The sequence below is a fragment of the Martes martes genome, assembly GCF_963455335.1.
Source record: "Martes martes genome assembly, chromosome: 3".
NCBI classification, from domain to species: domain Eukaryota; kingdom Metazoa; phylum Chordata; class Mammalia; order Carnivora; family Mustelidae; genus Martes; species Martes martes.
In genome coordinates this window covers 134,431,098-134,719,455 of record NC_137890.1, presented here as the reverse complement: position 1 = coordinate 134,719,455, position 288,358 = coordinate 134,431,098, and the positions used below count along the sequence as shown (strand labels likewise).

The 288,358-nt window shown below is 37.7% G+C and overlaps 2 protein-coding genes across 13 annotated transcripts in view; both read left to right on the top strand.

The window, feature by feature from the left end:
- The window catches only part of LOC308339894 (sodium channel protein type 2 subunit alpha), a gene marked incomplete at both ends in the record, with an annotated part of 81,061 nt that extends 72,764 nt beyond the window's left edge, over positions 1-8,297 (top strand). For all 11 annotated transcript variants that reach the window (XM_080798949.1, XM_080798954.1, XM_080798951.1 and 8 more), the window contains 4 exons: positions 781-922; positions 1,291-1,388; positions 5,241-5,511; positions 7,102-8,297. In XM_080798949.1, the coding sequence (XP_080655075.1) occupies positions 781-922; positions 1,291-1,388; positions 5,241-5,511; positions 7,102-8,297 (1,707 nt within the window). The remainder of the gene's footprint in view (positions 1-780; positions 923-1,290; positions 1,389-5,240; positions 5,512-7,101) is intronic.
- Positions 8,298-96,032: 87,735 nt separating this feature from the next.
- On the top strand, positions 96,033-270,020 carry CSRNP3 (cysteine and serine rich nuclear protein 3; the record flags this gene model as incomplete). Of its 2 annotated transcripts, none has more annotated exons than XM_080798426.1 (5): positions 96,033-96,180; positions 197,629-197,799; positions 251,160-251,419; positions 266,571-266,867; positions 268,944-270,020. In XM_080798426.1, 5 exons carry the CDS (start codon positions 96,033-96,035, stop codon positions 270,018-270,020), a joined length of 1,953 nt encoding a protein of 650 aa, XP_080654552.1. The 2 variants fall into 2 exon arrangements, with proteins under 2 accessions (XP_080654552.1, XP_080654553.1); XM_080798427.1 differs by lacking the exon at positions 96,033-96,180 and adding an exon at positions 121,914-121,980.
- Between the last annotated feature and the right edge of the window lie 18,338 nt (positions 270,021-288,358).

The following is a 288,358-nucleotide window of genomic DNA, read 5'->3' as shown; positions in this document are numbered from 1 at the left end:
AATTGGTTAGAACAATATTCTGTGAGACCTGAGATATAGATCACAACCAAAGCTCACACCAGTTGTCACTCTTTTTTTGACCAAAAGTGTGCTGGATAAGACAAAGCATCATTGTTACAGAGACTATACCTAAAGCCTACTAAATAGGATGAATCTTAGACTCATTTGCAGAAGGGAATGATCCTACAGATGTACCCAGATCCACTCATACAGTAATAATTCTAGCCTATGAAAAGAAATGTGTAATAGAAAGCAAACCTTTACACTTACTACAGGCCAGGCACTGTTTCTTTAAGCCCTTTTTATATATTAATATACTTAATCTTCCCAACTACCCGCTGAGGTTAAGGTTAAATTTATTTCCATTTTATAAATGAAAAACCCAAATCAGAGAGAATAAATTTTAAAGGTTTTAACATAATATAGTGTGACTCAAACATCTCTTCTGCAGGAAGGGGAAATCCTGACTTTGCATACCCTGTTGGAAGTCTTTGCCTATAAGAGAAAGTGCAGTCATAATCTAGAAATTTATTGGGTGAAATTAATTTTAATTATCTAGACTTTTCTGTGAGTTGTTTCACTTTGTCAAGTCAGTGAATGGTCTTGCAGGTGCTTCAATAAGCACAATAGTATTGATGTTTCATAAAATCTGTTTAATGTTTGATCTTTTTTTTCCATTTCCAACAATTGAGACATGCTTTGAGAATTGAAAATTAGCTGATGTCTTTTTTATAAAACAAGTAGTAGTCCTAATAGTTATCATTCCTTAATATTTTGTAGGTAGAATTACAACCCAAATATGAAGACAATCTGTATATGTACCTTTATTTTGTCATCTTTATTATTTTTGGTTCATTCTTTACCCTGAATCTTTTCATTGGTGTCATCATAGATAACTTCAACCAACAGAAAAAGAAGATAAGTATACTAAAGCTTTATCTTTATTCTAAAATGTTAAACATCTCATACTAGTTCTTTTTGGCTCTAAAATGCAGTCAGCTAAAAGAAGGAATATAAAATTCTGAAATTATTTTGAACTATTTAATCAATTGCAGTATTTAAGTAATTGCTAATTCAGATAGCATGTATTGATATTTTTAGTATAGAAATATGACTGATTAATATAGAATAATTTATAGATGTAATACATGCATCTGTCTGTAAATACAAAGATTGGCAACACTAGAATAGCATGTGGAAGCCAATTTTCACACAACGACTGAAGTGGATTTTCTAGCTAGCAAAGAACATGATTTTAACAAGTTTTGTTTTTATTTCTTTACTTTGGAGGTCAAGACATTTTTATGACAGAAGAACAGAAGAAATACTACAATGCAATGAAAAAACTGGGTTCAAAGAAACCACAAAAACCCATACCTCGACCGGCTGTAAGAATAACATGCTTTCTGAAATAAGTCAATCAGAGAAAGACAATTATCAAATGATCTCTCTGATAGAAGGAATTTGAGAGGCAGGGTGGGGGGTCGTGGGGACTAGGGAGGGGAAAAAAAATGAAACAAGATGGGACCCGGGAGGGAGACAAACCGTAAGAGACTCTTAATTTCATGAAACAAACTGAGGGTTGCAGCGGGGTAGGGTCGGGAAAGGGATAGGGTGGTTGGGTGATGGACCTTGGGAGAAAGGTATGTGCTATGGTGAGCTGTGAACTGTTTAAGACTGATGAATCACAGACCTCTACCCCTGAAACAAACATTATATGTTAATAAAATAATATGTTTTAATTCCCAGAAAGATCTGCTATTTATCACTTACACAGTCCAAATTGCCAGATACTAGTATTTTTATGAATTTGTGAAACAAAATTTTTATCTTAGCCTAAGTATATGCGATATATATGTCATATGCACAAAATACATAATATAGGTATAATATATATGCATATAAAATATATGTAAATTTAAAAATTCACACTTATATGCCAATAGCATTACCTAGGATTGCTGTCAATGAGGAGCTTCTAGTAATGTAGAGAAGAAAACATATGCATACATACATTGTGTGGAAATAGTGAATGTTCACAGAGTGCAGTGGGGACCAATTGAAATAATCAGTACATCTCAGATATGCCCCATTTTCTTTCCCACTCTGGTGATTACATGGAATCATTAATGAAACAAGTCACAGGTTTAGTTTTTTTCTGGTTTTAAAAATATCTCATATTTTCCCCTAGCATCTTGCTTCTAAATCTGGTAACATCATTCTCTTCATGAATTTTCATGGCTTTTCCAATTGTATATTTGCCAATGGTTGCTTGGTTGCTACAGGAAATTGTTGTCAGGAGAAGAGCCCTTTAGGAGAAGGGCAGTGCTTGTGTGAAAGCCCTGAGGTAGGAAGGCTGGTGAGGCTGGAGTACAGAGTGAGGGCTCACTGGGATGTGCTGAGAATTAAAAGGTTAGGATGGGCCAGATTTTTGTGAACTTCGTAAGCCATGTTAAAAAATTGTCTCTCTCCTTAGAGCATTGGGGAACTATTGAAAGGGACCTGTTCATTCTCTGTTTTGTAAAGATCGCTCAACCAGTATTGATAGGACAATGTGTATGCTTTGTAGCCTTATTTGGAGCTGTTTCAGAGGTAGCTGTTTGAGAGGTAGCCTGAACCAGAGTGGTGTGGAGATGAATTAGAGTGGGTGGATTTGTGAGCTGTCACTGGAGTGAAATTAAAAGGTTTTCTATTAATTGAATATGGGAGAAAAAGAAGGACCCAGCAAAGAGAACTTAAAAGTTTCTGCCATACACGCTAGATGACCAGTGTCATGCGGGATATGAAGAAGGGACAGCATGGAGAAAAAAATTAGAGATGCTAGCTTGCAGAATCTGGCAATCGAAAGGAGATAGGGGAAGAACGAATATCCAGAAGTAGTAAAATAAAGTGTCTTTTTTTTTTTAAAGGTTTTTTATTTATTTGGCAGAGATCACAAGTAGGCAGAGAAGCAGGCAGAGAGAGAGGGGGAAGCAGGCTCTCTGCAGAGCAGAGGGCCTGATGCGGGGCTCCATCCCAGGACCCCAGGAACATGACCTGAGCCGAAAGCAGAGGCTTTAACCCACTGAGCCACCCAGGCGCCCCTAAAATAAAGTTTCTTAAGATTTGTTTGGAGAGAGGTTTAGGTTTGAAGCAAAGCAAGAGTTCTGGAGAAGAAAGTGAAGAGAGGGAATATAGAATAAAATCACACATAATATGTGGGTCAAGAATAGAATGGTCTAGGTTAGATTTAAAGGTGAGAGGGACTGAGTCCTCTAATGAATATGGAGTAATATATGAAAGATATGTGTGAAAAGTCAAGATAATATGAATGCAAAAAGAAGTAGAAGATTTCTTTACAATGATTTTGATGCTCTCAAAAAAGAAAAGAAGGTGAAAGAATAGAGTATTTTTTAGGAATTTGGAACTATCCTGGAACAAGTGAGGGATAAAGGATTCCTCATCATCGTCAAGGGCCAAGACGAAGTGAGAGAACATAAATCTTTGGTGAACAAGGCTGCCAGGGTTATGTAGCTTCCTTCAGCATATACTACACCTTGGGGTTTAAATTGGAGATAGTGATTAGTGACTGGGGATTAGAGTTATACATCAAAGTGACCCACTGGAAAATTACATGAGCAGAAAATCTAAGGAGCTTTTCATTGATAAAAAAAAAAAAAACCAACTTCTGATTTTAAGGAGTTTTGAACACACTACGCTCTAGGTGCTGTATCTATGAGAAAAATGACATTGCTCTGTCTTTGCAATGCCTTCAAACAACTAGAAAAAAACCTAAAATCAAATAAATAAGAGCAAACCATTTGCAATACAGTCGCATCAATTTTATGACAAATGTAAACATAAAGTCTTCTGAGGACACAGAGTGCTTAAAACTTCAAATTGAATTTACAGTCACCAGAGAAGGAGTGAGGGAAGTCTGTTTCAGTACAAGGAGACAAGACAAAATGACACAGTATAATCTGCAAACTTTATTAAGAGGGATAGGAAATATCAGAAGGGTAGAAATAAAAGAAACATAGGAGACTTGGAAAGGTAAGCTACAGTAAATAAGAACTAAGAAGGAAGGATTTGGAACTGAAATTAGATACATTTATCAAGTTGAAGAAGGCTCTTGAAGGACAGGCTCAGCTGAAGCAATAGAAGTCCAGTCCAGCAAACCCCATATCTACTAAGAAAAAAAGAGAAAAATACAACAAACAGGTGATGTTTGATGTCCAAGAATTTCCATAGAGAGTAACAGATGCCTCTCAACAGGGAGAGGTCAGAACACTAGTACAAGGAATCCAGATGGATAAACATGTCAAGATCTGGGAAAGCAGCCTATGAAGTGTATAGGTAACAGATCATCAGTGTTTCTAGTTAAGAAAGTAGAGGACAGCCTAGTGCAAGTTAAGTCAGGGCTGAAATACCAAGCAGGTATAGGCAAAATGGTACAAAACAGGGTCCAAATGAGCAGAACTGGTAAGGTGAGGACTTAATTTCATAAACAAGAGAAAAGGCCAATTAGTCCTTGGAAATAAGGTCCAAACTGCGTAAGGAAAAACTTGAACATCTGATTGTGGACTATAACTTTTTAAAAGATTATTATATATTCTTACAGAAGAGTTATCCCCATATAATTTCACCAAGCTTTTCGTTATTGTAAAGTCTGACATAGCCATAGATCAGTAATCAAAGCTAAGAAATCAACCGTGGTGCAATACCATTTAAATAGGATACATAATTTAATTGGATTTCACCAGGTGTTCCACATATGTCCTTTTTCTCGAGCTACAATTTTTTATAACATCTTCACAGGTGAAATTTAAGGTGCTCTGGCTTTGGGGAAAGACGATAAAAACAGAAACTAGAAAAAAATAAACATGAGGGAAAAAGCTGGAAAAGTATTTATTAGTTCATTGAATTTTGCTTTGATACCCACCTCCAATACATGGGATAACAAAGATTTGTTAATAGTGGCAAATATTGGCTGACTGTCTACCATACCCCTGATGATGTTATGGGCACTGAGAACATGATAAATGGTTCTTAAGGTCAGTTTATAAAATCTGATATGAACAGTATAAATAAAATACATTTGAAAAAAGTTGCATATGCCCATATACAAACTATTATTCCAAGTATAAAACATGGTGTGTTCTTATAAAAGCTACATTTTCATATTGCTATAGTAAAAGCAGATAAGTCAAATTTGATTTTCTTTATGTTTCTAACTGAATTTTGCATATTCTTTGTTCCAGAACAAATTCCAAGGAATGGTCTTTGATTTTGTAACCAAACAAGTCTTTGATATCAGCATCATGATCCTCATCTGCCTCAACATGGTCACCATGATGGTGGAAACTGATGACCAAAGTCAGGAGATGACAAACATTCTGTACTGGATTAATCTGGTGTTTATTGTTCTGTTCACTGGAGAGTGTGTGCTGAAACTAATCTCTCTTCGTTATTACTATTTCACCATCGGATGGAATATTTTTGATTTTGTGGTGGTCATTCTCTCTATTGTAGGTAAGATGAGATGATTTTACTCAGGACGTTAGTAATGAAAATTCGTTTAAAACTTTGAAAGTGTTTCTTACTAATCTTTCTCATTCATCCCAAAATTTCAGATGAAAGTCTAATAGTCCTTTCTTCAGTTTGTCATTTCTCTTGTTGCATGCTGTGCATGAAATGATGTGTAAAAAAAAATTATATTTTTCAGCTTTCATTTATCATCTTGCCTCATTTCAGAAGACAATAACTGCAATTTGTCATAACACTGCTATAGTCACTCACACTCCTGTGGTATAGACAAGTACTGCTTTGAATAAATAATTCACACACACATGCACCCAAAAATGAATAGAAGGAATCAAATAGTCCACAAATAAGCTATGGATAGTTTGAAGAGTTTGCATGTGTGCTCACATATATTCACACACATGAGCTTCATCTCATCTTTGGATTCAGATAGTTTCTATGGCTTGTAATACTCTTTCTCCAGAAGTAGACATTTTGTTCAAAAAACTAAAACAGATTCATTATCATTAATATATATTAGATGATGAGGTATAGAGCATTAAATGAGGTGCTGGCAGTAAATATAAGAGATTTAAGACAAGGTTCTGCCTATTTGAGAAAAGAAAACATACACAGAGGGGAAAAAACAGTATTCCACTATTTAAATTGCTTTCTCTGGTGGACTAAAACACTTTAAACAATATGCCATTCTGTTTGATCTCCACAAGAGTGCTATGAGGTGGTCATATTAGTGATTAAGAGATGAGACTCGGGAATCATACAGATCTGGTCTAGAGCTTTCCTATTTCCACTACTTAGCAGCTCTGTAACCTATGGCAAGTTACCTCCATACCCTGGCTTTCCAGGGAATATTTCTGTAAAGTGTTATTGTGAGAATTAAATGAGATTATGTAAGTAGATGCACTTAGAAGCATGCCTAGAACAGAGAAAAGGCTTAGTAAGTGCTAAGTTTGACAAAAACAACAAAAGTAGATACTATCACCATTTAGTGATGCCAAAAAAAGGGATAGAATTCAGTCACAAGTATGTCTGTCTCCAAAGCCTGGATTCTCTCCTATCCATCATTCTTGCCACCTTCCCAATAAAATGGATCACAAGGGTGTCAGGGTAAGAACTCCCGTATTCCGATCGAAAAATCACAAGCCTTGTCCATTAGTTCTTATGCCAATTCTAGAACCGGTATTTTAGAACTGCAAGTCCACTCCTTTGCTTGGCTTCCCCATACTTTGTGATGTCTTTAGGCCTTCAGTGGTTGAATCGTTCAATAGATGCTTTTCTTGAACTAGGAAAAATGACCATTGAAACCTCAGTTAGCATAAAGGGGTTAATGTTTTAACACTAAACACACCAGTTTCCTTTTGCTAAACAAATACCACAGATTGTGTGTGTACGTGTGTGTGTTTACCTAATCCTTATGTCCACATTTTGTAAAATTAATGATTATCTGATCCATGTAAATTTTCATTCACTGCTAAATATTAATATATTAACTTAATATATTAAATACTAATTTAATATAACAGTAAATCTTATATTAAATATAACACTGGTTTGTTTGTATTTCTTGATTTTCCACAGGCATGTTTCTGGCTGAGCTGATAGAAAAATACTTTGTGTCCCCTACCCTGTTCCGAGTGATCCGGCTCGCCAGGATTGGTCGAATCTTGCGTCTGATCAAAGGGGCCAAGGGGATCCGCACGCTGCTCTTCGCTCTGATGATGTCCCTTCCTGCCTTGTTTAACATCGGCCTCCTGCTCTTCCTGGTCATGTTCATCTACGCCATCTTTGGAATGTCCAACTTTGCCTATGTTAAGAGGGAAGTTGGAATTGATGACATGTTCAACTTTGAGACCTTTGGCAACAGCATGATCTGCCTGTTCCAAATTACCACCTCTGCTGGCTGGGACGGACTGCTGGCACCTATTCTTAATAGCGGACCTCCAGACTGTGACCCTGAAAAAGATCACCCTGGAAGCTCAGTTAAGGGAGACTGTGGAAACCCCTCAGTGGGGATTTTCTTTTTTGTGAGTTACATCATCATATCATTTCTGGTTGTGGTGAACATGTACATCGCTGTCATCCTGGAGAACTTCAGTGTTGCTACGGAAGAAAGTGCAGAGCCCCTGAGTGAGGATGACTTCGAGATGTTCTATGAGGTCTGGGAGAAGTTTGATCCTGATGCCACCCAGTTTATAGAGTTCGCCAAGCTCTCTGATTTTGCAGCTGCCCTGGATCCCCCTCTTCTCATAGCCAAACCAAACAAAGTCCAGCTCATCGCCATGGACCTGCCCATGGTCAGTGGGGACCGGATCCATTGCCTCGACATTTTATTTGCCTTTACAAAGCGTGTTTTGGGTGAAAGTGGAGAGATGGATGCCCTTCGAATACAGATGGAGGAGCGATTCATGGCATCGAACCCCTCCAAAGTCTCCTACGAGCCCATCACAACCACTCTGAAACGCAAACAAGAGGAGGTGTCCGCTATCGTTATCCAGAGGGCTTATAGACGCTACCTCTTGAAGCAAAAAGTTAAAAAGGTTTCGTGTATCTACAAGAAAGACAAAGGCAAAGAAGGTGAGGGAACACCTATCAAAGAAGATATCCTTATTGACAAACTAAATGAGAATTCAACTCCAGAGAAAACCGATGTGACCCCTTCTACCACTTCTCCACCTTCCTATGATAGTGTGACCAAGCCGGAAAAAGAAAAATTTGAAAAAGACAAATCAGAAAAAGAAGACAAAGGGAAAGATATCAGGGAAAGTAAAAAGTAAAAAGGAACAAAGAATAATTCCATTTTGTGATCAATTGTTTACAGCCTGTGATGGTGATGTATTGGTGTCAACAAGACTCCCACAGGAAGTCTATGCCAAACTGACTGTTTTTACAAATGTATACTTAAGGTCAGTGCCTATAACAAGACAGAGACCTCTGGTCAGCAAACTGGGACTCAATAAACCAGAAAAACAGCATTGACGGGAGGTTTCTGTTTTCACAACCAGCTGACACTGCTGAAGAGCAGAGATGTAATGGCTACTCAGACTATAGGAACCACTTTAAAGGGGGGAGGGAAGTTAAATTTTTATGTAAATTCAACACGTGACACTTGATGATAGTAATCGTCACCACTGTTTATGATTTAACTGCCACACCTGCCATATTTTTACAAGATGTATGCTGTGAATTTATCACCTTTTTTCTTTTAATTCCCAGGTTGTTTACTATTATATGTGACTATTTTTGTAAATGGGTTTATGTTTGGGGAGAGGGATTAAAGGTAGGGAATTCTGCATTTCTCTGTTGTATAACTGGATATATTTTAAATGAAGGCATGCTGCACTTCTCATTCACACATGAAAAAAAAAACCCACATCACAAAAGGAAAGAGTTTACTTCTTGTTTCAGGATGTTTTTAGATTTTTGAGGTGCTTAAATAGCTATTCATGTTTTTAAGGTTTCTCATCCAGAAAAATTTTAATGTGCCTGTAAATGTTCCATAGAATTCATGAGCGTTGAAGAATTGTTTTATTTTTACATGATCCATTATATGTACATGTATATATGTATATATGTATATGTGCGTGTATATACATATATATGTATACACACAGAGAAACACACACACCATTACGTAGTCATTCCGAGTCCTGGCAGCATGACTATACCATTTTTGATAAGTGTCCTTTGGCATAAACTAAAAATATCCTCTTGATCCTTTTAAGAACCTGAATTGACCAAAAAGCAGCCCCCACCACTTTATAAAGTTGACTCTGCTTTTTTCCTGCAGTATTGTTTAGCCATCTTCTGCTCTTGGTGAGGTTGACAGAGTATATGTCAATTTAAACAAGAAAAGTCCGCTTTGTAAATAGTCATTTTACCCAGTGGTGCATGTTTGAGCAAACAAAAATGACGACTTAAGCACAGTATTTATTGCATCAAATATGTACCACAGTAAGTATAGTTTGCAAGCTTTCAACAGGTAATATGATGTAATTGGTTCCATTATAGTTTGAAGCTGTCACTGCTGCATGTTTATCTTGCCTATGCTGCTGTATCTTACTCCTTCCACTGTCCCGAAGTCTAATATGGGAAGCCATATGTCAGTGGTAAAGTGAAGCAAATTGTTCGACCAAGACCTCATTCTTCATGTCATTAAGCAATAGGTTGCAGCAAACAATGAAGAGCTTCTTGCTTTTTATTCTTCCGATCTTAATTGAACACTCTATGGTAAAAAGCCCGACTGTACGAACATGTTGCAAGCTGCTTAAATCTGTTGAAACTATATGGTTAGAGTTTTCTAAGAAAATATAAATACTGTACAAAGTTCATTTTATTTTATTTTTCAGCCTTTTGTACATAAAATGAGAAATTAAAAGTATCTTCAGGTTGATGTCACAGTCACTATTGTTAGTTTCTGTTCCTAGCACTTTTAAATTGCAGCACTTCACAAAATAAGAAACAAAGACTAAGACGCAGTGTAAGTTTCCGCTTTTTTATTAGTACTGTAAACTTTGCACACATTTCAATGTGAAACAAATCTCAGACTGAGTCCAGCGTTTATTTGCTTTCAAATAGTAACGCCTTATCATCGAAAGAGGCTTAAGGAAAGATCAATTGATATTCTTGGCATTGCTTGGATCAGATGTTTCCATCTAGTCTTTTTATTCAGTAAATCGTTGGTCTTTTCCAGTGTTTGTTTACCCAGATAGATCTTACTCTTATTGACCCGTATGGCACTAGAACTGTATCAGTTATGATAATGGGACCCAACTTTTGGTTATTTTTTTTCCCTCACAAAGCCAGGTAGTGAAATCATATTACCAGTTACAGCAAAACATTTTGTTTTTCTTTCACAAGCAACATTAAATGTAGATTCTTTATACTAAAGCTATTGACTTGTAGTGTGTTGGTGAAATGCATGCAGGAAAATGCTATTACCATACAGAACGGTAAGCCACATTACAATCAAGCCAAAAGAATAAAGGTTTTGCTTTTGTTTTGTATTTAATTGTTCTGTCTTTGTTTCTATCTTTGAAATGCCATTTAAAGGTAAATTTCTATCATGTAAAAATGATCTATCAGAAAAAATATAAATGTAAAGAATACACATTAAATATAATAATTCATCTTTAAATTTTTTCATGGAATGGAAATCAATTAAGAGTGTATTGGATATCTAGTTTTAATATTGGCCAAAAATCTAGATATGGTATTGGGTAGAGTACTGGAAAGTTACAAAACTTAATAAAAAATTGACTAATATTTTAAGCTGTGTGTCCTTTCTCCTTCCCGTCTACCTACTGTTTTGTTTTGTTCTCTTTTTCACTTCAGTTTCTTCCCTGTGTATTCCTTTTTTTTTTTTTTTAAGATTTTATTTATTTATTTGCCAGAAAGAGAGCAGGAGAGTGGCAGGGAGAGGAGAAGCAGTATTCCTACTGAGCAGGGAGCTCAATGCGGGGCTTGATCCCAGGACTCCAAGATCACCACCTGAGCCAAAGACAGACCCTTAACCGACTGAGCCACCCAGGAGCCCTTCCCTATGTATTCTTGATCTACTTTCTCCTGTATTTTACATTCCTTCCTTTGGCTCTTGTTTTCATTCAGGATACTTTTCTTGTTTCTTTTTGTTCACTCAATTTCTTATTAATTACATTCTGTAGACAATTTAAACCCCTGGTAATTTGTTGTCACTATAAAAAAAATCCATAGTGTATCATTATATTCATTTCTATAATTTCCTTGGCAAAAATTCTAGGTGAGCTTAGATCTCAAGTCTTCATACATGATAATTAAAACCACAGATTCGATTTTTCTACTTAATTATGAGCAGTTCGGGTAACGTTTCTCAATTTTGATTGCATATTAGAAATACTTGAGAAGCTTTTTAAAAAATACCAGTGTATGGACCAAGACCAGACGAACAGAACTCATATTTCTGGGGTTGAGACTTAAACATCTAAATTTTTTTTTAAGGATTGCCATTGATGCTGGTTCCTACTAAGGGCTGAAAGCCAGTGAATGAGGGCCTCTATGCCCAACAGGAAAAAAATATTCTACAGAAAATGCCCCTTTCCCATTTCAGAGTTTCATTATATAATTCATTGCATATAAAGTGAGGCCTCCAATATAGTGACTTTTGAGGTGTTTATCTTATAGTGCAAGGAACTGACATTGACCTATTTATATATCAGGGATTCTATTCTAACACTGTAGTTGGTGAAAGGGAATTTTATCAGTATTGTTTTTGAGAGCTTTTTCAAGTTATATACCCCACAACCTGCTCCCCAATGATTCCTAGTGCGTATTGGGTGAGATGAATACAGGGGTGGTTTAGGAAACTATGGATTCATAAAATACTCTTTCAGGTGAATCCTACATGCCCTGTCGGGTAAAAACCATTAATCTGGACCAAGGGGAGATAGTCCACATAAAACATACATTCAATTTGCCATTATCAAGCCACAAATCTAAACAGGAAAGACTTCCAGTCTCTACTTCTCTATTCTGGGGCATCTCTCACAAGCACATGTTCTCCAGAGTTCTGTGTAATACAGATCGGTTTACAATGAGAAGAGGGGAGAAGAGGAGGGATGGAAAGGCGGAGGAGAAGGAAAGAGGGAAGAACAACCGGGGGAAGTAGAGGGAGGGAGGAGAGTACAAAAGTGGGAAGGGATGCTTTATAAATTATCCTCTGGGAAAGGGTCTTGCTGTTAACATCTACAACAATAGTGAAGGAAGAAGGAAGGAAAAGGCATAGGAAAAGAAATTTTGCTTAGTTGTCAATATGTTAGATGCGCAGTGCAAACATGTTTCACCTCTCTTCTTTTTTTAAAGAAAAAATACTTAAGAAAAAGTTGAAGAGGACATTACGCAAGTAAATGTTAGAATGATTGCATTGGTAATTTTTTTTCCTGTCATCTGAACTAAATAAATATTTGAGTGTCTGCTACATATTAACTTTGTGATAGGGGCTGTGAGATCAAAGATGAAATTAACTGTCCAAAAGAAAGGTATAGCCAGAGGTGAAGAACCTTGAATGTCAAGCTAAAGAATCTGAGATTTACTCTGTTGGCAATGAGGAACGACTGATTACTCCTGAGCAGTACATAGGCAGTGGAATTAGATGTATCTGTCCCTATTTAATTTGATAGTAAGAGGACTACACTGACCATTCTTTTTGCTAATATTTCACAGAGATCTCATTTTCCCATCTCTTTATTTTTAAAGATCTCTGTGTTCTTATCTTTTGGTGTATATTTTTAAAAGAATATACGTAGATTTAAAGAAACCTAACATTTTCTGTTAATAGCCTATCTTAATCTACTTGTATTTATTTTATACACAGGTATATTTGGTTTTATTTTTTATTACCTTATTCTGTGCTTTTTATTTGTCAAGTGTTTTTTGTCTTCCTTCCCTTTTTGTCCTCTTTTAGATTAATTTTGTTATGTTTATTCTCTCTCCCACATCCGTACTGGCCCGGAAGCTACACATCTCCCTCTCTCTCTCCCTTCTTCCCTTCCTCCCTTTTCTCTTTTTTTTTTTTTTAAATAAGTGATTGCTCTTAAAATTTTTTTTCAAGATTTTATTTATTTATTTGACAGAGAATACAAGCAGGGGGAGTGGGAGAGAGAGAAGCAGGCTTCCCGCTGAGCAGGGAGCCTGATATGGGGCTTGAGCCCAGGACCTGGTACCATGACCTGAGCCAAAGGCAGATGCTTAACAGCCACCAGGCACCCCTGCCCTTAAATTTTAACATGCATACCTAACTAGTGAAATAAAACCAGCATTTGTACCCTTATCTGGAACAAGGAAGTTCCCTAGACTCAGTGCATATTATTGCCCACTTTTGATGTGACTTTTGTCTACTATTTTAATTCTACTTGTTCTGACACCCAACAAATTGAACAGTATTATGGTGAATTTCTGTAGTCAGTGCTCAGTTAGACTTACTTGTTAATTAGTCTTTCCTAAGATATGTTTCTTCGGTCTACTACATTTTGTGTTCTATTTCCTTCTTCTTTTTTTTTTTTTTCATTTTTAAGATTTATTTGTTTAAGGGGTGTGGCACAGGGAGAGGGAAAGTCCAAAAGACTCCACAACCTGAGCACCTGAGCTTGGAGCCCGATGTGGGACTTAATCTCATAACCCTGAGATCATGACCCGACCTGAAATTAAGAGTTGGTAGCTTGACTGACTGTGCCACCCAGGTGCCCCCCCCATTTCCTTCTTGAAATACATAAGGAATTCTTTTAGTAATATCTGTGGGTAGTAAAATGACTCTTTTTTTCTTTTTTTCTGAAAATGGCTTTATTTCAGCCTTTTTTTAAAAGAAAAGTTTATTATTATAGAGAAAGAGAGATAGAGCATGAGTTGGGGGAGGGGATGGGGGGGCTCACAAACAGACTCCCCACTGAGTGCAGAGCCCGATGTGGGGCTCAAACTCACAACCCATGAGATCATGACCTGAGCCAAAATCGTGAGTCAGACCCCTAACCATCTCAGCCACCAAGGAGCCCAGTCATATTTTTAATGGAATAGTTTAGATTATAATTATTCTGGTGTTTTTAAAAATTTTTAGTCTAATTATGAAATTGTTTTTATTACTCTGCTACAGAATTTATGCTAATGTAATTTGAGGATTGACACATTATTCATATCTATAATTCAGAAAATTCCACAAAAATTCTTAGCTTTCAGGAAACAAGTATTTCCTCACCCTATATTCTTCTATTTTCTCCAACTGGAACTCCTGAGGGTTATATATTGAAATTTCTAAATCTTTCTCCCATGTTTTTTACTGTCCCTTTTTTAATTTTAGTGTTTTTTTCTGGGTAATTTGTCAGCTTTTGGTATCAGGGTAATGCTGGATTCATAAAACAAGTTAGAAATTGTCCATTCCTGAAAGAATTTCTGTAAGAGTGGAATTATTTCTCCTTTATATATTGATAGAATTCATTAGTAAAGCCACATGGGACTTGAGTCTTCCTTGTGGGGAACTTTTTAATTAAAGATATTTTTTCCTTTAATAGATATAGGGCTTTTATGATTTTTCCCTTTTTTTTGTTGTTTTGGTAAATTGCATTTTTCTAAAGAATTTGTTCATCCAATTTACTGCATAAATGGTTCATGTCATTCCATTATTATGCTTTCAATATCTGTGGCATCACTAGTTACGTCCCTTTTTTCCTTCCTGGTACTGAAAATTTGTAATTTATCTTTTTCTTGATTAGCTTATCTAAGGGTACTTCAATTTTATTAATGCATTCAAAATACCAACTTTTGGTTTATTGATTTTCTCTACATTTTTTCAGTTTTCTATTCATTGATTTCTGCTCTTTTCAATCCTATTAAGATTAAGTATGTTGTTTGGTATAAGTTTTTAAAATAGATAAACATTATCAACTTAAAGAGAATCACTGTGATACCTAATCTAAGAGTTTTCAAAATCATTAGTACACACTGAAGTTTATTAAATTTTTATTGTACCTTATTTAGATAATCATATTACTGTTATTATTCTTTACTTTGGTGTTATGGTAAATGGTATTGATTGCTTTTAGAATGTTAATCCTAATTATTCTCATGGAATTGATTCCAATTTTGTCATTTACATTATCAATTTCATATATTGCAATATTTAGTTCTTTAATATTTTGTTTCAGATTCTCGCATCTACATCTGTGAAACAGCTTGGCTCCCAATATTTCCTTCTTGTAATATGCCTGTTAAATTTAGGTCATAAGGTTATGGTATGCTCTTAAAACAAGCTGGGAAAGGCTTTCTCCTTTTTTGTCCTCTGCTACAGATTAAATAAGATAGGTGTTAATTGGGGCACCTGGGTGGCTCAGTGGGTTAAGGCTCTGCCTTCGTCTCAGGTCATGGTCTCAGGGTCCTGGGATCGAGCTCTGCATGGGTCTCTCTGCTCAGCAGGGAGCCTGCTTCCCCCTCCCTCTGCCGGCCTCTCTGCCTACTTGTGATCTCTCTCTCTGTCAACTAAATAAATAAAAAATCTTAAATAGGTGTTAATTTGTCTTAATATTTGGATGACTAATGAAGTCTTTCAAGCCTGATTTGCTTTTTTTTTTTAAGATTTTATTTATTTATTTGACAGAGAGAGATCACAAGTAGAGAGGCAGGCAGAGAGAGAGGGGGGGAAGCAGGCTCCCCGCTGAGCAGAGAGCCTGATGTGGGGCTCGATTCCAGGACCCTGGGATCAGGACCTGAGCCAAAGGCAGAGGCTTAACCCACTGAGCCACCCAGGGGCCCCCCTGATTTGCTTTTTGCTTTCAATTTTTTAATCATGTATTTATTTTCTTTAATAGGTAGAGGACCATTTAACTTTCCTGCTTCTTCTGGTTTCAGTTGCCACAAAACTATTTTTTTCTAATGATTTAACTTTTCAAGTAAGATTTCAATTTTATTCACTTTATAAAGTTACTTATAACTTAATATTGTCTTTTAAAACTCTGTAGGATCTGTAGTAAAAACCCTTTCCCCAATATAGATTATATTACTTATATTACATTGTATTATATTAATTATTATATATTAAGAAACAACTTTTGGCTTTTTTAATCTTCTCTACAGTATGTCCTTTTCTATTTCATTATTAATTTTGGTTGCTTTTATATTTATCTTTTCCTACTTCTATTTCATTGCTTCTAATTTGCTATTATTTTGTAAATTATTAACAAAAAATTTCAGCCTTTATTCCTTTCTTAGTAAATGCCTTAGGCTAGGCTCTAAATTTCTCTATAAGCATGACATTAGTAACATTCCACAAATTCTGTTACATTTTATTTTGTTACCATTCAGTTAAATGTTTTCGAATTTCTATTGTGATTTCTTCTTATTTTATAAGAAATTCAGAAGAGTACTGCTTAATTTCCAAATATTCGAGGAATTTTCTAGATAGGTTTGTTTTGACTTCTAATTTATTTTCCCTTTGTTCGGATAATATTCTCTGCATAATTTTAATAATTTAACTTTGGGAGGGGGCTACTTTGTAGTTCTGCCGCTAGCAAATGTAAGTTTCACATGTAGTTGAAAATAAAGTGTATTATTCAGTTATTGCAATGTTTTATATATGTTTAATAGATCAAGTTTATTGATTATGTCATTCAAAATTCATCTTATTGATTTTTTTGTCTGTTTTCTCTACATAAATACATCACATATTTTTTTAAATATTTTATTTATTTGTCAGAGAGAGAGAGAGGGAGAGAGAGCGAGCGAGCACAGGCAGACAGAGTGGCAGGCAGAGGCAGAGGGAGAAGCAGGCTCCCCGCCGAGCAAGGAGCCCGATGTGGGACTCAATCCCAGGACGCTGGGATCATGACCTGAGCCGAAGGCAGCCGCTTAACCAACTGAGCCACCCAGGCGTCCCAACATCACATATTTTTAATGGACAAATCTTATTGTATGTTATTGAAGCCAATCTTTAGGGGGTAAAAGGAATTATCAACCCATACTCAATTCTAGAAAGGCTTCCTATAAAAGATTGCATTATTAAAAGGAACTATGAGTGGGCTTATAACTATTGCCATTATTTTCCAAAACTAAAAAGCATTCTCTTGTAATACCAACGAATATTTTAGGAAACCATATTCTTATGTGTCTTGGATGGCCTTTTTTGATGGTTCCTCAAAAAGCTAAAGACAGAATTACCATACAACCCAGCAAGTCCACTCATAGGTACACACCCAAGAGAAATGACAAAACATACACACACAGAAATTCGTACACAAATGTTTATAACATTACTCAGCAAAAAGGTTGAGACACCCCAAATGCCCATCATTGGATGAAGAGATAAACTGTAGAGTATACATACAATGAAATATTATTCAACAATAAAAAGGAATGAGGTACTGATACATACTACAACTTGAATTGACCTCAATAACATCATGCTAAATGAAAGAGTCCAGAATAAAAGGTACTGCATGATTTCTTTTGTGTGACATATTCAGAATAAGCAAATCCATACAGACAGAAAGCAGGTTAGAACTTACTAGAGGATGCTGAGGGCAGAATAGGGAGTGATTGCTTACTAGTCATAGGATGTTTTCTGAGGCGATTTAAAAGTTTTGAAACTAAAGATAGATTATGGTTGCACAACACATTGGGTACACTAAGTGCCACTGCATTGTACATTTTAATATAATTACGTGAATTTCATTTCAATAAAAATGTATATGAAAAAAATTAGTTAATATTATTGCAACGCTACCCCACTAGGGGGCGCTACTTCCTTTACGAAACATGACAAGCACTTTTTTTTTTTTGGTGGTGTAGGAGAGTTACCTTTGCAAATACATTTTGTGCTTATTTTGCATCTATTTTAGATGTGAAAAAATAGAAGCAACTGTACCATTTGGAAACATTGGAAAACAATGTTTTACATTTGAATGTATCTCTTTTGGAAAAAACAGTTTGTGAAGCATCTTTATTAAGAAAAGATTTCTGGGCGCCTGGGTGGCTCAGTGGGTTAAGGCCGCTGCCTTCGGCTCAGGTCATGATTCCAGGGTCCTGGAATCGAGCCCCGCATCGAGCTCTCTGCTCAGCAGGGAGCCTGCTTCCTCCCTTCTCTCTCTGTCTGCCTCTCTGCCTACTTGTGATCTGTCTGTCAAATAAATAAATAAAATATTAAAAAAAAAAAAAGAAAAAGAAAAGATTTCTTTCTTTGAACGCTGAAGACCTCATAGCTGAAAATCCAAACCAACACAAATAAATTATGAAGCCAAAGAAATGGTGAATGGAAAACATTTCAGAAAGTCACATAAAACTGGATGAACAAAATGTCCAAGTACATAGTTTCAAATAACTTTTCATTATTACTGTAAGTACTTGAGATGTTCTTGAAGTGTTTATCCATATTTTCATGAGCACAATAAAACCTGGCTGCCCAACTCAGCTCATGCATTAAATTCCTTCCCTAATTCATAAGACAACTCATCATTTATTCATTAATAAAGCTATATTTGTTGAAGTAGTATTAGGAATAAAATAATTAGACTATAATCTCCCTGAGCTACTGTGGCCAGGAGTTCTTACAAAGTCACACAGGAAGGGTCATGCTTTCACATGTGTGGAATATTTATTTTTAGCTTCAACCCACACAATAAGTTACTCTTCCTACAAAAAGAATGTCCTCCTGCTATTGTAAACAACAGATCCCAATTGCAGCAGAGAAAAATTAGCCCAAGAAAACAGTCTCCAAAGCAAATCTGATTCAAAGCATTCTAATTAGTACCATATAATTATAGCATTGTACCACCATTCTTGCGTTAATTTATAAAGTCAGCAGTCAGCATTTTCCAAGGCATACTAACAGGAAGCAAAGCCTTCCTCAGAATCACCTGATTAAAAAATATAAAGACCACACTCTGAGCAAAATCAGAATGGTCTTTCTACTAAGTCCTCTGTGAAACGAGAAACAGGCATTCCAGGACAGACAGTTTGGGGAAAAACTCAGCGTGGGGCTTGGCAAGAGAATCTAAAAATTCAGAAACATGAGTTTAATTACAGACATTTACTTAGAAAGAAATGGAAATATGTCAGAACCTACTCTATAGTCGACATATAAGGCATACATAGATTTTCCTAAGGTGCTTCAATTCAGTCATTCTAAAGGCCAACAAATGAAATATCTTTTAGTCCTTTCCATGAAATAACTTTTAGTTATTGTTATAGTGCACTGGTTTTCAGTTGCCGAGTAACAAATAACCTCAAATGTGGTAACTCAAACAATGTATGTTTGTTATCCCACAGTTTCCGTGGGTAAGGAATCTGGGCACAGTTTACCTGGGTTCCTCTGCTCAGGGTCTCACGAGACTGTAGTCAAGCTATTGGCCAGTCCTGGGGTCTCATCTGATGCTTGGGGACCCCTTCAACACTCAACGTGGTTGTTTGTAGATTTCAGTTCCTTACAACTACAGAACCCATGGTTGCTTGCTTCTTCAAGGCCAGCAGGAGTCTTTGTTGCTTCGAGTCTCCAGATTCACTGTAATGGCAGATACACATCATTATATATTGGTCCAAACCCATAGAATGCCAAACAGCAAAAGTGAACTGTAATGTGATTATGATGTGTCAGTATAGGTTCATTAGTTGTAGCAAATGTACCATATACTACTCTGGTAGGGGATGTTGATGATGGGAGAGGTGATGCATGTGTAGGGGAAAGGGGCATATGGAAAAATCCCTGTACCTTTCTCTCAATTTTACTGTGAACTTAGAACTGCTCTAAAAACAAACGAACAAAGTTTTTAAATACAATTAAATCAGTTAGGTATCTTTATTACATACGCAAAATTCCTTCACCTTTGCCATGTGTCAATGGTTAAAAACAAGTGACAGGTTCTGCTGGAATTCAGGTAATTACATCAGGTGGCATAGCTGAGGGGAAGGGGGTCACCCTAGGTGTGTCTGCCACACATAAAGATAGCTGAACTAAATAAAACCTGACTATCCTATTATATTATATTATATTATATTATATTATATTATATATAAAATTATATTGCTCAGAGAAGACAAGCCAGTAAGAAAGCACCCTCTTCTGCAAGCCTCTTATCACTGGAGAATAACGAGGCTGATTTCTCTCTGGGTAGCTACATATATCACACAAGCAACAGTTACAACCAGACATCACTCTTCATCCTTCACACAAGTATATTCATTTATTTGCACTCCAAAAATAAACTATCTTTCTCTACCAGACAGTGATTTAAGCATTGACAATTGTTTTCCCTTGTCCGGAGGAAATTTCCTTTAGAAGCATGAGGCCTGAATTTTTTAAAATTGTGATTAAATCTCTACCAATACCTCCGAAGGAAAATCGAGTAGACTTTATCTGCTAGAATTTACCCAGTCATAATTTTTAACTTCGTACGTAAAGAATCCCTGGGGCATTTAGTGACTTTTGTCCTATTTTTTTTAAAAGCACAATGATTTATTCTCACATCACCTAACTTTACTTAACTATTTACTTAACTATTTCCAGATGGTACTGAAATGATCTGGCATCCAGATACTGCTTACTGCACTCATCAAAAGAAGTGATTAGTCTACCCAACTTCTTGCCTGAAAAACCAGAATCTCAGGGAGAAAAAACAAAAGAGGTCCTTAAATCACAGCTACCAAGAAACAGGGAAAAGCAGCAAGTAAAAGAACACTAAGTAAAAAACGCTTGCGCTTGAAGAGTCTTCTGTGAAGGCAGTAAAGACCTTGGAGGAATAGACATCGGAGAAAGTTTGTAGCGGTAACAGTCCTCGCAGTCCTGTCTGCATGACCATGAATAATTTGTTAGTGCTGGGAGTGAGATCTATAACATTTGGAATAATTATCTGAAACTGAAAATCTAATTCTGACTCGAGGACCATTTGCAAGTCCTGATTAATCACTAGAAATATTAAGACAATCAAGTCAATCAATAAGTAAGTGTGTGCTTAAGGCCTGTCACATGCCCAGTGCAGGACTAGGCTTTGTGCCAGACTTGAGTTTGATATGAATCAGGATATTGAGGAAGTCTTGTCACCAAACAAAGCCGGCTATCATTTAGGTATCCCCATGACATAATGACTTGTCACAGAATGGCCTGTTGCAGATGAATACTTGTGTTTTTGTCTTTCTACAAGTGAGCAAATGTCTAAGAATCCAGGTGGCTACTTTCAGGATGGTTACCAGCCATAAAGACATCAACGCATCTGGGTGCCTTTGAAACGCTTTGATGTCAGTTGCTCAAGATTAATCAGTCATTTGTGTCAAAATTGGGGAAAGTGCCAGGGTGCTACCACCCCCATGTAGACAGGAAAATAGCGGGTGTTGATTAAATATTGCTGTGCAATTGAATGGATGACAATCTATTCTATAGCCTTTCTAAAGGGTTCGGGACAACTTGGATCTTGCAGCAGTCTTTCCCATGAGAACTGTCCCCAAATCATACCCCGTGTCCCCACACACCAGGCATTTGTCAAGCATTTTTTCAGCTCTGCTGCCTTACCTTTCTGGTCACAGGGGATGAAAGACGGAGATCCAGTTGGATCAATCAGATTCTCTTTTATAAATCTGAACTGAAGACATAGAGATTGGTATTTGAAAGTTGAACTATTTAATGGTGCAGCTAGGAAGATTCTGTCTTTCTAAGGATTTTTTTTTTTAATCATTTCTTTGGATGCTGTGAAATGTCTTTTCAATAAATCCCCTTTTTATTCATTTATTTTTGTTTATTTTAAAGATTATATTACTTTCAACCTAAGATGTTTTAAGTAAGATTATCTATGGGTTTTGAAATGTGCCGGAGGCCAAAGAAAGAACACAAGGCATCTGTGGGTGAATTACTTTATTTCCTCATTTTTTTCTCTCTTCAAGCATGAAACTTATTAAACTTAAAACTCTTGGGAGTATGTAAAAAAAAAAACCTCTTGGGAGTATGTAATAGCTTTTCTCTCCATTCTCACATTACAAACTCTTAGGGATGTAGCAGCTTTAAACTCCGTTAAATTTCTTTTCTGAAAAATGTTTTTGTATCAACAACAACAGCTCCCCAACTTAACAGGGAGGAGGGAGAGAGAGAGGAATATAAATTTATAATTCTCAGTAGAAATAGTTTAACATACAGAAAGTGACAGATGCATTGTAAAGAAAATGAAGAGATTCAGTAGCATTGAACACGTTTGTTGAGCATTTGGTAGAGGTTTCCTATTTATAAGCCGGAGTTTATAAATTGCCTGACTCTAGTTTGTTTCAAAATACATATAGTATTACATGAATATATACATAGATTTAATAATATATAAGTTCATGGTTTTTTTTAATTTTATTTATTTATTTGACAGACAGAAATCACAAGTAGGCAGAGAGGCAGGCAGAGAGAGAGGGGGGAGGCAGGCTCCCTGCTGAGCAGAGAGCCGGATGCGGGGCTTGATCCCAGGACCCTGAGATCATGACCCGAGCTGAAGGCAGAGGCTTAACCCACTGAGCCAACCAGGCGCCCCGTAAGTTCATGTTTTATGTGGATTTTCCTGAGAACCATGAAGACCAAATAACAAAATATTACGTATAAAACTTCTTAATGAATAGGATTTTTTAAAATAAATTGTTAAACTTTTTTAAAAATCTGAGGCTGCTTTACTTCTTTTCTCTTGGTTATTTTTATTACACTTTTCAATATGCTTAAGATATTTTATAAGATTCATATATTTAAAATACACCCTCTGATGAAACTCATCTGCTTTAGAGGGTATACAACTTGATTAATAATATACTGCTGGTTCTTACTCTTCCTTGCTAAGAAATGTAAGTTCAAATAGGTTACAGAGAATGATTAAAAACTAAAAATTATACACACACACATATATATATATATATATATATATATATTCATGTATTTTGAAGTTATTACTGTAGTTGGTAGTCCCTGGAATAACAGTTGCTAACATCACAGAAGTGCATGGCTCCCCAGCCTGCCACATTGCCCTGGGCTACATGGATCTGTCCCCCTCGGCTCCTGTTCCACTCTCACTGGTACCAGCACTCCCTGTGATTCTTGCCCAGTCTCACTCTAACAACTCTTTCTCTGACCACATTTTAGCTCACCATGGAGGATTGATTCAAACCTCCTGTGGTCATCGTCTCTCAGACCACACTCAGTAGTGAAAGGGTGGCAGGATGTACATTTACACATATCAGTGAACAAGAGCCCAAACTTCAGAGTCAGATCTTATCACCACTGGGTAACCATCAGGATATACCAGCCATGCTCACTGGGCAGCTGAAGGCTGAATAGGCAGAGTTCCATGGGGAAGCTTGACTTCCTGCTGGGAATAGGTGAGGGCAGCTCTTCCGATTAGGTAATGCAAAGCATGATGGGAAATAAACTGCTCCCCAAACGCTCCAGGTCTTATGTCATGTCCTCTGGAGTTCTTCCTGGTGTCTGATTTCCTAAAACACCAATCAGGCATCCACTTCTTGACCATCTAGTATTATGCTTCTCCATGAGTCAGTCCTCCTGATATCCAGGATTTTGAGCCCACGTGATCTCCCTACGTGTATGCCTTCCACTGAGAGGAGCAGGGGAGATTCCATAGACCCCACATGTCTGTAGCTTAAAAACAAGTAAAAGAGAAAGAGACTGAGGCTTGTGATGGGCAGTGGCTCCAAGCTGGTGAGAGAGAAAATATTAGAAGAAAGAGAGAAATATAAAGTGACTTTATCATCAAAGGGGAAGAAGCTTGAATATTGGTTTATCATCTTTTATCTTCCTTAGGATAATTTTGAGTCACTACAGTTAACTCCCCCAGAAAATTTTCCCATGAGTCATCTCTACCATATTCCTTGAGATTTTTCTTTCATAATCATATTTGCTCCTTACCTACCAAGAATTATAATGATAATAATATAATTATTATCTACAATAATAATTGTAATACTTGTGTTCTATTTACTATGATTATTCATCTTTTTTTTTAAGATTTTATTTATTTATTTGACAGACAGAGATCACAAGTAGGCAGAGAGGCAGGCAGAGAGAGAGGGGGAAAGCAGGCTCCCCGATGAGCAGAGAGCTCGATGTGGGGCTTGATCCCAGGACCCTGGGATCATGACCCAAGCCGAAGGCAGAGGCTTTAACCCACTGAGCCACCCAGGCACCCCCCTTGAGATTTTTCTTTCATAATCATATTTGCTCCTTACCTACCAAGAATTATAGTGATAATAATATAATTATTATCTACAATAATAATTGTAATACTTTTGTTATATTTACTATGATTATTCATCTTAATTGAGGCTCACTATGTAGAATTCTTCCAAGTAATTTATATGAATTTTCTCATCGACTTCTCCCATCAAGTGTGTGTGTGTATAATGTTCTCCCCATTACCAATGGAGAACCTGAGACCCAGTGAGATTGGGTAACTTGTCTAATATCACAGAGCTGAGTCATAAAGCCAGCATTTGAACCTATGCAGTGTGACCTAAGCTCTTACTCACTGAGATATGCTGCATATATGAGCTTGACTCAACCCTCCTCTATATCCAAACAGCTTAAATCACTCAGTGTCTCCATTCAACCAGACATGTCAAAGTACTTGTAAAGCTCTCCCATGTCCAGCAATATTAATAACCAACATCCTTCTTCAGGATGAATTATCCCGGGGCGGCGGTGGGGGGGGGGGATTGTTGTATCAAGTGTCTTTCTAACTGTTTGAACTTTTGAGTAGTTGGGAATAAGGTTTGAAATAATGAAACAACAGAGGTTTGCTTTTGAATTCATTGATTCATTTAACAAATGTCTGAATGAGCACTTTGTCTTGTACCCTAGGAACTGAGGATCACCAGTGAACCAGCTGCCCCTTTATTTGGGCCTGTCTGCCCTAAATCCAGCATGCTTCCTGAACACTGTTTCTTAAAAATGATTTTTGTGTTAAGTCCAAGACATACAAGCCACATAAAAACCTAAAGACAAGAAATGCTTTACAAGCTATGGGATTGAGAATATTTAAGTAGTGCATAACACCAAGAGGAAAAGAATATCTGATGCGTATAGGCAGCCAGTGAAAAGGGTACAAAACGGCATCAACATGTCATGATGCCAGCCACCCAAGAGAAGTCTATTTGTGTAAGTGATGGAATTGAAGCCATTTCTCTGCAGGAGGCTGGGTGTTCCTGACCGTGACTGCACATGAACGGATCTAGTCCCATGCAAGGAGTATAAGACGGCTCCTTAAAGGCAGCAATGGAATAAGCGGGCTGGTAGGATTAACTGGACCCAGAAATAAAGCCTCAGACCCAACAACAAAGCCTCAAAGGAGGTAGCGATTTTGTCTGCATCATAGTGGCTCTCCTCAAGTGTACGCTGGGTGGAAGCCCCTGAATCCATTTGTGTTCTAGGGAAGTGCAAATTGTGAATTAAAAGGGAAATTCTCTAACTTCTGTGAAATACCGGTACAAGAAATCGCGCTTTAGGACTCCTCTAATACACCACGTCTGCACTGTACAGATGCCTTCCCAGACATTCCGTCGCTTCACTCTCACCTGACTTTGGTTCGAGGAGGACATCTCTGGTGCCACGTTGTGGAGCATACCCAGGGGAGCAGTGACAGAGACGATGGGTCCTGCAAGGGTAATACGGAGGAGACACACTGCCTGTAGGAGTAGCGATGGTGGTGTCTGTTGGTCAGGAACCGAAACTCACTTAGACTACCTCACATTGCAGGGGCTTAGTAGAAGGATGCTTGTGGCAATAAGGGAAGCAAGAACCCCCCAGGAACTCAGGAACAGCTGAACGGTTGAGGCTTCGTGAAATGGAACACAGGTAGCATTAGCTACGCTGTATCAGGGTTCATTTACTGAGAACAGTTTTTGAGAGCAGTACAGATGCTTATCTCTGCTCCTGCCAGCTGCCAACCAGCTTCTTTATCTCATTTGTAGCTTCCCTTAGCCTCACTCATGGCTCTCATGGCCTTTGCCACAATATGGCATCCTGGCTAGATTCTCAGCTTCTGTTTCCACATATGCGGCTCCTGCAGATTCTCTGTGTTGCCCACCTTCAATTCCAGAGAGGGAATCTGGATGGTCTGGCTACATACCTGTGCTTGGAAGGGATCATGCCAGCCCACTTCAGTTGGTTGTCTGGAGAATAGGTACCCACCTGTGTACATAAAGAAATGAGGAATATAGGACTTACTAACCATAGGTTGGGGCCTTAAGTTTAAATATCTTAAAGACATTTTAAGTTAAAATGAGAGAAATATTCTGGATTCTATGCCTAAGTAGCTTAAAAAGATCCCAGTCAGGAACTGTGAAATGGACATAACAACTAGAAAATGGCATTTCCACTATTAGTAGTTAGACCTCTCCTTCAGCCATGTAATCAGGCAAAAGCAATGAAAAATGTAGCTGATAAGAAAATTATATCTAATAAGAAGCTGGCCAAAGACACTAAACATTATCAAAAGTCTGCAAAAATATTAGGTAATATATCCTTCCGATTTTCTGGTTTATCTATATTTTATAACATGCACCATATACTATTACATTAACAAATTTATAATTATTAAGGGTATATACAAATACATTTACTTATTTATTATATTTATTATATTAAGGATAGATATATTTGTATAAATATATATGTATATATAATTAAGGACATGTTTAAAAATTAACTAATAGTGTTTATATTCCAAAAAGTTAAAACCTACCCACTTGACTGTTAGCTTTATGAGATTAGAGGTCCTTTCATTTGTTCACACCTCTCGCTTAGCACCGAACATTTAATCATGTTGAGAATTTTTTGTAAGTCAGACCAGATACAATTTTTTTTTATTGTGTGCCACCATCTCAAAGATCCACGGTTTTTGGAAGGGGATAAATCGTTTATAATAGTCAATTATTTCAGCAGAAGTAGTAGAGATACTGTGGAGAATCAGGTGCCCATGTTGTACAGTGCTCTGTGCCATGGCAGAGGAGTGTGCAAGGACAGAAATCCCACCGTGGGACTGAGAGCCGAGAGCTGGAATGGAATGGAAAGGGCACTCATACAAGAAGAGTGCAAGCAGCACAGGAAAGACACAAGCTAAAGAGCTGGCAGTCTTTGGCCAGGGCATGGTCACATGGATAACAGCGATGCAGAATCGGGTGTCTGGCTATGATGGCATTGCGGGAGGTAACATGTAGGCAAGCTAAGGGTTAACACGGACATTGGTAAGTTAGGACACAAAAAAATATTTTAGGGAGGAGCCAGACATCTGGAATCCTAGAGGAAAAATATACTGAATCAGGAAACAAAATGGGAACTAGCGGAGACCAAATGCAGATCTAGTATCAAGGGAGGAAGCTAAATAAGCAATCGGACCTGGGAAGGCAAACAGTCACTTGTAGGAAAGCATCAGAACAGCTCTTATTTTTGCTAAACTGCCGGTGTCTCAGTACATTTTTCTTGGCCTCGCTGGAAACAATTTGTAAGTATGAAGTAGATTTTTTAGAAACATGATCGAGGCTCATTCTCTCTCTCTCTCTCTTTCTCTCTCTCTCTTTTTTTAAGATGTATTTATTTATTTGACATTTATTTATGTGACAGAGAGAGCGAGAGAGGGAACCCAAGCAGGGGGAGTGTGAGATGGAGAAGCAGGCTCCCACTGACCAGGGAGCCCTACTCAGGGCTTGATCCCAGGATCCTGGAGTCATGACCTAAGCAGAAGGCACATGTTTAATGACTGAGCTACCCAGGTGCCCGAGGCCAATTCTCTTTGTCAAAATCTTTTGAAATTCCATCATCTCACCAAACAGAAGTCATTCAGGTCAGGATCATAGATGGAAACAAACACATACAGAAATAGGAAGAGATTTTCTATTATTCAACAGGTAAGATCCTTGGGCTACTGTCAAAGATTTCCCATAAAATGTCCCTAAACTGCTTTTCTCTGGTTTGTCATTCATTTTCTATTTCAAAATATCTTAAAGCGAAACCAATCTAGTGTTTAGTCTTTAGTCATGAAAGACATGTGTATTCAGGTCTCCATATTTCAGTGCCTATGGTCTCTGTCGTAAACTAAAAAATTTAGCTGGGCTTTGTGCTGGGTCTCTGGGAACTAGCCTCTAAATCCTTGGAATGTCCCAAGTGATAGCAGTGTTTTTGTCATTCACAGTGGTCTGTGACGGATGTTTATACTAAGGAGGCGACTCATGGGGGGCTCTAGATCTTTCTGCTGGGATGACTCAGGACCAACCATATGATTAGAGGGTTGGGGTTTAAGCCATGTGATAGCAGCCCAGTATCCAGGGAGAAGGGAACTGGAGGCTTAGTTCAACCGTGTGACCAGCGATTTACTCAATCATGCTTATGTAATGAAACCCCAATGAAAGTTCCAGGCACTGAAGCTTAAGAAAGTTGCCTGGTTAGTCACAGTCTGCGTACTGTCACACATCAATATGCTGAGAAAGTGACAGCCTGATTCCCAGGGGTGTGAAGGGGGTGGAAACTTTGAATTTGGGACCCTCCCAGACCTTACTTATGTGTCTCTTTGGCTAGTTCTATCTGCATCCTTTTGCTATGAGAAAACTATAAGCATAAATATAGCACTTTCCTGGGTTCTAAGTTGTTCTAATGAATAGTTAACCTTGAAAAGGTAGTGAGAACTTCCCAGAATTGTAGCCAGCTGGTCCGAAATGCAGATGGCCTGGAGACCTTCTACTTTACAGCTGGGATCTGAAGTGAGGGCAGCCAGGTGGACAACTGTGCCCTCGACTGTGCCTGCCTACTACAGGTAGCCCTCCTTAATGTCCCTCACCCAGTTACCCCATTCCCCCACCCCTCTCCCCTCCAGCAACCCTCAAAATAAACCAAGACCAAGTTAGAGAGGGAGACAAATCATAAGAGACTCTTAATCATAGGAAACATACTTCTTCCTTTCTGATTCGGATGCCTTTTAATTCTTTTTCTTACCTGATTCTCTGGCTGGGACTTCCAGCACTATGCTGAATAAGAGTGGTGGGAGTGGACATACTTGGTTTGTTCCTGATCTTAAAGGAAAAGCTTTCAGTTTTTCATTATTGAGTATGATCTTAGCTGGGGAATTGTCAATATGGCCTTTATTATGTTGAGGTTCATTTCTTCATTTGTTGAGAGTTTCTACCACGAATGTTGAAATTGAGTCAAATGTTTTTTCTGCATCTATTGAGATGATCGTATGATACTTACCATTTGCTTATTAATGTGGTTTATCATCTTTATTGCTTTGCGCATGTTGAGACATTCTTGAATCCCAGGGCTGGCCCCCGCTTGATACTGGTATGTAATCCTCTTTTTTTTTTTTTTTAAGATTTTATTTATTTCTTTGACAGAGATCACAAGTAGGCAGAGAGGCAGGCGGTGGGGGGTGGGGTGCGGGGAGCAGGGTCCCTGATGAGCAGAGAGCCCAATGCTGGGCTCGATCCAAGGACCCTGAGATCATGACCTGAGCTGAAGACAGAGGCTTATCCCACTGAGCCACCCAGGCACCCCTGGTATGTAATCGTCTTAATAAGCTGTTGAATTCTGCTTGCTCACATTTTGTGGAGGATTTTTGCATCTTTGTTCATCAAGGATATTGATCTGTAGTTTTGTCTTCTTGTAGTGTCCATATCAGGTGTCAGCATAACCCTGGCCTCCTAAAATGGGTTGGGGAGTATTTCCTCTCTTCAATTTTTTGGAAGAGTTTGAGAAGGATTGCTACTGAGTCTTTATTTAGTAGAATTCATCAGTGAAGTCTCCTGGTCCTGGGCTTTTCTTTGTTGAAAGATTTTTGATTACTGATACAATGGCTAAGAATTCTACTCGTTATTGGTTTGTTTCTTGTTGTATTTCTTATAAATTCCCACTAATAATCTGCACATTTCATGTAGCACTCACCTGTTCCAGACTTTACGGGCTCGTTTTGTGTGGGAAAGAGACTGGCCCTCGCGTGAGTAGAGAGTCCCAGCTGTAGGGAGTCTGGTAGTTGCCCACTACCGGAAAGGCTCAGCCATGCGGTTTCCCTGTGGCTCCCCCAGCCAGTGTTGGGGAAGATTTCAGCGGTTCTCAAAGGCCCAGGGTGTCTGTGTCTGCAGTAGTGGTGAAAGCTCTCAGATTCTCTAGTGGCAAAGGCTGCTGGAGACCTCCCCAGTCCTTTCTCCCACGGAGGGTATTGTGGCTAACAAGATCCCTCCTTAGCCCCAGGTGTGGTTTGCAGGTCCCCTGCAGTCACCTTAGCGCTGGTGTCTGATGTGCTGGAAACCAAGTAGCGGCCAGAGAGCCCGCGTGGAGCGCTGGTGCACAGGAAAGCGCAGCTCTGGCGGTCAGGGGCTGGCTAGGCCTCCCTGGCGGTGGCTGGGCTACTCGGGACACTTGCGTGTGCATGCGGAGCAGCTGAGGGGTTAGGATCTGGTCGGAGGGTGCGTGTGGAACGTCCTAAGAGCCATGGTCTGGAGGGCAGGTACGTGCTCCGTGGCTGGAGGTCTGGGGTCCGAGGCCTCCGTGGGATTGGGGTAGAGGACGTGTTCGCCCAGATTCCAGGGCTAACACACAACAGTAGCTCCTTCCCTGGGAGGTGCACAGCAGCGTCTCCCTCCCCCGGGGTCCTCAGCAATGATGATGCCCTGGGGACCTGGACAAAACCAGCCACGGGGCTGATTGGGATACTGACACCGGTACTGATAGCCTTCTCTCTAGCCTTCTCAGATGTCTTGGCTCTGCCATCATCATCCAGCAATCTTTTCAGCGTGGTTACTCTCCTTTTTTTTTTTTTTCTTTTTCTTTCTTTCTTTCTTTCTTTCTTTCTTTCTTTCTTTCTTTCTTTTTTTTTTCCCTCTGTGTTTCTGTAAGGTGAATTTAAATCTTGAATCCTGCTAGGGCTATTTTCATTCATGGATAGCTAACTGTATTTTTTCTTTTCTTTTCTTTTTTTAATGGGAAGGTAAAAGAAAGCTTTGCCATCTTGCTGAAATTGTACAATCCAATAGTTGGAAGACGTTTACTCGAGGGTCAAGATTCAATAAAATTAATTTTTACTATTTCATTAAGCATATTCTTAAATGCAACTGGCTTTTTCCCGTTTTTCTCCTGCATATGTGTGGCCCTAAGAATACAATGACTAGAAATGCAGTCTGGTACCACTGTGATATTTGTGCCAAGGCGCCCACAGTCTCACCCTTGGTTGCTTCTGTACCATCTATGCAAATGTCAACAAAGGGGGGGAGAAGGGGAAACGAATGGTTTAGTGTTACTATGAAAAGTTTTTTGACTCCATAAGCCTGCTGCAAGGGTCTTGGGGAACCCCAAATTTCCATGGACCGCACTTTGAGAACCGCTTATTAAATAGAGTTCCCCATTGCTTGGTGGTGTTTCCAGTAGAATGTAGTCTTCTTGGGATTAGAAATAACCCCTGCCTGCTTTGTCATTTTACTTTCAAAGCCTAGAGAAGTGCTCAGCATAAAATACTGCAAAATAAATATGGGCATAAAAAAACAAATGAATTTAATGTTAGCTATAATTGAACCTTGCACAACACTGTTTTGCTTACAGTGTTCCCCTTATAAATGTCTATCAGCTACTTTGGCTGATAGGAAAAAAACAAAGGAAAAAGAAGGACTAGCTAGTCCTTCTAAAGCTAGTTTCTTAAAAGGCTTACCCTGCATGTGGAGATATCCTAAAATCCTAGTCAAAATGATTGTCTTTAATTCCATAGGGAAACTAGTCTTGTGCCTGAAAGCAATAGAAGCTGTTTCTGACCCATGGTCTAGTAGCTTCCTCATCAGTGAGCTGTACACAGATGCAAAACACAATCTTTTCTTTTACAAAGCTTCATTTAAAAGGCAGTGCAGAGAGTAATTACAGAAAATCCAATATCCACTTCTTATGCAAGTACTTTTTTAAAAACAAATACCTGCTTCTCATTTCAATTATTTGTCACTGTAACTAACATAATACTATTTCTCACTGCAATGTTAATTTTATTTGTTGGGTAATGAACTTGTCAGATAAAGAGCTTAACACCCACCCTCATAAGTCTCCTGGGAGGACAAGTGCCTCTACACCTTTAAGCCTGCCATTTTCTCCACAGAGAACGTTCTCTCCCCCTTTCCTGACAGGTAAGCCTTACCTATCATTCAGTCCTTAACTCAAGTCTTACCTCCTTTCAATGGCCTTTCACTCTTCCCCATATGCAGGTTATTTTCCCATCGGTTTCCCTGTCATTAATGTAAACCCAACTATAGCACTTAGCACGATGAATTTTAGATCTTTACCAGTAGGGATGATGTAATTTTCAACTTTGAATCCCCAGGACCTGATAGAATGCCTGGAACAGAGTAGATATTTAACAAATAGTCTTTGGGATTGTTGTTGTTGTTTTTAAAAATGCAATGTTGTTATACTGTTTCAAGAATCAGGCAAAGCTGTTTTATCTTCTGATTATCATCTAGATACAACATGACACATGCCCTAGTACAACATTGTCACCTAAGAGACATGGTAGATTTCACAAATGCTGTGTAAATCCTGGCAATCTTGGGGTACCTGGGTGGCTCAGTCAGTTAAGCATATGACTCTTGATCTTGGCTCAGGTCTTGATCTCAGGGTCATGAGTTCAAGCCCCATGCTAGGCTCCACACTCGGCAAGAAGCCTACTTAAAAATCAATCAGTCAATTAATGGCGACTTTGAGTAAATGCAAAGAATAATAAAGTAGCAACAACAACAAAATAACGAAAAGCAGTTTAATTCTAGAGTGTTTTTCAGAACATTTGAGGAAGGAGTGCTTTCATAGAGAACAGTCTGACTCCTTGTCACCAAGCAGAGTGGCCCATGGGCCAGCAACATTAGCATCACTGAGAGCTTGTCAGAAATTCAAGTCTCAGGTCTCATCCCCAAAATAGACATTTTTACAAAGTCTCCAGGAGGTTTGTAAACCCATTCATTAAGATTGAGAAGCAGTGCTCTCACCTCTTAAAAATTACATCCATTCACTTCTCTCATTTTGGGACTCTTCGGAGCTGCTGCCCCTGTATCTCTGATCTGGGAGTGCTTTGTAACTCTGAGCTTCTGCCACTGGGTCACAGAGATATTCCTAAAAAGGAAAACAATCCCTGGGAGAGAAAACAAAGGAAGGGCAGTTAAGAGGATGGGGTCCTGGGAAGGATGTGGAAGAATGAAAGTCCCAGGGGGAAGATGCATCTAGAAGGTGTGAGGGGTTGCTCTAGAACTTCGGGAACTTTGTTGTATTGTCAGTGTGAAGTAGAACAAATTTCATTTTTTTAAGTGTATACTCTTAAAGAAAATTACCTAACTTATTAGGCATCCAGATTACTTTGCTCAGATTCAGCTTTTTAGTGGTAGTATTAATTAAAATGAAACTACTAAGTTGCTGGTGGTAAGAAAGTCATGTGAGTTCAGAAAACCATTTTAAAGTCTCTGATCTTGGGGTGCCTGGGTGGCTCAGTGGGTTAAAGCCACTGCCTTCGGCTCAGGTCATGATCCCAGGGTTCTGGGATCAAGCCCCGCATTGGGCTCTCTGCTCTGTGGGGAGTCTGCTTCCTACTCTCTCTCTGCCTGCCTCTCTTCCTACTTGTGATCTCTGTCTGCCAAATAAATAAATAAAATCTTTAATATAAATAAATAAATAAAATCTTTAATACAAATAAATAAATAAATAAAGTCTCTGATCTTTAAAGAGTAAAAGGATAAATCATTGATTTTACCAAAATTGTTTTGTTTCAGCTCACTTATTTGTGGTCTGTGACTTAGCAAGTCAGGCATGTTTTTTTTTTTTTAATGGTTTTTTTTTTTTTTTTAATTTCCCAAAGCTTCTTAGGCTGGAGATCTTGTGGATTTAACTCACTACACTTAGCAAAAATATGAACTTCGATGAGTCTAGTACAAATGATCTAAGATACCTCAGATGTTGACTTTTTACAATGGAAGCAGTCTTTTTTTTTCTTTTTTTTTTTTCATATACTCATAACATGTTGTTTCATATTGAAGGGATCCAGAATAAACCAGTGTGCATAAAAATTATTTTGAGCGAAAGACATTTGAATTCCTGAAATCCCTTATCTGCCTAAAAGCAAAGCCTCCCAAGAGAACCCAACTGTCCTAAGTCCTCTCCCCATCCCCATCCAGGGGTAACTCTAATCAACTCTTCTTGGAGACCAGAAATCTATCACCCAAGCAGACATTGCCACAAAACTATCATATTTTTCATCTATTTTCCTAAAGCCCCATTCCAAAAGTCATTTGTTGTTCCATAAGTGCCCCTTCATCCCCCTCTAACAAGTCATTTGCTCCACCAAAAATGTCATTCTGCCCTTCCCCATTCCCAATGAAGATGGGATATAAGCCCCAAATTCAACCACCTCCCTGACTCACCTTTCTTTGTGTACTCCCAAGTACATGTATAATTAAATCTGTATCTTTTCTTGCTAATCTGTCATTCGTCAGTGTAATAAGAAGCTTTCAACCACTAAACATAACAGGATAAAGTGTTTTGGCTTACTGACAATTGACTTCTATCAAATTTGAAGCAATCTAAGTTAGTTTAAAATGGAGGACACACCCAGACCAGAATTAGAATGATTTAACTATTGTATGCTTATTTACCCAATAAAAGTTTGACAAATATGAGATGAATTCACTCTGCCTACTCAGTAAAACCATGTGAAGCCGGTAGTGGTATCACGAGCACCCATGGTGCAATTCCATTTATCATCAGTAGTGATTCTTCAACTATACAGGGGTCACAACTGCTGTTTTCTTCAGCCCCATATTAAAAGAAATACACTGAATTTGAATACCTTTAGGAGAGCTTAATACTCTGGTTTTCCATCATTTCTACTACTCTGTAGTGTCCTACATGTTTATGTCATTGGACATATTTTTTACACCTTTCTGGCCTCCTAAGTCAGACCATTGGGCAAGTGTCTCCTGATTTTAATCAGATTGGTGAAGCTAACTGTGAGATACCTGCTAAATTCTGAATAATACTATCCTAAACAGAGACCTACATCTAAATCCAATTTGATTTCAGCAGACTTTTGTCATGTCAACATTATATAAAAACAGCAATAATTCCTGTTAACAATAAAATAATAATCCAATTGAACTTTTAGACTAATAGCTCTAAAACTTTTGGGGATTTTAGACTAGTGAAGAGTCTGAAGAAAGTCATATGCTTTCTCTCCAGCAAAATGTACACACTTCTCCCCTCCCCAAAAATATTTTGCAAGCAATCACAAGTTATTTTAGGTTTCCTAAAGCCCATTTTTGGATTTCTTTTTCCCAAGTACTTAATATGGTAAAAACTAAACAACTCACATTTAAAAACTGAGCTTTTGAATGAACTAGTACCTTAAGTCTGTGTTAGAGTGATGGTGTAATTATCTTGGATTCTCAGCACTTCTCTCACTTTTTTGTCTTCTCAAATCAAATGCTTTATGTTACAAATTCTTGGAGAAAGGATTGTATCTATTATAGTTCTCTCCCAGTGCAAAGCATAATTCTGTACCTGGTACTCTTACTACTCTTACTACTACTACTGTATTCTTAATCTTTAATATTTGACAAGTGCATCTGAAAGTTGCATCTATGTTGGAAAGTTGGTGTGATGGGACTTGGAATGCTTTAGTGTTTGCTGTTGGTGGTAGCACAATATGAAGGTTATTATTAAATATATTTTTTTATAAAAAATGGGACAGTTATATTAATGTATTATGACTATTTGAATACATAGTTATGCTATATTATGCTAAGTCTACAGATATTGTATTTTGTCTTATCATGTACATTTGTACATGACTGCAGAAGACCACCTCTCTAACCATTGTTGTGCAGGATACTGGGCTATTAATTTAGTATGTCTGAGAGCTGATTGACAAAAGTAAGCAAGTGGCTGCAATAGAAAGTTACATGCATATGACCTAACAGCCACAAAGTTGTCCTCACATACAAGATACTCCTACCTAAAGAGCTGTGTTGATATGAAATGATTTATACTAGATGTGTGTGATTTATTAAACATCCTTTAGGAAGAAGTTCTTTTTTTTTTTTAAGATTTTATTTATTTATTTGACAGACAGAGATCACAAGTAGGCAAGAGGCAGGCAGAGAGAGAGGAGGAAGCAGGCTCCCTGTTGAGCAGAGAGCCCGATGCGGGACTCGATCCCAGAACCCTGGGATCATGACCTGAGCCGAAAGCAGAGGCTTTAACCCACTGAGCCATCCAGGTTCCCTTAGGAAGAAGTTCTTACCATAAATCAAGACTTTGTTTCATTCCTTCTTACTGTAAACACTAGCACGAGACACCTTTGTTCTTAAAAAAAAAATAACAGATTTGGTACATACTAAAAAATCCTTGAATTCTTAGAAAAAATTAACATAAACATTATAAAATGCTAGATTATTCTTACTCATTGTTTGTCTCATTTAATAAGTACTATCAATTGAATCCTGACTTCGCAATGTCCCAACTGAAAATATTTGAAAAGTTGACCATCATAAAGAGTTTGGAAAATTAAACCTAATGATTTGGCTGGTATACAGTGTTTACTCAATATTGGTTCCATCCTTCTTCCCTTATCGATGTGATGGCATAAAGACTTCAGGCAAAATTTTCAGAGCATTAAAGTCAGACAGTATCTTAGAACAATAAGTTGTTTGTAAATATACAAAATAACATTGCTCTCTGTTAAGTTTTTCCTCCAAATATTTAAATAAATGTGATTGTTTCCTTTTGTTCACAAAGCATGACAAAGATTAGGTTTCATCTATGTTGGCTAATTTTGGTTCTTTTCTGTCTGAGGAACTAGGTAAGTTTTTCAAACTTTTTTTTTTTTTTTCAAGAAATGAAAGAAAATGAAAAAATGAAAAAATGAAAAAAAAAAAAAAGAAATGAAAGAAGGAACAATCTATTTAAGCAGCACCAAATCTTGGCTTGTCCTCACTTCTCTCCTTAGAAGAACAATTAAGGAAAGCTTTCAGAATAATTGCCCATTTAAATGACATAGACCCCAAGGAATAGGCAAAACATAGATAAAGAAAAGGTTAAGGAAAAGAACATTCCAGAGCCAAGGAACAGAATGGGCTAAAACACAGATGTGAGAAGACAAAAATTATGCACAGAAAATGTGAGTAGCTAGACTAATCCTGTAGGACAGTGGTTGTCAAACTGTGTTCCAGGAAGCCCTAGAGTTGTGTGGAATGAAGTAGGTGCCGTGGTAGATGCGAAGGGATGCAAGTACTTGGACCCCCACAGACCCCTTCAACACCTGCAGACCTGGAGCACTTCCATGTTTGTTTCTTTACATGTTGGGGTTCCATTGATATTCACTTTGAACAAAGTTTTCCACACAGAAACAAATGGGGGAAAATGTCTTAGAATTGATGTTGAAAACGAACTTTAGCTAGCTGAAAGAAAATAAAGATGATTATAAAGAAACTGGGCATTTCTCAGAAACCAAGAACAAAAATGTGGGCAAGAATTGCGCCTGTTACTCCAAAGACAAGAATTTGTAAAGCCTCAGACAGAACTGAATCCAGGATGTGGGAAAAAAGAAAAAAAGGAAAAAAAAAAACAAGAGTTCAGAGCACATTGCTTTCTCTGTCTCTCAATCCTATTTCTCTCTGTGGACAGATTTTATTATTATTTTTTCTGCAGAGAAGTTTTACCTGCTCCTCTGTCAACATGGTTGGGAGAAGCAGCCCAGTCGAAGCTACCATTGTTTACACGGTGCCAACAACTGGCTGACTGGAGCTCTGATCACAGGTAAAGAGAGTGTAGAGACTGGGGGAAGGGGGGCGGGGGGGGACAAACAGAGAATGAGTGACCTGTAGGACAACATCAACTGGCCACATTTATGTGTAATTGGTGTCCTGGAAGGAAGGTGGGAGGAACAGAGAAAGTAGTTGAGGAGATAATGGCTGAAAATTTCCAGGTTTAACAAAATTTATAAATTAATAGCTCAAAAAAGCTTAATAACCCCAAGCAGAGTTAAAGACATCTCTGTCAAGGCATATCACAATCAAATTGTTGAAAATCAAATCATAGAAAGACAACAATGAAAATAGCCAGAAAAAAAAAGGAAAGGAAAGAAAGAAAAAGAATGTCAGACTAGTCAGAAGCACAATAGAGCAGTATCTTTAAATACTTTTAAAAAAGGAAGAAAACCCTTTTGTTCTAGAATGTTTATCCAAAAAACTGTCTTTTCAAAAATAAAAGTGAAATAAAAACTTTCTTAGACCAAAAATGCTTAGAGAATTCATCCCCAGTCAACCTTCACTACAAGGAATGTTAAGGAAAAGTTCACTAAGCAGGAGGAAAATTACATCTGAGAGAAATATAAATTCTCACAAAAAAATGAGGAGCACCAGAAATGCTAAATACCTGGGGAAATATAAAAATGTACTTTCTCACTTTTAAGTTCTTTAAAAGATACTCAACTGTTTAATGCAAAACTGATAATACGCTGAAGTGTTTAAGCACAGGACCAATGAATCTGATGGGATATGACTCCAACCACTAGGGCCCTCATCGGCTGACACTGAGTTAATTAAAAATAAGGTGATCATGTCTGGATCTGATCTAAGCAAGGAGAGGCCTTTCAAACGGAATGAAGTCTGGGGTGCCTGGGTGGCACAGTCTGTTAAACACCAGACTCTTGGTCTCGCCTCAGGTCATGATCTCAGGATCCTGAGATCGAGCCCCGCATTGGGCTCTGCGCTCAGTGTGGAGTCTGCTTGACATTCTTTCTCTTCTTCTCCCTCTGCCCCTCCTGCTCGTGTTCTTTTTCTTTCTCTCCAATAAATAAATCTTTAAAAGAAAAAAGAAAAAGGAGGTAGGGTCTAAGGAAGCCGTTTTCCTGCTGGACATAAAGGATGAGCCACCCTGAGTTCTACAAGGGCAAGGAAATACATTCCACCAAAACCCACAGAAGCTTGGAAGAGGAGACTGGATTCATGAGGCTGAGATAAGACTCCAGCCCTGGCTGACACCTTGAGTGCAGCTTTGCAGGCCTCGAGCAGAGAGTACAGTCATGAGCTTGAGACCTACAAAAACTGAGATAATAAACAGTTATTGATTTAAGCTGCTAATCTGTGGTAATTTGTTACATAGCAATGAAAAACCAATAAGCCCATACAATGGAAGTGCTGAAGTTCCCTTCTGCTAATTAGGACATCAACTCTCAACAAAACCTTTCTTTACCACCAGTGCTGGCAGTATGTTTGTAGTGGTGAGAAATTCCCTCACTACACACAGTAAGCACCATCATCTGGCGGGGAAATGGTCAACAACTGAGTAACCAAGTGGTGTGGCATTCCTCCCCATCATGTAAAAAGATATATAGGTGTTACCTCTCCAACTAGATTGTTCATTCCATGCGAGGGGAGCATGTGTTTTATATTTTTTGTGACCATTTAAAAAGTACTGGGGCGCTGGGTGGCTCAGTGGGTTAAGCGTCTGCTTTCAGCTCAGGTCATGATTTCCGGGTCCTGGGATCAAGCCCCGCACCCCACATCAGCCTCCCTGCTCAGGAGGGATTCTGCTTCTACCTCTCCCTCTACTCCTCCCCCCAGCTCGTGCATGCTCGCTCTATCTCATACTCTCTCTCTCTCTCTCATGATCTCTCTCATGCTCTCTCTCAAATAAATAAATAAAATCTTTTTAAAAAAGTACTTACACTGTATGTTGCTCAAAGTCTATACAGGGTGTGATAGCAAAGCAAATTATATTTTTTAAATGGGGAAATCTTTCACTGATTTCCCAAAGATGGTTAATATAGTTAAGCTAAAATATTTATTTCGTGACTTTCAATTTCAAGATGCTGGTTAACATGCAGTCGACTATAATGCCATAACCTTTTCTGATGCTATTTACTCACAAAAGGAATGCTAAGTCTCAGTTACTTTTAGCTCAATAATTATTTAGTAATTACACAATTTTTAACATCTATAGCAGGTAGCATTAACACAATGCTTTTAATATAAACATAATTAATATCTACATCATTATCCTCAGTTGGTGCATATTTCTAATTCATAGATGAGAAAAGGATTTCTAACTTATTGACTAGGTCTCTAAGGAAAACTATTTTCTCTAATCAGTTTTTCAAAAGCTGGATCTCCGAACTTTTTAATTTGTATGCACAAATCAGTAAGATATTTTCAGTACATATCCCCAATACATGTATATTTATTTATTATTTGTTATAAAGAAATGCATTCTCATAGTCCTTACATTACAAAGAATACAGTAGAATTTTTTTAGGAGTTCCTGGGTGACTCAGTTGGTTAAGTGTCCAGCTCTTGATTTTGGCTCTGGTCGTGATCTCACAGTCCTGGCTTTGAGCCCTGCGTCTGGCTCCCCGCTCAGTGGGGAGTCTGCTTGTCTCTCTCCCTTTGTTACCCTCCCCCACTTACCCTCTCTCTTTTTCTTTCTCTCTTTCTCTCTCTCTAAATTAAATAAATAAATCTTTTGAAAAAGAATACAATAAAATTTTTTAAAAAACAAACTGAGGATAACAAGCATTTCAACTATTTTAATTTAAAAAGGAACAAAATATTTTTCCTGCCTCATAATTTACAAAACATCCTGGCCTCACACTTTATAATACAGAAATTTGTAGGTCTGGGTTTAACCTCAGTTTACTTGGATATTTGGGTTTAGAAGTCTGTCTTAGCTGACAAAAAAAAAAAAAAAAAAAAAAGAGAGAGATGCAGATCCAAATGGAAGAATCATGTCTATTTTTTTATTTTTGCTTACCAAATCATTCTATTCATTTCTCCATGTTGTCCACTAAAGATTTTTTATTGAAATTCAAGCAAATTTTAATCTTCCCCACATTCTATCAGTTTTTTAAACTAATTGAGTGTAAATCATATCTTAATTTTTTTTGTTTATTATATCTTTAAACAGTGGTTCAAATCCTACTGAAATCCTTTTGAAGATTTTTTTTTTAAGTAAGCTCTTTTTTTTTTTTTTAATATTTTTTAAGTAATCTCTACACCTTATGTGGGGCTTGAACTTATAACCCCAAGATCTAGAGTTGCATGTTCTACTAACTGAGCCAGCCAGTAGCTCTTCCTTTTTGAAGATTTTTAATCAAAGTAGAACATTTGAATTCCATGTTTCTTTTTTTTTTTTTTTAATTTATTTATTTGTTAGAGAGAGAGCGAGCAAGCACAGGCAGACAGAGTGGCAGGCAGAGGCAGAGGGAGAAGCAGGCTCCCCGCCGAGCAAGGAGCCCGATGTGGGACTCGATCCCAGGACGCTGGGATCATGACCTGAGCCGAAGGCAGCCGCTTTACCAACTGAGCCACCCAGGCGTCCCTGAATTCCATGTTTCTAAGCGTGCAAATTTTAACAACGAGTTTATGTAATAATGGAAACATTTATTTTAAATATGCTCTGTCCACAGCCTGCATTTCTTGCAGAAAAGAGTTACTTTCTTTTCATTGATCAACTTATTGGATCTTAGATTGTTCTTCTTAATTAGGTTGGGAAACAGCTTGCACTAAGAGCAGGAAATGGTGTGAGTTGTGCCATTTCAGGTGGCTTACTTGTGGTTGCATTAGTTGTAATGTCTCCAATCAATTGCAATTCTTTTTAAGCCACTAGCCCATTTTCTGAAGGCTTAGGTCAGTGAAAACTAGGGAAAATAAATCCATAAGTCTACCTAAATAAGTCCCAAGGAACTGCTCTCTGTTGTAATAATATAGGAACCAGAGTATTGCTATCAATGCCCTGTGCTCCCGCCTCCCCCAACTCCATGATAAAGGTCCATCTTGCCTCCTACAGTAGGTGACTCAGGACTGTCCAGGACTCACTGTGAGAGCCAGACTTCTGAGTAAAGCTTAACATATTTCTTAATTTTCAGATAAAAATCTTTTTTTTTAAAGATTTTATTTATATTTATTTATTTGAGAAAGAATGAGAGAGAAAGAAAGAGCAGGAATGGGGAGAGAGAAGCAGATTCCTAGCTGAGCAGTGAGGACGACGAGGGGCTACATTGCAGGACCCTGAGATCATGACCTGAGCCAAAGGCAGACACTTAACTTTCTGAGCCACCCAGGTGCCCCAGATAAAAATACCTTAAAAAAAAAAAAAAAAAGAGTTCTAGTATTTTCCCCCCAATCTTCAATAGATGTCTTGAATAAGCCATTTTGAAGAGTGACTTTTGTGGTCACTTCACCAAGTCCTAGTGGTGGTTAACATAATTTCAGTTCCTGAGTTGCCTCCAGAACTACTGAGCCTGAGGAGCTGGGGCAATGATTAAAGTTTCAAAACAAGCTTCCAGGTGACTGGGATGTACCACAAAGTGACAACTTGCCTCCAATTAGTAAACCAAGCAGAGTAGAGAATCAAGCTTACATCAGAATCAACTTGGGATGCTTATTAAATATATCTAGACACTGGCTTCTATCCAAGACAAACTAAAACCAAATCTCGAGGGGTAAGACCCCGAATTTTATATTTTTTAAATAATTTCTCATGCAGGGCCAGGTGTAGAAACTACTGCAGTTTATATTGTTGAAATTGCAGTTTATATTTGCAGTAAGAACTGACTTTTTCTTTTTCCTCTCAAAATTCTCTTACTAGCAAGCTTTTAGAGTTCTCTGAGGTTCTGTGGTTCTCAAAATGCAGATCCAGGGTCAGAAGTAACAGCGTCACCTGGGAACTTGAGAAATACAAATTCTCGGACTCTACCCCATCCTACTGAATCAGAAACTTAGGGCATGGGGGCTCAGCCATCCAACAAGCCATGTGTGCCATTCCAATACACATTTAAGTTCAAGATTGGTGGTTGAGGTCAAGTAATGAAAATTATTTGTCCTTATCTTTGTGTGTGTGTGTATGTCAGGGGGAGCTTTATAAGAAACAATTTGATAGTGAAGAAATAACTTAATTCCTTAGAAGTTGTATTACTGGCAACAAATGAAACATTGTGTTTTCTCTCTGTGTTTCTCTTTATGTTGTGCGCTGCGGATGCTGGCAAGAAAAGCACTATTTTATATATTTGCATTGGGCGAGGCTGAGATCAGGGTTGAGGAAATCTTTTAAGGTTAAATTCTCACAAATACTTCCTCCCGAAGACCTTGTGCCAGGCTGTGATTTCCCAGCAGATGTTTTCCATTATACATCTACTAGGTCATGACAGATCTGCCACGGTTTGCAGTTGCCATGACAACCACATTTTTTGGTCTGCAGAGAATAGTATACAGCTCAGAGGTGTACGTTTTCTCTTAGTAATGGAAATGTTGATCCATCGAAGAAATGGATTAGTTGACAACTGTACATTTGATAAATCAGCAGTAAATTTGAAGGATCACATTTATTGTACATGGCTTATCCAGTGGATAGTATGCTGTTTCCACTAAATTTCCTAGACTAATAAAGATCCTGTGGTAAGCATACCAGTTTCTGAGACTATGAAAAGCTAGGGGAAATGTTTTATTATTATTATAAACCATATTTTACATGTAGGAGGATATGATTGTATAATGAAATAGCCACAAATTTTAGTGATTCCTATTTTTGTTTTACATTCATTTTTGAGCCTGTTTTGCCCTTGGTCACTTACTATAAAAATGAAAGCAAGTATTAATTTGCAAAACAATGATAATTTAATAACATTGTAGACTTGAAAATGACATATGTAGCATCTAATTGTTTGTAATTTCATCTGGGAGCTTGTTATCTAGGGTATCATTAGGTTTTACATACACAAAAAGGCTATGGCAAAACATTTTCAGAATTAAGGCCCTTTGAAAAATGAACCAATTATCATTTTCAAATTAAATCAAGAGAAAGGTTTTTTTTTTTTCTTCTCTACCACTATATGTCTGGACATGGTAATTTCTCTCTCAAGTATTATTCATAACATACTGAAATCATGTTCTGCTTGGTTTATGACCTATAAGAGAATGAAAATCTTTCAAACAGAGGTATTTTAAGTTATGGTAATTACTTTCAGTGCTAGGTCCCATGAAGTCTGGGTCAAAGTGTAATGTTCATCCAGTAACTGTGAAATTGAACGCTATTTCTTATACTACCACAGTGATTGGGGATGGGCTTCATATTCTACTTTGATTTTTTTTTTTTGCAATAGTTTAATATTCTTTGTTTGGAATAATTTTGATTAAGTATAATCATGTATATGCATCACATTGATAAGCAAGTGTTTTGTTTTAGTCAATTCCTTATTTTTTGAATTGTGTTATTTGGTGTCAATCAAAATTTGAAGATGTATTCTTTGTTTTGGATGATATAAAATTCTTTATATTCTTTTACTGGCAAGTTTCTCTGAATTACAGACCTTGAAAGGATTGTATTTTTGGTCTTTTTTCCTTATATCAAGGATATGTTACTTTTATTATTTCCTCCTCATAGATTATATGCTTCCTGAAGTTCAATATTATTTCTTTGGTTTGTCTTTGTTTTTGCATCCCTTATAGTACCTAACATACATAGAGGTGCTCAGTAGCACCTTGTTACAATCAGTTGGTATAAAATATTTTATCTCTCTGTAAATCTGACTCCAGTGGATGTTAATCTGGAACTGCTTTATACATTTTTAATTTTCCAAATGTTCTGAGATGGATATAATTGATTTTATAATCTGAAAAAAAAACACGAAAAGTAATCTAACTTTCAGGGTACCTGGGTGGCTCAGTCGGTTGGGTATCTAGCTCTTGATTAGGCCAGGGTCATGATCTCAGGGTTGTAGGATCAAGCCCTGTGTTGGACTCTGTGCTGAGCATGAAGCCTGGTTGGGATTCTCTCTCCTCCTCTCCTACTGCCTCTGCTCCTCCCCACTCCCGCTCTAAACAAATAAACAAACAAACAAAAAACTAAACTATGTTTTGAAATAACAGAAAGGAAATTCAGTAGCTACTTTTCTATCTTGACGTTCTCTCAGTTCCATATCACGTGGTAAATATGAATGTGGTGTTTGTATGTATCTCTCACCCTTTACCCCCTCTGAAATTGTGAATTGAATTTTTGAAGGGAATAGTTCTGTCTATCTACGAGAAATTACACATCTACGCTCAAAGGAAGCTGAGAATTCCCCTCTCTCCCCATCCTGTTTTAACCCTTTCCATCCACCTCTCATCCTGTCCCACTCTATGTGTTTTGTGTTTAAGGAAAAGGAGGATCCTACGATTTCAGACCTGGAAGGGACCTAAGAGATTCTTAGGTCACAGATTGCAATCGCTAATGCTCCTGGAGCCAGACAGTACCCTGCTGTGTGGAATAGGTCTGCTTGGGACTGTGAGGTCTCAGAGAACAAGCCCCATTTAAAGAGGGGAGTGAAGACATAGATACAGCTAATTATTGCTAAGTGAGAATATAAGCCAACTCTACCAATTTAAAAAATAAATAAATAAATAATGGATTTGTATGTAAACATCCCAATTTTTAAATGTTGGCAGCTGATGCATGCAAAAAAAAAAAAAAAAGTTCTGTTTGTCAAATAAAACATATCTTCAGGCCAAAATGAGGCCGTGAGCTGCCAGTTTAAACGTGTTTCATAGATGAGGAAACTTAAGCTCAGACTGATGTAAAAAGTTGTCTAAGACCATCCTGGATCTTAGACAAAAAAACTCCAGGGCTCCTCAACTATACATGTTGGTGATTTGAATAGATATTTCCTTAAGTCAGGAAGGAAGTTTGTGAGCATATCCTCTGTGGGAATTGAGTGTCTGGAAACCATTTTATATCTTTGATCATGAAAACAAGAAGGCATTTGTCTTGTGGATCAGAAAGTAGAAACAAGGCTTTGTTTGAATAGGTGATGTGGTCCAACATCTGAGAGGAAGAAAGGGTAATATTGTTTACTTTATATTCATTGCATTTTTTTAGTAACTCCAAACTCTTTTTTGTTCAATAAAACCTAACAATCTCTGAATTTCAGTTAGAGGTTTGCTAATGGAAGGAACTTGGTGTATTCTATATTACTTCTACTAGATTATTATTTCTATTTAGGGATCACTTGTAATTTAGAAAAAGAGAAAATTATTTCCTAAACTTGCAAGAATGATCTCTTTCCCTGAATTTATATTATTACATTGCATTTTTTTTTTGCTTAAAGTGTTCTTTCCCTAAATACTCAAGAAACCTCCTATAGATCTTTGCTTGTATCAAACAGATCATTCTTAATAAGATTTCTATTTCCTTAGATGAAATTTTAGGTACTGATGAGATTTTATATTCAAATAGGGTCCAGTATGCATTGCTCTTTGTTCCACAAGCTATACAAGATCAACTAGACCAGAAATGGTTGAAATCTGAAGCTAAGAATATGACTGCAAAGATTAAGGACAGTTTAAATCACAAAACACATTATGAGGTACTCCTCAAATCTGTAATAAAGATGGCTTTCTACATCAGTGGTTATCAGACCAGATTCTTCAGATCACCCGGGAAACTTAAAAAATACCAGTGCCCAACCAGGGATTCTGACCTAATTGACCTGGAAACTGGGCACACATATCTATCCCAGTCCATCTCCATGTATTGGGACTAGCACATTGTAGAAACAGTAATGGGTCCAGGAGTCCAATAAACTCTCCTATAAATCCTTACATCAATCCCTGTCATATATCCCAGGAAATCCAGCATCAGTATCTAAAGAGGAGTGACAAATCTGTCTTGATCTCCTATTATATTTGAAATTCAAGGAGTTACAGAGTTATGAGAAGTTGGTGAAGGTTATGAGCTAAGCTACATACCCCAGCCGCCTAATTATAATGCTTGTGATGGTCTAAGAACTGGCTGTTTGTCAAAGCAATTCTTGAACCCAAAGGTTAGGTCAGAGACGGGAGGCCAAATTCTCTAGTATGGCCAGTGCCACATTCTTGAAGTGAAAATGCTTTTGGGAAAACATTAGTCCTCTGAACCACACCTTCATTCCTGACTAGCCTAGACCCCACAGGGTTACAGCTCCTAGTGTTCATTTATTTTAAGTTCACCAAGACAATCAATTGTCTCTCAGAGGGCTGGGGTCCGTGTCATTACCAGGATGTGTTCCTTCATGGACTCAGAGTCCTCATCTTCTACCTCCTCTTCAGTGGCACTCTGGTAGCTAAATTTTTGATCCAATAAAGTCAAAATTCTTATTATTCTTATCTATAGAATAACTAGGACAAATTGCCATATAATTGTTCCTCCAGGGGAGATAAATCTCAGGCATCCCATGGTGATTTTTTGTGCCAACATTTAAAGAGTTGCCACTTATTTTAAGGAAGAGAGAAAATATGGAAAAATATTTATTCATATTTCATATATGTATTTTATATACGTATATATTTTATATATATTTATTTTGGCCATACGTATACATTTACATTAAAGCTCTGAGCAATTCCCTAATTTACATTTAATTCTCTGAGTGCCTTCCGATAGAGGTTTATGCAGTAAAGATAACTTCTGTAAATTTCAACACTTTAAGCTCAATCCTTTTAGTTTTAATTTTAAAAACTTGAGGTTTTAATACTTAACCTCAGAAGAATATGCCTAGTGAGCACGAAAGTTTAAATTGGTATTTCCCAAACTATGGTCTGGAGATCTTGAGTTTTATGGCTTGTTAACAGTTGCCATATATACTTACATACAGTTGTAAACACACAACCCCCAACAGGATTTACTGGATTGGGAAGTGTTGGCTTAAACAAATGTAAATGGGCTTATTTATTTTAAGATTTCCAAAGTTTTTGCCAGTTAACATTAGAAAGATGTAGTTTAATACATTTTCAAAATCATTCAACCAATCAATCTGTTTTGGAGGCACACGTAATGAGACTAGTGGTTTTTAAAAAAGAACTTCAGAAAACATCCAATACGATGAATTAGAAAAAGTTAGGGACTTTGGAATTGCAGACAGGGTTCAAATTCTAGCTCTGTCCCTTGCCCAGTCATGTGACCATGGGCAAGTAGTGCTTTTCTTGACTAGAAATTGGATAAATAGTATCTGTCTCACAATACTGCTCTGAGCTTAAAAGAGTTAAGTTATGTAAAGATATCAGGACATAGAAGTCCTCAATATATCAATAACCTGAATTCACTCCCTTTCTTCATTTCCGTATTTCCTGATGGCCAGCTCATCCATCCATAGGCCTATAGATGACTAATCAGATTTCACACATGGATCTTATTTTTTTTACTTCATTCAGTTATTTACTATAAATACAGACCTGTATTAACTAGTCCACACAACTTAACAGGCCAGCTTGTATTTCAGGGTATTAAACACTAGTTTCCTTCGATAATCATTTATTGCTGGACATTTGGGTTATTTTTAAATTTCCCCTTTCCTAACAGCTTTGTATGAAAAGCTTGGAACAAATTACTTGTTTGCTTTTAGATTATTTTCTAGGAGTATATTCCCCAAAGTGAAATTACTAGGTCAAAGGAAAGAAACCATTATATAGTTTTTGTCACAAATAGCTCCGCAGAAAATTTGAACCAATTTACAATGTCACTTAAAATATATAAGCGTACCTTTTTACCTTAACCTGTCACCAATGGAATTTTAGTGTTTTTGCTAGTTTAATGGGTACATACTGGTAACTTAAATTTGCCTTAACCCAATTTTATTTAGTATCCATAATGCTGTGGATTTTTGAGTATGCCACTTTACTATCTTTATTTTTGTGTAAGTGTGCAAGCTGTTTATTCTACTCCTTTGACGTTTGTTGACTAAAATCTGATTTTCAGGATATAGGATCTCCAGTCAGCCTCATTATTTGGATAATATATAATAAGTACTTCCGTAGGATGACTAGCAAGCTTTGCCATGTGACTCCAATCCTTTCTTCTGCCACCACTCCCCTTCCCCCATCCTACCCTCTGAACTTGAACTTAATGGATCTCAAAATTTTTTTACTACAGGAATGATACTATAAAATATCTAGTGCTTGCTTGAATCTCTGCTTATGGTTGGCCAAAAGTGTTTGTAATGTCAAAATTCCTCTTAAAACTCAGAAGAGCCATGATCTCAAACTTATATCAATGATTTATACTCATATATCAATGATTTATACTCATGGGCAACCTTTAAATGGGATCTTGATCACTTTTAAAATAATATGGAGAGTGACTAAACTCTATTATATAAAATTATTACAGAGGATTGTCCACTTCATGTGTCAAACTCTGCCTACAGTATTTTTCCCTTTTGCCAAGGCCAGTTGGCTACTGTCAAGTCTATTTTCAGGACCAATCCTGACTTTAGAAAGTATTTTCCATCTCAGTAATATATAGTTTAGCATTAAGTTACAGGTCCTGCTAGTACAGCCTTGGTCATGAACTTCAGTACTGATAACAAACTTATCTGTCTTGAACCCAAGGATTACGCTTGCCTCTCTTGGCACCCTCTAGGGATAGGAGTCTGTTCCCCAAAATGCAAGCTTATTGGTGAAGGAAGAGTTGGTCTGTGACTTGTTGACTGACTATAGATACTTTCTGCTTGTCCTACACTTTAGCAAATACGGAGTCATCTTATTAACTATGAACAGATGAAAAGCTAGGTGAATCATAATCCAAGGCCTAAAATCCAAAGTCTTTGTTTTTCAGAGAAAAGAGCATGTGTTATTTACATGGCAAACTGAACAGCTCTCTCTTGCCAAGGTGCACAAAATGAGAAATCTCATTTATGCCTACACATGACTCAGATACTGCCTTCTCTATATTGGGGACATACACATGCTTTGGAAAAGGACAGATCTGAAGGACTATGTACTAAAGCAAAGAGGCAGGAGAGGGAGCCATAGAGGAGATAACCCAGCAATCATCTACAGAAACGGTTCACTAGATGTCACCCCACACTTGAGTCAGGATTAATGTTTTTCTAACAGAACTCACGAGCAGGAAAGGGGCCTTTTATTTCCTGGAAAAGAACTCTCTGTTTCTCCCTAACCTAATTTGGTGGAATATCTTTGTGTCGAAAATTATTTGAAGTCACAAAAGTGATTTTTGGCTTTAACCAAAGAGTTTTTGATGTCCATGAAATCTTGACATTTGAACAGGGATTTACTATGCTAACCTATTATGTAATTTTATATGGTGCATATTTATTACATAGTAATTTGAAAATGCAAATAAGCAAAAGAAAAAAGCCTACATGACATGACCTTATCTCCAGAAAAAAAATTGTAAACATTTTGATACATTCTTCTAGAATTCTTTCTATACACACACACACACACACACACACACACACTAAATAGTTGCTTCATAAAGTACACATTATGAATTTTTTTCCATGTCAATAAGTGCATTTTTTACTGTGAATATACAATATTACTTAAATGGCATAATAGCATTTTATTATTTATTGGTCAATTCTATATAATTAAATATTGATACTATATGCTTGACAACTTAATATGTTGAAAAAAAGATGTGAGCCTCAATGTAGTTTTCTAATATGTTTTATATTAATATTTATGACATCACCAAATCTTACTTAAACCATTTTAAGATCTGTCTCCAAAGAAATTGTTTAGACTTTAAAAAATCAGAGAGTAAGCCACCTTTATCCAAGTGCTCAATATAAAAATCTGTGTTACCACTGTGAAAAATAATAAAGGGAAACCTCACTAGAACAAAGTTAGGAGGTTCAGCAGGGAAAGTCTCAGGCCCTACAACTCCTCATGAATGGCAAATCTGACAGGAAGAGACGGACCTTACCTTGCGCTTGGATACTACTTTACTACCATCCCCCCACCCCCTTACCCCAGTCCCTTACCCCACCCCCACCCCTCCATCTCCAACCCCCCCACCCCTGCAACAGCCCAGCCAGTGAAAGACAGTCACAACTCAGCCAATGAAAAGCCACTATACTTTGAACTCCCAGTTTACTCCAATGGAGTTTTTGCTTATAACAATCCTCCCAACTTCCCCCTTCCCTCTGTAAAAGAGTACTCCTTTCCTTTGTTCAGCAGACTTCTCTATGGTTTTTATTGTACGTTGGTTGTCCAATATTGCAATTTTCAGCTATTCCCAAAGAAATCCATTTTCGCTGGTAAAATGACTGGGGTTTTTTTTGTTTTTGTTTTTGTTTTTTTAAGGTTAACCCCCCCCCAAATTTTCAATTCTGAGAAAGTAAATGATGGCTTGCTTGATGTGCCTATTCATTCTGAGGAAGCCTGCTATGGCCCGGTTTCTTGTCTGACAATGAGCAGGGCTGAGGAATTCAGTGGACAGGGTCTGTGTCCAAAATACCGTGTGGGTGTCCTTTACTGGCAAGACGCTATAAATTTCAAGGTTTTTGAAAGATGTCAGTGATATATTCTGGAGAGTCAGATGTTCCCATGTTCTAATTCCTTACTCATTTAATTCAGATAATTTGTTTAATTTCTCTGATCTCATTTTCCCACCTGTAAATCAGACGGCATGCTACCTACCATGAAGTGTCACTGGAATTAAATAAGATCTTGCTTTTCAAGTTCTTGGTTCATAAAAGCACCAGGAGTTTGTTCTTTTTATTTATTTAAATGTTTTTTTTCCATTTTTCAGAAATATAACCTATGTTTTCTCACATCAGTTGACTATATGAGTAACACATGTTTAACTCTGTACACTACTTCATATTTTACCGAACTGTGCAATTATGAGTAAACCATGTTTGCTGCTGTTACATACATGTGGCTTTTATGCTTTTGATCTGTCTCCTCTAAGCATCCTTACAGTTTGGGTCTTCCTCTGATGTTTGTTTCTTTTCCCCCCACTCTCTTTTGAATCCTTTCCTACCTGGCAAACAAATGAAGTCATTAAGACTATTATGAAATAAATCCTATTGGGTTATGAGTATATCATTTCAGTTTCTGTTGATATTTGCCACGTGCTTATGAAATACACTCAGTTTTGAGAGAAAATGATGAGGGGATATTCTTGACAGCCTACCCTCCACATCTTTTCCACAATAACTTGAATAACAATAGGAAAGAGGTTGCTTTTATTTGACAACAAAGCTTTTTATTGTCTAGCCTGCTCAAGCTTCATACCTTTGTTTGCACCTACCTAGAAACTGAAGAAATAAAGCAAGGAAGATTCTATCCTTTCTCCCTACTACCCATATTTTTTTAAAACAGTTTCCCCCACAAAGGATATTGTGTTCAAGGAATACTCTGTTGACCCTTTGTACTACCTTTATCAGAAATGGTTTCTTTCTCAGGCATATTCCTAAATGCCTTGGCTTGGCATAGAAACAAATGTGTGTGCCTGGTGTAGGTATGTCCATGTACATGATTTTACATACAGAAAATCGAGTTCTTTGTTCCTCAAAATTTTTCCACCCCATGAAAATAATGAGAAAAACCTCCAGCAAGGTGGGAATTTGTTAATCCCTATTTGTAAACCTAATACCATTTTCTCTTTTTTCCTTCCTTCCTTCCCTCCTTCCCAAGGTGGGCTTGTCCGAATGTTTCCAGAAGAGGTTGGTAGATGGCGACTTTTATCTATGCTTTCTGTGCTAAACATGTCTGCTGTGACCTTGGATCCTGTGCAGATTATGGGGCCCCAGCTGTTTTACTAGTTACGGTTGTCCTTGCTCCTGCTGTTTTACTGTTCACTACTGCTGGAACATTGAGACCTAAACATTTAAAAGAGAATCAAACACAGCCTGTTCCTTCATTTGGTGGGTATTCGTGGAGTGCTTAATATGCACCAGTTACTACCTGTGTTGTTAAGTGTTCAATTCTTTTATTAAATTCTTCCTATTGTGTTTATTGTCATTTCCAGAAAGAGAAAGTTTTCATTCAGACTACAGTATTATATTCAAAATATGCCTAAAATTCAATTTGAGGTGGATTGCATCTGATTTATGAGGTTTACTAGTTTCTACTTTTTTGAATTTTGACAGAAAAGAATGGAAGCATTTAGAATTCGTTCTGTCATTTCAAAGTTTAGGAAGGATTTATCCTAAGTTTATTGAAGTAGTCAACTGAATAAGTGGGTCACCTACCTACCCCCATTAAACAAATTTCCTGGCCTCTATAAATTCAGATCAACCACTAGGAATAGAACTAGGGGGCCACAGGCAGTTGAGCATCTGACTCGTGGTTTCAGCTCAGGTCGTGATCTCAGGGTCGTGAGATCATGCCCCATGTCAAGCTCTGTGGTCAGCATGGAGTCTGCTTAGAGATTCTCTCTCCCTCTGTCCCTCCCCCCCAAATAAATAAATATATCTTAAAACAAACAAACAAACAAACTAGGTATTTGGTCTTGAACCCACCTGTAAATTGATAAGGAGTAGTGTTATTTATTCAGTTATATTTTGTAACACCTTTTTACACATCTGGCAGAGTGCGAGACGGTGGAGATTCAATGATGAATAAAGCTGTGGCCCTTACAAAGGCTTCGAGGTAAGTGATGGGGTGAACTGTTTCACTCCATCTGATGGAGTGATAGAAACTTCCATGGGCTTTCCCTTTTATACACACCTGAGGGTTAAATTACAAACTCAACACTGAGTTACTAAAGGTTCCTAAAATTTAGTATTTATTAGTTACTAAAATCAGTACACTACTAATATGTACTGAAAAATCTATATTACTACTTTATTATTTATTCTTTCGCAAATATTTCTTCTTACATGCATTGTACTAAATATATATATGTTATAAATATAAATATTGTCTCCTTACACAGAAAAACAACCCTACAAAGAAGTTATTACTACTAATCAAATTACACAGAAGAAATCAAGCCTTAGAGAGATTTATATGCTAGAGCCTGGAGTGGAATGAAGGCTCTAGATCTGGGCCTATGCTTTCAGTTCCATCGTACTAGATGTTGGGGATTGAATGGTGAACAAATCAAACACCTCACCCCTTGTAGCTTACAGTCTAGTTAAGGAAACAGATACTAACTAAACCATCACCCAAATATATAAACACAAATAGTAACGCGTACTTGGAAATGCAAATACAGGATGTTAGAACAAAACCGTAACAGGGAACATGATAGAATCTGACAGGGCAAGAGAAAACATCCCCGAAAGAATTAGATTTGAGCTGCTTTCTAAAGTGTAAGCAAGCATTAAGCTGGTGAACATAACAGGAGAGAGGACGGAGGTGAGATAAAGCCTCCACAGACAGAGGGCAAGGCCATGAAGCAGAGGAGTATGGTAGAATTAAGGGAAATCCAAAGTGGCTGAGACAGCTCTCAAGGAGATAAGGAGATAGTGGCACGAACATGGTGAAGCCTTCAAGGCCAGACTGTGCTGGAATGATCCAGGCAATGTTAGGAATGCCTTTCCTAAGAGCTTTGCGAATCCATTCAGCGATTTTAAGCTTCTTGAAGTTCTAGCTACCTCAAAACCCTTGGGAATTTTGCAAACTTACTGCACAAACATAAACACAAGACCTATTTGAAATTTCTTCCATTTTTTTTTTTAATTTATTTGACACAGAGAGAGATCACAAGTGGGCAGAGAGGGGTGGGGAGGAAGCAGGCTCCCTGCTGAGCAGAGAGAGCCCGATGCGGGGCTTGATCCCAGTACCCTGAGATCATGACCCAAGCTGAAGGCAGAGGCTTAACCCACTGAGTCACCCAGGCGCCCCTGAAATTTCTTCAATTTTTGACAAGAACATTTTGTTGAAAGTATGTCTTGAGTTTTCTGAGGTCTTCATTTGAAGTTTTTTATAACTTTAAATTTTCTATTACTTTTAGGTTATCTTCTTTACCTACTTAGTTGGTTATAGAATTTTTGGCTAACCCCGTCTACCTTGAATGTGTTTGAATCAATAATATTTTTGGTTTATAATTTTTTAAAGATTTTACTTCTTTAATTGTGAGGGGGAGAGAGAGAGAGAGGGAGGGAGAGCCAGGGCACAAGCAGGGGGAGTAGCAGGCAGAGGGAGAAGGCTCCAAGCTGAGCAGGGAGCCTGATGCAGGACTCGATCCCAGGACCCTGGGATCATGATTTGATCTGAAGGCAGATGCTAAACTGACTGAGCCACCCAGGCATCCCTGGTTTATTTTGAAATATTACCTCAAGATTAATGTATGTTAGAATGTAAATACTGTCTTAGTCCATTTGGACAGCTTATAACAGAATACTATAGATTGGTTGGCTTATAAAAAAAAATTTTTTTTTAACAAAAGAAATTTCTGTCTCACAGGGGGCTGAGAAATCTTAGATAAAGGCACAAGGAGATTCAGAGTCTGGTGACAGCCTGCTTCCTGGTTCGTAGAAGGCCATCTTCTCACTGTGTCCTTACCTGATAGACAGCACAGGAGAGCTCCCTGGGGTCTCTATTATGAGGGAATTAATCCCATTCATGAGATCTCTACACTCATGCCCCAGTCACCTCCCAAAGGCCCCATTTCCTAGTACCACCACATTAGAAATCAGAAGTTCAACATACAGATTGGGGGGTGGGGCCCAAACTTGCAGTCCGTAACAAATATGATGATCCTTATCCATATTTCTATAGAAAATGTTTGTAAAATTTCAAATTTTGTAAACTTTCAAAATTTTCTTATAAGCAGGCACTTTATTGTTTTCATTTTCAGGTTTTGTTTTTTGTGTTTTGTTTTGTTTTGTTTTTTTTTCCTGCTTTGGGGCATAAGTAGAATGTGTTTTACCAAAAGTCTTTCTTTTCAGTGGGCCAAGTTCAAAACCTATTGGAGAGCCATATGTGCCCACATCGCACGAACCAGCCACGAAACAAACCGTTACCACACAATAACACCATTTCTGTAGTGGAGCGGGGCACGGAGGACAGCGGGGATAGAGGGCCAAGAAACACCACCACCATCACTACCACCCCTGCAAGACTTCCTGAAAGAAATAGGAAGGGCTTCGGGCCAGGCAGTGTCTGTTCTGAGGCTCTATGGCTAACTGGCATTTGCTGGGTTTTTTTGAGCAGAGGAGAGCAGAGGAAAGAAAATGTATGAATGTATGGAAATGAGAGAGTATTGCATATTTGCAAAATTATGATGAACTTAGAATTCCAGGAAGTGAACAAGGCTGTGGCAAGTGATAAGACAGGACAGGCATATAGTCTGTGAGACATCCAGGTGGAAGCGTTGAGTTTGTCGACTTTTGAAAACAAATCTACTTTTCACTGAGATAGATTTCATGACCCACAGCAACGGAAGACCAATGACCAACAGAGGAGCCAGGGTCTGCGTTAAACCATGAGACAGTCTCTTGAGAATGGTAAATTTTTTGACTTTCATGTGAGAAATTACATAAAAATATTGTGATAGATATTGTTCAAGGGGAATGCACATTGTTGAGACTCTTTAAACCTCCTATTTTTTATGGAAATCAGTAGTCAGGAAAAACACAAAAAGGAGATGATCAATATGTATGTACAGAGATTTGGCTCCTGATAAACACCCATATGATAACATCGGGTCTACTCAGCACATTAATGAAATTTGGCAAGATTTATGAATTGTCTTAGCAACCTCCCCAGGAAATGGAATTTGGCTGATGTAATGCCATCTTAAGAAAGGCCAGATCTGCATATCATTAACATTTGTGTTGGTGGGTTCCCAAAAATGGGTGTAGCCTGACCCAAAACGAATGTTATAATAAAAGCCCCCGCTTGCTACGGGTGTGTGGAACCATCTGAGGGAAGCAAAAAATTAGGTATTTCTTCAAGCACAAATGGCTGGTGTCAAAACTAGTTGCAACAGTGCTATGTTCAGCAGCTGCACCTGCATGGTAACTAGGGAGCTATCTGGCTATGAATGTTTGTTTCACACATCAGAATTGAAAGTACAGGATGGAGTACACTGGGCAACATCTCATGAAAATGGAATGGGGTTTTCTTCCTCCCTCCATAATCTGAGCCTCAAGCCTTAAAACAGGAGTAAACCATGACATAACGGTGTTTTCATCTGTGGAAAAGTACATATTTTTCTATGCTAGTAATGGCATTTAAAAGGGAAACATGCCTATTTGGTCACTGACCACTCCCACATCATAACTATCTTGAAATTTCCTTTTTAAGGAATCTTTCCTAGAGACCCAGTATTGGCCCAAGACCAATTTACTCTTTGCCAGAAAGTTAATTCTCAGGCCCAATTATCTAGAAAGCTCATGAAATGTGTGCCTTGGCAGGCTGAAGAAAAAGGATTTTGTAATCAGGTTTTCCAGAGGAACTCTCAGAATTTCCAGTCCAAGATCCTGTTTTGGTTGGAAGAGAATGCACGGATAGAAACATTAAGAAAGAGAAATGAGAACTGTTGTCTTTTATATAACTCTAGGCTGATTCGTTGTATCCAGTCCCTCCTAGTGGAAGTGAAGGAAATGATAAAAGGAAGAGATCTAGAACTAAGAATCTCCTAAAATGCCCGTGCTCAACATGACCATTTGGGTCACCTTCAAGGAATGCCTAAACGTTAGAAGCAGGATAAAGGTTTCTTTTGCTGAGATTTGAGTCAGGTGAGTATGTCAGAAGCAAAGAGGATTAAGAGGTTAGTCTGAGATCTATATCACAGAGAGGTCCAAGAGCTTGATACTGACCTGGAACTTGGTTTATTTATACCTAGGCACCAGTTGCAACAACAGTCATGTGGCTAACTCCAAACGAGAGCCACATACTTCAGTTTTTCTTCTGCTCCCTTATTTTTCTATAGCCTAGAAAAAATTCTCTTCCGCCCCCAAACCCAAGATCTACTCCCTTCTACTTCTTCTTTCTAAGGAGAATGATATCCTTTAAGGAAAAAAGAAAGAAAAAAAAATCAGTTTGCTTAAAAGGAAATGGATTTCGATCTCTAGAGTTTGCTAAGCCTATTTCTTGTCATTTCTTAAAATTAGCTTCTTCTAATTTTTGCCTTTGAACAAATCTCCCAAATTCTACTGCAGAAACAAAGGCATCCTCCACTCCGTTCTACTTAAAATCCAGTACACATCTCAGCTCTTTCAGGAAAATACCCAGGATATACTAGATCTAATCATGCATTGTAAATTCTGTATTCAAAAACCTGCATTTCATTTATTGCTAATCCGATTGACAGAAACTCAAAAGTGTCACAATGTGAGGTTGTGGCAAAACAAACACGAACACTTTGCATGACTCTGACGGTTCTACAGAATGGAAGAACCTCCTTTAAAAAAGGAACTTGTTAAATTCTAGCAAAATTACATACATATATATAACCTTTAACCTTTTATTTTGAATGATACTTTGTCCCGTGTATATGAACTCTTTTTTTTTTTAAGATTTTATTTATTTATTTGACAGAGATCACAAGTAGGCAGAGAGGCAGGCAGAGGGAGAGAGGAGGAAGTAGGCTCCCTGCTGAGCAGAGAGCCGGATGCGGGGCTCGATCCCAGGACCTGAGATCATGACCTGAGCCGAAGGCAGAGGCTTTAACCCACTGAGCCACCCAGGCGCCCCTGAACTCTTAAGACAGAATAAAAATTGAAGTTATTCAATGTACAAGGAATGGTAGCATTACCTTGTCACTAATTTTCAGCTTCCAATCAAACAATGGATCTAACTTACAATTATGAATACCTAATATCAAAAACAAACAAAACAAACCCAAGTCATACTTACACTGATAGAAGTACATATACAGCGTGAAGTGAAAGCCTGAAGGTGATCAAAACTCTAGATCCAAATACAAGAGGAATATAAATAACACTATCGGGATATAATCAACAAAACTGGAAACTAATTGAGTAGTCTCGTTTTCATGGCAATACAGTTGCATACAAAAGTTCAACAAGATTCTGTTTGCTTTGTAACAAGACACAACTGGAAAAGTTAGTTACGTTGCCTAGATTTTGACAAGAATCCCATTTGAGCGTGGTGTGCATAGAATCAGAAATGACCGGTTTTAAGAAACCAAGGTCAAGACAGTAAAGCCCCCTTCTAAAAAACCTGCTGGTCTCTTGCCATCAGGGTTTCTGGTACCTTTGACATGAGTGAGGAAGATCACTTCCTGGCAGGTTCAGGAACTTCAGGATGTTTGGGGACCTTGAGAAGAGAGGAATTCACCCAAATCTATAGATATTGCAGGTAAAGTCTTCATGGTAAGTCCTTGGTTTGGCTCCCTTGCTATGAGAGATTTTTAAAAGTCCAATCTGAGATTTATTTTGAAGAGTGGTAGCAAAGCAGACTTCAGAAGAGCATATTATGGTCATCACTATTCTTGCTGCACTTGTGTAAGCAAACAGGCCAAGTTTAATGAGACTGGATTTATTTTGCAAACAAATTAGTCTTACTGTGATTATCTTTGATAGAAGCAGGGGTGACTGTAGATAGAAAAATTATGTTTCAGTGGAAAACAATATCTGATATCTGAGGATATCAGATTCTAGTCCTGTACATTGTCTTTGAAAAGGTTTTGTTATCCCATCTCTAAGCTGGACTGGATTCTGAACTCTTTCACTTCCTCAAATATCTGGCTACCACTCTCCAAATTAACATTTCCAATTATCTCCCACTCTTCTGACCCAGAATAACTAAAAACAAAAACCATCATTTTCCCAAAGCCCTGCCAGTTGAAGTTGCATGACTGACTATAGACGTAAGGAAATCACCACAACAACTTATGTACGGACAAGCTTCCTGCTTGTTGCTGTGTGGGCCACTCAGAAAGTTCACCAGAATACCTGATGACGTCACCAGAGACATTCAAACTGCACGAGATGCTTCAGGCTTGACAGGCAGACATCTCAACAGGCTGTCCTCCAGACTCCGACTAGGTTTACAGTCAACTCCAATCTTTAACTTTTGTTTTTCTTTTGCTTCCATGTAAATGACTCCTATGAAATACCTGATTGCTCCCACCACATAAGCCCAACTTTGAGATTCCATCTGGTATCACCATTTCCTGATATGAGACACAATTGTTTAACTGAACTGATTTCTTCTCAGATCTAAGAGATTGGTTTAGCGAGACCTGTACTAACTCAGCTTCTAGACTGTGAAAGTTCTTGAGGAAGTTTCAAATGTAGACAATGAAGGGAAGCAGAAGACGCCACTCCAAAATATGATTCTTTGGCACAAGGATTATCTTGGGTTGGTTATTTTGAGAACAAGAAGACACAGAAAAACTCTGAAAACAGTAGAGGTTACTCTCTTTAAGGAAAGTTGAAAAGGAAATCTCCATGTGTCAGGGTCTCTCTCAGGAAGAGTGGATGACTAAACCACAAGAAACTCTCATCTTTGGAGAAGGCATCAGCTTCAATGTGTGTAAGAAACCGTACCCTTGTTTACTGTGATTTTCCTGGGGACCTCACTGTAACAGGCCTTCCCACATCTTTCTTTCATCTTTAGTTGAAGATGGTCTTTGGGCCACCTTGGGTGTTACTCATTTTTACCTGGGTATCTCCCATGTATATATGAGGTGTACAAGTTGATAAACTTCTGCTTACTTTTCTTTCATTAACCTGTATGTTGTTACAGGGTTCTCAGCCAAGAACGCAGAAGGTAGATGAAAAATTATTTTTCCTCCTCCAGTACACTACAGTACTGTGAAAGGATTGAAATCTAAAGTGGAACCAGGGGATGTGTAATGGAGAATCTCATGCACGTATCCTCAGAAGAAACAAATTTAAAAACAGAGAGCCTGATTTCCCACAAACACCTAATTCACGAGAGACCAAGACTTACCTTCTGTCCAATGAACATCCACCGAGAACTCCTCCCAAGCTTCAAGCCAATGAACTTCCTGCTTGGATTCTGGCTGGGCAATCCCCTCTTTGCACTCCTTGCCCGTAAATGCAGCCCAGCCAGGCCCTCAACAGCCCTGCCCCCTATAGCTTGCTACCATAGGTATTTTCTGCAGAAGTGGATAGGAACATGACGGACACTGTACCAGTCATGAGTTGATTATTGGTGAAGCTGGGTGATGGATACATTGGAGTTATTCACCTATTCTTTCTAATTTTGTATCTTTGTGAAATTTCCTTTAATAAGATGCTAAAGAACAATGTATATTACCTTGTGAAAATGTAGATTTCTTGGGCCAAGACTTACTTCATGATTTTGATTCTGCAAATCTGAGATGAGAAACAGATATGTTTTCTAGTTCAGGTTCCAAATGTTTATCATGGAGGTTATCAAAAATAGATACTTTTGTGTCTCTGCGGCCCTTGAATTATAAAACAGTATTTGGCATGTAGATCTGCCGGGATTTTAAGGTGTGTTTTTATCTTCACAACTAGACAACAGTTAATCTTTATTCCTGTTTTTCCTGCTATTTCTCTAGTACAGTTCCTTTATATAATAGACTTTCAAACATACTATCTTCTTACTCCTGTTGAAGAAAGTGTATATGCCTTAGTCCGGAAGAAATTCTCCTGAAACCCACAAAACAAAGGTAGGTTGCTGAGACATTTTATTGTGTATGCTTCTCATCAATCAACTACTATTCACTACAAACACTTAGGTGAGAAAAAGATCACAAAACATATCCTATTCATTTTTATCCTTCTGTAAACTTAAGAGTTTATTCTTAATCTCTTGCTTTAAAGACGTTCACAAACAATTAAATTTAAAAATACATAAATAAATTTTAAAAGTTCACAACTGCAAAGTGATATTTATCAATAATAATAACAATAATCACTTCACAGCATCTGCTTTGAGATCAGAACTTAAAGTATCGATGTCATTTTTGTTCTTGCAAATGGAGATAAGAAGAAAAACTGGGAGGATGAAAAGACTTCAGAATTTTGTGTGTGTGTGTGTGTGTGTGTGTGTGTGTGAGTGGCAAGGGAATGCAGTCATTTAGACTAGATTAGTTTAAACCAGATCAAAAAATTTAAACTGGTTGAGAAAATTGGCCCTGGCCAATTACCCTCTGTGGATTGCTTTAAGAAGTCAGTTTAGGGTCTTCTGCGTGTCAGAGTGGATCAGCTGCTGCTTTCTTTTACTTTGGGAGAGAGGAAAACCAAAAGCTATTCTTTGAAATTTGCAGAAACTGAGACCTACCTTTGAACTAATCAAGAACACTTTTAAAAATTGTATTAGGAGTCTCAGTTTTGAAGGACATTTTGAGAAAAAGAAAATTCACCTGAAAAATTTTTACTGCCCGTGTCTATCCGGATGCCTGCTGCCATTCCAAAATTTTGAATTCCACAGGAAACTTTGGCCAAACCTCACCTTATTGTATAGTCATGGCAAGACGGACCGTGTTCTTTTTGCTGTCTTGCAAATAAAGCTCTTCTGTTCGCAGTGTGGAGCTGAGGATACCATTTCTTTTCTTCCTGTATGAGCAGGACAAAACAAATGGACTTAAGTATTTCGTTTATCAAATGTTATTATGTTGCTCCTTGTTTTCTTTTACTTACTGAAAATTCATATTTAAATATTTTTTAGAAAATCCGGGAAGTGATGCGTCCACCCTCATTTTTATCTTTAACATAAACAGCCCTGAATTGCTACGATGTCTTGCTGTGATCATCCCAAATTTGTAATAAATATCTATTTAATGATAAGAAAAGAGTGCCTCTGCACAACACTAAGGGAGAAATGTCTCCCTGGGGGTTATGGCTGAGATCAACTTGGAGGTAATAAAATGACAAAGCATCTTTCATTTCTATCATGCTCCTCTGAGATGACTACAGAACAGGATGTATGGTCCTGAAGTACCCATCGTAAAGATTTACACAAATTGTTCCTTTCTTTCAGATTGCTGTTACTTTCCTCGGTGTTACATACTGTCATTAAATTCTCCACCCTCACTATTACAGCTTCTATTACCACCCACATGGCACTACGGCTCTATCCATGGGTGGCAGATGTTATCACCATATGTCATCCGATCAATTTTCCATTCAAGGGTAATGTAATGTTTGGGGGAAAGCCAACTCACACTTTAGTAAAGGCTTTCTCTGTAGTCTTCACCAGCCGTAAATGCAAGCTTCCTTTCAACTTCTTGGCTCTGATGCCTAACCAAAAATCAGCAGGCATCTTAGAGATGCTTTGCATGTTTCCGTGTTAGTTGGGCTCTCTCTCACTGTCACCTGCCAAATTGTTTCCTATTAAGGAGTTTGGCACTATTTTGCTTTCCTCTCCTTTTATTCATCGCAGAATATTCTGGACAGAGAATCATTAGCTAGATGAATACCCAAAGAGAGTAGCAGTTTCAGTCTGGTTCACAAGGCTGTTACTTCTTGTTTATTTCTAGGATCTATATCTCACCTCCTTGTTCCAGAAGTTGGCATTGCTCAGAGAGTTTGAAATTCTTTTTCTATATAATTCTAAAGGGTAGCCAAAGTTAAGACAAGATCAATTTATCCATTCGGTTCTGATTTGTGCTTGTACGTGCTCACTCGCTCGCTCTCTCTTTCAGTCCTTTTTGTTTCCTTTTTTTTTTCCTCTACATTTTCTCCAAACTCCACTCTCACACTTGCTGTGGATTTTTATCTTTCCACATTTATTGAACACTTAATATTTGCCACTCCCCGGGCTATGTGCTGCATATTTAAATATTTAATACAGTTTTCCATGCTTTAAAAATCTTAAAGATAACCCTTAAATTATTTTGAAAGCAGTCCAGTCTAAATCACTGCATTTCTCATCCATGTTGGGTAATTCAGATGTGGGGTACTTGGGGGGATGGGAGGTGGAAACAATGAGTTGTTTTTATTAATCATGAAACGATCTCCCTTCCAAGTTCTCACACTGCCTATAGTTTGGTAAAGAAATTTCTGTTTACGTTATACACACTCATCAGTAATTTGAAGACTTGGATTATGTCTTCTTTCTTTTTTGTACCAGTTTCAAGTTTCCCAAATCTCATGAGAAAACTCATTTGAAATTCCTTAATTCCAATGATCCTTTGATTTGCCTTTCTCCAGATATTTTCTAGTTATTCTGTGTCTTTCTTGAAATGTGATCTCTGGTAACTACTATGGTGTCTCAAATGTAGGTGGCAAGAAATAATGTCTTTAGGCACCAAAATGATAATCTTTTCCAGAGTTACAAATGATGTTCAAACATCATCACATTTTGAAGTTTAAATTACTTGTCCTTAAGTTATAACTTTATATCTATCCCTAATTAAAATCTCCTACTATTTTATTGTTCATTCATGCTGACCTGTAAAGTTCTCTATAGCTTATTCTCATGTATTTCTTATGGCACTCTCCAGGAAATATAAGTAGAATCAGAGCACTTGGCTATTTTGCTGTTCCTCAAGAACATTTTATTAATACTGCTTAATTGTTACAAGATTAACAACCCTATTTGCAGCTGTTTCTAGTATGAATCCCCGTGGAAACTGTGTTGTCAATTTTATTTTTATCCAGAGCATCTCATCACTAAGAGAATTCTTTACTTTTGATACAGTTTTCTACAATACTCATCTTTCTGAAGTGTCATATTTTATGATAGTATTGGAAGGAATTTTTAAAAATTACTCTTGCCCACATTAAAATTCATACTCTTAAACCTCTTTAACCAAGGGATCATAAGGCACACTTTTTGTTCTTACAAAAATACGTTGTCACCTCTACTCTTATAGTTATTCCAGTTATTGCTGTAGTCCAAAATCCTTTTTGTTATGCATTCTGCAGGGATGCCTCTCGAGGGTAGGAAGCCCATCTGCTGTTTACTTTGAATCTCTTTCCTTAATTCAGCACTCCACTTCCATAGTATAGATCATATATGTATAAGTAAGATATAATTTGCCTCCATGAGAATGGAAACTCCATAAAATCAGAGACTTGCTTTTGTTTACTGTAGTATTTTAATACCAAGAACAGTACCTTTTACATAAAATGCTTATACATGTTTGTGAATTTATACTTTTGGAAGCACATTGTTAATTTCCTCACCAGCCACTAATGAATAGATTCTTATTAAGTTGCATTGAACCCTAAGTGATTTTATTAAATATCATTGAGCATCTCTTACTGTCTGATGGTTATCATGGTCTTCTCACATGGGTAGAAGCCACACTAATTGTGTGGCACCCAGGCAACTTACAGCAACGTGCAAAATACTTTGGCCTGTTGCACCAAAATTTATCCTTGAATTCTTACAAACATTTGGGTAGTTGCCAACAAGTCACACTGCTCTGTTTACTGAAGTCTTAGTACTTTTTTTTTTTTTTTTTTGGAGTCCTAGTATTCTTTAACACCTTTTGATTTGATAGTTCTGAATCCCAATTTCTAACAGGCAATTTAAGAATCCTTTAATGACTTCCTCAGTAAAGTTGGAATAAAAAAATAATAATACTCTGTATTTTTTAACTCTCGACATGCTTATGAGACCAGAGACATGAAATAGTTCATTGATCCTTCAGCTTGAATTAATATGTTTGAAGGTCTTTTAACTTTGACAGTTTGGTTCCTTGCAAAGGTATTCTTGCTTCTGAACAGCATAATTTTGGATGCATCCGCACTACCGCTCCTCAAGATGGTCCCAATTCTATTCACTTGGCAAGTCCTTGACTTTCAAAAATATAGGTTTTATTAAGATAATCTCTTTAGCCAGTTAAGCATGAATAATTTTTGTTTAATCATTTGGAGGGCCAAGCCTCATCTGTTTCCTTAGTGGTCACTTGTATTATCTTGAAACCTTACCTCTACAGCTCAGCTGGAGGAAGCTTCACCCAGTTAATGCATAAAATATTGAAGTCCCTTCCTATGACAACCAGTTCTAATTCTGAGACTTCCTTAAGGACTGGCAATTCTTTTATTCTTTCCGGTTATCTTTATTTTCCAGGTTTTTAAGAATTCTTAAATTATGTAATAATGGTATTTAACTTATAGAGATTTTTCTTATATTGCCTTGTCATCAAGGATTTTTAAATCCTCAGACGACTCTCAGAAGGTCTGTTACCCTTGCTCTTGGCAATACATGCCTGAGCTCCTGTGATGATCAAGGGTCCAACTGTCGTTATTCCTTAGGAAAGTGTCTCCTCTCTCACTATCAACCTCTGTTAATTCTTTTTTTTTTTTTTTTTTTTTTAAAGGTTTTATTTATTTATTTGACAGAGAGAGAGCACAGTAGACAGAGAGGCAGGCAGAGAGAGAGAGGGAAGCAGGCTCCCTGCCGAGCAGAGAGCCCGATGCGGGACTCGATCCCAGGACCCCGAGATCATGACCTGAGCCGAAGGCAGTGGCTTAACCCACTGAGCCACCCAGGCGCCCCAACCTCTGTTAATTCTTATCACTTCTGTCAGAGCAGTGGACAAAGTAGAGACCGACATCCGCAAACTAGACCACTTTACGCCTCTGTTCATATTCAGCTCCTTTGAATTGAGACAACATGGTGATCAATGTGCTACAAGATCCTTGTTCTGGGTGTATATAAACACTGAACTCATAGTCTTCATTTCTTTATTTCCCATTTTCTCTTAAAACCGCTTTAATCGGGGCGCCTGGGTGGCTCAGTGGGTTGAGGCCTCTGCCATTGGCTCGGGTTGTGGTCTCGGGGTCCTGGGATGGAGCCCCACATCGGGCTCTCTGCTCAGCGGGGGGCCTGCTTCCCCCCCCCCCCCCCCGCCTACTTGTGATCTCTCTCTCTGTCAAATAAATAAAATAAAATCTTTAAAAACAACAACAACAACAACAAAATGCTTTAATCTGCCTTTTGCCCCAAATGCTCCACCAAAATTTACTTTCATTTCACCAAGAACCAAGTCAAATTCAACAGGTGGCAACAGTGTTTCTAAAACTCAAGACAGAGTAAGACAAATACTATATAGTATCACTTAGAGGTGGAAGTTTTTTAAAAAGTCAAACTTGTGAAAATAGAAAAAATGGTAGTTACCAGGGCATAAGGGTTGGGTGACAGGACAGATGTTGTTTAAGGGTACAAATTTACAACTACAAAATTTACAAGTAGTAAAGAAACCCCGGAGATATAATGTATAGTACAGTGAAGATAGATAATAATATGTATTATGATCATCACACTTGCTAAGAGACTAAAACTTAATTATTCCAAGTACTAAAAAGAAAGGATAATTACGTATCGTGATAGAGGCACAATTATCGCTACAGTGACAATCACATTACAGTATACAAATGCGTCAAAATAACATGTTGTACACTTTAAATTTACACCCTTATATGTCAAATATATTTCAATGAAAAAAATATATGAGTAAAGAATAAAACTAAGTTGTGCCTACAACTCATCTGAAGATCTTATTAAAATGCAGGTTGTGACTCAGTTTGCTGGGATGGGGCCTGTGATTCTGCATTTAAACAAACTCCAGGGGAGGCCTCAACTAACTTCAGTGAATTGCACTTTGTATACCAAGGCGCTAGACCCTGACGGAGTCTTTGATAGGGCATCTTTCCAAAATTCTCTACCCCTTTGGATTTTGCTAGACCACTCTCTTGGTTCTCCTCCTCCTGGCTAATTGTTCCTCCCATAATCTTTTCTTCCATCCCCTTCTTCTGTTTGTTCTGAAATGTAAATATACCCCAGAGTTTCATTCTCAGTCTACTTCTCTTTTGAGAGTGGTGGTTCTCAAATTTCATTGTACAAAGAGGGTTGGCTAGGATATTTAGTAGACATGGAGTGTCCTGAACTTCACTCCAGAGTTTCTGACTCAGGAGCTTTGGGGTGGAGTCCATTAGTCGGCATTTTTAATTCCATTAAAGGAGTTTCTTGGGCCACACTTTGGAGAAACACTGATGTAAGGGCACTCATCTACTCTCAGTGCTTTAACCATGCTCCAGATGATTTCCGAATCACACCTACACTCTGGACCTATCCATCAGATCAGCTGACTACTTAATATTTCAATCTGGATATTCGAAAAATTCAAACTAAGTTGAATCTGTTAATCTCCCTCCCTCACTCAACCTTTTTTTGTCTCTCTGAAATGATGATGAAATCTGGTTAGAGTTTGTGTCCAAGGAATACTTGTCCTCTGGGGATTGTTACCTACAGCATGTTGGCATAAAAATCACCTGGGGCAGTTTGCTAAAATTGCTGAGTTGCAAACTCCTCAAATGCTGATTCCTTACATCTGGAGCAAGGCCCACACTGACTTTTAAATAATCTGACTTTTAAATAACTTTTTTAAAGATTTTATTTATTTATTTGATAGATCACAAGTAGGCATAGAGGCAGGCAGAGAGAGAAGGGAGGAAGCAGGCTCCCTGCTGAGCAGAGAGCCCGATGCAGCTCGATCTCAGGACGCTGGGATCATGACCTGAGCCAAAGGCAGCGGCTTTAACCCACTGAGCCACCCAGGCACCCCTAAATAACTTTTTTAAAAATTTTATTTATTTGACAGACAGAGGTCACAAGTAGGCAGAGAGGCAGGCAGAGAGAGGAGGAAGCAGGCTCCCCGCTGAGCAGAGCCCGATGCGGGGCTCGATCCCAGGACTCTGGGATCATGACCTGAGCCGAAGGCAGAGGCTTAACCCACTGGGCAACCCAGGTGCCCCTACACATCTGACTTTTAAACAAGGTTTCCAGCAATGATTCTGATGCTGAAAGCCCCCAGCCCCCGCTTTAAAAAATGCTGTCCGAGGGATTCCTCCAGCAAGTGCTAGTAGTCAAGACCATAGAAGATTTGAAAGCATTTTCCATGGTAGAGGGGCTGAGCGGGAATAAAGGACAGTCTAATCTTCCCTTTATCTCTAGTAGAGTCTCCCAAAACTACTCCAAATAACTGCACACACTAAATGAAATCAGTGTACTTCTCTCTAAAATCAGTGTCACGTCAAGTTACTAGCCACACCCCGCTAACAAGATTGATACCCCTAAACCCTTTCCTTATAGTTGTTTCTGGACCATCAATGATTTGCTCCCATGTTACTCTTGGAGATAAAGAATACTTTCTTGCCATTTCTTTCTTTTCCCTGTGGTCTTATTTCCATGAGGATATATTACCGATTTAAGAAATTGAATACCAAAACCTATAATATCTCAGGTAGACAGTACATAGCACTAAGAGGGAGAAAGTATCTATTGTTTAATTTATAGCTCCCCAAGGAAATTTTTTCAGGCCACCTCCATTAGTGGAAGCTCAATTAATAACACTTTTTATCTTAAAGAGCCATGGTTTGTATTCTATTTTTTAAAATTAAGAATACAATCTGTGTATAGTTTAAATTCTTTGTTAGTCCCAACCTAACCTCCTTAAAGCTATGGATGAATTTGTTTTGTTGCCTTAAAGGCTTCTAACTGGATGCTTTCCTCAGTTGTCCTTTTATACATGTTACGCTCTTAGTTCAAAAGTGAAATGATTTTGCCCAAGGTTATTAGAATAAAATTGGAGTTCAATTAGTCACTTTGAGACACAGCAACTAAGTAGCTGATCCCTTTTTAATCTTTAACAAGCTCCATTATTCACAAAGGCAAATTGATGCCAGCTTTTAAGGAATCTGAAGTAACGCAAACCACATAGCTTTGAAATATTTAAATATTCTAATTCTCAGGAAGAAATATCCTTTTCATACTGATTAGACTCTGAAACTGGTTTTAAGTGGAAACAGTGCCAAACAGAGGTTCGAATGCAAATACATCACATTTACATCGACGGAAAGGGTCTTGATTCATTTTAATTTTATCTCTTTGCAAACGGCATATGCATAATGTTATCTTGATGTTCAGTCTCAACCTCCTCTATCTACATATCAAAACGTACCAGGGAGAGATCTTTCTCCACTCCCCCCCTCCCCCCCCCCCCCCCCGAGAAAAATCAGTGGGAGCTGAAAAGACAGGCAATTTACCTAGGTTTTAAAATGAGTGTTTGGCTTTAATTTCAGGTGATTGAGACACTGATTAACTCTATTTTCCTAAATCCGAAGAGAGGCATTTTACTTCAGCTGAGTTCACCTGCAGATATATATATTTTGTGGGTTTTGTTGTTGTTTGTGGGGCTTTTTTTTTTTTTGGTAGTTTGGAGCTATTCTTTGAAATATCTTTCATCTCTTTATTCCTTTCCTCTTCATATTCCTGTTCTCCACTCCCTTCCCCTCTCTCAGCTGCAAGGACTTGCCCTCTACGAGAGTGGGGGTGGGAGGAAACAAGGGATGGCAGCAGAGCAGGGAGCGTGAGCCGGAGAACGCCCGGATCTGGCTTTGTTATTGGTCGGCTGCTGCCTGATGGATGGACGAGGGAGGAGTGAACTCTTCAGTCTGTTCTGACGGAGCTGAAGTACAGAAACCATATTTACAGGTAAGAGCAAAAAAGAAAAAAAATCTTTTTCTTCAAAACAGAATGCTTCTCAATGCCTGTGGAGACAATCTTATGATACGAAAATTATTCTGAAGACATTTCCCGAAAGTGTGTCCCATTCGTGGCTGAAGGGAGCTTTGCAGTGAGCGGTTTTTTCCTCCCTGCCAAACCATTAGCTGATAAAAACACCAGAGGCATGTCTTGCCCTGTTTAACTTTCTAGGAAGTGTTCTTGAAGCAAAATTAATAGATACAATGAATCACCATGTGTCTTTTTTTTTTCCTTCCCAATTCAAGTTTGTGTGATTGGGAGTGAAGGGAAAGATGACGAAAGCCCGGTAAATTCCACAGGTTCGGAGAACATGGAGCTTTCTCTGAATATACGACATAAAATTTCATGTGGTGTCTTTTAATATGTACAATACAGTGAATGGTTTAGGAAAATAATTTTTGCAGGTCGGAGACTCTAAGTGCTGCATTAGAATGAATGATTTCGTGTGCGTTTAAGCTCTTTCATTTAACTTTCTGCTCTTGATAAATCTCATGCTATTGAGTAATTGTATCATTTTATTTCGTAAATCGTAAGCTTAGGTGATGATAAGACGACTCTATGTTTAGCAACATGCACAGGGCTGTTTTCATTTTAAAGCCTCAGAAACCTGTTTGTGAAGGATTAAACATTGCTGAAAAAAATAGCATCTTAATAGACAAATTTCATTGGCAGTTTCATTTATCAATCAAACATATCTAGATAAGGGTTCCTTCGCAGCATTTATATTGTTGGTAATATTCCTAGGGCAATAGTGGTTTTTTTTGTTTGTTTTTTGCTTTTGTTTTTGTTTTTATTTTTTTAAGAGCTCAGAAGTTAAGATTTTCTTCACCAGTTGCTTGTATCTCTTAATACTGTCTTTGACTTTCCCTTAGGGAAAATAGGCGAAAGTTCTAAAAATATACACTAAATGACACATTAACAGTAAAAAGAAGAAAAACAATTTTACTACAAGTCATTTACTTTTCTAGTTATTTTAATTCATAAACAGGGAGCAGTTAAGGGAGGAGGGAATCTAAAATCAAACTTTTAAGAAATATTTCTACTGACCTGGGCACATTGGCAATCAATTAAGACTTGTCGATTACAATAAAAGTATTTCTCTGATGTAAATGGTGTATTCAAGTATTTTAAAAATACTTCTTTTGAATAAATCACAAACTAACAGGAATGAATATGTATCATATCTATGAATTTTTTTGATCTTGTCTTTGCTTTTTGTTTTTGTTTGAGAAATGGGGTTTGGTTTTAAATGAGAGACAAAAGCAAAATAGTTCTTGAAAAAATTATGAAAAGAGAAGGGGAGAAAAACTACTGAATATTTGGAAAAGATCATCTAAATGAATGGAGAACTAGCTTAAATTTCCTAAACATACTAAATATAGCTAATAATATGTTTATATGCTTGTGTCTTATTGACCCAAGCAAATACACTTGCATGGTTTATTTTGAACTATTTCTGGATCACAAAAATCATTACACGATACTGCAATGTTGCTATATTTCTAATTATTGATGGAATCTTCTGATCTTGGTTTTTAAAACAAAATGATGATAGAGACTAATCTACCCCTAGATTGGAATTTAGGTAATATATAAGTCCAGAGAGTTCTCACCTCCTAAAATGTGTTAGAAAAAAATAAATCAAGGCAGTTATGTTTTTTGGAAATTATAAATTCTGAGTAAAGCTACCTCCAGGAATGAAGGGGAATTGATGAAAATTAGAGAGCAGAGTTCCACATGGTTTTAAATTATTCTGTTTCCTTGGAAACCAGCTGCTGCAGATGCATTTTGCTTTCTTTGGCTAAAAATATCATCGTTTTAATAATCGCTAAGGGAAAGGTTCTGAATAAAACCAGAGTATATTGTTGCTGCTTTTTATAATTTCCTTAATGGTTCACATATTTTGGATGAAAAGTAGATAAACCCTTTCTCAATCAGCGTTTCCTATCATCCACTGGCAGACGTCTGCATGAGACGTCTCCATGAGATAACTATGGTAGCTTTTACTGCAGAGACTATAGGAAAAAAAGAGTGTGTGTTGGTGGGTGGATGGGTGGGGGCAGGCGTGTGTGCTGGGGTGGAGGCAAGAGAGGGAAAAAAAAGCATGAAAGAAAACAGTTAAGAGCTTCCTGTCCAAGTGAAGGATGAAACAAGGCAAATGAAAACCATGTAAGGCTGTTCTGTGAGATGGCAAATGCAGTATCATTTGTTTTTTCCTTTAGAGCATTTTTAAGACTCAAATACAGGTTTTCACATGTTACGTGTTTATATGTTATATATGTTTCTTTTGCATAATACTTTCCTTTTACTTTCTGCTTGTGTGGTTAGTAGTATACTGAATGAAACAATAAAATTATGAAATAAATTTTAGTGCATCGGTCATCTCAATCATAGAAAGAAAAGCTTGAGATCTATGTTCAGGCTATGGAGAGCAAAGATCAAATTCACATTTTGACAGATGAAGACTTTTTTAAACTTAACGTCCATACTGTTTCTATACTGCAGTCCTTTGTAATCTAATATATAAAAAATTACACAACCTAAAAACTTTAAATATTAATAACATAATGTGATTGAATTTTAAAAAGAATTATTATAAATACAGTTTTTTTGGTTTTATTGGAAGGCTTTTGCTTTATTTGGAAATAAAATTTCACTCTATGTGGCTTTTCAAAATCAGAAGTAAAAAATCACAATTATCATCTTATTTCACCTGAGGCAATTTCCTAAATTAAAACATATTCATTATAAATATTTTTCTCTCAGCAAATTGTTGAGAGGGAAAATCATCATAAAGCTGTTATAGCTTTCCTATTTTATCATAATTCAAATAAGATTCCTAACTCTTTTACCTCACTTCAATGTTTTTGACATATTGTTTATTTTTGTAATAATAACTTTAGTCTATTAGATTTATTGTTAGTAATACTGCAAATAAAATACCACATGCTTAAACTATATTTTAGTGTATTTAATATCTAGCCAATACATTACTTAAATTAATATGGTACATCAGAACATTATTTTTCACAGAGGGTGATGGGAGGTGTTTAGTTTTCATCTATTAACATGAGCAAAGCCCTTCAGGGGCAACACGTTCAGTCTAAAGACAGATGACCTTAAAAAGCATACTGACAACAAAGCAGATGGATAAGGAGATGGGTTGTGCAAGCTTCCCATATAACCCTTATTGCAGGCACGATCAAAGTTTTCAAGCGCATTTCAAGTTCCTGAAAATAATGCATTGCCTAGGCTCATGCTCACCTGCAGATGATTTTAAAACACAGCTTGTTAGTAGTGGTTCTTGACTGCTCCGTGATTCTTTATTTGCTGCAAGTGGTTTGCCAGATTCATAGATAAGTTTACATGGGTCTCTTAAGTCTCACAAAACATATTCAGGAAAATGAAATATTAATAGCTGCTCCTATAATATAGATAGACAATTTTATACCTGTCATGGAAGTATGCTAGTTTGTCAAATAACATTGCATTGCCGGGAATGGAAGGGTGGGATTTAAAAGAAATGGAAGTTACACCCAGGTAAGAAAGCTTGGGTCTGGTTTCCCAATGTTCAAATTGTGCTAGGTATTCAGGTAATTCAAACAGATGAAGAATTGCTTTAGTGTTTGTACGATGGTAGGCCATAATTCAAAATATTATTGATCAAAAGTCAGTTTTACCTTAGTATATGTTTAATACTTGATAATATAAGATAGGGCTTATCTAGGTATAGAAGGGGGTTGGTCTAAAGCAGCATAATTAGTTTTAATTACCACTTTGTACATCAGAAAGCAAGAACTGGATTTGATTATCAAGCTAATGATCACATTTGGATGTTTTCACATATTCAGTCAATCAGTTGAGCAGATCATTTGATTTGTCAGTCAACTATTCAGATCTGAGTTGTTATAATAGACTAAATAGTTTGACCTGAAAATTGCTAAATGTGTATACTCTGAGAATACAGACTCAACATAACTTTTCAAGCATTTAATTCAAGATTATGATGACCTTGATAAATGTCAATAGTAATTCTAAGAATAACACTCTAGCAAAAAAACCACTTGAAAGGAGCTCAACTTTGCCATTCTTTTTAATCTTATGGCTAAGAGGTGAATAGAAACTATGTGATTTATTTCCAAAGACTTCCTCCTTTAGTGAGATCGAGAGCCTAACACAAGGGCTCTTCAGTGGTTCAGTCGGTTAAACGTCTGCCTTAGGTTCAGGTCATGATCCCAGATTCTGGGATTGAGCCCCACATGGGGCTCTCACCTCTGAGGGGAGCCTGATCTCTCCCTTTTCCCCTGAAGCCCCCCTTGCTTATGTGCATGCTCTCTCTCTCAAATAAATAAAATAAAATCTTTATAAAAACAGAACTTAACACACTAACTTCTAATTCAACAACAAGTGGTGGTATACACATCTTAATATTTCTCCTGACTCTCATTGCACATTTGTACAAAAACCAACCACCACACACAAGTAGTTCTTCTGTGAATTTTTGTATCTTTAAAGAATGTTGACTATAAAACCCTTTGGCAAATACTCATTTTATTTTCATGTATTCCCTTTGAATATTTTAGTCTTCTGTTACCATGTTTCTGTTACCCTAGAAACATGGGACTGGCCTATAGAGATGGTTTCTTCCTGGATCGCTTGTTTTACCTATGAAGAAAGAAGGCACAGAGAGGAATTCCCACAGTGATATTTTAGTAAGAAACTGAGCATTTGCTTTTGCAAAATAACAACAGCCAAACACTATGTGTTTGTATTAAATATTGGATATAATGCATTAAATACTGGTTGCAAGAAAAGCATTCAGTTTAGGAGGACTTTGGAAGAAGGCAAAAAAGCGTGGTGTGGCCAGATGGTCCACAAAGCATAACAGCACAGGAATTTTAGAGTTACATGGAACTGTCCACTTTAGACCTGCCCTGGTATCCTTTTACTGATCTCTTTGACTTACTATCACAGTCTCCTTGATTTTTTGTGAGCTTGCTGTCATGGTAAAAAATACATTTTTAGTTTTTTGTTCTCTAGTAAGGGTTGATACAGTTAGCTGCTGTCATATTGTGGATGTATCACAATATATTTAATAAATGAAACAAATAATTTCCCAAACAGGACTCCTGAATGCATTTACAAAGATTTCCTTTTCTCTCCCAGGTTGGGCTAGCCACAGAAAATCAATATCTGTCATCAGTCATTACCCAGGTTATACTGGTTGTGATGCTGTCAGCATATTAAGCCAGAAAGACTCTAGAAAAGGTTTTCGAACATTATTTTAAAAATTCTTTTTTTTTTTTTTTTTTTTTTTTGCTTTTTCTAAATTCCTTTCTGGTAGCTCATAAAACTCATCCTTAAAGTTTGAGATTCTTTGCCTACTGTTATACCTAAATCAGTAAGCGTTCCACATAGACTCTCCCATGCACACAATGAAGTCCTCTAGGGCTCAGTGTCAGATGGGAAACTGAGTCTGGGCACTCCCCTTTTCAGTTTCTATATTCAGAGATCTCCACACTACTTCTGGACAGAGCCAATGAAAACAACCTAGAACTGCCTTGGGCTTATCCCACACTTTCTACCATGGCTTCTTGATGTGGTTTGATAGCCACTTTTTTGACTTCTTCATAAATTTTTATTCAGCTATCTTAACTATAATTCTTGGTGGCAGGGGTGTCTTTTGTCTCTATCAACAACATCTAATATAATGCCTGATACATGTACTATGTGCCAAATTGTTTTGCTGACTAAGGGAATAATTGTGTCAGATAGTCCTCTTACCCTTGTCTTATACCCTCCCTTCCATTCTGAGATAGTACCCTCCTTCCATGGGCTTCTCTGTTAAGGCTTTTCAATCTAACAATGTCCATGTCATGTAAATGTTAAGCCATGCAAAATTATGTATTGCAGAAATTTTATTGTGCAAATTCCATTTGAGCTCACCTATCCTCACAAGGGATCTCCTCTGCATGTGTTCTGCATCTCATAACTCCCTGTTTTATGCTGCTTCATTATCTATTACTCTGTTTTTCACACACACACACACACACACACACACACAAACACACACCCCATCATCATATAGTAAGTGAATGGATTCATTGTAAATTAACATAATTATAATTTTTGCATTAACATGTAATAAATATTAAATCATATTTGCATAAGAAAATGTAGTAATATGTATTTTACCAATCTCTGACTGTTCTCTTACATATACTCTTATTCTCGTATTCTTCACTCTCTTGAATTAAGTTGTTCAGCAACAACTTGATTAAAATAAGAATTGTTCACCAGTATTTTTCTTCTGCTCTGGGCCCTCAACTCTGCCATCTATATTATGTTCTGGTGAACAAGTCTAAGCCATAATGTTTGGCAAGTGACAATGCTGAATCAACCTCAAAGAAATCAAAGTTGCATGCTGATAGTTTATATATCCATTTTGCTGGAGTTTAATATGTCTCAAGGTAAAGGTAGGCAGATAATATAATATCAGTGGAAGTCCCACAGTCTACCACAGCCAGGTAGAACTGACCAAAAGGAAAAAAAAAGAATGTTATGCCGTGATGTGATGTCTGGGAATTTCAAGAGAAAGATTGATTCCTAATATACCAATACTGTGCTCATTTATGTGGGAACTATACTGTGGTATACATATATACCCCTTAAATGAAAGATTTGGTCTGCCAGTCAGCATGCCTTCTTCTAGAAATGCATACATTGAGCTAACGGGTATTTTAACTTCGGCTGGCCCATTAGTTTTTTAGGTAGAATAGTGTAATAATTGATGGGATGCATATTGGACTCTGCCATCAGGCTGACTGTCATTCAGCTCTTAGACATGCCATCTTACTGCCTCTGTAAATATGGGAAAGTGACTTAAGTTATCTGAGCCTCTGCTGCCCTTTCTGTAAAATTCAGTTATCAACTTGGGTGATACTGTAAAGACTGATAGATATATGTTGAACATTTTTCACCACAGAATGTGGAACATAATATGGAATTGTGTGTAATTTTCATTGTTATTGTTAGTCATCCTTTTCTGTTTATAAGCTAAGAATTGGAAACTAGGAATGGAAGAATGGAGCCAAACAATACCCAGGACTTTTAATGACCTCCTAAGTATTATTCTTCATTAATGTATCAAAAACCCATAAAATTCTTTTTTTCCATTTTATTTCATATTATTTCTTTTCAGTGTTCCAAAATTCAGTGTTTATGCACCACACCCAGTGCTCCATGCAATACGTGCCCTCCATAAGACCCACCACCAGGCTCACCCAAACCTTCCTCCCCCTCCCCTCCAAAACCCCCGGTTAGTTTTTTTAGAGTCCACAGTCTCTCATGGTTTGTCTCCCCCTCCAATTTCCCCCATCTCACTTCTCTCCATCTCCCAGTGTCCTCCGTGTTATTCCTTATGCTCCACAAGTAAGTGAAGCCATATGATAATTGACTCTCTCTGCTTGACTTATTTCACTCAGCATAATCTCCTCCAGTCCCATCCATGTTGATACAAAAGTGCTATTCATCCTTTCTGATGGAGGCATAATACTCCATTATATATATGGACCATATCTTCTTTATCCATTCGTCCATTGAAGGGCATCTTGGTTCTTCCCACAGTTTGGGGACTGTGGCCATTGCTGCTATGAACATTGGGGTACAGATGGCCCATCTTTTCACTACATCTGTATCTTTGGGGTAAATACCTAGTAGTGCAATTGCAGGGTCATAGTGTAGCTCTGTTTTTAATTTTTTGAGGAATCTCCATACTGTTTTCCAAAGTGGTTGCACCAACTTGCATTCCCACCAACAGTGTAAGAGGGTTCCCCTTTCTCCATATCCTCTCCAACACATGTTGTTTACTGTCTTGTTAATTTTGGCCATTCTAACTGGTGTAAGGTGGTATCTCAATGTGGTTTTGATTTGAATCTCCCTGATTGCTAATGATTATGAACATTTTTTCATGTGTCTGTTAACCATTTGTATGTCTTCTTTGAAGAAGTGTCTGTTCATGTCTTCTCCCCATTTTTTGATGCGATTATCTGAAAAACCCATAAAATTCTTAATTTTGGGGTGCCTGGGTGGCTCAGTTAAGTGGCTGTCTTCAGCTCAGTTCGTAATCTCAGGGTCCTGGGATTGAGTCCCGTATCAGTCTCCCTTCTCAGCAGGGAGCCTGCTTCTCCCTCTCCCTCTACCTGCTGCTCTACCTACTTGTGCTCTCTATCTCTCTGTCAAATAAATAAATAAAATCTTTTAAAAAATTCTTCTTAATTTTTAAAAAAATTTTATTAACATATAAGGTATTATTTTCTTCAGGGGTATAGGTCTGTGAATCATCAGTCTTACACAATTCACACATTCACCATAGCACATACCCTCTCCAATGTCCATAACCTGGCCAGCCTATCCCTTCCCCCTCACCCCCCAGCAACCCTTAGTTTGTTTCCTGATATCAAGAGTCTCTTATGGTTTTTCTCCCTCCCCAGTCCCTTCTTGTTACATTTTTTCCCCTCCCTACCTCCTACAACCCCCACCCTGCCTCTCAAATCCCTATCAGAGAGATCATATGATAATCGTCTTTCTCTGATGGACTTATTTCCTTTAGCATAATACCCTCTAGTTCCATCCATGTTGTTGCAAGTGGCAAGATTTGGGGGATTTTTGATGGCTGCGTAGCATTGCATTGTTATATATATATATATATATATATATATATATATATATATATATATATATAAAACTTTTTCCCCCATATATACACACATCTTCTTTATCCATTGAACATCTAGGTTCTTTCTATAGTTTGGCTCTTGTGGACATTGCTGCTATAAACATTCGGGTGCATGTGCCCCTTCGGATTACTACATTTGTGTCTTTAGGGTAAATACCCAGTAGTGCGATTGCTGGGTTGTAGGGAAACTCTATTTTCAACTTTTTGAGGAACCTTCATACTGTTTTCCAGAGTGGAGGCACCAGCTTGTATTCCCACCAACAATGTAGGAGGGTTCCCCTTTTTCTGCATCCTCACCAACACCTGTTGTTTACTGATTGATTTATTTTAGCTATTCTGAATGGTGTGAGGTGATGTCTCACCGTGGTTTTGATTTGCATTTCCCTGATGCTGAGTGATGTTGAGCACTTTTTCATGTATCTGTTGGCAATTTGGACATTTTCTTTGCAAAAATGTCTGTTCATGTCTTTTGCCCATTTCTTGATTGGATTATTTGTTCTTTGGGTTTTGAGTTTGATAAGTTCTTCACAGATTTTGGATACTAGCCCTTTATCTGATATGCCATTTGCAAATATCTTCTCCCATTATGTCAGTTGTCTTTTGGTTTTGTTGATGGTTTCCTTTGCTGTGCAAAAGCTTGTGATCTTGATGAAATCCTGATAGTTCATTTTTGCCCTTGCTTCCCTTGTCTTTGGTGATGTTTCTAGGAAGAAGTTGCTGTGGCTGAGGTGGAAAAGGTTGCTGCCTGTGTTCTCCTCAAGGATTTTGATGGATTCCTGTCTCACATTGGGGTCTTTCATCCATTTTGAGTCTATTTTTGTGTGTGTGTAAGGAAGTGGTCAAGTTTCATTCTTCTACATGTGGCTATCCAATTTTCCCAACACCATTTGTTGAAGACACTGTCTTTGTTCTGTTGGACATTCTTTCCTGCGTTGTCAAAGATTAGTTGACCATAGAGTTGAGGGTCCATTTCTGGGCTCTCTGTTCTGTTCCATTGATCTGTGTGTCTATTTTTGGCCAGTACCATACTGTTCATGATTGCAGCTTTGTAATAGAGCCTAAGGTCTGGAATTGTGATGCTGCCAACTTTGGTTTTCTTTTTCAACATTCCTCTGGCTATTCAGGGTCTTTTCTGGTTCTATGTAAATTTTAGGATTTTTGTTCCATTTCTTTGAAAAACATTGATGATATTTTGATAGGGTTGCTTTAAATGTATAGATTGCTTTAGGTAGCATAGACATTTTCACAATATTTGTTCTTCCAATTCATGAGCATAGAACGTTTTTGCATTTCTTTGTGTCTTCCTCAATTTCTTTCATGAATACTTCTTTTGAGTACAGATTCTTTGCTTCCTCGGTTAGGTTTGTTCCTAGGTATCTTTTGGTTTTGGATGGAATTGTAAATGGGATCAACTCCTTAATTTCTCTTTCTTCTGTCTTGCTGTTGGTGTATAGAAAAGCAACTGATTTCTGTGCATTGATTTTATATCCTGATGCTTTATTGAATTCCTGTATGAGTTCTAGCAGTTTTGGAGTGGAGTCTTCTGGGTTTTCCACATACAGTATGTCATCTGCAAAGAGTGAGAGATTGACTACTTCTTTGCTGATTTGGATGACTTTTATTTCTTTTTGTTGTCTGATTGTTGAGGCTAGGACTTCTAGTACTATGTTGAATAGCAGTAGTGATGGTGGACAGCCCTACTGTGTTCCTGACTTTAGGGGAAAAGTTCTCAGTTTTTCCCCATTGAGAATGATATTCGCTGTGGGATTTTCATAGATGGCTTTAATGATATTGGGTATGTACCCTCTATCTCTACACTGTGAAGGGTTTTGATCAAGAAAGTGTGGTGTACTTTGTCAGATGCTTTTTCAGCATCTATTGAGTGTATCATATGGTTCTTGTTCTTTCTTTTATTAATGTATTTTATCACATTGATTGATTTGTGGATGTTGAACCAAACTTGCAGCCCAGAAATAAATCCCACTTGGTCGTGGTGAATTTTTTTAATGTACTGTTCGATCCTACTTGCTAGTGTTTTGGTGAGAATTTTTGCATCTGTGTTCATCAGGGATATTGGTCTATAATTCTCCTTTTTGGTGGGGTCTTTGTCTGGTTTTGGGATCAAGGTAATGCTGGCCTCATAAAATGAGTTTGGAAGTTTTCCTTCCATTTCTATTTTTTGGAACAGTTTTTGGAGACTAGGTATTAATTCTTCTTTAAATGTTTGGTAGAATTCTCTTGGGAAGCCGTCTGGCCCTGAGGTCTTGTTTGTTGGGAGATTTTTGATGACTGCTTTAATCTCCTTATTGGTTATGGGTCTGTTCAGGTTTTCTGTTTCTTCCTGGTTCAGTTTTGGTTGTTTATATGTCTCTAAGAATGCATCCATTTCTTCCAGATTGTCAAATTTGCTGCTGTATAGTTGCTCATAACATGTTCTTATAATTGTATTTCTTTGGCGTTGGTTTTCATTTCTCCTCTTTCATTCATGATTTTATTAATATTGGTCCTTTCTCTTTTCTTTTTGATAAGTCTGGCCAGGGGTTTATCAATCTTAATTCTTTCAAAGAACGACCTCCTAATTTCATTGATGTGTTCTACTGTTCTTTTGGTTTTTATTTCATTGATTTCTGCTCTGATCTTTATTATTTCTCCTCTCTTGCTGGGTTTAGGCTTTCTTTGCTGTTCTTGCTCCAGCTCTTTTAGGTTTAGGGTTAGGTTGTATACTTGAGACCTTTCTCATTTCTTTTTTTTCCCCCCCTAAGATTCATCCATTTATTTCAGAGAGAGGGAGAGGGGTAAGAGACCCTGAGAGAGGGAGAGAGACCTGATTTGTGATCCAGGATGTGATCTATTCTGGAGAATGTTCCATGTGCACTAGAGAAGAATGTGTCTTCTGTTGCTTTGCGATGGAATGTTCTGAATATATCTGTGATGTACATCTGGTCCAGTGTGTCGTTTACAGCCTTTATTTTCTTGTTGATCTTTTGCTTAGATAATCTGTCCATTTCAGTGAGGGGTGTGTTAAAGTTCCCTACTTTATTATTATATTATTGTTGATGTGTTTCTTTGATTTTGTTATTAATTGGTTTATATAATTGGCTGCTCCCATGTTAGGGGCATAGATATTTAAAATTGTTAGATCTTCTTGTTGGACAGACCCTTTAAGTTTGATATAGTTTCCTTCCTCATCTCTTATTATAGTCTTTGTCTTAAAATCTAATTTATCTGATATAAGGATTGCCACCCCAGCTTTCTTTTGATGTCTAGCATGCTAAATTGTTTTCCACCCCCTCACTTTAAATCTGGAGGTGTTTTGGGGTCTAAAATGAATTTCTTGCAAACAGCATATTGATGGGGTTTTTTGTTTTGTTTTGTTTTGTTTTGTTTTCCATTCCGATACCCTGTGTCTTTTGATTGGGGCTTTTAGCTCATTTACATTCAGGGTAACTATCGAAAGCTATGGATTTAGTGCCATTTTATTGCCTGTAAGATGACTGTTATTGTATATGTCTCTGTTCCTTTCTGGTCTGTTACTTTTAGGCTCTCTCTTTGCTTAGAGGACCCTTTTCAATATTTCCTGTAGGGCTGGTTTGGTGTTTGCAAATTATTTTAGTTCTTGTTTGTCCTGGAAGCTTTATATCTCCTCTTCTATTTTCAATAACAGCCTAGCTGGATATAATGTTCTTGGCTGCACATTTTTCTCATTTAGTACTCTGGAATATATCATGCCAGACCTCTGTGGATAGGTCTGCTGCCAAACTAATATTTCTACCATCGTATGTTACAGAGCTCTTGTCCTGAGCTGCTTTCAGGATTTTCTCTTTATCACTGAGACTTGTAAGTTTTACTATTAGATGACAGGGTGTTGACCTATTTTTGCTGATTTTGAGTGGGGTTCTTTGAGTCTCCTGGATTTTGATGCTTGTTCACTTCACCAAATTAGGGAAATTCTGTGCTATAATTTGCTCCAATATGCCTCTGCCTCTCTCTCTTTTTTCCTCCTCTGGGATCGAATTATTCTAATATTGTTTTGTCTTATGGTATCACTTAGCTTTTGAATTCTCCCCTCATGGTCCAGTAGTTGTTTATTTCATTTTCTAAGCTTCTTTATTCTCTCTCATTTGGTCTTCTATATTACTAATTCTCTCTTCTGCCTCATTTATCCAGGCAGTAAGAGCCTTCATTTTTTATTGTACTTCATTAATAGCTTTTTTAAAAAATTTCAACTTGGTTAGATTTTAATTCTTTTATTTCTCCAGAAAGGGATTTTATCTCTCCAGAAAGAGATTCTCTAGTATCCTCCATGCTTTTTTTGAGCCCAGGTAGCACCTTGATAATCATCATTCTGAACTCTGGATCAGACATCTTACTAATGTCCATATGATTAGGCTCCTAGCTGTCGGTAGTGCCTCTTGTTCTTTTTGTGTGTGTGTGTGGTGAGCTTTTCTGCCTTGTCATTTTTGTCCAGATAAGAATAGATGAATGAGAGAACAAAATACTAAAAGGGTAGCAACAACTCCAGAAAAAATATACACTAACCAAATTGGAAGAGACCCAAAATCAGGGTGGAGGGGTGCAGAAGAAAGAAAGGAGGGGGGAAAATTATATATATGTATTTGTCTGGTGAAAAGAACAGAGCCACACACTTGATTTTGGGTGTATTTTGGTCTGTTAGACAAAACTGCCTCCCAAAATTTTAAAGAAAGAAAAACATTTATATGTATATATATACATATGGGTGAACATGGCAAAAAGATGAAATAGGATTGTAAAATGACAGTTAAAAAAGATTCTAAATAGGGAATTGGTAAGATAAGAAGTTGGTTGAAAAAAGGAAAAAAAAAAAAAAGGAAAGAATGTGATTAGGCTGGAGAGTAGAACAAAGCCATGTGCCAGATTTAGGGTATATTTTGATCTGTTAGAAGAAACTGTTTCCCAAAGTTTTAAAGAAAGAAAAACCTATATGTATACAAAAAATAAGACTAAATACAATGAAGGGATAGAATAGGAGTATAACAATGAAAGTTAAAGATTTTTAAAAAGGTATTGATAAGCTAAAATAGTTAAAAACATTTAAATAGGAAAGAGAAAAATTAATAGAATAAGAAAAAAATAAAATTAAAAATTTTTAACTTTGAAAGACTAAAGAATCATGGGGAGAAAAGCCATGAATTCTATGTGCTGTATTCCTGTAGCTCTGAAGTTTTGTAATTTTCGTAGATCAGTGAACTTGGTCTTGGCTGGATAATCTTGCTGATCTTCTGCGGGAGGGGACTGTTGCAGTGATTCTCAAATGTCTTTGCCAGAGGCAGAATTGTACCATCCTTGCCAGGGGCCAGACTAAGTAATCTGCTCAGCTTCACTCTTGGGAGCTTTTGTTCCTGAATGCTTTTTGTATAGCTTTGGAGGACAGGAAAGAAAATGGTAGCCTCCCAATCTCTGGCCAGGAGGAGCCAAGAACTCGGGACCCTACTCCTCAGAGTGCTCTCAGAGAAAAGCAGTCAATCTCTCCTGTCTCCCTGGTCTCTGGCTGTGCTCTGAGCTCACCTGGCCTGTGACTGGGTGTTTCTGTCTCTGGCACATGGCCCCATTTGGAGTCTCTAAACCTAGCAGATTCCTGCAGCATGCTCCTGCACCACTCCTCCCAGAGAAGGAAGGAGGGGGTCTCCCAGTATCTACAGTTTGTGGGGTCTCCGCTCAAAGAGCTTTGGCCCAACTGTGCCTCAGATCACAGTTTAAGGTAATCCCGAGCTGAAAGCTCACTCCTTGGCTCCATCTCTGTAGCCAGCTTCTCTGCTCTGATACCTGGCAACTCTGCCACACTCAGGCACCCCCAGTCTTTCTGTGACCCTGTGGGACCTGAGACCACACTGTCCCCACAAGGGCTCCACCCTCCGCTTAACCTCTGGAGCGACGTCCCTCAGTGGAGCAGACTTCTAAAAGTTTGGAATTTGTGCTCTGCTGCTCTACCTCTTGCCAGGAGCCAACCCCTCCCCCTGTGGTCTGTCTTCCCATATATCACTTCAGATTTACTTCTCTGCATGTCTTACCTTCCAGAAATTGGTTCCTTTTCTGTTCCTAGAATTGCTGTTCTTCTCTTTGATCTCCTGTTGAGTTTGTAGGTGCTCAGAATGGTTTGATAAATAACTAGCTGAACTCCTGGGACCCAATGATATTTACGTCTCCTACTTCTCCACCATCTTGCTCCTCCTCCCATAAAATTCTTGATTGGCAAGTTTTTCTACTCTTCTACATTAACTGCAATTAGATCATTGGACATCAGCTAATTAAGTTAGTATTGTATGAGATAGTATTTTTCCATGTTTTCATAATGGTAAAAACAAATCCTAGAATCATGAATGGATAACAGTGGTAAGACTTTCAAAATATTAAACTGGTAAAACATTTTTCAATGAATATTGAAAATATTCCATGAAAAAAAAATATTCCATGAAAAAAAAATATTCTATGCTTATAGGGTGCCTGGGTGGCTCACTGGTTAAGCATCTGCCTTCGGCTCCGGTCATGATTCCAGTGTCCTGGAATCAAGCCCTGCACTAGGCTTCCTGCTCAGCATGAAGCTTCCTTCTCCCTCTCCCACTCCCCCTTCTTGTGTTCCCTCTCTCACTTTCTCTCTCTGTCAAATAAAGAAATAAAATCTTTAAAAAAAAATTTCTATGCTTAAATAAGTTTGCAAGAATCTTGACCAAATTTAAACAATACCAACTTCTGTATAGCCTTTAGTAGGTGAATGCACAGTGAGATTCTTCAAAAAGGGTATATAGTATTAAGAATTTTCAAGACTTATTTGATCATAGACTCCCTTTCTAACACAAAACTTCATCCATTAAAATTTTGTAGATCAAGTTTTGTATATGCTACATTAATCATTTTTAAGATAGATGTATACCTATAATCTCCCAAAGAATCTCTAACTCCAAGGTTGAAACATGTTTTAATATTTTTTCAATATGAAAATAGTTCCCATGTTTCCAAAATAAAAACATTTCCAAAATTACCCCATGAATTGCATATTCTTCATAAGAGTAATATATTCAAATTTAAATTCTCTTTTTTCCCCCCATGGTTTGTTTTTAAATTTCTACAAAGTGGCATGTGCACTTATGTTTCAAAATATTTGCTGTCACAAAGGAGCCTTATGTCCAAAATACATAAGTAACATATATTCTAAGCTTCATGTTGCCCAATGATAATAAGGCAACAATAGTACTCATTTCAGAGTCAATCATAAGTGCAAATGAGATAGCACATTCACAGAATTTAGTTTCTGGTACCAAGTAAGGACTCAGCCACATTAATATGATCTATTTATTTAGAAGAAAAGCAATTTATTAATTGAGAAAAAATAGAACATAATGGACAGTATGAAGGAATCCCAATGAATTCAATTTAAATTCTAAAGAGGCACTTGGATGTAAAAGTGTTTATGACCTATTTCTTCTATAAAGGTAATGTAAAAATATCAAAAATCCCAAGCCAGAATGTGCTCCTAATAGCTATAATAAAATGTCTCTAAACACAAACTTAATGTATCCTTTATTGAGAAAAAATGTTAAGTAACTTAGATAAATGCACACAATACAAACACAGAAACCCAATAAGGATGGAAAGAATGCACATGGGAAAAAATAGTTCTAACTCACAAATATGCAGAGAAAACCAATTTTGAGCAGTAAGATACCATCAATAGTCAAGAAAGAGTGGTGATTAAAAGTATGATTCCAAGTGCCAAAATGCTTGGATTCGAATGCCTCCTCTAAAGACTTAATTAACTCTATGACTTTTGCCTAGTCACCTTTCTCTATGCTTTGTTTTTTCTTTGGAAAATGTCATTAATAATGCCTACTTCATATATGCACAATGAAGATTAAATGAGATGATGATATACTAGTTTTTTATTACTATATAACAAAATTACCACAAATTTAGCAACTTAAAACAATGCCCATTTATTAGCATACATGTCAGAAGTCCTGCACTGTGTGGCTAAATTCCTTGGTCAGGATCTCACAAGGTGGAAACCAGGGTGTCCGTTTGGCTGAGTAATTCTGGTAATTCTGGGGAAGAAAAATCTACCTCCCAGCTCATCCTTTTTGCCAGAATTCAGCTCCTCGTGGTTGTAGACTGGGGCCCCTGTATCCTGCTTGCTGGGCTAGAGCTTCTCTCAGAGCTCCTAGAGGCTGCACACATGCTATGTCACAGCACCCCTTCCCTCTTCAAAGTCAGAATCTTACTTTAAATCCATAATCTCACCCTAAATTTCTTAGTATTCATTTGATTAGGTCAGGCCCACCTAGATGTCTCTTAACAGGTCTCTGATATAGGACTTTATATATGCAAAATCCCTTTGCCTTGTGATGTGAACATAATTACAGGACTGATATCTCACCATATTTGCAATCCTAGAGGTATACAAGGCATGCACACTAGGGGATAGGGATGCCATTTTAGAATCCAGTCTAATACATATGTGAGATGCTAGAACAGTGCTGGCATATAGTAAATACTATATGTGTATAGCCCTTGTTCTTATGGAGTATCTGAAATACTCACAGATATTTTCTTTTCTTTTCTTTTTTATTTTTTTAAACATTTATTTATTAGAGGGAGAGAGAGGGAGAGCATGAGCAGGGGAAGGGGCAGAGGGAGAGAATATCCAAGCAGACTTCCACTGAGTACGGAGCCTAACATGGAGCTGGAGCCTGACACAGTGCTTGTGTCCATGACCCATGATATCAGGACCCAAGCTGAAACCAAGAGTCAGATGCTTAACAAACTGAGCTCCTCAGGCACCCCAAAACTCACAGATGTTTTAAAAAATAGTATTGTCATAGTCATGGCAAGGGTATGGTAAAATGATATACCAATGCACCATAAAAGAAACAAATTGGTAGAATCCTTCTGCCAGGTAATTTGACAATGTATATTGAATGCTCAGTACTTCCACTTCTAGGGCTTTATTCTAAAGATATAATCAGAGGTATAAACAAAGGTATGCAAAAGAAAAGTTAATAATATTTGATTTATAATAATAAACACTTAAAGAGAAACTAAACATCTCCCTTTAGAGTTTTAGTTAAATATTATAGCATAGCTATTCAATGAAATGTTATGTAGCCTTAAGCACGAAAGTATAAATCAAATAAAAGAAAAACATATAGTTTTTTAAAAATACTGAATGAGAAGGAAACTCATGACAGAAGTGGAGAAATTATAGGTTAAAATTACATAAGCAATATTAATCAACTCATGCTTTTCCCTAGAATGTTAGGTGGCCTTTTAGCAAAGCAAGTTCACTGGACAAGGGAGGGAACAGACCCTGACATGCCTCCTCAGACAGCTGTATGTACTAGGTTCCTAGAGACTTCTTTTTTTTTTTTAAGATTTTATTCATTTGACAGAGCACAAGTAGGCAGAGAGGCAGGCAGAGAAAGAGGGGGAAGCAGGCTCCCCGCTGAGCAGAGAGCTGGATGCGGGGCTCAATCCCAGGACCCTGAGATCATGACCTGAGCTGAAGGCAGAGGCTTAACCCACTGAGCCACCCAGGTGCCCCAGTTCCTAGAGACTTCTTATGGAGTCTCAGTATCCTTCCTAAAGTTTGAGGTAAGTTTTTGGCTAGACAGGGTCACGTGACAAGGAAGAAAACGTACTCAGATGTCTGTTTTGCCGTGTCCATCGATCAGAACAGCATGGGTTGTAAAAAAAAAAAAAAAAGAAAAGAAAAGAAAGAAAAGAACAACATGGGCATCCTCAGAAAAAGACTGCATCATCTCTCTCTCTCTCTCTCTTTTTTGGTGTGCTGTTGACATTCAATGCCTCGAAATGCAAATAGTGTGGTTTGGTCACTCATTCCTAATGTATAGCCCTGTTTTATATTAAAGTGGCTGGCTAAATTACGGTCTCAGTCAAGATTTTAGAGAATGGTTTCTGTTTTGTTTCAGCTATAATGCAAGATTCTGCAATATGTAATAACACATACCAATGGAGGAGGTAGACGTGAACGGTTTTGAGGAAAGCACTGTAGTGTTCATTCTACCACATTCTACCACTATACCACAGCCATTAGCCCCGCTTCACAGGTGAGAAAGCGTCGGCTCAGAGAAATTAAGTGACTTGCTGAAAAACTCCTATTTACAAAATGGTGAAACCAAATTTTTAAGCAACTGGCTTCTGTCTTTTCATCATCCATGATTCCTAATGGTTCCTGGGACTCTCTATTTTTTTAAGATAGCTTTTGGAGATGTTAACGATTAGTCTAGTTTAAATCTTCTGCAGTAAGTATCACTGCTTTACTGTACCTGAAGGCAAATTAGTGGTGACAGTAGCAACACAGATTGCTTTTTTCTCCTAAGCTTTTTCCAGTGCCGGCCTCTCAGATCTTCAATTTCAAAGTAACAGATGTGTTTTTAATTGGAGATCAAGATTATCACCACAAATTCAGATTAAAGAAATTCTTCCCAGTTCCCTATCAACCCAACGAATGGCTCCATAATCTTTGGAACTAGCATTTCTCCAGACTCTACAGCCCATGGTAGTTTCTACTACCTCTTGCTCTCTGCAGTTAAATCCTTGATAAGAATCAATGCGTGGATCTCTCAAGTCGCCTAATTGCCCATTTCTCTTTTGGGGATTGCCTTCTATCCTTCTCAGACTCTTGTCCTTTGCCCTACTTTCCCTCCATATTCCCAGGACCATTCATTCATTTTTATTCACCTTTATTATGTCTCCATCTCTAGCCCAGCAACCTATCCCACTCTTGTTCTCGTATTTGTCAATTAACCTCAGTAATCAACCCAAGCCTACACTTGTATTCTAGCTCTGTAGGAAATGTCCTTACTGCAGAAGAAATAAAAAGAACATAAAAATACATTTCTGTTATTGTGGAGCTTTACTACTTAAAATATTTGTGCTCTCTGCTATTCGTTATCTAATCAAAAAGTCAACCATTGGGTATTTTGTTCTGTAAAGCTTGCCTAATAGCAACAAATATTTTAGTCAGTAAAGGAGATCCCTATAAACTTTAAACTATTATTTTAAAAAATTCCATTTGTAGAAAGGTCAATGTACCCAACATTCATAGTAGTTCTAACCTCAAAATGCAATATATATATATATATATATTTTTTAATTTTAATAAACATATAATGTATTTTCATCCCCAGGGGTACAGGTCTGTGAATCGCCAGGTTTACACATTTCACAGCACTCATCATAGCACATACCCTCCCCAGTGTCCATATCCCCACCACCCTCTCCCGTCCCCCCTCCCCCCAGCAACCCTCAGTCTGTTTTTTGAGATTGAGTCTTTTATGGTTTGTCTCCCTCCCAATCCCATCTTCTTTCATTTTTTCTTTTCCTACCTGCCCCCAACCCCCCCACATTGCATCTCCACTTCCTCATATCAAAGAGATCATATGATAGTTGTCTTTCTCCGATTGACTTATTTCGCTAAGCATAATACCCTCTAGTTCCATCCACATCGTCGCAAATGGCAAGATTTCATTTCTTTTGATGGCTGCATAGTATTCCATTGTGTATATATACCACATCTTCTTTATCCATTCATCTGTTGATGGACATCTAGGCTCTTTCCACAGTTTGGCTATTGTGGACATTGCTGCTATAAACATTCGGGTGCATGTGCCCCTTCAGAGCACCACGTTTGTATCTTTAGGATATATACCCAGTAGTGCAATCGCTGGGTCATAGGGTAGCTCTATTTTCAGTTTTTTGAGGAACCTCCACACTGTTTTCCAGAGTGGTTGCACCAGCTTGCATTCCCACCAACAGCGTAGGAGGGTTCCCCTTTCTCCACATCCTCGCCAGCATCTGTCATTTCTTGACTTGTTAATTTTAGTCATTCTGACTGGTGTGAGGTGGTATCTCATTGTGGTTTTGATTTGTATTTCCCTGATGCCGAGTGATGTGGAGCATTCAAAATGCAATATATTTTTATCTTTACATTCTCTTAGCAATCTGTCTTGACTCAGTTACTTCTCATTATAACATCAATTGAACATAAAAATTAAGAATGTACAGTTTTCTTCTCTTAAATACTAATAATATCTTGCCTTTTCAGGGTCTGGGTTTGTATTAAAGTATTAAACTGTTTCAAATATTTTAATTCAAAATCTGACTATTCTATTTGACAGATAAACAAATTGTAAGTATTTTCATATTAGAAGCAGTATTAAGAAAATTGTGTTTTATATGCTTCTAAAAAGGAATTTTTGGATATAGGATCAGTAATAATATAGTATTCCCATTAAGTAGACCAAGAAAACCAAGAGGAAGGAAAGAAGGAAAGAAGGAAGGAAGGAAGGAAGGGAAAGAGAGAGAGAAAGAGGGAGGAAAGAAGGAAGAGGGAAAAAAAAGAAAGGAAGGAAGAAAAAAGCCAACCAGCTTAAGAAAACTTTACTTTTTTTGACCTCAGAAATGCAAGACCTTTTTGGGGACCCCGAAGTAGAATTATAAAACTTTGACTACTAACAAATACACAAACAATAGCATGATCTTTTTGATGCTTGCAGATTTAAATTAAGCCATCTGTACTTTGCTGTTTGCTAACATTTTCTTCTGGCCACATACTCTCAAAACAGTATTCTGTGTCCTAGGGGTGACTTAGAATTGTTTAGAACTGCTTCCACTTGACTATGTGGATGGGGAAAACTCATCCAAGGACATTCATAACTTTTCTTTGGTCTTCCTTCCCACTTCTTCCTGCAGAAATCTGAATGGGGGAGCATCTTAAAGTCACAATTTAGCTTTTCCTGCTGATCTCATGTCTGTTGCCATGGAAATAATTGTAGTATTTCAGTTTTAGTCCTACAACCAAAGCACACTCCAGTGGGATCAGATTGGCAGACACTATCTGTAGGATGAAATCTCTCTTTCAACAAGTGTTTGTTATGCTTTAGGACATTTTTTCCCTCTACACTTCATTTCTTTGTGCTTCCTCTGCTGTCAAGTTTTATAGTCCCATCTCTCTTCAATGATTTTGCCCAAGATTCTTCAGGGCCACGAGGACCTAAAAGCATAAATATGAGCAAATCCACATAAATTATTCATATTGATTTCATATCAGCTAAGGAAAAATTTCCAAATATTTTCCTATTTCCTAAGAACTAACAAACTTAAGTTTTATCAACATTAAAAAAAAAATCTATCAACAGCTTTGAGTTTTTAGGACCTTTTCTGTAATTCTTCTAAAACCTCTATAAGTCACCTGAAGATAAAATAATCACTCAACCAAATAATGAGCAGTTGTATTAGGCTCCTGTGTGATTTTTAAGCTGGAGATTGACTTTTAAACAGATCCAGAGTCTTATAAACCCTGCAGCAGCAGGTGGTGGTTATATATCTGACTTTTTAAAAATTTTGAAAAAGTAACTTTAGAAAGGGTGGTGAATAAAATAGTTATTAACTCTTTGTCTCTGTTTTCCCATGTATAATGGCCGTTGTCCATTTATTCTCTCTTTTCTGTCATACTAAAAGAAATATTCCTGTAGAGTGATAAAGGAAAGCTTACTTTTTTATGGTTACTTTTTTAAAATATTTTTATTTATTTATTTGACAGAGATCACAAGTAGGCAGAGAGGCAGGCAGAGAGAGAGAGGGGGAAGCAGGCTCCCTGCCAAGCAGAGAGCCCGATGCGGGGCTCGATCCCAGGACCCTGAGATCATGACCTGAGCCAAAGGCAGAGGCCCAACCCACTGAGCCACCCAGGCGCCCCTTTGTGGTTAATTTTATTCACCAAAGCAACATCACAAAGTGGTACCCATGTATCTGAATTGTTCCTATTTGAAACCTGGCAGATAAGATGGCCTTCACTGTCATGAAGTAATCAGTAATCTAGAGACAGATGTGGTCCTTGGTAAAATTAAGTAATCATATTGCTTTGGGAAGCACTTTGGTTCCCTTCCCCTTCTAAACTCTTTCTAAATTGTTCTATCCCAAAAGAAATTATGACCTCTCCCGTCCTCTGACTACTCAGGTTTTCTGACTCGAACTCTTGATCTGAGTCACTAAGTCCTCCCTCAGTATGTTCCTTAATTCTAGACCTTTCCTTTTTCCCATGAAGTCTGTCATCCCTTTACCATTGGCCCTGTGTTTCTTGTGAAATAATAGGCTAATGGGCACACCTTTAAAAATATAAGTCAGATCTTGTCACTCTATGACTTAAGACCTGTGGTGGCTTCCATCTCGTGTAGAGTGATGGCTGAAGTCCTCCCACATGCTACACAATCTAGCTCCCATTCCTGTCTACCCTAATTGACCACTATGCCTAGCTCAAGACCTTGGCACATACCTTTTTTTTTTTTTTTTGGCTTGAAATTCTTTCCCCCCAGATGTCAAAATTGCTGGCCCCCTTACCTCCTCCCTGTCTTCATGATATCCTTCCTCACTGTGACATTAGCTCTCAAATGAACTAAAAATGGAATGTTCTGGGACACCTGGGTGGCTCAGTCATTAAGCGTCTGCCTTCAGCTCAGGTCGTGATCCCAGGGTCCTAGGATGGAGTCCTGTGTCAGGCTCCCTGCTTAGCGGGAAGCTAGTTTCTCCCTCTCCCACTCCCCGTGCTTGTGTTCCCTCTCTCACTGTGTATTTCTCTCTCTGTCGGATAAACAAAATCTTTTAAAAGAAATGGAATATTCTGTATCAGCCAAATTTGTAGTCACTATACCACTTAAATGCTTATTTTTCTCCATAACCCTGCTCTCCATATGACATATTATCTATTTATCTGTTTGTTAGTACTTGTTTGACTTTTTATTATTATTTATTTATTTTAGTTATCTGTAGATAGTAAATCAGCACCATTGGAGAAAGGAATTCTTTTTTTCCCATGCTCTTATTTTATCATTGAATGGTAAGATTCACTACTTCCTTATAGAAGCATCTACTGAGATGCTGCTACTGCAGCAGGAGACCGTGAGGTCCGTGGGAGGCCCTAGGAGGGTAGCCAGTCCCAAGGTCGCTACATTTTTACCAAAGTTACTCTAGTTAGACTTCTCCCATGTTACCAAAAGACATAGATAGGCCTGCCATGCTGAGATATAATGACTTCAGATGTTACCTTTCCTTGGTAGCATATATCGTGGAATGTCTTTTGTAAAATCAGTTTGTTCCTCCAGCTGATACTTTCTAGCAAAGGCATTTCTGGTATTGTGCCGAGTGACTGGAGAAGGGAATGTTTTGATTTCTTAGTCTGTGAGCCCTTTGGCGTCACCTACCTGAACCATTCTTTGTCATTCTTCCTGGGCCAGTCCAAGTTGGGCTTTAAATTACAATGTAATCTAAAAATTGCTCTTCTAATTTTATAAACAAGATTAATAAGGGAAGGGGAGATGGGGAATGTAAAACGTAAAAAGTAAGGACTGCTTCTGAAAGTGAATGGGACACTGGCCAAGTATTAGAGCAGCTTCAGCGGGGAAGGCGTGGGGCTGAAATGACTGGACCTGAGTAGCTGCTTCCCCCTTCGGCCTGGCTGTGCATCCCGACTTCACCAAATTCACGCTACTTACTACCCGCTCTCTCCTTGGTTGGGAGACCATTTATTATTGTGCCTGTGCTATCAGAGTGATGTGAGTTGGTGGGGACTGAGGACCCAGAGGGGTCCTGCAGGACTAGCCAAGACGGTCCTTGGCTTACAGGATAGAGATCAAATGTGCATCAAGAGGAAGGGAGAGCAGAGTTTATGGGAGACTCGGAAAGAAAGGAGAATGAGTCTCGTCTTTGCTTGGGGCCTGGGGTTTTTATTGGGAATGGTGGTCTAGTGCACATGTCTTCTCAGGCATCCAGGAACAAAGGAAAGGGTTTAAAAGTGACTCCAAGAGTCACTTATGACCTGGAGCCAGGGATCTTGGTGAGTTAGTGGTCTTGGAGAACCCTGCCTGGCCCCTCGTTAGATGTTACCTACTGTGCTGGAAGACTCCAAAGAAGTCATTAACCCTTTGACATTAACTGTTTGGCCTTGTAAAGGAGTACATACATTATCTGTTCTATGAGGCATGTGTAACGTGGAGGGTTAGATCCTAATAAGAATAGAAGGAGGAAAAGGAGCAAAAAACCCCCAGTTTTTCATGGTTTCCCTTTAATTTTCTTGTCTCAGTAGGGTAGGGGAATATTTCTTGATACCTTTGTTACAAGTAGCAGTAGACAAAAAAGAAGACTGAAATGACTTCATGGTTTTATTACATCTGACCCTCTTTACTCATCGAGGTTATCTGTCACCGGAGGAACCGCTGATCATCTTAACAGTTACTCTGTAGCTATGAAGAAATTATTACTCTTGGAGGTTTAATGACTCATCTAAATTGGCATTAACAAAATTTTAAAATACATCAGGCTACCTCTGACTGGCTTTCACTGACCATGCTGTTTCAGAGAGTGAGCAGTCTCAAATCAATATTTTATCCAGTAAAAGATTTAGGGACTGTGGTTCACCCTGCCTAAAATCTATTCAGCCAAACCTCCTTGGCATAGGACTCAGGTACTCCCTGCAGCTCTGCTGAATTGACTAGAAACATGATAAGGCATCTAAATTCTGCAGGTATAGCCAGCCATTCCTAGCAACCAATTTGATTTTTGACGGACAAAGAGCCCCAGGAAAGTAAATGCCTTTGTACCCGAGAAAAAAGAAATCCCAAGCAAGATAGACATGCCCTAATCAGTATGCTCTGGGTATGACAGCTTGCAAGTGAGTGATCTATTTTGTACTGAACTCTAGCTCTGTCAATGACAGTACACGATTTGCTAGAACAAATCAAATAAGTGTAATGGACTCCTGTTTTGACGTTTCAAAACACTGAACCCTATTTCCTTGTGCAGTGCCCTGATTCTACCTTCTTAATTTGGACTTTTTCTTATAAAATGCCATTGTCAGAAATGAGAATGCAAATAACAACGAATCAGGGTAGGATTGTTTTCAACGCTCCCAAACATTATGGGAGGAGTAATTTCTTCACAGATATGATAATGGGGGTAGATGTAGTTCAAAAAATTACAGCCTCAGAAAACGATTTGCAGACTTGGACTCTGCCGTGGTCAAACGTCTCAGGGCTCTGTTGTTCCCATTCCTGTTACAGGTGCATGTGACAGTGTTGCAGCTATGAGAGGAATTTTAAAGGGGAAGTTTGAAGAAATTGACGGCTCCTTACCCTGCTCCTCTGTGCGGGAATCAGATGATGAAGTTTTTAGCTGTGACAGTGCTGACAGTGTTGATAGTGTCAATCCGTCCACTTGTAATCTTTTCACTGGTGAGTATCTGAAGCTCCATTTCAGGCTGTACTCTAAACCGTGTTGGACAGTTGGTTCCTGGAGTTTCTCTCTTTATCCACTGCCTTATATCTGCTCCAAGTTTTTTGTCCTATCAGACTTATTTGTAAAACGTGATATCATTTTGGTTAATTAAATCTCAGTAGCATTCTTCTGTTCATCTCTATGGAGTGATTCTGAGAGACAGAAATGAGTCCAATTTAAGGCAAGCAATTGAAAATGATTTCCTCTGCGCCTTCAGCTCTCTGAAATCCATCTGTTTGAAATCTGATCAGTTGAGCTTTTTTGAACTTCTAGTAATACTGGACAATGAGTTATGGAAGTAACAGCACTCAGTACAAAACATTTATTTCCTAGGTGAGAAAATGATGTTTGTTTTTATTTTTTATTTTCTTTTAAAGATTTTATTTATTTATTTGACAGACAGAGATCACAAGTAGGCAGAGAGGCAGGCAAAGAGAGAGAGAGGAGGAAGCAGGCTCCCCACAGAGCAGAGAGCCTGATGCGGGGCTTGATCCCAGGACCCTGAGATCATGACCTGAGCTGAAGGCAGAGGCTTTAACCCACTGAGCCACCCAGGTGCCCCTGATGTTTGTTTTTAGAAGAATGCTGCTATGAAATCAAAGCCTTGAAATCCCTCAGCTTCTATCACTGTTTAAACACTGGTAAACCTCAAACTTAAGGCCAGGTTCATGCCCTATAGTAAGTGCCACTTTCTGCACATATATACTTTCCTAAGCAGTTAATATGAGCAACAATATTTGCCTTAGTATGGTAGGTTCTAACTTAAAATGCTAGGCTTCCAACCTGCCTTCCTTGTAACTAATACACATGTAACTGATTTTGGAATAGGTGAAAATTTCCAACATCCCTGTGTCCATTCAATCCCAGTCATTAAGGAAAGAGGGATCTCTAAATTAGTTTTAGAAGTTAATCATCCAAAGCAAAACTAAACAAGGTCAAATAAAGTCCCAGAAGATGATGGATATCTACTTCCTTTTAAAGCTCCATTCCAGAAGTAAAAGTACAAATTATCCAACAGAAAAGGGAGGTTTTATGGTTTTGTTTGTTTTTTCCATAATAGTTTTTTCTATATTATTCTTCTGAGGCATTTATGTTTGGGGATTTTTACCAAACTTACCAAAATAACCTTTTCAAATTCACACTGATGTTCATGCATCAAGGTTCTATGACCCTTGAAACTCCATCTTTAATAATCTTTCCTCCACTTCCAAGAATTTGAAAGTTTGTTTGATATTCATGAATTCTCCCTCATCCCTGTTAGAAGCATTTAGAATAAAAATAGGTATAATTTTATAAGACTGTTTAGCCTTTGTATCGTTTATCTCTAAACTTATACTTCTATGAACTTGTGGGAAGTAAAAAAAGGTGAGGAGGAGATAAAGGAACACTTGGGAGAAGGGAAAAAGCAAGAGCTCTTTTGAGAATGGGATTCTCTAGTTACCCAGAAAGGTTATTGTGAGTCAGTGGGTCTGGCGGTAGGTTCGTTTGAGATTTATCTGTAAATAAACCTTTCACCTCCTTCCTCCGAGCGACTGTTGCCCTGTGGAGGGCACACACCTTGCTGTCACCCAGAGTGCTGAAGAGTACTAAGCATTGAATGATGCTTAGACTTCTTTATTGAGTGATTAGATTACATTTAGATAATTTTTTCCTTTTTTGTAATAGTTACCTTCTTCGACAATAAACACGGTACGTATTTAAGGTGTATAATATGATATGGTGTTACATGTATGCATTGTAAAATAACCAGCACAACCAAGCTAATTAATATTTCCATTACCTCACGTAGTTAGTTTTCATTGTTAATGGTGAACACTTGAGATCTAATGTCTTAGCAAATTTCAAGTAGGCAATACATTATTTTTACAATTTCAGGCAGTTTTTAAAAGCCAGAGAGGACGAATCTACTGGCTGTCTTTATCCTTACTGTATATTTAAATTCAAGACCCTCAAGAATGCTATTGAATACCTTGCATGTGTACCTTGGAGAATTTTCCTTCTCCAAGCCCCAGAACACTGTAGGAGCTGCCTGGAATTTTTTGACTTTTTCCCTTTAGCCACTCCTGAAAAACATCATCAGGCTAGACTCTCTTTCTTTGAGATACCACCTCACCAGGGCAGCAATTTCCACATGCCTGTGTTGTTGTTTTTAAACCTTCAGTATGCTTTCAACCTCCCTGGTGTCTGTGTCTCTCCTAAAGTTACAAATTGACTCTCTCCTGGAAAAATCAATTGTAGGACACTCTATGCAAGACATCTATTGATTTCTATAGCTTGTGAGTTCACAAAGTACCTATAATGTTCATTTAAACACCATCAGATCTTACAGTTGTGGCTCAAGATGCTTTCCAGATGAAAGTGATGTTCTGTGGCTTTAAGGAGTTTGAAAAATTATAGGTCAGGCACTTGTTATGAGCACCTGAGCACCCCAGAAAGGGAAAAGTTTGAGGGGAGAGTAGTTTTATTTGGATAAAATAAGCTATTTGGACATCTGTTCACCAGTTTTCTCATTCATCCCCATTGTGAAAGTCTGTGGAGGAGGACGCTCCAGGATACAGAGAAGAGAAGTCAGGCTGATGAAGAAAGTAGCTTCAAAGTTTCATTAACTGTCTTCTAGCACTGTTGCTAATGTACTCTTCTTAGTGAATCTTCGAGGGTTTTGAGGGAAATGTTTGCTGATGTAAGGAGATGGTGTGCATCATCGGACAACTTGTAATTGAATGCGTGATCAGAACCATGACTTGAGATGAACAGTGGGGAGGAGGGTAAGAAAGATGGGTGGAAAATGTGACCTATGGATGGTTTCCTGTTATTGTGAGATTCTTAGCTTAATCATCAGTATAAAGCTTACTGATTATTTCATAAAGCTGGGCAAGTGAAGGAAGAAAACCCATTTTAATTTCTTTTGAGAGGATCCAACACAATATAATGGAATAAGACAAAAACAACAGTAAGGAATCAATATCATTTTGAATTCAAAGAACGTTAGGTCTAGTAGGACCTTTGAGAACATCTAGACTGTTTCTTATTTTTACAGATGTGGGACTGAGGCCCAGTGAGAGTAACTAGAGAAGAATCCACATGTCAGCTATTGGCAGAGGACTTTATTGTAGAACCTTAGGGTCTGCCTTTCTATGAGACTGATGCTGCTGCTCTCTGGTGGATCTGTTATATCACTGAATACTAAGTCGGACCCAAATCACCAAGAGAAAGATATTAGTTTAGCTTTTGTGCCAGTTCCTCTTAGAAATGGAATGAGTCTTTCGGTGAAAGGGCAATTGGCATTTCAGCTCTTGTCTTTTTTGTTGTTGTTGTTCTTTTCAGTTGGTTTCTAATGAAAGTGCTAGTATCTCTTGGATGTAATATAGTGTCATTGACAAGTTTTATGAATAAATTCAATGAGCAAAAGAAATAGTGGATAGAGAATTCAATTTGAGTGGGAATGAACACTTTCCTTTCCCTTTTTCTATAAGTAAGTGGCAGGGCAGACTGTTGAGACTTCCCTTGTATGTCACTGACATTGATGGAAATATCTTACAGCAAACATGTTGTTTTACATTTCCGTGAAGGAAATTGGTTTGTCTTGGTGACATAATGCTACTTGTGATAATGTGAAAATGCAACAATGAAAAGAAGATGAGATGAAGTATGCAGTGTGCATCTTTAACAGCTGCTAGCAAATAGAGGGTTATTTCATTTACCTTAAAAGTAAAACCTTTGTACACTCCACTTTTGCCAGAGGGGTGAATGGGCAGCCTGGACTCCCTAGGAAAAAAAAAAAAAAAGATAATGATATCTTTCCATCCCTTGAACTCCAGGACCCTACATTACTTGTTCAATAATTCAAGACTTCAGAAACCCACTTACCTTGCATTTCGATTAGACTCACTTAGTCACAGCTTCTGGCTGAATGCAGTAATTATATTCTATTTTGCTGCCTAGGTACAGAATTGGCTTTTATATTTGCTTGTTTGTTTTAAGCCCTGAAAAACTTAAATTTGGCTTTAAACTTAAAAGCACAATTGGTCTGAATTTCAAATACGTTTTTATATATCACTGTCATAGTGAATCTAGAAAAACAATGCTTACTGCTTGTGGTTTTAACTCTGTTAGCAACCATGAAAAACAGAATGTAAAGGTAGTTCCTCGTGGGGTTAATGGTACTATTTCTCACAGTATAGAAGTGACAAAGCCCTAGTAGGATGGGATCCAAAATATATCATAGCAAATCTTCCAATTTTCCACATCCTTTATTTACTCAGGATGTCTATAAGTAGAATTGATAGGGTAGCTGTATTTCATAAGAGTATAAGGATTAGAATTGCTATTAAATTTTAAAGACACTATCTTCAGGGGCGCCTGTGTGGCTCAGTGGGTTAAAGCCTCTGCCTTCAGCTCAGGTCATGATCCCGGGTTTCTGGGATCGAGCCCCGCATCTGGCTCTCTGCTCAGCGGGGGGCCTGCTTTCTCCTCTATCTGTCTGCCTGTCTGCCTGCTTGTGATCTCTCTCTGTCAAATAAATAAATAAAATCTTAAAAAAAAAAAAGAAAGAAAAGTTTATAAAGACACTATCTTCACATTAGTGATCAGAATATTTTCATCTGATGATGTAATTTCTTTACAAATATTTCATAGAGTATTTGCATGTTTTATAAACCTCTTGATAAGAATCACATCCTTATTTTGGGGTAACCTAGGAATAGTCAAAGGCAATATAGATGATTGCCTAACTGCAAAATATCATGACTTCAAAAATGGATCCAAATGAAGTTGAGGTGATTCAAATTCTACTAACCATTTTCAAAGCCCCATAATCTTTTGGCTTTGGTTTGAATACCAAAGGTCGACTGGCTTTATACTTGTTTATGATGGTGATGATGAAATCATAGTGCCTGAAGCAAATGTCCTTGTGTTTCTCAGAAGATTTTAAAATTCATCATGCAGATTAGGCAATCTGATGCTTTCTGACAGCTCGAGGGAAGTATATTTGTGTGCATGTGAATGCAGAATAGAATTAAATCTGGTCTTGCTTTAAAAAAAAAAAAGAGCCAGTTGGTGCTATTTCTGAATTGGCTGCGATATTTAACCATTTCACTCTGGAAAGTACATGTTTGTACTCTGTCCTTTTTTTTGTCTGAGGAATTTGGGAGTAAACTGGGAATGTTTTAGGGCCACAGAATTGTTGTAGCATATGTCTTATATGTTCAGCTACAGTGATCTGGCATGAAATAGAATTGTTATATATCTCAAATTTACTGAATTCATTTGACAGTGGGATTAAGGTTAAAAGTATAGTTTTTACATGTAATCAAGAATGAGCAATCATAATAAGTATAGCAAAAGACAAATATTTGATTTTCAAAGGTCAACACAAAAAACTAGAAAAGCATTTTTAAAAGTAATAAATATTTAATGTTCAAGTAGAAAAGTATTGTGAATTAAAATTGAAATGGAGGCTCAGTTTGTTGTATTTGGTTTTATCTTATCTCACAAATATAATAATAGAAGAGTAATAAAGATTGATTTATGTAATTTAGAATTCTAGGATTTTGAATGAAATGTTATGAAACTTGATTTACATAATGAACTATTAAATCACTTTAAGATCCTTAATGGATAGCTGCAGTGGTCTTAATTAGCGTGACCAAAAAAGCAAACTCTATTAAAACAATTTACAAAGCAACATGAAAGCTAAGGAAGATTGCTAGACAGAGTGCTAAAAGCACTAGATATTTCTGGCAGAAATGCAATAGTGAGTCCCATTAGTTGTGATATTGTGAAGACCTGAACTGCATGTAAGGCAACATATTTTTACATAATGATTGGATGATCATGGTAATGGATATATCTTTTAAGATTAAAAATGTAAATATTTAGTATTAAATCATCTTATTAATAAAATTACTTTTAAATATTCACAAAGAATACTTAATATATTTCCTCTTAAAATTCCTCTAATGGTTTCAATGTCTACATTTGAAAAAAACATGTATACTTTAAATCTTAACAATGCTAGGGTGTGCGATACTTAATTCCATCCCTGAGAAACTAGGTTTGGAAGACATGATGACTATTAATTTTAAATATGGTAAATTTTTCTAATATAGCCATCCTATTTCACAATTTCTCCAAAGATTTTGTCCACTATTTTCTTGTTATGTCAGATCTGACTTTCTGCTGTTTGCTGTTTCTATGACAACCGCCATTTTAGCTTGGAGAGAGTAGTACCTATTTTAAATATCTATATATATAATTTTCAGATACACACACGCATAAACACATTTTAAGAATTTTTTACTTACATGGGGCGCCTGGGTGGCTCAGTGGGTTAAAGCCTCTGCCTTCGGCTCAGGTCATGATCTCAGGGTCTTGGGATCCAGCCCCACATCAGGCTCTCTGCTCAGCAGGGAGCCTGCTTCCTTCCCTCTCTGCCTGCCTCTCTGCCTACTTGTAACCCCTCTCTGTCAAATAAATAAATAAATAAATAAATAAATAAATCTTTTTTAAAAAAAGAATTTTTTACTTAACAAAATAATTGATCATTAGGCTGACAGTTATCATGGTCATTAATCAATACTAAAATTAGATGTTATGCTAATTAGATCATGGCTGCATTAGGACATATATATCTTACATTTGTTCTAGATTTAAAAAAAATGCATAAAGCTAGAGAGGCTGCAAAAGAAAATCTAAGTAAACTTAAATAATTTATGGGCACTAATAAAGAAGCATATATACTTAGAAATTCCCCCTTAATATTGACATAAATAAAAGTTTTGATGAAAAATTTAAAAATGAATGGAATCCAAAAAAGATAAATGCAGCTTAAATAAACACTGTTATATTTCAAATAACTTTTTTCTTTTAGCATTCACTAGCTTTTAGCCAGAATATGAAAAATGGTTGAAATTAATCATTATAATTATTTAAACTCCTTGAGGATAAGAGCTGCATCCCATATTTGCCTCACATTACTTAATGGTAATAATCACAACAAGCTTTACTGAACATATATAACTTGCCAGGCATTGTGCTAGATGTTTTAAACAAATTATTTCATTTAATTCTGATGTTAGGTCTTAAATAAATTTATTTTTGATTGCCATGTTCACGTCTTTTTTTGAAAAAGGAAATGCTTAATTGATTAAATGATTTGTCATTTTAAACATGACATGAGAAAACTGAAATAAGTTAACTAATTTTAGGGAAATTAAGAATTTTGGATACAATTGGGGTGAACTTTAACAGGTGCAGACTCATAGAAAAAGACATATTTCTATCAAATGTTCGTAAAATTTCCAATTTATGCACACAATTTTGCCAGTGTAAGTGAAATCCCTCTCCAACCTCTCTACATAGCTTTACCAACCTTTAAGCTTATTCATTAAGTCAGAATATTCTAAGATTAGAACACTGAAATATTTTGAATCAATATGTTTAACATTTACTTATTACTTTCAAAAGCTGAATGTTGGGGTGCCTGGGTGGCTCAGTGGGTTAAGCCTCTGCCTTTGGCTCAGGTCATGATCTCAGGGTCCTGGGATGGAGCCCCGCATTGGGCTCTCTGCTCAGCAGGGAGCCTGCTTCCCCCACTCTCTCTGCCTGCTTCTCTGCTTACTTGTGATATCTCTCTCTCACTGTCAAATATATAAGTGAAATCTTTTAAAAAAAAAAGCTGAATGTTTAAAAATTTAAGTTTTAACATTGGTTTTTGCAGTATTCTTATGGTGAAAAATTATGTAGAACCTATATACCACACAATTGGTTAAATAATCTATGGAAAACCCATATAGTCAATTACTGTGTGGCCAATAAAAACAGTTGAATGAATGTATCTATTAACATAAAAATGTATTCGCATTAATAAAGAAGTTTGCAAAATTATATTTTCCTTCCATTTATAAAACCTCCATTACATTTCTACTCCTATTTATAAAACCTCTCATATCTGTATGAGATATGTATAAAATAAGATCTAGAGGTAAAAAGAGTAATATTTTCTGTAGAAATAAAGAAAACCTTAAGCGACATTTTCTCTGGATATTAAAATTATGGATAGTAAAAAAAAATTATGGATAGTAAGTTTTGCTATTTACATATTTCTCAATTTTCACAATATCTATATATTTTCTCAATTTAATACTTGTGTTCATTCGTTATGATAGTTTTCTAGATTTTTCACTAATATGATTATTGCTGTCATGACATGCTTGTAGATAAATCTTAGACTAAATCCTTAAAAATGGAAATCATAGTTCAAAGAATATAATTTTAATTGCCCTCCAGAAAGCTTTTGCCAATTTATATGCCTATTTTAAGTAATTGAGTGCCTATTGCCCCAACATCTTGCCAGTTGGGCCCACATACACCCCTTGGCCAATCTGGTTGGTAAGAAATGATTTTACTGGTGTTTTAACTTGAATTTCTCTGAATACTAGGAAGCCGACTATTTATATATTTATTTATTTGCTTTTTTTCTGTGTATATAAATGTTCTATTATTTTATTATGATCATGATTTCTCTTTCATTGTTTTATAATATTAAGGATTATTTGATTAACACATATGCAATAATGTCTTTCCTATTTTGCCATTTGTCTTTTCACTCTATGTTTGCCATAGAAATATGTTTATGTGGTCAAATATATCATGGATTTGGCTTTTAGGAAATACTTAGGTGGAACTTCTCTGCTCCCAAGATTAATTGTATACAAATAATTTCTTCTAGAACTTTTATAACTTTCTATTATATATTTAAATCTTCAGGCCAGTTGAAAATTGTTGGCATATTGTGTGAAATAGGTAATTTTCCAGTTTTCCAAAAATCATATACTGAATAATATAGTTTCTATTAATATGAAAGTGTATTCTTTTCTTGAACCAGATGCTTAAATACAATAGGACTAGTGTCTGTGTTCTCCTTTCTGTTTCATGATCTGGATGGTTATTCCAAAACCAACAATAGTGTTATGTTATGACTCTATATTAAGTTTTACTATCTCACATAAGAGTTCCCAATTTTCCTTAACTGGACAGAAACACCACACACTACCATACTCTTTAAAGGCTCTATAAGCTATTTCACATGAACATTATTGGAATTTTAAAAGAATATTGCCAAGTTACCAAACAAATCATTGCTATGTCATGGGAATTACATTAAATTTGTAGGTTAATTTGGTTCACAAGGAAGGTTGGTGTCTTTGCCATATTGCTTTTCCATTTTAAGAATGCCAGATATCGGGGCGCCTGGGTGGCTCAGTGGGTTAAAGCCTCTGCCTTCGGCTCAGGTCATGATACCAGGGTCCTGGTTGGCAGGGAGCCTGCTTCCACCTCTCTCTCTCTCTCTCTGCCTGCCTCTCTGCTACTTGTGATCTCTGCCTGTCAAATAAATAATAAATAAAATCTTAAAAAAAAAAAAAAGGAATGCCAGATATCCTTTCATATTTATTTTGCCTACAGTAGAGTTTTGTGCTTTTCTTCTTGCTGTGCATTTTCCTTGCTGAATCCCCAAAGAGTTTTGACCCTATTATGAATGAGTATTTTTATATATGTTGTAACAGATTATTTTTGTTACTAAAAAGACATTGTTTTTCTTTTTTTAATGGAAATGTTCCCAGGCTATATCTTTATTTAGCCATAGGATATTCTTTATCCTATATGAAGGAGGTATCCTTACATTAAGAGTTTTTAATTAATAAGCGCTATGAAGTTACATCGTATTCCTCATCAGTACATATCAAAACAATCCCATTTTTTCTATGACCTGTTAATATTATAAACTGAAAAATATTTTTCCAAATATAAAACTATTATTACCTTTGACTCTTTTACATAATAAGGTAACTTAATCTCACATGAGAAAGGGCACCTGCATGGCTCAGTTAAGCATCTGCCTTCAGCTCAGGTCATGGTCCCAGGCCTCTGGGATCCAGTCCTGCATCAGGCTCCCTGCTCAGCGGGTAGTCTGCTTCTCCTTCTACCCTTCTTCCCTGCTTGTGAATGTGCACACTTGCTCTCTCTCTTTCTCGTAAAAATAAAAATAAATAAAATCTTTAATCCCACATGAGGATCAAATTTAGTCTGGCAATGTGTATGCATTAAAGGGCCCTTAGAAATGTTCAAGGTTAATTTAAAATTCACTTCAAAATGTGTTTCATTAAGAAAGAACAAAGCTGAAGGCAACACTCTTCCTGATTTCAAACTATATTATAAAACTGTAGTAATTCAAGCAAAATGGTACTGACAGAAAAACAGATACATGGATCAGTGCATCAGAATAGAGACCCCAACATGAACCCATGTATATATAGCCAACTAATGATTCACAAGGGAGCCAAAATATGCAGTAGAGAAAAGTTAGTCTCTTTAATCAATGGTGTTTTAAAAACTGGATATTCACATACGAAAGAACAAAACTGGATCCCTATCATATGCCATTCACAAAAATTTCATTTCAATTTTGAATGCCTTTGAATCATTATTTCATTTAATCCCCACAAGACAATCTATGAGATGAGTGAAGGTGGTGATCTTGGTGGAATTTCCATGTTACAGATGAAGAAACTGAGAAGAGGGTAGCATAAACATGCCTAAATTCACATAGTTTGTACATGCTGGCGCTGGAATTAAAACAAGCTCAAATGCCAGAGACGGCATTGTTAACCACTACACTCTGGTGTATGTTCTAAAATCCATAAAAAAATAAAAACAATCATTTTGTTTCCATGCCATGTAACAGATACTTTGTTTCAAAATCCTCAATTTTTGAAGAACTTTCTACATTAAAGACAAGTGGTTCTTCAGTCCTCCTTTACATTAATACTAGTGAGAATAAAATGAAATACAACTGAAAGTGACAGAAATTGAGATTCTGGTCAAGTTTAACCCACCTATGCTGATTGCCACTAAAATTAGCTTTGTTAAATGCTGAACCTCTGGTGTTCCTGCCCCTGGTACCTCTAAGACTGAAGGGGTATAAATTCTTCCCATATACCAAGAGTCTATTAAGATTCTGTTTCTAAGAGAATCAATGGAGATCACTGTGTGTAGAAGACTATGCTGGAGAGTAGGCAGAGTAAAAGCGTGCTCCTGCCCTGGGGAATATTCTCACTAGATGAATAGATAAGACTAATAGACATGCAACCATACTGAGAAATATCATTTTTATTTGAAAATTATGTAGAATGGAGAAAGATCAACTCTGATCTCTAGGAAACTTAGACCTAGAAGAAGATGCATCACTGAATGGAAACATGCTTTGGGAAAGGTGGGGGTTGTTTTAAGTTCTTCAAACAAAATTACTTATTGGCAAGTGAGATCTGACTCTTTGTTCTAGGTACTCAAAGCAAACAAACTGCTAACCACCTTTAGGTTTCTAAGGATTTCTATTCTGTAAAGCAAAACCCATTAATTTCTATTTTCCACTTGATTGAGGAGTAGTAAAAAGATAGAGTACATATATTGATTGCTGTGCAAGATGGAAAAGCTAGGAACGATAGTGTTCAGCACAAGTAAACAGATACGGTAGTGGACCGGCCCTCCTTTACCTTTTCTGCAAACGGGTTAAAGGATAAATCATTCACTTACATTATTAAAAAAATTCTCTCTTGAATTGTTGAAGTAGGATAAAAGAGGATGAAACTGCTCTGTTTAACATCCCACATATTATAGCTGCAGATTAACTTTAAATACATTTTTGTTTCTTTGTGGCCAATTTTTGTTTTGATAGCCCCCATCTGGCATTGATCTGCATTCCTTTTGTAGTCTGATTACTAGGCATGAATCAAAGAAATCAACCGGCTCCTCTGTCTTAAGAGGCTGGGGAAAATTACCTTTTTAGATTCCTTTTTTTCCCTGTATTTAAATTCCTTATTTAAGATAAAAGAGAAAGAGAATTCATTCACTATTATGTCAACCAAGACCTGTCAACATCACCATGTTCATTTAATTTCTTTTACTGGTAACATATCCATTCTTTGATTTCATTTTTTTTTACTAGTAATATTCGGCATTTGTCCTCGAACCTCTTTAAGATATTCAGTTAATGGTCATGGTTATGTTAGTCAAGACTTTTTATTACAAGGGAAAAAAGCCCTACATAACCTAGTTTAAACCAAAAAGAGACCTCTTAGTTCATGTAATCAAGAAAGGCAGGGGTGAAAAAAAAAGACAGGGGTGAGGTCACATCGGGCAAAAATCTGGGGCTCACGCAGCAAACTCAGTGCTCTCCCCACCCCCATGACTTGGTTCTCTTATTATGAGAAGGCCTCATTTTCTCTGACCGATACGGGATTATGGGTTTCCCTAATCTGTGGAAGATATCTGCCTGCACATAGACATGGATGTCTTCCTAGTACTATGTTCTTGAAGGCAAGGAAAAAAGTCTCTTTTCCTGGGTCCAGCAACTTGGATGATGAAATATCTTTTCTTTGTGAGAATTATCTTGGTGTGTCAACTGTGTGCTCATTTGTTCTCAGGTCTAGTCTGCCCTTCCTCTGAAAATTGTACCTTGTCCATTGATTTCCAGATGGATTCAAAAGAGGAGATGTGCTGTTGGGACAATAGAGGGCAGGATGAAAGGATAAACCAGCATTATTTCCCTGCACTCATCCCTGCCTCAGCTGATACTTCCAGTGGCCACTGCATCTCTACCATATTTCCAGCCTTTGCTCTAATGACCCTGCTTTTGTGGTCACAGACTCCATGGAGCAGCCTTTCCCCATATCTAGCTCCCATGAGGTAGCACCAGGTTTTGAGTTCTGGTGACGTCCATTCTTCCTTGGTACCTCCTGCTGAAGGAGTGTTAGCTTTTTCTTACTATTACTATTCTCCGAGTACCTTTGTTTTCTGTTTTGTCTGGCATCTCAACTCTTAGAAAATTATTATAACCAGTTCACCATATGAAATTCCTTCCATTGAACCATCTAGCATTGCCTCTGTTTTCTAAATTGGACCCTGCCTGATAACTCTAGCCTGGGTCACATGCCCTTCACTGAACCAATCACTGTGGCCAAGGAATGAGGTTCTTTGTTTGGCTAGATCTTGTTCATTTATCCACTCTTGTGGTAATAAGAAAGGAGATATGGAGTATGTTAAGAGAGAAAAAAAAAATAGAAGGAAGAAAAATGTTAGGCCACCAATAATAATGGCTATCATACTAGTAATTCATTTTGATACCATAGTTAATAAACATGAAGATCTAAATCGCTTTTGTTTAAACAGCACTATACAAATAAATTGTGAATAGTGGAAATATGTCAATTGTTTTTTAAATTTATAAATATAAATTTTAAATTTATAAATACTCTATCAAAATTCTGCTCTTTTGCTTATAAAATAATAAGAACAAATATAAAATAAATGAGAAAATTATGGGAAAACAAGGTAAAAACAAGATTAAGTCAGGAGTGATGTTAGGTTACCCTTTTTAAGATTGATTAAGAGAACTAATATGTTAAAGATCTGTTATGAGTTACATGTTATTTTATTTATTATTATTATTATAATTTTTTAAAGATTTTATTTATTTCTTTGACAGAGAGAGATAGCGAGAGCATGAACACCAGCAGGGAGAGTAGGAGAAGGAGAAACCGGCTTCCCGCTGAGCAGGGAGTCCTATGTGGGGCTTGATCCCAGGACACTGTGATCATGACCTGAGCCAAAGGCAGACACTTAATGACTGAGCCACCTAGGCGTCCCTCACATGTTGTTTTAGATGCCTTATTTATCTTTCCTGAAAAATACGAAATCAGAGTTTATATGCCCATTTAACAGATGCAGAAACTGATGTCAAGTAAATTGCCCAAAGTCATAAAGTAAGATGAGAGCATCAGCAAGATGTTAATGTCTGTGTTTTTGATCCTCGAGAGCCTAAGCACTTTATATTACACTATTATGCCACTTCTATTTCTCCCTTCAACTGTATTGAATCAGCATTTCCCTACTCATATTTTTTTAAAAAATCTTCATTCAGGGTTCATTCATATTCACCTTCTGGTAAAGTCACTTTATTATAGTCATCTATCAAGAAGTCCAACAACAGACTTCTATAACCAAATTCCCTCAGATAATATCCAGAATGAATCCCTCTTTCCTTTATCCACACTTCATACTCAACATTGGCACAATGTGTAGCAACACGGTGTTACAAGCAGACCAATTTGTGACCAAGTTATTACATGATCGTTTACACCCCAATTCTGCCTGCCACAACATGCAATGTTTCTGAAATCTGAAAGTATATCACATTTATGAAATAGTAGGTGCTGGACACTTCCAGCAGGGGCATATTTGTGAGGCTCCTTATATCTTATTGTGGCAGAGAAGATGAGAATGTACTTTATAACACAGTGTCTCTGATTTGTTCCTCATTGTTCTTCAAGGGAATGCCAGTTGTCAGGGAAACCCAGCAACGATTCAAGACTTTATTTGGGTGTTCCTCCCCTGTGGGACAGTTACTGTGTGGTTTCCATGAGGGACAATGCCCACTATAAAAATTAAAGCAGATACCACAGGCTGCTTTGACAACTAAAAGTTGAGTGAACACATTCTGTAAAGTTCTTCCTCTTTTCTTCCTGTCCGTGGATATTGCTTTCTCTTTTTTTAGGTTTGATTTCTATTTTCTGCTGTACACTGAAAGTACACTGACTAACATAGGCTGCAATTTAGCTGTGTTCCTGGGACCATCTGTAAGAATTTATGCTTTCCTGGGAACCTGATCAATTCTAACAGCAATCCTCTATTTTCTCTCTGAGATTAAGGAGACCTGCAATCAATTTTATATTTAAAAGTTGGTTTCTGCTTGAGAAAATTGGGGGCCCAGTGTCCAAAAACCATTCTGCGCTTCAAATTGGATTCTCTGAATAATTCTCTTTCATACAGACACACGTGCATTTTTATGTGAAGTCGTAAATATTGTTTCACAAAATTTACTTAACTTCCTCCCTCCCTCCTTCTCTTCTTTTCCTCGCTCCCTCCCTTCCTCCTTCTTCCTCTCTATCTCTCTTTCTTCATAGTAGTCCACAGCATAAGTTTATCCCAATATAGTCATCCCTTCTCCTGCCAGTTGTTTTTTTAAGTTGTTCTCCTTTTTTTTATATTAAAACCCGTGTTGCTCTAAATATCCATGCGCATAGTGTATGTTCAATTTTATACATTGTTCTATCAATTACTGTTGAATTATTTTCATGATATTTTCTGGTTCCAAGATAATCCACAAATAATTTAACTAAAATATAATCTTATTTTGAGCTCCCTCCCTCTCTCTCTCTTTCTTTTTCTTACCCGTTTCCTTCCCCTCTCCTTCCTCCCTCTCTCTTTTCTTTCTTTTTATTTTGCTTGGTTTTTCCATTTCCCTTTTCTTTCTTTCTTTCTTTCTTTCTTTCTTTCTTTCTTTCTTTCTTTCGTTTTTTTTAAGATTTTATTTATTTATTTGACAGAGAGAGACACAGAGAGAGAGGGAACACAAGAAGGTGGAGTGGGAGAGGGAGAAGCAGGCTCCCACTAAGCAGGGAGCCTAATGCAGGAGACTCGATCACAGGACCCTGGGATCGTGACCTAAGCCAACGGCAGACGCTTAACTGACTGAGCTATCCAGGTGCCCTGGTTTTTCCTTTTTCTTCCTCTGCGTTCTTCATCTATATTTCTAACTCCTGTAGGTAACTCTTATTGTCCTAGTTTATATCCTTTCATTTTTTTCAATATCAAATAATCATAAAGATATTGTCACAAAAGATTTTTTTTGTCAAAAGTAGATCATCTTATATACATTTTTTTCATTCTGACTCTTTTCATTGAACAATACCTTATGAAAATTCCCCAACGTCCTTGTCATAGCTCTATTTTATTCTTTTCGATGATTGCAAAATTTTGGGTATATTCTATTTTTTTCAGTCTTTTTCAGTCTTTCCCCTATGAGTGTTCATTTGTTTCAGCTTAGTTTTTATGCAGCTGTGAGCAAGGCTGTAATGCATATTCTTTTGAAAAAGTCCTTATATACTGGTGCTTTACTGTTTTTTTTTTTCTCTTTTTTTAGAGGAGAAAGAGAGAGGGGGATTGGGGAGAGAGAGAATCCCAAGCAGGCTCCACACCCAGCATGGAGCCATCATGGGGCTCGATATCACAACCCTGAAATTATGACCTGAGCTGAAATCAGGAGTTGGTTGCTTAACTGACTGAGCCATCCAGTTCCTCCAATGCTTTACTTTTTTTTCTTTCATTTATTTATTTATTTATTTATGGTAGGGGGGAGAAGGAGAGAATCCCAAGCAGACTCCACACTAAGCATAGAGCCCAAGGTGGGGCTCAGTCATACCACCCTAAGGTCAAGACCTGAGCTGAAACCAAGAGTCAGAGCCCAACCAACTGCACCACCTAGGTGCCACCAGTGCTTTACTTTTTTGAGGATAGATTCTTAATAGTAGGGTTAGGGTTAGGCCATGTAATATCTGGAGTGAGAGGGGACTTCTAGAAAGAACGAAGAGCAAATGCAGACCATTGACAAAGAGCTTGATACTTGTGTGCATGGGCAATGGGGAATCAGTGGAGAAGGCATTGACCAGGTGGAAAACCATTGTTGAGTGGTAGAAGTGAGAGATGTGGGACCTGGTGAGAAGTGCTCAGATTCACAATAAATCTTAAAGGTAGAGCTGACAGGAGATGCTGATGTTTAGACGTGAGGTTTAAGAAAAACAGATAAACATGAATAATTCTTAGGCTTTTAACTAACTTTATATTTTGGAATAATTTTAGATTCACGGCAAAGTTGTAAAAATAGTACAGAATTACCTAAACCCTTTGCTCAGCTTCCTCCAGTGTTAACATCTTACATAACCATGGTACATTTGTCCAGACAAAGAAATTAACATTGTTACCACTTATTATTATATTAACTGAACTACAGATTCTTTTCAGATTTATTCATGGATATCCTTTTTCTAATAAGATCTACTCAAGGATATCATGTTGAATTTAGTTATATGTCTCCTTCTTGTCCTGTTTTTTCAGTCTTCTCTTGTTTTTTTAGGACCATTACTTTTTGAAGAGCATAGTTAGAATGCTCCTCAATTTTAGTTTTCTCTGGTGTTTTCTCGTTACATGGGGGTTGCGGATCTGGAATAAGAAAGTCACAGAAAATGAAGTGCTCTTCTTGTCCAAATAAGTGAGGGACTAGATGATACTAACGTGCTGTGTCACTGGTGATATTAATGTTTGTCATTTGGTTAAGAGGATTTCTGCTAAGTTTCTCCAACTTATCATTAGTGGGTTTTTTTTTTTCCTTTTTCCATATTCTATTCTTTGGAAGCAACTTATTTAAGTACAGCTCACATTTAAGGTGGGAGTGGGGATCAAACTCCACTTCCTGAGAAAGGATCTACATATATTTTTTGGAATACTTGTAAGAAAGATTTGTTCCTTCTCCCCTACTTATTTATTTAGTCATTTATTTACAGGAGTATAGACTCATAGATATTTATTTTATTTCTTGGTCATAATCTAATACTGTCATTATTATTATTATTATTACTGTTATTATTTGCTTAAACTATTCCAACTTTGGTCATTAAAAGTTCTTTAGGTTTATTCTTATATCTTTTTGACATGCCTGTGCCTGTTTTTCTTTTTCTTCCTTTCTTTCCATCACCATAAGATGCTTCAAGTTCATTTTTTGTTTTCCTTGCCCGAGTTCTAGAATCAGCCATTTCTCTAGGAGCTATGTTTTTATTATAAGTCACTGGGTAAATACGGATTTCATTTACTGCACTGGGAAAGACTGGAGTAGGAGGAGGAAGTCTGGAGTATGTTATTTTCTTTCTTTCTCTCCCTTCCAACTTTCCTTCCTTTGTTCTTTCCTTTATTTCTTCCTTCCTTTATTATTATTATTATTATATTAACATGTTAACTTTCAAAAGCATATTAGCCATTCAAGCAGAGCTGTGGAATAGACTGTGGATATAAGAATCTATAGCCCAGAGAAGAGGTTCAAGCTAAAAGCTAAATTGGGGATTCATAAATAAATGGTGGTATTTAAAGACATAGGACTGGATCTGCTTTTGTACGAAAGAGTCAAATAGAGAAGAAATATCACATCTCAATCTACTAAAGGATTTCAACGTCAGGAAGATTAGAAGAAATTAGGCAAAGAGGTTAAGAAAGAGCAGCAGATGAGGTAGGAGATAAGCCTACTTCGTGTATGGTATCCTAGAAGCCAAGTTAAAAAAAAAAAAAAAAGAAGTGATTATCTGAATCCAACTCTCTTGAGAGAAAATTTATCATTTGGTTTGTCAATATCTGAGATCACTGCTGACCATGGGAAGTGCTACTTCAGTGGAGTTGTAAACATGAAGCCTAATTTGGAGGAATTCAATACCTCTCTGGGGAAGTTGCTAAAAAATGGAATTGAGAAATAAAGTGATGAGATGGGGAACTGATGTAAAGGGATTTTTTAAAGTAAGTTTTTCATTTTAATTCCAGAATAGGTAACATACAGTGTAATGTTAGTTTCAGATGTACAATATAGTGATTTAACAATTCTGTACATTACTCAGTGCTCATCAAGATCAGTGCACTGTTAATCCCCTCCACCTATTTCACTCATCTCCCACCCACCTTTCCTCTGGTAACCATCTGTTCTCTATAGTCAAGAGTCTGTTTCCTGGTTTTTCTCTCCCCCTTTTCCTTTGCTTGTTTGTTTTGTTTCTTAAATTCCTCATACGAGTGAAACATATGGCATTTGTCTTTTTTCTGACTGACTTATTTCACTTAGCATAATACTCTCTAATTCCGTCCATGTTGTAAATGGCAAGATTTCATTCCTTTTTATGGTTGAATCATATTCTACTGTGTATATATACCACATTTTCTTTATCCATTCCTTTATCCATTCATTTTTGGTGGACACTTTGCTTCTATAATTTAGTCATTGTAAATAATGCTGCAATAAATATCAGGGTGCATGTATCCCTTTGAATTAGTGTTTTTGTGGGTTTTTTTGGGTAGTGCAATTACTGCATTGTAGGATAGTTCTGTTTTTAACTTGCTGAGGAATCTCCATACTGTTTTCCATGGTGCTTATACTACTTTGCCTTCTCACCAACAGTGCGTAAGTGTTCCTTTTCCCCACATCCTTTCCAGCACTGGTTGTTTCTTGTGTTTTTGATTTTAGCCATTCTGACAGGTGTGAGGTCATATTTCATTGTGGTTTTCATTTGCATTTCCCTGATGATGAATGATGTTGAGCATCTTTTCATGTGTCTGCTGACTTTCTGGATGTCTTCTTTGAAGAAATGTCTGTTCATGTTTTCTGCCCATTTTTTAATTGGATTGTTTTTTGGGTATTGATTTTATCAGTTTTTAAATGTATTTTGGATACTATCCTTTTTTGGATATGTCATTTGCAAATATCTCCTCATTTGGTAGGGTGACTTTTAGTTTTGTTGATTATTTCCTTTGCTGTACAGAAGCTTTTTTTTTTTTTTTTAAAGATTTTATTTATTTATTTGGGAGAGAGACAGTGAGAGAGAGCATGAGAGGGGAGAAGGTCAAAGGGAGAAGCAGACTCCCTGTGGAGTTGGGAGGCGCATGTGGGACTCGATCCCAAACCGGGATCATGACCTGAGCGGAAGGCAGTTGCTTAACCAACTGAGCCACCCAGGCGCCCTGTACAGAAGCTTTTTATTTTGATGTAGTCTCATTTTATTTTTGTTTTTTTATTTTCTTTGTTTTGTATTTAGAAAAATAGTGCTGCAACTGATGTCAGAGAAATTACTGCCTGTGCCCTCTTCTAGGATTTTTATGGTTTCAGTTCTCACAGCTAAGTGTTTAATCCATTTTGGGTTTATTTGTGTGTATACTATAAAAAAGTAGTACAGTTTCCTTCTTTTGCCTGTAGTTGTCCAGTTTTCCCGGCGCCATTTGTTGAAGAGACTTCTTTTTTCCATTGTACATTCCTTTCCTCCTTTGTTGAAATTAATTGACCATATAACTGTGGGCTTATTTCTGGATTTTCTTTTTTTTTTTTTTTTTTTTTTAAAGATTTTATTTATTTATTTATTTATTTGACACAGAGAGATAGATCACAAGTAGGCAGAGAGACAGGCAGAGAGAGGGGGAAACAGGCTCCCTGTTGAGCAGAGAGACCAATGTGGGGCTCTATCCCAGGACCCTGAGATCATGACCTGAGCCAAAGGCAGAGGCTTAACCCACTGAGCCACCCAGGTGCCCCATGGATTTTCTATTCTATTCCATTGACCTATGTCTGTTTTTGTGCCAGTACTATATTGTTTTTTTTTACTACAGCTTTGTAACATAATATGGAGTCCAGAATTGTATTATCTCCAGTTCTGTTTTTTTATTTCAAGATTGCTTTGCCTATTTGGGGTCTTAGCGGTTCCATACTCATTTAGGATTGCTTGTTCCAGTTCTGTGAAAAATACTGTAGGTATTTTGATAGGGAGTGCATAAAATGTGTAGATTGCTTTGGGTAGTATATACACTTGAACAGTATTTGTTCTTCCAACCATGAGCATGGAATGTCTTTCCATTTCTATGTGTCATCTTCAGTTTCTTTCATCAGTGTTTTATAGTTTTCAGATTATAGGTCTTTCACCTCTTTGGTTAAGTTTGCAGACAGATAGGACTAATCCAGTAAAATGGGAGGGAAGGGGGAATGGTGATGCAGGAGCATGAGGGAATAACTGAATCAGCAAAGACCTAAAATTGGTGAGAGGAAATAGAATCTAAGAGAAAGGATTGATCTTAGGTGGGAGAGAAGTTTCTCCATTGTAAGAGGATTGAAGGCTGACTATAAGGGTATAAATATCAAGAGTATGTAGGATATAGATAAGAAGAGGAAATTAAATCATTCTTCCAATTTTCTTAGAAGCAGTATCATAAACTGAGAGGGGGAGATGGGAAGAAATGTTGGAGAGTTGCAAAGAAGCAAAGGTGCTTCTGTTGGCGGTGTCATTGGGTTGAAGTCTGTGATCATATATCAATAGTCTTGCTAGGGATGCAGTATCCTACATTTTCTCTAATCATAATAACCTGTTCAGTGACTACTGGTAGTTTCATAGTAGGAGAGCTGAATTTAACCAAGTGATTTTTTTCATCATGCTGATCCGAAGAGGAGAGAGAGAAAAGTCCTGGAGGTGAGTCTATATGCAAGGATAGTCTACCATGTTGAATAACAGACCCTAAACTGGGTGAGTGGCAAGTGTGAACATGAGTGGGGGGAGTGAAAAATATGTAAAGGTCAAGAAACACTTTTGGTGGTGAAGTGTATGCTCTAAGCAACTTGCAAACTTTTGTTATAAAGGTTCATTAAGGCTTCCCTGTAACCTGTTAACCGTAACTGCCCCTGTGATCATAGAGCCTGAAACATCTTTTTAATCTCTTTTAATCTGTTTTACCAAATTTGTATGTCTTTTTGGGTCAATTTTACTAATTGGAAATTTTCTGGAAAACTATGTAATTCTTTAGGTTTTAAAATTTTTACCTAAATTTTTACCTAGATTTTCTTATAATTTTTGCAAATTTCCCATAATTATCATTATATCTTTTCCCATGTGTTAAACAGTGATCCATCTGAACAGTTCTAGAGAAATGTGTGTAAACTTCCGAGCACAGCTGACTGAGTGGAAGATTCCCATGGTGACTACCTGATACATAAATAGCCCAATTAGGACTGATATAATTTGTTTTGATAACTCTTATCCACTTTACTGAAATGGAATGACTTAAGTGTTATCATTTTAGAAAACTTTTTTGGACGCGTGATACTACTTTATTATAGTTCAACACATGTTAGGAAGACACAGAAATTCACTTTTTGTTGTTTGGTAAATGAGTAGATGCTGCATGGGTTTTGATAACTGTACTTCGACATGTGTTCATGAAGACACGAAATTAGAGTGATCTTGTTACTTAAAGAATTCTAAGTAGAATCAGTGTGTCTCTCCGTGGGGTTTTGTTCTTTTAGAAAGATAGCTTCAAACTTTACATGGCAGATTGGTCTTTCCTGCTAGATTCTTCTGCCCTAGACCCTTTGTGTCAAGAAACAGTCCTTCAGAGAGAATGATGCTTTTGCTGGTTGCCGGCATATTAATTATGCAATACTATATTTTAAGATGCAGTTGCAAATGCAATTAAACTATTGCACTGAACTTGTAAGTCTTATTGTCACCTTAGAAATAGGGAAGAGCAAATTCACATTTCTTCACTTGTGTTCACAAAGTGACATTTCCTTTTGACATACTGAAACTGACATGAAGCAGGCTTCCAGACATGCAGAAATGGTTGGTTTGGGGGTCTCAAATTCTGTGATCCTGAGAGGGTTAAGTTTATTCTCAAAAACTTGGCATTTGGAAGAGATTTTATTTTTTGAAGAGAGGAACAAGGTAAGAGTGTCTTAAGCAAGTTATATTTCCTTATAGTTAATCAATGAATCATCCATTAAAAATAATACAAGCTGATCTGATAGCTCAGTCAAGGCTACTACTGAGATGTGACCTTCAGTAACCTCAGTGAAATCTACCATGACTATTGATTGAAACATACCAACATGAGCTTTGTGCCTCACTGACCTACTAAAGGTACCCTTTAGAGAAAATGTTGACAAACACGGGAGAGTGCCTTTACCCTTGCCACTACAAACGGCCACTGGGATTGGTAAGATGGTTTGCAGTAATGTCCTTGGGCAACCAGAAAACTAAGGAACCTGACACAAGGAGAGATGGTACTCACCATTCCCTCTAGCTCCGCAAGATTGCAGAAATTTCTAAAAGTGAAAAACTAGGTCTCAGAAAATTTCTTAATTGAATCCCAGATATTAGAAAAGATCAGATATGAATCATGAATGTTAGGTACACATTCCTAAATGATAACGTAGGTTTATGTCAATATTATTTTTCATAGAACTTATAATCATAAACCGGGGTTCTTTAGATGACCACCACAAACATTTATGAAGACAAATCATGTTGCATTTACTTTAGTGTACATGTTCCTAGTCTTCCATAAACTTCACTCTCCTTGAATATTTTACTTAGTGCCTGGGATGGCTATATTTATCCACAAATCAGTCCCAGATGTCACTTGACACTGCTAAGGCCATCCGTAGGACTGGGATCCAACCCTAGTGCAACTTTAACAGGGTATGCTAGGGGTGTTCACCTTGGGTTGTGATTACTTCAAAGACATAGCATTTCAGGAAAATGGCAGTCTCTACCAAACTTGTGAACATCATCACTGTTGTGCCCAGAGGGCTTGCAGAGGAAGAGTAACAGCCCCCGGATCTTTCTGAGATACGTTACTTAGGGATTATTCCTTTACAAATTTGCCTGGGTCTCAGGGTGAGTGCTATTGATCTACAGATCTTAGCACAACTCTTCAAATTCTCTCTCTCACATAAGTGCACGCATACTTCCTTACACAGTCTCATACAGCCCATGTCCCCACATCACATCTAGCGAACCAGGGTGCGGCGTTGGAATGGTTTCCAGCGGTAACTATTGCATGTTGCGCCCAGAACTAGCACTGATCATCAGATGCCCAATCTTGGAAATTCGCATTGAAAATTACTTGCTCTTCCAGAACTATTTTTCTTTTGTGATGAACTCCTCCCAGGGGCTTGACTGGCTTTAGTTTGGGTCAATCCTGTCCGTCAAATATATGCTTATATATTTGACTTCCAAACGGGTCAAAGTTTGGGTTCCTTTTTTCCATTACCAAAGGTCCTTTGCCCTCTTTCTAAATTATAAGGTAATTGCAGGTATGTAAATTTAAATACTTTTGCTTTTCTCAATAGACAACCCTCAATGACTATAAAAAGTCTTTTATTTATTTGGTTGTAAAATACAATTATGTTTTCAATTCCAGTTTTAACAGTCGTTGGTCAAAAAATACTTCATCTCTTACTTCAGAGTTATCTACATGTAAAATACATAGCAATAAGTTTTCATACTTATAAAATAGGGAGACTGAACCAGGTAGTAGTTTTCCCATTTTTTTAAGAACAGTAAAAACTTTTTATTTTTAGGATAAAATCTTAAACAGTACCTCAATAGATAAAAATGACACTTAAATACTATGGAATTCATTTTCATTAACAAGAAAGTTTGAGTTGAGATTATGAATGACATTTATAGACATATTCAACTCAGCATCTAACTTAATTTTTGGTGTTTTGTTTTAATTGCAAATAATTTTTAAAGTCTTTATTCAGTGGACATACTACAAGCTGGTAGATCTGTTAATATACTTATTGTTTTTAAATTACTCGACCTGCAATCTTAGAATATGTATATATGTATATATCATTAACAGAAGACAGAAAAAGTTGTACTCTGAAATATTCCTCAAAATGAGTGCAACAGATGATAGAAGTAATTGTTTCAGTGGTCTTTAGTATGTCATCATTTGAGGGTATAATGTTCCCAACAGAGTTTAAGATATTTAAAATTATACTTAAAACTGAATTTTGAATCAATGTCTCCAGAATTTCTCAAGTTCTTCTGCTGAATCTGCACTTCATCAGAACCAAGCTGTACTCAGTAACCTCTGCTTAACTCTGCAATTCTGACCATAATTTGATAATACTTGTGAGTGAGTACCATGGATATCCTAGTCTGTTCTAAATCGATGGATACACGCAGATGTACATAAAGTTAAAGGAAGAAAGAAGCTCCCAGAGACACAGTGTTCCTGTGATCTTTTTTTTTTTCCCTTAAAGATTTTTATGTTTTAAGCTTGTCTGAAAAATATCAGCCCACGTCGTTTGCTCGGGCTATTTCTTCATTCAAGTGACTCATGTATGGTATTTCCATACTACCTATTTTCATTGGCCATGGTGTATGATGGTTCATTTCTGACTGTTGTGGAAATACTAAATGAACCACCCTTCCCAAACTTCTCTACCCCATCTTTAAGGAAAACTGTTACATTTGTATATGACATAATGTTTTACTTCAGCATGTTAGAAGGGCAGGTTCATTAATTCTTTAGAGAAAGTGATTATGTACATTTTAGTTTGAAAAAAATACGAGTGTATAATTATTGTGAGGATTTCATTACCTTTTAAAATTATGGCACTAAAAATTTTGAATAATGGCACTATAGTTTTAAAAATAAGATTTTTCTTAAAGCATGTTTATTTTAAAGAATAATTTGTCTAAATTATTTTCTTAAAGCCTAAGGTATCTTCAAACCAGGACATACAACTGTTTGAGTTAATTTTATTATTAAATAGTTTCCTTTAAACAAATCAAAAAACATAATAAATATTCATTGTGATTGCTACCAACTGTATAGCTATGACATTCTGGTTGATTTTCCTGGATTTTTATGTGTCTTGAAGATATGAGTCTCCTGGAAACCAGAAAGTTATTGAATCTAGTGTAATGGTGATTAACAAGATGGAATGTCTTTAACTTCTTACACATAGTAATATTAGTTTATTGATTAGAAATTTGCTACATTCTTCTAGGATGGATATTGTTTCTGCTAAATTATATACACTGTGAATATTGAGTTCTATATTTAATGCCTTGTTTGTATTCTAGGATTCCTATTGATTTTCCTGTGTCACGTTATATTTATATCATGTAGCTAGCTTTACTTTTTGCAAATATAACCTTACGTGACATATTGAGGCATGTTTTCTTTTTTAAGGAAAAAATAAGGAGATATCAACAGACTGAAAACATGTTTTCAGAAGTATAGAGTCTTCAGGAAGATACTGGAGTTCATGAGATCTCAAGGTTAGCAGTTCACATATTATTATTTTCATGCTTTTACAAATCTGAGATATAAACTGTTCCAAGTTGTTCCTGCTAATGCGTAATTGGATTCTAAGGACACACACTTACTTAAAATACATATTTTAACAAGATCTCTTCAAAGTATTTTAAAAATTCATTTATACCAGAAATATAATGTTTAGTTTAATTGGGGATGGTAAAAAGAAAATATTGTTTCAGTAGAAAACCATTGGTTATTAAAATTTGCTTTGCTTTTTACAAAGGATAGCACAGTTAAGATACAAATAAATAAATATTAGGCATCCTTATAAAATTTTATTTATGATTTGTTAAGAAATGTACACCTACTTTGGAAATTTTTCATTTATTTTGTATCTTTGGCTGTAACGTATATGTATATACACGAATAGTTTAGAAGGATAGCTGATTATCATTCTTTCTACAATCCTTTGAATCCCACTCTCTGACTTTCCCTAAACACAATCAAATAAATTATGTTTTTGTTGGAAAATATGGTCTCAATAAAATGACAATTCATATGAATAAGCAGAAACATATTTGAGGAGCCTTTCTATCTTGTGTAAAGTCCTAAGTCTGGAAAAGCAAAGCAAAATAAAACAGCTTATTAAACAACTTATTATAATAATAGCCTAATGTAAAATGTTCATTTGGAAGTTTCAATTACAATGTAGGTTGAAATAGTATTTCATGGGATAGCTTGAGAAAGTGGATGATTTCTACCTTTTTTATTTTGTAGGACCCAATATCAAATATTCATAATTTAAAATGAAAAAGTATTAATGATCTTTTATTATGATTGCCTAGTCACTGTTTTCTTCTAGATCTTCTACATCTTTCCCTCATTCATCCAAGGATATATTTGTTCAGAATTTATTTAGGACTTACCATATGCACTGCAATGGGTGAACTGCTTTGGTTGTTTCAAAATGAATAAGATACGGTTCCTGTTCTCAAGAATTGTCCAACCAATATTTTACTCAGAAACTAATTTTATTATTAACACAAACAACAGATAATTAAAAAGACAAACCAGATTTTAAAAAGGCATGTAATGAATTCTAAAACGCAATGAGAATTATTTGGGGATTATTCATATTTTCACTTTATGGCTTTTACTAACCTAGCATAGTGGAAGTTTTTACCAATGGGAATGTTGTTACTCTATTCCAACCCACACCAGATAGACGTTTTTAAAAAATAGCTCTTCAAGTATAACACAAGTAATATGAGACTTGAAAAAAGAAGCTGCTTTTTTGCCACAGCTGCAAATTTAATGCTGTAGAAAGTCGTTATGCAAACACCCATGAAAGGAACAAAGGTGAGCATTACCTACTTGGTGTTCTTTTTTTTATTCCAGTACATTTGACTTCTTTATTAAGTTCACCAGAGAATTAAATCATTTCCCCAATGATCTAGAAAGACATATATGTAGGTTTGAAAAGGATTGAACCCTATAAACCCACATGTAAATCGTAGTTGGATGAGTAAAGAATTTGCAGTGGTGTGGGAGTCTAGACTGCTTGAAATGGCATTGTGTAGCACTGTACTCCTCACAGAAAGCTTTTAAGAAGGTGATATGGGAAGATGTTAAAACAGATTAAGTCATTAAAAATAGTAAAATTGTTTTTTGAAAAGTCAGTGAGGACATCTCCTGCTTAATTGTGCCCTTAGACAAGTGGTAGGATTAATTTATATAACAACCACAATTATTCAACAAGTATTTATTTATCAAGTGCCTACTAGGTGCATGTGAGCAGCAACGGTGAATATAATACACCAATAAGTATTAATTCTTCTTTACATGTTTGGTAGAATTCCCCTGGGGCTGTCTGGCCCTGGGCTCTTGTTTATTGGGAGATTTTTGATGATGGCTTCTATCTCCTTACTGGTTACGGGTCTGTTCAGGTTTTCTATTTCTTCCTGGTTCGGTTTTGGTAGTTTATACGTCTCTAGGAATGCATCCATTTCTTCCAGATTACCAAATTTTTTGGTGTATAGTTGCTCATAACATGTTCTTACAATTGTTTGTATTTCTTTGGTGTTGGATGTGATCTCTCCTCTTCCATTCATGATTTTATTAATTTGGGTCCTTTCTCTTTTCTTTTTGATTAGTCTGGCCAGGGGTTTATCAATCTTATAATTCTTTCAAAGAACCAGCTCCTAGTTTCGTTGGTGTGTTCTGATGCTCTTTTGGTTTTTATTTCATTGATTTCTGCTCTGATCTTTATTATTTCTCTTCTCCTGCTGGGTTTAGGCGTCATTTGCTGTTCTTTCTCCAGCTCCTTCAGGTGTAGGGTTAAGCTGTGTATTTGAGACCTTTTTTATTTCTTAAGAAAGGCTTGTATTGCTATATATTTTCCTCTTAGGACCACCTTTGCTGTGTCCCAAAGATTTTGAACAGTTGTGTTTTCATTTTCATTTGTTTCCATGAAGTTTTTAAATTGTTCTTTAATTTCCTGGTTGACCCATTCATTCTTTAGTAGGATGCTCCTTAGCCTCCATGTATTTGAGTTCTTTCCAAATTTCTTCTTGTGGTTGAGTTCTAGTTTCAAAGTATTGTGGTCTGAAAATATGCAGGGAATGATCCCAGTCTATTGGTACTGGTTGAGACCTGAATGTCCAATGGAAAAAAGATAGTCTCTTCAACAAATGGTGTTGGGAAAATTGGATAGCCACGTGCAAAAGAGTGAAACTGGACCATTTCCTTACACAACACACAAAAATAGACCCAAAGTGGATGAAAGACATAAATGTGAGACAGGAATCCATCACAATTCTTGAGGAGAACACAGACAACAACCTCTTCGACCTCAGCCTCAGCATCTTCCTAGAAACATTGCCAAAGACAAGGGAAGCAAAGGCAAAAATGAACTATTGGGACTTCATCAAGATCACAAGCTTTTGCACAGCAAAGGAAACAGTCAACAAAAAACAAAAGACAACCAACAGAATGAGAGAAGATACTTGCAAATGGCATATCAGATAAAGAGCTAGTATCCAAAATCTGTAAAGAACTTATCAAACTCAAAACCCAAAGAACAAATAATCCAATCAAGAAATGGGTAGAAGACATGAACAGACATTTCTGCAAAGACATCCAAATGGCCGACAGACACATGAAAAAGTGCTCAACATCACTCAGCATCAGAGAAATACTAATCAAAACCCCTCACACCAGTGAGGCTGAATGAAGCTAAAGAATGGCTAAAATAAATCAGTCAGGAAATGACAGGTGTTGGTGAGGATGCAGAGAAAGGGGAATCCTCCTACATTGTTGGTGGGACTAAAAGCTGGTGTAGCCAGTCCAGAAAACAGTATAGAGGTTCCTCAAAAAGTTGAAAATAGAGCTATCCCATGACCCAGCAATCGCACTACTGGGTATTTACCCTAAAGATACAAATGTAGTAATCTGAAGGGGCACATGCACCCCAATGTTTATAGCAGCAATGTCCACAATAGTCAAACTATGGAAAGAATCTAGATGTCCATCAACAGATGAATGGATAAAGAAGATGTGGTATATATGTATACAATGGAATACTATGCAGCCATCAAAAGAAATGAAATCTTGCCATTTTCAATGACGTGGATGGAACTAGAGGGTATTATGCTAAGCAAAATAAGTCAATCAGAGAAAAACAATTACCATATGATTTGTGACATGAGGAAATTTAGAGGCAGGGCGGGGGATCTTGAGGGGAAGGGAGGGATAAGTGAAAGAAGATGGGACTGGGAAGGGAGACAAACCATAAGAGACTCTTAATCTCGGGAAACAAACTGAGGGTTGCTGGAGGGGAGGGGGTTGAGGGGATAATGTGGGTGAGTGATGGACCCTGGGGAGGGTACGTGCTGTGGTGAGTGCTATGAATTGTGTAAGACTGTTGATTCACAGACCTGTACCCCTGAAACAAGTAATACATTATATATTAATTTTAAAAAAATAAAATAAAAGACTTTGGTAGGGAAAAAAAAAGAATACACCAAATCCTTGCCTCTGTGGAAATTATATTCTAGAGGGTGAAAATATATAAGCAATAAAAAAAAATTAATTATATATTATGTTATGTGGTTAGAGTGCTATGAAGAGAACGAAAACAGGAAAGGGAATAGATAATGGAGAGGGATGCAATTTAAAATAAGCCCAGTGACTTAGTATTGCATAATTTACACAAAAGAGATAGATACTAGCTTTGCCCAAATAGTGCCAACTGAGAATGAATATGATGAAATACGACACCTACTAGTAAGTATTCCAAATCACCATTTGTTAAAGTAAATGTTGTTAATGTATATAAAATAATGAGTATGTGTCTTCCTTAATTTAACCAGAAGGAAAAGATGTATTTTTTAAAATGATAATACACTTACTGTATGTACAGAAAATGTGGTCAAAATGTTTACAATAAAGAAAGGTATAATTGAACATGGATTAGTCCAATCACTAAGGGGGTGAAGACTATAACTATTTATCTGTGTATGGGAGAAAATTAATCAAATTTTTGAATTGAATAAGTATTATGAACTTAAAAGTAGTTATAGGTATATATGACAATACATATAGATGACACATAGTGTTAAAAAGTTCTATATAATTTCTTTCTGTTGTTTCATTATCAGTCTTATTATCATTTTAGGAGAGCTCTAAGTATTGGGACTATAGATAGAAGGGAGTTATTTAAGTACCATCTCATTCCCATAGTACTAATTTTTTAAAGGGCACATTTCTTCTTTTGTACATTTAATAGAAGATACATGGAGATTTGGAAATTAAATTAATCTATTTGTGATCACCAGCAGATGAGTCATCAAGTTTCTTTTGATGGTGATCTGGTTGGAATTTTTCTGTGAAATGTTAAGAAACAGAAAATACAGAGCACAGGAATCTGGAGGTGTGTATGGTCCAGATGACCTGGGCATTTTTTGCAACCTATCTGAACTATAGATGAACACATCACATAAGTTGATATCATCTTAAAATCTATTCACTGTTGATTTTGCTGGATAGAATTGAAATGTTTAGCCAACTTGCTGTGCAGAAAAAGAAGTTAAATCAGTTCCTTTTCAGTGTTAATAAGTCAGTGTAAAAGAAATACCTAACCAACCAAATAAACAAAAATTGGATTAGGAGGTCTCAAAACCTAATAATCATTGCATCTCCTTCAGTATTCCAAAATGCAGGTATTGTAAACAGCATATCATCTAAAGGAAATAAATAACCAGTATTGGAGTATTACGAGAATGATGCAGTGAAGGTCACAATTTTTAGAAGTGTGTTATAATTAAGCCAAAGCAGAGAATACTTATTACATGTACTGTGAACAGAACAATAAGCTCTACGAGTTTAACCAAAAGAGGCAACTGATACTATCAGCTTTGGGAAAACTAAAAAAAAAGAAAACATGAGAGATACAGAGGACAGGTGGAAGGTTATAGAGAAAATAAGGACAATGTCTTCTTCTTTTTTTTCTAAGGTATTTTTCAGATCTTTTCAGTTTTTTAATTTTTTATTTAAATTAAATTTAGTTAATGTATAATGTGTTATTAGTTTCAGGGGTAGAAATAGTGATTCATTAGTTGTTTATAACAAGAACTTCTCATGTGATGTCACTGTGTCAGAGATAAATTCTTTCCAAACCAATATTAACCTTTGTTGCATTCATTTGGAAACTTCAAAGGAAAGAGCTAGAAACTCTTTCATTTAAGGGTAACTGAAATATGACTTTTCAAAGGCAAGTGGAAAATTTAAACTCCCTTCCGTCCATCCTCCCTATATTTGCTTTATAAAAGTTAAACCCAGGAATCGTTTTCGAATTTGTACCACAAGTCCAGTTCCCCATGGACTGACTCTACCATCCTCTCTCAAACCACCACCCAGAAATATACATCTTTGAATCTCATGGTACCTGGCATGCTCATGCCTGGGTGGGTCTTTCTTCACCTTTCTTCAATGGTTCTCCAGATGATTTCCTACCATTCTCATTCTTTCATCAGTCTTATAAATAGTTTAATCCAGGTTTCTCAACCTCATCAATATCAATATTTTGATCAGATAATTCTTTGTTGTGTGGGCAATTTTGTGCATTGTGGGATGTTCAGTAGCATCTCTGGCACAAGACACCAGGGGTACTCCACCCTCCCCCACACTGGAAAAACCAAAAATGTCTCTAGACATTGCCTAGTATCCCCTTGGGATAAAATTATCCCAAGATGAGAACCACTGATCAAATCTGAACTTCCACAACCTCAATAAACATCCATTGCATATCAACCACAAAGCCTCTTAACCACCTTTAGCATCTTTCAGTTAAACCTCAACTGAGACACTTGACAACTTCTCTTGTCAAAGGGAAACTCACCTCTGTCTGATCATCTGTGTGGTTTTAGTTTCCTTTTATTTGCTTATGCCTGGCCTTTTACCTAAAGTAATACCCTGTGTTATTACAAAATAATGAGTGGATATAAATCAAGTGAGGAAAATTAGGGAAAAGGAAAAATACGGTAAAAACAAAATTAAGTCAGGAGTGATACTGTGTTACAAATGACATAAGCCCTGGGGCACCTGGGTGGCTCAGTCATTCAGCGTCTGCCTTTGGCTCAGGTCATTATCCCTGGGATAGGGGATCGAGCCCCGCATCTGGCTCCCTGCTTGGCTGGAAACCCGCTTCTCCCTCTCCCTCTGCCTCTGCTTGTGTTCCTTCTCTAGCTGTGTTTCTCTCTGTCAACTAAATAAATAAAATCTTTAAAAAGTTATTAAAAACAAATGACATGAACCCTTTCTTTTCCTTTCATTTTCTTGGAACTCACTGAGACTTGGATCTTTCCATGTTCTCTGAGTCTTTCTTGAAATTTAGCTTGGACACCAGCAGCTTACTGTCTACATTTCTACAGCCTGTCCTTTCTCACACAGTACCTGCAACTTCCAATCCAAAGTAGGATGTACCTTCTCTTCTCTTACACCAAGAGTGCTCCAGGAACAAATGATTCACTCTGCAGATTTATGGTTTTCTAATCCTCAATAGAATCCACTAATCCTTCACTCTGACCATGGTCAGCCACTATTTCAAAAGTTTATCACCCCACTCCAGCCATACAATCTCTCCCCTTCATTCTCAGTGCACCTGGTATTTTAACAAGAAAATTGAGGTCATTGTGTGGAAACTATTTATGCCTCCTTGCAATTCCCTCCAGCTTCAAACAGCTACATCTATCAACATTCTTTCTTTCTTTCCTCCAATCTTAAATGATCAGGAATCCTTCCTATTCAAGGCAAAGCCAGTATTTGATTGTATTCCCTCTCACCGATGCTGAGGCTTTGGCCATTAGTTATTTCCTTTTTGTCCTTTATCTTCAACTTTTTCTCCCTTGCTCACTCTTTTCCTTCAACCTGTATACATTCTTCAGACTTCTATCCAAAAAAGTCAGCAAACAAAAACAAACTGACCTCTCTCTTCACTAGATTTTATGGGCACTACTATTCAATTTCTGTCCTCTCCAACCCATTCAGACTCTCCGCACAGCAGTCTACATTCATTATCTCTGCTTTCTAAGATCTAGTCACTCCTCAGCACAGGGCCATCTGATTTCTAACCCCATTTAACAGAGCACGCTCTCTCTAAAGGCATAGATGACCTGGCAGCCCGTATCTTGACTGGCTCTCTCAGGGGCATTTGACACTGTTAACTTCATTTTTCTGCTTCCTCATCCTGGACTGTTGGGACAGCCCTCTCTCCTGATTTGCCTCACACCTCGTAGACCCTTCGGGAAAGGCCCCTTTGACAGGTTCTGTGTTCTGCGTTCTCTCACAAAGTCTCGGAATCACAAACTCAAATACTGATAGGTGACCGTATGTAATATAAATGAGTGAAGTCAAGCTGATTTAAAACAATAAACAATGTAGAGGCCAAATAACAGGCCCAGAAACTTTCTTGAAATTTGACTCTTGTTCCAGTCACAGTGCTCCCCAGAGATCCACCCTGCGCTCATTGTTCATCTATCCTTTCCACTGTCGCTGATCAAGCCAGACCACCCTTTCAATTTTATTAATTACAGAGATGGCAATGACTCCAACCTTTTTATTTGATTAGGTGACAGAATTACGTATCGCACACACATGTCTACAAGATGTCAATGCCTAACAAGGACACATACACAAACAAATCATCAGAGCAATGAAATGGAGTAGAAAGTTCAAAAATAGACACTGTATACATGCAATCATAAAATGCCACAAAGAAATAATCATAAGTCAGTGGAGAGTCCCTTCAAGGAAATGCTATTAACACCCCAAGTAGACATTAATTAGTATTGCTGAAGAGGGTGTTTCAGATGGGGGAGGGAGAATGAGGCAGAGAAGGACAAGGGCTTATTGATTAGAAGGTACTAGAATAATTTAACTACTTGGGGAAAAATAAGGTGTGGGCTACACATCATATCATATTAAAGGAAAATGTAGATGTTATTTTAAAAGATTTTAAGTTATATATTTTTCAACATTTAAAATATTAAACACTATATTTAATGTTCAGTGTTAATGCTAATTCAATAGCTTTCAGATATTTATGTACCTTTTGTTTAAGAAAGCATTTAAATACTATAAAAAAGCAAAGAAAAATGAGAAATCATTTATTTAGCTTTATATTTATAAAAAGTAAAATTCACTCTTTTTGTTTATCATTTCATGAGATTTGATAATTACACCGAGTCTTGTAATCTTTACCACAATCAAGATACAGAACAGTTCTGTCATCCCCAAAGTAACCTTGAGCTGCTCCTTGCCAACTCCACCCTCCCCCTGAAGTCCCTGGCAACTAATCTGCTCTGTGTCACTATAGTTTTGCCTTTTCCAGAATATCAGATCAATAGAAATACGCAGAATGTAATCTTCCACATCTGGCCTTTTTCAGTTATCATAATGCATTTGAGATTCATTCATGCTGTTATGTGTATCAATAGTTTCTTCCCCGTTATTGCTTAGTATTCTATTGTCTGTATGTACCGCTGTTTGCTTATCCACTCACCCACTGAAGGACACTTGGTTGTTTAGTTCTTGATGTTTTGAATAGACCTGTAGTAACCATCCATGTACATATTTTTGTAGGAAACTATGTTTTCATTTATCAGGAGTATATACCCTGTGAGATTGTGTATCACATGTTAAGTGTATGTTTAACTTCCTAAGACACCATAAAACTGTTTTCTAGAATGGCTTATGCCACCTTGCATTTCCACCAACAACATATGAACATTCATTTTGCTCCACGCCTTCACCAGCATTTGATGTTATCAGTTTTTATTTTATTTCAACCATTGTAATTGTCATGGTGGTTTTTAATTTTCAGGTCCTTAAGGAATAATAATATTGAGCAACTTTCCTTGTGCTTATTCACCACCTATGCCTTTATGAAGTGTGTGTTCAAATATTTTGTCCAACTTCTCAAAAAGACTTTTTTAAAGCAGTTTATTTAGATTCACAGCAAAATTGAGAAGAAGGTATAGAAATTTTACAAATATTCCCTGCCCTGACATGTGTACAGTCTCCCTCATTATTAACAGCCTCTACCAGAGTGAGACATTTGTCATAATGGATGAACCTCCATTGGCACATTCTAATCACTCAAAGTTCAGAGTTCACGTTAGGTTTCATTCCTGGTGTTGTATATTCAGCGGGCTTGGATAAATGTATAATGCCGCCATTGTAGTGTATTTTCATTGTATCATCCTTGTAGAGTATTCTCACTATCCCAGAAACCTTTTGTGCTCCACCTGTTTGTCTTTTCTCTCTACTCCCACAGTCCCCTCACAACTAATGTTTTTACTGTCTCCGTAGTTTTGTCCTTTTCAGAATGTTATATAGTTGGAATCATATAGTATGTAGACTTCTCAGATTGACTTTTTTCACTTAGTAATATGTTTTTAAGTTTTCTCCATGTCTTTTCTGTGGCTTGATAATCCATTCCCTTTTAGAACTAAAAAATATTTCATGGTCTGGATGTATCACACTATATATTTATCCATTCACCTACCTAAGGACATCTTGGTTGCGTCTAAGTTTTGGCAGTTAGGAATGAATCTTCTAGAAACATTCATGTGCAGAACTTTTGCTTAGATCTAAGTTGTCAACTCCTTTGGGTAAATACCAAAGAGCACGATTGCTAAGTCATATGCTAAGAGTAGGTTTAGTTTTATAAGAACCCACCAAGCTAGGACCCCTGGGTGGCTCAGTCAGTTAACCTTCGACTTTTGATTTTGGCTCAGGTCATGATTTCAGGGTTGAGACCCAAGTGGGGTTCTGTGCTCAGCAGGGAGTCAACTTGGGATTCTCTTTCCATCTCCCTCTGCTCCTCCCCTTAACCCACTTTCTCCCTCTCTCTCTCTCAAAAAGAAAAAAGTCCACCAAAATGCCATCTGATGTGCCTATACCATTTTGCACTCTCAACAGTGAATGACAATCCTTCTTGCTTTTCATCCTCTCTAGCATTTAGTAGTGTTTTGGATTATGGCCAGGATAGTAGTACCTGGTTTTAATTTGCATTTCCCTGATGACATATGATATGGAAATCTTTTCATAAGCTCATTTGTCATCTGTGTATCTTTTTTGGTGATGTGTTTGTGCAGGTCTTTGGCCATTTTTTAAATGCTTTGCTTCTTTTTGTTACGTTTTAAGAATTCTTTGTATATTTTATTTTGCTCTATTTTTATTGAGTTGCTTTCTATCGTTGAGTTTTGAGAGCTCTTCATAAATATTTTGTATAAAAATCTTTGGGGAGGGGCGCCTGGGTGGCTCAGTGGGTTAAGCCTCTGCCTTCAACTCAGGTCATGATCCTAGGGTCCTGGGATCGAGCCCCGCATTGGGCTCTCTGCTCAGTAGGGAGCGTGCTTCCCCATCTCTCTCTGCCTGCGTCTCCGCCTACTTGTGACCTCTCTCTGCCAAATAAATAAAATCCTTTAAAAAAAAAAAAAAAAAAAAATCTTTGGGGAAATGTGAAATTTGTAAACTTTTCCCTTTTTATGTCTTGTTTTTTGTATTCTTTACTGTTTTGCATAGAGTGTTTTTAACTTTTATGAAGTCTTATCTATAAAATTTTTTGTTTTATGGGTTATGGTTCTGGTTTTGCATGAATAAATTCTTTTCCTAACCTAAAGTCACAAGGATTTCCCATTCTTCTCCCATTCTTCTTCTAAATATTTTATACTTTCACATTTTACTTTTAGGTATATGACTAATTTTGTATAAATTTTTGAATAATGTAAAAAATTAAGGTTCAATATTTTGCATACAGACATCCAACAGTTCTATCACCATTTTTAAAAAGACTATCTTTTCCCCACTAAATTGCCTCTGTCCCTTGGTCAAAAATCAGTCATATTTGTTTAGGTCTATTTCTGGTCTCTCTATTCTTTCCCACTGATGTATGTATTTATATGTTTTCCCATTATCACATTGTCTTGATTACTGTAGCTTTATAGTAAATCTTCAGATCAGGTAGTGTGTATCCTCTTCTTTTTCAAAATTGCTTTGGTATTCTAACTCTTTGCCATGACCTATAAATTTTAGAATCAGCTTGTTGATATCTGCAAAAAATCCTGCTGGGATTTTGATTGGAAAACTCATTGATGTATATTAGAGAATGCTCCAAATACAACTTACATAAGAAAAGACACTTGAAAAAATATTCACAACATATGTGAGTACAAATGGTCAATATTATTAAAATTTAGAGGGTTGTTAGATATCACTGAGAAAATATCAACTTCATTAGGATAATTGGCAAGGCCTTGAGGGAACTTTTTACAAAAGGAATTCTGGTGACCTCTAAACTTGAAAAAGAAAGTGTTTAACATAACTGGTAATCAAAGACATTTGATACATAATGTTCACATAAACATATAAAACTTTGGGAAACAGTGTAACATACAGAGAGCATCATTTTTAAGGTCAGACTGAACTTTGAGTTCATTTTCCACTTATCTGTGAGGTTTTAGGCAAACTTTTTTTTTTTTTTAAGATTTTATTTATTTAAGAAAGAGAGAAAAAGAGCGAACGAGCTCATGCATGAGTAGGAGGAGGGGCAGAAGAAGAGGAGAGAGAAAATCCAAAGCAGACTCTATGCTGACTGCGGAGCCTCGTGCAGGGCTCAATCCCACAACCTTGAAATCATGACCTGAGCTGTAATCAAGAGTCAGAAGCTTAACTGACTGAGCTACCCAGGAGCTCCAGGAGTTAGGCAAACTTTAACCTTTCTGATGTTAGATATTTTACCAGTAAAATAGATATAGAAACTGGCACATTGTAAACATACAAATGGGTACTGTTATCATAAATATATCTAATGTTGGTGAAGATGTGGAGAAATGAACCATGTCACACTATAGGGATGGACAGGTAAATCGGTTCAACTTTTCTAGAAAACAATTTGTTAATCTGTATAAATGGCCTTATTCTCTGTATACTCTTTGACCTAGGGATTCCAAATTTTTAAAAGCCTTGATGAAATAGTCAATTGTGAACACAGAGCTATGTATACAAAATGTTCACTGAGATAATAATTAAATTAATGAGCATGAGAGCATGTGTGTCTGGAGATAATGAATGAATTAAATAAACTATTAAATATCCACTCAAAGTAATATTCTGAGGTGGTTAAAATGGAAGTTTTTCCACACTATATTTTATTATTGGACACCTAAGTGAAAAAGGAGGCTATAAAACAGCACTCACAGTGTGATGCCATTTATGTTCTCAAATGATGTGTAATTCAGGGGAGAGAGGATGATTACATAAATGCATATGTGGATATGTGTATGCACATGCACACACACACATAATAAAACTGGTTATAACTGGGTGGGTAAGTGTAAATTTAATTTATTGTCTTCCTGGTGTTTTTCAGTTGTCTCCAAATTTTCCCAAAACATCTTATTATTATAAGAAAAGTTAGCTTAAATATGAAATATGAAAGGATAGAAAATCATTTAGTACTATAAACTATAAAAAGATAAATAACCAACTACTTAAAACATTATTTCATAGGTGAAAGTGATTACCCTTATTATTTAAGGAAATCCATAAATTAATAAGAGCATCAATAAGACTTCATTAAAAAATCAGGTAAAGGAAATGAAAGAACAACTTGCATAAAAAAGAAATATAGTTAATTAACATATAAAGACATTTATCTTCAAAAGTACTCAAAGAAATGGGAATAAAATGTAATTTTATGTCAAATGAGGAATTTTTTTATTGCATATCTGTTTCACAGTCCTATGCTCCTAATGGAAATAAGTTAGTGGCAAAATATGTCAAGAAACTTTCATATGCTTTCTTTCTTTTTTTTTTTTTAAGATTTTTATTTATCTGACAGAGAGAGACACAGCAAGAGGGAACACAAGGAGGGGGAAGTGGGAGAGGGAGAAGCAGGCCTCCCGCCGAGGAGAGAGCCTGATGTGGAGCTTGATCCCATAACCCTGGGATCATGACCTGAGCTGAAGGCAGACGCTCAACAACTGAGTCACCCAGGCACTCCTATGCTTATGCTTTCTTAACTTAAACAAGCAGTAAATTTCCAGACGAGAGGAAATATATCATAGCATTATATATAATTGTTTGAAATATTGAAAATAGCATACATGTTCTGTATTAGGAGAATTGTTAAAAAAATTGTGGTACATCCAGAAGATATCACATTACACAGCTACTAAAATTTCATTTACAGGAAATTTCAATGACTTGAAATGTCACTAAATACGACATTTATTAGAATATGTTAGATGAGAAAAATAGGTATAAAGAAGTGGAGATAGTATAAATTATATATACACAAAGGACCATTAAAGTAAATAAAGGATGGGAGAAATTAAATCAAATGATTTACCAATATATTATAATAATGTAAATATTATAATGTTTGAAATACAAAAATTTCCTTTCCAAAGTAGAATGACAATGATTTGTTCTTTTTTTATTCATTTCTAAATCTTCACAATTTTAATGTAAATCTTAATTTAAAAAAGAACCTGCTTATCTCCTCCCTGGCCCAAATCTTTTCCTGCTACTACATTCACCATCTCAGTTATAAGTAGCCAGTCTTTGTGACATGTGGGTGGCTCAGTCGGTTAAGTGACTGATTCTTGGTCCTGGCTCATGCCATGATCTCAGAGTCCTGAGATCATGTTCCATGTCGGGCACTGTGCTCAGCACAGTCTGCTTCAGATCTCTCTCCCTCTCCCTCCCTCCAGCTTGCATGCTCGCTTTCTCTCTCTCTCTCTCTCTCTTGCTTTCTGTCTCTCAAATAAATAAGTAAAACCTTTAAAAAAAAAAAAAACAAAGAAAAGAAAAGAAAAAAGAAGTAGCCAGTCATCTAAGTCAGGAAGCTAAAAAGTAACTAAGATTATTACTTCTTATTCACCAGCCACTTCCAGAAAATCATGCCTGATTTCTATGGAGTTTCTTCCTCATGCTCCTTTTCATCCCCTCCTGAGAGCTTCATTGTCACCGTTTTAATTCTCTGGTTCTTCCTCTCTCAGCCGCATAATGTGATAGCCTACTGATGAGTATCACAGGTTCTGTTCGTGCCTCTTCACATCCATTCTCGATACAGCTGCCCAGAGGCTCAATCTGAAACAAGTATCTGACCATGACCTTCAGTTACCTTCTTAAACTTCTTCAAAGATTTCCCATACATTGATAGGCTCCAAGCTCTACCACTGAGCCAGCCAGGGGCCCCATCACAATCTCCTCTTCATACAGACATGCTTAGATCTAGAGACTCTTCCAGGAAGCCTTTCTGTGTTCTAGCTCCTTGTGTTTATGTCTGTCAGATAATTGGCCACTTTATTCAAATTATCTATCAACATGTTATCCTCCCCTCAAGACCAGTGAGCTCCAAAGTCTAATGCATATATCCTCCTATGGGGTGAGCAAGATCTTTTGAGAAGAAAGTAAAAATATTAGTACCTATCTAGAATTTAAATACAAATTTGAAAAAAAGGGTTACATTTAACTTTGTGATTCCTATTATCTTTATTTTGCACATGAATATTATAATAAAAATTGTTGGAAAATAAAATAATTAACCAAATTGATTGAAAAAATATTAGTACCTATATTTATGATTCTTTATCATTTCTAACTTCTATGTCTAAATATTCATATAATTTAGATAATATATTTGTAGTAATATATTACACATAAATACATATACATATGCATATGTATACATTTACTACATATATGCATATATTTTGTGTGTGTGTGTATATATGTATGTGTTTGTGTGTACATGTGTGTGTATATATATATATATATATATATGTGTGAAGTATATGCAAAAACTTTTTTTTTTAACTGGTAGAGATATATTATTTAAAATGCATGAAGGCAGGGTGCCTGGATGGCTCAGTCAGTTAAGTATCTGGCTTCAGCTCAGGTCATGATCCCGGAATTCTGGGATCCAGCCCCGCGTGGGCTCCCTGCTCAGGGAGTCTGCTTCTCCCTCTGCACCTTACCCCACTCTCAGTCTGTCTCCATCAAATAAATACATTTTAGAAATCTTTAAAAAAATAAAATGCATGAAGATTGTTGCTCTGAACCTTCTCAAGAGCAAAAAATGCATTTTATTTATCCAGAGCATACAGCAAAGTGTTGGGCACATACAGACTCTCTGTGAACTTCCCTGAAATTAAAATTTTAACAAATTCCTGTCCACATTTATGCAGTTAGTAGTGAAGTTATTAAAAATTTGGATTAAGGTGAAAAATTCTCTCATTTACTAACCTGATGTGTATGACAGAATTTAAAAGAGAAAAATAGAAAGGAATAGAGGAAAAGTTCATAGTAAAGTAATTTTCAGGATTACAAATGTTTTTAAATTGTGAGCAATATAAAGTTTTGGGTTTTTTTTTTCAATATAAAGTTTTAATAGGTGCTTGCTTAGAATATTTCAAAGGTAGTTAAAATACAACAATGTTATAGACCAGAAGATCTATGGGGATTTATTTTTAAAAGTATACATTTTTGAAGTAAGTGAAATTTTGAGGGTAGAGTATGTTTGTTGACCCCAACTCTACAAGCTCAGAATGTGCTAGTCCTTTAAAATTCTTTTCAAGGAGCTGCCCAATTTATACAGTATGTACATATGCATGGGGATATCTGCCAACCAATTCCAATTCTAATCTGATAGAAGAACCAATTCCAATACTAATCTGATAGATTCTAATACTAATCTGATAGAAGAATTTGAATTCCATTCAAATAAGTTTGATTATCTTATGGTGAATGACTTTTTAAATTTTAATAAAATTGTAGTTCCAGTTATGTATAATTCCAGGTAATGAGTGTAGGAAAAATGTAAAGAAAAGTCAACTTTTGGTTTTTATAAGAACAAATGGATACAGACAAATGAATAAAATATTTAAAAGCTGTGCTCAGTGTTGTTTTCAGGGCAAAGTTGAAAGTATATATCTAAATATAACATCAGATATTGGAAAGGAATTTTTCTCTCTAATTAGTTTTTAAAACATTTTATGAACATGATGAATTTGGAGGCCCTCTCGTATTTTTTTTCCCTATACAATATTGTAGCTCTATGTTTTTCTGCCCCCTTTCTTTATTTTAAGCAGAGTTGATTCTAATTTAATTGTTTTTAGGTTTTTAGCATCAAGCCCAAAATAAGCATCTAAAATTTTGTATTACTCTTTGAAAATTCTGTTCTATTATAAGGCATACATTTTCTGAAACAATGCTATTTTTATCCCACTCATGATTACCTTTAAGAATCAAAGGAAATGAATACATGGTATGAGATAGTTCTCATATGGCCTCATATAATAGAAAAAAATAAAAGTAACAGATGGAACCTATTTCAGAACCCCTAAAAAATCCCTTAGTACTAAAGTTCTTTTATTTTCCAAAATGATTTTTCTTTTTTCAAAACAGGATAATATTTTATATTTTGAGCACAATCAGTTAAGGAATTGTTTTCAACACAGGTTTGATTTCTAGTTGTCTATACCACATAACTATTTATTTTACACCCACCAGAGGTGGCAGTTTTACCCTTTTCTTAAATATAAATCGGGAGTGTTGAGAAACAGCTATAATTTTATGCTTTATTTTATCTCTAGGTATTTTATTTTTCAGGTCTAAAGAAAGAAATATGGCATAAATAACAGCCCAAAATACAAAAGTACAATTAGAATTACATACTGACTCATTCCCAAGCTCTGCTTAATCATCATCACCCTCATCTCAGACTGACTGAGGAAATATCTGCTTTGAAATCCATTTTTTGATACATCCTGTAGCATTGGGAATCCTTTACTTGGCTCTCTCGGCTTGACAGTCTCATAAGGGTAAAGGGCATAACAAAGGGCTAAAAGAGGCCAAGCTGCCTCGTGTTCACATTGTGTGCTCTGTGTTGAAACTTCCAGAGGTTTATTGATGCAGTGGGACTAGAAAAATGAGAACAGAACCAATTTTCTCCATGGCCTTCACCCTCTCTCACAGACTATAAGATAACCACTGTTATCAAAAGGAAACTAGAATTTTCCTCTTCTGTTTTTTTGCCAAGCTAAAATAATGGGATTTCTTTTTTCTTCTCGAAGATGTTTTACGAGGTTAAATATCAATCTTAGCAGGATATTGCTTGTATTCGGGACGGGTAGTGTATTTCTATTTCTTTTCCTCTGTTACTGATATGTGAATAATAGAAATATTAAAATGATCTTACATTTACATTTAAAGATTTTATGCCAACTTGACATAAGTTAGAAAATTTTATTTATGCACGAGCAAAATATAAGACAATATTTTTTATGGTTTTCAATGTATCATAAAAGGTTTGTGTTGATAAAATCAATTCAATATATAATAAATCCTAAATATAGGAGAGAATGAATTTTTCTCATAACTGTAAAACTTAAGAAAAACTATAAAGAAAGGAAATTAGGTTAAAATAAGATGTATATAGTGAAATTAGTTATCTCATCACAGATTATGCTATTTTCTCTAGTAAAGGAAGATCTTGCTTTAAAATTAAAGAATCAAAGTGAGGTGTATTCCACTAAGACAAAGCCTGAAAAAACTGGTAAGACTGAGAACTAAAGATGTATTTTGTTTGTCCATTATAGTCCCCTTCCCATGCCAGTCAAATTTCCTGAATTTCTACTATTTTCCCTTTTCTTACTCTGTACTATTTCACATATTTTGTTATCTGTCCAGCCCTGAAGTCATCTGAATTTGTAACCCCAGCTTTAAAAAGTTACTGAGTGTTTTCCAAAACATTGATAAGTGCGTAGAACAGATTCTCTTATGTGTTATTGGTAGACATGTAAATTCTTCACAATACCTTTGAGGGTATTTGGCAGTATTTACCAAAACATTATATTTCTTTGACTCTTCTAGCTCCCTGAAGTTATTCTACAGAAACACTCATATAGGTGCATAAAGGTTGTTCACTGGTACATTGATGAAATTAAAAATTAGAAACCTTCCAAGTACCTGTCAGTAAGGTATTAGTTTAATAAATTCTAGTAAATCCATATAGTCAAATATTACATAGCTCTTTAATAAAAGAATGAAGTATTTCTAATATACATGGACATGAAAAGGTATTAAGTAAATATTAAGTAAAAGAAGAAAGTGGCAAAATATATTCATGTTTCTATGAAAAATTATGTCACTAAAACAGTAATACATTAGTATATTTCCTAATATATACCAAACTGGTAATGGTGGCTATCTTTGATGGGGTGGGTGGGATTATGACAGATTTCCTATACTCTCAACCCATATAGTGGGTTGAGAATATAATATACTACTATAATATTTAAAGTAGTAGAACAAGCATATATGACACATAATAAATATCTAAACTATAGAATCCAAAACACTGAAACTTTCTATAAAAAATCATTTTCTTACATTTAAACCTGTGCCAGAGCTTGGCTATTAATACAGTAAGAATAATGGCATATAATGTGGTTCAGATTGTAAATAATCCTTGGGTTATGTTTACTAAGATTTTGCTACTTTTTGTCTTCTTATTCAAATGAATAAAGTGCAATTTTAGAGGTATAAGAAAATTATTAAATTTTAACTCATTCTTAGGAAGAAGAAAAACACTAAAATATTTAGGGACATATTTTTCACAGACATAAGAAGAGAAACATGTTTGGAGCTTCAAGAAAAGTGTTATGCTGGGGACCAGGTCTATACTGAATGTTTTAGATATTTCTTCTTCTGACTCACACTTTAAAATTCTGTAATAACCTGTTTTGGGAGGAAAGAAAAAGTGTAATCCTCCTACTGTTGAGAAGAAAAATTTGTCATCTCTGACTTAATCATGAACTAGGCAGTAAGTTACAAAATAAACTGGGCAAAATTTAGATGCCCTGTCCTTGTAAACCATTTGATCTACAAATGGACAGATGATATACAATATGACCTTCCTGTCATCAAGGATAAGATCAAGAATGAGGCAAGCTTGCATGCAGGAGAAGGAATTTGTGTGCTAGCCTTGGAAAATTTTATGTCTGACCTGATCTCAGTGACAGGTTTATTGCCATGATGAGAGAGAATTAAAACCTTGCTGGCCTACAGAGGGACTTGAAAATAAAGAGGAGATCACAGTCTGGAAAATGAGATCATGGCTTGGACTATTGTCATCATTATCAATAGCAAACATATACCAAGAACCTGCAAGATGAAAGGTATTGAATTATGTGTGGTGAGTCTTATGTGATAAAACCCACGTGAGAAGCTGACAGAATGATATATACTTACACAGTTGATTTAATAGTGTATTTAGTTATTCTAGACATCATCGGAATTGGTAACATTTGAACATTTCCGTCTCCCCTAACACCACATCTCCTCTCTCAGAAAAATGCACACCAAAGTTTGTAGGTAAAATCGGAAGTTCATTCCTCCATAGATTCCTGGTTTTACTTTAAAATGAGATTCTTAGGTTAACACTAGAGATGGAAAAGACAATCTGGATTTGAACGCCAGGGTATATGTACCTATGTGTGCCAATAATAAGCTTCCAAAATTTATTTTAATTAAATATTAACCAAATATGTCAACACAACCTTTTGGAGCATTTGTCAGTTTAAACAGAAAATGTCATATATTTTAGTTGCTTGTCAAATGGTCGTATTGTTTTTGTTGTGGTTAGTTCAGGACAGGTGGCCTCAAGGTTTTAAAATGCAGATTCATTTGGCCTCAAATGACTCTTACCTATTTATTATTAATCATGCGGAAACACGTTGGTTCAGAGTGCATCACGGTATGCCTTTTACTCCTTTCTTAAGAGTCGATGACTAAAGTTTCTACAGTATTGCCATAAATTTGCCATAAATTAAAGCCGAATATACTTTTCACATGATTCTACCCATCAATGAACGTGGCCATATCCAACGGCCACACGAACACTATACTTTTTCATTGAAAGCATTGGTTCTGTCAGGTGGCAAATAGAGAATAACTGTCTTCAAGACTTAGATATTTTTCTAGGTGTTTATCGACCTCACCTTTATGAAATTACTCTTAGGATTTTTGGAGTACATAATGTGAAACATGTGTCAAGCCCTTCAAATCAATATCGTGAACAGAAATGTATATAAAATTGTTTGAGCTCTGACTCTGCCACAAGGATGCTGATACAAACACAGATTCCGGCAGAATCTGCTGATCTTTCCAAAAGTGATGTTCAATCATGAACCACTATATGTAATTATTGGATGCATTCAATATTATAGCCTAGGAGAACAAGATCTTAAAGTATGTTATCAATTAAACAGGTGAATAGATAATATGCATTCATATTAATTAATATGTATTAATTAAGATGTGCTCCAATTCTATATGTCATTGTACTGGGTACAGCTATTGTTTCCATATTGTGTCAGTTGTGTGGTAGTCCCCAAAGGGAACTTGAAAACAGGATACTTAAAGTGAACAATCAGACGGGAAACTGCCTTCCCTTTCCGCTCTGTCTCAGTGAACCCTCCAAAAGAAGTGTAGGACCACTGCAGGTCCTACAGCTATTTACATACCCCTCTATTGTCTCTGCTGCCCAGGACCAAAGATAAATCCACGTCTTCAAATGTCAGGAAAGAAGGACAGTGGATAACAAACTTGACTGCTACTGACACATTCAACTCCAGGCTGCTTTTTCGTATTTGTGGCAAAGGGACAAAGCAAGGGGGAAAGTAACCACTTACTGAGTGCCGGTGGTTTATTGACTTGGTGAAGACTGAGCTTTAGGGATCTGTTGGCCATACAGTAAAGATACTCAGACACCGAACAACAGGGGACCCAAAGGCCCTTAATGCCAGAAACTTCACCTTGAATTTTCCAAAAGAGAATAAACCTGGATCCTAAAAAAAGAATGGATCATATTTATCTGCTCTATTACATCAATGTTTTATTATGAGTAGCTGAAAGAAGTATTTTACCATCACCAATTAATAGTTTCTGTCAGTATTATAAATATAAATGGGGAAAAGTTATTGCTAACTTTAGACTTATTTCTTATGAATTATTAGCAATTACACAGAATGTAACACTTCCTCTCAATGAGCATATATATACACATGCGTATTTAACATACATATATACATAAAATTTACATTTCATTTATGGTACCTCAAAGGAGCATCATTAAACTCTCTTTTCTGTGCCCTCTTGGTGTTTCCTTACTTCATTCTCTTGCTTTTCCTTTTCCCCACCTTCCCCTTTCCATTTTCTTCTCTTCTTATCGATCCTTGAGTTTCCTGCCCTCTCCCTCTACCTTAATTACAGGTATGACCTAGAACTGGTGCTTGCCTTCCATTTTTCTTTTTGATTTGTTCAGTTCAGAAAACATTTATTATCTACCATGTGTGTAAGCACTGAGCATTGTGAGTGAAGAAGAAATAGCTTCTGCCTTGAGGAAAATAGGGAGATTTTTTTTCCCCCCCTTCAGCTTCTAAGGAGGGAGAAGAAAAGCAAAGCCAGAAGGTTTGAGGACAAAGGAAGAGGACAGAGTCAGCCTTCATTGTTAGAACTCTTAGCATGGACCATTACTCCAGCAGTAACCTCAGTAGTTCAGCTGTGGCCAGTTCCTTAAAGGGGCAAAAGCTTCCATTTGATGCTTATAGCAATGTCTATAAATACAAATACCCCTGAGAGAAATCTAGTTAATTAAGCTCTCCCTATTTGGGATTCCCGTGGTGCATTGTTTAATTTCTTTTATTATTATTATCATTATACCATTCTGCCTCTAATTTTGCCATTTCCCCCAAACCAGCAGGAGAAAAGAGGGATGGACAGGCCATTTTGAGACTCTGGGATTCTAATTTCCAGTGATACTTTGATCCCTCTCACTAGCATTCTTGCTTCTTCAAAGATCATATTAGCTGCCTCTACTTTCCCATATTCTTCATAAAGTAATTATCCTTGTGTTCTCTACGACTTAACGTACTGCCCACACTTCCGTTCTATCTGTTCCTCTATAACTTGTAGGAAGGAGGAGTATGTCCAGTCTTTGATTAATTCCATGTAGTTTTAAGAACCATTTTCTGGAATTGCTTTTGAAATGGATCATTGCCATTTTCAATGGCATTCCTCCTTAGTATCTTGCCTTGACATTTCTTCCATGTTTTTCATAATAGTCTCCAGGAATAGAAACAGATGTTCTATCTCTTTGCTTCAGCTGAAGTGTCCCCTTCCCCTTAATTAAAGAATAATGAAATGGTTTCCCTTTACACCGAGTCTTGACATATTTTCTGGAATGTGACAATACATTTGTGAATACTATTTTAGGGGACATACTCCTCATTTATGAAGGATCTAGCATCTGTCACCATTGCCGGGTACCTGCCTTAGCAAATTCTCAAATAGCAAAAACTGCTATGTATAACATTTCTGCCACTTCTTACTTTAAAATCTCCCTAAATATATTTGGGGTTTTCCCCATATTTGTTAAAAGAACTTTTCTTAATGATGGTCTGGAGCAATCATGAGCTATCACGGATTAGAGATTGAGAAAGTAAAATGTTATTTAAACAAACATGACAGGCTTAAGTTTTCCTTGAGTCTTGTCCTTTTTCTTTAGAATTCATGCAACTCTTTGCAATCAACTCAATGACATATTTACATTGATTAGAAAACAATAGGATGTTTTGATTACTTAAAGCATTTTCTCCAAAGTGTTTGCAGTAAAACCATCAGATCAATATGCCCTGTTTTTACTCTGTGGTTTTATGTTAAGTCCAACCTGCCTCCCCTGATGGGCAGGGAAAGACAAGAATTTGCTTTTTCTTTTATCCTGCTCAACTAGGATAGAATTTTTATAGCTGACCTACCTGATTTTCTTCCTAGTCATGTACACCCCCACTTTTTCACTCACTGTTAACATCTCACCTGGCATTATAAAAAAGCTTTGCTATTTGTCCAGTAATAATTATTTTTCCTGATGCTTATGTATTTTAAGCATTTTTACATAGCTCCTTCTATATGTCTTTGATTAAGAACTCCAAGAGGACAAATGCTTTGTTCTTTTCTATAACTTACAGTGTGACTTGCACAGCTAATGTATAACAAGATGTTTAATAAATGCATTTAGATGATGATTTTTTTAAATTTAATTTTATTTATTTATTTGAGAGAGAGACAGAGTGAGAGAGCATGAGAGGGGAGGTCAGAGGAAGAAGCAGACTTCCCATGGAGCTGGGAGCCTGAGGTGGGACTCGATCCCAGGACTCCGGGATCATGACCCGAGCCGAAGGCAGTCGCCCAACCAACTGAGCCACCCAGGTGCCCCTAGGTGATGATTTTTAAATTTATTTTCCACAGGTTCCTTTATATAACCTTGCCTTAACTAATGTGTATTTCTATTGCACTCCAAGTGGTTCCCTGCCAGGGACATGGTTAACAGTAAGAAAGAAGTAGGCATTAACAGCAGTAAACATTGATATCAAAGTGGCACAAATTTTAAAAATTAATTTAATAGGGACGCCTGGGTGGCTCAGTTGGTTGAGCGGCTGCCTTCGGCTCAGGTCATGATCCCAGCGTCCTGGGATCGAGTCCCACATCGGGCTCCTTGCTCCGCGGGGAGCCTGCTTCTCCCTCTGCCTCTGCCTGCCACTCTGTCTGCCTGTGCTCGCTCGCTCTCTCTCCCTCTCTCTCTCTCTCTGACAAATAAATAAAATATTAAAAAAAATTAATTTAATATGTAAGAGAATTTAATTTTTATTTGAGACTAGTTCTTAACTGAGGATGTCTGTGAGTGACTATGTTGAGACAAGTTGTAAAAATCTTTTTTGACTTAAAACCAAAGGTACTAGAAATCAGAATAAATCTGCAGGTGAAGCCTAATCCTTGAACTTGCGAGATTTCCAGAGTTCCTGGTAATATGCCAATAAACCCGAAGGATGAAATGCCAGAAGTAATTGACCTGTAGCCCATCCCTAATAAAACAACATGAAATTACAATCCTCTCCAGCCCAAACCTCTTACCTATTTCTGTTCCTGGAAAGAAGAGTGCATTGTTTCACTGAGGCAAGGTGTCGGCAGGCAACCAGAGCTCGCTCTCTTTTTTGCTCGAAAATGCATTGAATAGGCTGTTGAACTTGTTTATATTATTTGCTTCAGTGGCTTGCCTTGGCAAATTACTCCCTGTCTTTATTGTTAAACTCAGTGTACTGGTAGTGTTTTAATTTTAGTTTATAGCCTAGTGTTTAACGTTTCCACCAGTGTAAACAATATTGGATAAGTTGATATTCTCTCTGAGACAGAAGCTTATACATTTTATCTGGTCCTCTATTTGGTCGTCTTTTACTTGATCCCTAGGAAGTCTTTATTTTTTGCATTTGAAAGTATTTTAATTTTAAGGGAACCGTAATTAATACCTATAATCTTGTCCTCTGCTCTGCTGCTAGGCAAAGCATTCTCTTCCTTATCTCCTTTGAATACTTAATGGCAAAGTCAGTTTCTCCCTGCCATTTTTTGCTCACTAAGCTCTGGAGACATACAGACTTCCCCCTCTGTTCCACAAGACACCTCATTGATCTTTCCAGTTTTATCACACCAGTTCTTTGTTTTTCACAGGAATCCCTGCTGGCTTGCCCCTACAGGATTCTTGCTGTATTCTGAGTTACCTAATTAGTCTAAATCTCTAAACCTGCACTCTGGATTCTGTAACTCAGAGGGAGAACTTAGCGGCCTGGTCCTGCCTAGAAGAGACTGTCCATTTTCTACACTTGGTAGTTTGATAGTCCTTCTGTAATTATCTTTTTATAGTTTCTAGGTATTAGTGTAATTTATGCATCTAGAAATAGCATCTCAGGAACATTTTGCTATATTTTAAAAAGCCAAATAATTTTATATGGCAGGGTTTTCTCTGAAAAGTATACCTGTCCAAAGAAAATGTCAAATAATAACACATATATTGCCCTGACTGCTTGAATTTGGAGTTGTTCATATTTCATCGAACAATCAACCTCTTTTGCTTGAATATCCATCTGGAGAGTCAGTTGCTGTTCAGAGTTCAAATTCTAGCTCAATCAGTATCTGGAATTTCTGGCCTCTCTCTCCCTCATTGCCTGGTAGGTAATCACATGCTTTCTACCGCATGGAGTTTTTCAGACTGTAAGGAAGGAGTGTCAGGTTCTATTACTTATTATGTAACTCACATATTGGAGTTTATAGTTTATAAAGGAAAAGTCCTTTTGCCTTATTCTCTGCCCGATGGCTTTTCCAATAGCTTCTAGATTTTGGGTTCTCAGTGACTCCATGAGCATTTTAGAGATTGTCCTAAGGCCTCTCTCCTTTGTCTTTAGCTACTTCAGGATGACCTTAAAATTGATGGTCTGCTTACCACAAAATGGGTGGTACCTCCCGCCAAAGTTTTCTGCCCATTTTATAGCCCAGATGCTTCTCACACATCTGGAGCACTGCAGGACATCCAGCCCAACTGACATACACTGTGAGATACAAAGATGAATTAGGTCACCTATGCCTACAGAAACTATGGATATTGACACAATAGCTTCTGAGCTCACATGTGGTCATGACAGATGTCACACCCCTCAGCAGCTCTTTCTACTCTAAGTATATAACCTAAGCCGTTGTTTCCATCCCTCCATTGTGCACTCCATGAAGGCACAAGTCTCCACAAACCCCAGGTTTAGGGTAAATGCTCACATTTACCAAGCTAGTGGGGCAGACAGTCAATTATTGTTTTCCACAAATTTTTTTTTTCAGGTTGTTTATATAGTATCAGAAAATCAAGGTCACGTAGATAGAAGGCAAAACTGCCTTCTTACCACTGAGGAAACAAGACTGTATGTGATCAAGTGATTTGTCCAAAGTCTTGGCCAGGTCTAGGACTTGGAAATCTGTTTACTACTGTAGTGTCCTTGCAGGCAGTTTTGAAATACAGCTATCACAGCCTTGGAACTGTGATTAAAGTTGTCAAAGACTATTTTTTTTCCAATTACCCATTCCCTTCCAGAACTTTCGATATTTCACCTTAACACTTCTGACACTCTACTTCCTCTTTAGGAAAAATTTGTTAGCCTATTTCAGAGTATCCCTGACAGGATTGTTCTTTGTGAGTCAATGGCATGAAAAGACTGGAAGTGTTGAAAACCAGGCTTTTGAGAATTAGATGAGCTTTCTTTAAGCACATATACACACATACACACACAGACCCATACCCACAAATTTTCATATATAATTTCCTAAGACTCATGAATCTATTAAAGCTCATGATTACCACTTGGTATTGATCTTGTTAGCATTTGTGAAAATATATATATGATACATATTGTGAAATATATATACTGATACACAATAGATATGTGTATGTATAGAAGACATTATGCATATAGACATATAATACTTAAACCACAAGACTCAAACAATTCATAATGTAACATTAGCTGCTTTTTTCAGTTTTCAGTATATTCTGAACTTCTTTTCATATAAGCAAATATTCAATGACCTCATAATTTAATGGTTGAGTAATATCACACTGTATGGGTATATTGTATTATACTATCTAATACATATTGCACTGTGTTCTAAACAGCAAGGCTGTTTATATTTCCCTACATTCATAATGATCCTTAGAGTTAAATCTTTAAATCCATATATGATTTTTCTCTGTGCATCTTAGAAATGAATTTTAAGACATTTGTACAAAACACCAAATCAACGAACATTTGTCTTACATAATTCTAATTGCAAATGACTGTGGTATTCTCTCAGTAATAGATTGTTGTGTTGGAATAGACATGAGTATTTAGAACGGTTATATCTTTTAAGATCTCTGATGACAAGTTTTTATGGAGTATTCAGGAGTAAATTTGAATGATAGTTTTCTGATTTTATCAAGAATCTGTGCTTTAATACGTAGCAGTAGACTTTCAAACTCCCCTGAATCAAATGGAACAACTGGTTGGCTCTTATTGGCAGTTGAGATATGTTGTGTGTCCTCTCTTGAATAGGCTGAGGGTGGCAGTTACCTGGCTTCCTGGAATGCCTGAAACATCAGCTGACTCACATTTAATTTGAGGCCTTGGGATTTTCTTCTACCTGAACCAGACCAGGCTGTCCCATCCATCTTCCCTGACTATATCAGATGTCTATCTGGACTGCAGAGCTTCAGCTACCTTTATCCCTAAGGTCTTCCTAGTTTCTTATATTTGTTAACTTTTTCATTAATGAAATTTTTATCTAATTGGTTGGCTTTTTAAAATTAATAGAATAAAATGCTTGTTGCAAAAGACATACAACTTAAATTATACTTAGCTAGTAAATACAGAAATAAAAATTAGTTGAAATTATTTACCTAAGATCTTGTGAACATTTAAATTATATTTTAATCAGAATTTGAAACGGGAAATGCAGGGGTTTTTTTGTTTTGTTTTTTGTTTTTTTAAGTAAACCCCATGCCCAACATGGGCTTTAACTCATGACCGAGATCAAGAGTCACCTGCTCTACCAACTGAGCCAGTCAGGCGCCCTTATATGTGTAGTTATTACCACATTTTCAATATCATTTAGTTACAGCTTAAAAAGGTCAAATATATGATTTTCTGTTTATATATATTTAAAAAAGCTGATTTACCTGGAGGAGGGACAGAGACATCTCAGTCATTTAAATACAATTATTTTCATTCTATTCAGGATTGTGTTGATTCTTCTAATGATTCTTCTAATGAAGGTAGAGTTGATCAGAATAGTAGGATTTAGTCTATTTTAAACTTACAAAACATCAGTAATTTTAAATCATTCTTTGAATAAAATATTGATGAAGCTTCTGCTTATAGTGTGTGAGTATTCTAAGGCCTTGAACACATCAATGAATAAAAAAGATCAAAATACCTCCCTTCCAGGAGCTTATTTTCTAGTGAAAGAAGATATACGATTAGGAACTAATATAATATTATGTTATGTTTCTGTATTATATATACATATTGTGTGTACATATTACATAAAATATCATGTATACATACTCTATGAAAATATATGGTATATTAGAAAGTGATATGGACAAAAGAAAAATAGACCTGGGGAAATGGGATCTGAAATACAGACTAAGGAGCAGATTGTAGTATTAAATAAAGTAGATAGTTTAGGCTTTACTGAAAGGGGAAAAAATGGAAAGAAGTAGAGGAGGTAGCCCAGGGTCACCTGGGGTATTAATGTTCCAGGCAGAGGAGCCAGCCAGAATGGAGGCTCTTGGTGGGAGATAGCTCCCTTGACCACAGTACAACAGGGAGGCTATGAGTGGCTGAGGTGATGAAGAACGACAAGGGAAACATTGTAGGCGGTGGTAGAGTCAGAGCAGAAAAGGGGTTTGTTTATTTAGGTGATTTTAGTTCATGAAAGACTTTATTACTCCGAGTACATAGGAGCCCATGAAGGGTTTTGAGAAGAGGGTGGCATGATCTGACATAGAGATTTAAAAGGATCCTCCAGGCTGCTATGTTAAAAAATTTCTTGTACAAGAGAAGGAAGGTAGAATATGGAGACCTATTCAGCACTGTAGACTGGGTGACAGCAGTGGAGGTGAAAAAAGGGGTCTAATTTTGGATATACTTTGAAAGCAGTTCCGATAGGATTTATTGGCAGTTTGCATGTGCTACATAAAGAGAAGAGACCAAGATAATAGAGCAACTGGGAGCAAAATATGATCAGTAGACATAGAGAAGGTCACAGGTAGCAAGACTGAGCAGAAAATCAGAAGTTCAGGTGAGGACATAGTAAATTTAAAATATCCATTAGGGGTGCCTTGTTGGTTTAGTCAGTTAAATGTCAGAATCTTGATTTTGGCTCCGGGCATAATCTCAAGGTCATGAGATGGTGCTCCCCTTGGGCTCTGCACTGGGTGTGGAGTCTGCTTGGGATTATCTATCTCTCCCTCTGCCCCTCCCACTCCCTCTTTCTTTCTCTGCCTCTATAAATAAATAAATAAATAAATAAATAAATAAATAAATCTGTTATATATTCAAGTGGAGATATTGAGAGGGGCAGCTAAATACCAGGGCATGGAGTTCATAACCGAATACATGGGTTTGGGAATCTTCAGGCTGTAGATGATGTGTAAAACCTTGAAGAAGCATGAAATCACAAAGACAGTAAATATAAATTTTAAAAAGAGCCAAGATTTGAGATCTGACCCTCTCCAATTTAATTAAGATGTGGGAGAGAAGACCAGTACCAGACCAGAGGAAACTGAGAAAGACCAATCAGTGAAGTAGGATTGAAACCCAAAAGATGTGGATCCGTGGGTCACGAGTGAAGAATGTACATCAATGAGAAGGAAGTGATTGGTTTTGTTAATTGCTTCTGATGGGTCAAGTAAAAGGCGGATTAAGACTTGGCCAGTGCATTTAACATCATGGAGACTACTGATGGCTTTGATGAGAGCAGTTTTAGTGTGCTGGTGGGATTAAAGCCCTATTTAGGAGTGATTAAGAGAGAATGGGTAGAGAAGATTTAGTGTGTGCATAGATAATTATTTCAAGGAGTTGTGCCACAACAGGGAGCAAAGAACGTGACAATAACTCGAGGGGAGATGGTGTCAGGAGAAGGTTGTTATTTTTTTAATCAAAGAGATATCATCATATTTACATGAAAATAATCCAATGGAAAGTGAGAAATTAATAATGTCAGAGAAGTAAAGAATTATTGCTTCAGTATCCTTGAGCAAGTAAGATGGGATGAGATCTAGTGCATAGAGAAGAGGAAGATATTGGAGAGATTTTAATATACTTTGACAATGTATGATGTCAGGGGGTCATTCTAAATAGTTCAAGGAGTCCAAGATTCAGAGTGGAGGTTGGGGGCACGTGGATAGGTATCTGGGGTTGTTATCACTCTTTGTCTAGGTTATTAATTTTTTTTAGCTTTTAAACAGTGGCCATGAGGATACTGACCAAATCTACTTCATCTATGCTGTGTGTCTGGTGCCTACCCTGGGTCCTGGCACATTAAATAGGTACTTAATAAACATTTTCCAATTGATTAGATGCGGTGGATATTTTCTTTTCTTCTCTTTTGCCATATTTCTTAAAATTAACCTAATATTTATTACTTTTTAAATGAAAGAATGAACATTATTAATCAAGAGGTCAATGGATCCAGGAATCTGTGATTGCCAATTTCAGGCGAAGTATAACATTTGAAAAATAGTCTACCTTGGATGATTTGTTAAATACTGTATAATTGTGAACCAAAATTAAATAATATGCATGGATGCCAATAATGTGGTAGGGGTTTACATTTATGTAGTAAGAAATTATAATCAGCTCTGTTTTGCAGATGAGGGAACAGATGTTAAGTAACTTGCCTGACATCACAATGTGCATTGAAGACCCAGACTCATTCTGGATCTGCCTGACTCCCTGCTCTTTTCACTCAATCCCCTACTTCACAAATCTGTCTATTGCAATGCTGGTACCCTGCATAAAAATATTACCCAAATGCCTCATGCAATGTTTTCTTCGAATCAGAATCATTCTAAGCAGTTTCTTCACCACAAAAATTCAGAACTGGCTGTTTTATCCTGGTTTAAGGGGTATTTTAAATTATTGGCCTTATAAGAGATGTAAATGCACATTTGAAGGAGTTCAGAGCATTGTCCTCAGATAACGTAATGTGTAGCCAGATTGTGTTTTATGGTAGGTACCTATCTTTATTACCCAAGGGGAACAAGGGGAGGAGAAGCAGCTTATAGTATTGAAATCCACCCATAATTTGGGACCCTGGAAAAAGCAGAAAGTGACTTACTTGTGCATTTTTCCAAAAGTGGAATGCCAACTGACTGAGAGAAGTACAGAACTTAAGTCAATTTTAGCTATGTTCTGATTTTTAAAAATTTTGAGGTATATTTGTAAGCACTGTAAAAATCCTTTCAAATAACATTAAGTATATTAAGCAAAAAGTGACAGTTTCCTCTGTATCTGCCTCTGATTTACTCCCCTTGTAATTCATGAGTCCAGTCCATGCTGACCATGCATCCTCTTAAAACTTTTTCTGTGAGGGACACCTGGGTGGCTCAGTTGGTTAAGCCACTACCTTCGGTTCAGGTCATGATCCCAGGGTCCTGGGATCGAGTTCCACATCGGTCTCCTTGCTTGGCAGGAAGCCTGCTTCTCTCTCCGCCTCTGCCTGCTACTCTGCCTGCTTGTGCGCTCTCTCTCTCTGTCTTTCTCTCTCTGACAAATAAATAAATAAAATCTAAAAAAACCCCACCTTTTTCTGTGAATAGTTAAAAAAAAACAACCCACATTCTTAGTGTTCTCTTCTTTGGAATGTACCAATGAACCACATTCATGTTAACACCTGCAGAGTGTATCATATTATGAATGTGTCATTACTCATTTAACTACTTCTATATGGAAGGACATTGGAGAGTCTTTCCAAAATTTCAGTATTATGAATATTGGTACAACAGTCACATATTATTTCTAAAGAATTTGTTCCTAGTAAAATTACTAATGGAAAGTTTTGGACATTTGAAATTACTGAACAAAAAACTGTGTCCTCAACAACGTAGGCAGAAGCTTGCTATTATAGCCCTTTGCCAACACTGGATATTGTCAGTATTAAAATCTGCCACTCTGGGGTGCGTGTGTGGGTGTGGGTGTATGTGTGTGTGTTATTGGTGTCTGAAGTTTGTTGTTGTTTTGGGTGCCTGGGTTTTAATTTGCATTTTTTCTGATTATGGGAGAGGTTGAGCATCCTTTCATATATGTATTGGCAATTGGTATATCTTTTCTCTATGAAGTACCTGAATAGAATTCAAAATATGTCCAGCTTCTCAATGATCTTCTTTGAATTTTTACTGAAATATTCCAGAGAGTACCTGAATTTCACCCAGAAAATAATAGCATATGTATGTCCAGGTCATTATTTTCAAAACAGAAAGTACTTCTTTTTGCAGAATCTTTTCTTGACTATAAAAGTAAATTATAATAATGGTACGAAAAAAAAGATCCAGGTGTGCAGGAAAATATTTAAAAAACAATTAAGAACTCCATTAAGGAAAATGTTAAAACCGCTTACAATAACAGGGGTAGCCACTACTAACATTTAGGTTAATATCTATATATGCTTAACATGGTTTTGTAGTCCACCATTTTAAAGAGTGACAAAAGATTACACATATCATTTTGAAACCTGAAGGATTATTTTAAATTTTAATTTTATTGTGAAAATAATGCACACTCATTATAAAGTATGCAAATACTTAGAAATGACGTGGACCACAAAGGTTTCTGCTGTGCCCTGCCTTGGTAATTTTTTGGTTTGCTAAATTTACTTCCTTAAAATCTGCCCCTATAGTGGCATTCAGACTCATATAGAAAGCCTACTTAAACAAGAGTGAGGTAGAAATTCCCTCAAAAGAGGCACTGACAGCTAATCTATAATTTTGCTTTTCCTGAAGTTTCATGGATAAAACATAGTCTTGGAGTTTGAAGACGTGATTGGAGTCCCATTTCTGCCGTTTACAGCATTAAAAACTGCTTCTTTCCTCCTCGGTTGTAAAATGAGATTAGCAACACATACCTCTCCAAGATACTCTGAGCTAAATGACAATACTGCCTGACCATGGGGAAGTGCCCAATAAATTTGATTTGATTTTGAATTATTCAAACTATTCTATCTAACTGTATTTATCTTATAGCTAGATTTATATAGGAAATGGTGTTATGTTCACCTCATTTATTCATACCCAAAGTCTGTCTTATCACAAAGATGGCAAAGAAGATTTCTTTTTAAGTATTGTGTCATAAAACTTAAGGGCTTCACCAGGTCATAATATTTATAAGTTTCAAGCAAAGGGAGTCTAAACGGTTTTGAAATCACTTACGTCCTCAAAATTAAGAGACGCACAAGTATGAACAAGCACATAAAACCTACGAGTAGCCTCTGGTTTTGTTGTTCTTGTTTTTACTGATATGAGAGTGACATATTTAATCATGATATCTTAATATTTCTGTGAAGCATCTCTTGTGGATAGGATAGTCTCTAAATAAAAGGTTTAGCTAGAGTGATGTCAACAATAATACAATCCATATTCATGACATTTTTCAGAACTACTCCTTTAGAAATTTCTGTTCCAGTCTAAATAAAAGGGGAATTAGCTTTTAAAAATATTTTCCCACTACTTACTTTCCTATCCTTTTAACTTTTCAAAAATTGTTTTACTGAGGTAATGTCTATAATTTTTTTTTTTTTTTTAAGTAAAGACTTTCATGGCTTACTTAAGGGAAACTACTTTTGCATTCTTGATTTTTTGAATCTGGCTACTTACTCTACTCTTAGTTATACTGAGATTGCAGAAAAGTCCTTGAAGGAATTATTTTGAGCTAGTGTTTCCTATTGTGAAGGTGTTTCTATTAACATATAATGTATTATTTACCCCAGGGGTACATGTCTGTGAATCGTCAGGTTTACACACTTCACACCACTCACCATATCACATACCCTCCCCAATGTCCATAACCCAACCACCCTCTCCATACCCCCATCCCCCAGCAACCCTCAGTTTGTTTTGTTAGATTAAGAGTCTCTTATGGTTTGTCTCTCTTCCGATCCCATCTTGTTTCATTTTTTCCTTCCCTAACCGCCACGACCCTCCCACCTTGCCTCTCAGATTTCTCATATCAGAGAGATCATATGGTAATTGTCTTTCTCTGACTGACTTATTTCGCTCAGCATAATACCCTCTAGTTCCATCCACATCGTAGCAAATGGCAAGATTTCATTTCTTTTGATGGCTACATAGTATTCCCTTGTGTGTGTGTGTGTGTGTGTGTGTGTGTGTGTATGTGTGTATGTGTGTATGGATAAAGAAGATGTGGTATATACCACATCTTCTTTATCCATTCATCTGTTGATGGACATCTAGGTTCTTTCCATAGTTTGGCTGTTGTGGACATTGCTGCTATAAACATTCAGGTGCACATGCCCCTTTGGATCACTACATTTGTATCTTTAGGGTAAATACCTAGTATGCGATTGCTGGGTCATAGGGTAGGTAGCTCTTGTGAAGGTGTTTCTATTTATAATCTGTTCTAATAGAGACTGCATTGTTATGAAGTCTCCATCTTGGAACTCTATTAGATCTGGTAAGGACCAGAAATGATTGTCATTTTTTTCAGTGTGAAAAATATGGTAGTGTTTCCAAGACTCAAAACTAAAATCTATTCATTTAATTGGGAGGGTTGAAAGTCAGGGTTAAATTTAAACTAATGTGACCAATTTGAAACTTTGCATCTATAGTCTACTGATCCAAAATAATGGCTATACTTTGGATGGCTAGTCTGCTTATGAAACTGGGCTAATAAAGAATTTGGCCTCTTTAATGTAGATAGTGCTGGGGTTCAGTCAATTCTTTACTTGAGAAATATAGCCTAGTTACTTACCCAACCTTAATTTAAGCTTAGATGTGGTAGTTGTTTTTACTGTGGTTACATTTTTCTTCTGTGTTATTCCATTTAAATCTTTGCAAAATTGCAAAAAAATGAAAGACGCTTTTCTTCACTAGCACTCAAATTGGGAAGAAGTGAAGGGGTGGGGAATGTGGCAATCTAGAATGACAAGGACCTAGAGACCGTATTTTTCCCTCCCCATTAAAACTCCATACAAGGCCACACAGGCTCTAGAGTACAATGAAGATTCATTGTTATGGCCTCCTGAAAGAGCTATCAGTTTTTCTGTAGTCCATATGGTACAGATATGTGTCTTTTCACATTTGTATTGACGTCTAGAGATAATCATCAAAATGACCTTGGAAATGTGCAGAGGAAAAAGAAAAGAAAAAAAAAAAAAAACAGCCTAGCCCATGGTTTTCCTATAGTCCATGGCTCCTCACTGAAGTATCCTAATATTTTAGAGTGGGAAACATATCAAATCTTTAGTAATAAAATTGTTATTACATGTGTACAACCGTGAGTAGTCTAAAATCTGGCTAAATAACCCTGGCCTCAGCAAGGAATTCAACATGTAGTAAAGTGATAAACATTCTTCCCAGACTATGCTGATCATTGTTAATGATTTGAGGACAAAAACAAGGACATTAATAATAATTTTTTAAAAACACCAAATTTTCAAATGTCACTGGCAGTGCATGAGCAAAAACAGAAAAGAGAAAGAAAGAAATGCAAGCCAACTGAAAGAAAGCAAAACGTTACTCTGATATTGTAGAATGTTCCTGAAAATAAGACCTTACTTTAGAGAGCAATTTAATCTATCTGTGAGCCTGACGATGAATTATGATGTGGTCCTAGGGGAGAAAGAAGATCAAGGGGAACAGAGTGGACAATTTATTTTGAGTAGAGAGGGGATGGTATTAACAGCTCAATTAAGTGCCAACAGTTTTGAATTAGCTAAGAGTCATTGTCTTCCTGGGACAGATAAATTCTAGCTGTTCTAACTTGCTTTATGTTTCACATAAATGTGGACGAAAATGTGCTTACATTGTTCCTGTTGACAGCAGAACAAACCAAGAAAGGCTGCATTTGGTGAGAAGACATGAAGATTCATCCATCCTTGTTTTCTAGATCATTGTCAAGACACACATTCTTTTACGTTGCTATATTTAGATTAATGTAGCTACATTTCCACTGGAGAAATCTGGCCCAATCTATTCTGAATCTTCCCCATTCCTCCCTGTCCTACTTTCCCCTTCTGTCTCCAGCACTTGTCACTAGCTGGCTGTCTTGGGAGGTCACCATCACTCTGTAGGTGAATAATGTTTTTTCATCAGTTCTGTACAGCGTTCAGGGCTCTGGCAAGAACAATTGTTCGATAAAACAGCAGAGGTCAGCTTTTCCTCCAACAGTTTTTCTGCGTTTTTCCTTTTATCACGTAATCTTGCTTTTTCCACCTCACCTCCTGAAGACTTGTTTCTCTTTACCTCTGAAGTCACTCCTTCAGGTCTACCTTCTCTTACATTCTCTATCATTTGTTTTCAGAGCTAGATAGCTTTTACACTTCCTTCCTGTGCCACCACACTCTGATTCCGGATCTGCCTGAGCTCGAAACATAATCCTAGTCATTTCCACACGGAGTGTTCAAGTTCTTGTTTCACACTTGCTAGATCAATCTAATACCCTTCGTCATTTCATCTCCACTCAGAGCCCAAGGATAGACATACTGCTATGTGTTGTCCCCACCTGATACAAACTCTGTAAAAGAATATTGAAACAGACATTTTGAAAGATCCTACCAAGAGAAAATGAAGTATCCTTCACACCTTATTTCCATAGCGCCTTATCTATTTCTCCCCTAATCTTTTAGTCTCCTCCAGTACCCAAGAGAATAGTGGGAACCCCTGCTGTCTGTCTGTTGGCCCCTCATCTTTCTCTTTCTCTGTTGTTCCTAAGTGCTAAATCACAAGAGGGGATGGAGAAATTACACATTAAAAACTCTCTTCTGTACCCAGGAATAGCAGAAGTCAGTTTCAAAAGCCCCTGCAGATCTTGATAATAACTATTTCTTTCTAATTCTAGCTGTTCGTTGTTCAAATAGAAAGCTGGGAGCAGAACAAAGTTGTATTTCCAGAGGAATCTAACTGGTAGCACTTCATAACAAAGTAAAAATTATGCTGATTTATAAACTATGACTATATCGTAAAATACTGGGTTACCGCTCTGGATCTGGTAGCAAAACATTTGGAGGGAAACAAACCGTACGAGACTCTTAATCTCACAAAACAAACTGAGGGTTGCTGGGGGTCGGGAGGTAGGGATAGGGTGGTTGGGTTATGGACACTGGGGAGGTTATGTGCTATGGTGAGTGCTGTGAAGTGTGTAAGTCTGATGATTCACAGACCTTTATTCCTGGGGCAAATAATACATTTTATGTTAATAATAATAAAAAAAGAATATGTGGATAATTCCAGAAGAATAGCTCAGAACCCCTACAAGTCTAAGCTGTAATGTAACCCTGTCTTGAAATGAGCCAGATATATGGAGGGAAATCTTAAAGAGTATTTGAATAGTCACAGAAATTCAACAAATATGAAAAATGTGAAAAAGCGATCATGTTTATTTCTAATGAAGAGTCTAGCTTATTAAATCTCATGATATGATGATAAATCAGTTAGAGCCTATATCCTTGGTTTATGAAGAATTTATTAAAGAAAACTGTCCTCCAACGTATGGAAAATTCACTCTCCTGGGAAAGCCAGTGTCCTCAACATAGAATCTCTGATCGCTCCCTTTGCCCCACATCTTTCATTTATAACCATGTTAGTCAGGGTCACTCAAAGAAAATTTAATTAAAAGAGGAAAAAGCCATTTGTCTGTAAATGGATAAATCATTAATTATGTGGAATTCCTTGTTAATATAAGATTATACACTAAGCTAGTCTCATCACAGGGATTCCACTTCTTGGTGCTCTTAAGCCCACTCCTACTACAAAGCCCTGCAATCATCTCGATCAGTAATCTGTATAGAACCAAACCAAAGGTCACTTGCAACACAAAGCTCATCCAGTCAGTCAGTATTAAGGTGAGTCATGCTTTGGTGTTGGCAACATAGTTGTCAGCTATAGACAGGGTAGGATAATAAAAATTGGTATTTATTGAGTTCACCATGGACTGGTTACTCTGTTAATCGCTTTATGTTCATACCTCCTTTCATCTGCAGCAACCTGAAAGGTACGAACTATCTTTATCTTCCTATAGAGTTATCTACAGGCCCAGTGTCACTCCTTCCTCCCCTGAAGATTGTAGCACTTACCTCACTGTTACTCTCCCTAATATCATGCCTTTGTAATTCTTGGATTATATGAAAATCCATGGAGATGATATCCAGTAGTAACTTCACGACTACCTTCTCCAGTAGTGTTATCTTTTCCTTCCCTTCTGTGTACAAACCATACAACTTTTTATGACCAATAACTGCAATCCTTCTATGATCTTGATCTCAGGGAGCCCATTCTCCAGCCATTAATTCCTATCTTTCCAGCTCCTTCCCTCTAGTAATCTGATTCGCATAATTCTTCAACCCCATTAGGACCTACCATGCATTGATCTCACCAACTTTCCATTCATGCTTTCCTTTCTTCCTGAAATAATCTAGATTCCTTGGTCCATCATTGTAATTACTTTCTTAAATTTACCCTCAACTCCCTTTGTCTACCTCTCGTGCTGGCGTGACCCCAGCCCAGGTTCACACTCTGCCTATTTTATACCTATTTCTAGCTGAACATGGCTAGAAAAAAAATGCAACTATTTATTAAAATATTTAAATTCGTAACTACTAATTTCAACTGAGCCTTGTTGGTAGCCACTAATCCTGTCTTATTTTCCAGGTCCACCCAGTTCTTTCCTATCCACAACCTCCCTTCTTACAACAAAAATTTAACACTTTCCCCACCATCTTCAAGATCAGCTTATGATCTTGTTTTCTGTTTCACTGAAAAGATAGAAGCAGAAGAGAACTTTCATAGGTTTTTCTCCCTGCCTACCCATATCTCTACCTTCTATTTGTCATTAAGGATAAACTATTTATGTTTCTATTCAAGACCAGCTATCAACTCGTGTACTAGCTCTCATTCTTCATTGCTTACTCAAAGGTATTTCTCCAGTAGACACCCCTCTCTGCTGTATAATCAATATCTCCCTCTACTATCATCTCTATCATCTCTATCAGCATCTGAGTATACTTTTTTCTTTAAAAGTGATGATATATTTTCTCCCACTTTACCTTCTACCCACTGCCTCATTTCTATCCACTCACTCAGCACAACTCATTGAAGGAGCTGTTTACACTCTCTGATCAGGCATTGCCCCTACTACTTTATCAAAACCGTTGCCAAGGTCACATGGCCCTCCATGTTTCTAAATCTAATTGCAGATTCTCAGTCTTCCACTTACTTGACCCGTCGGTAGATTTTTGAGAGACGTGATCACTCCCTTTGGCACATTGCCCCTTCCCACCCTTTTTTTTAAAAAAAAGCTTCTTTACTTTGCTGGCAGGAAAACCACACTTTCCTGGTTTCCTCCTACCAGTTTTGCTGCCTCTTCTCAGTTTCCTTTACTGGTTTTTCCTCATTTCCCCAGTCACTACCCACTGGAGTACCCAGGGCTCAGTCCTCAGAATGTCTCTTCTCTGTTTACAGTCTAGAGGCTTTAAATATTTGTTCAATGGAAAATTTGTATCTTTAGCTTCAAATCCTTCCATGAACTTCAACTCATCTAGGTCGATAGGTAGATAGAGCTACCTATTTGACTTCTCTACCTCAATAGATAATAGACATCTCAAAGTTCATTTGGCTGAACTTGAACTCCTGTTCTTATCCATCCTTCGGGAGACTTTTGCGGGCTTTCCCAGCACAAAGTTTTAACACCCTCCTTGAAACTGCACAAGTGAGAATCCTTGGAGTCAAGCTGTCTCCTCTCTTTTTTCTCACCCAACATTCAGCAAATCCTTTCGACTCTACTCTAAAGTATTATTCAGAATAAACCATGTTTGACCATCCTCACCTGATCCAAGCTGCCATCATCCTTCATCCAGATTATAGTAACGGCCCCCGAGCATGTCCTTCTTTCAACCCTTGCTCTGCTACAGTGTATTTTCAACACCGCAGACTGAATCATCTTGAACCTTAATCAGATCATTCATTCCTCTGTTCAAGACCTTCCTGTGACTCTTTATTTCCACACAGAATAAAAACCAAAGGCCTTAAGATGGGCCAGAAATGCTAGCACTGTCTTCTGCTCTTCTTACTCCCTGACCACCTCGCCAATATCTCTGGTCTTATCTCCTCTTTCTCCCTCCCTTGCTTAGTATTCTCTAGCATTTTGCTTCCATGTTATTACTGGAACGTGCCAGAGACTTCACCATTACGATTTCTTTCTGGAATTTTCTTCACCCTAGCTATTTTCATGGCCCGTTTCCTCGCTTCCTTCAGGTCTTTGTTCAAATATCACCTTTGAGTGGAGCCTTATCCGTTCACTCGGTTTAAAATTTGCCAGCCACTTCCTATGTTTCACTTTATTCCCCATCCCTTGTGCACTTACCACTCTATAACATACTATATGTTTTATTTAGTTGTTTTCTTTTTACCTACTTATCTTGTCTCTTTCATCACCTACTTCCACTAGAATGAAAGTTCCTAGAAAGTGAAAAAAATTTTTTGTCTAGAAGAATGCCTGGAATATAGTATAGGTTTAATAAGTATTTTTTTCAAGAATGAATTTAGTTTCCAGTTTAAAGATGAGGCTTAGAAAGTATAAGCTCAAGACCATAAAGAAAGTATGCTTGGCTTTGCCAAGTTCTTCATTCCGGCCTGACTATCAGATACTGGAGGAGGAGCTGGAGTGGTAATGACAAACAACAAACCCTACCTTGTTTACTCAGTAATGAAGCTGAGACAGTTACAGAAGAAAGAAGTTGTATCTTCAATACAGTTTTGTAAATCAAATGGAAACAATGAAGAAAGGCTCTTAGAAATGCAGAAGCTGAATCTTAATAGATGAATAGGCATTAGCTAGATGAAGAAAAGAAATACTCTGATGATAGGAATAGCAGGTACAAAGACACAAGGTATATAGTTGTATTTTATGTTCAGTTTTCTATTCCTGGAGGATGATAATAATTAAAACACACACACACACACACACACACACACACACACACACACACAGGATTTGATGGAAGATAAGACTGAAGCAGGCAGCAGAGTCCAAGCGGAGAAGAGTCTCGTTGCCATGCTAAGCATCGTGACAGTGAGTCACTCAGGGGTTCATTAGGGGAGTTCCTTGATTACACTTGTTTTAGATTGCCCACCTGGTGGTAGTGTGAAGGGGGGAGACCAGAAACTAGACTAGTGCAATAGTCCAATTCAGCAAAGAAGCTCTGGGCTAGGACAGCAGCAGTAGGGATGCTGCTGAAGAGGCAGAAGAAAGAAACATTTGGAAGGAAAGTCAGTTATTCTTAGTACCTAATTAAGAAGAACTAGGAGTGACAGCAGGAAAGCACTGAGGATGATTCCAAGTTTCTTGACTTCAGCAGCAGGGGTGGTGTTACTGGACTAAGACACAGGATGTAAGAGAAAGATGTCTGGTGGTAATAGTACAGGTTCATTGTTGGACACACTGACTTTGAGACGCCTCAGGGAAATCCATGTGGTGAAATACGAGTCTGACTATCTAGTGAGATGTCAAGATTGGAAACATAGACATAAAGTCACCTGCATAAAAGTTGAAAGTCACACCCTGAAAATAGATCAAGCTGGCAAGGCAAGAACAGGGTATAGGAGGCAGTGGGTCGGGAACGCTGGAGAATACCGCTTGGGCAGGGTTGCAGGAAGGAGGGTTGGATGAGAAGGAGCTGCCATGGCAGTCAAGAATCAAGAGAGGTGGAAAATAACTAGGGGGATTTAATGCAAGTGACAGAAGTAGAATATTTTCAAAAGGGGAAAAGATAAAGGGAAAGTGTCTTCTGGAAAGGTCAGTTCTAAAGGAATGGTGGGAGCACATACCTTATTAAAGAGCGGACGGAGAGATTTTAAACTAGAATAATTTCCAAAAATACTGGCTATAAAGAGGAGAGAACGGGGGCAATATCAAGACGGCAGTACAAGAAGAGTTCCGTTTCATTCTTTGAATGAGATGAGAAACCTATGATCTGGGCTGATATTTACACCAAGATCACCCACTAATTTTTTTTCTTAAATATTTATTTATTTATTTCAGAGACAGAGAGCACACAGCAGGTGGGGAGGGGCAGAGGGAGAGAGAGAGGGAGGGAGAATCCAAGCAGACTCTCTGCTGAGCCAAGCAGACTCTGTGCTGAGCGCGGAGTCCGATGCGGGGCTCCATCTTACGAGCCTGAGATCACGACCGGAGCCAAAACCGAGAGTTGGACGCTTCACTGACTACACCACTCAGGTGCCCCAACCCACTAGATTTTATGGCTGGCACCAGATCTGGTTGGCTGGTTTATCTATTCTATATGGTCAGAACCCAGAGTCATTAGGCAATGCCCATAGTCCCTGCTTAATATTTTTAATATTCTCTTTTTAAAATATTTTTAACATTCCCTTGACTAGAGGCTAAGGGGAGGAAAATAGAAAAGAGGAATGGCAATCATTTATAGCAGAGGTCAGCAAACTAAGGCTAAGGGCCAAATTCGGCCACTACCTCTTCTTATATGGCCCTCAAAGAAGGATTCTTAAGCGATTGAAAAAACAAAGGTAACAACATTTCACAGCACATAACAATTTTATAAAACTCAAATTGTGGTGTCCGTATATAAAGTTTTATTGGAACATGGACACATCCATATGTTTACATATTGTCTACACCTGCTTTCACATTACAGTAACAGAGTTGAGAAGTTGTGACACCCTCCATATGTCTCACAAAAGCCTAAAATATTTAGTATCCGGTCTATTACAGAGAAGACTTACTGACTACCGAATTATAGTACAATTTCCAAAAAGAGAAAGGAAGATGGGATCAAGGCACACAGAGTGGTATTGGCCTCAAATAGGAAAAAGGATCCTTGACCCTATGAACTGGGGAAAGGGTGAGAGGACTGTGCAAATACAAACAGGTTTGTAGCTAGAGGAGAAAGAGGAGGGAGCCCCATACCACATCCACCTCACACTCTAAGTAAAAGGTGTTGGCTGCCATCGGCCATGACATTCTGGAGGACAAAAACTGTGTCGTGTTCATCTGTCTCTCCCACAGCGTTCGCTTTCAGTCGCTCTCACTAAATATTTAATTGAATCCCAGGTGAAACTCTATTATAAGCGCATTCCTAGAAACCTCTGCCCTTAGGGCCTTGCATTTAATTCTCTTACTATCTGGGCCCACATTTATTAAAGTTTGATGTTATGTTTAGAGGTGTGAAGAGCATGGAAACCGGCTTCTTATTTAGTTAATTTCCAGTTCGCTAAATGGAGGCAGTATAGTCAGAGAGTTAATATTCTTATTCAAATTGGCCCGTTTTCCCCTTTTTTTCAGCCTGAATAGTTCCATATATCACTAAGGGACTTTAAGACTAAAACTAGTATTTATGAAGCTACTAACAATGAAAAAAAAAAAAAAAAAGGAACCGTAGGAGACTTGAAAAAGTTTGGGGGGGGGATTGTTACAGAGTACAATATATGGCAACCCTTAGTTATTTTTGTTAGCCAGTATGCTGAGTTTTAAGAGTTTGAATTTTAACACCCTTGGCTATACACTACTCATTCAGAATTCACAGTCTCACACCTGCTCATACAAATATATTGCCAGCCTGGACCTGAGAAGTACTTAAATTTGCTAATGAAGAGTTATCTGAAAACATAAAAACATTCCAGATGACCAGTTTGAGTTTAGTTTTATTATGACCTATTATGTGCACACACACATACATATATTGTTCATATCAATATACCTATATCTGCTCCAATAACCCAAATCACCAGATCACTCCTGTTCACTTAAAAAGTAACAGCATGCCCATGGTAATCATATCGCAACAGATAAATATATCAAACCAACACTGTTGTACACCTTAAGCTTATATAATATTATATATGTCAATTATAACTCAATAAATTAATAAACATCAAAATAAAAAATAACAACATGTATGTGAAATTCTCAGTGCTTTTTCCTATTCATCTATTATGAATGGAAAAATTAATTTTTCAAGCACTCAGTTATCTAATGTTCTTTTTTCCCTTCAATAAATCTTTGCATCTCCAAAGGGAGTTACACATGTGATGACCTATAATGCTATTCATCTTGCCATGATCATCCTTGTCATTAATCTTCTAGTAAGGCACAGATTGCTGAAAGGAATACTCCAAAGTGACTGATGATAGCAAGAATATATCTATGTGTGCAACCTAATAGTAACAGGCACATTTTCATACTCCCATTCCACACAGCCTCTGATCTACAGACTAACTTATCTATAGTATAGCACCAACTTACAGGAAAGCAATGTGTCAGAAGCTGTTAAGAGACAGAGAATGAAAAAAAATGTGTAAAGCAAAAGAAAGCAAAATATGTTCCCTGTTAATTTATATGGGAATTGGAATATAAGGAGTGTTAGTTTCGTCTTTCCAAATGCATTATTTTCAACATATACAAAATTTTGTTTCTTTGCCACTTTCTTCAAAAAAATCAGTCTGGTACCAGAAAAACAAGCAGTGTTTGGTCTGTGAAGGTGAGAGAAAACAGCAATAAAAATACAATCTGTCAGCCGTTGATTTCTACTGATAGAGGTGTACCACTAAGATCACTTGTTCTAAATGATATTAAACTCATAAATAAAGGCTAGGGAAAACATGATATGGTCACCTGTTGTGCATGTTTTTTACTAAATATCTTATTTTAGGCTTTCTAACTGAGCAACATTTAAATGCACTGGACCAAGATAAATGTTGGAAAGCTGTCTTTTTTTTTTTTTTTAAATGAACTAAACATAATTTATTAGTAGACTATTCTTTGGAAGGTGTCCCAGAGTCATCCACGAGTAAAGAAAAGGGACATAAAATAGAACTAATAGTTGTACTAATGAGAAAAATCAGGTTCTATTGCTACCATTTAGCTTTGACACATTAGAATTTATGGGAATATAACTAAATTAAGAGATCTGTAGGAACTAATAGAAAAAATATTAAATTTGTATTTTTAAGTCATCTTCATACTGTCCTATTTGTCCTGTATTATGGAATTACTCTCTATGTCATACTTTTAAAAAACAAATGGACCATTTTTTATTTATCCTTAATCCAAGGACTAAAGGTTATTGTTGAGAAGCTCACAAACCCTTTTATTATTTTACTTGGGAAATATCCCCCTTGTTAAATGATGGAGGAATGCAATTTTTTCCTGAAAATAATTTTTTGAATAGGAATATCAGATTTAAATAGTTTACCTGTACACTTTCTAGAGGCAGAGGACGTTGTTCAGTGACTTCTGTAAATCCATTCTGAAAATGACCCATGGTTGTGAACTGTGTAGTAAGAGTACCAGATAGTTATAACCCCTTGGCAGCCCTCTCCTTGACCACACTTTTCATAATCTTCTGCGAACAATGCTTACCTACCTATCTCCTTTCCTCTATCCTCTTCTATCATGTTATCCTAGAGTCAACCCAAGTTGTATGCTATCTTTTCCCTCGGGGTTCTTAAAGCATGATTCTGACTGCTCCACAAGTTCTCATCTCCTTGAGTGGCTACCAGACCACCAGAAGCCTGACTGCCATATTGTAGCATTTGCTACCAGGCTGAGCTTGAGTTACTCAGGTCATTATGTTTTTCACAGTAGGAAAGCAATACAGTAATCAGGTGATAAAGTATTATTTAAAAGCAAAATCAAAAGATTTATGTATAATTTGGTGAACTACTCATTCAGATATGAAATGCAGGTCCATAGGTGAACCAGATGTTGTCCCTTTATGGACTTGGCCTATAGATCTAGTGTTTCAGTGATCTGTGTTTCATCTCTAAACTATTTGTTTCACTAGTGTTCATGATGTGGATTGGTTCCTTGAAACTTAAACATTCAAGAGACCAAAAAACGCTATTATTTTTATATTTAACTGTCCACTTTGGCACAGTGTGTTTAAGGCCAGGAAACATCCCTTTGAACACTATCCATTCATCTAACATATAAAAGGAAATACCTTAATTCCTTATATTAGTTACTAAGGACTACCACTTGTCAAATACATTCCTGCAGTTAAATAATAAAAAGCCAGAGTACTTGAATGAAAAAAGCATTTCTCTAAGCTAAGAAAATGGCCACTTGAAATATTTATGTCTTACTTTTCCTGTCGGTAAAGAAGGATAAAGTTACAAGTGATCTTTCTACTTGTGCGTGGCAGCTTAATGTTGAAAAAAACTGTTTAAAACATCTCAGGAGAAAATTCAAGTCCTTCCAAAGGTTGAACAAATTCAAGTTAGGCAGCACAAACCCCCTAAAAGGCCATATGAAATTGGACTTATAAAGAGAGAATGGTTGAGATCTTTTTTCTTCCTCTCCAAGAATAATTTCTTACTTTTCCAATTCAATAATAATTCTTCTGTTTGTTCTGTGTTCTTGATATTCTACAAAAAGTCATTTCAATTTTGGCACTATAGTCACTGAATCCAAAAACGGACTGTTCATTTTGGATTTTATTTTCTCTGCAAATATTATAAAATTACATTTACTCTCTCTTCTATGAATTTAATGCCAATGTTTATGAAATTGGTGCAATATAGGCCACATTAAAATCTCTTTTGTCCTGTGAAATTCTCTGTAACTGAATTGAAATCTGACTATTTTCCATAGCACAAGATGTCCCTTGCCTGAAGAGGGAAGAATAGACAGTTGTGATAGACAGAAACTTAGGAAGGAATTTCTACTTTGTAAACCCTTTTTCTTTCTGGTCCATCTGTTGTAGGTTTGAGGGCAGAGAGGGACAGCTCATTATCAATCAATGTCAGAACAAGTATTTCTTATGTTAATGACTATTGCGGTCCAGTGAAATTAATGCTGAGTGAATACAAATGAAAAGTTCTTCTATATGTAATATTAACACATGGACATTTTAATTTAGCTTACATAGTTTTATTTAACACATGTCATGAATTGACAGAACCCTCTGTGGACAGAAATAGTATTCTTAAAATGTCTTACATATTGGCAGATGTGTTGATCCAAAATATGAAAATGTTTGCAAAGGCTCATTAGCAAAGTCTTAATCCCTCTTGCTGTGCACATGTCAGTAGTCTAAAAGAAATCTACCTAGGACTTCAAAGAGACTGTGTTAGGTAAGTAAGTGTGTGCAAAATAGAAGGGCAAAAGCACATTTTTTCTGTATTTGAAGGTAAAGAAGGGAAGGGAAAAAATTATTGGCAAAAGAAAGAGTAATGTTGGTTGATATTTGAGAAAAAGGCTCAAGAAGTTTCATCAATAGGAGGAATTTTTAACAAAGCTGAAAATGTGTTACCACCTATGGAATGGCTATAAGAGGAGACAAATTGCAAGTTATCCTGTCCGATCTAATTTTCCTAACTGTTGTGGGGGGTGGGAGAGGAAGGTTGTGCAAGATCTCCAGCTTTTCATCATTTTTTTTTGTTTTTAATTTAGGCAACTCCAACTCCAAAAACATACACTGGAAATGAGTGTTAAACAATAATCCTGTCCTCTGTATAACAGCTTACATGTTATCAGCATTATCAGACATTCTAAAGACAGCTTTCTAAAGGGCTGTGTGCACTTTATATTCTAAAAACACATTCACAAGAACTTGTTCAACAGCACTGAGCATCTCTAATGTGAAAGGCTTGTGGCAAGCTCTGAGGATATAAATATGGATATGACAGAGCCCTTGTCTTTGAGAGCCTAGTTTATTGGTATCTTTCTAGAATGCAAACACATTAATACAGTATGATGTTATGAAACATATAGTAGACTAATAAACATGGAAGAGAGAGAAAGGAATGGCCTCTTTCTCCCCCATGGACAAAAGATCTGGAGATAGGCTTTAGGACGGCACTTTTGAACTGAGCCGTGAGAGAGACTCAGAGTTCACCTGATGAAGGGAGGAAGAGAGTATGAGAAATCAGAGTCCATCTTACAATTAATACTGTGCTGTGGGCTATAAATGGGCTTCTATCTCAAACTCTGCCATTTATAGGCAAACATTCATTGGTCCATGCAGATTAAAAGTTGCCCCTCACGTTGTTTCCTAGTAAACATTCTCAGACTCTATTACAGTTGGTTCTTGCCAATATACAGTTAATAACTGTACCCAGATTCACTGACAATGTGCCTAGGTTCAGATGCCTCAGCATTACTGAGCATCTCTCTGGGAGAGCAAGAAAGCAAGAGTTCAGTTGCTGGACTTTTGCCTCGCAAGCACTCTCCAAGCCTAAGGAAGACTCAGTATGAAGTCACTAATATTTTCCCAATTCAGCGTTTCACTCCCAGCCTTCTACTTCTTCTGTTGTTAAACTTCTACTGGAGCTACATAACGTCCTGCTACAGATGTTTTTTTTTTTTTAAATTCTCAAGCTCTTTCTCCATTTTAAACATGTATCAGGTTCCTCTAGTGCCCTTACTCTTTTTGTTATAAAATAATCTCTTTCCTCCAGGCAAGTAAAGTAACTCACCCCAATGTAGGGCTCCACAGCTGGGTCAGAAGTAAGATTACTCACGGACACCTCATTGTGCCCCCTGCAATCACCCCCTTGGGTCCCTTGCCACTTAGACAGAGGGTGGGAGTAGATATGTGAACCTCCTCACAGTGCCTCCACAGTGAACTGAGAAAAAAAAATACAGTGTGTGGTTGTTCGAAGAAAGTGTTGGAAAGCTATCTGTTCATCAATCAAAAGTAATCATGTCTTAAGGGAGCCTCATAGACAGGATGGCATCAAGCGCCAAATCCAGCCTGAGGGTAAAATATGGAGACAGAGTTCAATTTCCCCGCTATCTAAAAGCTTAAACAGTTGCTTAAGCAGTTGAAATCATTTGAACAATATTCTTATTTTGAAATGCTTTTCTTATTATTGAACTAATTCTAGCATAATTAAATTCAATACAATTCTAATATTATTACATTTTACGTTGTATTACTAGTAACAGAAAAAAAAGAACACTCATGAAATGTTCAAATAGCCAAAATAAAAAATCAAAATCACCTATTACCTAACATCCAAGAGATAACTATTTATGATTTTGATTCTATTTTTCCAATTATTTTATACTTACATAATATTTAAAATATTGAGCTCAAAGTGTGTATATTGCTTTGTAGTCACACATACTCCTTTAAGACCTCCAGTCTTTTTCCATACATCTTAGTCATAATAGTATTCGGTAGTATTTTGGTAAAATTTTTCACTAATTTTGTACACATTTTTATTGTTTTTCTATAGTCATAATGATACTGATTTTAGGAGCTGTCTCAAATTCCACCACATTAATCTATATTTAGTACATTTAGATGATTTCAAGTTTTAGTTATTCTAAGTATGCTCTCCTGAAATATCTTTGTCTTTAAAAGCCTTTTTCTTTCTGTAGTCCATGAACCCATAAATTTATTGCTGCCACCTGGCTCCGTAGTGGCCACAGAACACAGTAAATTAGACTAAGTTGCTAGTGGAGTAATGTCCCCATCAGCTTTCTAGGTCAGAGACACACTATATAAATACAATGTAACAAACATACACAGACAAGGTTAGAGTCACCTCCCTGTGAATGGCTGGAAAACAGTAGCAATAGGACGCTCCATTCTTTTTCTTGGCCATCATAATTGCGTGTTCCATAGATAACTAACAGTAATTAAAGAGGCAAAGATCCCAGTCATGCTATGGCCTCTGAAGAGTAGCAATTGCTACAGTATCCATGGTTATCAACTAAAGTTATCACGGATCGTAATATTCAAATAAAATGTATCTATATCTCTTTTTATTCTTAATCCAACATGGTTTGCTAGTGACATAAGAAATGCTTAGAATATCTAGATAGAGTTTCTTAAGACTATGATCAAAACTTGGTTTTCCCAGTTTATATACCAGACTGATGGCTGCCCACCCCCACTGGCATGTTGCTATTCTAAACTAAAACAGGTGTGAAAAGAATATCTGTCCTTTAGCTTGACCACCCAAATTAAGTGGCACCACCTTCAAATACGATGGGACATGTATATACTATGAGCACATATGTCCATAATGGTCATATTCCAGTATAGTAAGGGGGTTTAATTTTCTTCCCTCCACAGATAAAAATTAGAGCCAAACATGCTTGGATCATGGTTTCATGTAATCGTGCTCTTTGATAAAAATAGACATGAATAATGAATACTAAATAGGAAGCTGACTATATGAACAAGAAAGAAAACGCATGCCTCATTTCAAAGAAGCCAGTCACTAGCATTAATAGCAAGCCACGGGATTAAGCTCGTTAAAACATTTGCCTAAAGGAGAAATCTAATTTATTTCCTGTATTTCTTCATGTTGTATGATTACTAGAAAGCATGGAAGTGGATTTTGTGATCTGGATTGTGATTTTAATCTGCACAAAACACTTTTATATAGTTTTGGTGTTTGTTTGTTTGTTTGTTTTTAATGTATGACCACCACAATTAAGTTCAATTGATGGTATTCCAGACTGAAAGTTTTATTGTGGAAAAGTCAGTCTTTGTTCTTTTTTAACCTTTAATCAGTTCACAGAGAGAAATGCTATACCTTCTCAAGTTATCTATGATAGAGGGAGTTGTGTATTTGGGTAACAGGTTTTGTCTGTGAGCTCCTCTGACAGGCATTGAGCACTCAGGGGCCAAAATGGCATCTTTGTATCCTTAAAACTTTATACTCTTGCCTGGTGCATGGTAGGCTTTCCGTGTTTACTGCAGAATGGCTTCACATCTAAACTTTTTTCGCTATTTCTAACCATGGCTAGTGGTGTCTTCATCTGTGCTGTCTCCCATATTGAAATTCCTGGATTCAGGGTTCTTCCTCACTTCCAGCTTAAATATCTGTTGATTTACTTTCTCAATATGTTTCTCTCAGTTCCCAGGGGTGCCACTGTCTTCATTTAGAGCTTTGTAACTATTTTCTGGGATATTACAGCAATCTCATTTGGTCTCCCTTCTTCTAGCCCCTCTCGCCAATTCATTCTCCAGAGTTACCTAATAAATCACAAGCAAGACATTTAAACATCCCTGTGAGTACAAACTGACACAAAGGTGAGTTCCAAACATTCCAGCATCCCAAATGCATAATCCCATGAAGATCAAATAACCTTATCATTCTTATGGTGAAATTTTTAGTTTCCTTCATACATCTATTAGTCATGCCTCAGAACCTATATACTCCAGCCCTGCTGCCTAGAATACACTTATCCTTTTCCACAAAAGAACTTCTGCACATCCTTTAAGATTTATTTCCTGTGCCACCCCTTCTGTAAAGACCACCCTGATTGCCTTAGGAAACATGCTCCCAGTAGAGCTGCACTGCATTAAAGCGATCCTCCTGAGTTTGGATACTGTTTGTCACATTGGCAAGTCATTTAACCAGTCTGGCCTCAATGGTCTCATCCATGAAGTAGAGATGGTGAAAGTAGCCATTTCATAGGTTTTTGCAGTGGTCCTTTGAGTTAATTAATACATACACAGTAAAGCACTTAGGTCTTAGTAAGTGCTTGATAACTTTTAGCTATTTTTATATAGTATTAATCACTCCTACCTTGATGTTCTAACTATTCAATTACAGAACTTACCCCATTAGACAATAACTTTTTATGTCTCTAGATGGAGAGCCACTTAGTTTGTAGACTGTGACTCATTCATCTTGTTCAACTATCAGAGCCCTGAACCAGGTTCTGAGCACAGAGTACTCAGTGAGTGTGCAATGAAAAACTGTATGAATGAATGAGCAAATGAACGAATGGACAAACTCACATAAATAATATGCCAAAGCTGTCTCTATATGACTCTACTATACAAGTTGTAGTAGATTCCATCCATCAGCTGATTCTTTGGGTGAAATAAAATATAGGAAATCTTCTTGTGTACCTTACCCCAAATGCAGCCCTTTCAGTTATGGTGCAAGCTTCCCATTGAAAAGGAAAAGCTGCTGGTCCTATTAAATTATTCTTTTTTCTTTTTTTACCTGCTCAGTTCATGTTTGGTTTTTGTGTATGCTGTTTGATTCCATATTTTTTGTCCCAGGTTAGACATCTAATTCAGCATAAGAAGAAATCATTGTAATTAACTTTGATGGTTACTAAAAAATAAATGTATTCTTTGTGTTCTCAGGGAGGAGGTTTGCTTCATTTACTCTTTTCTCTTGATAAATGCTGTTTTTTAATGCCTTTGTGGTGATAAAGAGATTGAAGGGCAGGGGGGAAATCTGGATACTTTCTTCTCTGGGTCACTTTGCATAAAGACTTCTTTCCAGCCATGTTCCCATCCATGATTTATGTACATATTGTATGTGCAGTAGCAGCAATTACAGAGCTGTTCCTGCCATTTTACCTGCCTCATTCTGAGTGGCCATTCACTGGCCACTTAACTTCCCCTTTGGTATCCTAATATCCAGATAGAATGATGATTCAAAAGGATAAAACTCCCCACAGGCTTGTTTACTTTGGTAGGTAGTGGTGTGTGTGTGTGTTGTTTTCGTTCCCATTCTCCAAAATCATTTTTTTTTAATAATCTTTGCAGAACTGGGGTGTATTTGTCTTTTCCCTACAGTGTTTTCCTGTCTTAGGAATCAGACAACAGGAGGAAACCTAAGTGCTGTCCTCTACATAGTTTATTTAGGGAAGGTCCTGCGGTTCCAGTCTTTTGCAGCCTCCCAAACAGAACATTAACAGTGTTTGAAGGGAACAAATTTTCACAATATCTGAAGGTTGACAGACTGAGCCCAATACAAGTGATAATACCTGTGAAATTAGTAAATCTGTCTAACAAAACCAGTTTAATGTTCTCCAGTTGTCATATATCATTGGTAACTGATTGGTGGAACTGTTGACTTTCACGCTATAAAAAGATCAGAGACTGGTTCATCCAACGCATTTGAAATTCTATCTTTCTTCATGATGAATCCCTTTCTTCTCATTCCTCACTCAGTACCTTTAGTTCAGATGCTCATCATTTCTTCCCATCTCCTCTTCATCAGCCCCCCAGCGGCTGCCTCAGCACCCCAGGGTCTCGCCACTTTCCAGTTGTTAGAGTTGCCTTCTTAGCCACGTTGACCACACCTCTTTTCTTATGTCTTGGAGACTTCTAAGCATCCATGCTGCAAAATCTCCTGTCTCAAGCTTCAGAGCACTCCCAGAAAGATCATTAGACTTCTCGTTTCTCTTTCAACCTCCCATCACTTGCCTGTCATCCAAATTTCCTCAAAATTCTTCTCACAGTTAAGCTCTTCCTCTTGTTTCTGGGCTTTTTCCCAAGTACCATCTTGCAAATGGGAATTCCTCTTCTCTGGGCTAGTTATACAGTTGATCTCCTATTCGTTCAGAAATCCCTTTCCTTCAGCACAGTCTTCTCAGATAACTCAGTCCTTCTTTGCTTTGAATACTCCTTGAATGTTTTTGCTTCTCTTTTTTCACTCTCCCAAGTTGTATTTCCTTTAATAAACCCATTCAGTGCATTCATTTTATTGAATGAAATTCCTTGCTTTCATTGAATATGTGTATCAGCTTGCAGTTTCATGTACTTTAGGTTTATTGTATTATCTCTGCCATACATGTCAATATGTTCTAGTTAGTAATTGCCAGGTAACTACCACAACACTTAGTGACTTAAAATAGCAACCATTTTATTATATCTTATGAATTCGGGAGGACAAAAATTTGAGAAAAGCTCAGCTAAGTGATTCTCTTCCACATAGTGACAACTAGGATCATTTTTTTTTTTTGGTGTCCATTTGGTGGATGGATAGGTTCCAAGGGTCCAAGATAGCACTTTATACATGTGTCAGGCATCAGAATGGCTAAAATGTTGGGCTCAGTTGGGGCTGTTGACCCGAGAACCTATAGGCGGCTTCACCCTGGCAGTCTTGTGGTAGTCAGTTATTTTATGTGTCAGTCAAGGCTCCTGGAGTGAGCGTTCCAAGAGGTTCAGGTGGAAATGGCAACATTTTTTAGCACCTAGCCTCAGAATCTCCAAAACATTGATTTTACAGTCTCTCTTGTTTAAGCAAATCATTAACACTAGCTTACAATAAAGGTGAGTGAAATTAGATTCAATCTCCTGATGACAAGTATAGCATAGAATTTGCAGCCATCAGGTATGTGTGTGTGTATTTGATAGATGATTTTTAATTACAATAATGACTTTCTGATTTTAGGAAACAATACTGAAAATGTAGAAATTGTATTGATTATACATAAAATGCATGTTAAGTCAATAAAATATTCAAACTTTTAAAAACATGTCCATACTTTACTACCTGTCCATAACATGCTCAGCAATTTATTTCCTCTTATTTATTTATTTATTTATTAGCTAGAAAGGCTATAATCTTCTTAGGAACAGTGTATATTTCATTTTTTATATCCCTAGCAACTGTTTCAGAGCTTCATTCATAGTAACCTCTCGATAAAGTTTCATTGAATTGAATTGAATTAGTCTTGGATTTTGAGGCTGACATGGGCAACTTATTGACTTCTTTGAATGTGTTATAAGGGAGGTGAAATGTAGCAAGAAAATCCCGCCTGATCAAGGGTAAATCCAGTAGGAAGTGCTGGTATATATATGCCACTTAATACAGTTACAGGAAACACAGGTGATGGTGTAAGTAATTTTCCTCTGTCTTCCTTTATGTAGTAGAATGTTCAAAGGATCATCCAATTAGTATGTTTCTGCCCCAGTTACTGCATGAGCTGGATAGCACCCATTTTGGGTTACTTCCGATAAGCTTTGGTTATTTTGTAGAAAAGGGCAGGGGGGCAGAAGAAATGATTCTAGGATGTGTCTTTCCCATTAGAGAAAAACCAACTAATAAGAGTCAATAGTAAGAAACACGTATCTTTTTTTCAATTCACAGTCTTTAGTGTAACAAAGTAAATTAAAACATCTTTTTAATCTTGGATGGGATTTGCTCCTTTAAGTTCTGATCTTGTGTTTCTCTGTTAATTTCAAATTTTAAGAATTCTTGGCTGATGAGACTGTTATATAAGCAGAGACACCATTGTTCATTGTGTAATGTGAGAATCAGATGCTCTGCTGTAATTCCCTTGTCATGTCACTGACAGAGAGTTCCAGAATTTTGATTGGAAAGATGGGTATATTTTGTAATTTGTTTTAATCCTGAGACAATTTTACGAGTGTTGTCTTAAATTAGTTACTAAATTTATTTCTATTTTTTTCTGCATTTATTAGAAAAAAAATCACTTCCTGCTTCCAAAAGTCCTGTCTGTCTCTGTTATTAGGATAACATGTTTAAAAATTCTTTTAAACAATCATTAGGATTTTACCTCATCTTCTTATTTTATTAATGCTAGTTGACAATTCTGGTCAAAGCCAATTTAGAGAACTAAACTATAAAAATATTGCTATGTATTTCCATGACATGCTTTCCAAACACTTTGCTCTTCCTGTTTTGCAGACTTAAAAACTAAAGCAGGAGATGCTAGAGTAATTCACCAAATGACCAAGGTCATTTAAGACAATAGCAGACCTGGGAAGGTTATTACTATTTCATGATCATTCTGTCCTTTTCTAGATCTGTCCAGCTCTGTCATCCACCTTTAAATACCTTTTTTAAAAAAAATATTAATGGACTTAATGGGCCTTTACATTTAATATATATTAAGTTTATAGACTATAGCCTTTCTGTGGGACACTCCTTATTTTACTGGTATTTGTTTTAATTGCTAGCTATTTCTATATTCCTTGTGTTTATTTATTTATTTTCCTTATTGTAAATTATTTCTTTACATCCATTCATTCAAACTTTACATACATGTAGTTTTTATTTCCAATTTCACACGCCTTGCCCTCCCTCTTCCAAGAATTTGGAAGTAATTTGGTTTTCTGCTGATTCTTTCCTTCCATTTGGCAACCATTTTATTTCACTGTTTTTGAAGTGATGCAGTAAAAGAAAAATGGCTGCCTTTTGTTTATTTCCTTGTACATTAACATGATGACATCATCAAGGATATTAACTAGAATGTACCTATCTTTAAAAACCTAGAAGCACGCTATAATACATGAGCACTCTGTTTCCCTTTTTCCTTTAATGCCCCAAGGTTTTGTAGCTTTAGCGTAGCTCTTGTGTGCAGAGGAAAAAAATGAACATGAGCATTTTGGAACAAATGCATTAAAATGGTGGCATTTAAAACATATCTGAATGGTTTTCAATGTTAGGAAAAGTCCACCAAAAGGCATTTATTTAAGTCATAAGACATTCTAAATCAATGTTAGCCCAACAAAAATATATTGTAAAGAACGATGTTAGGTCATTGTATTTAGGGACTGGGCTATTTAGCTACATTTACTTAGTCTGGCTTAAAATTATTTTTAAAAAATTTCAATTGACACCAAAAATTTTAAGTTGTAATTGTTTCCAGAAAATAATTTCTTATTAATGGAAGGCTTAAGCAGGTATATATGTTTACTGTTTTTTAAGATTACTGAATTATTTATAAACACTATTAAAATGTACTGTATGTCTATAAAGAAAATTTATTTTCTGGTCTTCATTTATGGTGCTTCTGCCTTTTCTGTCTGTGCTCTTTGTTGCACTTTTCATGTATTTGTCATAAAATTTCAACTGAGATTAACAAGCAACAAGCTTTTAATTACCAATTCAATGTAGGCAGATTATTAAAGAGATAAGAAATCAATTATTTTCATCAAGTTCCAATAACTAAGTAGTTATTCATTTGGAGATCCACAATCCATTTTTGAATGTGAAGAAATGATTCGGGGCAATTATTTAATTATTAAAACATTTTTAAAATGCTAATCTGATGATATATGTATGTACATGTGTAGACACGTATGTACATATACACATGTGGGTATAGATATTAATTTAATATCTGTAGAGCAGAAAATTCCTGTAAATGTTAAATAGTCAGCTCTGAAACTTCTTGTTAACACTGAAATCAGATAAGGTAAACCATATGCTTTATTGAGGTTAGCTGTCTAGAATAAGTTACTGCATTTTAAGAATTAATATGAAACACATGTCCTTTGGATCTTTAAATTGAAATCTTCATTGTTCTTTTAAGTCAGCTGTTCTAGGAATGTGTCATCTTTTGAGAAGATAAATTAATCACCTACCTCATTTATATACATCAATAAGAGACTCACCCTCTTATCTACTTTATCAAAAGTAATTAGAATAACTCTATTTTTATTCACATATAGTATCTATCAGGGATTGAGATTTTCCATTGAGGAGATTTTGAGGGAAACAGCCACTTATCCTTTTAGAAAATAACCTCCTCCAAGAAAAAGAAACCCCAGCAATCTAAAGGTTAAAACACACTGTCAAATCATTCAGTTGAGCAAGACTCTTTACTAACATTTATACAAAAGTACTTTCAGAAAGCAGAAGGTAGAAAACCGCTTTTTGCTAGTTCCCTTTCCTTAAATTATTATTCAGCCTCTTATTAAAATAAAATCTAGTTAACTTCTTTTGAATGCCTGCTCAAACATTTTCCATAATAATAATAATAAAAAAAATCTTGTGAAAGGATTTCCATAAGTCGGGCTGCATTAATGACTTAGAGCAGCTTCATAATCTGTTATTCCTTCCTCCTAGCAGACCTCAGCTGATAAAAATATCCATAGACACAGTGAAGTCAGTGGCATGCCTGGCTTTCTCAGACAAAACTCCCATGTGATCACATATAGGCAGCCTCAGTGAGGCTGATGCCGTGCAGCGAGCAGTAGGTAATGAGTCTTTGTGCAGAGTGAGGCTCTTGTCGCTGAACAATAAAGCATACGGTACCAGCAATAAAACACAGGGCTGGCAAATTTAAGAAGATTCCGCTGAACCAGGAAGAACAGTGCCTTCGGTGATGCTGACACATATTATAAAATGATAATCAATTTATTTTGGATTCTAATGAATAAAGAGTGCAAGGACTAAGACTACAGCTATTTGAACAGGTCAGTGATTTTATAAATGACTCCAACACTTCCTTGTGTTTGATTGGATTTAAATTAGGATGGGCTAGTGTGTGTTTTCCCTTAAACAAAAACTTTGCAAGATATTTGCAGTGTGTAATATGAAGGATGCACTTGAATTGACCCAATGTGATTAAATTGTTGCTGTAGTCAGATGTGTTAGAGAAATGTTTATATGATTATAGTAAACCAAAAAGTTATTTATCCTATTTAAAAATTTATGGGTAAGAAAAAAAAATGCATCCAGTGATTTCTAATCTTCTATATATGCAGAAATAATATAAATCAGAATGCTACTAATAAATTGCTCAAATAAAAAGCTTCACATTTATTTTTCTAGTATTAAAAAATCCTGTATTATAATAGTTCACACGTCTTATAAATTGATGATGTATCATTCAGATTTTTATTGATGCCTTTCTGTACACTGCAAGAGGAAGGTTTGGCATATTTAGTTATTTAAATGAAAAATTTTTAAATAAGAGAATTTTAAAACATTAATAATGCTGTTAGAACAATGCATTTTATATTTAACTACAGTAATATATATCTAAGTTGGTTGTGTGCCTGTTATTTTTCATTTTATGTATCTTTTGATAGGTGGAAAATACTTCATAAAACCTTTTATTTTATACATATCATTCACTCACTAATGGAGAAAAACAAATTAGCTTAATTTTCAAAAAAAGAATGGGTTAATTTTGTGATGAAGCATATTTCCATTGACTCACCATTTAGAAAAGAATGTGTGCCTTCATGTATATTTATAAAAATATGCACACACATGACCTTCTGTATCTAGAAAATAACCACTTCTTGGTTTATGAGCAGTAGAGAAGTTTATGTTTGAAATAGTGAGATTGCTGTGTGTAGGAAGACAAGGGAAGAAATAACTCTAGCAAATAATAGCACAACACTGAACATCCTTGCCAAAGACAGACAAGCATTACTGCTACATGAATCTTTAAATTTCAATACCTAGTTTAACTTTGCTCTACATTTTTACTGCTGTATTGTTTGAAAGGCATCTTGGGAGCTAAATTCTTAACAATTAATTTCTCGGACACCATTTAGGATGATCGTCTTTAAGACACTAGGGCACATTTAACATTTTATGGATTTACTATAGTGACTTCGTGTATGTGTACAGTAACTAAAAGATATTTATGCTCGTAAAATGCTGTTTAAACCACCACCACCTCCACAAGACAAAATACCCCATGTCCCTAATTATGCCGGCAATATGTATGCCAATGGGAAAGAAAATAGCTATGTTTCAAAAACAAGAGAAGTTAATGAAATTTTTAAATTGGTTTTCCACATGTATTTAAATGAAGTATTTGACTATTTGGGTTTCCTTGGTTACCATAGTTGCTGCTGACAGCTTCTTTTGGTGGGGAGGGGGGAAAAGCAGGGCTCTAAAACAAAGAGTTAAAAACACTTATCCATTAATAGACATGGGGTCTGTGATGCTGGCAGCCCAGAGAAGTCCGTGCCCACTCCCCATCGCCTGTTCCATCCCTCTGGTGATTCAGGTATTAGGCACAACTGCGGTTCCACACTTCCTTACCCAGCATTCCGTTTCAGCTGCTGGAGGGCTGCCTGAGCCTTATGCAAATGAGACCAGCTCTGAGGCTTTGACTGCAGAAGCGAGGGTGGGGGAGTGGGGGGGGGGGGCAGAAGGGAGTTCAAAGGTCACAGGGCTGGTGGAAGGCTGGATCAGTTGCCGGAAAAAAATGCACTGGGCTTCTCTGCAGCAGTGTTTTGCAGCAGTTAAATGAAGTGTGCTTTATTTCTCAGAGGGAAGATTTTACAGCGTGTGCCGTAGTCGTTTAAAGTGCACGCAGGTACGGTGACAGATTTCATGATGCGCCTAATTTTATTTCTATAAAAGACACTGATGAGGACTGGCTATTTTAATTCATTGTGGAAATTGGCAAGGCGTTCTCGGTATTCAGCTTCCCTTAAGTAGTTTATTAAATCGTCTTAATGTTTTTTTTTTTTTTCAATTGGAAACATGGGTGTTTTGTTCCAATGGGATAATTTCATGTGAGGAAAACACTGAATTGAGGCTTCTAAATAATTTTATTTTTTGAAAAGTTTTTGATGGCAGAGAGATGTCTGGGTTGAGACATCTAGATAAATAAATACCAAGACTTACAACTTTTATGGAATTTTCCCATTTTTAAAAAATATATTTTAAATTAGACCTGGGTTCATAGCCTAAGATTCTCGTGAGGTATCTCCAATTAAATAATGTAATTCTTTTGTTCCTATCCCACAAGACATCATAAGGACAGTTTTAATAAGTTGTATTTTCATTTCATTTTAAGAGAGAGTTTCAGTTTTGATGGTGTTCATTCTGCATTTTATTGCTAAAGAATTTCTTATTTGGGGGTTATATTTCTTATATGCTTCTCTAATTTTTCTAGTTGTAACTAATTTTCTTTGGGACTTTTTAGACAATGCTATTTTGAACTCAACATGTTCAACTTCCTATGACTTTTCCTTTCAGTTAAGTCTGGATTGTAAAGTGATTCTCATAAATGTCACAGGCAGGACAAAAGTCCTCTTTTTCCATGCACTAAATATCACACTTTGGTAAAATGTGTGATTACATCATAGTAAAGTCTGACCTGTACCAAACAAATGTGTACTCACTTTATTGTTCATAATGCTTTTTTATTTCCAAAACATATTTTTAAATAAACTTAATTAAAGCAGCATGATCAGACGTTTATCCATATCATTAAAAATTTTAAATATATCAACTCAGCAGTTAAAATGTTGTTGGGGGAAAAAATGTTACCTAATTTGCATCAAGCGTGCATCTGTCTATATTACAGGTTGTATGTGTATGAAAATTTATGTTGGAAAGATGAAGAGACAAAATAATGTTTAGTCATGAAATTACTGCTTTATGCTTTTTTATTTGCATAAGATTTTAAAATGAATTCTATGAAGCTTACATACAAAGAGCTAATACATATTTAGATAAACTTAATTACTTTCTTTGCACTGAAAAGAGGGCGTTAATTTTATTATAATGATTAAGCCTTAGTAGTTTGGCAACAATATCTTTTATTTAAAAATGGGGAGTGGGGTGGGTAGAGGGTAGACCAAAACAGGAGGATAGCTGTTTTAAACAGTGAAGGACAATTATTTCAAATATTTATGAAAAACCTTTGTGGTAGTCACTTAGGGCCTGATTCTTAGCCTTTATCACTTTGTGGGGACATTATGACATTTATCCTGGATCCTGAGGTTAATTTGGGAAAAGGAATTCATATTTTGTGTGAGTTTTTTAAAAATGCAAAAACTACCATTTTCTTCTAAACTCTTTCTCTTTTGAAACTTTTAGTAATGACTGCAACTAAAAGGGTATATTTTAAATAATTTCCTTCTTATGTTGAATGGAATATGCTGTCCTCTGGCCCAAACAACATATTTGTAGACTTTTGTTTTACATATATATAAATGTGTGTGTGTGTGTGTGTGTGTGTGTGTGTGTATAAAGTTATATATCATGAAATAAATATGTGTAGATGCATTTTGTATATGTTATCTATTATATATTATATCTGTAGTATGTATTATAATACATATATATTATATGCATACATAGCCAAATAAAATCTTTCTTATGGTTAACCATATTTAATCGAACAATTCTGAAACACAAAAATTTTCATTTTACTTTTACCTCAGGTCATGCCCATAGTTTGTCTACTAACCTCTGTGTGCGTTCTAGGCAGAGCACAGTGAGAAGGGAAGAGCCCAGCATAAATTCATTGAGGCAGTCCAATACTGTTAACTTTTAAGTGCAACCAGTATCAGGTAGCACATTCTGAATATAGAAATAAAAACAGTATGGGCCAAAGAAGAAACCCTGTAAAGGTTCTTGGAGAAAACCTGGTAACAGACAAATGTGAAATAAAGAGAATTGTGCTTCCATAAGCCACAAGAGAGCTATGTATGTCCTGCAGCAAATTTATGGCTTTGAATATCTTGGATAATTTATGTCTCTATGCAAATTCAGTCAAAACTTTGAAGTCTTTTTTGCATTAGCTTGAGCATACTACTTCCATACAAATCTCAGCAGCACGGACAGAGTAGGTTCATGGACTGGATCTTTAAACATATATAGGAAAATGTGCTTTGTGTCAGTGCAGTTCAGATCAAAATTGTAAAGTAGAAGAGTAAATAGAGTAAAATAGAACAAATCATTGAAGGATATGCAGTTAGTGGACTTGAAGAAATGGTGTTATATCAGATTCCAAAGAAATCTTTAATGATTTTTCAAAAATTAATTTCCTGCTTTCTGATTACCAGTCTGTCTTTGTCATCACTCAAAACTAGAGACCATATTGTGAGCTTGGAAACGATTTTAGGGCAAATATGTTTTACTCAGTCTAGCAGTATGGAACGTAGTCTAAAATCTACAAATAACTGTTGTCATCTTAAAATCACATGTGTAAGTTTTAGGTTGTATTATCACTGTTTATGTCCCTTTCCTGAAATTCTGGTTCCTATAAAATAGAAATAAGAGCAAAATGACTTATAATATATAAAAGGAAAATGTCCCAAATAATTGAGTATTCAAAACAACCACATTTATTTCTTTTAACCTGACATTTCTTAGGAAACAAGCAAAATAAATGATTGCATTTTTTAGTTACCTATTCTGGAATTGAAATAGAATTATATTCATTTTATTGAAAAGTATAAGATTATAAAGTGATCTTAAAGACTTACTTTTATTCCATATTATTAAACGCATGACAATGCTATAGTGATACTTTGTCTAGAACAGTTGGGAAATAATCTGCACTAAATAAACCAATTTTCCAAATAGGTGAAGTTTATAACCTTAATGGCCAGTTTTTTAAAATATTACTTGCTTTCAGGGACACAAAGTATAGAACGTATCATTCTGCTTTGTTGAGCAAGTAGAAATCGGTTTAGGCTTTTCTTCACAGTATAAGGATCATTATTTCCACCATTACATTGGACTTACTGGAAAAGATAAAACTGCTCCCCAACTGTTCCCCAACACCAAATGGTATTGCTATTATATGTTTTTGGTATACAATTATACATGCTTTTTGTATATTTTATATGCCTTTTATAATTTTACTCTTTTCTCATGTTACTACTTTTTATTTTTTAATACAGTTAATCATTGCTCTTTATCTGAGAACAATTTAAAAATCAAGTTTATACTGTCTTACATTAAATTCTAAATCTTTTAGGCTTTGGAGGGCAAAGGGAAGGAGATAAACATCCCTCCTTACTTTTCCTTTGTACTGAACTTCTGGTCCATGCGTATACACAGTATTGTAAGCACAGGGACATAAAAAATAAAATTTATCTTAGTTTTTCTTACGTTCAGGATATTGAAAACCATGTTTGAACTGCAGTTATTACTGCATTGAGAATCTGGCATAGTCTATCATCCACAGGAACTTGAAACTGCTTTGCCTAAGAGGGAAATGAGGAATCTCTAACAGGTATACCAAAGAAAACACACGGACCAATTTTTTTTCTGACATTTGACAAAACATTGATGCCACATACCTATTCTTACCAACTTTAGAGGCTGTGGTCTATTTCATTCTCAAATCCTGGGGCTCTGAAATTTACTACCTCCTACCACCATGCTAGTTAGGAGTTACTGCTTGAACAATCTTTTATCTCCATGCAAGTTTATGAACCCACATATTGATGCAGAACTGTATATCGTGTGTGTGTGTGTGTACAAATGTGCATTTTCTCTAATCACATACAGAAAAAGTAAAACGGCTGAGCCATTAATCTTCGTTTCTTTGAATATACACTAATACAATGTATGTGTTAAGATATACAAAGTAGCTAATGCCAGGCTAGCAGGCCAGGGTACTTAGTTCTCAAGTTTTCTATAAAAACCACTTCAGTGTTCTTATGCAGTAACATCATCCTGCAAGAGGGGGAAAACTGTTCTATTCAAAACAACTCACCAGGTTCTGACAAATAACAAAGAACAACATGAGGCTGCGATTTGAGAAGGGAAATAAACTGAGTGCAGAAGAATCATACAATTAAATTAAATGGTATCCCTGAAAATAAGCAATGATTTCAAAACCCACAAGTAGAGGGGAGGCCTCGGTACTTATTTTTTTTAAATGTTCATTAAGCTCCAATAATTGTTTACTGCCATCTTTATCTGTAGTCATGCCGAGTAAAGCTATAGCTAAATGGAAGTTAAAGTGCATTCATGAGGTGTTAGTGTTTACATATCCTCTTCAGTCTCTCAGAGAAAGCAAAGGTAACTACAAATAGCGCTCTGCCAGAAACTGGCTTCTTGATGGATGGTGTCGCTTTAGCACACAATGTATTGGTTCATTTTAAAGTGATCACAGCTGTTGATGACAAGAGGCTTTGTATTTTTATATGCTACATCTTTTGGTACATGAAGCAAGTTTTTTGTTTTGTTTTGTTTTGTTTTGTTTTTAATGTTAACTGTTCTCAGACACTTTGGAGTTACTGTCATCCTTCCCATTTCCATTAGGTCCATAGGTGGTCTCATACACTCTGAAGTGCTTTGGAGATATGAAGGAATGTTGGTTCCATGAACTTAGTGTCAAAAGATACTCTGTAAGAATGAAAGCGAGTCCAGAGTATTGAGGGAAAAATGCTTCCTATTCTGGTCTTCTTTGCCCATTAGCATTTTAAAAAAAACCTCAACAAACCTGGGTAATTTTGTTTAATACAGAAGTGCCTTAAAAATTTAGGGCAATTCATGAACAACCAAACAACCAGGAAAAATATTACGTTGTTTTCTTGATAGGTAAATGCCTTTACTATGTAGTTTCTTGGGTATGTGAGTTCAAAATATGATGAAGAGTGTGAAGAAGCTGAGTAGGAGAGTGGTTAGGAGCTAAGGCTTAAATTCCAACCCTGTGTCACTTCTAAGACATGGTCTGCCACTCAGAATCCATGTGACCGTGGACTTGATATTGAAATCTGTAAGCCTCGTCTTCATCTGCACAGTGGGGAACATCATCTCGATGGTTTTTATGAAAATGAAATGGCATGATGCATGCCTGGCGCATAATAAGAACCTTGTAAATGATAGATAATACTACTATTTTTCAACCCATAGGAGTTAATTCCCTGATGCTGATAAGGCGAATAGTTAAGCCTATAGTTACAGAGTCTTAATGAAACATCTTAGATTTCAGCAGATGAGGAAGAGACCTGTTTTCCAAAAATAGGAACTCATGAGCAATTTATTGGCGGCCATACCTCCCTGGTACCATCTTGTATTCAGATGCAGCAAGTAGAGAAGACAGTACCACAGTGATCAAAGTTCAAACTATACGTGGCTTCATAGATACCTTGAATCTTGCCAACTGGAAGCATAGTCTCCACAAAAATCCTCACATATGTTGTGGCAATATGTACTTCCATAAGCTCTCATTTTATATCCTTTATTGCTTTAAAAATCTTCATCTACGTGTCTTTGCTCTACTTTTTTTTTTTTTCCCATTTCCATGTTGACTACAACTAATGTGTTAGTCATTCATCTGTCTGCTCCACCCAGATTTCCTGTCTCATCCATAGACTATGAACTTCTCAATTATAGAGAGCTCCTGGCATATAGTAGATGCCCAAGAAAGGTTTGCTGATCCGATGTTGTAAGGCAGCATGAAGAGTCTGAGCCTAGCTAATGAGTTAAAAGGGCTAATTTCTTTGAATCATGAAACAGTCCGTCACAGGTTTGCTGTTTTAAAGTTCCTCAAGACCAAAAGGGTGTTTAGAAATATTCTATCGATTGATGTAGTCATAAGGTTTTTCAAAAGAAATTTAGTAGCGTTCCTAGAGGGGCTTTTTGATAAACATACATGGGTAAAAAATGTTGGATAAATTGATAGGGAGGAGGATCATGGGTCTTGGTTTTGTAAAACTTGTTTAAATGGTGGAACTTCTCTAAATAATGAGTTTCTAGAAGATTGTATGAGTTTGACGTGACTTTTATTGTGAACCAATTTTAATCTGTGCCAGTCGAACCTTCCAATGAGACCTGAAAACCCAGGTATTTAATCTTACAATCTATATTATTTTTACTAATTGCTCCATAATGTAATGTTAGCTAAAAGTTAAATAACTTGTTCTGTGCCTTAGGTAGTAAAAATCTAGATCTTATCTAAGGTGGTGATTCATTTTAAAGAATGTCCAAAGTAGTTTTTTCTACTTATTCCAATTTTAAAAATCTCCTTTGTTTTTTACACAATATCCTTGGCAGAATCACAGTGTTTGATTGGGTATGGTCTTAAAGTGTGGCCATATATTACCCTGGTGTCCACTTCAGAGTACTTTATGAGGAAAATGTTTTCAAGGTTCCTTTCCCTTTGGACTGTTCTGATGCTTGTTGTGAAGGAAAAGGATATCATATCCCTTAAATACCCTTTGATCTACACTGGCTAGTCTACTTTATTATTTAATCAGAAGCTTTCTAAAAGCCTAACGAGAAACTTCTTAAGTGCTAAGGAGGAAAAAAATGTTGTCTTTCAGTGTCGCAATTATAATTCTAAATTCTTCTACTCTGTGAAGTCTTTTTTTCCCCCTTAATGCCTGCTATTCACCCAAGGAATTAGGCTAAGTACTGTTCTGTAGTCTTAATAGCAAGAACATAAAATAAATTTTTCATTGACACTTTTCTTAGAGTAGGAAAAATAGGCTTACAATGGACACTTGGTCAATTCTCAACAGTTTTAAAAGCCTTATCATGTTCTTGGTTAGTTTTTTCTGCTCTTGCTAAGTAAAAGAGTTAACCTGGAAATTGACTTTAGGGAAGGACATGGGCTTCTAATTCACATGTATTCTAGTATGCCGTCTTGACAAATACCAACTAGTGATCAATGTTCAGGGTTAAGAGGCATTAAAAACCAATTTCTGTCTTTCTTATATTGGTACTAATCTTAATGGCAGGTAAAGTGGAAAACTTCTTGGGGTCCCTCCCCGCCAGCCAAATAGAGTCATAAAGAACACTTTTACCCTTAGTAATGGTGGAGGACCATTCATCCGCAAGGCCTTTATCAGCAAAGCCTAAGTCAATTTAGCCTATGGCATTTGCATACAGTGAGGAAGGAGGATATGAACAATTAAGAGGCAGCCATCTTTGATGGAGGTCATGGTTCTTATCATTAAACTGCCAGGTAGTGGGTAATGCATTGCATCAGAGCCTGTTCTTACCCGTTATGTCTGCCCCCTTATTTTGACAGAAGTGGAAATTGAGACCCAAGGAGATAATCCTCTTACTTAAAATTAGGCCACTTGTTAGTAGCTGATCCAGGATTAGACTCCAATTTGATAACCATTCATTTACTGAGCAAGCACTAGAGTACATATTCAGTCCAGGAGGAGCCTTACGGTGAAGTGTTAGAATATAGCAGGTCAACCAGCAATTATGATACAGTTTGAAATGTACCACGTGCTGTGAATGCAGAGCGGTCACTTAACCTACAATGCAGTGCTGGCCATGGAATACTTTTCAGAGAAAGTTTGGATCAGACCTCTCAGGAAAATGATCTAGATTTCTGAAATCTCAGTTTCTTTTTTTCAAATTACCTTGCAGGATTGGGAAAACAATTGCATAGAGAGAATTGGTGCAAAGGGTCTAGCCCTAGTAGGTGTTCACTAAAAGCTCTGACTGGTATTATAAATGGAACCAGGCAATCTAATTACCTTTTAGGAAAGACAGACGCTTTTTGGGGGATGTCATCCTGCAACCCAGAACCATTCACCAAGCTGCAGAGTTCCAGAGGAGGTCAGTTTGGTTTCGGGTAGTTGTTTAGAATAGTAGGTAGCAGCCAAGAGAACAGTGAAGAAAGGAACCCCTAAAATTGGTATGGAATGTCCCCTTGAGATTCAGTGGGCCCCCTTAGCACAGATGGCAGAAGGACCTGAGAGACCCGGAAGGACCCCTGCCCTCGGCAGTGGATGACCCTGGTGGTAAAAGGAACAGGAGGCAACAGATTCTCAAACTTCTTTGATGCTTTGAACTAATGTGTTCACAATGAATCATTTCTCCGAGTTCTGGATATCCACCAAAGCTGGAGAAATGGTATAAATCACCAGAGCTGAGGTCCTTAACCAGAGTCCATGGATAGATGGCATGCATTTGTGCTTATGTGCACTTTTTTCCTGGGGAAAGCTTTCATTTCTTTCATCAAATTCTCAAGCTGCAAATCAGCAAGCTGCAAACATTTGGAGATCCAAAGCACGTAAAATAATTCAGACCTTTAACTCAAGGTCACAGGCAGCTCTGGCACAAGGAATTCATACATAATTGGGGAACCCTGCAATCATTTCTCCAACAAAAATATTCATTAGACAGGAGTGACCCCAGGTTCTTGGCTTAAGCAGGCACCTGGGCAAGAGAGGTGTATTTGGCCAACTTGCGCTTCCCACGTTGGCAAACCACCAGCAGCATTTTTCACATTGGTGGTGCCCCATGGAAACACCTTGCAGGATTTTACCTTGTGAAATCGTTGCCAAATCCCTATCCTCTTGGCGGCAGATATGTTCATTTCTTGCCAAATGGGTTAAAGCAGAAATGGTCCTAGTTTGTGGAAGAAGATAGCCTCTCTCTCTCTCTTTCTTTTTACATAAGAGAAATGCAGGCACAACATCTGATGCCAACTTTTTAAAATGATGACTTTCTTATTCAGCGGAGACTTAAGTCCATAATCAGTATTTGATTAACACAACAGTGTCAGGGCTATAGTGTGGAACATCACAGTTTACAGATTACTCAAAGTCATGGTTTAAAAAAAAAAAAATGGGGCATGAAAAGGATTTGATGCAAACTAACTTGATTAAAACTGTGTCCCAATAGTTAGGGACACATCTAGATAACTAAAGATATCCCACCAAAGAATTCAAAATAACGCAATATGATTTTTCTTAGCTAAGCTCTGCTTTCTTAAATATTGGAATAAAACCTATTTACCATTAATTGAGCAACTGTCCTCTTCATCTTCTATCTGGCCCAGTAACAATCTGGCTGATGAAGTGTGACATTGTGAATAATCTTGCTTTTGCCAGCTAGGCTTTTCCCACCTGCTATCACAGATGAGCCACACACCAGTATTTTTGTCAACCTGTTTGCAGTGCTGCTCAGCTCATCATTAATTTGGTGAAGCAACCAGAAGAAACATCAAAACTGCTTTCCATTCTGAGAGAAGTAAAGGAGGCTTCTTTTTCTATGCAACTTAATCCTCACACTGGTGTTTCCTGGGCCCCAGGCCTATCGCTGACTGAAGCCAACAGCCTCCCCTTATCGAAGTCATTGGAGTAGAATTTTGTCGTAGTTTTATAGCTTCTTAAGCTTGTTGGAAGAATTCGATGAGATCATAAAATAAATGATTTTGTTCTTTGATAAATCACGAAGAGATGTCCTCCCTGTCGTGTTGTAATGCAAGGTAACATGCCCCTTGATGTATACCAAGACACCAAGTGTCCTTGTGAATGACACTCGCAGTTAAAAAAGAGACACACTTGGGCTAACTACAAAATTAGCAAGGAAGCAATGTAAAGGATAAACCCAGACCCCCAGGAAAAAGTGAACAGAGGGGTTCCACGTGTATCCCTTTTCTCCTAAGAGTGCCATGTGAGGCTTCTGGTCTCGGCAGCCTCCACAGAATAAGGACCTATCGGGTCAGATGAACTGGGAGCTCACAGCTTACTACTCTTTTTTTTTTTTCCCCCACCAGACGAGGGAAGAGACAGCATCTCACTAAAATAAACCTCCTCATTCTCATAGAAGGAAATTCTTGTCTTGCCAGAATTACTTCTTTTTAAATTCATTTCTTCCTGCGCCAGTGATAGGCCAGGCCTGCCCTTAACCTGCTCACCACTACTGACCTCGTCACCTTTTTTTAGTTGTTTGATAAACTCATGATTCACCGTAATGACCTCTCAAGTCTTACTGAGTTTCATCTGATGGGTAAAAGGCAGAAATACTCATGTATGACCACTCCAGGTGGTGGTGGTGAGGGGAGCATTTATTTAGATGTTTTTTGTTCATTTCATAGCCATTGGTCTTTCTCCTCAAGAGCTGAGAGCACAAATAAACACAGATAAACAACATAATTAGTATAAATAGATCTTGAAGGTGATTTTTTTTTTAATCTAAAAGTCAAATGTAACTGGGTGTCCTATATTTTTATTTGCTAACGTTGGCAAGCCTGAAGCGGTTCTGTAAATCAGATCACCCACTCCTCGGAATTTGGGGACCAGTGATATTCTTAAGGCATATTGTCTGTGGTCATTTCCTTATGATACATAGCAAAGCATTATGAAATCAGGACAGAATGAAAGGAGAAAACAGGATTAAACATTAGATGAATATTAGTGGGATAGTAAGAACTCAATGAGCTACCTATGAAAGCTATGAGATTTTTACGCTGTCAGAAGAGAGTGATATGAACCAGATTCCAACAAATACTCAAAGTTAGCTTCAGTCATTTTTCCAAATGCATTAAAATGTACATTTCTATCCAGCTTCTTGATTTGGCATTCTTAACGAAGCTCTCCCACTTACTTCAGTCTGCATCCTTCTGGCTTCTGATATTTTTTCCAGAAATACATTAAACAAAAGAATTGCACTTATAACCATAGAACATATAAGTGTAGCTCCTTGGCATTCCTTTTTTTTTTTTTTTTTTTTTTTGTGGAGAAGTTTGAAAACATTTATATTTCTTTACTACTTTTTCATTAAATGTGCTCAGAGGCTTCTGAGCAATGGTTACATCAATAAAAATTTGAGAGCAGTGGTATATGTTACTCAAGAAGAGTGGATATCCCAAGACCACAGGATGCTTATTAGAGTTTTATAACAAAGTGGTTATTAATTAAACTTGGCAATAGAAAGGACATGAGGGGGCAGGGAGAGGGGAAGCTGTCCAAGTGGTGAATTCACAGACTATATTAATAAATGAAAAAAATTAGATAAATCAGTGTTAGACAAGGAGAAAACATTGGCTTTGAAATGAAGTTTAACTTATTGAGGTCTCTGAGTGAGATTCTCTGGAGTAGTACCTATTGGAGTGGCTGTTTGCTTTCTGACTGAGCAGTTGAGTGATCAAAGGGCTGACTTCTGACCCAAGATGGGCTAAAACGTTACTTACTCCTTAAAACATTAAACTTGAACTGCAAGACAGAGAGAAGTTGCTGGGCTTAAACCTGGTAACTGTGGTGTTCTAGAGGGAAGATCAAGGAATTTCTACAGTCGTAATCCGGGAAGATGTCCTTATTCCTGCCTTCCTTTAATTTTGGATTTCAGCTCGATCTTAGATTGCATGAACTAGTTCAGTATTTTTCCAACAGATGTCTATGTGCTTAAGTTAGCTAGAATTTGCTTTTGGGTTGCTTGCAAGCAAAAAAGAAAAAAAAATTGTATGACGTTTTGAGGTCAATTTCATCTTCATTTTGTTTCTCATTCAATCAAAAATGCCAGATATTTTGTTAGTAAGAGGCATAGAGTGGTGAATAAGATGAACATGAGTTTTGTTTCATGAAGCTTTCAGTCTAGCAGAGAAAACAGACACTGATAAAGTAATTAAAGTATAGAAATGGAAGGGTTTTATTTATCCATCAACAGACGTTTGTTAAGCACCTATTTACTAAGCACCTATTATATTTAAGGCACTGTTCTAGACTGTTGGTACATTGGTAAAGAAGACAAAAACCCTTCCCTTGCATCTCTTAGCAGGGGATGAACATGATAAGCAGTAAACATCGAAGTATATAAATAACTAACATGGATTTCGAAGATGGTTAAGTGCTCTGGGAAAAGACATTAGAAAGGAAATTGGAAGGAATGATATATCAAAAGGCCGGGAGGCCAGAGACAAATGGCAGGTTGGAGAAACAGAGATTATTAGAGCTAAAATAGTGACAACAAGGTAGTGGCTCAAAATGACGATGAAGAGGTTAGCCAAAGTCAATTGTTAAGGACGTTATAAGCCATTTTGAGGATTTTGGACTCATCCTAAGACAATCCAAAGCCACTTAAGAGTTTTAAGCTATAGACTGACATGATCAGATTTGCATTTTAGATTTATCATTCTGCCTGCAACCTGGAAAACACATCGAAAGCAAACAGTAGTGGATGGGAGAGAATAATTAGGAAACTCTTGTCCTAGTCCAAATGAGAAATGGTGATGCTTTTGACTAGCATATGTTTCATGAATTGGAAAACAGTAGCTGTGTTAAAATGGCTGTTATGGAGGCTTAGACTTTCCGCTTCTCATATTTAGAACAAATTAATGCCTGTCCAGATTTATCTTCTGTTCGCTGGGCTTTGATGCTATATAAAGCCAATCTGAAATGTTGACCACTTTTTCATTGGCTTCATATCCAAGAAGTTTAATTATGCCTCATCTTTAGGAACAAAAATATGATAAGTGGATATTTAAGGAGCCGTGGCAGCCATAAGACAGGCACTCATTCTACTCCCTTGCATCTGCACTGAACTAGCCACGTATCGTCATTCTCGAATTCTGAGAGAACCAGTACAGGATAGAAGCAAACCAGGTCTATGCATCTCCTTTATTAAAAGGGCCTTCCGGGGCGCCTGGGTGGCTCAGTGGGTTAAAGCCTCTGCCTTCGGCTCAGGTCATGGTCCCAGGGTCTTGGGATGGAGCCCCGCATCTCATCGGGCTCTCTGCTCTGCGGAGAGCCTGCTTCCTCCTCTCTCTCTGCCTGCCTCCCTGCCTGCTTGTGATCTCTCTCTCTGTCAAATAAATAGATAAAATCTTAAAAAAAAAAAAAGGGGGCCTTCCCCCTAAATTCTCATATTCTATTCCACCCCAGTGAGATAGTGTAGATGATGTAGGAGAAAACCACATGTTCTGTTTACCACCCCACCATTGGGTTTAGATGGGGGTTACCTTCCTATAAGCAATAGGTCGTTTGACCCTCATAATTTGTTGTGACATCTTGTTACACTCACGTAGTATTTTTTAAAGATAATGAAACTAAGTAACCACTATGCTTGCTTCCTGTACTTAACAATACTGGTTCAACACTGAACCAGCATCATGGGTGTATGTGAAAGTTATGCCCCTTTGTAATTATTTCAGTTTTTAATTTCCAGCTCATATACTAATCCCAGACTAAATGGTCAGACATTTCTTTGTTCCTTTGTGCTGTGTCTAGCTCAGGCTCTTTCAGTCTCAAATATGTAAACAGAAATTGTATCCAGCCTTCAACTCCCTTGCTTACCAGTCCCAGATATAACAGCAAAAAGAAAGAGAGACTTCTCAATTTCCTTATCATCCCTCCAAAAATTTCCCCTCTCATTCCTGAGAAGAGTACCAAGTCCCACTTTTTACCATACTGGAACATGGTTCCCTGTGGTCCAATTGAGTGACCTTGGTTCTTGAGAAATCTGCCTTTCCTAAGGAAGCTGGGAGGGATGGGATGGAGAAATGCAGCTGAAGGATATTGTTTTTAACTGTTCCCACTGCAGTACCTTATTATAAAAATGTACTTTTTAAACATGGGTTTCCATCTTGTATTACTTTGTGTCTTGGAGTCTCTCCCTCATGAATTACTTTGCATCGTTTGAAGTGAACCATTTTAAAATTTATATCCTGTCCTACTTTTATTTCAAGAACTTTACTTAAAATATCTTTTTTTCTCTTGCCCTGCTCAGATATGCATGAACATTTTATGCATTTCACACTCTTTAAGATAGAGAAAATAATATGCTAATTTGAATAGTGGTAAAATCAGAGTCAGAATAGAGATTTTATTCTCAGAGAGTGGACAGTGCAATATCTTCTTATGACTATCAGTTATCTTCATCGTTAATGTAAGTCATGTACATGGATTAGTAAAACAAGGCCATAGAAGATGAATGCGGGAGTCCTCTCAGTTGGATGGAGGCAGCATGGTGAATGTTCGCTCCTCGAGGGCAGGTAATGTGTCCTACTCCCTTTCTATCACCTATTCCTCCAAAGGAGTCGAGCATATACATACCAGTTACTCAACGTGAAGTTAGATGTGCAAATGGAAATAAATGATAAATACTTATGAGACATCTAGTACTATACTTAATTTTAGTAGAAATCACACAAGGGACGGGGAAAGAAGAGGTTTTGACTAGGTTTTGAGTACTGGGTTATGTCCCTCTAGGGCAGGTATGCAGACACCCCCAATGAAGGAAAAACCCAGGAAGGGAGCTGCTGGAGAGCGGACTAGAAATCAGACAAATGGTCCTCCAGTTTGAGTGCATAGAGACCGAGGCATGGCCTCCTGGGAGTTTCTGATCCAGCAGATCTGAAGTGGGGCCCAAGAATTTGCGTTTCTCACAATTTCCCTCCCAGGTGATGCTGATGCTGCTAATCCAAGTAGCCCACTTACGAAACTACAGAATTAGATCTTGGAGAGCTGGCTCAGCTGAAGGGACCTGGACAGGCTGCTTGCTTTGTGATCTGCACAGAGGGGGGGTGATTTCAGACGTGTCTCAGGGCAGTATCTAGAATAGTTGTAAGTCTTGCTTCCTCTCAGTCAATAGGACTGGTGGCTACACTCTAGCAGGAAAAGGAGAGAAGGTTTTCACGAACTCAAATGAGAGTTAAAATCAGCAATCGTAGATAAGATGGAAGAAGGGATATGTGGAATCAACTTAGTAATACTTTCAAGGAAGTACCTAATTTGGCAATGTAAGACCATGTACATGTATATGTAAGCTAATTTTTATATAGGTTTTTCCCTGAAATATCCTTACACTGCAAGGAAAGTTTATGCTCTTTAGCTGACTGTGCATACATCAAGGTAAATGGGGAAGGTGGAGAAAGGGCAGCCCAAGGAGAGAGGAAAGCCCATTCATCCCAGAGAGCTTTTAGGAGAAACCACTCCCATCCTCCCCCCTTCCCACTCAGCAGGGTCTCTCAGGTAAATAGCCTTAGGAAGTTCCTGCCACAGTGGCCAGGGCTTCAGTTACCCTGCGTCCTGGGAACACATTTCATCTTATTGCAGTATTGAAATGGAAACTACCTAAAATTTAGAGCCGATTTCATAGGCTTTGTTGTATTCAGCTAATTAGGTTCTTGCATTTTAAAGCTCGACTCTGAAGTTTTTGCATACTTATCAGTGTTTCTTCCAGATGAATTTTGTATAAGGCAGGAATCATTTAGGACTCTGGGGGATGTTGGCATTTTTTTCATTACAGAACTTCATGGACTCAGGTGGGTTTTCTCAATTTGCCAACAAAAAGAATAGAGATAGTACATTAAAATGAACTGTGTGTTTAACAAAATGATAGACTTTGGTAACCAAATGGGCAATTGCTCATATTTAATTTAATTTTTGTTAATTTGAAAATATTAAAAAAAAAAACTGCTTAGTGATCCTTTCAAGGAAAGGCTCAGCTCATGTTTTTAAAAAACCACAGAAAAATGACTCTGGAGACCTTGGCTAAACATCTCGCGGTCAAATATTTCAATGCTTCGTTGCTCTCATTCCTGTTACAGGTACATGTGACAGTGTTGCAGCTATGAGTGGAATTTTAAAGAGGAAGTTTGAAGAAGTTGACGGCTCCTCACCCTGCTCCTCTGTGCGGGAATCAGATGATGACGTTTCCAGCAGTGAAAGTGCTGACAGTGGGGACAGTGTCAATCCGTCCACTTCTAATCATTTTCCCCGTGAGTACAGAAACCATACCTGAAGCTGCTTGTCTGATTCTGCAGTGAAAATAATTGTATCATCTTGGGCCCTTTTTTAAAACCCTTATTATTAGTTTTGTTTTGTTTTTGTTATTGATCTAAAAACAAAACACGATTAATTAAAATTAAGTCTCTTTGAGGTAGCAGTAGATTCTTGTATATGGATTGCTTTCGGCAGTGGATTATTTGGTAGTGTTAATCAACGGACTCAGTGAAAACAAGAGTATTTTATTATTATTAATTTTAAGGAAGCACCCTACTCAGAGTAGATGGGGAAAGACAAGTCCAGACACAAAAGTGCATCCTCCCATAGCTGAAATGATATTCTGGGTTAGTGGGGGAGAAAATGGATGTATTTGGGAGTGGACGGTCTGGGATATGATGAGAAAGAGCTCACCAGTCATGCATGAAGAGACGAGAAAGCTGCAAAACTCTCCCAGATGTGCAAGTGCATGCAGTTTATACTTCTTTCCACTCATTCTTTTATCCCATCCCTAAGGAAAATATGTAAAGCCCACAAAGAAAAAATAAAGAGATGTATGCCTTCTCCTGGATTCCTTTTTCTGCCACACTGTAGCATTAGCTCTCCCTGTCATGAAAGGTATTTTGAAGATTGCAGGACTGATGAGAAAGAATTCTTAAAGTGATACAATCTATAAGCTAAAAGAAACTGACTAGTAATAGCTAAAAGATCTTCTTAAATTTGTGTTTCCAACAGGAAGATTTTACTATATCATGATACCACGGTAGATAACTAGTCTTAGTTTTTCCATTTTTCAATTCAGTGGCTGATTTTATTAATATATGATTCTAGAACATAGAATTTATTTCGAAAATGTGACAACTCGGAAAACCGAAAGAATTAACAATAGTTTTAAGAGGGTGTTAAGGAGCTCAATAAAACTGTTGAGTATGAGCCAAACACTAAAATCAAAAGTATTGCTTTAAACAGGCAAAACTAGGGGCACCTGGGTGGCTCAGTTGTTAAACATCTGCCTTCAGCTCAGGTCATGATCCCAGGGTCCTGGGATTGAGCCCCTCATCGGGCTCCCTCCTCTGCCGGAAGCCTGCTTCTCCCTTTCCCACTCCCCCGCTTGTGTTCCCTCTCTCACTGTGTCTCTCTCTGTCAAATAAATAAAATCTTTAAAAATAATAATAATAAACAGGCAAAACTAATGTAAAATGTAATCAAAGGGCAGTTACAATGATCATAGCAGATTAAAAAACCATAAAATATTCAAGGACAAGGTTATTGTGTAATGTTGGAGATCTACAAATACATTTACATATGTCATGATGATATGAGATGAGCTTGTGTTTTTTATTTAAAAGGAGATACATGTATACGTATTTGGTCTTAGTATTAATAGTGACAATAGCAACAACATGATCATCTGGTGGAGTTTTGTGAAGATCAACGGAACAAGTGAGATAATATACATGAAAGAACTTGGTAAAATATTAAGTACTAAGCACATGTTATATTGGAAATTATGATCATAGCTAACATTTCTTGGATACATATATGCTCCAATAGCTTTATATACATTATCCCTACTCTGTGTCAGTTCTGAAAATACTACTACCTTCAGTTTAAGAGGAAATATCTGAGGCTCAGAGACTAACCATCTTGCCCAAGATCACACATGATTGGAGCCTGGTACATATGTGTATGTGTGTATCTCACCCCATAGTCTTTGTTTTTTTCCATTACCTCATGCTGCCTCTTAGTTGTATAATATTGGACATATCTTTAAAATGTTCATTGAGGGGCGCCTGGGTGGCTCAGTGGGTTAAGGCCTCTGCCTTCTGCTCAGGTCATGATCTCAGGGTCCTGGGATGGAGCCCCGCATTGGGCTCTCTGCTCAGCAGGGAGCCTGCTTCCCTTCCTCTCTCTCTGCCTGCCTCTCTGCCTACTTGTGATCTCTGTCAAATAAATAAAAATCTTTAAAATGTTCATTGAGAATTACAAAAGAATTAGGTGAATTAGTAAAGAGATAACTTATGTTTCTGGATTTAATGATAAATAAAGTTATCAAAGCCTTCCACATTAACTTATACATCTGAGTATAATGTTAATAAAATCCTCAAATGCATTTTCTTAGAAGGTGATAGAATGATAAAAATCTATTTGGGAAAATAAACTAATGAGAATAAAGGTATATTTTTAAAAAGAAAATCTAAATGTTGAAAAGCCATTACAGATCTCAAGTCATAATATAAAATTATGTAATTTATCTTTTTTGATACTCTGTTAGATCTAGGAAAGTATAGAAAAATCTCAGCATGTTATATATAAGAGTTTAATGTATAAGAATAGAGCATTATGAAGCAATGACAAAGGGAAGAAGTATTTAATAAATTGTTGGGGTGTTAGAGTTTGAAAAAAAGTAATTTAGATACTCATCCACAACATATGCCAAAATACATTACAGATGAATTAAATAGATAATTTTTTAAAAATCCAATTATGGGGATATTGCTTATTTATCAGACATTTGGTAGGATCATTACCTGAGCTTTGCAGTAAAAAAAAAAAAAAAAAAGTTACATTGCAAAATACTTACAATAAATATATTATTTATTATACTTAATTTAATAAAAAATACATGTAAATTTTTTGAAACCCCCAAAGGCAATTAACACTATAGGAAATATGATTAGCAAACATTTGAAAGCATTTAACAATAATAGTAACAATGCAGATTAAAATAATACTAACGAGATTCCATTAGTATGAAATTACAGAAATTTCATCTCTATGAAATTAGTACCCCTCTCTCCAGTAGAAACTACTGATACCTAAGTGCTGGTGAAAGTCACAGTATAAATTGTAGGTACACACATTGTGACTGATGGCAGTGAAATTTAGAAAGCCCTGAGTTAATACAAAAGCCATAATAATATTCATATCTATTTGTCTGTACTTCAGATAATTTACCTGAAGGAGGAAACATCAAAAACAAGGGGAAAACTGCGTAAGTGAAAATGGTGGTTAACGGTAGTACCAAAGAATGGGGGTTTAAAAAAAATGGGGGTTAGAGGTAGAGAAGAGAAAGATAACATGGCTCAGAGCAGGAAAATGCTCCATTAAGTTATGGTGACTTGTACAATTTATTTTTATGATAGTTATGAGGACCTTATGACAATTATGTAAAATGCTCATGAGATAATATTAAGAAAAATCAAACACGAAATCTTACTTACACTGTCAGGGAAAATCTAGTATTCATAAAGGCAAGGAATGGTATGGCACCCTAAGCATTGAAAATGATTTGATTTTTTGAGGTTTTAAAAAGATGTATGAATTTTCATATTTATTAATTTAAAGCAAATAAGTTTGAAATTTAAACTAAAATGATGACTGTAGTTCAAATTGTGTTTATGTATGTGGACAGCAGATTGAAATGGCATGATCAGCAAAATCATGCAATACTGTAGCTAACTAGGAAAAGCTTTTATAAGTTAGAGAAATTATTTTTCCCATTAAAGAAAATAGACCTATTTTATGATGTCCAACAAGTCATCAAAATGGGTGTCCCTGGCTGGCTCACTCAGTAGAGCATGCACTGCTTGATCTCGGGGTTGTGAGTTTGAGCTCCACACTGGGTGTAGAAATTACTTAAAAAAAAATCTTTAAAAAGTTAAAATACGTAATATAAAAAAGAAGTTATCAGAATGTTTCAACTCATTGTTTATTATCTGTGGTAGTTGGCAATATGTTAATTTACTAAATTGCTGATTTAACTATATGAAGTGAAATCTGACAGATTTTTCATAATTTTTAAAGGTAGTTAGATTATTAATTTAATTAAAAAGTGCCCTTTACATTGAATAATAGTCTGCATCGTTCACCGTATTCATATTATGAAGAAGAGAGAAAAGGTGGGAGGAAAAAGCACAGAATTAAGAGATAAAAATTCTACCTAGAATATTTATTGTATGAAAGGCCTGAGTGTGTTAATTAATGTGAGAGGGTTGGTGAAAGGCTTTCTTGTTTCTAGAAATATATTTCAGATTTTTCACCTGTCTAAAAATTTACTATGTACACGTTTTTAGAAAATGGTTTTTTTTATTTTTTATTTTTTTATAAACATATAATGTATTATTAGCCCCAGGGGTACAGGTCTGTGAATCGCCAGGTTTACACACTTCACAGCACTCACCATAGCACATACCCTCCCCAATGTCCATAACCCCACCACCCTACCCTCTCCCTACCCCACTCCACCCGACCCTCCTCAGTTTGTTTTGTGACATTAAGAGTCTCTTATGGTTTGTCTCCCTCCCTATCCCATCTTGTTTCAAGAAAATGGTTTTTAAAAAAAAAAATACCCATTTAAGTATGTACTTAGCGGCAGTGGTCTTATCTGCATGTGAATCTACGGATATAAACTTTTAGGAATGTTATCATTGATGAATCCTGTTTCTTTAATATGTATCTCTCCTTTCCAAAAAAACCTATCTTGGAGTAAAGAAGGACTTCTGATGACTATCAAATTTGTGTAGCATTAGGAAACCAAATTTAGTTTCACATTGAGAGTTTTTAAAATGCGGTTATTTAAATCTCACCCATCATGAGCTCATCTTTCAAATTAAAAATATCCCATGTACTCAGTGCTTTATAGGCATTACCATATTGTGTAACATAACATTTTGTTGTCATTACAGATAGAGGCATTGATAAGATTGTTTGGTACTTGTCAGCAGCTATGGTAGTAAAAAATTCCATGCTATTCTAAGCTTTCTCTAAAGATATTCAATTTGCCGCACATCACATTATGATAACAAAAGCTTCAAAATATAAATCAATAAGGGAATTATGCCTTTTTCATGGACTTCTGAGCTTTGCTAGGCAATTCGCATGCTTACCAGTGATCAACCAAGGTCATGTCTTGTATTTCCCTTGAGAGAGAAGCATCTGGATTCTGTATTGCTGTGGAACTCTTTGTTTCATCACATCCCTGTGGTTCCACAGCCAATCAGCCTGTACTGGAGCGCTGTTGAAAGGAAAGCTGCAAGAAGCTAGAGAGGAAGGATTTTTTTTCCTGCCCTCTCCAAGGTTCTTGGCACTTCACACCGGTAATGAGAAGCTGTGTGATGAAACATCCTCCCCAAAGGAACACATTATTTTTCCTGAAACAGAGCGTTTCTACAAATAAATGTACAGTATTTAGGAAGTGAAAATATCAAGAGGTAGGATGATAGATCTAAACTGTGGGTGAAAGCAGGTAGTCAATGAGTCACATAGAGATACTATTTTCTAATTGATAAAACACTTCCACATTCTTGAGTTCATTTGATATCCCAGAATTGTTATGTGATTAGAAGCTATTATTTTAACCATTATATAAAAGAAATTACCATTCATTATATAAAAGAAATTACCATTCAGAGATGTATGCCTAATTTACCCAAGGGCTAAGATTATAATGTTTCCCTCTCTCCCTCTTTCTTTCCTTTCTCACGTCCCTCCCTTTTCTCTCTGAACCCACACAGGGCATAAGTGTGCTACCATGCACACCCAAATAGACTGTTTCTCCAATGTCATTTCCCTCCCACGGACTGCACATTTCTTAATGGGATTAGAGATAAAGAATTCACAGAAAACAGATTTTGCCATGAAACTTTGTACTGGAAGTATGCCCAAAACATACCTATTATCTTACCCAAGCAGTTAAAATGCACTGAAGATTTAGATTCAGTTCCAACAAATAGAGTGTATCTTATGTTCCAGGCTCTGGGTAGGTGCTTTCAGACATGACAAAATGATAGATTACAAGTAGTAAATACAACTTAAAAATATGGAGGCAGATCATGTCTACCCAGCACTGTGGTTTACTTTGAGAATTTACTATGCCAAAGATAAATGTAGCAAGCTACCTCTGAGTCTTTGATGTTTCAAACAATGGAGGAGTGTTCGGGCAGAAACCTAACAGAAGAGTTTTAAGGGAAGTCTTTGATTAAGCAGGAGGTGGGACACATGACCCTCAAAATCTCCTTTCTTTGTGATAATATGATTCTAAGAATAGGGATCAAAATAACATCTTAGGTTAGAGCTGAGACCAAGTAAGAAAAGGTAAGCAGTATAAGTCAAGAAAAGTTACTATTAAAATTAAGAAATCTCCAGACCTTCTGCATTCCCTTATGTTCAAGAAGGACAATTAGCATGCCCCTTGTCAGGTCAGGCCCAGAACCAGTTGCAGATGTACTTACACTAGGCCAGTGTCCCTATCTGAACACCAGACAAGGACCAGGTGAATCATCAGGTATTTAGTTGGTTGAGGATAGGGGATATAATTTAGAGTGGAGGAAGATACGAGTTAGTGGTCCATTTAGAAAATACTCATTTGAACCCATTGTAAAGTCCAATTCCAATGCAACGGAATTGTTTTCAGATCATCTCATCTGAGAGAGGTGAGAGATCTAGTGTGATGAGTTGGAGATGATGCTTCTATTACTGCCTCTTCTGGCCTTACTCAGATCATCCTTCAGGCTGAAATGGCTTCTCTGCCCCCCAGTCTCTATGAAGTTCATTACCTACTTTAAGGTTCACATCAAATATTTCTTTCTCCATGAAAACTTTACCAAGTCTCTCATTTTACTCTGCTCTTTACCTGAGTCTTCTGGTATTTTGCCAACATTCAAAAACTTTGACAGTGGTTTTGTGTCTTCTTTCTATCCCAGTATGTCCCCACAAAACCATGATGTCAGTAGCCATGTGAGGGCTCATTGAACACTTGTCCTTCTATTTCCTTGACCACCTGTATTCTGAAGTCTTTATTTCTATCCCATTTCTGTCCATTCAGCTACTTATGTCCACAGCCTCACCTAGAATATTGTTACAAACTAGAACAGCCCTACCCCCCCAAAATCAAATTTCAGTGTTCCAAACTCAGACCACAACCACTTATCTTTCCATGGCCTTCCTCCCCAACCACTTTTTTACCGCATCCTCTTGTTCTCCCCAGTATAGCACCCATCTCTTGTTTTTGTGTATCTTTCTACCCGTTACCATTTGCCCCATTATTTCTGGGATTTTTTGTTTTTATAATTTGGAAGCCAGGACTCTTCACTGTTTTCCTCTTGTATTCTTCACTCCAAATTCCCCTTTTACTCAAATATCTGAAAACTTGAAAGAAGATTAAAGAAAACAGCAAAAACTGTGTTTTAAGACTCAGCACTCATGGCTGCCACACTGCCATCCTGCTAGGTGCCCAGGGACCAGCTTTGTCTCCCATCTCACAGCACAGAGCATGTCAGACTCCTGTCACTCCACCTCCTACCTCGTACGCAGCAGACCTTTCCTTCTCAGGTGGACATTGCCTTCAATATTTGCCCTTCTCCCTTTAAGTAGGGCACTCAAAATGAGTTTTGAAGGAATGAGTGTAAGCTCATCAAGAACTAGGTCTTTGTATGCCCAGCTTTTAGGAAGCCCTTAACGAATATTTGCATAAATGGGTGAAGGAATGGATGCTTATTAAGCACGTGCTGTTTGCCATTCACTGCACAAGTAGGAGGAGCTAGAACTATAAAACTACCTGAGACATGACTCAGCTTCTGTAGAGCCTCACAGTCTAAAAGCACTGAAGCCCGTCTCCAGCACTGCCAAATTCTGTTTTCCATTATGGTTACTGGCGCACCCACCTTATCTTTTCTGGAGATTTACAGAGCTCAGACTTGTGTTCTTCTCAGCACTTAGACTGGTGCAAGTTCAATTACTGTTAAGTACTTGATAAATAACGGTTAGCTTTGTAAAGAGTGGTCTTTTTTTAGTACAACTAAACCATACAAAGAAAAAAAAAGAATGCTTTTATTGTAGGACTTTATAAGGGCATGGACATCAGTGGGAATAAATACCAATTTACAAGCTAACTCTGTAATTTATGATTTTGATGGGTGTCATTGTGATAGACCAGGATCCTGATTTAACAGTTGTTATATCCAAATGCATGTAATGGTGAACCGTGTTTTAAATAGGGCCCTGCTGTAATTACGTATTCCTAACATGTACCTTGCTGGCTCCATTTGCTTATATATAGATTTTCCAGGCAGAAACATCACTGTTTAATTGGATGCTGTACAGCTCTTTATGCAGTCGCTGTATAACACACTTGAGGGAATCCAAGTTGCTTTCCCCTTCACCATGCTTTGAATCAGCTCAGGGGGAAAAAAAAAGGCATTACCAAGTCAGATCACTAACATTATATAAATACAGTTCATTTAGTTGTTGTTTGATTTGGTTTAAATTCGTGAGCAGGACCTCAGATCTAGCCTTAATAAATGGTAACATTAGATTTACCTCTTCTAGTTGATCAGAAATTCTGTTATTGTTTCCTTATTTGCTCTTCCTCCCCCATTCGTTTGTTATATAAATATGTCTCAAATCTGTCCACGTCCCTCTGTTCGCATTGCCATCCAAGCACGTCTGACTTTCCTCTCTCCTGGACTCCTGCAGGAGCCTTCCAGCTGTTTTCTGCTTGCTCTCATGCCAGAGCCTCAGTCTTATCTCTGTGTGGGAGTCCATTGGCTGTCACCACTTTCCTACTTAAATCCTGGACTTCTTCATTACTGTGGCCTCCGAAACGCCTGCAGCCCCATGACTGAGCCTTTGCTCTCCTTTCCAGCCTCCCACCTCCCTCCATCTCCAAAATATGGTCACACTGATCTTTTTTTTTTTTTTAATATTTTATTTTTTTATTTGACAGAGAGACAGAGGGAGAGAGATCACAAGTAGGCAGAGAGGCAGGCAGAGAGAGATGGGAAACAGGCTCCCCACTGAGCAGAGAGCCTGATGCGGGGCTTGATCCCAGGACCCTGAGATCATGACCTGAGCCGAAGGCAGAGGCTTAACCCCCTGATCCACCCAGGTGCCCCAGTCACACTGATCTTGACTCAGTTGTTTTTTGTTTTTTGTTTTAATTTTATGTCTTTATTTACATTCCAGTTAGTGAACATACAGTGTAATATTCATCTCAGGTATAACATAAACCTTTCTTGCTCTAAGATCCTACCTGGTACAGTCTTCGCATGACTGAGATCCTTTATATTTTAGGTTCAGCTTAAATATCAGTTCTTTCTTGGAGCTGTCCCTGATCACCCATCCAAAGTAGGCAAGTCCCAAGTCCTCATCTCTTAGAGATGTATGTGGAAGTTTTACAGGAAACATGACAGATATTTTGGAGTTACTTTTAAATAACCTGTGGGAAAAGAGAGAGAGAGAGAGAGAAAATATGAGATTAAAAAATATCTATATTACTCTATATTTTTATATAATTAACACTTTACATAATACATTTTAAAAATATGTAGATCCAACTTATCCTAAAATTACTGTGAAAGGGCCAATGGCTAAAAAATGACCAAGTAAAATTTTGAAAAAGAATAAGGAAAAGGGAAGGCATACTGACCCTTACAGATTTTAATTCTTCAAATGCTAAAATAGTTAAAACACATAAAATTAGCTCAGACAGACTGCACATGGAAGAAATAGAGAGCTTAGAAACAGACCCACATTTAAATGGCAACTTGGTATGTGACAGAGGATACTGCAGATGAGTTGGGAAAGGAGAGACTGCTCTAATAAATGCCCTTTTATCAACTGGTCAGTCACATTAAAAAAGATAAAATTAGTGGGGTGCCTGGGTGGCTCAGTGGGTTGAGCATCGACTCTTGATTTTGACCTAGTCATGATCTCAGAAGCCTCTTCAGGCTCCATGCTCAGCTTGTTTAAAGATTTTTCTCTCTGCCTCTCCCTCTGTCCCTTCCCCCCAGCTCATGTGTTCTTTCTCTGTAAAAATAATAATAATAATAATAATAATAATAAAAACAAAAAACAAAAATAAAAACAAAAAAAAAACAAGATAAAATTAGATCCCTACCTCATACCATACATGAAAATTAATTCCCAGTGGACTGAATACCTCAATGTAAAAAACAAATGAAAACTATAAAACTTGTAGAAAAAATAGGAAAATATCTTTATGTTGGATATGATGCAAAGAAGATAAAGCATAAGAAAACATACTTGAATATATTAAACTTGTTTATATCATCAGTTATGCCATCAAAAAAGTGAAAAAGTGAGCTACAGACTGGAAAAAAATATTTGCAATTCATTAACTGACATGGAATTAGTATTTGAATTCAAAAGGAACTCCTACAAAAACAAAGAAGAGCCAATGCAATAAAAAAATAGTTATAGGATATGAACAGATAATACACGGGAAAAAAAGTTAATACAATCATGAACAGAAGTTCAATTCTGTCAATAATTAGGGAAATTAAAATTGAAAGAAGATACCATATCACATGTATTATATCTCAGATGGGCAAAATTTTAAAATTTGACAATATCATGTATTGACAAGTGTGTACTAAAGCGGGAACTCTCATAATACCAGTGTGAGCATCAGATAGTTCAATCACCTAGAAAGTCCCATAGTGAAAGGTAAAAGAAACATTAACTGTGCATCAGCATAGGATTGGACAATTGTAGTATGCTCATATAATGATTAATTGGATAACTCTGAACCAGATAGTTAAGTTTACATATATGTATTGTTGAGTGACATAGGCAAACTGCAAAACTCTGTATGATACACTTACATAATGAAAATGAGAAGAGCAACACTATATTTTATTTTATTTATTTATTTTTTAAATTTATTTATTTGACAGAGATCACAAGCAGGCAGACAAGCAGGCAGAGAGAGAGGAGGAAGCAGGCTCCCCACTGAGCAGAGAGCCTGATGTGGGGCTCAATCCCAGGACCCTGGGATCACAACCTGAGCCAAAAGCAGAGGTCTTAACCCGCTGAGCCACCCAGGCGCCCCAACACTATATTTTATAGAAGTAAACATATGCATAGGAAGGAACGATAAATAGCAGTGTGGGGATTGGTACTCGTAGAGATGAAGAGTATAAAAATAGAGGGTAGGTGCTTACCTGTACTTTCACACTTTTGTTTATATTTTAAAAGTAGTAATCTTAAGTAAAAATAGTAGAATATTAACATCCATTAAATATGGATAGTAAGTACCTATTATTTCTGGAAGTTTGGAATATTTTATAATTTTTAATAAGTTCTATATACCTTTCACTAGAGCTTAAAGTCTGTGGATTATCCCACCATTTTCTTTCCCATCATTTTCTTTCTCAGCACCCTTTTTTTCCCCTTCACAGACAATTTGCAACTATTTTGTAGTATATTTGTTTTGGTTTGGTTTTTTGAGGGGGTGTGGAGAGAGAGAGGAAGAGAGAGTGCACGTGCACACAAGCATGAGCGGGGAAGGGCAGAGGAAGAGAAAGAATCCCAAGCAGCTCCATGACCAGCATGAACCTCAATCTTACCACACTGAGATCATGACCTGAGCCAAAATCAAGGGTCAGATGCTTAGCCAACTGAAGCATCCAGGTGTCCCGTCATATTTGTTTATACTTGTGTATTTTTATATTTGTTTATATTTGCGCAGCTGTTTTGTTTAGCATTGTATTCCTATTAGGAAAAGGCAGAAGAACCCTGTAGCACATTAGAAACTTCCAGGCCAAATTAGGTCATTAAGTAGAACTCTGTTTAATATATTCATTGAGACTCTTCATCTTTCCACAGTGATAGCCAAGTGATATTACCAAATGTTTCCCTGAAATCCCTTCATACAATTCATTGCCTAAGTCCTAAAATGTAGGGAGCCATATTTTCCCCAGGTGTTGGGCTCTAGGATGCACAGTGACATTTAGAAAAATTCCCATTGGAAATTGCTTCTTGTGCTTATAAAATACACTATCCACTGTTGCACTATATATACAGTAAGTCCCACATGACATTTTCCCCCCTGTGGTGTTAAGGTAGAATATTGTTTCTTTAGTTGATCATCAGTGAAGTATTTGCTGTGTTTGGGAGCCATTGAGAGAAAAATATTTAGGTTTGCTGTGATTTTTCTTTCCCTAGTGCATCAGTTAAATTTGTGAAAATGGGACTCTTAGAAATTCCTTCAGTTTGTTATAATTGGAAAATCCGCAATCAGGAGCCATGAGATCCTCAATCTAGTTTCAGTTCTGTTACAAGTAGCTCTGACTGTAGTTAAATCATTTACCCTGTTTCTTCATTTGGAAAATGTGAGAATAGATTGATTTCCAAAGTATGGAAATTTGCATAAGTTTCAGGTAATCCTCCTTCCCTCTGAATATAATATGCTACTGATAATCCTTTACGCTTGGGTTAGTTATATCATATTTGAGGGTATCTTTGTGTTTTCAAAATTTATGCTGTGTACCATTGCAGTACTTATATACAAGTCCAATAGAATATTCCAGGTGGTGATTTTAGCTTGTAATTTCCATATAAAGAAGTGAAAATCATGTGGATTATTTTAATAGATTTGTTTTGGGATGTCTTGATTAAGTAGATAATGTACTCAAAGCAGAGTGTATTAGAACCATAAAAAAAAAAACAACAGTTTAGTAATATAGGACTGAGTAAAAATAAATGATGATATTTAGAGTAAGGGGTTTTACATGTTGGTCTGTTGGCAGAGAGATATTGGAGAAATAAATAGAATATTCATGTGCTTAATGATTTTTAAAAATTATTTTCAAAGCTGTCCTTAGCTGAAATGTGTAAGTGAACGCTCTGCACTATCTCATTACCACAAAGGAATATTCTAACTGAAAATTTCTAAAGAAAGTCACAAAAGGTCGAAGGATTAGCAGAAATGATTTATCTGGAATATTTTTTAAATGCATGGTCATTTGATCTCATGAAACAGTATTTATAACTGCATATCCACATTTGTCTCATTTATGTGCTAATTGTGTTTTAATATTGGGTAGGTCAACCCTGCTTGTGAACAGACTGCGTGGGCATTTAGGCAGTATATTTTAAGAGGCATTTCTGTCCTAAAATATCTTCTACCATGTGACTGAAAATTTCATCATGAATGTAATCTCTTTGGGATGACTATATTAAAATCTACATATACACGGCCTATCTAGTAATTTAAAATGTGGTGTCTGGACTGAAATTTCCTAGATTCTCATTCAAGATTCTCTACTCAGAGGCAGGTAATGTAATATCTCTGATATTTAGCTCCCTCATCTATAATACCAAGAGAAAACAATACTAGTTACATTGTAAGTTTGATGGTGGCTTAAATGAGTGAATATTGCTTTATACTATACTTGATATTTAGTGAATGCCCAAACGGTATTAGCTATGCTAATGATGATTCCATTGATGGACAACATGAATTTATTTTTTTTAATTTTTAAATATTTTATTTATTTATTTGAGAGAGAGCACAAGCAGGCAGAGCAGCAGGCAGAGGGAGAGGGAGAAGCAGACTCTCCACAGAGCAGAGAGCCAGATGTGGGACTCAATCCCAGGACCCTGGGATCTTGACCTCTGAGCCAAGGCAGATGCTTAACCGACTGAGCCACCCAGGTGCCCCAAGACAAATTTTATTAATAGTTATTCGGGAACACTACCTACATAGACATTACATCTCCAGAGGTAAGAGAAATACTTTGGTTATGTTTTTGGTAGAGTGGGAGAAATGCCTGGAAATCTCTAGATTACAGATGTAAATCCTGGATCTTCAGATCTAGGAAAGTCATGTAACTGTGAGAAAGAAGCCAGGTGTATGACAAGGGAATGGTGGACCTAGAATGTAGCTTCCTAAAAGGCTTTATATTTAATAATAATAAGAAGAAGAATAAACCTATCTAATCCAGTGAAATTCTTCTTCAAGCTCTTATCAGTTTACCATCTACCTGTTTGCTAATCCTGGTTTAGGCAGTGGAACATTGTTCAGAGGACATCATGAGATTCAATCACTGGCTGCCGCAGAAGGAATAATTTCCAGTGTACCTTCACCATTCTTGCCTGCATAGTCCTAAAAAATTGTGAGGATTCAGAATAATGATCCTAGCAATAATAACTGGCATTTATTAAACATTCATTAAACGTTTGGCCCTAAGAACTGCACTCACATTTTATGTGCGTTCTCTTACTTAATTAGCACAACCTAGGAAGCATCTGAGGCTGATTTTTAGTAGGGGCCTAGAATTACAAAGCTAATAAGCTTGTGATCTTTGCATCATTCCGACTCTCAATCCCATGCTTTATACACTGTTTCCTGTAATTAATGTTGAAGCCAGCATCACCAATCTTTCTCCTGCTAGCATCACTTTTCAGACTTCTGAAAACATCTCCTGACAGTTGGCATCCAATTCCGAAAATATAGTAAAGTCTGCTGATTACTCGAGTAGCCCGTAGATTCCATTTTAAATGAGAGAAGCTCAGTATTGTGCATAGGTTGAGTTCAAGGACGATAAACTCGATTTGCTTCCTAAGTCTTGCATGCATACAGCTTTTTGCACTGGTATCATAAACCTTTGTATTCAAAAGCCATGATCCATAGGACTTCACCCACTTAGATTTTTCTGCAGCTGAATCACTTAGTCTCTTTCGGGTGGTGTTTTCTTTTCCAAGTAAAAGGAGTGGGGAAGAAGAGGTGCTGACATTGTTATGACTGAGGGGGTAAGACTGGGCATTGGGGCACCTCCCAGCCAGGCCCACTTCCCTGCAGGGAGTGCTTCAGAGCTGCAGGAAAAGGGGTGGGGGGCATCCTGGCAGCTGCCTCCCCTTTGATTGACCACATCAGGTTTTAAAAACATCTATGGGTTCATTAGCATCAGCCATTTGCGGAGCTCTTCTCTTGACCATCTTAATGGAAATGTGTGAGAGCTTTTATGAGTGTACTCCAAGATAGGATTTATGGGAAATAGTCACAGCAATGTTTGATGTCTTTTGGACTTAATCTCCTAAACTCCAGGCACCATTAGTACATCAATAAAGCATGACTTTTGTGTAAATATCAGGACAGAGAAATAAGTGTTGGCACAAGTATTTCTGGAAATTTTTCTATAACAGTTATCAAGGACAATTTAGTAGAAGAAATGGATAGTAACTTGAGACTCTAAAGTCAAGCAGAGGGAAGAAAGGAGGGAGGGAGAGAAGATAATGCAGTGGGTTAGACTGAAGGCTTATACATGTATGCTCAGAATATGGAATTAGGGAAGGCAAGGGGTAGTGAACAGGAAAACCATTGCAGGATGGAGGGCTGTGTGCTTGCTCAAGCACCAAGCACAGATAGCAAGCTCATGGGTGGTAAATAAACATACGTATTATAACCCTCGTCATTACTCTTCCAGTTAGCATCTCTCCAAGTTTTCAGGTAAGAGACAGAAATCTGCTGCTACCTCGTAAAAAGGGTGGGCTTCTTCTGATATGGTAAAAGAAATGTGAGGTTTTAATAAAATATTTACTACTACACTTTACATGTATTAATGCATGCAAGCGTTACAGCAGTCCTTGGCAATGCGTATTACTTTTAATCCTAGTTATACAAATAATAAAATGGGAGTCCAGAGGTTAGTGACTTTTCCAGAGTCGTCCTGTTCATAAGGGGTAGAACAAGATTCCAACCTTGGCCAGCCTCACTCTGGTGTTTGACCCTTTAAACATACAGCTTCTTACGGACACCTCAAAGGACCTGCTCAGTGAAAACTTCAGTTCTAATCCAGGCTTAATCTAGGCTTTGTAGAAATCTATGGGGATGTGATTTAATTTTCTAAGCAGAAAAAAAAAAATCATTGTCAAATGATCTCATTTTAAAAGTCTTCATTGTATAGCTTTGATTTGTATTGCCTACAAAGTAAAAACATCTATAATTTAATGTATTTGCTCTTGCCATTAACTCTTTTTATAACGATCGTGTTCATACTGTCTAGGAAATATTTATAAAACCACAAGATGCTTACCAAAGTGTTAAATGCTATTTGCATTCCTTAAAACATTGTTTTTATTGTTTTTCTTGGTAATCAATTTGTTCTCCAATCTTTAAAGTTGTATTTTGTATAGAGTAGCGAAATTAACTACCTCAGAATTGCTGAACAATAAAACTATGCATATGTGAAAGAGAGTGAGAGTACTATATGACTTCCGTTTATTTTTTCACAGTATTATTAAGGATATATGGGTGAAAGTATCCATTGTAACCATCAAAACAGTGAAATTCCAAAAAGGTTGTTTCACATATATCAAACAGCTCTTTTTTTTTGTTTTGTTTTCATGCTTATTTTGTACTTCGAGTCATTCCCATGAAATTATATAACATAAAATTATATTAACTTAATTTTTCAGCCATGGTGTGGATATTTGCACCAGGGAAATTGGCAAACTACACATCAGAATGATCAATTTATTGTTTTGTAGATTGTGTAGACTTAAGAAAGCAATGAAATAAAATGTAAACACAAATTAAACTTGTCATTTCTGTAGCTTTTGCATGGTACATAGCATAAAAAGATGAAAAGAAAAATACTCTTCTAATAGTCAAAAGTTATCCTACCTACCAAAGAAGTCATTATGTCATGGGTGAACGAGCTGTCTCAACATGCCTTCAATGCTTCATTTTTCTTTTACTCACTTACTTAAATGAAAATGTCAACCAATATTTATATCTAAACCACACTTTTCTGTCAATTGCAACCAGTTTGGTGATAGATACATAAGTTAAGAAAAATCAATTGACAGTTGATTCCATGAGAACCAGTTGACTAAATGGAATTACAATAGAGTATTTATATTTTATTATTATTTGTAAATCTTGGGCTATGCATTCTTTATATAAGTAAAATTTATAATAAATGTATATATTTTTGTGGGGAGCCAATTGTTAATCATATTCCAAAACACCACTGGGTTCACTCTATAATTATATTTAAACTCACCAGTTTTTTGTGTTTTTAAATTTTTCTGTACTTTCGTTCCTTTGAATGCTCTGGGTATAAAATTTTAGTGTTTTTTAACCGACAAAATATTTTATCAACTCTCATAAATATTAACTCATTACAAATTCTTTTTTTTGAAAGATTTTATTTTTTATTTATTTGACAGACAGAGATCACAAGTAGGCAGAGAGGTAAGCAGAGAGAGAGGAAGGGAAGCAAGCTCCCTGCTGAGCAGAGAGCCCGATGCGGGGCTCAATCCCAGGACCCTGGGACCACGACCTGAGCCGAAGGCAGAGGCTTTAACCCACTGAGCCACCCAGGTGCCCCTCATTACAAATTCTTAAAACTATAAGAATTTGGGGGTGGGGAGAGAATTACATGCCATTCATTACAATGAAATGAAAAAAAAAATTATTTGGGTGATAATTTGTAGATATTTTTCATTTAAGTATTTAAAAAACCCTAGCTTTCCTTTTCTGTTTCTCAACTGTTTCTAGTCCTCTTTTGTAACAAGGTTTCGTCTGATTTGTGGTCACTCAGTTAGAATTTGAATATTAATATCAAGCTCAGTCCCAGACTGACTGCTGGGTCAGCTTCATTCTCCTCCACTGACACAGGTTAACCTTAATTCTGATCAGATAGCTACAATGTCTATTTTTCAGTACTGAAGGAACTAGCTAGAAGATAAGTAAGTAAATGAAAACCTATCACAGTAACAGAAAAACACATTCAAAATGTGTGTGCTAGAAGATTTTGTATACAGACCATAGTCCTAAAGGTCAACAAAAATATCTGTCTCTGACTTTTCAACACAGCTGTGGCAGATCTTTTTACTGTGCTGTCTTCAAGCAGTTGCTTGAAAAGCCATGAGTCTTTTTCCTCCCTCTTGGAAATTGAAGTGTATCATCTTATTAACATAACTGTCATTGCCATCAACATTAGTTAACATTAACACCCAAATGGTACTGTCATTTAATTGGACTCTATGAAATTCACAAAGTTAGACACCCTCGCTATTTAAGAGCAATTGTAGCAAGAAGACAGTATGAACCAAGAACTAAACAAATTGCCATTTACGCAAATTATACCACTTACATAATTGTGTACCCAGGATTAGGAAATCTTCGCTATGCATTCACCCCTTCCCCCTGTCCACAGCCCATACAGAGCAAATTATATATACGGAAGGATTAGAAAGTGCTAGAATAACAGCTGTCACAGGGCTGGGAAATCCTCTGAGGTTTTTTGTTTTGCTTTGTTTTGTTTTTAATACAGGGTTTATTAGAAGGACCAAATTTTGAGTTGGACTTAAAGAATGATGTGGTAATGTATTAGAAGTTAGAAAAAGAAGTATATAGCAAAATTGAGCGAGATTATCCTTATGAATGTTGTTATTATTTATATGGTGTGAGTTTGGGAGGCTATTCAAAAACGCTGTGTAACATGTTAGGAACACATTCCTTTTTATTTAGATCCACTTTTTTCATTCTTTTGGGGGGGATAGTTAATATTAGTGCTTAATGTTACAAACCGTTCAGGCACACCCAAGGTAGTGTGAGTGACTTCGTTTCAGATAGAAGGTATATGGGGTGTATCCGAATAACAGAAGAACTACAGTAAAATCAAGAAAAAGAACAAGAAAAGAAAACTAAAGCCAAATCTCCTCTACTTTATAATTTTATTTAAAATTGTTCCTAGTAGAATACAGAGTAGATGAGAGATTTATTATAGGAAAATCTCCTCTTTTATATCTTAATTTTCTGTTTGTTGGATTGTGAAATTAAAAATCACGTGGTACGGGGTGCCTGGGTGGCTCAGAGGGTTAAAGCCTCTGCCTTCGGCTCAGGTCATGATCTTAGGGTCCTGGGATTGAGCCCCGCATCCAGTTCTCTGCTCAGCAAGGAGCCTGCTTCCTCCTCTCTCTCTCTCTGCCTGACTCTCTGCCTACTTGTGATCTCTGTCTGTCAAATAAATAAATAAAATATTTTTTTAAAGTCACATGGTTTTTTTTTCTTCCTATCTAAGGTTTTTTTTGACTCAAATTGTAATCTGCAGATCCCATTGACTCTTGGCTACCCCAATAATTTCATTACATTAGTAGTGAGCCTAGGGAGCAAACAGTGCTTTGTGGTGAGTTAAGTTGTTGATAGCCACATGTGATCGCCCCCACCCACACACCCATATTGTATATCATAGCTGCTGGCAAAATCAAGAAAGTGACAGAAATATCAAGAGAGAACATGTCAGAGAGAGAGAACATGTCTTTTTAAATGAATTATAAAGTTCTGCACATACAATGTGTAGAGCATTATCAAAAAGAAGAGTTGGAAGCTCAGAAATTCTTGCCTTGTATCCTAGAATTTATTTGCTAACAAATCCTACTCTAGGTCATTTTTGTTTGTTTGTTTGTTTGTTTTGTTTTGTTTTTAAAGATTTCATTTATTTATTTGAGAGAGAGAGAGAGAGAGTAGGCAGAGCAGCAGGCAGAGGGAGAATGAGAAGCAGGTTCTCCACTGATCAGGGAGCCCAATGCGGGCTCCATCCCAGGACCCTGGGATCATGACCTGAGCCGAAGGCAGCCTCTTAACTGACTGAGCCACCCAGTGCCACTCTAGGTCATTTTGATTTAGGGTATTTCCCTACTAGATCAGTCTGAGAAAGTTACTGAATTGCTTTACAGCCATGAAAGTCAAGGAGACTTAGAAATTCAAGGATAACGGGTTTAAAGAGTTCTTTAAAACTCAGTAGTGAAGTCATTCATTTAATTACCAATTAAACTAAGCTTTTTACTTCGGTTGGAAGAATAGCCTCTTCCTAAGGTTAAGGACTGGAAATCAAACAAAAATTCTCAAATGAAGGACATATATCTGAAGTAGGCACCCAAAGGAAATGCACCTTTTTTCTTCTCTTATTTCTCAGGATTTTATACAGTGGACCCTTGAACAATGTGAAGGTTAGGGGTGCTGACCCTCTGTCAGTTGAAACTCCACATATGACTGTTGCCTCCCAAAACTTAATTATTAATAGCCTACCATTGACTACCATTGAAGCTTTACTGATAACATACAGTTGATTAGCACATATATTGTACGTCATATGTATTATATACTGTATTATCACAATAAAATAAACTAGAGAAAAGAAGGAAGAGGAAATACATTTGCAGAACTGTACTGTATTTATAAGAAAAACCCATGATGTGTGCAGTTCAAAACTGTGTTGTTTAAAGGTCAACTATAAATCACATGAGCAAAAATATTTTATTGCAAAATTTTTTTAAAAGTTGAATTATAGGCAACTTTGAAGTTAATAATTACTGGTAATATGGTTTTCTATAAATGTTACAGGATAAACCATATAAGCAATTTAAAGTTTTACAGTTTTTCCTTTTCATCAATTTGATCCAGCCAGAGTTTATGCCTGTATAAACCTTCCAAAAATTATATAAAGTATCTGATCATCTACTGTTCAAAAAAAGAAAAAAAAAAAAAGGAACATTATCTGCAAAGTGAATAAATATTTGTAATCTTCTAATTTTGGAGAAAATCTATGCAAATGTTATTATGTATAGTTAAATAAAACATATTCAGTTAAAGTGATTACAAGTCCAATGTAGCTTTTCTTTTCATATATTTTTCAATTAAAAGGTAATGTGGGGTAGATGCCTGGGTGGTTCAGTTGGTTAAGCGACTACCTTTGGCTCAGGTCATGATCCCAGAGTTCTGGGATCGAGTCTCACATCAGGCTCCCAGCTCAATGGAGAGTCTGCCTCTCCCGCTGACCTTCTACCCTCTCATGCTCTCACTCTCTCTCTCTCTCTCAAATAAATAAATAAAATATTGTTTTTTGTTTTTTTTAAAAGTAATGTGGGGGATGCCTGGGTGGCTTAGTGGGTTAAACCTCTGCCTTCAGCTCAGGTCATGATCCCAGGGTCCTGAGATCGGGTCCTGCATCAGTTTCTCTGCTCATTAGGGAACCTGCTTCTCCATCTACCTGCCACTCCCCGTGCTTGTGTTCCCTCTCTCTCTCTCTGATAAATAAACAAATAAATAAATAATATTTAATATTTAATAATAAATGATAATAAGTGATAAATAATAAATATATAAATGTTAATTTATTAATATATAATATACATGTATAATATATAATAAATATATAAATGTATATAAATAAATAAAAATAATAAATGATAAATAAATAATAGAATCTTTAAAAAATAAAAAGTAGAAATAAAAGATAATATGGGGGAATGGTAATTGTGATAGTAAAAGGGAGCCTCAGTCTTGAAAACATTGAAAAAACCATTGCTGTATATATTAAAATAGGATTTAATCAGAAATAAGGATATGTCAAGGAGGGTTCATAAGGTAGACCATTCAACACTTACTAGTTTCTCATAGATATCTCTATCACCTCCTGAAGATTACTTTGTCTAAATTAACACTACATAAATATTTAAGAGTTGTGTAGGTTAATAAAGCAGAAAAGTTTTTAAATATTACCATAGAATTTGTGAAATATTGTAAACATGCCCTTCATAATTTATGACTGCCTTCCTATTATATTCTGTAATGTTAGCCCACAGTGGGTACTGTTAGTATTGGTATCCCATAATTGCAGTGGCTGAACTCTTAAACTTGGTTTTTATAAGGTGCCTCCTCATTCAATGTCTGCTCACATAGACTCATAGAAGGAGCTTATCTGAAGGATATTACACTATAATTCTTTTCTACAACCAAAATGTCAATGTTGCCTATGGATTAAATGGCCTCAAATTTTGTTTACCATCCCCTGATTTCATCCTTTCATGTGTGTGTATGTGAGATATAATTACAGATAATATTAAATGCATATAATTTATTATGATAAATATGCAGTTCTTTGACCTCTTTCTACTCTGCTTTTCTTCATATTTACACTTTTTAAGAGAAATGACCACTACATAGTAACCTCACTTTCTTACCATTATTTTAATTTCTGTCCTCACTGTAAAAGAACGTAAAGGTACAGTCACAGTATGATACACTTTACGCTGGAAACTGGAAGGCAAACTAAAGAAATAGCAGTTCTTGGTAAGCAGTCTTGGACCATTGTAGTCCTGGGTGTTATGCTGAGTCTTGTCTGACCACAGCTGTTCTTGGCAGCTTTCACTGCCGGCATCCTACCAAAATATTATTATTTGTGTTCTGCTTGCCTCCTTCGGTCCTTTTTTTGAAATACCATTGACGCCAACTCCGGCTCTCTTTTCTGGCTTTTCATCTCACTTTCCTTCCAGCAGGCACAATTTTCCTCAAGTATTCTTCCATTTGATATGCTAAGAATGGAAGACACAAAGAAATAAAATGTGGCCAGGCCCTTGCAGAACTCCCAGTTTCACTGATGGGAAAAGAAGATGCAAACAGTTTTCAGCAGAGCAGAAAATGAGTCGGTAAAAACAAGGGAAAATCTGTGAAACAGCACAGAAACAGAGTGTGTTACTGTTTAAGAGGGCTATGGACGGAAGAAGTCTTACAGATGAGGAGATGTTTGAACCTTTTTGTGTTCTTTAATGGCAAATCATATCATTTCTGTGTTAAAGTGAATTTAGAGTGAAGGCTCCTCTCTATCTTTTCTTGGTCTTAATATAGTTTATATCATTGAAAAAAAAATCAACCTATTTTAAAAAGTCTCTCTACATTTTGTCTTCTTACCTGCGTGTGTGCATCTCACAGACACCTCACCCACACTTGGTCTTGCATCATCTCTTTTGGCCTCATTTTTTCCTTGCCTTCCGACTTTACATTTTGCCTTCCCACTTGGTATTTCTACCTATGTGTGATATTGAATGTTTCTGCAGAAGAGAATGCTTAGTTTGTCCTTCAGAACCTTCAGTTTTACTACTTAAAGGATTTTCTTCGACTCATTTAACATGTCTCCCTACTCTTACAACTCTCAAAACCAGGCAGAACTTTCCTCCTTGTGCTGGTCTTTCAATTCTACTTTGAAATGTCTCTTTTCTAATTCAACTCTTGCTCTATTTCGGCTGTATTTTCCACATGAAAAAATGATTTCTGAGTAGGGTGGCAGTCAGAAATTCAGAAATTCTCGAACTGAATTTAAAAAAAAAAATTTCTCAAACTGAATTAGAAAAAATCTTCTTCCTTGCAAATAAATATTTTAAAGTCTAGCAGCCCATTTCCCTTCTTTCATATGTGTATTTTCCCACCGTATTACTATCCAGCAAAGCCTCCCTAATTCTCATTTGGATTTATAGATCTCTTGACAGATTAGGTCTGGATCTGTACTTTTTTGTAAGAGTAAAAATAAGTACTTTAAAGAAATAATGTAGTAAAGAGAGGCATATATTTAAATCACTTTTTCTTTGGTATCTGTGTATTAGTTTGGCTGCTGTAACAAAATAATTGTAGTTTTAGCTACATTGTAGGATATAGCTTATACTCAAGTGTATTATGTAGTTTAACAAAATGGAGGCTTTACTTCTCTCTAAGCATAAGGGTCTACTCATAACTAGCCCACTGCCATATGGCAGCTCCCTGGTTTTAGGAACTCAGGTTTCTTCTGTCGTCTTGATCTACCATGCTTAATGCAGTTTTTGTGTTATATTTAAGATTGCTGTTTGGTCCCCCACCACCATCGTTCACATTCCGGCCAGTGAAGAGAGAGTAAGAAAAAGAAGGGGTGGGGGGAGATACTTCCTTTAAAAATAAGATCCAGAAGTTGCACACTGTTTTTTACTCATACATGTTAGTCAGAATCTAGTTACTTCGTGACCCCACTTAAGGGCCAGTTAAGTGAAGTGGGTAACTAGCTTAAACTGGTATGACTAGAGAAGAAGTCAAGATATTGGGGAAAAGAACTACCAGTCTCTATGCCAATGTGCACTCGTACAATCTACTTTCCTTTCCAACTCAAACCTTGGGTCTTTAAATCCATTGTTACTCACTCAGCCTTTCTGAAGAGTCTTTGTGCCTTTTGATACAATAGGCTCTTGTGCTACATTTACATTTATTGGTTTTTGGATGTCCCTATGCAGCAACGTCTTCAGCCCTCCAATATTTTCTGGGTGTGCAGTCACAAATGGGCTCTTACCCTTCCTCCTGAATTCCCCCTTCTGAGACTTGGATTCTACTTCTCTCTGGCTGTTGTCTAAGCTTATTGTCCCCCCCCCACTACTTTTTCTTTTCTTTTCTTTTCTTTTTTACTTAACTTTATTTTTTCAGTGTTCCAAGATTCATTATTTATGCACCACACCCAGTGCTCCATGCAATACGTGCCCTCGTTAATACCTACCACCAGGCTCACCCATCCTCCCACCCCTCCAAAACCCTCTGTTTCTCAGAGTCCACAGTCTCTGATGGTCTGTCTCCCCCTCTGATTTCCCCCAGCTAACTTTTCCACTCCATCTCCCAATGTCTTCTGTGTTATTCCTTATGCTCCACAAGTAAGTGAAACCATATGATACTTGACTCTGCTTGACTTATTTCACTCAGCATAATCTCCTCCAGTCCTGTCCATGTTGATACGAAAGTGGTATTCATCCTTTCTGATGGAGGCATAATACTCCATTATATATATGGACCATATCTTCTTTATCCATTCATCTGTCAAAGGGCATCTCAGCTCTTTCCACAGTTTGGCGACTGTGGCCATTGTTGCTATGAACATTGGGGTACATATGGCCCTTTTTTTCACTACATTTGTATCTTTGGGGTAAATACCCAGTAATACAATTGCAGGGTCATAGGGTAGCTCTATTTTAAATTTCTTAGGGAATATCCACACTGTTCTCCAAAGTGGCTGCACCAACTTGTATTCCCACCAACAGTGTAGTAAGAGGGTTCCCCTTTTTCCACATCCTCTCCAACACTTGTTTACTGTCTTGTTAATTTTGGCCGTTGTAACTGGTGTAAGGTGGTATCTCAATGTGGTTTTGATTTGAATCTCCCTGATTGCTAATAATGATGAACATTTTTCATGTATCTGTTAGCCATTTGGATGTCTTCTTTGGAGAAGTGTCTGTTCATGTCTTCTGCCCATTTTTTGATGTGATTAAGTTTGAGGAGTTCTTTATAGATATTGGATATCAGCCCTTTGTCTGTACTGTCATTTGCGAATATCTTCTCCCATTCCGTGGGTTACCTCTTTGTTTTGTTGACTGCTTCCTTTGCTGTGCAGAAGCTTTGGATCTTGATGAAGTCCCAAAAGTTCATTTTCGCTTTTGTTTCCTTTGCCTTTGGAGACATGTCTTAAAAGAAGTTGCTGTGGCAGATGTCGAAGAGGTTACTGCCTATGTTCTCCTCTAGGATTCTGATGGATTCCTGCCTCACGTTGAGGTCTTTTATTCATTTCGAGTTTATCTTTTTGCCACTACTTTTTCTAATGCTCTTCTCTTCCCTTTTCTAGGACCCTCAAGCTGGGTGACTCTTGCATGTCTCCTTCTCTCCACAAAGACAGCTGTCTCCTTTTCTGGCTTCCTCTGGCTCCTCTTCTCCCAGCAGCATGGGAGGTCTATCACCTTCAGTTTTCCATTCTTCTCTGGATTTTCCTCTTGCCACCCCAATCCCTACATACACTAACAAGAGTCCCAGCTACCCTGCACTCAGTCCTGCTCAGTTACCTTGTTGTTTTCTTTCTTTCTTTTTTTTAAATTTATTTATTTATTTTTTTTATTGTTGTTTTCTTTCATTCTGGATGATAAACAAGGTTCAGGAAAACTATCCTGGAATGTTGGGGGGAAAGAAGGAAATTAGCCCTTAATTTACATGACTTTGAATTTTTAATAAAGGAATTTTATTATTTTTATTTTTTAAGCGTTTCCATATATATTTGGAAGCTAAAGGGTAAAATAATCCTTATCAAAACACAGGTCCAGGTTTGGATTCTGAATATGTACGCCCTACCCTGGTTCTGTGGGGCCTCCTGGGGGAAGGAACAAAAGCTCCAGGGCCTGCTCTATAGAATCACCACAGAGAGCTTCCATCAGGCTGGTCCTTTTTTCTTCCTAAAACCTCCTCCAAAGTCAGTCTTTTTTTTTTTTTTTCTTTCCTTTGATGTAAGCTTACAATTTCCTCACTTTCAGGGATTTAAATTACTACAAATGTTCTGTAGTTTCAACCATTTTTTTCTCCTTGAATTTTTTTCTTTGAGGTGAAATTCACATAAAATTAACATATTGAAAATGTGTAATTATATATATATTTCAAAGAATATATTTTTAAAATTAACCTTGATTTTCTTCATTTATCATGAAAGATCAAGACACATGTTTCATTATTATTTTTTAACAAAAATGTACACATTTAAGGCATATAATGATTACTACAGTCAAGCCAAATACCCATCTCCACATCATTACCGTGTGTGTGTGTGTGTGTGTGTGTGTGTGTGTGTGTGGTGTATGTGTGTTGAGAGGTGGTGGTGAGAGCACCAGAAATCTAGTCTTCTTAGTAAATTTCCAGTTTATGGTACAGTATTAGTAGTAGTATTACAGTATTTGGAGAGTTGTCATGCTTCACATTATCTCCCTAGAGTTTTTGTTCCTACATAACTACAACTTTTAAGGGCTCATCCATTTTGAGGTACCATGGTCCCTGCAGAGTCCCTTGCTGGCCAGTTGCTCTCGTCCATTGTTAAACTGGCGCCTCATAAATTTCCCCTTCGAGCTCCTTTCTCTTCACAAAAGCTGCCTGGGTTTTGTTCTCTTAACTAAGAAGCCTTCTGTTCGTCCCACAGCCCTCGAGGAAAGCCAAATATATTCTGGAAAGCCAAAGTTCTCACCTTTCCTTCCCCTGCCTCTCCATATTTCCTCCTTTTTCCTAACACCTTATTCCTTTATTTATTCTGTCCACTCCAGTGGTGTCACCTACCATTCACTAGGATTCGCTTAGGTGCCAGATGTTATACTTGTTAATCTCCACAACCCCGTGGGGGAGATATTCTCATGTTACAAAGAGGAAACAGGCATAGAGAGGTTACAAAGTCTCAAGAAGGTGGGAAACTAAATAGTGGCTGAGCCAGGATGGAAATCCCACTGTGACCCTAGAGCCAACACTATGTCACCCTGCCCTTTGGACATATTTGTCATGTCGTGTTTTCAGAGAGATCATGAGGAATAATTGAAACAATGCGACGGTCCAAAAACCCGATTTCAAATCCCGATTCCATCATTTGGTTGTATCCTAGGCAAATCACTACACATCTGAGATCATTTCCTCACCTGCAAAATGGGGCTAGTAATCCATTCTTTTGTCCAATAAATATTTACTGAGCACCTCTTTTGTGCCAGCCACTGTTCTGGGCATTTAGAGGATGGTAGTGGATAAGACCAACGCTTCTGTTCTCAAAAAACCAATGTGTTAGTGGGGAGACATAGAGTAAGTACACATATTATGTAGTTGTAAGGGCTCTAAAGAAAAATAAGACACGGAAAGAAAGGGTAAGGAAAGGCTTTTCCACGAAGGGGACACTTAGGCAGGGATGTGAAGTAAGTAAACTTGGGGGGGGGGCTCATGGAATAGGGATAAGAATATTCTAGGCAATAGGAATAGTGCAAAAACCTCAGGGCCAGATTTAATAGTAACTTACTCAAAAGCTAGTTGACAGGGGCGCCTGGGTGGCTCAGTGGGTTAGGCCTCTGCCTTTGGCTCAGGTCATGATCTCAGGGTCCTGGGATCAAGCCCCATGTCGGGCTCTCTGCTTGATGGGGAGCCTGCTTCCCCCTCTCTGCCTGCCTGCTTCTCTGCCTACTTGTGATCTCTCTCTGTCAAATAAATAAATAAAATATTTTTTTAAAAAAAGCTTCTTGACAATTAAGTTAATCTTTACAGTATCTATAAATTGGTATATTTCAGGTGCATTAATGTCTTCTTTCTCCCTTCAAAGTTTCCATGTATTGCTAACGCTTAGTATTTCCTTATCCAAAGCGTATTTGAGCGCTGAACACATCTAAACACCTACTGTTTTGCCTCATTGCTCTGACATGCAGGAACAGACACCAGCCCCCAAACAGGTCAGCCCAGAGGAGCTGCTGCTGCTGCTTGCGTGCAGCCGCCTTCCATCCTGCTGTGCTCTCCTCTTTGTGCCCAGTGACCAAGTAGCTTCACCGCAGTGTGGACCAATCTCTCCCGCAGGTGAAAATGTTTGCTGCTTCCAGGCTTTTTAACATAGAGTTACTTATATTAGTCTCACGCCAGAGAAAATGCCTACTCCACGCCCTCAATTACATCCCATTTCCCCCACGAACACAATGAACAGATTCTTTTTCCCTATTCTAGCCGCACTTCCTTCACCAGCGTGCAGGCCTGTCATCCACCTTCTTCTTCCCCATGTGATACAGGGGTGTTTTGTGGCTTTATGCTTTAGAGAAGGTTATTTCTTCAGAGCATCCTTTGAACTCCTTCACCTCCTATGTCACTGTTCTCTTCCCGCCCCTGCTGGTTACCCCGGCTCTTCTCTCTCTTTTTTTTTTAAAGATTTATTTATTTATTTATTTGACACACAGAGAGAGAGAGAGATATCACAAGCAGGCAGAGAGGGGGAAGCAGACTCCCCGCTGAGCAGAGAGCCCGATGTGGGGCTCGATCCCAGGACCCCGGGATCATGACCCGAGCCGAAGGCAGAGGCTTAACCCACTGAGCCACCCAGGCGCCCACCCCGGCTCTCCTCTTAATGATTCTTCTTCCTGCGCGGTATTTGACCACCTGAGATATTGTGGGAACCATTGAACCGGCCTGATGTTCCCTCTCAATATTCTCCTTCCACTCCAAGGCTGGGAAGACCTTTACCTGTGACGCAAGTCCACCAATTGCCTGTCTTCAGCGGGTGTAATAATTTTCCCTTCATTGTCTTGATTTCCCCATTGTGTCTACTGAGCTGGTCTGTTTGGATTTCCACCACCTGAAATCCTTTGCCGTTTTCCCTGCAAGCCCTTTTGCACTAGCTGCCTTTTCCCTTATGGCCACAAGTAGCTCTTCCAAGCTCTCTGTCCTTTTTCACTCGGGACCCTTGAAGTAGGCATAGCCTAGATTTACCGAGAAGTGATTTGTGCCGGTCTGTTTGAAATAGCTCTCTCTAACTCTTTTAAAAAAGAATGCATTGATAGTCTCTTTCCTATGAAACCCCACTTTTCCCTTCATATTGCAATGTTTACTTGAACCACACCAAACGGTATTTTTGGTGCCCTCCTTTATTAGTTACAAGCACTTTCTACCTAAAAGAAAACGTTCCAGTAAGTAACACTTTTTTTGCTCTTGTCATACGACCTGACTTAATTTTCATACATATTGCCCCACCCATGAGTAAATACAATTGAATAAATACCTTTATTTTATCCTCATCAACCAGGGACATGGTCAGGGTATGACACTTGTTCTTCCATGGATGAAAAACAATGATCTGGGTGGTTGTGCAATTCCACAGCGTCCCCCAAGTACACAGCCAATAAACAGCTGCCACTTGGACCCTGCCTTCCGTAGACCCTCCTTCTCCAGCGCCCCATGACACATGCCCCAGCAAATTGCACTGGAGCTATTGATGCCTTACAATGCTTGCTGAAACCAACTAGTGAACTAACAGGTTCTCTTGGGGCGGTTGTTGAATACCTAAAGAGCTTGGTAGTTCTTAGCCTCAACCTATTCCATGCAATTGCTTCAAAATGTTTCCTGCTGCTCTACTCTGGTATCATTTTATTTGTAAGCCTTACCCTTCAATTTCTGGGGGGGGGTACCCCTCTTCTTGTTTAGTTGGCTCCCATTACCATTCAGCCCTGAGGGATGTGCTCCATATATGTCCCTACCCCTAACCACAAACATAGTCTTCTATCTGGTCTACTTTATTCTCAAGACACCATGTTAGGCCCTTTACCCCTATTCTACTTCTCTGCCCTCTTGGCTTATCAGTGTGCCACCACTTACCAACTACTTTCTGTTCATGCCCCTCATTCACACAGAAAACGAAAGCTCCCAGGATTTTCAAAACACTATGAATTCTGGAGGGCACGTATGCTCTCCCCATCACAATGAAGCTGCTGAAACACCGCAGATAGGTGACTTGTCCAAGGTCTTTCCGTGACTCGTCAAGTCAGGTGAGAAGGCGGAATCTGAAGCAGAGTGTCAGCTTCTCCCTTCAGCATCGCTCATGAAATATCCAACCAAGTGACAAATGAAGATATCTCTAGATGTGTTCGTTTCTGATTAGTAAATATGATACTCCAGTACCATCAAATTACTGTTTGTGAAAACCCGAAGCAGTGGCCCAGCATTAATCCTATTCGATCACCCTCTTTTCTCCCCTTTAAATGTTCTCGTCTTTATTTATCTTCATTTTGCATTCTACCTTTCATTGATTTCCTCTTTTATCCCTGGATGCCCTGCCTGCAGCATTCAGTAAACCATTCCTTCTCTCAGATCTAGAGGACCCCACGCTGATTTCCTGCGGTTCAGTTCTCAACCACTTAAAAGAAAGGTTGCAGCGTTTCCTTTTGTAGTCAGGTGAATTTGATTGTTTAAAACAAGCTTGCTTTCAAAGAATCTCAAAAGACTCTACAAAAGCTTAATCATCATTTCTGTACATAGACTAAAATAAGACCTAGGGCACACCACCCAAGGGTGCCTGTTCTTTGATTTTTGAAGAAATAAAAAAAGCTCCTTTTTGTCTCCTCCTTTGCCTGCAAAATTAAATTCTAGTATTCTTAGTGAACAATGTATTAATCCTAAAAGCATGCATATGCATTTTGAATTGGTCTTTTATTTTTCTAAGACAGCATTTATAATTGTGATTCTTAATTCTTCTACACATAATCTGACTGCCTTCCTCCAACAGTTTATTCATCCTGCCTTCTCCTTAATGACGTCCACCATATTTCCTGCTCTCTGTTCCCCCACCGCTCTAGCACCTGAAGGGCGTTAACTCTAGTGAGCCGTGGATATCTTTTGGGTACCCATGGGAGCCTGTCCCGGAGCTCTGCCCCTTCAGCCAGATGCCAACAGCTCTCCGGCCTGGGACTCCAGGGTCTCTCATTGCATCTCCTTCTCTTCCAGACATAAAATAGACACTTTATGTTTACTCTGTACACGAATGTATCTCTCACCATAGTAAACTTTAACACCACTTGAGGAAATACTGACCTTGGTTAGCTCTCCTCGTGGGAATTTTATCAGACATTCTTTCATTTCTCATATCATAAAATTGCTTATATTCCACATGTTCCAAGTCAGCCCTCCAATTCTTTGGAGCTGATGGAGCCAAGGCCCATTGCCCTCATTCACTCAACACACATTTATTAAAAGCCTACCCAGGACATGTGAATGCCCCAGGGAGGCTAATTATTTGTTCAACGTTTTCTTATTAGGGCCAGGGTTTTCAATTATTTGTGTACCTTTTTCATTATGTTCAAAATGAGATTTATCACCTACACTAAACATTATGTAACATTATGACTTAATTGTAATTGCCTCGCTATTGCAATTTTCTGAACCAGATAACTTCTGAGGAGGCATAGACGAGGGTTTTAAATTGAAATGATAAAATAAATCACACGTCCCCTGTAAGCAGCAGTTACACCATGCGTCGTGCCCTGTGAGAATTTCAGCTGCCAGGGACAACAACCTGAGGCGGCGGACTCAGGCCAGGGACAGCCTGCGTGTGGGAACGCGGTGGTTCCTCCTGTCACTGCGGTGGGGGGCAAGCGGTGCCCACTGTGTGCATCCGCAACAGAGATGAGTGATGCCAGTGAAGGCTTTTTATATTCTCACTCCTGGGAGCTGTTAACTTTGGTGGGAATAAGACCAATTTATACGTTGCCAGTTTTCTGGGGAAATCCAGGTTTACTGGCACATATCTTTTATTTATTCCAGTGATATTTCCGTAACCCATGACGGATGCCTGGTATAGAAGCCCTTCACCACCACCCAGGGAGCCTGCACCTAATGGATTAGAGAGATAAAAGAAAAGCAAGATGCACTCCCTGCCCCAAAAGACCTCAGGGGAGCAGACAAGGAAAGGGATAAATTACGCAAATCAGTAATTAGACAACCAGAATATGTCCCGGTGTTTGGATTCTATTTTTATAGCAGCAGTCTGTTTTACAGCTTTCAGCAAAACTCCAGCCCTCACAGGCCAAACCCATCCTGACATCCTGTTTTGTAAGTAAAGTTTTATTAGAATGCAACTAGTCTCATTTATTTGCATATTGCATATATGGACCGTGGCTGACCTTATACTAGAATGGCAGGGCCGAAGCGCTGCGAGAGACCGAATGGCCCACAAAACCAACATGCTTACCATCTGGCCCTTTAGAGACAAAGTGGGTTGACCCCTGCAATCAAATATGTATGAACCTGTTTCAAAGGGCTGGGTTCAAATACTGCTGGCATTTAAAACATCGCTCCAGGACTTGCTTGTAGTGCTTCTATGGTTTCTGTGCTGCGAGGCCAGGCCTAGAAACAAAATGAAATATGACCTCATACACTAATGATCATAGGAAACCATTAAACAGCTCATGAGTTCTTAGAATACAACCTGGGTATTGATTCTGAATTTAGTAAGGAAATACTCTTCGTTTTCTTATCAATGTCGCAAAGCTGTCATCTTTTTAAGGAAAAAAAGTGAGATAAATCAAATGTTGTTGTCTCTCTGTTCAGTAATAGTCTATCCCTTAGAGCCTACTCTAAGATCTACACTTCTTAAATCTATATCTAGAAATCAATAAATATACATCTTTTATGTTTTAGTAAGTTTTTCACCAGACTATCTCGTTTTGATGCATAAAGAAAAATCTTGGATTAAATGAATATTCTTTCATGGGATACTTCCAACAAGTATACTTATGGTCTACTCCATGGTTCACCCACATCTTTATTTTGCTCCTGTTTTTATCAGAACTTTACACTCTCAAGATTGGTTGAACAACAACTAAACTAAGCCGCTTACCAGCTGTCAATTTCCATTTCGCATCTGCAAAAGAGAAATCCTTGATCTTATTTGTAGGGTTGTATCAAGAATTAATGAAACAAACTTGAAAAACGCTTTGCACTCTGGTAGACATGTGAAAATGTTAGCTCCCTTCCCTTTTCTGATGTATTCTGTAATATTTGAACAACTTTATGTCATATTTAACGCAAATGTTCTTGTCACCGTAAACTTAGGAGAAGGACCACCTGAGTGAACCAGACATTGATTACAGGGTTAAGCTTATGTAATGTCTCTTAAAGCATTCATCCTAGTCATTACCAGATAATACCATCAAGTGATTTAAACTTAGGGATGGCCTACTCCAGAGGACTGATAATGCAATAATATTGTGCAAAGGAAGGCAGTCAGGACTGTCCTTCACTGTTTCTTTCTATCATTTAAATCACCCACAACTGTTGGACTAGGAGCATTAACCTCCCGCCAGCCAGCAGGTTTTGAGTCTCTATCTTCAAGAAAGAATGTACCGGCTTATCACGAAGCCTCAAACTCTGCCATTAATAATATTTTGATCTTGTTATTTTTTCCAGGATTTCCTATGAACCTGCATGGGAAATGTTCAGACACTTTTTTAATTAAAAAAAGAAAGCAATCCCTTCGGAGATTTGCAGCTTCCTGGGTCTTGCTTTATTCAGCATTCTAATGCCTTTCTTTGTTTTCCACGTAATAACTCCAATCCCCCAGCTCACTAGCTTTCTGAGACTCCCTACAGAGTACAGAATAAAATCCAGTCTCCCTATTGCAAGATTTAAACTTAGGTCTGAACTAGCCTGTTTACCCATTTCCTCTTGAATACCAGGTCTTGTGTCTTATGCCTTTGTTCATTTCCTCAGTGCTGAGGATAGTGCCTGACACATAGTAGGTGCTCAGTAAATATCTGTTAATTGAACTAGTAAGTGAAGTCTAAACAGACTGTCCTTGGCAAGCACCCACCAATGGTGCAGTAGTGAGTCAGACTGAGAAAGGTCCCGTTCTCACAAAGCTTATATACTGATGGTCAAGGTAGATAATAGACTGATACATAATATCAGGCCGGGATAGGGACTCTGACAAAAAATAGAAGAGGGAAAGGATGGGCGGGTGGCTTCCCCCCACAGGGAAGTTGGCGATGGCCTCTGAGAGTAAAAACATTGATTGCGTGAGGAAGTAGCTAGGTCTTGTGCTCGGGGCCAAAGATACAGTGACCAGTGAAGCCTTTTCCTTGCTCGCAATGCAGTGAAGAGACCTACTTGTTAGGTGACAATGACTGCATTCTAGGTTGTGGAAAGAACACGAACCAGCCTGGGAAGGAAAGCCATTCTAACACTGTTATGATGGCCGTGCTATTTTATGTGCATCTGTGTTCTTTATTGTAATCTCGTCCAGAGCTTTGTGCTGCTCGTCGTGATATGTCCCAGGATGCTTACAGTCCCCCTGTGTGCTAGGCCCAGCAGGCTGTTGGATTCAGCCCCTGCATCCTGAGGAGAGCCGTCCCAGCACTTAAGCTGGCCCTGGGGGAGGGGCGGCCTGGCCCTCCTGTCTTGGTGTTCTCAACAGAGGGAGCTGAATGGTCCCCCCCTGTGAATCACTGTACACACTGAGAAGCCCTGTGGCAGCACAGCTAATCAGTGGGAGAGTTGCCAAAGCAGTGCTGCTGGCCGGGGCCCCTGGGGTGCCCGTGAGGTCATCCTCTTCTGCTTGAAAAGCTTGCTGTGATCATAGTGGAGATGAGTGGGCAGAACCTGCGGAAACGCATTCTCTTCTCTCTGTGTATGTCAAAAATGGACCCCAGCGCCACCCAGGACATTTTAATTCATCTTGGTTGACAAAAGCCTGCCTCTGTTTTCCTCCCAGGGAAAGAGGGAATTTTAAGTGGCAATTTTAAATTCCAAAGTCTTCAGAAACTCATTCTCAGAGACACATTTTGAGACTTGACTCTCGGGAATAATCAGCTGCTTTAATAAGGGGGCTGGTATTGGGTGAGGTAGAAAGAAAGAGAGAAGTGAGAAAGGGCAATGAGTAATTTGTGCTCAGGTAAGAGCATGGCATCATAGAATATTCGTACGCCCACAGGACAAAGGCCTATTTTAGATCCCTAATCTTATTCATATATGATTGACATAGGAGACAATACTGTCTTGTTTACACACAAGTCTCTTACCTAATGGTACGACTGATCTAGGCTGGTCTAAATTTTGTGTTAGATGATAGCAGTCATCTAAATGTTGTGGCCATGGCCCAGTGCAGCTCACCAGGATTGCAAACCAGAATTACGTGATTTGTAGAATTGAAAATTGATTTCAGAGTCATGGGTAATCATTCTACAATAAAACATGCAACCTTTCTCCGGCTCTGTCCGTGACTCTACTCTTTCTCACTTACAGCCAGTCTCTTCCCTCCGGAATTGCCTGCCCTGAGAGCTGCAAGTCACTTCCTTCCGTTATGCAGAGCCCTTTTGCTCCCTCTAGCTTCTGCTCCCAAACTCACATACCCAAACACAACATGGGGAGTAGCAGACTCGGGGTAAAACAAACAAACACACACCTGATTTTTCATTGTAACTCTGTTTCCTGAATCTATGTAAACACATGACATTGCTCTAATAGAATTCCTATTAACATTAAGAACAACAGTGTCTTCTGTTGGGTCAAATGAACTTACTTGTTCTTATCAGCTGTGGCCAGTGACAAACTCATACGTAAGCAGATTAACAATTTATGCAGAAGCCACCTAGAAATTGCTGGGTTATAGATGCTTAATAGATATTTACTCAGTGAGTGAATAAATATGAATCATACATTCATAATCAGATGCATAAATTAGGAGTGTGTAGGTGAAGAGTGCTTTGAAAGAGTGAGTAGCATAGGAAGATAATCTGTGTGTTTTTAGAGATCTGTGTATGAGGACAATTTTTCTAATTCCATCGATAAGACGTGTCTTGTGATGTTTTTCCAGGAACATTGATGTTTTTAATGTTATTCAAATACCTCTCTCCCATCAAATTCTCATAACTAATAGCATTGATGTGCAAAACAGGCAGGTGACTGCTATCACCATGTATAACCTTGGCTTCAAGAGACCAAATTAGAAAATCAACCAGTTATACTTATCATAAATGGGCATATGACTGTATAGTATAAATATGTGATATCTCTATATGTAAGTCACATGCATATTTAAATTTTAAAAAACTTAGATTTTATGGATAGCCTCCCACCCATTCCAAAATCCCATCATGCTAATACTGCTACATTTTTTTCCCTAGTTTTTTAAAGATTAGGGTAATAAGTATTAGCTACTCATTAGCCTAAAATGCTTCGGGGGCATTTATCCATGCTGGAACAGAGCACACAGAGATTTGGGTGGATTGGGACTGAGGGCAATTACTGGGTAGTAGGATTTACCCCCGTGGAAGACAATGAGCAGTCCTATCCACAATGCTGCAGGTGATAGGGCATAATGGGTTCTGATCTAAGACAATTTTCTAGGGTTTGTTTTTTTGTTTGGGGGTTTTTTTTGGTGTGGTTTTTTTTGTTTGTTTTTTTTTAGGTAAAATGTCTTATGTGGTGGAGAGAAGTATGGCAGAAAGTATGGCTTGGTGAAAGATATAGGCAGGCCACAAAGCTGTGATTTTAGGATGATTTGACAAAGCAATAGCAGGAACTCATCTATTAGCTTGGAATTAGAGGAACAAGACCAAGTCCTAAGTAGGATGAAAGGGGTAAAAGAGACTAGCACACTTACCTTCTTCAAGCTGTCTGGGCTTTTTTTTTTTTTTTTTTTAAAGATTTTTATTTATTTATTTGACAGAGATCACAGTAGACAGAGAGGCAGGCAGAGAGAGAGAGAGGGAAGCAGGCTCCTTGCTGAGCAGAGAGCCCAATGTGGGACTCGATCCCAAGACCCCAAGATCATGACCTGAGCCAAAGGCAGCAGCTTAACCCACTGAGCCACCCAGGTGCCCCTGTCTGGGCTTTTATATACAGATTTAGCAGAAATACTACTATCCAGTGGATGTGAGTATGCCCTGAGAAAAAGAACGGGCTAACTGTGTACCTGGCATAGTAATGGAGATGGATTATTAATATATTTCCAGGCTCGTTCTCATTGGCTCACATTAGTACTTACAGTTGGTCATGATAGAACAGGCAAGGAATGACACATTCATAGCCATTACGGGCTGGTTTAGGTTCTTGAACATACTTTATAGAGTTCTATATATCAGTGCTTGTACCCATGTTTAATGGAATTTTGAAAATGGGAAACATATGGTTATAAGTGCCAGGGTATAAGATGACCCATTTATAGTAATGCCACTTCATGAATGTATTAAACAATTTTATTGTCTTATGTTCAGAAAGCTATAGAAGTGTTTCTTAAAACATAAAATGGAGAGCTTAAAGTCTGAGAACTTTCAACTCTTTGTGATGATAATTGTATAAAAGTTGGAAAATTCATAACAGTGTAAAGAAGCAGATTTAAAAATACATATATAACCCTATCACTCTGAAACAACCAATATTAGCATTTTAGTGTACTGTCCTAATATTTCCTTTGTGTATTAGATAGTTGCTACATGTTGTTCAGCAATTTTTTTCTAATCTGCTATTTTTTCCACTGGACGCTATAGCAAGCAATATCTAGTATTTTGTTAAAAATCGGCAAAACCTTCTTAATTTTATTGGCTACAATAATATCTCTTCATATAGATAGAGCCTCATCTTACTCAACCATTTCTACAGTCTCTAGAATTTAGGTGGTTTTCGATTTGTAAGTATTATGCATAAGTTAACGATGGACATGCTTGGAGATAAATAATTTTCTAAAGCTCTGATTATATCCTTAAGGTTTATTCCTAGATTCAAAATTGTTTTTATTCAAAAAAAATGAGGATTTTCTAAGGTTCTTGGCAAAACTGAGAAATTGCTTTCTGAAAATATTGTATAGTGGTATAGAAAAGTACTCGTCTCTTTGTACTATTGCCACAATTTAAAATTGTTCTAATTCCTTATTATTTACTAAGTAGATGGGAGAATCTTGAACTTTATTATTGTCTTGATTTTTATTTATTAGTGAGGTTGAACACTTTATATGTTTTAAACATTTGAATATCATTTTATGTCACCTTTCTATTAACTTCACTTTCAATCAGTTGTTAGAAAAACGACCCACAAAGAGGAAGAGTACATACAGTTGATTCTCATTCTCATGGTGGTTATGTTCTACAAGGTTACAGTGAACACTAAATTAGCAAATACTGAACCACTGCTCTCCTAGGGGAAATACAGGGTTAGGTTTCTGGGAGCTTCTGGTCATAATGTTTTCATCCGTTGATCAATACATACCTTGTTGAGTGTATTTCTGTCTTGAAGACACCTTACTTAATACATATTGTTGATAGATTAACGTTGTACTCGTGGCCAACAGCATTGTGACTCACGCTTGAACAAAGCTTATCTAACACTTCTGTTTTCTCAAGAAGATACATCACAGTCTTCTCACGCTTGGGAACACAAGGCAGCATTTTAACACTACGCTATGGGGCCATTTTAAACAGCAAAATGACCAAGAGAAAGCCCCAAAGTGCAAATAATGTGGCCCTAAACATACCACCTACAGGATGCTTTTTACACTAGAAGAGTTGAAACAAGAATGCAGGCTGTCACCTTGCTTGACCTCAGCTGGGAATGTGAGGCTAGTTGAGTTTTTCAGTGCTCTGGGCCTGTCTGTGAATGACCATGAAAGTGCTGCAAATATTGATCTGAGGGTTACAAATAAGCTTTAGCAAGTAGGCAAATTATAAATACAGAATCCATGAATAATGAGGATGGACTGTATCTCCCTGTCTTAGCAGTCTGGCTACAGGTGAATGGTGAGGAATATGGGCGAGTAAAGAAATGAATGAATGGACAGATGAATGCAAATCAGTTCATTTTAAAGGGAATGAGTAAAAATAAGTGTCCTTCAAGTCCCATAATTTTGAAATATAGACAGGAATTGCCATACCCACAGCAGGGAAAGTGCAAAACTGAGACTGGCAAAGTCAATATGCTGACACCTGGAGAGAAACAGCCCACGGGGAAATGCAAAAGGCTCCCACCTGAAGGCAGAGTTGGAATGTGAGCTTTTGACCTTGGTGAGAACCCACTCTGAACCTCCATTTTCTTCTCCACAAAATCAATATTAACATATCCTCCTTAGACTAAATGTCTCCTAAGGGTATATTTTATCTCTTTTTCACAGTTACAACTCTAGGATTTTGCAAAATTACACCCCACCCCACCCCACCCCCACACACATATATTTGCAGTATACACACACATTAATTATCTGTCAGGTATATCTGTCAGATACTCAATGCCAAAATGTACCCATAAGAATGCAAAAGCCTCCCTAAAAAAGTTTTTAAAGTTCAGAATGTTGTAGATTTAAAATACTGAATAAGGGGCACCTGGGTGCCTCAGTGGCTCAGTGGGTTAAAGCCTCTGCCTTCGGCTCGGGTCATGATCCCAGGGTCCTGGGATCGAGCCCCGCATCGGGCTCTCTGCTCCACGGAGAGCCTGCTTCCTCCTCTCTCTCTTCCTGCCTCTCTGCCTACTTGTGATCTCTCTCTCTCTGTCAAATAAATAAAAAAATAAATCTTTTTTTTTTTTTAAAAGACTTTATAAAAAAAATAAATAAAATACTGAATAAAACACTTGTATTGTAAAGCCCTGGTCATGTGGGACCAGTCCCTGTCAATAAATAGTTTACACATATTGATCGTTCTATTTCAGACACTCTACTGCCTTATATAAATGATTTATGTGAATCCAAATTATATGAATGATTTATTGATTTCTTTATTTTTATTTAACAAACACTTATATAGCACTATGCACCAAGCATTGTTTAACACTTCATAAATATTAATTTACATTCCTTGTAACAACACTATGCAGTAGGCATTATTATTATAACCATTTTATGACATGAGGTGTAGAAAGAGTAAGTAGCTTGCCCAAGGTCACACAGCAAGTGAATGGCAGTCCTTGGATTTGAACTAAGTGCTTTGGCTGCAGAGTTCATGTTTATGACCTCTACTTCTTTGCGATAGCCCTAGGATATTCCAGACAAGGAAACAGGGGTTAAACAACTGACCCAAGGTGGCAATGAACCTACTGGGGTGTCTGATTCCAAAGTCTGTGCCTAGGATTTATGGCTCCAGGCCACTAGCTGTCTGGCAATAAAACACCAGAGGTTCACAATGGTTTCCTACTAATGCTGCTTCTAACTGCTTCTAAGGCCCAGGCAACTTGCTTTCTCTCTTTCTCTTTTCTTTTATTTTTTAAAAATTTCTAAAAAGATAAAAAAAAATTTTTTTAAAGATTTTATTTATTTATTTGACTGAGAGAGAGATCACAAGTAGGCAGAGAGGGAGGCAGAGAGAGAGGGGGACACAGGCTCCGTGCTGAGCAGAGATCCCGGTGTAGGCTCGATCCCAGGACCCTGAGATCATGACCTGAACCAGAGGCAGGGGTTTAACCCACTGAGCCACCCAGGCGCCCCATCTTTCTCTTTTCTTAATAACGCAGTTAGATTATCATTGCCATAATTCTGGATTTTGGGGGTCCTGGGAGCAGTTGTTCATGGAATGTAAGAAAGAGTATTAGCCTGTTCTCGAACTAAGAAAAGGAGACAGTATATTGTCAAGATTAACAGCTTAACCAAGACACTGTTCTCATTCAAATCAGGCTGCTCTGCTACTAGTTGTGAAGTTTTGGTCAATTCTTTCACCTGTCTGGACCTCACCTTCATTTACAAAATTGATAGAGTTCTACCCATTCAAACCATGAATGCATTGATTTGGGGATTCAGTGAATGAATACCTATAGAGCAATGAGAAAGGTCTTTGGCACATGCTAAACATACAAATAAAATTTCACTGATGGATGCAATACCTTCAAAGTGTCCAATTTTGTCTTTTAGACAGTTTAGTGTCTTGTGTACTGGTAGTTTCCCAAATTTTTGTGGTCACACCTCCATCAGCACAATTGGCATGTATACCAACATCCTTATTTTATGTATAAATTATGGAAATTGTATTGCTGTAGTAATGGATTTCCTGCCATTTTAAACTAGACCACAGGTTCTTTCATTTTTCCCCAGTACCCGCAAGCTGTCCTGGGGCACCCTTGGATTGTTGCTCCTCCCTTCCCCAAAGAATTCTTTGTTCAAAGCTACCTCCAGCCTCCTCCAGACTTTCTCAATTCCCACGACTTACTAAAGAAAAAGGCGTAGCTCTTGAAGGAAAGTAATTATATCCATTGCCATCTGGGAATAGTAGTAGTCCCTCAACCCTCCCAAGATTAGTCACACACGCAAAAAACATCCCGTGTTATCCTTACTGAATCCTTCACCAAAGACCAGAAGTCTGGGGGCAAAGACAGGGTCTCCCTTAAACTGATTCTGCTTCTCACTTTTCATTCTCCAACTCAAAACTCCAAGAGCCCCTTTGGTTTTTGCCATGGCCTTTGGCGAGGTCAATGATAAATATTTCGGTGGTGTAAATCACTTAAAAATTGAACTCAGAGACACTGAAGACCATATCTATGTGAGAACGAAGTCAGAGGAACCGGTCGGTAGAGAATGCTGAGAACCAGGTTTTGGAATTTGAGTTTTGTCCAGACGACAAAACTGGAGTCATTGAGAAGTGATGTTCTTTAAAGGTAGAAGAGGTCGAATCCTGCTTTTGCAAAATGCAGTATACTCATTACTCTGCTGAGTTTTTATTTCCATCCCTAGAAATGTAAACTCTTAAAATGTAGAAGGAAAAGAAACCTCATTTTTCTTTCCCTCCTTCCTTATATAGTCCAAACCTGAGATTACATTTGGCTTTGGAAAAACAAAATATATTTCTTATAACAAATAACCCACATGTCATAAGAGTAGAATAAAAAAGGGCAAACATGGATCCTTTGGGATTGCTATGCACACAGGAGATACCTAAGAATGAATGAATACACACACACACACACACACACACACACACACATAAAAATATATGTGTGTGTGTGTATATATATATATATAGTTCTAAAGATCTTTGGACTGATTTTCTCCTTCGGCAAGATATTCATGAAGGGAAGAATATCTGAGCTATGAAGGGACCTAGGGAAAAAATGCTCTACTTAATAGGAATAAAAATACCTCACTAAGCATTCTTCAAGAAACTCTTTAGTTCATAGACACTTTGCAGAAAAGATTGTTTCTTTGTGTGTTATGAATATTCCTTTTGCATACTAAGTGGTAGTTACAATATGCATGCCTGTGAAATGATCATTTCACAGGAATTACAGTGTTTAATAAGAGTAGAAGCCTATCAATAAATCCAACTCATCCATTAAACAGCTAGGTACTGAGTATCTACTGTATGTCAGACCCTATTCCAGGTGCTTGGGATATATGAATGAACAAAATCAATAAAAATTCTGTTGGGAAACACTCCTCCATAAGTTTTTGCATTCCTTTGTGTCGAGGATGTCAAGGATGTGCTGCCTTGACCCCCCTTTCTTAGGGCCATTTCTCAGTGTTGGGTTTGTAGGAAGCAAACTTGAGGGATGAGGTTATGTCTCCTCCTGGGACAAAGAAAAGGATTGCTTATTGCAGGCTAAAAACCAGTGGGTTCTCAAGCTCGTTAGGCCTTTGGTACAGTGCACGCCTACTATGTATAGCATTTCTCTGGTCCCTCCATATTGCCTCTGTGGACAATCTGAGGACAAGAAAATACCAACAGAGACATGATGCTCTTGCTATCTACTGTGCTATGAACAGTAAAGTTTGTTTTGGACCCAGGAGTCTCCTGTCTTTACTCCCATCCATGAAAATCAACAGGATAGCTCTTTAGCTTTAGGGTAAAAATCCGTCCCACACATGACAGATTTCTGCCCTCGTTCCGCTTCTGTTCTAGCCCATATTGTTTTGGCTCTCCCTTGTTTCTATTATTTTAGCAAAAATTTAGAATTCTGCTTGCTCATTTCTGCTCCTTGTCTCAGGAAGTCATCTGGGCTTTTCACTTGTCTCATTGCCACTCCCACCAAAAAGAGAAAAATTATCTGTCTTACAACATGGCATATATTTCATAGGAAATTTCATAAAATTTCATAGGAAATTAATAAATTTTGAGCAACATGATTTTATTTTTACAGGACAGTACTGCTCTGAGGCAAAGATGGCAATTTAAATACTAAGAGAGAATCATTTTGTAGATCTATCACTAAGGGACTGCTAAAGGCGGGAATTTCAGTCATGTTTTTGCTGGAGGTCAATATTAATTAGTCGATATTTTATCAGCAGGATTTCTCTTTCAAAATCATATTATAATACTCAGGTAACTCTTCTCCCTACCAACTGCTTGCTTTGTAGAGTCGGATTTACAAGCTCATTATTGATGGATTGTTTAGAGGTTTATTATGATGCCAGAGTTGGTTTGTTAGGTTAGATCTTCTGATATGTAAAATGTAGTGTATTTCAAATGGTTTCTAATACAAAAGTTATGTGTACCCTCGAGCCATGAGGGTGATGTGTCCTCTCTCCAATATACATTTTTGCACTGAAAAGTACCCCAGGAATATAAAGTGACTAGAAAGAAGGAAGGCAGGCAGGCGGGCAGGCAGGCATGTTGACCCTGGCTGGAGCTTCAGGGGAAAGCTGTTAAATGTCACCTTACCATTTAAAATTAAGGAAAACATATTTAGGAAATGTAAATATGTGCTTGGCCCAGAGTTCAGTTATTCATTCATCTAATTTAGTTAAACAAACACTAATCAAGGAAGTCCTAGGTGTCCAGCAGTGTGTTGGTGTGTTGTATGCTGAGAGGTCCCCAGAAAGTAAGGTATGGTCCTTGTACGCCTCGTCCAAAGCTGGTAGTAGAGTAGAAACACTCATATTATCAGTACCAAGGCAGAAATGATCTGAAAATGTGTAGAAAGAGCACTCACCTTTTTCTTAGGGGGTCCATGAAAGGCTTTCTGGAGTTGACATTTGAGATGAGTCTTAATTTTATTTTTCTAGTAGATACTGGATGATAATTCTATGCCAGACATTATGCTGAAGCAATTCATAGCTTTAAAAAATATTTAAAGCAGACAACAAGGGCAATATTAAAAACCTGAAACATATGCTCAATATGTACATTTATATGTACATTTATAGAAAAAAAATCATAGTTAAAAGTCCCCCCCCTTTTTTTTTTGATGTTTACAGTCCTCCCCAATCACTCATTGACAGCCAGGAAATGGCAGCTCGATAACCACAGCCGCCCCTCCCTTTGCATTCCCAACCTCATCTTTCCTCCCACCTTTGCAGCCCTGCATCTCTTTTTTAAACTTAGATTTCTGACATATGCAACCCGGAATACAGCATTGATGAGTTTCTTCTTTCTCTGTTTCTCAGTGGTTTGGATTTCTATTTGGGATAAATATAGTAAAGGCTGTTTAGTCTAACATATTAAAAAAAAATGTTTCCAGATTTCATCCTTCCTGGCAAAGGTCAAAGTTCAGCATATAATCTTTGATCCAGTGTTGCTTTCCTGAATGACTGGATCTTAGAAAAGTTTTGTTGTCTTGTGTTTGAAGGTTTGGTTTTGTTTTGGTTTTCGTTATTGCTCAGTGATGTTATGACCTGTATTATCATGATATATTAGGCTTGATGGGGCTATATTGTTGAAACAGATGAGATACTGTATGGGAAAATCATTGAGCAGGTGGAAAGTGCTGTTTAATTTTTACAACAGGAAAGGCTCACGGTGGTACTGAGAAAATGTAAAAAGCAGCAAAACAGGTTCGAAGAGCCGAAGAACAGCGAACGTCTCCTCTGTCATTGTGTGCAGATTTTAATCAAATGGCCTGCCTCATGCAGCTTTATTCTGCATTGAGATATTCCATGTCCCCCAAATATTTCTCCGATGGTGGTAATGAATTGCATTGCCCTCTCGGTTGTAAGAGTACGGGTATTCTGCTGTGGAGCCATATGGTTCCCATTTATTTTAATGTGTCTTTGACATCAGGAGAATTGCTGAGACAGCAGAGGAAAGTGCTCACATCTTGGACTGCAGCCAGAGCTACGATTATTTATGTGGAGTAATGACTACCTTTTCACCAGTAAGAAACAGTATGGTCTTAAGATGGTATCCTTGTTGAGATTTTTAATAAAATGAGAGTATAAGTTTATATATTTTGGAAATGGCTGTTACTCTAGTAGTAGTGAAATGTGTTTCCTAAGTCTGATGTTTTAAGGTTTAATTGCACATATTAGAAATTAAGGAAACAAGCTGGGGAGTAGGTGGTCCTTATTTTCTCACTGATAATAAAGGGATACTCTTTTTATTTGGTTTAACAGCATCACCAAGATAGTACTCTGCATATATAATGCTTTCCATCTGTGATTTTTAAGGCTTTTAACAAAGGTAATTATTCCTGGTAATATTCCTTGGAGGTAGATAAACATAATTCTGAAAATATTAATGGAAGAACTGAGAAATGCAGATACTCACGGATGTAATCTATACAATGGATCTTAGTGATTATTAGAATTCATATTTTAATTGATTACATTATTTAACAATTTATTATTTTCCATGTCCCAGGACAGGATAATGTTTTCTTTAACTCATTAGTAATAGGACATGCTTGCACTCAAGAAATATCCTTGGGGCGCCTGGGTGGCTCAGTGGGTTAAAGCCTCTGCCTTCAGCTCAGGTCATGATTCCAGGGTCCTGGGATCGAGCCCCACATCGGGCTCTCTGCTCAGCGGGGAGCCTGCTTTCTCCTCTCTCTCTGGCTACTTCTCTGCCTACTTGTGATCTGTCTGTCAAATAAATAAAAGTAAAATCTTAAAAAAAAAAAAAAAAGAAATGCCCTTTAAAATTGGGAAGACAAACAACGACCTCCATAACAATGATGGTCCATATATTCCACGTGTAAATGTTAACATCGACTGTAGAGATCTTCAAGATCCCTTGAAAAATGTTAATATTATCTAAAGAAATGTATATAGTGTGAAAAGAGAAAAGAGATGATCTGGTCCAAATTCTGTAAAAATAGCTCTTACTGGTAATGATGTCAAATGCCTAAATGAGCATGTGGATCAGGGGAGAAAAGTTCCCCATTTCCAGTCTGCTCTGGGCAAAAGTGAGCGGAATGCGGGATCTAAATTTAGCAAAATGCTATCCTGGAACATTGTGTTTCAAATATTTTAGCAAGGGTTTTGAACTTACAAGTTTTATTTAAGTGATGTCTTACATAAAGACAAAATGGAACCAGAAGGAAGACTGCACACCAAACAACAAAACTCATGATACTAGTCACTGTAAATTTATGGGTGAATTGATAGAAAAGGAAAATAAGAATGAAAATCAGTAGATCATTCAGTTAGTGGTACATTCCATGTATTGTCCGACCTAAATCTGTTTTAGTTTGCAGTTCACCATTCCCGATAAGAGTCACATTTTCTGGTGATGGCTAGGGCACTCTGTGGTCATAGCACATTTGCAGTAGAACATCAAATTAATGCAAGGGGAATGAGGGTCGATGTTAAGTCAATTATATATTGAGATTTTCTACATAAAAGAGAACAAGATTTCTTTTTAAAAATTTTGACCCTTCAATTTTTCAATTTCAATTCTATGAATTTAAAATATAGTATTTATCCCTTCTATCCCAATACATATGAGAACAAATTATTCCTCCCCATCCCCCCTTTTTTAAATTCCCAACAATTAGGGGAAAGTGGAGGGAACATCTATAATAACATAGAAATGTATACATGAAAAATAGCTAGTTCTAAAAAATGATCATTCTTTGTGAGTTAATCATTTAAATTATTTATGACATCAAAGCTGGGAGGTCAAAGTTTATACCTAGACTTAATTTTTGTATGCAACTTTCTGAATTCTCATTAAAATCTTGGGTGGTAAATCTTATTTTTTTTTTCTAAGCTGAGAATTGCAAATAGATGATTATGCTATTAAGGCACCTCTGTACTGTCGAATCCAGCTTGCAGCATTGGAACAGCATGGGCTGGAGCTGTCTGGAGAGGCTCAGGAGAGAGCTCGTCCCCTCTGTGCATTTCTCTCGCTTGCTTGTGTGGACGAAGCCGACAGACTGAATGGATGACGACGTGACATGCATGTTCATGATCCAAAACAAAGCTCTAGTCATCCAGCCTCAAGGGTCATCTTTTTATACTATTTCTATTTTTGCTGATTTTTTTTTGTTTGTTTAATTGCATGTGCAATATTTGGATGTATCTTGATAGAATACTTACTGCACACAGTCTTAGATGAGAAGGTTTTTGTTTTGGTTTGGTTTGGTTTTGCAAACTGGTGATTTAAACAAAAGGGTGTCATCTTGAATTTTTTTCACTTAGAAGCTGCAGTTCACAAAAGATGTTGATTAGTCTTGAGGGCAATCCGTTGTGAATATTTTCAACTTAATATTAGAATGGAAAATACGTGTAGCTAAATGATTAAAGGACCTAATCTTGCCTAAAAATTATAAAACTATTCCTCCTCTACAGAAGGACTGAAATCAGAAGGATGGCTGGTTCTTATGTATGTTTATCATATTTTATATGGTGCAAGTCTGTTTGCCCCTTCACCAGCACACAAGTTGTTTGGTTGGTTGAAGACGGGGGAAGAGTGACATTTAGAGCCTTGGGAGAGAGATGTGCTACAATTTTAAAAGCATTTGGAGCTATCATTCACACTGTGGGGAGCCAAATACAAACTTGGATTTACCATCACGAACATCCCTGTAAGTGGGAGCTATTTTTCCTTGATTTTTGTTTTTGAGTGCTATTTCAGAGTAAAAGTGCAGTAATACAGGGGAGGGGAAAAAACCCTGATTTGCCATCTATTTGGAGGATTCTAACATTTTCTTGCATTTATTGGTTCTGTCTCAGTTCTGATTACTTTTTTGGAAATGCAAAGCACTCTGATTCTAAAATATTGGGTAGACCCCAGTATTGCCTGCCTAGTCGCTTGGGAGATCCTCTTCCTTTTGTTTGTGACTGTGTGTATGCATTTTATACCCTTCATAATTGAGTGTAAAATAACATACTGAGTATACAATAATGTAACATTGATTTAGCCATAGATAATAGATGGCTTTACATTCGACACTTAAGGTAATTTGGATTTTGTTCGTGGTCAGAAAGAAAATATCCCCAATTAGTTTTTACTTTTGTCTTGCCTCTCATTCACTCATGCCCCAAGATAGTTCCTTATTATCAATCTTGTGGAGTTTGTCCCGCTTGAATGATTTACTACTGCCCTAAATACCTTACTTGAGCAAAATAATGAAAGACGTGACTGCAGCCAGTATGTTCAGGAAACCTGAGGATGTATCTTAAAAGAATAAAAGGGAAGAATTAGAATGAGGAAGGATTGCTTTTAATAGGCTTCATTTTCAAAGAAACTCCTCCTCTATTTCTTGGTTGCTGGATCCATTTTCACTCCCGTGGTTAAGATTTGAGACCGTGTTGTTGACACCTGATCAAGAGGGGGCCAACCTGGACAATCATAGCAAGCTGGAAAGGACATGAGACTATGACCACAGGCCATTTGCAAAGACTAGGGCATATTTTGTATTAATCCTAGTAACTTTAACCATTGGAAATTGATGCGATACCTGAGCTATGAGGCTTATTTTTATACAAAATATTTTCTGGTAAAACTGGATTTTCTGTTTGTAAGCTAGACTTCATGACTTCATAACTGATTTGATCTTGATTTGTTCTTCAAAAGGTAAGAAACAGCATGCACACTTCCAGAGCCCCTGATTAATTTGGTGTGTATGTTTTAAAAAACAAGAGTTTTTATTGCTCAGGATTTACCAAATAAACAAGTTAATTTCAGTAATTTCATTTTGCTTAGACCAAATTTCCCCCAAATAAATGACAACTAAACTCAAAATTTGGACTTACAAATCATCTGGCATTTTCCTTTTGAGCACAGTACATAGGAGAGAGAAGTTTATTATTGACTTGAGACCCCCATGGTAGAATTAATATTGTCCATAATTTGCCCCTTGTTGACATCAGACTGGACCACAAAATCTCAACCATCATGTACCAAATTTAGTGCCAAAAAATGTAGGTCTGTTTACTGCTTTCTGCCTGTCAGGCTATGCCAGTGCTTTGCTGATAGTCGTTGACACTAAAAAGAACAAGTGCCTTGAGAGGGTCACTGGCTTGCTGCTCAAGCATTATTAGCTCCGGAGTGCTGCACTATGGTGGCATCAGTGGTCCAAGATCTGGTCTTCAATTTTATGGGCCCAGAGACAGGATGGTCTCTTGCCTGCAGAGAAGGCAGTCTCAGATGGAACGACACATACTAACCACATTCAGAAATGACTGACTTATACATCTGAAGCAAATCTGATTATTTTGAGCAAGAGATAAAATTAATGAGTCAACTGAATAGTCTTGTTGATCTGAGGGTAAATTCCAATTTGTATGAACAGGTTGGTTGATGAGTGTGGAAGTGGAGCAGAGTCAGATGAATTTTCTTAGAGCTTAATTTGATTGTCTCATCAAAGCATTGGCTTCCCAGGATGGTCTTGGAAACACGTGCCCAACTTTGAGTTTTGGCTTCCATTTCTAATCCACTCTGTTCGTGAACTCTTGATGTAATTTATGGCACAGATTATTTTATTTTATCCACTCACGTTCTTATCCTGGCGTTGTGAATTAGGCAATTTCTCAGTTCTCCTCCCCATTCACTTGTAAAGCATTATTTTAGGAAGGATATCTTCTGCAGATAACTAACATCGGTCACTCCGTGCTCTTTATGCCTTTAGTTTACCAAGATCAATTTTGTCGCCATAATATGTGATCATTTTACAGTAGCACCAGTGTACCCTGGTGCGAACCATAATGGTGTTCTCAGGAGCTGTGTCCTGGGCAGTATACGTAGTGCCGTGGCATTTAGACACTTCTGCTTCAGAGTGGTAACTGTGAATGGCATAAAAGAAATTGGGATGAAAGACACGAAAAAAAATCCAGTATCATGTATGAAAACAGACTAATTATTTTTCAAAGAAGTAGTGAAAGACACCTTCACCCCTTTTCTACTTGCTCTTGACCTCACAGTGGTAAAGTAAATTCTGAACTCTGTAGAGACACAAAGTAGAGTTCAATCCCTCTGCAAATGGCACAAATTACGAGGTAGGCATGTGAGGGAGGTTTCAGATTCCCTAGGGCAGATGTGCTGAGTGAATCTGGCCTGTTTTTCCCAGGCTTGAGGAACACAGACTCTTTTTTTTTATGACTTCATTTTGTGATGTTAGTCAAATTGGGGCCTGGAGGCAGGAGAGAGTCCATAAAGGCCCATTCTAGTTCTCCAATTCAATCATCAGAAGAGAGTCGTGGGTGGCTCCTATATTCAGAAAAGCCACATTTAAAATATCTCCCACAAGGCTGATCTTATAGTATTTCAAAGCTTTCCTTTTAAATATATTTCATAGGCATCTCAGTCATTGTTTTTACGGTGCTATTTATAATATGCAAATTCTAGGACAAGGATAAGCACAGGTTTGAATTATAAACCTTGGTGGATAGGAACTGACACCAATCCAACCCTAACACACTTTGACCATGTTAGCAATGCCAAGAGCCCAGGGGAAGGGACTCGACAGTCTGCCACTATCGTTATCCTCAAAGCCTTAGAAAACTGCTTCTAAACTCTGTCTTTTTGGGAAAAGGTAATCTGGCTTTTTGGGAAGTGGTAGATTCATATCACAATAGATTCAACCAGAAGATCGAAGAGTTCTTCTAATCTAAAAGTACAGGTACAAATCTAAATAAATGTTAAAAAGAAAATTTGTCTAGACTACCATGAATTACCTAAAAAATAAGTAATAAGGTCATTCATGGGAGATTTTTATAATAATTATTTTAAATGAGTTCATTAAAATCTTTTTTTTTTTAATCTGTAAAGTCATGACCTTGAAAGGTAATGTCTTAAGGGCATCATTCTATGATATCAAGAGTGAAAAAGGTTGAAGGTTATCACCCCAAAACCAGAGGCTCTCGCCTGCCATAAGGTGGTGACAGACGAGACTGTCAGATAGGATGGCAGATTACTAGGCAGGTTGTTGAATTTTTCCTTCGACAGTAATCTTTCACATTTTGACAAATTCTTCCCTGTTTTGAGATGATTTAAACATACCGTTATGAAGCAGTTCAGAGCTTTTAAATCAAAGTTGAAAATTGTCTCTGCTGCCAGGAGTACAAGTATGTGCAGTGAACATATACATAAATAAAATGGGAAAATTGTGTACACGTTTGAAAGCCTTTGCTTTCTGGCAATCTCCTCTGGAGAAGTGAAACAGTAGAGAAGAGAAGAAGTTGGGAAAATGAAATTCTTGCCCAAATGTCATATTTCGCTTAACTCTGTAAACTTCTGAGTCTGTTCATTCCGAGTCTGTTCATTCTGCCTTCATTTCTCATTACTGGAAATGGAGGCTCCATGGGGACAGGAATCCCCATCTGCTTCTTTCACTGATATATCCAATCATCTGCAAGGTGCTTGGCACATGGTAGGCCCTTGGTTTATAGTTATTGAATTAACCAGTTCATGCAATGAGATGAATCATAACAGCCTCTGTTTTTGGTTGGAAGGCTTCGCGAGGTGGGGCGGGTGGCATATGAGACAAAGGAACTTGAACCTCTTTGGAAGAAGAGTCTTATATAAATTCAAAGTGATACTGTAGTCCCTTTACTCTCAATGCTTATACAGTCTTATACAGCCTTCTAAATCAAAATCCTCTTTGAAGGCAGCAGCAGCTGACATCTACCAGAAGTAGTGTGAAACCAAGTCTCAGCCTCATTCAACTCCCTTAGGGTGGTTTCAGCTGTCTGTGTGACATGGTGGTTAAGAGCCTGGACCCTGGAATGATGAATCCCAGCTTCATTACTGGTTTCATGACTTTGACAATGTCATTTAACCTTTAGTGACTTGGTTTCCTCAAATGGAGACATGGGTAATACCAACCCAAGGAGATGTAAGGATAAAATGAGATAATTCATGTAAAATTCTTTGCATGGTATAGCACTTGGGAAGCACTCCAGAAATGTTAGCTTATAATTACTTGTTGCTGTCCAAGGATTTTTCCTCAATTTATTGTTTCTGTCTTATTTTCTACTTGAACATGCATATTAGTTTAGAAACAAAGTACCAATAACTCAGTGGCTTAGCACGACAGAAATTTCTTGTCCCACTGTTCTAGAGACTAGATTGAAATCAACATGTTAGCAGAACCATGCTCTCTCAGAAAGCTGTAGCTTTCCTGGCATTTCCAGCTTCTGCTAGCCCTAGGCATCCCTTAGCTTTTGGCAGCACACTCCCAATTTCTGTGTCCGTCTTCACATGGACTTCTCCCTTTGTCTCTTTATATCATCCCTCCTTGCATGTGTGTTTCCATTTTCCCTTTTTATATGGACACCAGTTGTACTGGACTAACATCCACCCTAATGACCTCATCTCGACTTGATCGCCTATATAAGGACCTCATTCCCTAATAAGGTTAAATCCTGCGGTGTTGAAGGTTAGAACTTAAACATATTGGTGGGGGGGGGGCGGGGGGGGAATGACATATATAAGAGCATAGTTCTGTATTTTACTCCCCAATTCAGTAAACTTTTCCTTCCCCAGTGGAGAAGCATCATATAATATGGCACCACATTGTGGGCTTTTAGGTTTAAGTTTAACTTTGTCACTAAGTATCTGCATTGCAAAAACTCGCTGAAATTCTGCAAGTCTGGCCTACTTCATAAAATAGAAGGACTGCATTAGATGATGTCTAGCATGCCTTCCAACTCCAAAAAGGTCATGTTCATAATGTGTGTCTCTCTTTTCCTCAACTACAGTGTGTATATCAGACTTCCATGATGTTCAATGCATCTTAGTGTCCCTATAACTAATAATAAAGGTTCTGATATATTTCATGATCATCTTCAATTGTCTCAGTGCATACTCGTAATAAAATCTCACTGTCTGTAATGCTATTTAAGTGTGGTTCTTGTCAAATGAAAGCTTTGTTAGATTTAAGTTGTAAAAATGTCTTAATAGGGCCACTGAGCCTTTTTTGTGAGTTTGTATTGCTTTTTTGAAATTTTCTAAAATTTGTAAATAGACACTTTTCTTTGCCAAGTGCCCTCAATATAAAAATAAGATCCAGAACATAAGAGTCTGTAGTGCGTCTTTTCTGACTAGAGTGTGATGCAACTCATGTGAAAACCATAAAACCAAAACTTAAGATGTTAAGGGAAATAAAATTAAATTCTGCCACTGATTCATAGACTACTGGCAAGTTTCCTGAAAGTTTGCTTAGATAGCCATCATAGAAGACTTAGAAGTCTGTTCCACTACAGCTAGAAGAAAATTTAAGAAAGGAAATAGAAATCAGCGCCTGCTCTCAGATATAACATTTTTAGTGTCTTCTAGCCAAAAAGGGTTGATTGTAGATTCAATATCATCAAATGGTACTTTCTAATTCTCCACCTCATCTGAAAAATGCTGCCTTGGGTGTTCACTGAATTGTTCCTTTCTCTTTCAGCTTCCTCCATCCTCAAAAGAGAGAAGCGGCTAAGGACTAAGAATGTGCATTTTAGTTGTGTCACCGTGTACTACTTCACCAGGAGGCAAGGCTTCACGAGTGTGCCCAGTCAAGGGGGCAGCACCTTGGGCATGTCCAGCCGTCATAACAGCGTGCGCCAGTATACTCTTGGTGAATTTGCAAGAGAACAAGAGAGGCTCCACCGGGAGATGCTGAGAGAACACCTCAGGGAGGAAAAGCTGAACTCTTTAAAATTAAAGGTAAAAAAAAAAAAAAATCATTATTTTATATATATATATATATATATATTTTTTTTTTTTTTGCAAAACCTCATATCCTTACCTTGATTTGGTTGAATTAACCATTTTCATACTTGTATTCATAGACCAAACTGGACATTTTACACAACGGACCACATGCTGAGGCTTTCTTTTTCTTTTAAGCAAAGACAGCAAAGTGTCTTCACTGAAAGCAATGTGGAAAACCTGATACCATTTTATTTATTCATTCCATACATATTTGTTATTCAGTACTATCACATTGTAGACCCTATGCTTGGGCTGGGCTAACTGGAATCAAAAATAGATGTGGTTCCATCTCTCCTGGAACTTTCTCAGTAGTAGGAAAGAAAAATATCAACCATGTAGACAAAATCAAATCATAGCTTCATTAAGTGCTATAAAGGAGAGTTGCAAGGGGTTATGAAAGTATGTAACTGAGAATTGGTATGGTCCAGAGGTCAAGGCGGTCTTCCTTAAGGAAGTGACAACTGAACTGAAATCTGAACATCTAACTAGGCCAAAGGGTTGGCCAGAGGGGCTCGGGCAGCAGCAAGAGCCAGACTGCCTTGTGCTGTAGGAAGCACAGTGAGCACACAAAGTCTAGGGGGGCTGGAACAGGGAGAGAAAGAATAGGTTATTCATAAAGTAGATTATACATGAAGGAGGCAGGACGGGGCTTTGTAGATCATGTTAAGGTTTTTTGTTTTTGTTTTTGTTTTTGTTTTCCTCTTCATCCTCAGAACATCAAAAGTCATCCAAGAGTTTTGAGCATGGGGTCCGGTTGGTAGGATAACATGATCGGGTTCATGCTATGATGTGAGGATAATTTGGGGGTAAGGGCTGCCATGCTGGTGGGAGACATACAGGGTCAGACCAGTTAAGAAGCTATCACAGCAGTCCAGGAGAGAGATGATGGGAAGTTAGACAGACCTGTGGTAGGGGAGATGAAGAGAAATGGACAGAGGGAGAAGTGTAGGAAGTAAAATTAAATAGTTCCTGATGACAGGCTGGATTTGAAAGGAAAGGAAGGGTCTGGTTAAGAATGAGTCCTAAATTTCTGGCTTACAAAACTGAACAGGTTGTGGGTAATAGTGCTTTTCTCTTTGAGGAGGATATGGCAAGGAATCCAGGAAGAGGAGTGGGTTAGGGCTGGGACTGGAAGGGAAGGGATAGATAATGAGATTATTTTGGGGCATCACTGATTGGGAGAGGATTTTGACTTACTAAAGAGATGTGGAGGAGGTGTCCAGGCCACATTAGAGATTAAGTGGAGAGAAACACAGCTCAGAAAATGTCTTTCATCCAGCAAAACGATCTTTAAATATGTACTGATCTATCAATCTCTCAATATATAGGAAACACTCTCTCATCGTTAGCTAATGACAAAGGAAATGTTTTTTAGGTTGTCCAGGATATTGAACATGAGGAGCCTCTTATTAAATATTTGAAGGACCAATAAGCATGCTTGTGTTACCTGTAACTTCAGTTCCCAGTACAAAGTCAGGCAGCAGAGGTGTGCTGTGTGTTTTAAAGCACTTTGTTTTTATGTATTTTGCAATTTATCTATCTGCCTTTTTCCCAACTATGTAAGAAGGCAGTTGCTTAAATTAAGCTGGGAACAACCTAGCCTAGAACATGTCTCATATTTCCTTTGGTGATATTTTTGGCAAATTTCATTGGAAGTCTCCTAAGATTTTTTTGGTAGCAATCCACTATTATTGTTGTGTTTCATGATTGCTTTGCCTATCGCTTGATTTAATAATAATTCTTAGATTTGCTTCTGAAATCCACCCTCTGCCTTTCTAACCCACTGTAAAACAATTCTATGCCCACTCCAAGAACAAAGTCACGCGCCAAACTCAATATTGGCAAAACAATAGTAAGGGCTGCCATTCATTAAGTGATTTTTATTTGCCAGGCATTCTGTAAACTTTATTCAATTTAATCTTAACAAAGACCCAGTGGGATAGGTAAATTATGAGACCATGTGTGCTGAAGAAAAAGAAGCACAGTGATGTTAAACACTGACTCACTCAATAGAAAACTGATTATATTATCCTGTTACTTCCTATTCTAAAATTAATTGATTATCCCTCCTAGGCATTGGGAAAGACAATCTCTGTACCTATAGGGAGTCGTACCTTTCTGGGTTTTGGTACTGTGTGCAGTGGTTTTTAACAGCTGGGAGACTATAATTCTATCTGAGAACCAGAAGATTTATTGTGGTGAACTTTGAAGCACATTATACATGTGATGAATGTTAAGAACAGCCGCACACCTACAGGAACCTTCTATATGAGGCAGTAATATATTCTGATATTGTAATTTTTATGCGGCTACTTTTATGTTTTTCCTTTAATAAGCTGAAGAAGAAAAGAAGAAGCAAAAAAAAAAAGCATTCTTCTATTGATTCATCCTTTTTTTTTTATTGTGCTTAGTGTTGGAAGTTGGAGAGGCAGTGATTCGAGTGGGTGTCATGGCTTGGTTTGTCATTGATAAGTGAAAACATGCAACTTTCCTTTTTGGTGAAGATATAAACAGAAGACATTTGGATATCATTGCTCCTTTCAAATGAATACCAAGCAAAAACATAATGGGATTCTAAGGTGATCTGATCTTAGCCTCTCTGTACTGAAAATATTTAGAAACTCAGAAATATGTCACATGAACCTAATTAAAGAATCATAGCAATGTGGACCAGTTTGCTAAAAAAAATCTGAGACGACCGAGTGAAGAAACAGTTGTATATTTTAATTATAATTCCTCTAGTATATTAACTTTTATGATTTTTAAAATATCATTGGCTATACTTGTCTAAGGTTTAGCTATCCAAAAATCTGAAATTAGCTATCCAAAAACATTAGCTATCCAAAAATAATCACTCGGATACTTGAAATTTCACTTTTAATGTAACATTTGTCTTGAAATATTAATATCTCTGGAGTAAGTAATAAAATAAATGTTGTTAGATTGATTCCATTATTTTGAGTGGGGCCTTAGGAGGGTCGCTGGCACAGACAGGGGTCAAAAGAGGAAACAAGGAGTGTTACAAACTTCATTTTGGCTTTGACTGGAGGAGGTCCTCTGTGAGTGGCAGTGAACTATCTATTGAGTAAGAAGAGAGAAGGTAGCATCAGTTAAGACACTTTCCAGAGCCCTCCCCATGGATATCATATACAACACCACAGGAAACTCATTGGACATGGAACTTAGTAGTTTCCTTTTTCCTTATTTGAGAACAAGCAGCCTAGAAGTTTCTCTTTCCACTGCATCTCCAAGTCATTCCAGGGTGTTTCTCTAGGTTCCAAATAGAGAACTCACTTATGCAATGGCACCCTTTCTGATGGGGCCTTCCTAGTGAAAGATTAGTAAACAGAAACATACACTACCCTCTTCTTGATGTTCCCTTATGATAAATGTTTTGGAAACAAAAAAGAATAGGAATTAGTTTCTCATTGTAAAATTGCTTTTTATTGAGTAATCTGTCTCTTAATCAAATTATGAGTTAGACACATTGGAAAGTAGTATATACAATTAGATGTGTAGAAGAAGTCCAATTCTATTTGGGGGTTCAGGTGTGTTTTTTTTTGTTGGTGGTGTTGGTGTTCCAAACTTTGTCAAAAAAAAAAAAAAACAATCAATAGAGAAAGCTAAATGAATAAAATGCTTGTTCCTAGAAGAAATAGCTAGCTTTAGATTTCTGAATTACAGAGAATAGTCCGTTTTCCCTGTCAAGCCCATTCAAACATGTCATACTCTTCACAGTAATCAAGGCAGTCATCTTAATACTATACTCTTTTCCAAATTAAGTACTTAGATTTCATCATCTGCACCACATTGTTGAACAATTACATTAGCCTTTATTCCCATTTCACATATATCTGTAAAACGCATTAGGCAGCCATTTATGTTCAGAAGAGCCTTGGCATTTCAGTTGCCTCTGGGTTATATCTCACTGGCTTCTACTACCTTGTTCTAGGAAATTTCATTTAGCTTTCACAGCTTTGACTGGCTCTCCGTCTCAACGTTTTTTCAACCTTGATTGTTCTTTTTCTTCTTTCTGAGATCAAGGGTCTGTCTCCACTCTGGCACCATTTACAATCACTTCCAAGAGTTATATAGTTTTCCCAATTTTTCAGTCATGAATGTGTTTCTGAGTGATGCTTGGTTGTTTGCTCTCTGTCCTCATAAAACAAGAGTTGCCAGGTGGTAACTCTTCCTTTAATAATCAACCTTTTAAAAAAATCTCTATCTAAATTTTCTTCGCCTGAAATCTTATGTTTATGGTCATGCTTTATTCACTTAGTGACTCACCCATGGGACGTAAGTCTCCACCTTCACCTCCAGCCCTGTTCCTTATATCCCTTCAACAGTCTTGTAATTTACTAACCTCTAGGTGACGATCCCAAATGCTCTAGAAGAGATAAAGGATTGAGGGTTTGTGAGAGATGGATGACACAGGCTGTTATCTCAAATCTATAGTTTCCAAACTTTTGGAATGTGTCTTTTAACTATTTTGCCACACTATAGTTCTTTATTAGATGGGTCAGAGTCTGGGGGTCATGGTATTTTTTTAAACCCATTTATCCCTACAGAACTTTTCTGTTAGACTCTGGAGAGATTGCTCAAAAGGATGGCGAGTGCAAGTGCTTCTGGAAAGTATCCCTAAATGGAGTCCTGCTCCAAAGCCAAATGAAAAATTTTGACATTTGCCAAATACGTGTCATGACATCTGCACAACCCATTTTGACAAGCATAGAAAAAAGACACCTAACTATAGCGATGGAGACTAAGACACTGTGCTTTAGCCCTAGGGCAAATGCAATACAGTTAAGAATATGTTCTTTCAAAATACTGCTGGTATTTTAATTGTAATGGAACAATTAAACATGTGTAACCAAATATTTACATTCTTCCTATACAATATACTTTGATCCTCTGGTTTCAGAGAAGTTGACTGAACTGATTCTCCTGATTAAACTAGAGAGTGCATCAACTTATAAAAGTTGCTCACTAAGGTATATTGCGCATGTATCTTCTCAATGGTAGCTTGAAATCAGCCATGATGAAACTATTTACACCATGGAACTTGACAAACAACAGATTAGAACTTCCTTTTTTTTTTTTTTTTTTTTTTTCCAGAGACACCATTGTTAAATATTTACCGGCACATTGTTGGATTCATTTGGCTTAACAACCACCAATAAAAGAAGCAGTGCTGGTCTAAACCAGAGGGAAGATAACAGAATATAGGAAAGTTTATATGTCTTATATGTTGATATTATCATCCTTTCTGGTGACTTTGGTGGTGGTATGCAAGCCACAGACACATTATAAATTCAGGTTGTTAAAATTCTTACAGGTTGACAAAACAAGCAAATCTGCCTGGTTCTTGGAGGGTATAATTAAATTGGTTCCAATTTGCCATCTGCAATTAACAGCTAATGAACAGAGAGTGATACTATAAGATTTGACAGAATAGTAAAGGAATATGAATATTTTTCTTTATTTTGCCAGAGAATTAGGGACTAGATTGTCTATCCAACTCAAAGCATAAAACCATGTCTAATACAAAGCCATTTACTGCACATCTTTGATGACCCAGAGCACATTGCTTTTGAGAGAGCCAATTCTATTTAGCCAGCTCTAATTGTTAGAAATTTCTTCTTTACATTGACCAGAATGTTGCCATCTATTTCTATCTTTTGACCCTAATTCTGCCCTCTAGGCACACAGAATGAGACCTGCCCCTGTTCTCCAAACTCCCAAGTGTTTGAAAGCAATGGTGATGGCTATGCCAATATTTGACAAGTGGGTTATGTGGGCACCATATGTTTCTTTCCGTAGGATTAGACATCCTCAGTTCTTCCCATTCATCCTCCTAAGGCATGGTTTTCTGACATTTTTCACTCCCGTTACATTCCCCTGGATATAGTGCTGTTTGTTGATGTCTACCTCAAAATGTGGTATTTGATCTGGACATTGTACTCCAGATGGGACCTTTCCAGTATATAGGAATGTGTTACATTATCCCCTCCCAGGTTGTGGATGCTCTATCCCTGAGTATACACTAAAGAAGCAGTAGCTTTTTAGACCTTGATCATTTTGTGTGTTCACATTAACTAAGTAAAAGTAAGTAAAAGGGCAACAACAAAAAGCAAGCAAACAGGGGTACCTGGGTGGCTCAGTGGATTAAGCCTCTGCCTTCGGTTCAGGTCATGATTCCAGAGTCCTGGGATCGAGTCCCGTGTCAGGCTCTCTGCTTGGCAGGGAGCCTGCTTCCCTTTCTGTCTGCCTGCCTCTCTGCTTACTTGCAATCTCTCTCTCTGTCAAATAAATAAATAAAATCTTAAAAAAAAAAAAAAAAGCAAGCAAACAAACATAGTCCAGGTAAATTGGGTCAGCCTCATCACATACCTTAAATCTTTATACATCTCCAGGCAAGAATCCTGTTTAGTGCTGGACAGGACACACAGAGTGATCAATAAAATCTGTTCTTTAATTTGAATAAACCTGATCTTGTCATCCTCAAGTATGATAAGCCCACCCCTTAGTCTTCATCCAAGATTAAAAATTATATTTAACAAGATGGGGTCAAGTTCAGGGTATCCTCTCAGAGCAGTGATCCTCAAGAGGAAAAGAGGACTCTCCCCTTCATCATCCCTCCATGACCTCCGATGAGACTTGTTGGTGTATGTGCCACACCCTGCTTCCCAGTCTCACCAGTGGTGAGAAAGAACTGAGCATTTCTGTTATTCCCTGTTATTAAAGACATTTTCAACTCTTCAAATAACTAAACATTCAAGTATCCAACCATACTTACTAATCAGTTGGCATTTTCCCCTTTTATGTAAAGAGCATGAAAAATTTTGCCCGAGCATCACAGGATTAGATCAGTGGTTTTCTAGTTATGTTCCATGAGGTCAGGGCTCTATATCTTATTCCTGCTTTCGTTTATTGTATAGTTTGAGGTTCTGCATGGAGCTTAACTTGACAAATGGACATTCTCGCTTTAGTGAACTCAGACATAACTCCAGTGGTCACTGCTCTCTTTCTTCAAATGTACAGAGACCATCTGTTTAAATAACTCTAGAGTATTACCTAGAATTAGTTTTTCTTTTTAAACAATTCACTCCCATTTTTTTAAAACGTTTTTTAAAGATTTTATTTATTTATTTGACTCTCGAGAGCAAGAGAGGGAACACAAGCAGGGGGAGTGGGAGAGGGAGAAGCAGGCTTCCTGCTGAGCAGGGAGCCCAACATGGGGCCCGATCCCAGGACTCTGGGATCATGACCCGAGCTGAACACAGACGCCCAACCGACTAAGCCACTCAGGTGTCCCATTCACTCCATTTTGATCATCTTTTGATTCCTTTCCCCATAGCACCTCACACATATTAGACTGACCAACCATAGCTTCAAGCTTTTTCATTGCTCGAGAGCATGAATGGCCTGGACCTGGGGATTCTTACAGAAAACAGCCAAGAACTATCTCACTGTCTTCCCACTTCTTTTTTTTTTTTTTTTAAAGATTTTATTTATTTATTTGACAGACAGAGATCACAAGTAGGCAGAGAAGCAGGCAGAGAGAGAGAGACGGGGAAGCAGCTCCCTGCTGAGCAGAGAGCCGGATGCAGGGCTCTATCCCAGGATCCTGGGATCATGACCTGGGCCGAAGGCAGAGGTTTTAACCCACTGAGCCACCCAGGCGCTCCTCCCCACCTCTTTTTTATATGTTAAATCCTTACTAACATATCTTTTCTCGCATTTCTGGTTTGAAGGTTTTCTCGGTGATAGAGCCTGTGGAATCAGAAGAGGAACTAAATAACTCTTCTTCCTGTCTTTGTCTCTAGCCTTCCATTTCACTTGTCTGTCGTTTCCTCCTCCCTGCTGCTTCTATAACTTGCATACATATTTCGTTGCTCTTCCCACACTATATCACATTTATTGCATAGTTATCTCCACCAAGCTGGAAGCCCTTTAGATGCCAGAACTGTCATAGATCTGTAAATTCTGACACTTGGTACAATGGCGACAGTATAGTGATTAAGCATGCATGCTTTCATTCACTCACTCATTTGTTCAAAAATATGTATTAATCAATTACTGTCAGACTGCAGTTAACAAAGGACTGGGGATACAGTATCATACTTAGTCTCTGTTCTCAATGCATGCACATTATGTTGGGGGAAATATACGTGAAGCTAATCACCAAAAATATTATATTATTACAAAATTAGACAGCATACTGGGCTAATTAATTGCAGGCCAGGGAACATGAGTTGGAAGTTAGCTGGGAAAGTTCAACAGTAGTAGCTATCACTTGGACCAGCTTCTTCTGCTGCCATCTCCATTAGAAAGTCCACCATCACATGCTCACAAAATGGGTGCCCAGAGAAATGTCATTAATCTTCAGCTTGCTTCCTCTTGTCTTCTGTTCTGAGCTCTACTCCTCTGTGTCTCAATCATATTTTTCATTTCTGAATGAGCTAAGTCTAAGGACACTTATACTGCTCTTTTGTCTGCTACACCATAGCACTGGGATCAGTGCTTGGAATGTGGCCGCAGCCATAACCTTTTTTTCCTTCTGTATAGAGTTCTACTGTTCCCCTAAGAATTCTTACCCTAAACTGCTCTCAAGAGCCTGACTTTAGCTCTGAGGTCAAATAGACCTGAGTTTGATTCTCAATACAATCACTAGCGAGACTTTGGCAAATTATCTTCTCAAGGCTCCTGTTTTCTCAACTATTAAAAAAAAATTTTCATAAGATTGTTGTACAAATTAGATGAAATAATTTATATAAAGCATAGAGCCTAGTTACTGGTTTTCAGTATATGGTAGCTTGGGTCATTCTCAACATCATTATCATCACTGTAATAGGCAGTAATCAGTGTTTGTGGAATTGAACTATTTTCACATTCTTATTTCTTTCCACTATCTTTTTTACATGTGCTAATAACTCTTTAATGACCAGGAGACTTTATTACTAAGAATACCTTTTAACTGCTGAAAAGGAGTACTTTTATTTTTGTGGGTTTTTTTTTTTGTTTTGTTTTTAGCATTTTAGTCAATCCACGTTTTCAGTAGTGTTTCCCTCTCCATAATCACTTTGCAATGAAATAGGTCTTTCAAGTAATTAATTCATCCAAAATTTCATTTCATTGGAATTTATGGTGGAATTCACTCTACATAACATGGGAAAAAAAAAAAAAAAAGAGGGGAGTGAATGCTGACTTTCAAATTTGAGTCCCTTTTGTTTTGTACTTGATCTAAAGCAGTCTGAGAATCATTCCACTGCTCCTGACAGTAATGTATCCCATCCTTCACGTGTATTTAGCTGGGCAAAGGTTTTACTCTTTTGGGCTTATGAAATATTTGTTCATACTTTTTGGTACAAATCAAATAGATTTACAAAATTAAGATGTTTGGATTCTATGTAAAGAAAGTTATAGTCCTTTCAATTATAGAATGAGTCTGGGCAAGTTTATATAGTGACTCAAGAACTAAGTCTTATCTTAATTATCATTCTGGAACAAAGCAAGTACATACACACACACACACTCTGGAGTCTTTAACCTTGATATCCTTCTAATATATATAAATAAATGCACACACTTGTAGGATAAATCTAAAGACCAAAAATCAAACCATGAGTTAGGTCATTACTTATCACCTCTAAAGTGACTAAAGCAGGGGAACAGAGGAGCTACTCTCTAGAGGCCTATAATTTATTTACTTTTTGTCCTTTGCTTATGGACCAAGACAGGAAGTGGTCCTGTGCAAATCCAGTCATCTGAATAGTAGGCCATTAAAAACACCATGCTTTGTTCCATCTCAGACCTTTGAAACTATATTCTTGCTCAGTGTGGAATGCCTTCTGCCTCCAGTTGGTCACCTCACTACTACTCCGTCTTCAAAGTCAAGCTTAGATGTGGAAGTCTTCCCTTCTCACCCCACCACCAGCCCCCCACTAGGTGCCCTGTGTTCACTCTCAGCTAGAAAATTCCTATGAACTGGATTAAAATTACTAGATTCCTCATCTCTTTCCTCCAACCCATTGAGATCAACACCTGCATCTTGTACTCTGACATAGCTAATGCTTACACACTAAGTAAGCACAAAGACTATTCAATATACTTTAATATATAAAAGTATATATATAAGTGTATATATATAGTGTATATTATATGTAAGTGTATAGATGTAATATCGTGGCAATTAAGAGCACAAGCTGTGGAGTCAAATATCTAAGTTTGTGACTTGCTGCCCACCCTATTTCTTGTGACCTTGGACAAGTTATTTAGCACCCTGCGCCTCAGTTTCCTCATCAGCTAAATGAGTACAATAATATCTACCTAATGAGATTTTTGTGATGCTAAATGAGTTCGTGCAGGTAAAGTGCTTGGAGCAACACCAGGCACGCAGAGTCAAAAACTGCTCTTATTAATATCATTGCTCTCATCCCATCTCTCTCCCACCTCCCTTTCATCCTCAGCTCCAAGCTCTCTCTCTCTCCTTTTACACACACATGCACACAAAACCAAAAGCAGGTTTGAGGACAAGCATTATTTGGTAGTTAACCACAGTGTAATTAAACCACATTTTGGCAAGTTTTTTTTTTTTTTTTTTTTTTTTTTTTAGCTCTTATTCCCAACATTACTTTGGGGGAAGAGTTACTGAACTAATAATGGTCCACATCCCAGACTGTCTTCTAAGGTATCTATCTCAAAAAAGAGCATTCCTTTGAATGTGCTTGTTAATCTGTATGCATTTTTTTTTTTATAAACAGGATAGGTTTTTGGATATATTGTGTTTAATTCCATGTACGAGTTCTAGCACTGCCTTGTCTACCATCAGAAACTAGGAACCTGGAAGTACAGGGAAAAGAAAGCGTATTAAATAGCGGTCAGGGAATCAGGTACTAAAGCATGTTTTGGAGAGGTCGCACAATTAATCTGGGTCTCGTTACTATATAAAATAAGGAAGGTGCATCTGATGAACTAAAGCCTGAAAATTCAATGAATCTATTTTGAGATAGAGAAAAGACATTAAAGGTAGCACTCATGTTGACAGAGAGATAAATGTTATATATGCATCTTATGGAATCTTATCCAGCCTTGAGATATCCTGCCATTTGCGACAAACGGATGGACCTTGAAGGCATTGTGCTAAGTGAAGTAGCAGACAGAGAAAGACAAATGCAGTCTAATAGCACTGATATGTGTAACCTAAAAAAGCAGAACTCCTAGAAATAGAGAGTAGAATAGTGGTTGCCAGGAAAGTAAGGGAAATGGGGAGATGTTGGTCAAAGGCTATAAACTTCCAGTTATAAGATGAATACGTTCTGGAGAGCTCATGTACAGCATGGTGACTGTGGCTTACAATACTGTGTTACACACTTGAAAGTTGCCAAGAGAGTGCATCTGAAATGGTGCCATCACAAAAAAGAAGTGGTCATTACGTGATACGATGGCAGCTACAGCTAATGCTACAGTGGTAATCATTATGCAGTATATAAGCGTATTAAATCAACACATACAACTTAAGCTTACAAAACATCCTATGTCAATCAAGTTTCAATAAAATTGGTGGAGAGAGAAAGAAATGTACAAAATGAATTTCTTGTGAAGATGGGTAGTAGAGTAGAGAAGTCAGGAGAAGCAGGTGAGGCAGTCTTGAAGACTTTCTGGCTTCTTTGCACCAGATCTTGAGGGCATGATGGACATGAGTTATGCCCCCAAATAGGGAGCTCACTAACTGTTTTCCCTATTGCCCTGATATGAGAAGATGCTTTTGAAAATAATCTAGGTAAAGCACCAATTTTAAATAGCATTTAAAGTTAGTAGGTTTGGCCTGGGTTTTAAAGGAACAAATGGGCACAGACTGCAGGAGGGGTTGGGGAGGTAAAGAGTCTTTCTCAATGGCTCCCGCACCAGAAACTGTGAGGAAGGGGAGAAAAGGCAACTGACTAGGATGAACTCAAATATTTCCAGTCTTCATTAGAAATGGCAGAGATGGGGTGCCTGGGTGGCTCAGTGGGTTAAAGCCTCTGCCTTCGGCTCGGGTCATGATCCCAGGGTCCTGGCATCAAGCCCCGCATCTGGCTCTCTGCTCAGCGGGGAGCCTGCTTCCTCCCCCCTCTCTCTCTGCCTGCCTCTCTGCCTACTTGTGATCTCTGTCTGTCAAATAAATAAATAAAATCTTAAAAGAAAGAAAGAAAGAAAGAAATGGCAGAGATGAGGGGTGCCTAGGTGGCTTGTCGGTTAAGCATCTGACTCTTGATTTTGGCTTGGGTCGTGATCTCAGCGTCCTGAGATCGAGCCCCACATGGGGCATGGCCCTCAGCAGGGAGTCTGCTTGGGATTCTCTCTCTCCCTCTGCCCCTCCCCCTGCTTGCACTCTTCCTCAAATAAAATAAATAAATAAAACTTTTAAAAATATGGCAAAAATGTTAGTGGGGAGGTGAGGAGGAAACCTTGCCAGATCACCTCAATGTTTTTTTTTTTTAAATTTTAAAGATTTTATTTATTTATTTGACAGACAGAGATCACAAGTAGGCAGAGAGGCAGGCAGAGAGAGAGGGGAAAGCAGGCTCCCTGCCTAGTGGAGAGCCCGATGTGGGGCTCGATCCCAGGACCCTGGGATCATGACCTGAGCTGAAGGCAGAGGCTTAACCCACTGAGCCACCCTGGTACCCCAAGATCATCTCAGTGTTAACGTGAGATTTTGCAATCTAGATTAGGCCCCCGGCAGGTTCCTGAAACAAGAATGAAAACAGTATGGAGCTCTGTGTGAAGAGTTTTTAGATTCTTAATTGAATTTTTATCTTGAAATGAAATTGTTTATCGTAATTTAAATATGTGGGAGTAAGAGGCGCAGATTGTATTTCTAAGAGCACTTATATTTGGAATAAGCATCATCTCTAATTTATTTGAGGTAGCTTTTTTTAAAGTTTTTAGATGCCAATTGGTAATTCATATTCCCCTAACAATTTTCACTAATATGTGAGTAGCCTTTTATTTTTATTTTTTTTAAATCAAGCCCTGTTGATATAAAATGGAGGGGTTTTCTTTGTTTTGTGATGTTACCGGTTGCTCGAGGGAGCATAAATATAGAACACGGAGATTAAGCAGGAAAAAAATATTAAAAATGAACCATGGTCTCCAAGTCCTGGCTGTTCTGTGTGAGCTATGGAGTCAGACCTTGACACAGCTCACATAGACAGGCCAAGAATTAATGAAAACAAATCTAAATGCCACAAAGGTGACAAGGCGGGAAAGGCAATGCTTCCTATTTGTTAATGCAGCTTTACCTACCACAGAGGATTGAGTATGTGCTAGGTAATTACACACCTGAATTTCCTAGAAAATCAGATATTCACAGATAGAAAGATGCTTATGCTTCTATGAGCAAATGAGAATGAACAAAAATGATAACAGCAATCAATCAAAGTAACATCCTAGTAGTGGACATCACAGAAACATGGAAACAGGTTAGCCAATACGGCATAAAGAAATGCCAACAAAGGAAATGCATCGCAGATCCCACTGAGAAGCAAATCCCCATAATGGGGAATGCCCATTGTTGCAAGAACACAGACTTAAGCTCTGAATTATTAAAAAAATATAATTTAGTGGCTCTTGAAAATGCGGTTCAGAGGCCCTCTGTAATACACTTTAATGTACAGTTCCTAATGTATTGTTTCCTCTTCTTGAAAGTGAAGACCAGTCTTCTGTTTGTTTTCCAGTGTATTCAGAGTTTTCCGTTTGAGGTTTTTGGTCAATAATAAATATTTTTATCTAAATGTTGGACTTTCTTCTATGAAGATCAAAGAATGAAGTCTGATGTCTGAGTATTTTAATTGTGTAGACACTGAACTGTTATTAAGATGAAAAAATAGCACGGGGGTGCCTGGGTGGCTCTACTGGTTAAGCGTCTGCCTTCAGCTCAGGTCGTATCTCCGGGTCCTGGGATCGAGCCCCACATTGGGATCCCTGCTCAGCGGGGAGTCTGCTTCTCCCTTTGCCTCCACCCCCCCCACTTTCCCCCCACCCGGCTCTCTTTCTCTCTCTATCAAATAAATAATTTTTTTAAAATAGCATGGTAATAATTATAACTAATGAAGTTTATGAAGTAACAACTTTACAAATTAAAGAATTAAAACGGCGTCTATATTTAGAGCAAGCCCTTACGGAGTTTCTACATTTATTCCTGTGCTGCTTCTCAGTATGGGTTCCTCGCTCACACTCAGAGAAAACACCTCTCAGTGCTCTTCTATGAAGGAAACATAGTATGTGCTGGTGTAACAGTAAGAAGTGAGCTACTGACTCAGGGTTTACTGATGGATGAAATTAATTTAGAAAGAGATATAAATAGAAGCACATAGTCGTAAGTAGATGAGACGTAGCTGTCCACAGGAGCTATGATGCCGACGCTATTGTTTAGGGCACAGGTTCAGGTGGAGTCCTCTGAGGGCTGGGTTTATTGTTTGGCTGCCCATTGGCGAGAGCCTGCCGGCGCTGCCCTCTGTTCCCCGTCTTTCTGACAGCACACTGACCTAACTGATTACTTCATATCCAGCCCTCATTCTTGGAATGTTCTGTAGGGTAACCATGTTTGTAGTCCCAACAGCACAGTGCAGCACGATGTTATTTCCTAGTTCATGGTTTTGCCGGCGTCCCAAAAGACGGAATGGTTATTTCAAGGACATGTTTGCTGATTTACGCGGCAGTGGCTTCTGCTAAGATGCTGTCACCTCTGAACAAGGACACATTTATTCCACCATCAGAGCTGCCCATCACGAACTGAGTCTAAAGATAGCTTTCACTGATGAGCATGTGTCACCGTTGGCCTTTTTTGCATCGCACTGGCTAAAAACTCTAACTCCTTACATTAGGGGGTTAAGAGTTCCAATTAAGTCTTCAGTTACCAGTGAATGTAAAAGCCTATCATTTTGATGCCTCCCTTTTTCTTTCCTGCGACTTCTCCAAAGAGAAAAATAAATTGAAATAATAGGACCCACCAACACTCCGGATCATGGGACATGATGTTTTATAATAGTTTTAAGTGTCAAAGTAGGGATTTGAGACCCTGCCGATGCTCAGTCTGTTTGCTGCTTCATGTTTCTAGATGACCAAGAATGGCACAGTGGAATCTGAGGAAGCTAGCACTCTTACCGTGGATGACATTTCGGATGACGATATTGATTTAGACAACACAGAGGTAGACGAGTACTTCTTTCTACAACCCCTGCCGACGAAGAAAAGGAGAGCACTGCTGCGGGCCTCGGGGGTGAAAAAGATTGATGTGGAAGAAAAGCATGAGCTGCGCGCCATCCGCCTGTCGAGAGAGGACTGTGGCTGCGACTGCCGAGTGTTCTGTGATCCAGAAACATGTACCTGCAGCCTCGCAGGCATTAAGTGTCAGGTAAGGATCTGGGTTTCAAGGACTCCAAAGAGGAGACCTCATATACCACCACCCCCCGCACCTCCCCCCGCAATGTGGAAGAGAGAGAAGTTTCTCCCCTACAGAAAGAAGACCTATGGTTCAAGAAGAGAGAGAGATTAAGTCAGGGACGTTTCTGGGTGTACATAATACGCTGATACATGTATGATATGTGGGAGAGGCAGCCCTAGCTGTAGCTTAATCCATCAGAATCCCGTCCTCTTGGATTCGTGTATTGTACCAGCTTGTTGTGGGTTTTTACAAGCACTCAGAGAGATCGTCACATCTCTGACATGGGAGTTCGTGTTTTCTGATCCATCTATGGTGTATGAAATGACGACAGTTTAGAGGTGGCACGCACGGGTGCGAAAGTGACAGGACTGGGCCTTAAGAAAATGGAATTCTACTCCTGGCTCTGCTTTCTGCCAGCTGTGTGAAATTGGCAAGTCAGGTAAGCTTTCTGGGCTCAGTTTCCTTATCTCAGAAATGAAAGGGCTGGACTGGATCGGCGGTTGGCAAACTGTGGTTCACAGGACAAATCTGGCCTGCCACCTGTCCCTGTAAATAACATTTTAGTGAAGCCCAGTCATTTTGCGTCTCTTTGTTTGTCTGTTTTGGTGTCATCCGTGGCTGCTGTCATGATGTTACGGCAGCAATGAGTAGTTGCCAGGGACACTGTAGGGCCAACAAAGACGAAAATATTTCTTTTCTGGCCCTTTACCCAAAACAAAATAAAACAAAACCAAAAAAAAAAAAAAAAAAAGGAAAAAGAAAGAAAGGAAGAGTTTACCAACCCTTGGGCTAGATGATCTTCAAGTCCCCATTCATCTACATGATTTATGCTCTAAGATTAGTGAAGTGTCATTATTTTATGAGGAAACATGCCTTTTTTTTTATAAAGTCAGCCACTCAGGCAGGCCAAAAAAGAGGATAGTTCTCATCCGTTAAACAGTTGCTTAAAGTGGATTAATAGAAAAGGGATTAATGAGTCAGAAAGCAGCTATAGATTCTGGCTCTGCCCTCTGCCCCTACTTTTTACTGAAACCAGGAGACAGGGCTGGAGTGTGCCTTCTCCTCTGTGGCAGAGGAAGGTCCCTGCGCCTGGATAAGGCTGCAAGCAGAGACAGTTCTTTCTGGGTGCCTGTGCTCTGATCGGCATACAGCTGAATTGGTAGCAATTAGCAAATGTCTTAGGAGGGCTCTTGGATTGCTGAGAAGTACACCTATTATCACCTGAGTGACGAGTTCAGTCCCGTGACACTTGGTGAACCCAAACACTCTGCTGACGGAGCCCGGCCGCTCTAATTCTGGAGTATGGTGACATGAACATCCCTTTCCCTCAAGAAGCTTGTAGTCTCCTGGAGTGAGGAGGAGAAAGGGGAGAGCCAGGACATAAATGCATGGGTCCACCAAGCAGAGTCATAAATGGGCACAGCTGTCCCAGTCCTGCAGGACACATACATGCACCGTGGACCGGGGATCCAAACAAATGGAAGGAAAACCAACGTGTGGACAAACTGCTGGGCTTCAAGAGACCAAGGGGTGTCAATCTGGCCATGTCAGGCAAAAGGTTCATTTTATAATAAGCCAAGAAGAGGGGGTTGACCAGTATGGAAAATGGCATCTAATTTAGCTTAAACATAGCAGACAGGGATGGGGGCAGTAAGTTGGTGTCGTTTAAAATTGGGCGTGTGAGCCCTCCTGCAGTGGAAGTGAAGGGAGCCCGGGGGAAGGAGCGACTTTGAAATCATGGGAGCAAAAGACAGGGGGGAGGGTAGAAAGGAGAAAAAAGAAAGCACAGGAAGGGGGTCAGTGAACTAAAACTCCACACTTAGAACCGGAGCTCATTTTTAATTTGAATACAGGTTTTAAGCCCCGGCTGACTCCCACGTTTGAAGTCTTCACTTCCCCTCTTGGTTTCTCTGCAGCCTGCTTGTCATTTGCTCTGGCGCAAGTGGGATTAAGTCATCCCAGATTCAGAGGGGTTGCGGAGAGGTACTGGCGTTTTCCGTGGTCGGGGAGAGTTCCACGGGGCTAATCTGTGTTCTTCCTTCCAAGGTGGATCGAATGTCTTTCCCTTGCGGCTGCACTAAAGAAGGATGTAGTAACACAGCAGGTAGAATTGAATTTAATCCGATCCGTGTCCGGACTCACTTTTTGCACACAATAATGAAACTCGAACTGGAGAAAAACCGGGAGCAGCAGGTCCCCACGCTGAACGGCTGCCACGGTGAGATAAGCGCTCACAGCAGCTCCATGGGCCCCGTGGCGCACTCCGTGGAATACTCCATCGCAGACAATTTCGAGATCGAAACGGAGCCCCAGGCGGCGGTGCTGCACCTGCAGTCGGCCGAGGAGTTAGATTGCCAAGGAGAGGAGGAGGAGGAGGAGGAGGACGGCAGCAGCTTCTGCAGCGGGGTCACGGATTCCAGCACGCAGAGCCTGGCGCCCAGCGAGTCAGACGAGGAGGAGGAGGAGGAGGAGGAGGAGGAGGAGGAGGAGGAAGAGGAGGAGGAGGAGGACGACGACGAGGACGACGAGAAGGGGGGCAGCTTCGTGGAAGGTTTGGGTCCCCATGCGGAAGTCGTCCCTCTGCCTTCCGTCCTCTGTTACTCCGACGGCACAGCCGTCCACGAGAGCCACGCGAAGAATGCTTCTTTTTACGCCAACTCTTCGACTCTGTATTACCAAATCGATAGCCACCTTCCGGGAACGCCTAGCCAGATCTCCGAGAGCTACTCCGAGAGAGATCCTGTGAAGAGCGGTACCCTCTCGCTGGTGCCTTACACCATGACCCCGGAGCAGTTCGTGGACTATGCCCGCCAAGCCGAGGAGGCCTACGGCGCCTCCCACTACCCGGCTGCCAACCCCTCTGTCATCGTCTGCTGCTCCTCTGCGGAAAGTGACAGCGGCGTCCCCTGCAGTAGCTTATACCCCGAGCACAGGTCCAACCACCCTCAAGTGGAATTCCACTCCTACTTGAAAGGCCCCTCCCAGGAAGGGTTTGTCTCCACGTTGAATGGGAACAGTCGCCTTTCAGAGCACCCTGCGGAAAATTCTTTGAGTCTGGCAGAAAAGAGCAGATTGCACGACGAGTGCATCAAATCACCCGTGGTTGAGACGGTCCCCGTGTAGTAGCCGAAATGCTTCTAGGACCGCCTCTTCTCTCATGGAAAGCCCTGCATTTCATTGGATTTCCTGGGCCCCGTGGTGGTTTAAACTGAGGACCAAGAAAACCCCGGACTGTGGTGAATCTTCCTGACTGTATTTTGTTTTCTCCTTTCTAGCTGCGTGACTGTGGCATTGCACAAATACAGTCTCTATGAGGATTTTAAAAGATTTCCGACTGTTTTGATAGAAAAATGCTAATTTTAAAAAAAGCCTATCTCGCAGTTGCCTACCTGTCAAACTGTGTGAAACCTGTCAAGCTGTGTAGATCAGAGCTCCAAGTTTTGGATTATCGGGCCTGTGCAAGATTGTTAACTAAGACTGGGAAAGAGTAAGATTTAGAGTCCTAATTTTCGATAAATCTGAAGATGACGGTGACTTTTTAATGTAAAAGTAATTATTGTAAGAAAAAGATTTAACCGTTCCATGTGTATTTTATTTATGGTAGTTAGAAGTCACGTTTTGATGAAAATGAACAGCAGCATGTTCTTTTCAGCTGAAGACACATAGTACCACCGAGCATGCCCACATGGATTGCCTCTGGAATCCATTCACGTTTTTATGATCATGACTGATCAGATTTGCAAATACTTTCTTAAGGGTGAAATAGGCCTATTTTTGCTATTTTGGACAAATAAATGAGTCTATATGTGCAGGTCCTTACACAGTTTTCTCTAAAGTTAAGAGTTAGGACAATCCTCTGGTGAGGGTCCAGTCATTGCCCTCCCTCAGTTGACTCCAGAGATGGAGGTAGAAGGAATTGCCTTTCTTTTTTAAACGGCATCATCTTGGTTCTTAGCTTGGACAGCACCTTTAAACTCTACTCCCCTACATCCAAATGCACTTTAGTGCCCCTTCATGGTACCTTGTGAGGGGTGGGGACTGAGAACCCTTTGAGATGAAAAATTAAAAAAAAAAAAATTTTTTTTTAAATCTGTAACTAGTATAAGGTTCATATAATTAATATAGAGGAATCATCCAATGATACTTTATGAAGGAAAAATGACCTGTTTTCCTTCGCCACTCTGAAGACCTAACTCGGTAAAAGCAGAGGAGGCAGAGGAAACCTCGAAGAGACACATCCTCAGCGACCAGCCTTTTCTACAGCGTGATCAATCCATCTCTACAAAATGAATATATAAGGAGATTTCCTTGTAGTGACTAGCTGATTGAAGGGGGGGCCTCTACCCAAATACTCAACTAGGCCTTACTTTTCTGAAGCGTTTTGATTTCTCTTGCCTGGGACAATTAGCAGAACAGTCCAGAATGCATTGAATACTTTCTAATTACCTCATGTTCTCTTATTAAAGGGGACAGATAGAAATTAAAAACATGCACTCCCCACCTTTAGATTATCTGCACTTGGTTCGTCGGAGGACTTCTAAGATCCCGTTTTCCTGTATATTAATTTACCTAAATAGTGTGTTCGACCTCTTTTCCCCCCCAACGCAATATGACTATGCTAAGTCTGTTTCCTATTTTCGACCTTCTGTTGTTCTATCATTTCACATTTTATGCCTCTTTGAAATGTGGACATGCCTTGCTATTCAGTGACTGCATCGCTAATTTTTATGTCTTTAGACTTAGGTGTTTAGAAATATGGATATAAATATATTGTAGATCTCAATTCCTTAAAAAATACTATTTTGTTTCATTGAACTTAAAAATGTTTGATCTCGAGAAAGTCCTCCAATGGAAACATTTCTACTAAAACTTGATTTGGGGAAAACATGTTTCCTCGGCAGCTCTTCCACTGTGCATTTGGTTCCTGCCCTGTCTCTACCCCTCCAGGGGGCCAAATTTATAACCATTCGAGTTAACATTAAAGGAGCTTTGGGTTTGTCCTTACGGAAGTAGCAGTAATGAGGGCAGGGATGTGACTCTTGCATGATAAGCCCTTCGGGTTAATCAGATTAGGGTTTTGCTCAAATCTCCGTGGTATATCTCATGTTGTCTACAAAGTTACACTTTTTAGTGCTTGATTTCCAAAATTGTTTCCCTTATCAATACAATCTAAAGAGCACAGGCCCAAAGAAAAATGACAAGAGGCTACTGTTCCTTCATTTAGGCATGTGAAAAAATCACATGTGCCCTATTTGCGGGACTGTTACAAGCCCTTGAAGTATTTAGTCGTGAAGCAGTCAGCATATTCTTGGAACACAGACTGTGGCAGTGGTAGGGCAGGGGGAGAAGTGACCCTGGCTGGGGCAAAGTTGAAGGGTAGAATGTCAGTCCAGTTTCTGCAAGGATAGATACTTAATTTGGTTCAGCTTTGTATTCGCAAGAAGGTTGATGCCTACTTGTTTGTTTGGCTAGGTCTCTGTTTTGTATCTTCATTTCCAAAAGGATGCTTAACCTAGAAACAGGCAAACAAAAAAATCAGAGCTCTTTCCCCTATCGATCGGGGTTGAAAGTCGCTGTGCACAGGATTAACCTTCCAAACACGATTTCCATTCCAAATTTTCATATATATAACCTAACCCCTAAACATCTCCCACAAACTACACACACAAATTACCTATTAAAATACTCCCATAACACACACACACACACACACGATGTATACCACACCCTGGAGAATGACAGATTTTAGGCAACAGCCAATAATAAATACTGTATTTTTCCCCACCCTAGAATTTGATTGGGTTTTATGATTAAAAAAAAAAAAAAAAGGTCTAGAAAAGGGAATAATTTGTCAAGCTATAGTCTGAAAATGTTGGGTCAAAGTTGCAAATAATATTAATGATGGATTCTTCTTTGTTACTTCCTTTCCCAGAAACGCTGAAGAGAGCACTGTGTTCCATCTGACAATTTTTTTCCCCCTTAATAGCCCTTCTATTCAACAAAAACTGCCCACGTACCAGGAGAGCTCCACAGTTTATCTAAGCTTTTTAAAATGGGCATCAAGCTGGATGCAGTCAGTTGGGGTAGTTAAGATCTTTATGCTGAGACACAGCGACACCTGACCTGCAGCCGCTGTGTTGCCCCCATAGTATATCTAACCAAATTACTGTTTTTTTTTTCTGACACACAGCTTTGTAGTCATTTACTGCCCATGGCAGAGCTTCGTGCTTTGGTCCCTGTTGTTTTAACACCGGCCTATACTTTTTACTGGAACGTAACTCCCAGTTAGAATCCAGACCAGATTGATTTGCAAGTCAAGTGGCTGGAGCAGCTTGCATTTCCTTTGTCATTCTAGGTTTCCTTTGGGAGAAAGAAGTCAACGAAAGAGATTTACTTAAGTACCCCCCCCCTTATCGTTTAATCACCGATTATTAAGATATAAGGAAAACTTGTTCCACTCATGTCTTTTGTTAGCTGAATAATACAGTTACTTTAAAAAGTCAACCTTTTATTTGTGATAAAACTATGTTTTCCCCAGTGTCCCAGCCACATGTAAAATGTGAAAATAATACTGAGTCATAAAATATTCACAATCATCTATGGCCCAGCAATAGCCACTCCCACCCCCCCACCCCCACCCCTGCAGGGGGGGAACACTGTAAATTACAGAAATACTGGCCACAAAATAATGAAGAAAAAAGATTATAAGTGATTATGTTCTTTAAATTTTTACACTCTAACAGATGATGTCTCGGGAAAATTCTGGTTTGGTTATCATTAAACAGGGAAATAGATATGATTTATTTGCTATAAATTGACATGTCACTGCTTCTCTGATTAAACTTCTGATACTGTATAAGTTTTAATTCTTTGGTCTTGATATTTAGAATTTACTAAATACCAACTCTATCAACAACTATTTATAGAACACCTACTATTTTAGAGGAAGTGTTCTAAGTAATAAAAAGAGGAGGTAAACACTACACATTCTAAGGGATTGTGATGATGAAGAGTGGCGTGAAATAGTCAAGCCTCACTGTAATTCTTCTAACTGGTGATTTTTATACCATGAATTAGAAAAAGTGACATCAATCCTTGTCTAATTACATGCAAACTGTAACGAAAAGGATACTTCTTTTCCCGAAATTAATGAAATTCACTGGATGCTCTTTTTCTCCTCTCTCCTATCCAAAATTTCTGAATTAAATCTAGACTCAGCTAATGGAACTGAATCGAATGAAGAGATTTTCAGCTAATTGCTTCTTCAGTGTTAGATCTATATAAGTAATGCTAAATTTACACTAGCAAACTCCTACCAGAGAGTTTCCAAAGCTGGTTGCCTCATGGCAACCAGGAAACATTTCAGGAAAACTTTGAAACAATGATATGGAACATAATCCCTCTTACTTCTATTTATAAACAAACAGCATAAAAAATTAGCAAAACCATAGTTCCAAGTTCCAAAGGCATTATTGCCCTTGTAGCCTGTAGAAAACAGAGGTCCATCGGGCCACCTCACTTTTCCCTGGTGTTACAAAACCATCAAATGAGCAGGTGGAAAATGGACATTCTCAGAAGTTAGATAGAGACTGTTTTTTTAAAAGGTGCCAAGAAACTTTCCACCTCTCCAAACACTTCACCTTCCTTTTTAAAAATGGCATCTGCTCCTTATTCTCTCACAGAGTTTAGAGCGTCATTACCCGAACCAGTGTATAAAATACCAACCTTTGGTGGAAGTACCTTCTTACTTTCAAAGGCAAGACTTGGGTGTAATTTGAAACCAGAACTATCTGTGTATCTTTGCCACAACTAACATGGAAAGCTTAAAGCCTTAATCCCTCTCCGTTCTAACACAAATTCGCAATTTCTGATGATATTATTCTGAGATCTGCTAATTTGTGCTCAAGTAACTTAAATGTCAAAGCCACTTGCCACAGCTTCGCACAAATAACACAGCTCAACAGATGTTTTTTGTCGCATTAAGGAATTTAATTGACTTAATTTAACTGAATATCCGCAATTGAAAAGCCCACTAAAATTAGGGAGGTGTCAGGGTGGGTCGAGGACGGAATCTAAGCGTAATAAGTGTCTCCTGGGGAGCCGGAACATTTCAGCAGAGCTGAACAGCTAGAATGATCACCGGAAAAACTAGATTTACAAGGGGCAGCCCGAAACCTAGAAGGGGCAGTGACAATGCCGAAATGCAGAGCCCCGCTGGTGTTCCCATCTGCTGCCCACCATCCACATCAATTATGTCTTACTCTATAAAAATCATCTGATGCTTGCTTTGAAAAATAAAAAAACACCGAGCTCCAACACACTAAAGAGACTATTTTTAAGATTTAGACACATTTCATATTAAAGTGACTGACAGACTATTGTCAAAAGTGATGAATATGGGAATAAAAGAGCTCTTTAATATTTTACCTGTCAAATCTGCATATTTAATGTGACTTTTTAAAATAGTCACTTCTAAGTTTTACTTCAACTCCTCTCAGCTTTTCAGCTAGACCATGAGATCCCCTTCCAACCAACCAGTGCTGGTGGGGTTTTTTGTTTATTTTCTTTCCTATCAGAAATTCAGACTCAAAGCTTGATACGACCTGGGTTTTACCTGGTCAGTGGTCCTGCAGTTGGTCTAACTTTGGGCTGTCTGGAGAATAGACAGAATGCCTTGGGTTTTTGATCTTTGACAGTAGTAATTCAGACAAAATAATTAGAAGCAGGAAGGTGAATATAACCAGATTCAAAGCCTAAACCAGCTCATTCCTTATATGCAGCTACTGTAATCTAATTAACAGATAGCCTGGAATTTTAGTAAATACAGGTACATGTTACATTTGTGGAAAATGAAGTAATTTCAAAGATTTAAGTCATATTGTTGACTACTTTCTTTCACTTGTGATAAATATATCACTCTACAGGGTAATTGTTTCTTAGTTGCTACTTTATACCTGCTTATAATTCAAGAAAAGTCAGCTCTAGTGTGTCATTTTATTTCATCTCATAAGTTGCTGGCAGAACTCAAGTTTCAAGAGAATATGATAGAATTTATTTTGGACAACATTTGCATTTAATGTGCTAATGATGACATTCCTTTCTTTGCATTACTCATTACCATGGTGATAATCAAATCAGTTCGGTAACTCTCATTTTAGTGACATGTATGAGGCCATTTCAGTATTTTAAGATAATGTATATTGATTCAAAGGATTTAGGAAAAGACAAACTTATGGTAGAAATTAGCCTTGCCTTGGTCTAAGTGAATTTATGTGGCCTGATTGAATGGTTTTAGTGGCGATTTTGGAATAACTGTTTTGCTAGGTATGCCTTTCCTTCTATTTTGGCTTTTCCCTAATATTTTTATCTTGCTTGGGGGTATCTTAAAAGTTAGTTACTGGTGAGTATTTGGGAGGACATTGATTTAGAAAATATCTCTTTAAAACTTATCTAAGCTCCTCTATCACCAGAGAACTTTATCAGGTCTTACTGCCATGCTATATAAGACCAGAAACCCTACTGTCAGGAATGTGCCCTCCCAATATGGTTTTGCTGTTGTCTCTACATAGGAAGCCTATTCAAAATTAGGCACGACTTTTAAACTTTGTAATTAATTTATCCAATTTTGGTTTACTTCTCCTTTTTTATCTTGGTCGGCAAGTTTTTCCCTTAACCATAAAGAAAGCCACCCATCTTTAAAACAAATTCAAAGGAATTTGAAATTTTACTTATTTATTTTTAGAAATCCTATTTCAATATTTAAAAAAAAAAAAAGGAAGGAAGGAAATAAAATCAAAATCTGAATTCTCCCAAAGAGGAAAAACCTAAATATCTAAGCCTAAGAAATAAATTGCCTGAGGTTATTGGTCTTTTTTAAATTAAGTGTTGTTCTTTGGGTGCTTTAATGATATCCAAATAATATCTGAACTTGATAGACTGTAAATTTTAGTAGTTGGCACAGTCATTTCCTTTGTACCATAATTAAATAGGGTCCTCTGCCAAAGGTTACGCTCTGAATCTTGATTCATTAGGCACTAGTCATCCCAAACGGGTATCTTAGACTAGTTCAATCTTTTCACAGATTCTCAGAATGGCTAACTGTGTGTGAATAATGAAAAGTTTGAGATTCTTGTGTATTCTTCAAATTTTATAGTCCTGAGACTAGAAGAGATCTCCAGAGGTCATCAGCCTCATCCATCTATCTCCAGGGAGGACTGTCATTCAGGGATGCCCAACAGGAGAGATACCCATCTATTCTTAACATCTCTAGGGAAAGTGGTTTCCTTGGCAACACAATCCAGTTCTCTTAGGTTTTTCTCCCAATAAGAAAATATCTTGGCCAGTCTTTGTGGGCTAGGCACCTGGCAACAGTTGTGGTGATTTGGGCCATTGTCCTGGCAGACTCAAAAGACACTGGGTTCCCCCTTACTTTGATGATTATTTTATTTGATGACTCTATAAGTCTCCTAAGAAATGAGATTCTTAAAAAATAAAGATGTGAGTATTGAGACCATGTTCAATAACACAACCTGCTTTCAACAACTATGAAGGTAGTTTAAAAAATTTTTTTATTTTTTCGTTTGTGTTCACCAGTGCTGTAATATCAAGAGGTAATGTCAAGGAAGGTGACTGTTTCAGATCCCCAGTGACAGACATCAGAGTTAGGATCAAGTGACTTGACTTGCTCAATTTTCTGAGAAGTGACAATGACATAAAGTGAGCATTTTCTAACTTCTTGCTTCTAAATAAGTACCTTCTCGTTAATCTTTCTTTACCCTAAAATGACAAATGAGAATCTCAAGCTTTTCCACTCCTTCTGGGGAAGGTGTGACTAGTTTTGGAGAGTCTGCTGTGGAATAGAACAACTCCAGAGAATTAGTCAGCCACCATTCCATCCCAGCCTTTGTCCCCATGTTGTTTAAACAATGGCTGCCTGCCTTCTCAGGGATCAGCAGAATGATTTAAAAATTTGTCATCTTGACAAGGCCTGAAATCGAAGGGAGGAGTCTGGGAGGATGGTGACCCCCCCCCATTCCATCACTTGACCTAAGCACCCCTGCAGCTTTCAGAGCATTTTCTGTTTGCTCAGAGTCGCTTCCAGCTCTGAGTCAGAACTAACCGGAAGATGAGGAGCACTCCTAAAATCAAGGTTTCCTTTCTCCATGGGATTTTTTTCCAATCTAGATACAGCTGCTTGTCTCCCCAACTCAGATGCTCTTGGTGAAATGACAGCCACATCACTGTGGTTGTTCCCCACAAATAACACTGGGGGAAATAACCCTTTTTGCTTTATAAAAAAAAAAAAAAGCTATAGAATGTTTATGTAAAGAATGTTGAATAATTTGGCCCATGTTTTAACTGACTCTAGACACCTCTATGGAAATAAGTCTGAGGCGTAGTTTGTGAAACATGTTTCAAAAGTGTTTGATGTAAAATAAATGCTAGACATTTACAGTACAGACATAGTTAAAAAAAAATTAAAAACCTGTAGATTACAACTCTGTTCCTAAGAACCTCAGCCTTTATTGTGTCTTAGTAAAGTTGATCTGCTTTCATTTTAGTTTATTGCATTTCTGGTGTAATAGCCTCTTAAGATAGAACTATTAATACATATGTACTGGTTAATGCCTGTTAATGCAGAAAATGGCACTTTGTTATTTCAATGTGTTTCCCTCAATGTCACAGGGTATATCAATTTGATAGGAAAAGGTCATTTGACGCTGGTCAAAAATGCATTTTCCCCATTTAAAATATGTATGTATAATTGGTTGCATAGACAAATGGCACCTTTTGCAGTATCTTTATCTTGATCATAGTCTTAGATGTCAACTGTGTTTCCACTCTCCAGCTGCCATAAAATTCGGAACATTTGCAAATTCTGGTGAAATCAAGTGAGCTGAATGTAATGGTAGATCAAAGAATCCAAAGGACTTGAGTGTTATCCTTCAGTCTATGTTGAACCATTCGGACTTTGGGAATGGTCTTTACACAAGGGAAGTCTTTTGAGAGTGTTCTTTTGTTTTGTTTCGGTTGGATTTTTTGGTTTGTTTTTTGCTGACAAAAAAAGTAATTTAAAAACCCAGTGAGATGAACTCACTGTAACATTTTTTGACACTGTGCTTGGTTTTATCTCTTAGTTGATTTCTGTTATTACTTTTTACTCAATTTCAACAGTATTTCAATAGACATTTTCTTACTGTTATGTTCAATATAATCACTCAGAAAGAGTGGAAAGGGAAGAAAATCAAACAACAGTTCATACATACAATCGCTTTACACTAAAACGTCATATTGTATGTCACACAGTTTCTAGATTGATTTCTCTTGTGTATAAGTTAAAACATCAAAGATGCCAAAGGGTATATAAAATAAGCTACAATAATATTCAACAGAACTTAACCTGGATCTTATGTTGTAATAATTTATTCATATTAGATGTAGTCTTCTGTATTTATATTTTCAGTATTTATTATGAATGACATGGAATTTCGTGTATTTATTGTGGCTTTTTATTGCAGCGTGTATATATATAAATCACAAATAAGCATTTTTAAGTCTTATCCTTAAGTTTCTTTTATTAGTGGCACTTGTATTATGCTGTACTTTTTATTATATATTGTACAATATCTTGTCCATTTGTTTGCAGCAGAGTAAAACCGGTTTCTAAGTTGTATCTACTGTTGCCTTCTTTTGTATTTCGTGTAAATCTTTTGTTCTCACACACCGAGCTGTCACAAAACACGCAGGAATGAATACCTCCCTCCCTCTGTGTAACAGATAGAGTCTTGAAACAGTGTGTGAAACCAGCTCCTGTGAATGACTTATTACATTATCATCTCAAAGACGTGTTAACTTTATTATGATTGATCCCTGAGTGGAGACGCTGTTAACATTTCCCTTCCTCAACTGTTCAACTCCTTCATCAAGTAATGATGTGTGAACAAATATGAGGGCCAGAGAGGAATTCCCTATTCAAATGAATTTGGGAGGATATTTTGAAAAAGACAGAACCAATCTTTTGTGAATGGTATCCTGTAATACACCTGACTAGTAGTATTTTTGTTTTGCTCTGCTTAACACAGATTCTGTGTGATTTGGTGCTTAGAATACGTGCGTACACAGAGCACAGATAAAAGCTTACCTGTCTGGTAATGCTGAATTAAGGTAACCTTTTATTGGCAATAGAACAAAGAGAAAATGGATCCTTCCTCCTCTCCTATTATATACAAGTCACTGTCCTCAAACAACTTGTTTTCCTACTCTTAGGTCGCTAGACTTCTATCTTTGTCAGTGCAGTCATAATACGTGATTGTGTGAACATCCTACAACTCCAATTTGATCATGCTGCTCTCTCACTTCAAATCTCTCCTCTGATAGTCCATCCTCACTGACAAGATAAAATCCAAACTCTGAGACACCCCACGAGATCGCGCAAGATCTGGGCACAGCAAACATTACCAGCCTTTGTGTTCATCAAGCTGTGTCTTTGTTTCGCATGTCCTCCTCTGCCCACAAGACAGACTGCTTAGACCTTGCCCGCTACTCCATTTTTCACTGCCTCCGTTCGGCATGCCCCTTTCAGAACACACAGCCCACAACCCTGTTCTAGTGGCACAACTCTAAGGACCGTCTGCCCGTTTTTCAAGAGAAAACTCAAATGTCTCTTTCTTTATGTTGCCTTTCTGATTCTCCTAAAACTGGATGACCTGCTATTCTATACCCAGTCAGGACTCTTCCCTTCACTTTCTGCTGCACGCACTTACTTAGGTACATACTCCCTCTACAGGACTCCCTGAAAACGGAGAATGTGTCTCTACTCTCCATATTCTTGGCATCCATCCATTTAGTGCCTGGAACATAGCAGACACACAAAATGTTTGCTGATATATTTGCGGTACAAGAAGGAAGGGTACATTTACAGGAGTCCAGATGAGGGGAAGATGGCTGGCTGAAAAGGAGGAGACAAGTCAGACTCAAGGGGAAGGAGAATTTCACCTGGTAGAGGACATTCCGTATTCCACTTTATGGATGAGCTGGAGGAGAGTCTGAGTCAGGACCAAGTCACCCCCTTCCGCGCAGGGCAGAGGGACGTTGATAAGAGCAGATGATTTACCTTTGGAACAAATGAGCAATCAGCCGAGAATCAATTCAGATACTGCAAAGCTCTGAGAACCAGTCCAAAGAATCTGACTTGCACCCTTAGGGAAATAGGGAGATCCCAAAGACGTCACGAATCAGAGTAGTTGCAGTATACAGATGGTTTGGCAAGATGAGAATGCCACAGTAAAAATCTTCACTGTAGCTATTGCAATCAGTATTCTTTCAAAATACTACTAATAAATAATAAAAATAATTGCAGAGAGCCTACTGTTTAGAACGCTGTACTAGACAATGAGAGGGCAGTGGTGCACAAGACAGGCGCACCCCCACCCCCACCCCCAGACCAGACAGGATAGGGGTCTGGGTGATTATGGCAAAGAAAAGGTCAGTTATTTGAAGCTCTACTGAGGTGTGAGAGATTACAAGAGGGGCGCCTTTGAACTGTGATGCAGCTCTGACAAGGCCTCAGGCCAACTTGCAGGGAGCCCCAGAGCCAATACCACCCACTGGAGTTGTCCCCTAGTGAGCCAAAAATGTCAGATCTTTAGGTCCCCACCGTGACCAGTCACTGGGTGTGAATACCCCAGGTAGGTCATGCTTTTGAGCGAGACATCTCTCTGCAGCTGAGGCCATCCCCAAAGGAGAAGTTTGCTCTGATATCAATTTGGGTGGTACAGCTCCACGTCAATCACATCAAAAGAAGAAATAAAGATATGTAACAGTTACGAGATCAACGTAAAGTTTTGAACTTAGATGGGGGTGGGGGAGAATGAACACATATATTTACTAGTACTACAGTTAGGAATTCTCTTTGTTGGAATCTCTCAACAAAGTCTCCGCTAATGTGCTTTCTCCTAGATGGTTTCCAGGCACAAGCCCCCTATGATTACCACCACCCTGTCAGGATGGAACAGCCTCTGCTTCTTTGTCAAGTTTTCACTGGTAAAGCAAAGCAGCAAGCCAATTACTGAGATCATTCAGATGAAAATTTTACTTTTGCCTGAATTAGCCAGAGAATTGAAGCATAAATAGACCTTTTCACTTGACTGATTGAGATAATTGCCTCACTTTTCTAGGGGAGACCTATAGCTGGGAGGCTGTGTTTGGTCACCAAAACATGTTTGTAATATGCATTATTGACTTTTCTTGAAACAACTATGCTTGGCTAGGTGCCACACAAACGCTCGCCCTCATGAAACAACACACAGTAATACCATACCTGGAAATACTCAACGCTTGGAGTCTTTCATTTGGGGCCAGTCCCAAAACACACCAGCTCAGACCTCCAGAAGAAGGAAAATGGCATCTAGGGGGGTCTGGGAGGAGGCGGCAGAGCAGGGGGTTGGTCCCGTGGCTAAGATTCAGGAAGTGAGAATTAGCTCCAGGTGCATTTGAACAAATGGCCTTTCCTGAAAGGAGTGGGTAGGTGGACTTGAAAGGAACATGTAATTTCCATTTGTTATTGGAGGGGTGAGAGGAATTCATAAAAAGACCTGAGTAGGGGCAGACATTAGAGCAACAGCAGGACTCAGATCACAGCCTTTGGCCTGGCTCCTGCGGCATAGACGCTTTCTCTAGCCGCGTGGGACGCGGGGAAAGAGAGATTCCAAAGAAACAGCACCGCGTCTGAGGTTTCCGCAGCATTGACTCTCTGGTGGCCTGCCGTTTCCACCACAGGGTCAGCGATGACCTAGAAAATTCACTAAAGAGCAAGACACGCATCAGAAAACCCCTCACAAACTTGAATTCTAGGAGAAATGGTCGGCATGCGTCTGTAATTACTTTGGGAGGGCTCCCCTTGCTGGCCGACTGGCAGAACGTCTTAGATCCTGAATATGCGTGGGAGGACATCCCCCCTGAGGCACCCTATGGAACTTCTAAGTTCCCTGCACTTAAAAAAGAAAAAAAAAAAAAGTACTAAAGTAGATTTTATTTTCTGAGTATGAAGGTAAACGAAGGGAAATCTCAGCCATAGAATTTATAAAATCCAGCGGAATTATTTTCTGATTTCTCTATTTCTTTATCTTCAGTGGATGTTTAAAGGATTCGGTGTTAGGATTTGTGATTATAAAATAATGACTGCTTTAAATCTCTCAATTTTTTAAACTTTTATAGTATATCTAAGGGTTTGAGGTGATAGATGAGATACACAGCGGACACACACACACACATTAGGATTATTATATCTAAATAAGCTGCCTTTTTTAAGGAGACACAGTAGGGAGGCTGCTATTGTTCAAAGCTATCTTGAATTTCATTTAAAAAATTGTTTGGAATATAGCTTTAATTGTGACAACTCTTAATACTTCAGAAATTTATTTGGCTTTTTTAAATATCCACGTCATTCAGAATCAATTATGTGGAACCACGGGTGAACTAGTAAAGTTAAATCATTGATCTAAAATAATAAAAATAGGGGTGCTTCGGTGGCTCAGCCAGTTAAGCGTCTGACTCTTGATCTCAGCTCATGTCTTGATCTCAGGGTTGTGAGTTCAAGTCCCACAATGGGCTCCATGCTGGGTGTGAAACCTACTGAAATAAAATAAAATAATAACAAAATAAGTATCTTCCAAATTTTTCCCCAGGATTCCCCCACAAAATGATATTAAAAATGTCAGATAACTGTACCAAGTGTATGTCAGCCACTTTCCCATAGTTTTTGTATGTGGCTATTTATTTGAATATAAGAACTGGTATATTCTCTTAAAAATTTTAAAAACAATTTTATATATAGGTATCATCAAACATTTTTATGTGCATTTTGTCATCAAGAGATCTAAGAAGGCTAATTCAGTCGCCAGTACAGGGCTAATTTTTTGCTTTGATCTAAGCGAAGATTAACAAATCTGGCTTACAAGACAAAAGATCCTGGCTGGGGTTGGGGGGAACAAACCTCTAACTGATCATTTTATTTAAGCCGATCCTACAATAGATAGGATATTCTTGAAATTAACACATTCCCACTCTTTCGATTTTATTTTTATTTACGTTTATTTTAGCATACCCGCTGTATTAGTTAAAAGATTCTAACATATGCTATGTTTAGAGGCAAAGGAGCCTCTTAAATCTCCACGGTTTATCTTAAATGGGTGAGGCGCTGGAGCGGAGCTGACCTGAGGGTGTCTCGAGGCTGGGGTAGGCTCCACCCTTAGAATCGTCGCCGCCTGCGGGAGGGAATGTGGCTAACTGTGCGCTGCTGCTTTAAGGTTTCTAGCTAGAAGTAACACATACCACTTCCCTGCCCTTGCATTGCTCAAAATAAATCAAACGGACAGAACGAGAATTGCATTTTACTTCCTATCGTCTTACCTGATTCCCAACAAAGGTACTTGGATTATTAAAAAAGGGGAGGGGCGGGGTAATGCCTCCTACTAGGTGCTTGGAAGAACGGAAACTGGTGACGGGCACCCGCAACCACCAATAGCATTCAAGAAATGAGGAACTTTCTCTCGAGGCAGAGAAAGGGGACAGTGCTTCTTAGCTGGGAATCAAACACAGCAACAGGATCCAGTACGATTTAAAATGTATACTTTGATTTTCTTTTCTCTTAACAGCAAGAGGCCTAACATTGCATTTGCTGATTAGGTTTTAACATCTGAATTTCTTTCCAGGTCCTACTTTCTACTGCAATAAATTGCGCTTAACTAGAGCTCTCTGGGGATTTCACAGTGATTAATGAGACTGTGGGTAGGGCCGCTCAGGATGGCTGGGAGGAGAGGGGCTGCGACGTGAGAGCGGCTGCTGTCACGGCTCCCACCTCAAGCTTGAGCGTTGCCATGGTGACAGCTGCCGCGGGAACCCACTGGGAGCCCAGCAGGCACACTGGCGGCCAGACCTTTGTATCAGACAGGGTACTACCCCCAGCCTTCCAGAATCAGCATAATGAACTCAGCAGCCAGGGTGTTTCTGCTCACTAACCTAGGGGACAGTCTATTCTTGTTTGAACTGTCACTCCCCAGATGTCAATTTAGAAAGACAGTCTATTTTCTCTTTCTTCCTGTCCTCTTCCTCTCAGCTTATTTTCATATCACACCCCGTCATTTTTTCCCCTCACGTTATTGTTATGTCAGTAACAGTTATTAATAGAGCAATTCACAGATTTAGATACAATGGAAAATCCAAAGAAACAAAGAGAGCCTGTCACATGGCGCTGACCCATAGAACTTTCTGTGATGATGGAAATGTTCCAAATCCGTGCTGTTCAATGCAGCAGCCACTGGTCACACACGGCTACTTAGCACTTACAGCCTGGATGGTACAACTCAGTAAATTTTTAAATTTCTTTCATGTAATTCCTTTTTAAAGATTTTATTTATTTATTTATTTATTTGACAGACAGAGATCACAAGTAGGCAAAGAGGCAGGCAGAGAGAGAAGAGGAAGCAGGCTCCCTGCTGAGCCGGATCGCGGGGGCTCAATCCCAGGACCCTGGGATCATGACCTGAGCTGAAGGCAGAGGCTTTAACCCACTGAGCCACCCAGGCGCCCCTAATTCCTTTCAATTTTAATTGAAATAGCTGCATGTTAGTTAGGCTAGGACTATCATACTGAACAGCACAGTTCTAGAATCGTATTTCAGCCCTGTGAGTTGTGCCGCCTACAGCTGGTCAGGGAGGAACCATCCTGAGCAGCGTCCTTGCACTTGAAGTAGTGTGTTTATTATCTGCTCTAAAGCATATTATTGTTATTGCCTAAGGTATGTCTTGGCCTGTGCTAACCGCCTCTTGTAAATTTAATTATGCAGCTAAAGATGAGGAGAAGGAGACGTGATGATTTGGGTCATTACAGGTAATAAACATCTAGAAGCAACCCTTAAGCGGTAAGATGTTACTGTTTCTAAATAATATATTAGCAACATTACTGTGGTTCTGCAAAAGAACCGGATCCTAACTAGAACTCATCAGTTCTAGTCCCAGATTTTATGCTAGTTCACTGTGTTACCTAGAAAAGACACACAGCAGAGGGGTTTTTTCAGCCTAAAAATTGTTTTCTGTATGAAAAGGGAGACAATAATATTCACCATATGTTTAATAATATGACAGATAGAGACTTTAAGTCTCATTTATTCCTTTTAACAAATTTGTAAAGTAGGGATTGTTACGTACATTCCACAGAGGTGGCAGTTGAAGCTTAGGAGGGGTGAGGGGTCAACACTTCCCAGTCGTGACTGGAAGAACCAAAAGTCATTCAACCCTGAGTCTGTCTCCAAAGGCCAAGCTGTGCCTATAGAATCTCATCAGACCAGGTCTGACATCACTCCGAATTCTCATCCCTGAAGTGAGGGCCAAAGTTAACATATTGAATGAACTTTGCAAACATCTAACTGTAGAATTCTTAACTGTACTCCATTTTTAAAAACATAATAATGACTGTAACTCTCAGCAACTTCTTAACCTGCACCCATCTGTGGTGCCCTAATTCAGGGATGTCGAACCCTGGCTTCATATTAGAATTATTTGGAGAGTTTTCAAAAATTCTAATGCCAGGGATCCTTCTCGAAACCAATAAAATCAGAATCTCCTGGAGGAATAGGTCCCAAGGATAATCTGTTTTAAGACCCTCAAGTAAGGGGCGCCTGGGTGGCTCAGTCGGTTAAGCATCTGCCTTCAGCTCAGGTCATAATCGCAGGGTCTTGGGACCGAGTCCCACATGGGGCTCCCTGCTCGGTGGACAGTCTACTTCTCCCCTTGCTCTGCTCCCCACCACCCATGCTCATGCTTGCACTCATGCTCTCTGTCTGAGATAAATAAATAAAATCGTAAAAAAAAAAAAAAAAAAAAAAAAAAAAGAGGCCCTCAAGTGATTCCAGTGTACACTTGGGGCCGAGAACTGATGTAATAGACGTTACGGAAACCTAGTGGCAGAAACCTGGCTCTTCTGAGCCACCTGCTAGATCTTCATGGACCTGCCTCCAGGAGAAAGCCCTTTGGTATCTTTTTTTTTTTTTTTTAAAGGAGCAAATCTGTGGTTCATTTTTTAAAAATATTTTATTTAATTATTTGAGAGAGACAAAGATTGTGAGAAAGAGCAGAAGCAGAAAGGAAGGGAAGAAGCAGACACCCCACTGAGCAGGGAGCCTGATGTGGGGCTCGATCCCAGGATACTGGGATCCTGACCTGAGACGAAGGCAGACGCTTAACCTTAACTGAGCTGCCCAGGTGCCCTAGCCCTTTGGTATCTTAGTATGTTTCATTCGTGGACACATGCTGGAAGAAACTCTCGAGTTAAGATGGGAAAGCCATCTCACACAAGCTTCTTCTGACTACTGACTAACCATGGAGCCAGAGGAATTTTTCATTCGAAGCCTCTAGGCTCAGAAGCTTTTGTCAAATGCAAAACCGGAAGGAAAGTAGTGCGAAGAGCATAATTATCTGACGGGAGAAGGAAGGACATGCCAGCTTGGTTCTTAATTCCTCTCCATGTGCATGGGTGCTGTAGTGATGCATGTCACATTCCCATCGCTTCAGGGTTTAAAAGGCTTCCCAGCTGGCAGGTAATGCCATAGGAATGCCGGTATTCTGAAGCAGGGTTCTCCCAAAGAGCAAAGGAGTTTAATAAGTAAGGTGGTTCGTAGACTAGAAAAGCAGGCTTGCCCATACTCTCATACCTAAACCAACTACCTTTTGTTTTTCTTTGATCCAAGTTCTAAGCAGAATTTTCTCTTACCAAAAAAATAAAAATAAAAATAAGCAATTATACACCGAGTATTCGGTAGCCCTCAACACAGCTTAACTCTCACATGATTTTAAAGAGCTCAAAGTTTATGTCAATATACTGTTTTACTAATTTCACTCCTCTACTCATCCTCAAAAATCTTAAGTGACAATGACTTTCTCAACAGTAGCAATTCAAAAAGTTGGAAGGTCTTGTTGAAAATGTGCATTCCTGGGGTCCCCGGGTGGCTTAGTGGGTTAAACCTCTGCCTTCAGCTCAGGTCATCATCTCAGGGTCCTGGGATCGAGCCCCGCATTGGGCTCTCTGCTCAGTGGGGACCCTGCTTCTCCCTTTCTCTCTGCCTGTCTCTCTGCCTACTTGTGATCTCTCTCTGTGTCAAATAAATAAATAAAATCTTTATTTATAAATAAGTAAATAAATAAATAAATAAAATGCGCATTCCTGGGATGCCTGAATGGCTCAGTCCGTTAAGCCTCTGCCTTCAGCTCACGTCATGATCCCTGGGTCCTGGGATCGAGTCCCTCATCTGGCTCCTTGCTCAGCAGGAATCGTGCTTCTCCCTCTGCCTGCCTCTCTCCTTGCTTGTGCTTGTGTGTTCTCTCTCTCCGACAAATAAATTAAATTAAATTAAATTAAAATTTAAAAATACTAAAATGCATATTCCTGGACCCCACTCCTGGAGGTCT